The sequence below is a fragment of the Heterodontus francisci genome, chromosome 29, assembly GCF_036365525.1.
Source record: "Heterodontus francisci isolate sHetFra1 chromosome 29, sHetFra1.hap1, whole genome shotgun sequence".
In the NCBI taxonomy this organism is placed as follows: domain Eukaryota; kingdom Metazoa; phylum Chordata; class Chondrichthyes; order Heterodontiformes; family Heterodontidae; genus Heterodontus; species Heterodontus francisci.
Window position 1 is genome coordinate 67118084 of NC_090399.1, and position 288358 is coordinate 67406441.

The 288358-nt window shown below is 47.3% G+C and overlaps 1 protein-coding gene across 1 annotated transcript; it reads left to right on the forward strand.

The window, feature by feature from the left end:
* The first annotated feature begins 1422 nt into the window (after nucleotides 1-1422).
* LOC137345672 (protein phosphatase 1 regulatory subunit 1A-like) lies at nucleotides 1423-192805 on the forward strand. Its single transcript, XM_068008936.1, has 6 exons — nucleotides 1423-1547; nucleotides 66377-66443; nucleotides 72251-72282; nucleotides 157574-157637; nucleotides 160624-160750; nucleotides 188915-192805. Exons 1-5 carry the CDS (start codon nucleotides 1470-1472, stop codon nucleotides 160731-160733), a joined length of 351 nt encoding a protein of 116 aa, XP_067865037.1. The 5' UTR covers nucleotides 1423-1469; the 3' UTR covers nucleotides 160734-160750; nucleotides 188915-192805.
* The last annotated feature ends 95553 nt before the right edge of the window (nucleotides 192806-288358 follow it).

Sequence of the window (288358 nt, forward strand, 5' to 3'; positions counted from 1 at the left end):
GAGGAGGAGCTCACTGGGAATGAAGGGTGGGACGTTTGATAACATTATCCGCTGCGCAGTGGCCCCCAGAAGGTCCACCGGCAGGAAGAATCCCCCCACAGTGAGCCCCTTACTCAGGGCCAGGGACACGGCCCGCTCGGTCTTTAGAAAAAACACAGCCTTCCCATACATCTTTGAGGCCGCAACAATGGCCGAGGGGCCGACAACCTCGGCCATTGCCTTCACACAGTCCTCAATGGACATGTTGGGGTGGGGATAGCTCTTCACCCCATGGCTGGATGTTATTAATTTAAAGGGTGACGGGGCTACGTGGGCAGCCACAGAGGCTGCAGCTGCATAGGTTGTAGAGGGCCCCGCCACCTGTAATGAAGGGCTTGCCAATTGTCTAAGAGCTAACCCACCCCAAATTGTAGGCTTGAAAATAACTTTAAGATGCACAAAACAAACAAACAACAGGTTAGGGGAGAGGCTGAGGGAATAGAGGAGAGGGAAAGACAGGCTGTCAGGGATGACTTTCTTTTCCTTTCTGGAGGTGGTACACACAGCACACTTGAAACAGTCTCTGCCAGCACACGGTCTTCCGGTCTTCTGGTTGGGGGAGGCGTCTTCACCTGGGTCAGCTGAAGCTGCCCAGGCACTATCTATCACCTTCCAACTGTTTAGCAGGGCAGCTTCAGCTGACTCAGGCTGGGCAATTGAGGTGGGGAGGGAGCTTCCCTGCAACTTTAGTGCAACTGCACAGCTCCCTGCAGAATTGTATAGCCCCCACCCCTTGTTCTTCTGGCCTCTTCCACCTCCCACAGCAGACCAAATGAAATGAGTCTGGTGCTCAACACCCACCTCGAAATACAGGCTTATTCCAAAAGTCTCTCCTCCTCTGCAGCAAATGTTGTTCAAAGTTTTTACAGCTTCTCCTCAGCTCTCCCTCTCCAGCAGCACCTCCAGCAACTGACTGCAGCACTGTCAGCTGCACCTCATTGATGCACTTTGGAGTCCCAATTAGGAAGCAGCCAACCCCAGTGCTGTACCTGTCCTGGGCAGTGTTTGATGGGGGACAGTGTAGAGTTTGCTTTACTCTGTATCTAACCCCCGTGCTGTACCTGTCCTGGGGAGTGTTTGATGGGGGACAGTGTAGAGTTTGCTTTACTCTGTATCTAACCCCCGTTTTTTTTTTTTCTTTTTGTAGAGGGAGCTTTACTCTGTATCTAACCCCCGTGCTGTACCTGTCCTGGGAGTGTTTGATGGGGGACAGTGTAGAGTTTGCTTTACTCTGTATATAACCCCAGTGCTGTATCTGTGCTGTAACATGTGGGCTGGCAGTTGTTGTGCCGAGCTGATTATCGGAATCTCTCTGCCTGTGTCGGGGTGTGGAGGAGGAGGGACAGGGACAGGGGTGGGGCAGCTGCTGGAATCTGTGGTTTAGGCAGTGCAGCAGAGCAGTGAGCTGTGAAAGGAGCTGCAGATTTGCGATGGCCAGCGATCCTCGGAAGATCCAATTCACGGAACCAGTGCTGGATTTAGGGCTGGACCCACGGATGGCGGAGCAGGTAACGGGATCATTCCCAGCACGACCACAGCATATAGAACACACACTCGTGGCTAGCAAATAGATTTTAAAAAGAACTGAAGTCTGTGTTTCAATGGTGTCATATGTGATTTACTTAAACTTGGGACATTTTCTGCTTCTCCATCCTCTGGGCCAAGTAAATGTTTCTCTCTGTTCACACTTTTTAATTAGATAGAGAGGAACAGTTTCCAGTGGCAGGAGGGTCAGTCACCAGAAGACACAGATTTAAGGTCATTGGTAAAAGAACTGGAGAGGACATGAGGAACAATTTGTGTTCCGCAGTCAGTTGTTGTGATCTGGAACGCGCTGCCTGAAAGGGCAGTGGAAGCAATTCAATAGGAACCTTCAAAAGGGAACTAGATAAAGTCTCAAAGGGGGAAGATTTACAGGACTGTGGGGGAAGAGGAGGTAAGTGGTTTTTATTGGACAGCACTTTCAACGAGCCAGAAGCAGCATAGTGGGCCGAATGACCTCCTTTTGCTCTGTGTGATTCTCTGATTGTACCGTATAATATCAGTGTGCTAACGTACAGGTTTGTTCTCCTTCGAGCAGAGGAGGTTTATTAAACGTGTTCAAAATCATGGAGGTTTTTGACCGAGTAAATAAGGAGAAACTGTTTCCAGTGGTAGTGGGGTGAGTCACCAAAGGACACAGATGGAAGATCTTTGGTAAAAGTAGTAGAGGCAATGTGAGGAAACTTTATTTTTTAACGCAGTGAGTTGTTAGAACCGTGAATGCAGGGTTTGAAAAAGTGGTGGAAGCAAATTCAATAGGAACTTTCAAAGGGCAATTGGATAAAATCCTTGAAGGAAAATATTCACAGGGCTATGGGGGAGGAGCGGGGAAGTGGGCAGAGAACGATGGGCTGAATGGCCTCCTATTACTGGGGTTTGTATGAACAATCCTCCATTGTTTCAGCTGACAAATGGCCTTTTGTGACTGCACATATCCCAAAATGACTCTTCACTCCGGTCCTTTTCAATCATTAACTAACTGGCTCCAACCTTCCCCCCACAAGGACCATCAAACCACATCAAACCTCTCCTGATGGCTGTCAATTCCAGCATTTATAGACTAATACAGCTCTGGGGGAGGCCATTCGGCCCACTGTGCCTGTGCTGGCTCTTTGGCGGATCTACCATGGGTGCTTCATTGTATTAACTGGGGATTCAGCTGAGCTTATATGTACAGGAGCCAGCTGAAAGGTGGGTGTCGGATTGGCGGTGAACGATATTTAACATAAATAAAAGCTTATCAATGTAAAAAGACAAGGCTCCAGTTACATTCTTCACCGCCCAGCTAGATGAAATATAGCAGAATGTATCAAATTAATCCACTCCCCTGTTCTTTCCCCATAGCCCTTCAAACTTTAACCCTCTTTAAGTACATACACAATTCGAATAAGCTTGTAAAGAGAGTGAGGGATACAGGAATTCAAAACTGACAGGACATTAAAAAAAATTGAAGTTCAGTGTGGTGATCATGGGTGTACTGGGGAAAGAGTTTGTAACGCGGAGGGCCGTCTTGAAACACTCGGTTTAATTTAAGCTGCCTCTCCAAATGATTTTCCCACCAAACGAAAGTGACCTGTAAAAGGGCTGACTGTTGACTGACTGCAGTTAAATGAATGTGGGAGCCTGCATTCTGGGACCTGTACAATTACGTTGTGACGCAAACTCATGTTTCTGCAAGATTTTTAATCGTTTGTCTTATCTTTACTGCACATCTTACAAGGCTTTTTTTCTATTTAATGTCCCTACCCTCATGACTTTAAAAAGGCTTCCAGTATTCTGGGCACCAGTCCTGTTAGGAGCAGTAGTCTGTCAACTGCCTCCTGTCTAAACACAGCACAATTCATTAACCCCTAAGCTGCAAGGGACAGGCTGAAACATTGGTGAAAAAGACTATTTAAAAGCATGAGGGAAAGGACAGTGTGAAGACAAACAGGCACACACCCCTGCTCACCCACACTGACATTTAATGTGAAAATGGACAGTTTGAACACACACACACACACACAAACATACATACACACCCTGCTCTCCCACACACACACACACAACATACTCACACATGCACACACGCATACACACATAAACATACACACCCTGCTCTCACACCCACAGACACAGACATGCTTCTCACACACACATTCCCTGCTCACACACGCACATACAAACACACACACACACGTTGCTCACACACACACACACACACACACACACACACACACACACACACACACACACACACACACACACACCCTGCTCTTTCTCTGCCCCCCTCTCCCGCCCCACGCACACACACACCCTGCTCTCACACACTGTGACATTCAGTATAAGAAAGGGCAGTCACTGACTCCAGTTTTGCTCGGGCTCCTTGATGCCACACTCAGTCAAATGCTGCCTTAATGTCAAGGGCAGTCACTCTCACCTCACCTCTTGAGTTCAGCTCTTTTGTCCATGTTTGAACCAAGGCTGTAATGAGGTCAGGAGCTGAGTGGCCCTGATGGAACCCAAACTGGACGTCACTGAGCAGATTATTGTGAAGCAAGTGCTGCTTGATAGCACTGTCAACGACACCTTCCATCGCTTTACTGATGATCAGGCGTAGACTGATGGAGCGGTAATTGGCCGGGTTGTATTTGTCCTGCTTTTCTGTGTACAGGACATTCTACATTGTCGGGCAGCTGCCAGTGTTGTAGCTGTACTGGAACAGCTTGGCTAGGGACATGGCTAGTTCTGGTGAGGAGGATAGTAGCTGAATCCAGGAGGACATAGACAGACCGGAAAATTGGGCAGATGAAGTTTAACGCAAAGAATCGTGAAGTGATGCATTTTGACAGGGGGAATGAGGAGAGACAACATGAAAGAAATGGAACAATATTAAGGTGGGTGCAGGAGTAGGGAAACTGGAAGTGTACTTAGATAAATCTTTCAAACTGGCAGAGCACGTTGTGAAGGCTGGGAAAACAAGGTGTGTCCTTCGCTTTATAAATGGGCGAATGGAGTATAAAAGGCAGGCACTTAAACTAAACCTTTATAAAATAGTGGGTAGGTCTCAGCTGGAAGATTGTACCCAATTCGACACCACACTCTGAGGAGGGAAGTCAAGGCCTGAGAGAAGGTGCAGAGGCTGATTACTAGACTGGTTCTAGGAAGGAAAGGCTTCAGTTCCTGGCAAGATGAGTGAAACCAGGATTGTTCTCCTCAGAACAGAGAAGGTGAAGAGGAAAGGAGATTTGATAGGGACTTTCAAAATAATGAAGGGCTCTTACAGAGCAGGGTTGTCCAAACTTTTTGGGCCGAGGGCCGCGTTATAATTTTTGCTCGGCCCAAAGGGGCCGGTGAGCAAATTTCGAAAGATAAAGGCACTAAAAATTTATTGTATTACTAAAAACAGCAAGAAATGGGCATTTTTGTGAAGAAGCTTTAAATGAGAAGTCTAATTTCACAGCTGACAACTGCCGACATTGGGAACAGTCGTTTCCCAACCGACTCGGGATTTTCCGGCGTGCTTTTTGAAAAAAAACTCAGAACCTACTGGAAAACCCCTAGTCCGTTGGGAAACGACTGTTCCCAATGTCAGCAGCTGTCAGCTGTGAAACTGACGGCGATCTTTTTAAAAAGGCCACTCTAAGAGGAAGACGACAAGAGGAAATTTTCCATCTCCAGTCACGGTGAGGACGAGGAATGGCCCCAGGAACAGTTTACACCCGCGGGCCGAATGGAAACGTTTGGCAGGCCGGATTCTGGCCTGTGGGGACAACTGTGTTATTGAGTCAATCAGGGGAAACAGGTTCCATCGACAGAAGAGTCGGTAACCGGAAGGACACAGAATAAAGGTAAATTACAAACAAGTCCGAGGTGAAGTGAGGAAAGATTTTTGACAGCAAATTTTTATGATCTGGAATGCTATATCCAATGCCTTCAGTCGTTTCTTGCTATCCCGTGGAGTGAATCGAATTGGCTGAAGACTGAAATCTGTGTTGCTGGGGACCTCAGGAGGAGACTGAGATTGATCATTCACTTGGCATTTCTGGCTGAAGATTTTTGCTAATTCTTCAGCCTTGGCTTTTGCACTGATGTGCTGGGCTCCTCAGGATGGGAATGTTTGTGGAGCCTTCTTCTCCGGTTAGTTGTTTAATTGTCCACCACCATTCATAGACTGGATGTGGCAGGACTGCAGAGCTTAGATCTGATCCATTGGTTGTGGGATCGCTCAGCTCTGTCTTTAACATGCTGCTTCTGTTTGAGAGCATGTTGTGTTGTAGCTTCACCAGGTTGACACCTCATTTTGAGGTATGCCTGGTGCTGCTCCTGGCATATCCTCCAGCACTCTTCATTGAACCAGGGTTGGTCTCCTGGCTTGATGGTTATGGTAGAGTGGGGGATATGCCGGGCCATGAGGGTACAGCTTGTGGTTGAGTACAATTCTGCTGCTGCTGATGGTCCACAGTGCCTCGTGGATGCCCAGTTTTAAGTTGTTGGATCTGCTCTTAATCTCTGCCTTCGAATTGTGACACTTCTCCTCCTTAATCCAGAGCTGGTTGAGCAGAAAATTCCTTCAGCTAAATTTTGGGAAGACCAAAGCCATTGTCTTCAGTTCCCGCTCCAAACTGCATTCCTTAGCCACCGATTCCATCCCTCTCCCTGGCAACTGTCTGAGGCTGAACTAGACTGTTCACAACCTCGGGGTCATATCTGACCTGGAGTTAAGCCTCCAACCCCATAAACTCTCCACCACTCAGACCGCCTACTTCCACCTCTGTAAAATCCACCGACTCTGCTCCTGTCTCCGCTCATTTATTGCGGAAAAACCTCATTCCTGCCCTTGTTACCTCCAGATTCAGCTTTTCCAATGCACTCCTGGCTGACCTCTCACCTCGCCCCATTATAAACCTGAGGTCACACAAAACTCCGCTACCTGTGTCCTAACTCACACTGAGTCCCGTTCCCCTCTCACCCCTGTGCTCACTGACCTACACTGGCTCCCGGGTAAACAACGCATTGAATTTAAAATTCTCATCCTTGTTTTCAAATCCCTCCATGGTCTCGCCCCTCCCTATCCCTGTAATCTCCTCCAGCCCTACAACCCTCTGAGAAAGCTGCACTCCACTAACTTTGGCCTCTTGAGCAACCCTGAAAGTGAAAGGGGGAGGGGAGATGGAGAGCAATAATCATGGTGAAAGCACCAAATAGTTCCTCTGGATTTCCAACTTGTGATTTCTTTTTCAAATTAACTTGCATGCTTGTTTTCTTGCCTGTAGGTGGAAGGTATGACTTAGGTTCAAATGGTGGGGAAGAGGAGTGAAAGGTGGAGGGGAGTGAGAGGGAAGGGGTGGTAAGGAGTGTGGAGGGGGAAGCAAGGGGGAGGAGAGACTGAGGGAGGAGGTAGAGAGAGGCAGAAGGGCTAAGGGAAAGTGGCAGACAGGAATGAGGGGAGGAGACAGTGGAATGGAGAAGGAGGGAAGGACAGTGGAGGTGGAGGATTGAAAGAGGGTGAGGAGGAGGAGGGGAAGAAGATGAGAGGAGAGAGGGGCAAAATGGTAGAGAGCAAAAGGGAGAGGAGAGGAGGAACAAGGGGGAGAGGATGGGGGAGACGGAGAGAGGTGGAGGGGAAGGTGAGAGGGGGGAAAGTGGGGAGGAGGAGGAGAGGAGATGTGGAGAGAGAAGAAGGAGAAAGGAGGGGAGAGATGAGGAAGAGAGGGCAGAGGGAGAGATAAGAGGAGGAGAGGGGAGGTGGAGAGGAGAGGAAGTACTGAGGGCAGACTGCATTATCGGACAGTGAGTACTGAATGCATTCTGCACTGTCAGTGGGTCAGTACTGAGGTAGTGCTGCATTTTCAGAGGTTCAGTGCTGAGGGAGCCCTGCACTGTCAGGGTCAGTACTGAGGGAGTGCTGCACTGTCGGAGAGTCAGTGCTGACGGAGTGCTGCACTGTCGGAGGGTCAGTACTGAGGGAGTGCTGCACTGTCGGAGGGTCAGTACTGAGGGAGTGCTGCACTGTCGGAGAGTCAGTGCTGACGGAGTGCTGCACTGTCGGAGGGTCAGTACTGAGGGAGTGCTGCACTGTCGGAGGGTCAGTACTGAGGGAGTGCTGCACTGTCGGAGGGTCAGTACTGACGGAGTGCTGCACTGTCGGAGGGTCAGTACTGAGGGAGTGCTGCATTGTCGGAGGGTCAGTACTGAGGGAGTGCTGCACTGTCGGAGGGTCAGTACTGAGGGAGTGCTGCACTGTCGGAGGGTCAGTGCTGACGGAGTGCTGCACTGTCGGAGGGTCAGTACTGACGGAGTGCTGCACTGTCGGAGGGTCAGTACTGAGGGAGTGCTGCATTTTCGGAGGGTCAGTACTGAGGGAGTGCTGCACTGTCGGAGGGTCAGTACTGAGGGACTGCTGCACTGTCGGAGGGTCAGTACTGACTGAGTGCGGCACTGTCGGAGGGTCAGTACTGAGGGAGTGCTGCACTGTAGGAGGGTCAGTACTGAGGGAATGCTGCCCTTTCGGAGGGTCAGTACTGAGGGTGTGCTGCACTGTCGGAGGGTCAGTACTGAGGGAGTGCTGCACTGTCGGAGGGTCAGTACTGAGGGAGTGCTGCACTGTCGGAGGGTCAGTACTGAGGGAGTGCTGCACTGTCGAAGGGTCAGTACTGAGGGAGTGCTGCACTGTCGGAGGGTCAGTACTGAGGGAGTGCTGCCCTGTCGGAGTGTCAGTCCTGAGGGAGTGCTGCCCTGTCGGAGTGTCAGTCCTGAGGGAGTGCTGCCCTGTCGGAGGGTCAGTACTGAGGGAGTGCTGCCCTGTCGAAGGGTCAGTACTGAGGGAGTGCTGCACTGTCGGAGGGTCAGTACTGAGGGAGTGCTGCACTGTTGGAGGTGCCATCTTTCAGCTGAGACATTAACCTGTCTGTCCTCCCAGGTGCTGGTAAAAAAACCCACGGATACTATTCTAAGTATAAGATACTAAAACAAATGAGATGATGATTAGCACATTGCTATGTTTGGAATCTTACTATATGCAAATTGGTTGCTGAGTTTCCTAAAACGTAACAGTGATGACATTTGCAAATTAGTTCACTTCCTGTAAAACACTCTGGCATGTCTTGTGATAAGGAAAGCTCTGAGATAACAGGGAGATTTTCAAGCAACGGAATATTGTTCAGAATTGTGTTGGAGAGACTCGAAGTATTCTGTCCTCAAATACTTCATGGTCCAAATCTGTTAATGTGATTAAAAGTGCTGAGCCCTGCAGCAGTCACACTACATATGACCAGCAGATCCCAAGCAGTGCACATTGTTCAAAAGAGAGCCTCAACATTGAACACTGGTAAGATATTGAACCACAGGGTGGGAGTTGGTGCGAGCAAGGGGGCATTACAGTGTAGTATGATCCAATTCACCGGGAACAGGAACCATGAGCTCCCCCTTCCCCTCTCCATCACAGCCAGGCCCAAGACTCTGCGCTTCCCTCTTCCCCAATCCGATTATCCAACTCAACACTGGCTGGCAATAGGAACGCAGAGAACAAACACAGAAACAATGTTTACAGAGCTTTGGAGCCCTTCTCTGCCTCACTGCAGGTTCTTTCAGGACAATGATCTTGAAGATGCAGCCACTGTGACACATCAGCAACATATTCCCAAAGCTACATGCTGGTCAGTGTCAAACCCCTACATATATACCGTTCCATTCACTAAAGAATTCAATAAACAGCCCATTCAGTCACTCTGATGGAAAGAGCTGATAAACAATTATTTCTCCACCTGCATATCATTGTGGGGGCACTGTCATTCAAAACATATCAATGAAAAATTAACACTAAGTGTAAATAACATGAACTCCTCGATTAGAATCCAGTCAGTAACTCACTCCCGAGTATCCGTTACTCTATAAAGCCCCAAACCCCTCGATTAGATTCTAGTCGTAACTGACTCCCGGGTATCTGTTATTCTATATATAAACCCCCTGAACCCCTCAATTAGATTCCAGTCTCTAACTCACTCCCATGTATCTGTTATTATGGATATAAAACCCCCAAACCCCTCGATTAGATTCCAGTCTGTAACCCACTCCCGGGTATCTGTTATTCTATATATAAACCACCCGAGCCCCTCGATTAGATTCCAGTCTGTAACTCACTCCCATGTATCTGTTATTATGGATATAAAACCCCCAAACCCCTCGATTAGATTCCAGTCTGTAACTCACTCCCGGATATCTGTTATTCTATATATAAACCACCCGAGCCCCTCGATTAGATTCCAGTCTGTAACTCACTCCCGGGAATCTGTTATTATGTATTTTAAACCCCCGAACCTCTCTATTACTCTCCAGTCTGTAACCTACTCCCGGGTATCTGTTATTCTACATATAAACCACCCGAGACCTTCGATTAGATTCCAGTCTGTTATCCACTCCCGGCTATCTGATATTCTATATATAAACCACCCGAACCCCTCGATGAGATTCCAGTCTGTAACTCACACCCGGGTATCTGACATTCTATATATAAACCATCCGAGCTCCTCGATTGGATTCCAGTCTGTAACTCACTCCCGGGTATCTGATATTCTATATATAAACCACCCGAACCCCTCGATGAGATTCCAGTCTGTAACTCACTCCCGGCTATCTGATATTCTATATATAAACCATCCGAGCCCCTCGATTGGATTCCAGTCTGTAACTCACTCCCGGGTATCTGATATTCTATATATAAACCCCCGAAACCCCTCGATTGGATTCCAGTCTGTAACTCACACCCGGGTATCTGATATTCAATATCTAGACCACCCGAGCCCCTCAATTGGATTCCAGTCTGTAACTCACTCCCGGGTATCTGTTATTCGATATATAAACACCCCGAGCCCCTCGATTAGATTCCAGTCTGTAACTCACTCCCGGGTATCTGTTATTCTATATATAAACCATCCGAGCCCCTCGATTGGATTCTAGTCTGTAACTCACTCCCGGGTATCTGTTATTCTATATATAAACCCCCCGAACCCTTCGATTAGATTCCAGTCTGTAACTCACTCCCGGGTATCTGTTATTCCATATATAAACCCCCTGAACCCTTCGATTAGATTCCAGTCTGTTACTCACTCCCGGGTATCTGTTATTCCATATATAAACCCCCTGAACCCTTCGATTAGATTCCAGTCTGTTACTCACTCCCGGGTATCTGTTATTCTATATATAAACCCCCCGAACCCTTCGATTAGATTCCAGTCTGTTACTCACTCCCGGGTATCTGTTATTCCATATATAAACCCCCTGAACCCTTCGATTAGATTCCAGTCTGTAACTCACTCCTGAGAATCTGTTATTCTGGAAATAAAACCCCTGAACCCCTCGACTAGATTCCAATCTGAAATTCACTCCCGGGAATCTGTTATTATGTATATAAAACCCCCGAACACTTCGATTAGATTCCAGTCTGTAACGCAGTCCCGGGTATCTGATATTCTATATACAAACCACCCGAGCCCCTCGATTAGATTCCAGTCTGTAACTCACTCCCGGGTATCTGATATTCTATATATAAACCACCCGAACCCCTCGATTAGATTCCAGTCAGTAACTCACTCCCGGGAATCTGTTATTATGTATTTTAAACCCCCGAACCTCTCTATTAGATTCCAGTCTGTAACCCACTCCCGGGTATCTGTTATTCTATATACAAACCACCCGAGCCCCTCGATTGGATTCCAGTCTGTAACCCACTCCCGGGTATCTGTTATTCTATCTCCAAACCACCCGAGCCCCTCGATTGGATTCCAGTCTGTAACCCACTCCCGGGTATCTGATATTCTATATATAAACATCCTGAACCCTTCGATTAGATTCCAGTCTGTAACCCACTCCCGGGTATCTGTTATTCTATATATAAACACCCTGAACCCTTCGATTAGATTCCAGTATGTAACCCACTCCCGGGTATCTGTTATTCTATATATAAACACCCTGAACCCTTCGATTAGATTCCAGTCTGTAACTCACTCCCGGGTATCTGTTATTCTATATACAAACCACCCGAGCCCCTCGATTGGATTCCAGTCTGTAACCCACTCCCGGGTATCTGATATTCTATATATAAACATCCTGAACCCTTCGATTAGATTCCAGTCTGTAACCCACTCCCGGGTATCTGTTATTCTATATATAAACACCCTGAACCCTTCGATTAGATTCCAATCTGTAACCCACTCTCGGGTATCTGATATTCTATATACAAACCACCCGAGCCCCTCGATTGGATTCCAATCTGTAACTCGCTCCCGAGAATCTGTTATTATGTATATAAAACCCCCGAACCCTTCGATTAGATTCTAGTCTGTAACTCACTCCCGGGTATCTGTTATTATGTATATAAAACCCCCAAACCTCTCGATTAGATTGCAGACCGTAACTCACTCCCGAGAATCTGTTATTCTATATATAAATAACCCGAACCCCTCGATTAGATTCCAGTCTGTTACCCACTCCCGGGTATCTGTTATTCCATATATAAACCCCCTGAACCCTTCGATTAGATTCCAGTCTGTAACTCACTCCCGGGTATCTGATATTCTACAAATAAACCACCCGAGCCCCTCGATTAGATTGCAGTCTGCAACTCACTCCCGAGAATCTGTTATTATGTATATAAAACCCCCGAACCCCTCGACTAGATTCCAATCTGTAACTCGCTCCCGAGAATCTGTTTTTTGTATATAAAACCCCCGAACACTTCGATTAGATTCCAGTCTGTAACGCAGTCCCGGGTATCTGATATTCTATATATAAACCCCCCGAACACCTCGATTAGATTCCAGTCTGTAACTCACTCCCGGGTATCTGATATTCTACATATAAACCCCCGAAACCCTCGATGAGATTCCAGTCTGTAACTCACTCCCGGGTATCTGATATTCTATATATAAACCACCCGAGCCCCTCGATTAGATTCCAGTCTGTAACTCACTCCCGGGTATCTGATATTCTGTATTTATACCACCCGAGCCCCTCGATTAGATTCCAGTCTGTAACTCACTCCTGAGAATCTGTTATTATGGATATAAACCCCCCAAACCCCTCGATTGGATTCCAGTCTGTAACTCACTCACGGGTATCTGATATTCTGTATATAAACCCCCGAAACCCTCGATTAGATTCCAGTCTGTAACTCACTCCCGAGAAGCTGTTATTCTGTATATTAAACCCCGAACCCCTCGACGAGATTCCAATCTGTAACTCGCTCCCGAGAATCTGTTATTATGTATATAAAACCCCCGAACACTTCGATTTGATTCCAGTCTGTAACGCAGTCCCGGGTATCTGATATTCTATATACAAACCACCCGAGCCCCTCGATTGGATTCCAGTCTGTAACTCACTCCCGGGTATATGTTATTCTATATATAAACCCCCCGAACCCTTCGATTAGATTCCAGTCTGTTACCCACTCCCGGGTATCTGTTATTCTATATATAAATAACCCAAACCCCTCGATTAGATTCCAGTCTGTTACCCACTCCCGGGTATCTGTTATTCCATATAAAAACCCCCTGAACCCTTCGATTAGATTCCAATCTGTAACTCGCTCCCGAGAATCTGTTTTTTGTATATAAAACCCCCGAACACTTCGATTAGATTCCAGTCTGTAACGCAGTCCCGGGTATCTGATATTCTATATATAAACCACCCGAGCCCCTCGATTAGATTCCAGTCTGTAACTCACTCCTGAGAATCTGTTATTATGGATATAAACCCCCCAAACCCCTTGATTGGATTCCAGTCTGTAACGCACTCACGGGTATCTGATATTCTGTATATAAACCCCCGAAACCCTCGATTAGATTCCAGTCTGTAACTCACTCCCGAGAAGCTGTTATTCTGTATATAAAACCCCGAACCCCTCGACTATTTTCCAATCTGTAACTCGCTCCCGAGAATCTGTTATAATGTCTATAAAACCCCCGAACACCTCGATTAGATTCCAGCCTGTAACGCAGTCCCGGGTATCTGTTATTCTTTATATAAAACCCTCCCCCAACCCCGAACACCTCGATTAGATTCCAGTCTGTAACTCACTCTCGGGTATCTGATATTCTATATATAAACCACCCGAGCCCCTCAATTAGATTCCAGTCTGTAACTCACTCCCGGGTATCTATTATTCTTTATATGAACTGCCCCCCCCCACCGAACCCCTCGATTAGATTCCAGTCTGTAACTCACTCCCGGGTATCTGTTATTCTTTCTATAAACCCCCCGAACCCTTCGATTTGATTCCAGTCTGTAACTCACTCCCGGGTATCTGATATTCTATATATAAACCACCCGAGCCCCTCGATTAGATTCCAGTCTGTAACGCACTCCCAGGTATCTGTTATTCGATATATAAACCACCCGAGCCCATCGATTGGATTGCAGTCTGTAACGCACTCCCGGGTATCTGTTATTATGTAGATAAAACCCCCGAACCCCTCGACTCGATTCCAATCTGTAACCCGCTCCCGAGAATCTGTTATTATGTATATAAAACCCCCAAACCTCTCGATTAGATTCCAGTCTGTAATGGACTCCTGAGTATCTGTTATTATGTATATAAAACCCCCGAACCCCTCGATTAGATTCCAGTCTGTAACTCACTCCTGGGTATCTGTTATTATGTAAAAAAAACCCCGAACACCTCGATTAGATTCTAGTCTGTAACTCACTCCTGGGTATCTGTTATTATGTATATAAAACCCCGAACCCCTCAATGAGATTCCAGGCTGTAACTCACTCCCGAGAATCTGTTATTATGTATTTTAAACCCCCGAACCTCTCTATTAGATTCCAGTCTGTAACCCACTCCCGGGTATCTGTTATTCTATATACAAACCACCCGAGCCCCTCGATTGGATTCCAGTCTGTAACCCACTCCCGGGTATCTGATATTCTATATATAAACACCCTGAACCCTTCATAGAACATAGAACATAGAACATACAGCACAGAACAGGCCCTTCGGCCCACAATGTTGTGCCGATCCTTTGTCCTCTGTCAAGGACAATTTAATCTATACCCCATCATTCTCCTTTATCCATATACCTATCCAAAAGCCTTTTGAAAGTCCCTAAAGTTTCTGACTCAACAACTTCCCCGGGCAAGGCATTCCATGCCTCGACCACTCTCTGGGTAAAGAACCTTCCCCTGACATCCCCCTTATATCTCCCACCCTTCACCTTAAATTTATGACCCCTTGTAACGCTTTGCTCCACCCGGGGAAAAAGTTTCTGACTGTCTACCCTATCTATTCCCCTGATCATCTTATAAACCTCTATCATGTCACCCCTCATCCTTCTCCGTTCTAATGAGAAGAGGCCTAGAATGTTCAGCCTTTCCTCGTAAGACTTATTCTCCATTCCAGGCAACATCCTGGTAAATCTCCTCTGCACCCTCTCCAAGGCTTCCACATCCTTCCTAAAATGAGGCGACCAGAACTGCACACAGTACTCCAAATGAGGCCTTACCAAGGTCCTGTACAGCTGCATCATCACCTCACGGCTCTTAAATTCAATCCCTCTGCTAATGAACGCTAACACCCCATATGCCTTCTTCACAGCCCTATCCACTTGAGTTGCAACTTTCAATGATCTATGCACATAGACCCCAAGGTCTCTCTGCTCCTCCACATGCCCAAGAACCCTACCGTTAACCCAGTATTTTGCATTCATGTTTGTCCTTCCAAAATGGACGACCTCACACTTTTCAGGGTTAAACTCCATCTGCCACTTTTCAGCCCAGCACTGCAACCTATCCAAGTCCCTTTGCAGACGACAATAGCCCTCCTCGGTATCCACAACTCCACCAACCTTTGTATCATCTGCAAATTTACTGACCCACCCTTCGACTTCCTCATCCAAGTCGTTAATAAAAATCACAAACAGGAGAGGACCCAGAACTGATCCCTGCGGCACGCCACTGGTAACTGGGCTCCAGGCTGAGTATTTACCATCTAAGACCACTCTCTGCCTTCTATCAGTTAGCCAATTCTTAATCCAACTGGCCACATTCCCCACTATCCCATGCCTCCTGACTTTCTCCATAAGTCTACCATGGGGGACCTTATCAAATGCCTTACTAAAATCCATGTACACCACATCCACTGGTTTACCCTCATCCACTTGCTTGGTCACCTGCTCAAAGAATTCAATCAGGCTTGTGAGGCAAGACCTACCCCTCACAAAACCGTGCTGACTGTCCCGAATCAAGCAGTGTCTTTCCAGATGCTCAGAAATCCTATCCCTCAGCACCTTTTCCATCAACTTGCCTACCACCGAAGTAAGACTAACTGGCCTGTAATTCCCAGGGTTGTTCCTATTCCCTTTCTTGAACAGGGGCACAACATTTGCCACCCTCCAATCACCTGGTACCACCCCCGTCAGCAGAGAAGATGAAAAGATCATTGCCAGCGGCTCTGCAATTTCATCCCTTGCTTCCCATAACATCCTTGGATATACCCCGTCAGGCCCGGGAGACTTGTCTATCTTCAAGTTATTCAAAAACCCCAACACATCTTCCCTCCTAACGAGCACTTCCTCGAGCTTACCAGTCTGCTTCCCACCGTCCTCTTCAGTAATACACCCCTTCTCATTCGTAAATACCGAAGAGAAGTACTCATTCAAAACCTCACTTATCTCTTCCGGCTCAACACACAGTCTCCCGCTATTGTCCTTGACCGGACCTACGGTCCCCTTAGTCATCCTCATATTTCTGACATACGCGTAAAAGGCCTTGGGGTTTTCTTTTATCCTACCCGCCAAGCATTTTTCATGCCCTCTCTTAGCTCTCCTAATCCCTTTCTTCAGATCCTTCCTGGCCATCTTGTATCCCTCCAGAGCTATGCCTGTGCCCTTTTTCCTCAACTTTATATACGCATCCTTCTTCTTCCTAACAAGACTCTCAACCTCTCTTGTCAACCACGGTTCCCTCACATGACCATCCCTTCCCTGTCTGACAGGGACATGCTTATCAATGGCCCCTACTATCTGCTCCTTGAAAAAGTTCCACATTTCGACCGTGCCCTTCCCTGCCAGCATATGCTCCCAACTTATGCTCCTCAGTTCCTGCCTGACAGCATCATATCTACCCTTCCCCCAATTGTAAACCTTGCCCTGTTGCACATACCTATCCCTCTCCATTACCACAGTGAATGCTACAGAATTAGATTAGATTCCAGTCTGTAACCCACTCCCGGGTATCTGTTATTCTATACATAAACACCCTGAACCCTTCGATTAGATTCCAGTCTGTAACTCACTCCCGGGTATCTGATATTCTATATACAAACCACCCGAGCCCCTCGATTGGATTCCAGTCTGTAACCCACTCCCGGGTATCTGATATTCTATATACAAACCACCCGAGCCCCTCGATTGGATTCCAATCTGTAACTCGCTCCCGAGAATCTGTTATTATGTATATAAAACCCCCGAACCCTTCGATTAGATTCTGGTCTGTAACTCACTCCCGGGTATCTGTTATTATGTATATAAAACCCCCAAACCTCTCGATTAGATTGCAGACCGTAACTCACTCCCGAGAATCTGTTATTCTATATATAAATAACCCGAACCCCTCGATTAGATTCCAGTCTGTTACCCACTCCCGGGTATCTGTTATTCCATATATAAACCCCCTGAACCCTTCGATTAGATTCCAGTCTGTAACTCACTCCCGGGTATCTGATATTCTACAAATAAACCACCCGAGCCCCTCGATTAGATTGCAGTCTGCAACTCACTCCCGAGAATCTGTTATTATGTATATAAAACCCCCGAACCCCTCGACTAGATTCCAATCTGTAACTCGCTCCTGAGAATCTGTTTTTTGTATATAAAACCCCCGAACACTTCGATTAGATTCCAGTCTGCAACGCAGTCCCGGGTATCTGATATTCTATATATAAACCACCCGAGCCCCTCGATTAGATTCCAGTCTGTAACTCACACGCGAGAAGCTGTTATTCTGTATATAAAACCCCGAACCCCACGACTAGATTCCAATCTATAACTCGCTCCCGAGAATCTGTTATTATGTATATAAAACCCCCGAACACTTCGATTAGATTCCAGTCTGTAACGCAGTCCCGGGTATCTGATATTCTATATATAAACCCCCCAAACCCCTCGATTGGATTCCAGTCTGTAACTCACTCCCGGGTATCTGATATTCTGTATATAAACCCCCCGAACACCTCGATTAGATTCCAGTCTGTAACTCACTCCCGGGTATCTGATATTCTACATATAAACCCCCGAAACCCTCGATGAGATTCCAGTCTGTAACTCACTCCCGGGTATCTGATATTCTATATATAAACCACCCGAGCCCCTCGATTAGATTCCAGTCTGTAACTCACTCCCGGGTATCTGAAATTCTATATTTAAACCACCCGAGCCCCTCGATTAGATTCCAGTCTGTAACTCACTCCTGAGAATCTGTTATTATGGATATAAACCCCCCAAACCCCTCGATTGGATTCCAGTCTGTAACGCAGTCCCGGGTATCTGATATTCTGTATATAAACCCCCGAAACCCTCGATTAGATTCCAGTCTGTAACTCACTCCCGAGAAGCTGCTATTCTGTATATAAAACCCCGAACCCCTCGACTAGATTCCAATCTGTAACTCGCTCCCGAGAATCTGTTATTATGTATATAAAACCCCCGAACACTTCGATTTGATTCCAGTCTGTAACGCAGTCCCGGGTATCTGATATTCTATATACAAACCACCCGAGCCCCTCGATTGGATTCCAGTCTGTAACTCACTCCCGGGTATCTGTTATTCTATATATAAACCCCCCGAACCCTTCGATTAGATTCCAGTCTGTTACCCGCTCCCGGGTATCTGTTATTCTATATATAAATAACCCGAACCCCTCGATTAGATTCCAGTCTGTTACCCACTCCCGGGTATCTGTTATTCCATATAAAAACCCCCTGAACCCTTCGATTTGATTCCAGTCTGTAACTCACTCCCGGGTATCTGTTATTCTATATGCAAACCACCCGAACCCTTCGATTAGATTCCAGTCTGTTATCCACTCCCGGCTATCTGATATTCTATATATAAACCACCCGAACCCCTCGATGAGATTCCAGTCTGTAACTCACACCCGGGTATCTGACATTCTATATATAAACCATCCGAGCTCCTCGATTGGATTCCAGTCTGTAACTCACTCCCGGGTATCTGATATTCTATATATAAACCACCCGAACCCCTCGATGAGATTCCAGTCTGTAACTCACTCCCGGCTATCTGATATTCTATATATAAACCATCCGAGCCCCTCGATTGGATTCCAGTCTGTAACTCACTCCCGGGTATCTGATATTCTATATATAAACCCCCGAAACCCCTCGATTGGATTCCAGTCTGTAACTCACACCCGGGTATCTGATATTCAATATCTAGACCACCCGAGCCCCTCAATTGGATTCCAGTCTGTAACTCACTCCCGGGTATCTGTTATTCGATATATAAACACCCCGAGCCCCTCGATTAGATTCCAGTCTGTAACTCACTCCCGGGTATCTGTTATTCTATATATAAACACCCCGAGCCCCTCGATTGAATTCTAGTCTGTAACTCACTCCCGGGTATCTGTTATTCTATATATAAACCCCCCGAACCCTTCGATTAGATTCCAGTCTGTTACTCACTCCCGGGTATCTGTTATTCCATATATAAACCCCCTGAACCCTTCGATTAGATTCCAGTCTGTAACTCACTCCTGAGAATCTGTTATTCTGGAAATAAAACCCCTGAACCCCTCGACTAGATTCCAATCTGAAATTCACTCCCGGGAATCTGTTATTATGTATATAAAACCCCCGAACACTTCGATTAGATTCCAGTCTGTAACGCAGTCCCGGGTATCTGATATTCTATATACAAACCACCCGAGCCCCTCGATTAGATTCCAGTCTGTAACTCACTCCCGGGTATCTGATATTCTATATATAAACCACCCGAACCCCTCGATTAGATTCCAGTCAGTAACTCACTCCCGGGAATCTGTTATTATGTATTTTAAACCCCCGAACCTCTCTATTAGATTCCAGTCTGTAACCCACTCCCGGGTATCTGTTATTCTATCTCCAAACCACCCGAGCCCCTCGATTGGATTCCAGTCTGTAACCCACTCCCGGGTATCTGATATTCTATATATAAACATCCTGAACCCTTCGATTAGATTCCAGTCTGTAACCCACTCCCGGGTATCTGTTATTCTATATATAAACACCCTGAACCCTTCGATTAGATTCCAGTATGTAACCCACTCCCGGGTATCTGTTATTCTATATATAAACACCCTGAACCCTTCGATTAGATTCCAGTCTGTAACTCACTCCCGGGTATCTGTTATTCTATATACAAACCACCCGAGCCCCTCGATTGGATTCCAGTCTGTAACCCACTCCCGGGTATCTGATATTCTATATATAAACATCCTGAACCCTTCGATTAGATTCCAGTCTGTAACCCACTCCCGGGTATCTGTTATTCTATATATAAACACCCTGAACCCTTCGATTAGATTCCAGTATGTAACCCACTCCCGGGTATCTGTTATTCTATATATAAACACCCTGAACCCTTCGATTAGATTCCAGTCTGTAACTCACTCCCCGGTATCTGTTATTCTATATACAAACCACCCGAGCCCCTCGATTGGATTCCAGTCTGTAACTCACTCCCGGGTATCTGTTATTCTATATACAAACCACCCTGAACCCTTCGATTAGATTCCAGTCTGTAACCCACTCCCGGGTATCTGATATTCTATATATAAACATCCTGAACCCTTCGATTAGATTCCAATCTGTAACCCACTCTCGGGTATCTGATATTCTATATACAAACCACCCGAGCCCCTCGATTGGATTCCAATCTGTAACTCGCTCCCGAGAATCTGTTATTATGTATATAAAACCCCCGAACCCTTCGATTAGATTCTAGTCTGTAACTCACTCCCGGGTATCTGTTATTATGTATATAAAACCCCCAAACCTCTCGATTAGATTGCAGACCGTAACTCACTCCCGAGAATCTGTTATTCTATATATAAATAACCCGAACCCCTCGATTAGATTCCAGTCTGTTACCCACTCCCGGGTATCTGTTATTCCATATATAAACCCCCTGAACCCTTCGATTAGATTCCAGTCTGTAACTCACTCCCGGGTATCTGATATTCTACAAATAAACCACCCGAGCCCCTCGATTAGATTGCAGTCTGCAACTCACTCCCGAGAATCTGTTATTATGTATATAAAACCCCCGAACCCCTCGACTAGATTCCAATCTGTAACTCGCTCCCGAGAATCTGTTTTTTGTATATAAAACCCCCGAACACTTCGATTAGATTCCAGTCTGTAACGCAGTCCCGGGTATCTGATATTCTATATATAAACCCCCCGAACACCTCGATTAGATTCCAGTCTGTAACTCACTCCCGGGTATCTGATATTCTACATATAAACCCCCGAAACCCTCGATGAGATTCCAGTCTGTAACTCACTCCCGGGTATCTGATATTCTATATATAAACCACCCGAGCCCCTCGATTAGATTCCAGTCTGTAACTCACTCCCGGGTATCTGATATAAAAGCAAAATACTGCGGATGCTGGAAATCTGAAACAAAAACAAGAAATGCTGGATTCACTCAGCAGGTCTGGCAGCATCTGTGGAAAGAGGAGCAGAGTTAACGTTTCGGATCAGTGACCCTTCTTCGGGTGTTCCGAAGAAGGGTCACTGATCCGAAACGTTAACTCTGCTTCTCTTTCCACAGATGCTGCCAGACCTGCTGAGTGAATCCAGCATTTCTTGTTTTTGTCCCGGGTATCTGATATTCTGTATTTATACCACCCGAGCCCCTCGATTAGATTCCAGTCTGTAACTCACTCCTGAGAATCTGTTATTATGGATATAAACCCCCCAAACCCCTCGATTGGATTCCAGTCTGTAACTCACTCACGGGTATCTGATATTCTGTATATAAACCCCCGAAACCCTCGATTAGATTCCAGTCTGTAACTCACTCCCGAGAAGCTGTTATTCTGTATATTAAACCCCGAACCCCTCGACGAGATTCCAATCTGTAACTCGCTCCCGAGAATCTGTTATTATGTATATAAAACCCCCGAACACTTCGATTTGATTCCAGTCTGTAACGCAGTCCCGGGTATCTGATATTCTATATACAAACCACCCGAGCCCCTCGATTGGATTCCAGTCTGTAACTCACTCCCGGGTATATGTTATTCTATATATAAACCCCCCGAACCCTTCGATTAGATTCCAGTCTGTTACCCACTCCCGGGTATCTGTTATTCTATATATAAATAACCCAAACCCCTCGATTAGATTCCAGTCTGTTACCCACTCCCGGGTATCTGTTATTCCATATAAAAACCCCCTGAACCCTTCGATTAGATTCCAATCTGTAACTCGCTCCCGAGAATCTGTTTTTTGTATATAAAACCCCCGAACACTTCGATTAGATTCCAGTCTGTAACGCAGTCCCGGGTATCTGATATTCTATATATAAACCACCCGAGCCCCTCGATTAGATTCCAGTCTGTAACTCACTCCTGAGAATCTGTTATTATGGATATAAACCCCCCAAACCCCTTGATTGGATTCCAGTCTGTAACGCACTCACGGGTATCTGATATTCTGTATATAAACCCCCGAAATCCTCGATTAGATTCCAGTCTGTAACTCACTCCCGAGAAGCTGTTATTCTGTATATAAAACCCCGAACCCCTCGACTATTTTCCAATCTGTAACTCGCTCCCGAGAATCTGTTATAATGTCTATAAAACCCCCGAACACCTCGATTAGATTCCAGCCTGTAACGCAGTCCCGGGTATCTGTTATTCTTTATATAAAACCCTCCCCCAACCCCGAACACCTCGATTAGATTCCAGTCTGTAACTCACTCTCGGGTATCTGATATTCTATATATAAACCACCCGAGCCCCTCAATTAGATTCCAGTCTGTAACTCACTCCCGGGTATCTATTATTCTTTATATGAACTGCCCCCCCCCACCGAACCCCTCGATTAGATTCCAGTCTGTAACTCACTCCCGGGTATCTGTTATTCTTTCTATAAACCCCCCGAACCCTTCGATTTGATTCCAGTCTGTAACTCACTCCCGGGTATCTGATATTCTATATATAAACCACCCGAGCCCCTCGATTAGATTCCAGTCTGTAACGCACTCCCAGGTATCTGTTATTCGATATATAAACCACCCGAGCCCATCGATTGGATTGCAGTCTGTAACGCACTCCCGGGTATCTGTTATTATGTAGATAAAACCCCCGAACCCCTCGACTCGATTCCAATCTGTAACCCGCTCCCGAGAATCTGTTATTATGTATATAAAACCCCCAAACCTCTCGATTAGATTCCAGTCTGTAATGGACTCCTGAGTATCTGTTATTATGTATATAAAACCCCCGAACCCCTCGATTAGATTCCAGTCTGTAACTCACTCCTGGGTATCTGTTATTATGTAAAAAAAACCCCGAACACCTCGATTAGATTCTAGTCTGTAACTCACTCCTGGGTATCTGTTATTATGTATATAAAACCCCGAACCCCTCAATGAGATTCCAGGCTGTAACTCACTCCCGAGAATCTGTTATTATGTATTTTAAACCCCCGAACCTCTCTATTAGATTCCAGTCTGTAACCCACTCCCGGGTATCTGTTATTCTATATACAAACCACCCGAGCCCCTCGATTGGATTCCAGTCTGTAACCCACTCCCGGGTATCTGATATTCTATATATAAACACCCTGAACCCTTCATAGAACATAGAACATAGAACATACAGCACAGAACAGGCCCTTCGGCCCACAATGTTGTGCCGATCCTTTGTCCTCTGTCAAGGACAATTTAATCTATACCCCATCATTCTCCTTTATCCATATACCTATCCAAAAGCCTTTTGAAAGTCCCTAAAGTTTCTGACTCAACAACTTCCCCGGGCAAGGCATTCCATGCCTCGACCACTCTCTGGGTAAAGAACCTTCCCCTGACATCCCCCTTATATCTCCCACCCTTCACCTTAAATTTATGACCCCTTGTAACGCTTTGCTCCACCCGGGGAAAAAGTTTCTGACTGTCTACCCTATCTATTCCCCTGATCATCTTATAAACCTCTATCATGTCACCCCTCATCCTTCTCCGTTCTAATGAGAAGAGGCCTAGAATGTTCAGCCTTTCCTCGTAAGACTTATTCTCCATTCCAGGCAACATCCTGGTAAATCTCCTCTGCACCCTCTCCAAGGCTTCCACATCCTTCCTAAAATGAGGCGACCAGAACTGCACACAGTACTCCAAATGAGGCCTTACCAAGGTCCTGTACAGCTGCATCATCACCTCACGGCTCTTAAATTCAATCCCTCTGCTAATGAACGCTAACACCCCATATGCCTTCTTCACAGCCCTATCCACTTGAGTTGCAACTTTCAATGATCTATGCACATAGACCCCAAGGTCTCTCTGCTCCTCCACATGCCCAAGAACCCTACCGTTAACCCAGTATTTTGCATTCATGTTTGTCCTTCCAAAATGGACGACCTCACACTTTTCAGGGTTAAACTCCATCTGCCACTTTTCAGCCCAGCACTGCAACCTATCCAAGTCCCTTTGCAGACGACAATAGCCCTCCTCGGTATCCACAACTCCACCAACCTTTGTATCATCTGCAAATTTACTGACCCACCCTTCGACTTCCTCATCCAAGTCGTTAATAAAAATCACAAACAGGAGAGGACCCAGAACTGATCCCTGCGGCACGCCACTGGTAACTGGGCTCCAGGCTGAGTATTTACCATCTAAGACCACTCTCTGCCTTCTATCAGTTAGCCAATTCTTAATCCAACTGGCCACATTCCCCACTATCCCATGCCTCCTGACTTTCTCCATAAGTCTACCATGGGGGACCTTATCAAATGCCTTACTAAAATCCATGTACACCACATCCACTGGTTTACCCTCATCCACTTGCTTGGTCACCTGCTCAAAGAATTCAATCAGGCTTGTGAGGCAAGACCTACCCCTCACAAAACCGTGCTGACTGTCCCGAATCAAGCAGTGTCTTTCCAGATGCTCAGAAATCCTATCCCTCAGCACCTTTTCCATCAACTTGCCTACCACCGAAGTAAGACTAACTGGCCTGTAATTCCCAGGGTTGTTCCTATTCCCTTTCTTGAACAGGGGCACAACATTTGCCACCCTCCAATCACCTGGTACCACCCCCGTCAGCAGAGAAGATGAAAAGATCATTGCCAGCGGCTCTGCAATTTCATCCCTTGCTTCCCATAACATCCTTGGATATACCCCGTCAGGCCCGGGAGACTTGTCTATCTTCAAGTTATTCAAAAACCCCAACACATCTTCCCTCCTAACGAGCACTTCCTCGAGCTTACCAGTCTGCTTCCCACCGTCCTCTTCAGTAATACACCCCTTCTCATTCGTAAATACCGAAGAGAAGTACTCATTCAAAACCTCACTTATCTCTTCCGGCTCAACACACAGTCTCCCGCTATTGTCCTTGACCGGACCTACGGTCCCCTTAGTCATCCTCATATTTCTGACATACGCGTAAAAGGCCTTGGGGTTTTCTTTTATCCTACCCGCCAAGCATTTTTCATGCCCTCTCTTAGCTCTCCTAATCCCTTTCTTCAGATCCTTCCTGGCCATCTTGTATCCCTCCAGAGCTATGCCTGTGCCCTTTTTCCTCAACTTTATATACGCATCCTTCTTCTTCCTAACAAGACTCTCAACCTCTCTTGTCAACCACGGTTCCCTCACATGACCATCCCTTCCCTGTCTGACAGGGACATGCTTATCAATGGCCCCTACTATCTGCTCCTTGAAAAAGTTCCACATTTCGACCGTGCCCTTCCCTGCCAGCATATGCTCCCAACTTATGCTCCTCAGTTCCTGCCTGACAGCATCATATCTACCCTTCCCCCAATTGTAAACCTTGCCCTGTTGCACATACCTATCCCTCTCCATTACCACAGTGAATGCTACAGAATTAGATTAGATTCCAGTCTGTAACCCACTCCCGGGTATCTGTTATTCTATACATAAACACCCTGAACCCTTCGATTAGATTCCAGTCTGTAACTCACTCCCGGGTATCTGATATTCTATATACAAACCACCCGAGCCCCTCGATTGGATTCCAGTCTGTAACCCACTCCCGGGTATCTGATATTCTATATACAAACCACCCGAGCCCCTCGATTGGATTCCAATCTGTAACTCGCTCCCGAGAATCTGTTATCATGTATATAAAACCCCCGAACCCTTCGATTAGATTCTGGTCTGTAACTCACTCCCGGGTATCTGTTATTATGTATATAAAACCCCCAAACCTCTCGATTAGATTGCAGACCGTAACTCACTCCCGAGAATCTGTTATTCTATATATAAATAACCCGAACCCCTCGATTAGATTCCAGTCTGTTACCCACTCCCGGGTATCTGTTATTCCATATATAAACCCCCTGAACCCTTCGATTAGATTCCAGTCTGTAACTCACTCCCGGGTATCTGATATTCTACAAATAAACCACCCGAGCCCCTCGATTAGATTGCAGTCTGCAACTCACTCCCGAGAATCTGTTATTATGTATATAAAACCCCCGAACCCCTCGACTAGATTCCAATCTGTAACTCGCTCCTGAGAATCTGTTTTTTGTATATAAAACCCCCGAACACTTCGATTAGATTCCAGTCTGCAACGCAGTCCCGGGTATCTGATATTCTATATATAAACCACCCGAGCCCCTCGATTAGATTCCAGTCTGTAACTCACACGCGAGAAGCTGTTATTCTGTATATAAAACCCCGAACCCCACGACTAGATTCCAATCTATAACTCGCTCCCGAGAATCTGTTATTATGTATATAAAACCCCCGAACACTTCGATTAGATTCCAGTCTGTAACGCAGTCCCGGGTATCTGATATTCTATATATAAACCCCCCAAACCCCTCGATTGGATTCCAGTCTGTAACTCACTCCCGGGTATCTGATATTCTGTATATAAACCCCCCGAACACCTCGATTAGATTCCAGTCTGTAACTCACTCCCGGGTATCTGATATTCTACATATAAACCCCCGAAACCCTCGATGAGATTCCAGTCTGTAACTCACTCCCGGGTATCTGATATTCTATATATAAACCACCCGAGCCCCTCGATTAGATTCCAGTCTGTAACTCACTCCCGGGTATCTGAAATTCTATATTTAAACCACCCGAGCCCCTCGATTAGATTCCAGTCTGTAACTCACTCCTGAGAATCTGTTATTATGGATATAAACCCCCCAAACCCCTCGATTGGATTCCAGTCTGTAACGCAGTCCCGGGTATCTGATATTCTGTATATAAACCCCCGAAACCCTCGATTAGATTCCAGTCTGTAACTCACTCCCGAGAAGCTGCTATTCTGTATATAAAACCCCGAACCCCTCGACTAGATTCCAATCTGTAACTCGCTCCCGAGAATCTGTTATTATGTATATAAAACCCCCGAACACTTCGATTTGATTCCAGTCTGTAACGCAGTCCCGGGTATCTGATATTCTATATACAAACCACCCGAGCCCCTCGATTGGATTCCAGTCTGTAACTCACTCCCGGGTATCTGTTATTCTATATATAAACCCCCCGAACCCTTCGATTAGATTCCAGTCTGTTACCCGCTCCCGGGTATCTGTTATTCTATATATAAATAACCCGAACCCCTCGATTAGATTCCAGTCTGTTACCCACTCCCGGGTATCTGTTATTCCATATAAAAACCCCCTGAACCCTTCGATTTGATTCCAGTCTGTAACTCACTCCCGGGTATCTGTTATTCCATATAAAAACCCCCTGAACCCTTCGATTAGATTCCAATCTGTAACTCGCTCCCGAGAATCTGTTTTTTGCATATAAAACCCCCGAACACTTCGATTAGATTCCAGTCTGTAACGCAGTCCCGGGTATCTGATATTCTATATATAAACCACCCGAGCCCCTCGATTGGATTCCAGTCTGTAACTCACTCCCGAGAAGCTGTTATTCTGTATATAAAACCCCGAACCCCTCGACTATTTTCCAATCTGTAACTCGCTCCCGAGAATCTGTTATAATGTCTATAAAACCCCCGAACACCTCGATTAGATTCCAGCCTGTAACGCAGTCCCGGGTATCTGTTATTCTTTATATAAAACCCTCCCCCAACCCCGAACACCTCGATTAGATTCCAGTCTGTAACTCACTCTCGGGTATCTGATATTCTATATATAAACCACCCGAGCCCCTCAATTAGATTCCAGTCTGTAACTCATTCCCGGGTATCTATTATTCTTTATATGAACTGCACCCCCCCACCGAACCCCTCGATTAGATTCCAGTCTGTAACTCACTCCCGGGTATCTGTTATTCTTTCTATAAACCCCCCGAACCCTTCGATTTGATTCCAGTCTGTAACTCACTCCCGGGTATCTGATAATCTATATATAAACCACCCGAGCCACTCGATTAGATTCCAGTCTGTAACGCACTCCCAGGTATCTGTTATTCGATATATAAACCACCCGAGCCCATCGATTGGATTGCAGTCTGTAACGCACTCCCGGGTATCTGTTATTATGTATATAAAACCCCCAAACCTCTCGATTAGATTCCAGTCTGTAATGGACTCCTGAGTATCTGTTATTATGTATATAAAACCCCCGAACCCCTCGATTAGATTCCAGTCTGTAACTCACTCCTGGGTATCTGTTATTATGTAAAAAAAACCCCGAACACCTCGATTAGATTCTAGTCTGTAACTCACTCCTGGGTATCTGTTATTATGTATATAAAACCCCCGAACCCTTCAATGAGATTCCAGGCTGTAACTCACTCCCGAGAATCTGTTATTCTATATATAAAGCCTCGAACCCCTCGATTAGATTCCAGTCTGTAATTCACTCCCGGGAATCTGTTATTATGTATTTTCAACCCCCGAACCTCTCTATTAGATTCCAGTCCGTAACTCACTCACGAGAATCTGTTATTATGTATATAAAACCCCGAACCCCTCGATTAGATTCCAGTCGTAACTCAATCCCTGGTATCTGTTATTCGATATATAAACACCCCGAACCCCTCGATTAGATTCCAGTCTGTAACCCACTCCCGGGTATCTGTTATTCTATATATAAACCCCCCGAGCCCCTCAATTAGATTCCAGTCTGCAACTCACTCCCGGGTATCTGTTATTCTATATATAAACACCCCGAACCCTTCGATTGGATTCCAGTCTGTAACTCACTCCCGGGTATCTGATATTCTATATACAAACCACCCGAACCCTTCGATTAGATTCCAGTCTGTAACTCACTCCCGGGTATCTGATATTCTACATATAAACCACCCGAGCCCCTCAACTGGATTCCAGTCAGTAACTCGCTCCCGGGTATCTGATATTCTATATATAAACCACGCGAACCCCTCGATGAGATTCCAGTCTGTAACTTACACCCGGGTATCTGATATTCTATATATAAACCACCCGAGCCCCTCGATTGGATTCCAGTCTGTAACTCACTCCCGGGTATCTGATATTCTATATATAAACCCCCCGAAACCCCTCGATTGGATTCCAGTCTGTAACTCACACCCGGGTATCTGATATTCTATATATAAACCACCCGAGCCCCTCAATTGGATTCCAGTCTGTAACTCACTCCCGGGTATCTGATATTCTATATGTAAACCACCCGAGCCCCTCGATTAGATTCCCGTCTATAACTCACCCCCGGGTATCTGTTATTATGTATATAAAACTCCCAAACCTCTCGATTAGATTCCAGTCTGTAACTCACTCCCAGGTATCTGTCATTATGTATATAAAACCCCCGAACCCCTCGATTAGATTCCAGTCTGTAACTCACTGCCGGGTATCTGTTATTCTATATGGAAACCACCCGAGCCCCTCGATTAGATTCCAGTCCATAACACACCCCCGGGTATCTGTTATTATGTATATAAAACTCCCAAACCTCTCGATTAGATTCCAGTCTGCAACACACTCCCGAGAATCTGTTATTACGTATATAAAAACCCCGAACCCCTCCATTATATTCCTGTCTGTAACTCCCTCCCGTGTATCTGTTATTCTATACATAAACCACCCGAGCCCCTCGATTGGATTCCAGTCTGCAATGCACTCCCAGGTATCTGATATTCTATATCTGAACCTCCCAAACCTCTCGATTAGATTCCAGTCTGTAACTCACTCCCGGGTATCTGATATTATGTATATAAACCCCCCAAACCCCTCGATTAGATTCCAGTCTGTAACTCACTCCCGGGTATCTGTTATTCGATATATAAACACCCCGAACCATTCGATTGGATTCCAGTCTGTAACTCACTCCCGGGTATCTGATATTCTACATATAAACCACCCGAGCCCCTCAACTGGATTCCAGTCAGTAACTCACTCCCGGGTATCTGATATTCTATATTTCAACCCCCCGAAACCCTCGATTAGATTCCCGTCTGTAACTCACTCCCGAGAAGCTGTTATTCTGTATATAAAACCCCGAACCCCTCGACGAGATTCCAATCTGTAACTCGCTCCCGAGAATCTGTTATTATGTATATAAAACTCCCGAACACTTCGATTTGATTCCAGTCTGTAACGCAGTCCCGGGTATCTGATATTCTATATACAAACCACCCGAGCCCCTCGATTGGATTCCAGTCTGTAACTCACTCCCGGGTATCTGTTATTCTATATAAAAAACCCCTGAACCCTTCGATTAGATTCCAGTCTGTTACCCACTCCCGGGTATCTGTTATTCCATATAAAAAACCCCTGAACCCTTCGATTAGATTCCAGTCTGCAACTCACTCCCGGGTATCTGATATTCTACAAATAAACCACCCGAGCCCCTCGATTAGATTGCAGTCTGCAACTCACTCCCGAGAATCTGTCATGATGTATATAAAACCCCCGAACCCCTCGATTAGATTCCAATCTGTAACTCGCTCCCGAGAATCTGTTTTTGTATATAAAACCCCCGAACACTTCGATTAGATTCCAGTCTGTAACGCAGTCCCGGGTATCTGATATTCTATAAATAAACCACCCGAGCCCCTCGATTAGATTCCAGTCTGTAACTCACTCCTGAGAATCTGTTATTATGGATATAAACCCCCCAAACCCCTCGATTGGATGCCAGTCTGTAATGCACTCACGGGTATCTGATATTCTGTATATAAACCCCCGAATCCCTCGATTAGATTCCAGTCTGTAACTCACTCCTGAGAATCTGTTATTATGGATATAAACCCCCCAAACCCCTCGATTGGATTCCAGTCTGTAACGCACTCACGGGTATCTGATATTCTGTATATAAACCCCCAAATCCCTCGATTAGATTCCAGTCTGTAACTCACTCCCGAGAAGCTGTTATTCTGTACATAAAACCCCGAACCCCTCGACGATTTTCCAATCTGTAACTCGCTCCCGAGAATCTGTTATAATGTCTATAAAACCCCCGAACACCTCGATTAGATTCCAGCCTGTAACGCAGTCCCGGGTATCTGTTATTCTTTATATAAACCCCTCCCCCAACCCCAAACACCTCGATTAGATTCCAGTCTGTAACTCACTCCCGGGTATCTGATATTCTATATATAAACCACCCGAGCCCCTCAATTAGATTCCAGTCTGTAACTCACTCCCGGGTATCTATTATTCTTTCTATAAACCCCCCGAACCCTTCGATTTGATTCCAGTCTGTAACTCACTCCCGGGTATCTGTTATTCTTTCTATAAACCCCCCGAACCCTTCGATTTGATTCCAGTCTGTAACTCACTCCCGGGTATCTGTTATTCTATATATAAAGCACCCGAACCCCTCGATTAGATTCCAGTCTGTAACGCACTCCCAGGTATCTGTTATTCGATATATAAACCACCCGAGCCCCTCGATTGGATTGCAGTCTGTAACGCACTCCCGGGTATCTGTTATTATGTAGATAAAACCCCCGAACCCCTCGACTCGATTCCAGTCTGTAACCCGCTCCCGAGAATCTGTTATTATGTAGATAAAACCCCCAAACCTCTCGATTAGATTCCAGTCTGTAATGGACTCCTGAGTATCTGTTATTATGTATATAAAACCCCCGAACCCCTCGATTAGATTCCAGTCTGTAACCCGCTCCCGAGAATCTGTTATTATGTATATAAAACCCCCAAACCTCTCGATTAGATTCCAGTCTGTAATGGACTCCTGAGTATCTGTTATTATGTATATAAAACCCCCGAACCCCTCGATTAGATTCCAGTCTGTAACTCACTCCTGGGTATCTGTTATTATGTATATAAAACCCCCGAACCCCTCAATGAGATTCCAGGCTGTAACTCACTCCCGAGAATCTGTTATTCTATATATAAAGCCCCGAACCCCTCGATTAGATTCTAGTCTGTAACTCACTCCCGGGTATCTGTTATTATGTATATAAAACTCCGAACCCCTCGATTAGATTCCAGTCGTAACTCAATCCCGGGTATCTGTTATTCGATATATAAACACCCCGAGCCCCTCGATTAGATTCCAGTCTGTAACCCACTCCCGGGCATCTGTTATTCTATATATAAACACCCTGAACCCCTCGATTAGATTCCAGTCTGAAACTCACTCCCGGGTATCTGATATTCTATATACAAACCACCCGAGCCCCTCGATTGGATTCCAGTCTGTAACCCATTCCCTGGTATCTGTTATTCCATATATAAACCCCCCGAACCCTTCGATTAGATTCCAGTCTGTAACTCACTCCCGGGTATCTGATATTCTACATATAAACCACCCGAGCCCCTCAACTGGATTCCAGTCAGTAACTCACTCCCGGGTATCTGATATTCTATATATAAACCACCCGAACCCCTCGATGAGATTCCAGTCTGTAACTCACACCCGGGTATCTGATATTCTATATATAAACCACCCGAGCCCCTCGATTGGATTCCAGTCTGTAACTCACTCCCGGGTATCTGTTATTATATATATAAACCCCCCGAACCCCTTGATTAAATTCCAGTCTGTAACTCACTCCCGGGTATCTGATATTCTATATATAAACCACCCGAACCCCTCAATTGGATTCCAGTCTGTAACTCACTCCCGGGTATCTGATATTCTATATATAAACCACCCGAGCCCCTCGATTAGATTCCAGTCTATAACTCACCCCCGGGTATCTGTTAATATGTATATAAAACTCCCAAACCCCTCGATTAGATTCCAGTCTGTAACTCACTGCCGGGTATCTGTTATTCTATATGGAAACCACCCGAGCCCCTCAATTGGATTCCAGTCTGTAACTCACTCCTGGGTATCTGATATTCTATATATAAACCACCCGAGCCCCTCGATTAGATTCCAGTCTATAACTCACCCCCGGGTATCTGTTATTATGTATATAAAACTCCCAAACCTCTCGATTAGATTCCTGTCTGTAACACACTCCCGAGAATCTGTTATTATGTATATAAAAACCCCGAACCCCTCCATTATATTCCTGTCTGTAACTCACTCCCGTGTATCTGTTATTCTATACATAAACCACCCGAGCCCCTCGATTGGATTCCAGTCTGCAATGCACTCCCAGGTATCTGATATTCTATATATAAACCACGCGAACCCCTCGATTAGATTCCCGTCTGTAACTCACTCCCGAGAAGCTGTTATTCTGTATATAAAACCCCGAACCCCTCGACTAGATTCCAATCTGTAACTCGCTCCCGAGAATCTGTTATTATGTATATAAAACTCCCGAACACTTCGATTTGATTCCAGTCTGTAACGCAGTCCCGGGTATCTGATATTCTATATACAAACCACCCGAGCCCCTCGATTGGATTCCAGTCTGTAACTCACTCCCGGGTATCTGTTATTCTATATATAAACCCCCCGAACCCTTCGATTAGATTCCAGTCTGTTACCCACTCCCGGGTATCTGTTATTCCATATAAAAAACCCCTGAACCCTTCGATTAGATTCCAGTCTGTTACCCACTCCCGGGTATCTGTTATTCCATATAAAAAACCCCTGAACCCCTCGATTAGATTCCAGTCTGCAACTCACTCCCGGGTATCTGTTGTTATGTATTTTCAACCCCCGAACCTCTCTATTAGATTCCAGTCTGTAACTCACTCCCGAGAATCTGTTTTTATGTGTATAAAACCCCCGAACACCTCGATTAGATTCTAGTCTGTAACTCACTCCCGGGTATCTGTTATTATGTATATAAAACCCCCGAACCCCTCAATGAGATTCCAGGCTGTAACTCACTCCCGAGAATTTGTTATTCTATATATAAAGCCCCGAACACCTCGATTAGATTCCAGTCTATAATTCACTCCTGGGAATCTGTTATTATGTATTTTAAACCCCCGAACCCTTCGATTAGATTCTAGTCTGTAACTCACTCCCGGGTATCTGTTATTCGATATATAAACACCCCGAACCCTTCGATTGGATTCCAGTCTGTAACTCACTCCCGGGTATCTGATATTCTATATATAAACCACGCGAACCCCTCAACTGGATTCCAGTCAGTAACTCACTCCCGGGTATCTGATATTCTATATATAAACCACGCGAACCCCTCGATTAGATTCCCGTCTGTAACTCACTCCCGAGAAGCTGTTATTCTGTATATAAAACCCCGAACCCCTCGACGAGATTCCAATCTGTAAATCGCTCCCGAGAATCTGTTTTTGTATATAAAACCCCCGAACACTTCGATTAGATTCCAGTCTGTAACGCAGTCCCGGGTATCTGATATTCTATAAATAAACCACCCGAGCCCCTCGATTAGATTCCAGTCTGTAACTCACTCCTGAGAATCTGTTATTATGGATATAAACCCCCCAAACCCCTCGATTGGATTCCAGTCTGTAACGCACTCACGGGTATCTGATATTCTGTATATAAAACCCCGAACCCCTCGACGATTTTCCAATCTGTAACTCGCTCCCGAGAATCTGTTATAATGTCTATAAAACACCCGAACACCTCGATTAGATTCCAGCCTGTAACGCAGTCCCGGGTATCTGTTATTCTTTATATAAACCCCTCCCCCAACCCCAAACACCTCGATTAGATTCCAGTCTGTAACTCACTCCCGGGTATCTGATATTCTATAGATAAACCACCCGAGCCCCTCAATTAGATTCCAGTCTGTAACTCCCTCCCGGGTATCTATTATTCTTTCTATAAACCCCCCGAACCCTTCGATTTGATTCCAGTCTGTAACTCACTCCCGGGTATCTGTTATTCTTTCTATAAACCCCCCGAACCCTTCGATTTGATTCCAGTCTGTAACTCACTCCCGGGTATCTGTTATTCTATATATAAAGCACCCGAACCCCTCGATTAGATTCCAGTCTGTAACGCACTCCCAGGTATCTGTTATTCGATATATAAACCACCCGAGCCCCTCGATTGGATTGCAGTCTGTAACGCACTCCCGGGTATCTGTTATTATGTAGATAAAACCCCCGAACCCCTCGACTCGATTCCAGTCTGTAACCCGCTCCCGAGAATCTGTTATTATGTATATAAAACCCCCAAACCTCTCGATTAGATTCCAGTCTGTAATGGACTCCTGAGTATCTGTTATTATGTATATAAAACCCCCGAACCCCTCGATTAGATTCTCGTCTGTAACTCACTCCTGGGTATCTGTTATTATGTATATAAAACCCCCGAACCCCTCAATGAGATTCCAGGCTGTAACTCACTCCCGAGAATCTGTTATTCTATATATAAAGCCCCGAACCCCTCGATTAGATTCTAGTCTGTAACTCACTCCCGGGTATCTGTTATTATGTATATAAAACTCCGAACCCCTCGATTAGATTCCAGTCGTAACTCAATTCCGGGTATCTGTTATTCGATATATAAACACCCCGAGCCCCTCGATTAGATTCCAGTCTGTAACCCACTCCCAGGCATCTGTTATTCTATATATAAACCCCCCGAGCCCCTCAATTAGATTCCAGTCTGTAACTCACTCCCGGGTATCTGTTATTCTATATATAAACACCCCGAACCCTTCGATTGGATTCCAGTCTGTAACTCACTCCCGGGTATCTGATATTCTATATACAAACCACCCGAGCCCCTCGATGGATTCCAGTCTGTAACCCATTCCCTGGTATCTGTTATTCCATATATAAACCCCCCGAACCCTTCGATTAGATTCCAGTCTGTAACTCACTCCCGGGTATCTGATATTCTACATATAAACCACCCGAGCCCCTCAACTGGATTCCAGTCAGTAACTCACTCCCGGGTATCTGATATTCTATATATAAACCACCCGAACCCCTCGATGAGATTCCAGTCTGTAACTCACACCCGGGTATCTGATATTCTATATATAAACCACCCGAGCCCCTCGATTGGATTCCAGTCTGTAACTCACTCCCGGGTATCTGTTATTATCTATATAAACCCCCCGAACCCCTTGATTAAATTCCAGTCTGTCACTCACTCCCGGGTATCTGATAATATATATATAAACCCCCCGAACCCCTCAATTGGATTCCAGTCTGTAACTCACTCCCGGGTATCTGATATTCTATATATAAACCACCCGAGCCCCTCGATTAGATTCCAGTCTATAACTCACCCCCGGGTATCTGTTAATATGTATATAAAACTCCCGAACCCCTCGATTAGATTCCAGTCTGTAACTCACTGCCGGGTATCTGTTATTCTATATGGAAACCACCCGAGCCCCTCAATTGGATTCCAGTCTGTAACTCACTCCTGGGTATCTGATATTCTATATATAAACCACCCGAGCCCCTCGATTAGATTCCAGTCTATAACTCACCCCTGGGTATCTGTTATTATGTATATAAAACTCCCAAACCTCTCGATTAGATTCCAGTCTGTAACACACTCCCGAGAATCTCTTATTATGTATATAAAAACCCCGAACCCCTCCATTATATTCCTGTCTGTAACTCACTCCCGTGTATCTGTTATTCTATACATAAACCACCCGAGCCCCTCGATTGGATTCCAGTCTGCAATGCACTCCCAGGTATCTGATATTCTATATATAAACCACGCGAACCCCTCGATTAGATTCCCGTCTGTAACTCACTCCCGAGAAGCTGTTATTCTGTATATAAAACCCCGAACCCCTCGACTAGATTCCAATCTGTAACTCGCTCCCGAGAATCTGTTATTATGTATATAAAACTCCCGAACACTTCGATTTGATTCCAGTCTGTAACGCAGTCCCGGGTATCTGATATTCTATATACAAACCACCCGAGCCCCTCGATTGGATTCCAGTCTGTAACTCACTCCCGGGTATCTGTTATTCTATATATAAACCCCCCGAACCCTTCGATTAGATTCCAGTCTGTTACCCACTCCCGGGTATCTGTTATTCCATATAAAAAACCCCTGAACCCTTCGATTAGATTCCAGTCTGCAACTCACTCCCGGGTATCTGATATTCTACAAATAAACCATCCGAGCCCCTCGATTAGATTGCAGTCTGTAACTCACTCCTGAGAATCTGTTATTATGGATATAAACCCCCCAAACCCCTCGATTAGATTCCAGTCTGTAACGCACTCACGGGTATTTGATATTCTGTATATAAACCCCCGAAACCCTCGATTAGATTCCAGTCTGTAACTCACTCCCGAGAAGCTGTTATTCTGTATATAAAACCCCGAACCCCTCAACTATTTTCCAATCTGTAACTCGCTCCCGAGAATCTGTTATAATGTCTAGAAAACCCCCGAACACCTCGATTAGATTCCAGCCTGTAACGCAGTCCCGGGTATCTGTTATTCTTTATATAAACCCCTCCCCCAACCCCAAACACCTCGATTAGATTCCAGTCTGTAATTCACTCCCGGGAATCTGTTATTATGTATTTTCAACCCCCGAACCCCTCGATTAGATTCTCGTCTGTAACTCACTCCTGGGTATCTGTTATTATGTGTATAAAACCCCCGAACCCCTCAATGAGATTCCAGGCTGTAACTCACTCCCGAGAATCTGTTATTCTATATATAAAGCCCCGAACCCCTCGATTAGATTCTAGTCTGTAACTCACTCCCGGGTATCTGTTATTATGTATATAAAACCCCGAACCCCTCGATTAGATTCCAGTCGTAACTCAATCCCGGGTATCTGTTATTCGATATATAAACACCCCGAGTCCCTCGATTAGATTCCAGTCTGTAACTCACTCCCGGGCATCTGTTATTCTATATATAAACCCCCCGAGCCCCTCAATTAGATTCCAGTCTGTAACTCACTCCCGGGTATCTGTTATTCTATATATAAACACCCCGAACCCTTCGATTGGATTCCAGTCTGTAACTCACTCCCGGGTATCTGATATTCTATATACAAACCACCCGAGCCCCTCGATTGGATTCCAGTCTATAACTCACCCCCGGGTATCTGATATTCTATATATAAACCACCCGAGCCCCTCAACTGGATTCCAGTCAGTAACTCGCTCCCGGGCATCTGATATTCTATATATAAACCACCCGAACCCCTCTATGAGATTCCAGTCTGTAACTCCCACCCGGGTATCTGATATTCTATATATAAACCACCCGAGCCCCTCGATTGGATTCCAGTCTGTAACTCACTCCCGGGTATCTGATATTCTATATATAAACCACCCGAGCCCCTCGATTAGATTCCAGTCTGTAACTCACTCCCGGGTATCTGATATTCTATATATAAACCACCCGAGCCCCTCAATTAGATTCCAGTCTGTAACTCACTCCCGGGTATCTATTATTCTTTATATGAACCCCCCCCCCACCCCGAACCCCTCGATTAGATTCCAGTCTGTAACTCACTCCCGGGTATCTGATATTCTATATATAAACCACCCGAGCCCCTCAACTGGATTCCAGTCAGTAACTCGCTCCCGGGCATCTGATATTCTATATATAAACCACCCGAACCCCTCTATGAGATTCCAGTCTGTAACTCCCACCCGGGTATCTGATATTCTATATATAAACCACCCGAGCCCCTCGATTGGATTCCAGTCTGTAACTCACTCCCGGGTATCTGATATTCTATATATAAACCACCCGAGCCCCTCAACTGGATTCCAGTCAGTAACTCGCTCCCGGGCATCTGATATTCTATATATAAACCACCCGAACCCCTCTATGAGATTCCAGTCTGTAACTCCCACCCGGGTATCTGATATTCTATATATAAACCACCCGAGCCCCTCGATTGGATTCCAGTCTGTAACTCACTCCCGGGTATCTGATATTCTATATATAAACCACCCGAGCCCCTCGATTAGATTCCAGTCTGTAACTCACTCCCGGGTATCTGATATTCTATATATAAACCACCCGAGCCCCTCAATTAGATTCCAGTCTGTAACTCACTCCCGGGTATCTATTATTCTTTATATGAACCCCCCCCCCACCCCGAACCCCTCGATTAGATTCCAGTCTGTAACTCACTCCCGGGTATCTGTTATTCTTTCTATAAACCCCCCGAACCCTTCGATTTGATTCCAGTCTGTAACTCACTCCCGGGTATCTGTTATTCTATATATAAACCACCCGAACCCCTCGATTAGATTCCAGTCTGTAACGCACTCCCAGGTATCTGTTATTCTATATATATACCACCCGAGCCCCTCGATTGGATTGCAGTCGTAACTCAATCCCGGGTATCTGTTATTATGTAGATAAAACCCCCGAACCCCTCGACTCGATTCCAGTCTGTAACCCGCTCCCGAGAATCTGTAATTATGTATATAAAACCCCCAAACCTCTCGATTAGATTCCAGTCTGTAACTCACTCCTGGGTATCTGTTATTATGTGAAAAAAACCCCGAACACCTCGATTAGATTCTAGTCTGTAACTCACTCCTGGGTATCTGTTATTATGTATATAAAACCCCGAACCCCTCAATGAGATTCCAGGCTGTAACTCACTCCCGAGAATCTGTTATTCTATATATAAAGCCCCGAACCCCTCGATTAGATTCCAGTCTGTAACTCACTCCCGGGCATCTGTTATTCTATATATAAACCCCCCGAGCCCCTCAATTAGATTCCAGTCTGTAACTCACTCCCGGGTATCTGTTATTCTATATATAAACACCCCGAACCCTTCGATTGGATTCCAGTCTGTAACTCACTCCCGGGTATCTGATATTCTATATACAAACCACCCGAGCCCCTCGATTGGATTCCAGTCTGTAACCCATTCCCTGGTATCTGTTATTCCATATATAAACCCCCCGAACCCTTCGATTAGATTCCAGTCTGTAACTCACTCCCGGGTATCTGATATTCTACATATAAACCACCCGAGCCCCTCAACTGGATTCCAGTCAGTAACTCACTCCCGGGTATCTGATATTCTATATATAAACCACCCGAACCCCTCGATGAGATTCCAGTCTGTAACTCACACCCGGGTATCTGATATTCTATATATAAACCACCCGAGCCCCTCGATTGGATTCCAGTCTGTAACTCACTCCCGGGTATCTGATATTCTATATATAAACCCCCCGAACCCCTTGATTAAATTCCAGACTGTAACTCACTCCCGGGTATCTGATATTCTATATATAAACCCCCCGAAACCCCTCGATTGGATTCCAGTCTGTAACTCACACCCGGGTATCTGATATTCTATATATAAACCCCCCGAAACCCCTCGATTGGATTCCAGTCTGTAACTCACTCCCGGGTATCTGATATTCTATATATAAACCACCCGAGCCCCTCGATTAGATTCCAGTCTATAACTCACCCCCGGGTATCTGTTAATATGTATATAAAACTCCCAAACCTCTCGATTAGATTCCAGTCTGTAACTCACTCCCATTTATCTGTCATTATGTATATAAAACCCCCGAACCCCTCGATGAGATTCCAGTCTGTAACTCACACCCGGGTATCTGATATTCTATATATAAACCACCCGAGCCCCTCGATTAGATTCCAGTCTATAACTCACCCCCGGGTATCTGTTAATATGTATATAAAACTCCCGAACCCCTCGATTAGATTCCAGTCTGTAACTCACTGCCGGGTATCTGTTATTCTATATGGAAACCACCCGAGCCCCTCAATTGGATTCCAGTCTGTAACTCACTCCTGGGTATCTGATATTCTATATATAAACCACCCGAGCCCCTCGATTAGATTCCAGTCTATAACTCACCCCTGGGTATCTGTTATTATGTATATAAAACTCCCAAACCTCTCGATTAGATTCCAGTCTGTAACACACTCCCGAGAATCTCTTATTATGTATATAAAAACCCCGAACCCCTCCATTATATTCCTGTCTGTAACTCACTCCCGTGTATCTGTTATTCTATACATAAACCACCCGAGCCCCTCGATTGGATTCCAGTCTGCAATGCACTCCCAGGTATCTGATATTCTATATATAAACCACGCGAACCCCTCGATTAGATTCCCGTCTGTAACTCACTCCCGAGAAGCTGTTATTCTGTATATAAAACCCCGAACCCCTCGACTAGATTCCAATCTGTAACTCGCTCCCGAGAATCTGTTATTATGTATATAAAACTCCCGAACACTTCGATTTGATTCCAGTCTGTAACGCAGTCCCGGGTATCTGATATTCTATATACAAACCACCCGAGCCCCTCGATTGGATTCCAGTCTGTAACTCACTCCCGGGTATCTGTTATTCTATATATAAACCCCCCGAACCCTTCGATTAGATTCCAGTCTGTTACCCACTCCCGGGTATCTGTTATTCCATATAAAAAACCCCTGAACCCTTCGATTAGATTCCAGTCTGCAACTCACTCCCGGGTATCTGATATTCTACAAATAAACCATCCGAGCCCCTCGATTAGATTGCAGTCTGTAACTCACTCCTGAGAATCTGTTATTATGGATATAAACCCCCCAAACCCCTCGATTAGATTCCAGTCTGTAACGCACTCACGGGTATTTGATATTCTGTATATAAACCCCCGAAACCCTCGATTAGATTCCAGTCTGTAACTCACTCCCGAGAAGCTGTTATTCTGTATATAAAACCCCGAACCCCTCAACTATTTTCCAATCTGTAACTCGCTCCCGAGAATCTGTTATAATGTCTAGAAAACCCCCGAACACCTCGATTAGATTCCAGCCTGTAACGCAGTCCCGGGTATCTGTTATTCTTTATATAAACCCCTCCCCCAACCCCAAACACCTCGATTAGATTCCAGTCTGTAATTCACTCCCGGGAATCTGTTATTATGTATTTTCAACCCCCGAACCCCTCGATTAGATTCTCGTCTGTAACTCACTCCTGGGTATCTGTTATTATGTGTATAAAACCCCCGAACCCCTCAATGAGATTCCAGGCTGTAACTCACTCCCGAGAATCTGTTATTCTATATATAAAGCCCCGAACCCCTCGATTAGATTCTAGTCTGTAACTCACTCCCGGGTATCTGTTATTATGTATATAAAACCCCGAACCCCTCGATTAGATTCCAGTCGTAACTCAATCCCGGGTATCTGTTATTCGATATATAAACACCCCGAGTCCCTCGATTAGATTCCAGTCTGTAACTCACTCCCGGGCATCTGTTATTCTATATATAAACCCCCCGAGCCCCTCAATTAGATTCCAGTCTGTAACTCACTCCCGGGTATCTGTTATTCTATATATAAACACCCCGAACCCTTCGATTGGATTCCAGTCTGTAACTCACTCCCGGGTATCTGATATTCTATATACAAACCACCCGAGCCCCTCGATTGGATTCCAGTCTATAACTCACCCCCGGGTATCTGATATTCTATATATAAACCACCCGAGCCCCTCAACTGGATTCCAGTCAGTAACTCGCTCCCGGGCATCTGATATTCTATATATAAACCACCCGAACCCCTCTATGAGATTCCAGTCTGTAACTCCCACCCGGGTATCTGATATTCTATATATAAACCACCCGAGCCCCTCGATTGGATTCCAGTCTGTAACTCACTCCCGGGTATCTGATATTCTATATATAAACCACCCGAGCCCCTCGATTAGATTCCAGTCTGTAACTCACTCCCGGGTATCTGATATTCTATATATAAACCACCCGAGCCCCTCAATTAGATTCCAGTCTGTAACTCACTCCCGGGTATCTATTATTCTTTATATGAACCCCCCCCCCACCCCGAACCCCTCGATTAGATTCCAGTCTGTAACTCACTCCCGGGTATCTGATATTCTATATATAAACCACCCGAGCCCCTCAACTGGATTCCAGTCAGTAACTCGCTCCCGGGCATCTGATATTCTATATATAAACCACCCGAACCCCTCTATGAGATTCCAGTCTGTAACTCCCACCCGGGTATCTGATATTCTATATATAAACCACCCGAGCCCCTCGATTGGATTCCAGTCTGTAACTCACTCCCGGGTATCTGATATTCTATATATAAACCACCCGAGCCCCTCAACTGGATTCCAGTCAGTAACTCGCTCCCGGGCATCTGATATTCTATATATAAACCACCCGAACCCCTCTATGAGATTCCAGTCTGTAACTCCCACCCGGGTATCTGATATTCTATATATAAACCACCCGAGCCCCTCGATTGGATTCCAGTCTGTAACTCACTCCCGGGTATCTGATATTCTATATATAAACCACCCGAGCCCCTCGATTAGATTCCAGTCTGTAACTCACTCCCGGGTATCTGATATTCTATATATAAACCACCCGAGCCCCTCAATTAGATTCCAGTCTGTAACTCACTCCCGGGTATCTATTATTCTTTATATGAACCCCCCCCCCACCCCGAACCCCTCGATTAGATTCCAGTCTGTAACTCACTCCCGGGTATCTGTTATTCTTTCTATAAACCCCCCGAACCCTTCGATTTGATTCCAGTCTGTAACTCACTCCCGGGTATCTGTTATTCTATATATAAACCACCCGAACCCCTCGATTAGATTCCAGTCTGTAACGCACTCCCAGGTATCTGTTATTCTATATATATACCACCCGAGCCCCTCGATTGGATTGCAGTCGTAACTCAATCCCGGGTATCTGTTATTATGTAGATAAAACCCCCGAACCCCTCGACTCGATTCCAGTCTGTAACCCGCTCCCGAGAATCTGTAATTATGTATATAAAACCCCCAAACCTCTCGATTAGATTCCAGTCTGTAACTCACTCCTGGGTATCTGTTATTATGTGAAAAAAACCCCGAACACCTCGATTAGATTCTAGTCTGTAACTCACTCCTGGGTATCTGTTATTATGTATATAAAACCCCGAACCCCTCAATGAGATTCCAGGCTGTAACTCACTCCCGAGAATCTGTTATTCTATATATAAAGCCCCGAACCCCTCGATTAGATTCCAGTCTGTAACTCACTCCCGGGCATCTGTTATTCTATATATAAACCCCCCGAGCCCCTCAATTAGATTCCAGTCTGTAACTCACTCCCGGGTATCTGTTATTCTATATATAAACACCCCGAACCCTTCGATTGGATTCCAGTCTGTAACTCACTCCCGGGTATCTGATATTCTATATACAAACCACCCGAGCCCCTCGATTGGATTCCAGTCTGTAACCCATTCCCTGGTATCTGTTATTCCATATATAAACCCCCCGAACCCTTCGATTAGATTCCAGTCTGTAACTCACTCCCGGGTATCTGATATTCTACATATAAACCACCCGAGCCCCTCAACTGGATTCCAGTCAGTAACTCACTCCCGGGTATCTGATATTCTATATATAAACCACCCGAACCCCTCGATGAGATTCCAGTCTGTAACTCACACCCGGGTATCTGATATTCTATATATAAACCACCCGAGCCCCTCGATTGGATTCCAGTCTGTAACTCACTCCCGGGTATCTGATATTCTATATATAAACCCCCCGAACCCCTTGATTAAATTCCAGACTGTAACTCACTCCCGGGTATCTGATATTCTATATATAAACCCCCCGAAACCCCTCGATTGGATTCCAGTCTGTAACTCACACCCGGGTATCTGATATTCTATATATAAACCCCCCGAAACCCCTCGATTGGATTCCAGTCTGTAACTCACTCCCGGGTATCTGATATTCTATATATAAACCACCCGAGCCCCTCGATTAGATTCCAGTCTATAACTCACCCCCGGGTATCTGTTAATATGTATATAAAACTCCCAAACCTCTCGATTAGATTCCAGTCTGTAACTCACTCCCATTTATCTGTCATTATGTATATAAAACCCCCGAACCCCTCGATGAGATTCCAGTCTGTAACTCACACCCGGGTATCTGATATTCTATATATAAACCACCCGAGCCCCTCGATTGGATTCCAGTCTGTAACTCACTCCCGGGTATCTGATATTCTACATATAAACCCCCCGAACCCCTTGATTAAATTCCAGACTGTAACTCACTCCCGGGTATCTGATATTCTATATATAAACCCCCCGAAACCCCTCGATTGGATTCCAGTCTGTAACTCACACCCGGGTATCTGATATTCTATATATAAACCCCCCGAAACCCCTCGATTGGATTCCAGTCTGTAACTCACTCCCGGGTATCTGATATTCTATATATAAACCACCCGAGCCCCTCGATTAGATTCCAGTCTATAACTCACCCCCGGGTATCTGTTAATATGTATATAAAACTCCCAAACCTCTCGATTAGATTCCAGTCTGTAACTCACTCCCATTTATCTGTCATTATGTATATAAAACCCCCGAACCCCTCGATTAGATTCCAGTCTGTAACTCACTGCCGGGTATCTGTTATTCTATATGGAAACCACCCGAACCCCTCAATTGGATTCCAGTCTGTAACTCACTCCTGGGTATCTGATATTCTATATATAAACCACCCGAGCCCCTCGATTAGATTCCAGTCTATAACTCACCCCCGGGTATCTGTTATTATGTATATAAAACTCCCAAACCTCTTGATTAGATTCCAGTCTGTAACTCACTCCCATGTATCTGTCATTATGTATATAAAACTCCCAAACCTCTCGATTAGATTCCAGTCTGTAACACACTCCCGAGAATCTGTTATTATGTATATAAAAACCCCGAACCCCTCCATTATATTCCTGTCTGTAACTCACTCCCGTGTATCTGTTATTCTATACATAAACCACCCGAGCCCCTCGATTGGATTCCAGTCTGCAATGCACTCCCAGGTATCTGATATTCTATATCTGAACCACCCGAGCCTCTCGATTGGATTCCAGTCTGTAACTCACTCCCAGGTATCTGATATTCTGAACGTCAGAACTATGTGTCCTGGCCTGTCGGAAGACCTTACACAAATCAACGATTCTCGGAAGACCGCCATCATTAACAACGAGCTCAGTAGACTCAATGTGGACATTGCAGCACTTCAGGAGACTCGCCTCCCCGCGAGTGGCTCTCTAGCAGAGCAAGACTACACCTTCTTCTGGCAGGGCAGGGATCCTGAAGAACCAAGACAGCATGGAGTGGGCTTCGCCATCAGAAACTCCTTGCTCAGCATGATAGAGCCTCCCTCAAATGGCTCGGAACGCATACTGTCCATCCGACTGCTCACCACCTCTGGTCCAGTACACCTACTCAGCATCTATGCTCCAACACTCTGTTCCGCACCTGAAGCTAAAGACCAGTTCTATGAACAACTCCATAACATCATTAGCAGCATCCCCAACACCGAACACCTATTCCTGCTGGGGGACTTTAATGCCAGGGTTGGGGCCGACCATGACTCATGGCCCTCCTGCCTTGGGCGCTATGGCGTTGGAAGGATGAATGAGAACGGGCAGAGACTGCTTGAGTTGTGTACCTATCATAACCTCTGCATCACCAACTCGTTCTTTCACACTAAACCCTGTCACCAGGTTTCATGGAGGCACCCAAGATCACGTCGTTGGCACCAGCTAGACCTCATTGTCACAAGGCGAGCCGCCTTAAACAGTGTTCAAATCACACGCAGCTTCCACAGTGCGGACTGCGACACCGACCACTCCCTGGTGTGCAGCAAGGTTAGACTCAGACCAAAGAAGTTGCATCATTCCAAGCAGAAGGGCCACCCGCGCATCAACACGAGCAGAATTTCTCACCCACAGCTGTTACAAAAATTTCTACATTCACTTGTAACAGCCCTTCAAAACACTCCCACAGGGGATGCTGAGACCAAGTGGGCCCACATCAGAGACGCCATCTATGAGTCAGCTTTGACCACCTACGGCAAAAGTGCGAAGAGAAATGCAGACTGGTTTCAATCTCATAATGAAGAGCTGGAACCTGTCATAGCCGCTAAGCGCATTGCACTTTTGAACTACAAGAAAGCCCCCAGCGATTTAACATCCGCAGCACTTAAAGCAGCCAGAAGTACTGCACAAAGAACAGCTAGGCGTTGCGCAAACGGCTACTGGCAACACCTATGCAGTCATATTCAGCTGGCCTCAGACACCGGAAACATCAGAGGAATGTATGATGGCATGAAGAGAGCTCTTGGGCCAACCATCAAGAAGATCACCCCCCTCAAATCTAAATCGGGGGACATAATCACTGACCAACGCAAACAGATGGACCGCTGGGTTGAGCACTACCTAGAACTGTACTCCAGGGAGAATGTTGTCACTGAGACTGCCCTCAATGCAGCCCAGCCTCTACCAGTCATGGATGAGCTGGACATACAGCCAACCAAATCGGAACTCAGTGATGCCATTGATTCCCTAGCCAGCGGAAAAGCCCCTGGGAAGGACAGCATTACCCCTGAAATAATCAAGAGTGCCAAGCCTGCTATACTCTCAGCACTACATGAACTGCTATGCCTGTGCTGGGATGAGGGAGCAGTACCCCAGGACATGCGCGATGCCAACATCATCACCCTCTATAAAAACAAAGGTGACCGCGGTGACTGCAACAACTACCGTGGAATCTCCCTGCTCAGCATAGTGGGGAAAGTCTTTGCTCGAGTCGCTCTGAACAGGCTCCAGAAGCTGGCCGAGCGCGTCTACCCTGAGGCACAGTGTGGCTTTCGTGCAGAGAGATCGACTATTGACATGCTGTTCTCCCTTCGTCAGATACAGGAGAAATGCCGTGAACAACAGATGCCCCTCTACATTGCTTTCATTGATCTCACCAAAGCCTTTGACCTCGTCAGCAGACGTGGTCTCTTCAGACTACTAGAAAAGATCGGATGTCCACCAAAGCTACTAAGTATCATCACCTCATTCCATGACAATATGAAAGGCACAATTCAACATGGTGGCTCCTCATCAGAGCCCTTTCCTATCCTGAGTGGTGTGAAACAGGGCTGTGTTCTCGCACCCACACTTTTTGGGATTTTCTTCTCCCTGCTGCTTTCACATGCGTTCAAATCCTCTGAAGAAGGAATTTTCCTCCACACAAGATCAGGGGGCAGGTTGTTCAACCTTGCCCGTCTAAGAGCGAAGTCCAAAGTACGGAAAGTCCTCATCAGAGAACTCCTCTTTGCTGACGATGCTGCTTTAACATCTCACACTGAAGAGTGCCTGCAGAGTCTCATCGACAGGTTTGCGTCTGCCTGCAATGAATTTGGCCTAACCATCAGCCTCAAGAAAACGAACATCATGGGGCAGGATGTCAGAAATGCTCCATCCATCAATATTGGCGACCACGCTCTGGAAGTGGTTCAAGAGTTCACCTACCTAGGCTCAACTATCACCAGTAACCTGTCTCTAGATGCAGAAATCAACAAGCGCATGGGTAAGGCTTCCACTGCTATGTCCAGACTGGCCAAGAGAGTGTGGGAAAATGGCGCACTGACACGGAACACAAAAGTCCGAGTGTATCAGGCCTGTGTCCTCAGTACCTTGCTCTATGGCAGCGAGGCCTGGACAACGTATGCCAGCCAAGAGCGACGTCTCAATTCATTCCATCTTCGCTGCCTTCGGAGAATACTTGGCATCAGGTGGCAGGACTATATCTCCAACACAGAAGTCCTTGAAGCGGCCAACACCCCCAGCTTATACACACTACTGAGTCAGCGGCGCTTGAGATGGCTTGGCCATGTGAGCCGCATGGAAGATGGCAGGATCCCCAAAGACACATTGTACAGCGAGCTCGCCACTGGTATCAGACCCACCGGCCGTCCATGTCTCCGTTATAAAGACGTCTGCAAACGCGACATGAAATCGTGTGACATTGATCACAAGTCGTGGGAGTCAGTTGCCAGCATTCGCCAGAGCTGGCGGGCAGCCATAAAGACAGGGCTAAATTGTGGCGAGTCGAAGAGACTTAGTAGTTGGCAGGAAAAAAGACAGAGGCGCAAGGGGAGAGCCAACTGTGCAACAGCCCCAACAAACAAATTTCTCTGCAGCACCTGTGGAAGAGCCTGTCACTCCAGAATTGGCCTTTATAGCCACTCCAGGCGCTGCTTCACAAACCACTGACCACCTCCAGGCGCGTATCCATTGTCTCTCGAGATAAGGAGGCCCAAAAGAAAGGAAAGAAAGATAAGATATCTGAACCACCCGAGCCCCTCGATTAGATTCCAGTCTGTAATCACTCCCGAGAATCTGTAATTATGTATATAAAAGCCCCGAACCCCTCAATTAGATTCTAGTCTGAAACTCACTCCCGGCTATCTGATATTCTATATATAAAACCCCCGAACCCCTCGACTTGATTCCAGTCTGTAACTCACTCCCGGGAATCTGTTATTATGTATTTTCAACCCCCGAACCTCTCTATTAGATTCCAGTCTGGAACTCACTCCCGAGAAACTGTTATTCTATATATAAAACCCCCGTCCCCCTCGATTAGATTCCAGTCTGCAACTCACCCCTGGGTATCTGTTATTATGTATATAAAACCCCCGAACCCCTCAATGAGATTCCAGGCTGTAACTCACTCCCGAGAATTTGTTATTCTATATATAAAGCCCCAAACACCTCGATTAGATTCCAGTCTGCAATTCACTCCTGGGAATCTGTTATTATGTATTTTAAACCCCCGAACCCTTCGATTAGATTCCAGTCTGTAACTCACTCCCGGGTATCTGTTATTCCATATATAAACCCCCCGAGCCCCTCGATTAGATTCCAGTCTGTAACTCACTCCCGGGTATCTGTTATTCTATATATAAAACCCCGAACCCCTCGATTAGATTCCAGTCGTAACTCACTCCCGGGTATCTGTTATTCTATATATAAACACCCCGAACCCCTCGATTAGATTCCAGTCTGTAACCCACTCCCGGGCATCTGTTATTCCATATATAAACCCCCCGAGCCCCTCAATTAGATTCCAGTCTGTAATTCACTCCCGGGTATCTGTTATTCTATATATAAAACCCCGAACCCCTCGATTAGATTCCAGTCGTAACTCACTCCCGGGTATCTGTTATTCTATATATAAACACCCCGAACCCCTCGATTAGATTCCAGTCTGTAACTCACTCCCGGGTATCTGTTATTCCATATATAAACACCCCGAACCCTTCGATTGGATTCCAGTCTGTAACTCACTCCCGGGTATCTGATATTCTAAATACAAACCACCCGAGCCCCTCGATTGGATTCCAGTCTGTAACCCATTCCCGGGTATCTGTTATTCCATATATAAACCCCCCCGAACCCTTCGATTAGATTCCAGTCTGTAACTCACTCCCGGGTATCTGATATTCTACATATAAACCACCCGAGCCCCTCAACTGGATTCCAGTCAGTAACTCACTCCCGGGTATCTGATATTCTACATATAAACCACCCGAGCCCCTCAACTGGATTCCAGTCAGTAACTCACTCCCGGGTATCTGTTATTCTATATACAAACCACCCGAGCCCCTCGATTGGATTCCAGTCTGTAACTCACTCCCGGGTATCTGTTATTCTATATACAAACGACCCGAGCCCCTCGATTGGATTCCAGTCTGTAACTCACTCCCGGGTATCTGATATTCTATATATAAACCACCCGAGCCCCTCGATTAGATTCCAGTCTGTAACTCACACCCGGGTATCTGATATTCTATATATAAACCACCCGAGCCCCTCGATTGGATTCCAGTCTGTAACTCACTCTCGGGTATCTGTTATTCTATATACAAACCACCCGAGCCCCTCGATTGGATTCCAGTCTGTAACCCACTCCCGGGTATCTGATATTCTATATACAAACCACCCGAGCCCCTCGATTGGAGTCCAGTCTGTAACTCGCTCCCGAGAATCTGTTATTATGTATATAAAACCCCCGAACACTTCGATTTGATTCCAGTCTGTAACGCAGTCCCGGGTATCTGATATTCTATATACAAACCACCCGAGCCCCTCGATTGGATTCCAGTCTGTAACTCACTCCCGGGTATCTGATATTCTATATATAAACACCCTGAACCCTTCGATTAGATTCCAGTCTGTAACCCACTCCCGGGTATCTGATATTCTATATACAAACCACCCGAGCCCCTCGATTGGAGTCCAGTCTGTAACTCGCTCCCGAGAATCTGTTATTATGTATATAAAACCCCCGAACACTTCGATTTGATTCCAGTCTGTAACGCAGTCCCGGGTATCTGATATTCTATATACAAACCACCCGAGCCCCTCGATTGGATTCCAGTCTGTAACTCACTCCCGGGTATCTGTTATTCTATATATAAACCCCCCCGAACCCTTCGATTAGATTCCAGTCTGTTACCCACTCCCGGGTATCTGTTATTCCATATAAAAACCCCCTGAACCCTTCGATTAGATTCCAGTCTGTAACTCACTCCCGGGTATCTGATATTCTACAAATAAACCACCCGAGCCCGTCGATTAGATTGCAGTCTGCAACTCACTCCCGAGAATCTGTTATTATGTATATAAAACCCCCGAACCCCTCGCCTAGATTCCAATCTGTAACTCGCTCCCGAGAATCTGTTTTTTGTATATAAAACCCCCGAACACTTCGATTAGATTCCAGTCTGTAACTGACTCCCGGGTATCTGATATTCTATATATAAACCACCCGAGCCCCTCGATTAGATTCCAGTCTGTAACTCACTCCCGGGTATCTGTTATTCTATATATAAACCCCCCGAACCCCTCGATTGGATTCCAGTCTGTTACGCACTCACAGGTATCTGATATTCTACATATAAACCCCCGAAACCCTCGATTAGATTCCAGTCTGTAACTCACTCCCGAGAAGCTGTTATTCTGTATATAAAACCCCGAACCCCTCGACTATTTTCCAATCTGTAACTCGCTCCCGAGAATCTGTTATAATGTCTATAAAACCCCCGAACACCTCGATTAGATTCCAGCCTGTAACGCAGTCCCGGGTATCTGTTATTCTTTATATAAAACCCTCCCCCAACCCCGAACACCTCGATTAGATTCCAGTCTGTAACTCACTCCCGGGTATCTGATATTCTATATATAAACCACCCGAGCCCCTCAATTAGATTCCAGTCTGTAACTCACTCCCGGGTATCTATTATTCTTTATATGAACCCCCCCACCCCCCGAACCCCTCGATTAGATTCCAGTCTGTAACTCACTCCCGGGTATCTGTTATTCTTTCTATAAACCCCCCGAACCCTTCGATTTGATTCCAGTCTGTAACTCACTCCTGGGTATCTGATATTCTATATATAAACCACCCGAGCCCCTCGATTAGATTCCAGTCTGTAACGCACTCCAGGGTATCTGTTATTATGTAGATAAAACCCCCGAACCCCTCGACTCGATTCCAGTCTGTAACCCGCTCCCGAGAATCTGTTATTATGTATATAAAACCCCCAAACCTCTCGATTAGATTCCAGTCTGTAATGGACTCCTGAGTATCTGTTATTATGTATATAAAACCCCCGAACCCCTCGATTAGATTCTAGTCTGTAACTCACCCCTGGGTATCTGTTATTATGTATATAAAACCCCCGAACCCCTCAATGAGATTCCAGGCTGTAACTCACTCCCGAGAATCTGTTATTCTATATATAAAGCCCCGAACCCCTCGATTAGATTCCAGTCTGTAATTCACTCCCGGGAATCTGTTATTATGTATTTTCAACCCCCGAACCTCTCTATTAGATTCCAGTCTGTAACTCACTCCCGAGACTCTGTTATTCTATATATAAAACCCCCGTACCCCTCGATTAGATTCTCGTCTGTAACTCACTCCTGGGTATCTGTTATTATGTATATAAAACCCCCGAACCCCTCAATGAGATTCCAGGCTGTAACTCACTCCCGAGAATCTGTTATTCTATATATAAAGCCCCGAACCCCTCGATTAGATTCCAGTCGTAACTCAATCCCGGGTATCTGTTATTCGATATATAAACACCCCGAACCCCTCGATTAGATTCCAGTCTGTAACCCACTCCCGGGTATCTGTCATTCTATATGTAAACCACCCGAGCCCCTCGATTAGATTCCAGTCTGTAACTCACTCCCGGGCATCTGTTATTCTATATATAAACCCCCCGAGCCCCTCAATTAAATTCCAGTCTGTAACTCACTCCCGGGTATCTGATATTCTATATACAAACCATCCGAGCCCCTCGATTGGATTCCAGTCTGTAACCCATTCCCGGGTATCTGTTATTCCATATATAAACCCCCCGAACCCTTCGATTAGATTCCAGTCTGTAACTCACTCCCCGGGTATCTGATATTCTAAATATAAACCACCCGAGCCCCTCAACTGGATTCCAGTCAGTAACTCACTCCCAGGTATCTGATATTCTATATATAAACCACCCGAACCCCTCGATGAGATTCCAGTCTATAACTCACCCCCGGGTATCTGTTATTCTGTATATAAAACTCCCAAACCTCTCGATTAGATTCCAATCTGTAACTCACTCCCATGTATCTGTCATTATGTATATAAAACCCCCGAACCCCTCGATTCGATTCCAGTCTGTAACTCACTGCCGGGTATCTGTTATTCTATATGGAAACCACCCGAGCCCCTCAATTGGATTCCAGTCTGTAACTCACTCCCGGGTATCTGATACTCTATATATAAACCACCCGAGCCCCTCGATTAGATTCCAGTCTATAACTCACCCCCGGGTATCTGTTATTATGTATATAAAACTCCCAAACCTCTCGATTAGATTCCAGTCTGTAACACACTCCCGAGAATCTGTTATTATGTATATAAAAACCCCGAACCCCTCCATTATATTCCTGTCTGTAACTCACTCCCGTGTATCTGTTATTGTATACATGAACCACCCGAGCCCCTCGATTGGATTCCAGTCTGCAATGCACTCCCAGGTATCTGATATTCTATATCTGAACCACCCGAGCCTCTCGATTAGATTCCAGTCTGTAACTCACTCCCGGGTATCTGATATTCTATATATAAACCACCCGAGCCCCTCGATTAGATTCCAGACTGTAATCACTCCCGAGAATCTGTAATTATGTATATAAAAGCCCCGAACCCCTCAATTAGATTCCAGTCTGTAAGTCACTCCCGGATATCTGTTATTATGTATATAAACCCCCCAAACCCCTCGATTAGATTCTAGTCTGTAACTCACTCCCGGCTATCTGATATTCTATATATAAAACCCCCGAACCCCTCGACTTGATTCCAGTCTGTAACTCACTCCCGGGAATCTGTTATTATGTATTTTCAACCCCCGAACCTCTCTATTAGATTACAGTCTGTAACTCACTCCCGAGAATCTGTTTTTATGTATACAAAACCCCCGAAACTCTCGATTAGATTCCAGTCTGTAACTCACTCCTGGGTATCTGTTATTATGTATATAAAACCCCCGAACCCCTCAATGAGATTCCAGGCTGTAACTCACTCCCGAGAATTTGTTATTCTATATATAAAGCCCCAAACACCTCGATTAGATTCCAGTCTGTAATTCACTCCTGGGAATCTGTTATTATGTATTTTAAACCCCCGAACCCTTCGATTAGATTCTAGTCTGTAACTCACTCCCGGGTATCTGTTATTATGTATATAAAACCCCGAACCCCTCGATTAGATTCCAGTCTGTAACCCACTCCCGGGTATCTGTTATTCTATATATAAACACCCCGAACCCCTCGATGAGATTCCAGTCTGTAACCCACTCCCGGGCATCTGTTATTCTATATATAAACCCCCCGAGCCCCTCAATTAGATTCCAGTCTGTAACTCACTCCCGGGTATCTGTTATTCTATATATAAACACCCCGAACCCTTCGATTGGATTCCAGTCTGTAACTCACTCCCGGGTATCTGATATTCTATATACAAACCACCCGAGCCCCTCGATTGGATTCCAGTCTGCAACCCATTCCCGGGTATCTGTTATTCCATATATAAACCCCCCGAACCCTTCGATTAGATTCCAGTCTGTAACTCACCCCCGGGTATCTGATATTCTACATATAAACCACCCGAGCCCCTCAACTGGATTCCAGTCAGTAACTCACTCCCGGGTATCTGTTATTCTATATATAAACCACGCGAACCCCTCGATGAGATTCCAGTCTGTAACTCACACCCGGGTATCTGATATTCTATATATAAACCACCCGAGCCCCTCGATTGGATTCCAGTCTGTAACTCACTCCCGGGTATCTGATATTCTATATATAAACCCCCCGAACCCCTTGATTAAATTCCAGACTGTAACTCACTCCCGGGTATCTGATATTCTATATATAAACCCCCCGAAACCCCTCGATTGGATTCCAGTCTGTAACTCACACCCGGGTATCTGATATTCTATATATAAACCAGCCGAGCCCCTCAATTGGATTCCAGTCTGTAACTCACCCCGGAGAATCTGTTATTATGTATTTTAAACCCCCGAACATCTCTATTAGATACCAGTCTGTAACTCACTCCCGAGAATCTGTTATTCTATATATAAACACCCCGAACCCCTCGATTAGATTCCAGTCTGTAATTCACACCCGGGTATCTATTATTATATATATAAACCACCAGAGACCCTCGATTAGATTCCAGTCTGCAACTCACTCCCGAGAATCTGTTATTATGTATATAAAACCACCGAACCCTTCGATTTGATTCCAGGCTGTAACTCACCACCGAGAATCTGTTATTCTATATATAAAGCCCCAAACCTCTCGATTAGATTCCAGTCTGTAATGGACTCCTGAGTATCTGTTATTCCATATATAAAGCCCCGAACCCCTCGATTAGATTCCAGTCGTAACTCACTCCTGGGTATCTGTTATTCTATATATAAACCACCCGAGCCGCCCGATTAGATTCCAATCTGTAACTCGCTCCCGAGAATCTGTCATTATGTATATAAAACCCCCGAACCCCTCGATTAGATTCCAGTCTGTAACTCACTCCCGGGTATCTGTTATTCTATATTTCAACCACCCGAGCCCCTCGATGTGATTTCAGTCTGTAACTCACTCCCGGGTATCTGTTATTATGTATATAAACCCCCCGAACCCCTCGATTAGGTTCCTGTCTGTAACGAACTCCCGAGAATCTTTTATTATGTATATAAAACCCCCGAACCCCTCGATTAGATTCCAGTCGTAACTCACTCCTGGGTATCTGTTATTCTATATATAAACCCCCCGAACCCCTCGATTAGGTTCCTGTCTGTAACGAACTCCCGAGAATCTTTTATTATGTATATAAAACCCCCGAACCTCTCGATTAGATTCCAGTCGTAACTCACTCCCGGGTATCTGTTATTCTATATCTAAACCACCCGAGCCGCCCGATTAGATTCCAATCTGTAACTTGCTCCCGAGAATCTGTTATTATGTATATCAAACCCCCGAACCCTTCGATTAGATTCTAGTCTGTAACTCACTCCCGGGTATCTGTTATTATGTATATAAAACCCCCAAACCTCTCGATTAGATTGCAGACCGTAACTCACTCCCGAGAATCTGCTTTTATGTATATAAAACCCCCGAACCCCTCGATTAGATTCCAGTCTGTAACTCACTCCCGGGTATCTGTTATTCTATATTTCAACCACCCGAGCCCCTCGTTGTGATTTCAGTCTGTAACTCACTCTCGGGTATCTGTTATTATGTATATAAACCCCTCGATTCGGTTCCAGTCTGTAACGGACTCCCGAGAATCTGTTATTATGTATATAAAACCCCCGAACCCCTCGATTAGATTCCAGTCGTAACTCACTCCCGAGTATCTGTTATTCTATATATAAACACCCCGAAATCCTCGATTAGATTCCAGTCTGTAATTCACTCCCGGGAATCTGTTATTATGTATTTTAAACCCCTGAACATCTCGATTAGATTCCAGTCTGTAACTCACTCCCGAGAATCTGTTATTCTATGTATAAAACCCCGAACCCTTCGATTAGATTCCAGTCGTAACTCACTCCCAGGTATCTGTTATTCTATGTATAAACACCCCGAACCCCTCGATTAGATTCCAGTCTGTAATTCACACCCGGGTATCTATTATTATATATATAAACCACCCGAGCCCCTCGATTAGATTCCAGTCTGCAACTCACTCCCGGGTATCTGTTATTATTTACATAAAACCACCGAACCCTTCGATTTGATTCCAGGCTGTAACTCACCACCGAGAATCTGTTATTCTATTCATACAGCCCCGAACCTCTCGATTAGATTCCAGTCTGTAACTCACTCCCGGGTATCTGTTATTATGTATATAAAACCCCCGAACCCCTCGATTAGATTCCAGTCTGTAACGGACTCCCGAGAATCTGTTATTCTATATGGAAACCTCCCGCGCCCCTCAATTAGATTCCAGTCTGTAACTTGCTCCCGAGAATCTGTTATTATGTATATAAAACCCCCGAACCCCTCGATTGGATTCCAGTCTGTAACTCACTCCCGAGAATCTGTTATTATGTATATAAAACCCCCGAACCCCTCGATTGGATTCCAGTCTGTAACGCACTCCCGAGAATCTGTTATTATGTATATAAAACCCCCGAACCCCTCGATTAGATTCCAGTCTGTAACTCACTCCCGGGTATCTGTTATTATTTACATAAAACCACCGAACCCTTCGATTTGATTCCAGGCTGTAACTCACCACCGAGAATCTGTTATTCTATTCATACAGCCCCGAACCTCTCGATTAGATTCCAGTCTGTAACTCGCTCCCGAGAATCTGTTATTATGTATATAAAACCCCCGAACCCCTCGATTAGATTCCAGTCTGTAATTCACTCCCAGGAATCTGTTATTATGTATATAAAACCCCCGAACCCCTCGATCAGATTCCAGTCTGTAACTCACTCCCGGGAATCTGTTATTATGTATATAAAACCCCCGAACCCCTCGATCAGATTCCAGTCTGTAACTCACTCCCGGGTATCTGTTATTATGTATATAAAACCCCCGAACCCCTCAATTAGATTCCAGTCTGTAATTCACTCCCGGGAATCTGTTATTATGTATATAAAACCCCCGAACCCCTCGATTAGATTCCAGTCTGTAACTCACTCCCGGGTATCTGTTATTATGTATATAAAACCCCCGAACCCCTCAATTAGATTCCAGTCTGTAATTCACTCCCGGGAATCTGTTATTATGTATATAAACCCCCCTAACCTCTCGATCAGATTCCAGTCTGTAACTCACTCCCGGGAATCTGTTATTCCATATATAAACTCCTGAAACCTTCGATCAGATTCCAGTCTGTAACTCACTCCTGAGAATCAGTTATTCTCTTTCTCAAGCCCTGAACCCCTGATTTTTAAGTACCTTTGCCATGAAGATAACCATAGCCAGCCTCAACATCAACGGCAGCAGGGGGTCTCACGGCAGAATTCACAATCTCTCAGTCCTCAGGGAAGGGAGATACGCGGTGAACTTTCTGCAGGAAACCGTTCCGGGAGACGAAGTCACCTGGCTCCTGGAGTGACAGTGTGGGGTCTACATGAGTCACCTCAACCCTATTTCTAGTAGGGTGCCCCTGACTTTTCAGCCGGAGATCTTGGTGGTCAAGGAGCTAGTGCCGGGCCGCTTGCTCCACCTCGCCGTTCGCCTGGGTAGTGTGACGCTCCACCTTGTGAACGTGTACGCACCCAGGCCCGGCACGTTGCAAGCGCGCTTCTTTGAAGAACTGTCCACTCTTTTGAGCTCCATCGATGGCGGCGAGTACGGCCAAGCATCGGTGGAGAAGCTGAGGGGACTGATCATCTCCCTCAACTTGGTGGACGTCTGGCAGAATCTCCATCCCGACTCCAGCGCCTTCACGTGGAGGTCTGGAGGAGGAGGGTCCCGAATCGACCGCCTCTACTTTTCGCAGGCGTACGTCTCCCGCGTCTTGGCGGCCTCCATGCACGCGGGTGGGGTCTGCGTACTGGCACTTTAACAACCGGCTGCCGGAGGACGAGCGATTCCAGGACTTGTTCCGTCGATTCTGGGCTGACTGGAGTAGGAAGCTGGGGGGCTTCCCCTCCTTGAGGCTATGGTGGGATATGGGCAAGACTCACATCCATGTCTTCTGTCAGGAGTACGCAAAGGGGTCGACCAAGAGGCGGGAAGCCGAGATCGGGCGCCTAGAGAAGGAGGTGCTCAACTTGGAGTTCCCCCTCGGTCATGCCGTCGTGGACCCGGCCCTGTGGCAGGCAGATAAAGAGAAGAAGGGCGCGCTGAGGGACCTGCAGCTCATAGGGTCCCGAGGGGCGTACTTGAGGTCGCGGATCCAGATACTTGCCGGAAAATTGGTGAAGGGCCCGTAAGCAGCTCATCGAGCTGCTGGCCGACGACGGATCCTCCATCACGGATCCGGAGGGAATGGGCCTCCTGTTCCGTACTTATTACAGTGCGTTTTAGTTTTTTAGTTTAGTTTAGAGATACAGCACTGAAACAGGCCTTTCGGCCCACCGAGTCTGTGCCGACCATCAACCACCCATTCATACTAATCCTACATTCCTACCACATCCTCACCTGTTCCTATATTTCCCTACCAGCTACCTATACTAGGGGAAATCTATAATGGCCAATTTACCTACCAACCTGCAAGTCTTTTGGCTGTGAGAGGAAACTGGAGCACCCGGAGAAAACCCACGCAGACACAGGGAGAACTTGCAAACTCCACACAGGCAGTACCCGGAATCGAACCCGGGTCCCTGGAGCTGTGAGGCTGCAGTGCTAACCACTGCGCCACTGTGCCGCCGCGTTGTTCTCTCCGGATCCGTCCAGCGAGGATGCGCGCAGGGTTTTGTGGGAGGACCTGCCGCAGGTCAGCCCGGAGGGCGCCGAAGGATTGGAGGCTCTGCTCACGTTGGTGGAGCTGACTGGCGCCGTCCACCAGCTTTCTAGGGGCAAATCCCCGGGGCTGGATGGGCTGACCGTGGAGTTCCTCAGGGGATTCTGGGACGTCCTGGGGGACAATTACTCGTGGGTCCTGGGGGAAAGCCTGGCGACTTGGGAGATGCCCCTCTCGTGGCGTAGGGCGGTCATCGTCCTGCTGCCGAAGTGGGGCGATCTCCGTCTGCTTAAAAGCCGGCGTCCGGTCTCCCTCCTCAGCACGGATTATAAGATCTTTGCCCGGGCTATGTCTACCCGCCTGGGCTCCGTGCTGGCCCACATGATCCACCCCGACCAGTCCTACACGGTCCCGGGCCGGTCCATCCAGGACAACATCCACCTGGTCTGGTACCTGATCCATCTTTCCCAGAGGACTGGTCAGTCGGTCGCCTTTCTCTCCCTCGATCAGGAGAAGGCATTCAACAGGGTGGATCACGAATACTTTTTCGGGACTCTGCGCGCTTTCGGACTTGGGCCGCATTTTGTGGCCTGGGTCCGACTTTTATACGCCGCCGCAGAGTGTCTAGTTAAGGTTAACGGGTCCTTGATGGCGCCCCTTCGCTTTGGGAGAGGAGTGCGTCAGGGATGTCCCATGTCCAGCCAATTGTATACCAAAAAAAATGTATATAAAGGGGGCCGAAGGAATAAAGGCCCCCTCGACATGAAATTTATAAAAGGGGCCTGGGGTATAAAGGCCACCTAAAAAAAAAAACAGGGTTAGATACAGAGTAAAGCTCCCTCCACACTGTCCCCATCAAACACTCCCAGGGCAGGTAGGTTAATAGGAAATAGGAGTAGGAGTAGACCATTTAGCTCAGTGAGATGGTCTGCCATTCAAACAGATCATGGCTGATCATCTATCTCTATGCCATTTTTCCTCAAAATCTCCATTTCCATGATGTCATTAGTATTCAGATATCCATCGATTTCTGTCTTGAACATGCTCAATGATTGAGCTTCAACAGCCTTCTGGGGTAGAGAATTCCACAGATTCATCATCCTCTGAGTAAAGAAATTCCTCCTCATCTCAGTGCGGAAGTGCACCTGGCCTTCCACTCCCCCAGCAACCCATTGAGGAATGCATTAAAACCCAGAGTGCAGGAGAGACCGGAGACCCAGACTGCAGGTGGGGAAGGAGGAACTCCCCAGGAATGAAGGGCGGGCCATTCAATAGAATGATCCTTTGTGCAGTGGCCTCCAGGGGGCCCACTGGCAGAAAGGTCCCGCCCACGGTGAGCCCCTTGCTCAGAGCCAGGGAAACCGCCCGCTCGCTCTTCAGGAAAAACACCGCCTTCCCGTACATTTTTGAGACAGCAACAATGGCCGAAGGGCCGACAACGTCGGCCATTGCCTTTACGCATGCCTCTATTGACATGTTTGGGTGGACGTAGCTCTTGACCCCATGCTTCGATGTTATTAATGCAAACGGTGATGAGCCAACAGGTGCAGCTGCAGCAGCCGCAGTAGCATATGTACGGGAAGGCCCCGCCACCGGCGAAGAGGGGCTTGCCGTGGGGTTGCAGAGCTACGCCCACCCCCAAGAAACAAAGCACACAACAGTTTTCTCTTTAACTCAAGCAATATGATGTGGGGGTGGGGGAGGATGGGAGTAGAGGAGGATAGGGCTGAAAAGGACAAGGAGAGAAGAGGATAGGTGGCCGAGTGATGGAAGGGAGAGAACAGCTGCCAGGATGTTCCTGTTCTATTGGTGGTTGGAGCACCTTGCTGCAGAGTCTACAGTCCAGTCTTCCAGTTAGGGGAGGGCTCTTCGCCCGGGTCGGTTAGAGCCGCCCAGTTCTCTCCCTTTTCTGCTGTCGTATAAAGATAGTCTTCAGCCGGGCAGCTCCAGCCGTCCCGAGCCACACAATTGGGGGTGGGGAGGGAGCCCCTTTTGTGCAGGATGGCAGATAAACACAAGAGCAAATACAAGGGCTCCCGATAGAATTTGGCAGCCCCACCCCTGGATCTCCCGGTGCCTCCTCCCTCCCCCAACAGTCCAAATAACAAACAGTTCTCTGGTGCTCCACCTCTCCAAAATGATTTGCAGGTCTTCTTCGTCTTGAAAAAGTGCAAAAGTTCCACAATAAATGCAGCTGTCTCCACCTGCAGTCACCTCTTTAGTTATTCCACTCTGCTGTCTCTTCTCCAGTTACTCCACTCCAGTTGCAGCAACACAGGTGCAGCTGCTCCCCCTGATTGCAGGCAGGAAGTGCTTCCCAAATTGCCCAGCCAATCCTAGTGCTGTACCTGTTCAGGGAGTGTTTGATGGGGGACAGTGTAGAGGGAGCTTTACTCTGTATCTAACCCTGTTTTTTTTCCCTCTTTTTTCTTGATCGGACAGTGTAGAAGGAGTTTTACTCTGTATCTAACCCCGTACTGTACCTGTCCTGGGAGGGTTTGATGGGGTCAGTGCAGAGGGAGCTTTACTCTGTATCTAACCCCGTTTTTTTTTTTAGGGAGCTTTACTCTGTATCTAACCCCCGTTTTTGTTTTTTTTTTCTTTTTTCTTTTGTGTTTGATGGGGACAGTGTAGAGGGAGCTTTACTTTGTATCTAACCCCGTGCTGTACCTGTCCTGGGAGTGTTTGATGAGGACTGTGTAGAGGGAGCTTTACTCTGTATCTAACACAGTGACGCAGTGGTTAGCACCGCAGCCTCACAGCTCCAGGGACCCGGGTTCGATTCTGGGTACTGCCTGTGTGGAGTTTGCAAGTTCTCCCTGTGTCTGCGTGGGTTTGCTCCGGGTGCTCCGGTTTCCTCCCACAAGCCAAAAGACTTGCAGGTTGGTAGGTAAATTGGCCATTATAAATTATCACTAGTATAGGTAGGTGGTAGGGAAATATAGGGACAGGTGGGGATGTTTGGTAGGAATATGGGATTAGTGTAGGATTAGTATAAATGGGTGGTTGATGGTCGGCACAGACTCGGTGGGCCGAAGGGCCTGTTTCAGTGCTGTATTTCTAATCTAAAATCTAATCTAATCTAACCCCGCGCTGTACCTGTCCTCGGAGTGTTTGATGGGGGACAGTGTAGAGGGAGCTTTACTCTGGATCTAACCCCATTTTTTTTTTAGGGAGCTTTACTCTGTATCTAACCCCTGTTTATTTTTTTATTTTTTCTTTTGTGTTTGATGGGGACAGTGCAGAGGGAGCTTTACTCTGTATCTAACCCCGTACTGTACCTGTCCTGGGAGTGTTTGATGGGGACAGTGCAGAGGGAGCTTTACTCTGTATCTACCCCGTACTGTACCTGTCCTGGGAGTGTTTGATGGGGACAGTGTAAAGGGAGCTTTACTATGTATCTACCCCGCACTGTACCTGTCCTGGGAGTGTTTGATGGGGACAGTGTAAAGGGAGCTTTACTATGTATCTACCCCGCACTGTACCTGTCCTCGGAGTGTTTGATGGGGACAGTGTAGAGGGAGCTTTACTCTGTATCTACCCCGCACTGTACCTGTCCTGGGAGTGTTTGATGGGGACAGTGTAAAGGGAGCTTTACTCAGCAACTAACCTGTGCTATTTCTGTCCTGGAAGGGTTTGATGTGAGAATGTAGAGGGAGCTGTATTTTGATTTGTCTAACGTTGAGGTTTACATTGCAGGTCTGAAATGAAATGTGTTCCATTGCCTGGTTGTGACATTCCTCACTCAGTCAACACAACACTCACTCATCATAAAATTGTTAACTGGGTAGACTGGAGCCACAGTGTCGAAGTATGTCTTTTATAGAACATTGCAGCATTACAGCCTTGGTTCTATTTCCCCTCATAAATTCACAGCAAACATGCGGAACATTATCAAAAACAAAATATTGTCAATGGCGAATATTTCTTATGCAAATCCAGTGAACCAGGGTGTAGGAGAGACTGGAGACCCAGGGTGTAGGAGTGACTGGAGACCCAGGGTGTAGGAGTGACTGGAAACCCAGAGTGTAGGAGAGACTGGAGACGCAGAGTGTAGGAGAGACTGGAGACGCAGAGTGTAGGAGAGACTGGAGACCCAGGGTGTAGGAGAGACTGGAGACCCAGGGTGTAGGAGTGACTGGAAACCCAGAGTGTAGGAGAGATTGGAGACGCAGAGTGTAGGAGAGACTGGAGACCCAGAGTGTAGGAGAGACTGGAGACCCAGGGTGTAGGAGAGACTGGAGACCCAGGGTGTAGGAGTGACTGGAGACGCAGAGTGTAGGAGAGACTGGAGACGCAGAGTGTAGGAGAGACTGGAGACGCAGAGTGTAGGAGAGACTGGAGACCCAGGGTGTAGGAGAGATTGGAGACCCAGGGTGTAGGAGAGACTGGAGACGCAGAGTGTAGGAGAGACTGGAGACGCAGAGTGTAGGAGAGACTGGAGACGCAGAGTGTAGGAGAGACTGGAGACCCAGGGTGTAGGAGAGATTGGAGACCCAGGGTGTAGGAGAGACTGGAGACGCAGAGTGTAGGAGAGACTGGAGACGCAGAGTGTAGGAGAGACTGGAGACCCAGGGTGTAGGAGAGATTGGAGACCCAGGGTGTAGGAGAGACTGGAGACGCAGAGTGTAGGAGAGACTGGAGACGCAGAGTGTAGGAGAGACTGGAGACGCAGAGTGTAGGAGAGACTGGAGACCCAGGGTGTAGGAGAGATTGGAGACCCAGGGTGTAGGAGAGACTGGAGACGCAGAGTGTAGGAGAGACTGGAGACGCAGAGTGTAGGAGAGACTGGAGACGCAGAGTGTAGGAGAGACTGGAGACCCAGGGTGTAGGAGAGATTGGAGACCCAGGGTGTAGGAGAGACTGGAGACGCAGAGTGTAGGAGAGACTGGAGACGCAGAGTGTAGGAGAGACTGGAGACGCAGAGTGTAGGAGAGACTGGAGACGCAGAGTGTAGGAGAGACTGGAGACGCAGAGTGTAGGAGAGACTGGAGACCCAGGGTGTAGGAGAGACTGGAGACCCAGGGTGTAGGAGTGACTGGAGACCCAGGGTGTAGGAGTGACTGGAGACCCAGGGTGTAGGAGAGACTGGAGACCCAGGGTGTAGGAGAGATTGGAGACCCAGGGTGTAGGAGTGACTGGAGACCCAGGGTGTAGGAGTGACTGGAGACCCAGGGTGTAGGAGTGACTGGAGACCCAGAGTGTAGGAGAGACTGGAGACCCAGGGTGTAGGAGTGACTGGAGACTCAGATTGTAGGAGAGACTGGAGACGCAGAGTGTAGGAGAGACTGGAGACGCAGAGTGTAGGAGAGACTGGAGACGCAGAGTGTAGGAGAGACTGGAGACGCAGAGTGTAGGAGAGACTGGAGACGCAGAGTGTAGGAGAGACTGGAGACGCAGAGTGTAGGAGAGACTGGAGACGCAGAGTGTAGGAGAGACTGGAGACGCAGAGTGTAGGAGAGACTGGAGACGCAGAGTGTAGGAGAGACTGGAGACGCAGAGTGTAGGAGAGACTGGAGACCCAGGGTGTAGGAGAGACTGGAGACCCAGGGTGTAGGAGAGACTGGAGACCCAGGGTGTAGGAGAGACTGGAGACCCAGGGTGTAGGAGAGATTGGAGACCCAGGGTGTAGGAGTGACTGGAGACCCAGGGTGTAGGAGTGACTGGAGACCCAGGGTGTAGGAGTGACTGGAGACCCAGAGTGTAGGAGAGACTGGAGACCCAGGGTGTAGGAGTGACTGGAGACTCAGATTGTAGGAGAGACTGGAGACCCAGAGTGCAGGAGAGACTGGAGACCCAGGGTGCAGGAGTGACTGGAGACCCAGAGTGCAGGAGACACAGGAGTCACTGGAGACCCAGAGTGCGAGAGAGACTGGAGACCCAGGGTGCAGGAGAGACTGGAGACCCAGGGTGCAGGAGAGACACTGGAGACCCAGGGTGCAGGAGAGACACTGGAGACCCAGGGTGCAGGAGAGACTGGAGACCCAGGGTGCAGGAGAGACTGGAGACCCAGGGTGCAGGAGAGACTGGAGACCCAGAGTGCGAGAGACACTGGAGACCCAGGGTGCAGGAGAGACCGGAGACCCAGAGTGCAGGAGGGACCAGAGACCCAGAGTGCAGGAGGGACCAGAGACCCAGAGTGTAGGAGGGACCGGAGATGCTGAGTGTAGGATAAATGCGAGACACTGAGTGTGAGATATACTTGACTCTCAGGAAGTCGGATAAATGATCTGAATCACTGATTGTGATCGTCTAGTGAACCACATCGTCCACCATTGTGCTAACTGACTCCTACCTGGTATTCATTGGCTGGATGTTTGCTCAAGTTCCGTGGAGACCAATGTCCTGCAATTATTTCCCTTGGTATGATGAGAGTGTCTGGTATTCAGTCTCAACCCCCATCATTCTCTGTTGCATTTATCATGACCATTGTGTATTTTTATCAGTCTGTTGCTTAATGGTATTTCAAACAAATCAAGAATATGAGGAAATCTGAAGCTTCTTTCCTTGCACTTTAAGATACGAAGACGACGGCCGACTCCAGCAATGCTGATGATCCCACATCAACAATTCTTTGGCACATCAGGTAATCACACTGTACGGTTACTGACTGAGAGAAACAGATCGCAACTGCAAATGAATAAATAGATGCTAATCATGCCAGCTAGCTTTGGACACAGCCCAAGATAAAATCTGAATGTTAAAATTATCTGTGGAATCAGCTTCCAACACCTTTTCAGGTGAGCATTCTAAATTCTGACAACTCGCTGAGTCAACAAAATTCTCATCTTATTCTGATCCCCGTGGAGACCACCAACAAACCAAACGAATCGATCCACTGACTGATCCCAATTTAGGATGCCAAACCAACGGACAAGATTTCACTCATAAATTTTACTTAAAGACTCAAACCAAAACCAACAAAAATTAAACATGAAGCAACAGACAAATCACAGTCAATATAAATATAGATATATGACAAATTACACCTTAACTATCTGTCAGATCCAACAGAGGTGGGTCTCCTAGTTTCACTGGGCAGTCCAACCAGCTTATATGGCACCAAATTACAGTCATACAGTTCTTCACAACTTTGAAGTTCCTCAGGTAGATTTTTAGCTCCTTTCTACAAAAATTAGCTGCCGTTTTTTCGACAGCAGTTTTGTCTCAATCTGAACTCCAAAGGTGTGGTCTTCATCAGAAGGCTCATTTCTCCAGAATCTCCTCAGCTCTGCTCATGACAGTCTTGCTGGCATGGATTTACCAGTCTTCCCTTGATTCGAGTCCTTCAGTGACAATCTGTGCTCTGTAAGGCCGTCTCGGGTTATTCGGCTAATTTAAGTAACAGGAACAGCTGCTGGATTCAGTCTTCACTTTCTCCTGCTTGCCGGCGCTCCACTCCTGTCTGATCTGCCGTGTCTGTCTGGTCTGCATGATCTGGTGAAGACTCTGTCTCCTTTTATCTGGTTCTAACCAGTATCAGTTTCCCTGGAAGCCAGAAGTTTCTTTTTTGGTGTCTGTTTCAGTTGTTAGGTTCCGTTTATAGTCATAGAGTCATCGAGTCGTACAGCATAGAAACAGGCCCTTCGGCCCACTGTGTCCCTGCTGACCATAATGCCTATCTTTACTAATCCCACCTGCCTGCATTAATTCCATATCCCTCTAAGCCTTGCTCATTCACGTACCTGTCCAGATGCCTCTTAAATGTTGCTACTGTTCCTGCCTCCACCACCTCCTCAGGCAGCTCATTCCAGATACCCACTATTCTTTGTGTGAAAGATTTACCCCTTTGATCCCCTTTAAACCTCCTCCCTCTCACCTTAAATCTATGCCCTCTAGTTTTAGTCACACCTACCATGGGAAACAGACTCTGGCTATCTACCCTATCTATGCCTCTCATAATTTTATATACCTCTATCATGTCCCCTCTCAGCCTCCTTCATTCCAGGGAAAACAGACCCAGCCTATCCAATCTCTCTTTAAAACTCAAGCCCTCCATATCAGGCAACATCCTTGTTAATCTTTTCTGCACCCTCTCTAGCTTAATCACATCTTTCCTGTAGTGCGGTGACCAGAATTGCACACAGTACTCCAAATGCGGCCTAACCAACGTTATGTACAACTGGAACATAATGTCCCAACTCTTGTACTTAATGCCTCGGCCGATGAAGGCAAGCATGCCATACGCCTTCTTCACCACCCTGTCTACCTGTGTTGCTACTTTCAGGGAACTATGTTACACCCCAAGGTCTCTCTGCTCAACAACACTCCCCAGGGCCCTGCCATTCACTGGATATGTCCTGCCCTGGTTTAACTTCCCAAAATACATCACTTTGCACTTGTCTGCGTTAAATTCCATTTGCCAATCCCTTGCCCATTTTCCCAGTTGATCTATAATCCCGTTGTAACCTTAGACAACCTTCTTCACTATCCACTATACCACCAATTTTGGTGTCATCTGCAAACTTACTAATCATGCCCTTTACATTCACATCCAAGTCATTAATATTTCTGACAAACAACAGAGGGCCCAGCACCGATCCCTGCAGCACACCACTGGTCACCGGCCTCCAATCTGAAAAACAACCCTCCACTACCACCCTCTGCCTCCTATCACCAAGACAATTTTGTATCCAATTTGCTAGCTCACCCTGGATCCCATGTGTTCGAACCTTCCGGACCAGCCTGCCATGCGGGACCTTGTCAAAGGCCTTGCTAAAGTCCATGTAGACAACGTCCATCGCCCTGCCCTCGTCAATCCTCTTGGTCACCTCCTCGAAAAACTCAATCAAATTTGTGAGACATGATTTCTCACACACAAAGCCATGCTGACTATCCCTAATCAGACCTTGCCTTTCCAGATGCATATAAATCCTGTCTCTCAGAATCCCTTCCAATAACTTTCCCACCACTGTTGTAAAGCTCACCGGCCTGTAATTCCCTGGCTTATCCCTGCTGCCCTTCTTAAATAAAGGCACAATATTAGCTATCCTCCAGTCTTCCGGTACCTCACCCGCGGCTAACAATGATACAAAAAATCTCTGCCAGGGCCCCAGCAATCTCCGACCTAGTTTCCCAAAGCATCCTAGGATACACCTGGTCAGGCCCTGGGGATTTATACACCTTAATGCGCTTCAAAACCTCCAACACCTCCTCCTTCATGTTGATATGCTCCAGGATATTGCTGTTCCCTCCCTTGAACTCACTAGCTTCCATGACCTTCTCCACAGTAAATACAGATGAGAAATATTCATTTAAGACCTCGTCCATTTCCCGTGGCTCCACACATAGATTGCCACACTGATCCTTAAGGGGACCTACTCTCTCCCTAGCTACCCTTTTACTCTTAATATACTTATAGAATCTTTTCGGATTTTCCTTTTGTCTGCCAGGGAAATCTCATGGACCCTTTTCGCCCTCCGAATTTCCTTCTTTAGTCCGACATCCCCTATACTCCTCGAGGGACTCACTCAATCCCAGCTGCCTGCACCTGACATATGCTTCCTTCTTTGTCCTGACCAGACCCTCAATATCCCTCATCGACCAAGGTTCCCTAAACTTGACAGCCTTGGCCTTCCATCTAACAGGAACATGCTGGCCCTGAACTCTTCCTATCTCACTTTCAAAAGCCTCCCACTTGCCAGACCTCCCTTTACCTGTAAACAGCCTCTCCCATTCAACGTTTGAGAATTCCTGTCTGACGCCATGGAAATTAGCCTTCCCCCAATTTAGGACTTCAACCTGAGGACCAGTCCTATCCTTTTCCATAACTATCTTGAAGCTAATAGAGTTATGGTCACTGGTCCCAAAGTGCTCCCCCACTGACACATCAGCTTTTAGGTTCTGGTTCTGTTTCAATTTTATTTGCCCTTTCAGCGAGGGTAGTCGAAAAAAAAGGATTTGTAACGGTGCATTCCATCACATAGAGTCATAGAGTTATACAGCACAGAAACAGGTCCTTCGGCCTATTGTGTCTGTGCCGGCCATCAAGTACCAATCCATTCTAATCCCATTTATTTCCTCAAATGCCCTCTAAACCTCCTGACTTAAATCTATGCCCCCTGGTTACTGATCCCTCTGTAAAAGGAAAAGGTTTCTTCCTATATAACTTACCTGTGCCCCTCATAATTTTGTATACCTCAATCATGTCCCCCCTCAGCCTTCTCTGCTCCAAGGAACACAACCCTAGCCTATCCAGTCTCTCCTCATAGCTGAAATGCTCCAGCCCAGGCAACATCCTGGTGAATCTGCTTTGCACCCTCTCCAGTGCAATCACATCCTTCCTATAGTGTGGTGACCAGAACTGTACACAGTACTCCAGCTGTGGCCTAACTAGTGTTTTATACAGCTCCATCACAACCTCCCTGCTCTTATATTCTATGCCTCGGCTAATAAAGGCAAGTATCTCATATGCCTTCCTAACCACCTTATCTACCTGTGCTGCTGCCTTCAGTGATCTATGGACAAGTACACCAAGGTCCCTCTGACCCTCTGTACTCCCGAGGGTCCTCCGATCCATTGTATATTCCCTTGCCTTGTTAGTCCTCCCAAAATGCATCACCTCACACTTCTCAGGATTAAATTCCATTTACCACTGTTCCGCCCATCTTACCAGCCCATCAATATCGTCCTGTAATCTAAGGCTTTCCTCCTCACTATTTACGAGACCACCAATTTCCTCTTTACTATTTACGACACCACCAATCTGCGCTCCAGATCTTTTGTCAATGATCTATGACCTCTGATTATTGATCTATTCACCAGAGGGAAAAACGTTCCTTGATCTACTCTGTCAAAACACTGAACCCACAGTAACCTCACTAACCCGACAGTAACACCACTGACCCCACAGTAACCTCACCGACACCACAGTAACCTCACCGACACCACAGTAACCTCACCGACCCCGCAGTAACATCACCGATCCCTCAGTAACCTCACCGACATCACAGTAACCTCACCGACCCCGCAGTAACATCACCGACCCCGCAGTAACATCACCGACCCCACAGTAACCTCACTGACCCGACAGTAACACCACTGACCCCACAGTAACCTCACCGACCCCGCAGTAACATCACCGACCCCACAGTAACCTCACTAACCCGACAGTAACACCACTGACCCCACAGTAACCTCACCGACACCACAGTAACCTCACCGACACCACAGTAACCTCACCGACCCCGCAGTAACACCACTGACCCCACAGTAACCTCACTGACCCCGCAGTAACCTCACCGACCCCGCAGTAACATCACCGACACCACAGTAACCTCACCGACCCCACAGTAACCTCACTGACCCCGCAGTAACATCACCGACCCCGCAGTAACATCACCGACCCCACAGTAACCTCACCGACCCCGCAGTAACATCACCGACCCCGCAGTAACCTCACCGACCCCGCAGTAACCTCACCGACCCCGCAGTAACCTCACCGACCCCACAGTAACCTCACCGACCCGACAGTAACATCACCGACCCCACAGTAACCTCACCGACCCCGCAGTAACATCACCGACCCCGCAGTAACCTCACCGACCCCGCAGTAACATCACCGACCCCACAGTAACCTCACCGACCCCGCAGTAACATCACCGACCCCGCAGTAACCTCACCGACCCCGCAGTAACCTCACCGACCCCGCAGTAACCTCACCGACCCCGCAGTAACATCACCGACCCCGCAGTAACCTCACCGACCCCGCAGTAACCTCACCGACCCCGCAGTCACCTCACCGACCCCGCAGTCACCTCACCGACCCCGCAGTCACCTCACCGACCCCGCAGTCACCTCACCGACCCCGCAGTCACCTCACCGACCCCGCAGTAACCTCACCGACCCCGCAGTAACCTCACCGACCCCACAGTAACCTCACCGACTCCACAGTAACCTAACCGAACCCGCAGGAACCTCACCGACACCACAGTTACCCCACCGTCCCCAGAGTTACCGCAGTATCCCCTGTCGACAAACAGTTTCACTCATAGTGGTGAGATAGTGTGGATATGTGGTCGGAAACACATTACAGTGTCAAGTGCGGCAACAAGATTGTGAAGCATGAGCTCAGTGTCAGCAGCAGTGAGGAAAGAGATGGTTTAGGTGGGGATGGAAGAGAGTTTGCTGTTGAAAAAGTTGCAGGGATATTTGGAATGAATAGGAGAGAGGGAATATTTGGATATCATTCCCACTCTGTCATAACAACATGCACACTGACCTAAATATGCAAAGACAAAGACAAACAACATACAAAAACACACAGACATAAACACACACGCACATGGATCGACAAGTGGGTGCGATTATTATGAGCAAATGAAGTTGAGGGTGCGTTAAGGTACATGTATGAGGCAACAACTGAGCTAATTGCTTCTGTCTTCTCACTGTTAGATGAGAAGAAGACACCGGCCTGTCAGGTACAGGTAAGAAAATTCAGAAACGATTGTTCAAAAAACAGGTTCTCACGGTGATCAGTGTGTGAGTGTGATTCCCTCACAGTGATCAGTGAGTGAGTGTGATTCCCTCACAGTGATCAGTGAGTCAGTGTAATTCCGTCACAGTGATCAGTGTGAGTATGATTCCCTCACAATGATCAGTGTGTGAGTGTGATTCCCTCACAGTGATCAGTGAGTGAGTGTGATTCCCTCACGGTGATCAGTGAGTGAGTGTGATTCCCTCACAGTGATCAGTGAGTGAGTGTGATTCCCTCACAGTGATCAGTGAGTGAGTGTGATTCCCTCACAGTGATCAGTGAGTGAGTGTGATTCCCTCACGGTGATCAGTGAGTGAGTGTGATTCCCTCACAGTGATCAGTGAGTGAGTGTGATTCCCTCACATTGATCAGTGAGTGAGTGTGATTCCCTCACAGTGATCAGTGAGTGAGTGTGATTCCCTCACAATGATCAGTGAGTGAGTGTGATTCCCTCACAGTGATCAGTAAGTGAGTGTGATTCCCTCACAGTGATCAGTAAGTGAGTGTGATTCCCTCACAGTGATCAGTGAGTGAGTGTGGTTCCCTCACAGTGTTCAGTGAGTGAGTGTAATTCCCTCACAGTGATCAGTGTGAGTATGATTCCCTCACAATGATCAGTGTGTGAGTGTGATTCCCTCACAGTGATGGGTGTGAGTATGATTCCCTTACAGTGATCAATGAGTGAGTGTGATTCCCTCACAGTGATCAGTGTGAGTACGATTCCCTCACAGTGATCAGTGTGCGAGTGTGGTTCCCTCACAGTGATCAGTGAGTGAGTGTGATTCCGTCACAGTGATCAGTGAGTGAGTGTGATTACCTCACGGTGATCAGTGAGTGAGTGTGATTCCCTCACGGTGATCAGTGAGTGAGTGTGATTCCCTCATGGTGATGAGTGTGTGAGTGTGATTCCTTCACAGTGATCAGTGAGTGCGTGTGATTCCCTCACAATGATCAGTGAGTGACGGTGATTCCCTCATGGTGATGAGTGTGTAAGTGTGATTACCTCAGGGTGATCAGTGAGTCAGTGTGATGACCTCACGGTGATCAGTGAGTGATTGTGATTCCCTCACAGTGATCAGTGAGTGATTGTGATTCCCTCACAGTGATCAGTGAGTGAGTGTGACTCCCTCATGGTGATGAGTATGTCAGTGTGATTCCCTCACGGTGATCAGTGAGTGAGTGTGATTCCCTCACGGTGATCAGTGTGTGAGTGTGATTCCGTCAGTGATCAGTGAGTGAGGGTGATTCTCTCACAACGATCAGTGCGTGATTGTGATTCCCTCACAGCGATCAGTGAGTGAGTGTGATTCCCTCACGGTGATCAGTGAGTGAGTGTGATTCCCTCACGGTGATCAGTGAGTGAGTGTGATTCCCTCACGGTGATCAGTGAGTGAGTGTGATTCCCTCACGGTGATCAGTGAGTGAGTGTGATTCCCTCACGGTGATCAGTGAGTGAGTGTGATTCCCTCACAGTGATCAGTGAGTCAGTGTGATTACCTCACAGTGATGAGTGAGTGTGATTCCCTCACAGTGATCAGTGAGTGAGTGTGATTCCTTCACAGTGATCAGTGAGTCAGTGTAATTCCGTCACAGTGATCAGTGTGAGTATGATTCCCTCACAATGATCAGTGTGTGAGTGTGATTCCCTCACAGTTATCAGACTGTGAGTGTGGTTCCCTCACAGTGATCAGTGTGTGAGTGTGATTCCCACAGGGTGATCAGTGAGTCAATGTGATTCCCTCATGGTGATGAGTATGTGAGTGTGTTCCCTCACGGGGATCAGTGTGAGTTTGATTCTCTCACAGTGATCAGTGTGAGAGTGTGATTCCCTCACAGTGATGAGCATGTGAGTGTGATTTCCTCACGGTGATCAGTCTGTGAGTGTGATTCCCTCACAGTGATGAGTATGTTCATGTGATTCCCTCACGGGGATCAGTGTGAGTGTGATTCCCTCACGGTGATGAGTGTGTGAGTGTGATTCCCACAGGGTGATCAGTGAGTCAATGTGATTCCCTCATGTTGATGAGTATGTGAGTGTGTTCCCTCACGGGGATCAGTGTGAGTGTGATTCTCTCACGGTGATGAGTGTGTGAGTGTGATTCCCTCAGGGTGAAGAGTGAATGAATTTGATTCCCTCAGGGTGATCAGTGAGTGAGTGTGATTCCCTCAGGGTGATCAGTGAGTGAGTGTGATTCCCTCAGGGTGATCAGTGAGTGAGGTTGATTCCTTCACGGTGATCAGTGAGTGAGTGTGATTCCCTCACAGTGATCAGTGAATGAGTGTGATTCCCTCAGGGTGATCAGTGAGTGAGGGTGATTCCCTCACAGTGATCAGTGAGTGAATGTGATTCCCTCCCGGAGTTCATTGTGTGTGTGTGAATCCCTCACGGTGATGAGTGTGTGAGTGTGATTCCCTCACGGTGATCAGTGTGTGAGTGTGATTCCCTCAAGGTGATCAGTGAGTGAGTGTGATTCCGTCCCAGTGATCAGTGAGTGAGCGTGATTCCCTCACGTGATGAGTGTGTGAGTGTGATTCCCACAGGGTGATCAGTGAGTCAATGTGATTCCCTCATGTTGATGAGTATGTGAGGGTGTTCCGTCACGGGGATCAGTGTGAGTGTGATTCTCTCACGGTGATGAGTGTGTGAGTGTGATTCCCTCAGGGTGAAGAGTGAATGAATTTGATTCCCTCAGGGTGATCAGTGAGTGAGTGTGATTCCCTCAGGGTGATCAGTGAGTGAGTGTGATTCCCTCAGGGTGATCAGTGAGTGAGTGTGATTCCCTCAGGGTGATCAGTGAGTGAGGTTGATTCCTTCACGGTGATCAGTGAGTGAGTGTGATTCCCTCACAGTGATCAGTGAGTGAGTGTGATTCCCTCACAGTGATCAGTGAGTGAGTGTGATTCCCTCACAGTGATCAGTGAGTGAGTGTGATTCCCTCACAGTGATCAGTGAGTGAGTGTGATTCCCTCACAGTGATCAGTGAGTGAGTGTGATTCCCTCACAGTGATCAGTGAGTGAGTGTGATTCCCTCACAGTGATCAGTGAGTGAGTGTGATTCCCTCACAGTGATCAGTGAGTGAGTGTGATTCCCTCACAGTGATCAGTGAGTGAGTGTGATTCCGTCACAGTGATCAGTGAGTGAGTGTGATTCCCTCACGGTGATGAGTGTGTGAGTGTGATTCCTTCACAGAGATCTGTGAGTGAGTGTGATTCCCTCACGGTGATCTGTGAGTGAGTGTGATTCCTTCACAGTGATCAGTGAGTGAGTGTGATTCCCTCACAGTGATCAGTGAGTGATTGTGATTCCCTCATAGTGATCAGTGAGTGAGTGTGATTCCATCATGGTGATGAGTGTGTACGTGTGACTCCCTCACGGTGATGAGTGAGTTAGTGTGATTCCCTCACGGTGATCAGTGAGTGAGTGTGATTCCCTCACAGATATCAGTGAGTGATTGTGATTCCCTCACAGTGATCAGTGAGTGAGTGTGATTCCCTCACGGTGATCAGTGAGTCAGTGTGATTCCCTCACGTTGATCAGTGAGTGAGTGTGAATCCCACAGGGTGATCAGTGAGTCAATGTGATTCCCTCATGTTGATGAGTATTTGAGTGTGTTCCCTCACGGTGATGAGTGTGTGAGTGTGATTCCCTCAGGGTGAAGAGTGAATGAATTTGATTCCCTCAGGGTGATCAGTGAGTGAGGTTGATTCCTTCACGGTGATCTGTGAGTGAGTGTGATTCCCTAACAGTGATCTGTGAGTGAGTGTGATTCCCTCATGGTGATCTGTGAGTGAGTGTGATTCCTTCACAGTGATCAGTGAGTGAGTGTGATTCCCTCACAGTGATCAGTGAGTGACTGTGATTCCCTCACAGTGATCAGTGAGTGAGTGTGAGTCCCTCAGGGTGATCAGTGAGTGAGGTAGATTCCTTCACGGTGATCAGTGTGTGAGCGTGATTCCCTCACAGTGATCAGTGAGTGAGTGTGATTCCCTCACAGTGATCAGTGAGTGAATGTGATTCCCTCCCGGTGTTCATTGTGTGTGTGTGATTCCCTCACGGTGATCAGTGTGTGAGTGTGATTCCGTCACGGTGATCAGTGTGTGCGTGTGATTCCCTCAGGGTGATCAGTGTGTAAGTGTGATTCCCTCAAGGTGATCAGTGAGTGAGTGTGATTCCTTCACAGTGATCAGTGAGTGTGTGTGTTTCCCTCACGGTGATGAGTGTGTGAGTCTGATTCCCTCACAGTGATCAGTGAGTGAGCGTGATTCCCTCACGGTGATCAGTGAGTGAGTCTGATTCCTTCACAGTGATCTGTGAGTGAGTGTGATTCCCTCACGGTGATCTGTGAGTGAGTGTGATTCCCTCACGGTGATCTGTGAGTGAGTGTGATTCCCTCACGGTGATCTGTGAGTGAGTGTGATTCCTTCACAGTCATCAGTGAGTGAGTGTGATTCCCTCACAGTGATCAGTGAGTGAGTGTGATTCCCTCACGGTGATGAGTGTGAGAGTGTGATTCCCTCACAGTGATGAGCATGTGAGTCTGATTTCCTCACGGTGATCAGTGTGTGAGTGTGATTCCCTCACAGTGGTGAGTATGTTCGTGTGATTCCCTCACGGGGATCAGTGTGAGTCTGATTCCCGCATGGTGATGAGTATGTGAGTGTGTTCCCTCACGGGGATCAGTGTGAGTGTGATTCTCTCACTGTGATGAGTGTGTGAGTGTGATTCCCTCAGGGTGAAGTGTGAATGAATTTGATTCCCTCAGGGTGATCAGTGAGTGAGGTTGATTCCTTCACGGTGATCAGTGAGTGAGTGTGATTCCCTCACAGTGATCAGTGAATGAGTGTGATTCCCTCAGGGTGATCAGTGAGTGAGTGTGATTCCCTCACAGTGATCAGTGAGTGAATGTGATTCCCTCCCGGTGTTCATTGTGTGTGTGTGAATCCCTCACGGTGATGAGTGTGTGAGTGTGATTCCGTCACGGTGATCAGTGTGTGAGTGTGATTCCCTCAAGGTGATCAGTGAGTGAGTGTGATTCCTTCACAGTGATCAGTGAGTGTGTGTGATTCCCTCACGGTGATGAGTGTGTGAGTCTGATTCCCATACAGTGATCAGTGAGTGAGTGTGATTCCGTCCCAGTGATCAGTGAGTGAGCGTGATTCCCTCACGGTGATGAGTGTGTGAGTGTGATACCTTCACAGTGATCAGTGAGTGAGTGTGATTCCCTCACGGTGATCTGTGAGTGAGTGTGATTCCTTCACAGTGATCAGTGAGTGAGTGTGATTCCCTCACAGTGATCAGTGAGTGATTGTGATTCCCTCACAGTGATCAGTGAGTGAGTGTGATTCCGTCATGGTGATGAGTGTGTAAGTGTGACTCCCTCACGGTGATGAGTGAGTTAGTGTGATTCCCTCACGGTGATAAGTGAGTGATTGTGATTCCCTCACAGATATCAGTGAGTGATTGTGATTCCCTCACAGTGATCAGTGAGTGAGTGTGATTCCCTCACGGTGATCAGTGAGTGAGTGTGATTCCCTCACGGTGATCAGTGAGTCAGTGTGATTCCCTCACGGTGATCAGTGAGTTAGTGTGATTCCCTCACGGTGATCAGTGAATGAGTGTGATTCCCTCACAGATATCAGTGAGTGATTGTGATTCCCTAACGGTGATCAGTGAGTGAGTGTGATTCCCTCACGGTGATCAGTGAGTGAGTGTGATTCCCGCACGGTGATCAGTGAGTGAGTGTGATTCCCTCACGGTGATCAGTGAGTGAGTGTGATTCCCTCACGGTGATCAGTGAGTCAGTGTGATTCCCTCACGGTGATCAGTGAGTGATTGTGATCCCCTCACGGTGATGAGTGTGTGAGTGTGATTCCCACAGGGTGATCAGTGAGTCAATGTGATTCCCTCATGTTGATGAGTATGTGAGTGTGTTCCCTCACGGGGATCAGTGTGAGTGTGTTTCTCTCACGGTGACGAGTGTGTGAGTGTGATTCCCTCAGGGTGAAGAGTGAATGAATTTGATTCCCTCAGGGTGATCAGTGAGTGAGTGTGATTCCATCAGGGTGATCAGTGAGTGAGTGTGATTCCCTCAGGGTGATCAGTGAGTGAGGTTGATTCCTTCACGGTGATCAGTGAGTGAGTGTGATTCCCTCACAGTAATCAGTGAATGAGTGTGATTCCGTCAGGGTGATCAGTGAGTGAGTGTGATTCCCTCACAGTGATCAGTGAGTGAATGTGATTCCCTCACGGTGTTCATTGTGTGTGTGAATCCCTCACGGTGAAGAGTGTGTGAGTGTGATTCGGTCACGGTGATCAGTGTGTGCGTGTGATTCCCTCAGGGTGATCAGTGTGTGAGTGTGATTCCCTCAAGGTGATCAGTGAGTGAGTGTGATTCCTTCACAGTGATCAGTGAGTGTGTGTGATTCCCTCACGGTGATGAGTGTGTGAGTCTGATTCCCTCACAGTGATCAGTGAGTGAGTGTGATTCCGTCCCAGTGATCAGTGAGTGAGCGTGATTCCCTCAAGGTGATGAGTGAGTGATTGTGATTCCCTCACAGTGATCAGTGAGTGATTGTGATTCCCTCATAGTGATCAGTGAGTGAGTGTGATTCCGTCATGGTGATGAGTGTGTAAGTGTGACTCCCTCAGGGTGATGAGTGAGTTAGTGTGATTCCCTCACGGTGATCAGTGAGTGAGTGTGATTCCCTCACAGATATCAGTGAGTGATTGTGATTCCCTCACAGTGATCAGTGAGTGAGTGTGATTCCCTCACGGTGATCTGTGAGTGAGTGTGATTCCTTCACAGTGATCAGTGAGTGATTGTGATTCCCTCACAGTGATCAGTGAGTGAGTGTGATTCCGTCACGGTGATGAGTGTGTAAGTGTGACTCCCTCAGGGTGATGAGTGAGTTAGTGTGATTCCCTCACAGTGATCAGTGAGTGAGTGTGATTCCCTCACAGTGATAAGTGAGTGAGTGTGATTCCCTCACAGTGATCAGTGAGTGAGTGTGATTCCGTCATGGTGATGAGTGTGTCAGTGTGACTCCCTCACGGTGATGAGTGAGTTAGTGTGATTCCCTCACGGTGATCAGTGAGTGAGTGTGATTCCCTCACAGATATCAGTGAGTGATTGTGATTCCCTCACAGTGATCAGTGAGTGAGTGTGATTCCCTCACGGTGATCAGTGAGTGAGTGTGATTCCCTCACGGTGATCAGTGAGTGAGTGTGATTCCCTCACGGTGATCAGTGAGTCAGTGTGATTCCCTCACGGTGATCAGTGAGTGATTGTGATTCCCTCACAGTGATCAGTGTGTGAGTGTGATTCCTTCACAGTGATAAGTGAGTGAGTGTGATTCCCTAATGGTGATGAGTGTGTGAGTGTGATTCCTTCACAGTGATCAGTGAGTGAGGGTGATTCCCTCACAGTGATCAGTGTGTGATTGTGATTCCCTCACGGTGATCAGTGTGTGAGTGTGATTCCCTCACGGTGATCAGTGTGTGAGTGTGATTCCCTCACAATGATCAGTGAGTGACTGTGATTCCCTCACAGTGATGAGTATGTGAGTGTGATTTCCTCACAGTGATGAGTATGTGAGTGTGATTCCCTCACAGTGATCAGTGAGTGAGTGTGATTCCGTCACAGTGATTAGTGAGTGATTGTGATTCCCTCACGGTGATAAGTGTGTGAGTGTGATTCCTTCACAGTGATCAGTGAGTGAGTGTGATTCCCTCACAGTGATCAGTGAGTGAGTGTGATTCCCTCACAGTGATCAGTGAGTGATTGTGATTCCCTCATAGTGATCAGTGAGTGAGTGTGATTCCGTCATGGTGATGAATGTGTAAGTGTGACTCCCTCACGGTGATGAGTGAGTTAGTGTGATTCCCTCACGGTGATCAGTGAGTGAGTGTGATTCCCTCACAGATATCAGTGAGTGAGTGTGATTCCCTCACAGATATCAGTGAGTGTGTGTGATTCCCTCACGGTGATCAGTGAGTGAGTGTGATTCCCTCACGGTGATCAGTGAGTGAGTGTGATTCCCTCACGGTGAACAGTGAGTGAGTGTGATTCCCTCACGGTGATCAGTGAGTCAGTGTGATTCCCTCACGGTGATCAGTGAGTGATTGTGATTCCCTCATGTTGATGAGTATGTGAGTGTGATTCCCTCACGGTGATCAGTGAGTGAGTGTGATTCCCTCACGGTGATGAGTGTGTGAGTGTGATTCCCACAGGGTGATCAGTGAGTCAATGTGATTCCCTCATGTTGATGAGTATGTGAGTGTGATTCCCTCATGGGGATCAGTGTGAGTGTGTTTCTCTCACGGTGATGAGTGTGTGAGTGTGATTCCCTCAGGGTGAAGAGTGAATGAATTTGATTCCCTCAGGGTGATCAGTGAGTGAGTGTGATTCCCTCAGGGTGATCAGTGAGTGAGTGTGATTCCCTCACAGTGATCAGTGAATGAGTGTGATTCCCTCAGGGTGATCAATGAGTGAGTGTGATTCCCTCACAGTGATCAGTGAGTGAATGTGATTCCCTCCCGGTGTTCATTGTGTGTGTGTGAATCCCTCACGGTGATGAGTGTGTGAGTGTGATTCCGTCACGGTGATCAGTGTGTGCGTGTGATTCCCCCAGGGTGATCAGTGTGTGAGTGTGATTCCCTCAAGTTGATCAGTGAGTGAGTGTGATTCCTTCACAGTGATCAGTGAGTGTGTGTGATTCCCTCACGGTGATGAGTGTGTGAGTCTGATTCCCTCACAGTGATCAGTGAGAGAGTGTGATTCCGTCCCAGTGATCAGTGAGTGAGCGTGATTCCCTCAAGGTGATGAGTGAGTGATTGTGATTCCCTCACAGTGATCAGTGAGTGATTGTGATTCCCTCATAGTGATCAGTGAGTGAGTGTGATTCCGTCATGGTGATGAGTGTGTAAGTGTGACTCCCTCACGGTGATGAGTGAGTTAGTGTGATTCCTTCACAGTGATCAGTGAGTGAGTGTGATGCCCTCACGGTGATCTGTGAGTGAATGTGATTCCTTCAAACTGATCAGTGAGTGAGTGTGATTCCCTCACAGTGATCAGTGAGTGAGTGTGGTTCCGTCATGGTGATGAGTGTGTAAGGGTGACTCCCTCACGGTGATGAGTGAGTTAGTGTGATTCCCTCACGGTGATCAGTGAGTGATTGTGATTCCCTCACAGTGATCAGTGAGTGAGTGTGATTCCCTCACGGTGATCAGTGAGTGAGTGTGATTCCCTCACGGTGATCAGTGAGTCATTGTGATTCCCTCACGGTGATCAGTGAGTGATTGTGATTCCCTCACAGTGATCAGTGTGTGAGTGTGATTCATTCACAGTGATCAGTGAGTGAGTGTGATTCCCTCATGGTGATGAGTGTGTGAGTGTGATTCCTTCACAGTGATCAGTGAGTGAGGGTGATTCCCTCACAGTGATCAGTGCGTGATTGTGATTCCCTCACAGTGATCAGTGAGTGAGTGTGATTCCCTCACGGTGATCAGTGAGTGAGTGTGATTCCCTCACAGATATCAGTGAGTGATTGTGATTCCCTCACAGTTTTCAGTGAGTGAGTGTGATTCCCTCACAGTTTTCAGTGAGTGATTGTGATTCCCTCACAGTGATCAGTGAGTGAGTGTGATTCCCTCACGGTGATCAGTGAGTGAGTGTGATTCCCTCACAGTTTTCAGTGAGTGATTGTGATTCCCTCACAGTGATCAGTGAGTCAGTGTGATTCCCTCACGGTGATCAGTGAGTCAGTGTGATTCCCTCACGGTGATCAGTGAGTGATTGTGATTCCCTCATGTTGATGAGTATGTGAGTGTGATTCCCTCACGGTGATCAGTGAGTGAGTGTGATTCCCTCACGGTGATGAGTGTGTGAGTGTGATTCCCACAGGGTGATCAGTGAGTCAATGTGATTCCCTCATGTTGATGAGTATGTGAGTGTGTTCCCTCACAGGTATCAGTGTGAGTCTGATTCTCTCACGGTGATGAGTGTGTGAGTGTGATTCCCTCAGGGTGAAGAGTGAATGAATTTGATTCCCTCAGGGTGATCAGTGAGTGAGTGTGATTCCCTCACAGATATCAGAGAGTGAGGTTGATTCCTTCACGGTGATCAGTGAGTGAGTGTGATTCCCTCACAGTGATCAGTGAATGAGTGTGCTTCCCTCAGGGTGATCAGTGAGTCAGTGTGATTCCCTCACGGTGATCAGTGAGTGAATGTGATTCCCTCCCGGTGTTCATTGTGCGTGTGTGAATCCCTCACGGTGATGAGTGTATGAGTGTGATTCCCTCACAGTGATCAGTGCGTGATTGTGATTCCCTCACAGTGATCAGTGAGTGAGTGTGATTCCCTCACGGTGATCAGTGTGTGAGTGTGATTCCCTCACAATGATCAGTGAGTGACTGTGATTCCCTCACGGTGATCAGTGAGTGAGTGTCATTCCGTCACAGTGATCAGTGAGTGAGTGTGATTCCCTCACGGTGATCAGTGAGTGAGTGTGATTCCTTCACAGTGATCAGTGAGTGAGTGTGATTCCTTCACAGTGATCAGTGAGTGAGTGTGATTCCTTCACAGTGATCAGTGTGTGAGTGTGATTCCCACACGGTGATCAGTGAGTGAGTGTGATTCCCTCACAGATATCAGTGAGTGATTGTGATTCCCTCACAGATATCAGTGAGTGAGTGTGATTCGCTCACAGTGATCAGTGAGTGAGTGTGATTCCCTCACAGTGATCAGTGAGTGAGTGTGATTCCCTCACAGTGATCAGTGAGTGAGTGTGATTCCCTCACGGTGATCAGTGAGTGAGTGTGATTCCCTCACGGTGATCAGTGAGTCAGTGTGATTCCCTCACGGTGATCAGTGAGTCAGTGTGATTCCCTCACGGTGATCAGTGAGTCAGTGTGATTCCCTCACGGTGATCAGTGAGTCAGTGTGATTCCCTCACGGTGATCAGTGAGTCAGTGTGATTCCCTCACGGTGATCAGTGAGTCAGTGTGATTCCCTCACGGTGATCAGTGAGTCAGTGTGATTCCCTCACGGTGATCAGTGAGTCAGTGTGATTCCCTCACGGTGATCAGTGAGTGATTGTGATTCCCTCATGTTGATGAGTATGTGAGTGTGATTCCCTCACGGTGATCAGTGAGTGAGTGTGATTCCCTCACGGTGATGAGTGTGTGAGTGTGATTCCCACAGGGTGATCAGTGAGTCAATGTGATTCCCTCATGTTGATGAGTATGTGAGTGTGTTCCCTCACAGGTATCAGTGTGAGTGTGATTCTCTCACGGTGATGAGTGTGTGAGTGTGATTCCCTCAGGATGATCAGTGAATGAATTTGATTCCCTCAGGGTGATCAGTGAGTGAGTGTGATTCCATCAGGGTGATCAGTGAGTGAGTGTGATTCCCTCAGGGTGATCAGTGAGTGAGGTTGATTCCTTCACGGTGATCAGTGAGTGAGTGTGATTCCCTCACAGTGATCAGTGAATGAGTGTGATTCCCTCAGGGTGATCAGTGAGTGAGTGTGATTCCCTCACAGTGATCAGTGAGTGAATGTGATTCCCTCCCGGTGTTCATTGTGTGTGTGTGAATCCCTCACGGTGATGAGTATGTGAGTGTGATTCCGTCACGGTGATCTGTGAGTGAGTGTGATTCCCTCACGGTGATCTGTGAGTGAGTGTGATTCCTTCACAGTGATCAGTGAGTGAGTGTGATTCCCTCACAGTGATCAGTGAGTGAGTGTGATTCCCTCACAGTGATCAGTGAGTAAGTGTGATTCCCTCACAGTGATCAGTGAGTGAGTGTGATTCCCTCATGGTGATCAGTGTGTGAGTGTGATTCCCTCACAGTGATCAGTGAGTGACTGTGAGTCCCTCACGGTGATCAGTGTGTGAGTGTGATTCCCTCAGAGTGATCAGTGAGTGACTGTGATTCCCTCACAGTGATCAGTGAGTGATTGTGATTCCCTCACGGTGATGAGTGTGAGAGTGTGATTCCATCACAGTGATGAGCATGTGAGTGTGATTTCCTCACGGTGATCAGTGTGTGAGTGTGATTCCCTCACAGTGGTGAGTATGTTCGTGTGATTCCCTCACGGGGATCAGTGTGAGTCTGATTCCCTCATGGTGATGAGTATGTGAGTGTGTTCCCTCACGGGGATCAGTGTGAGTGTGATTCTCTCACGGTGATGAGTGTGTGAGTGTGATTCCCTCAGGGTGAAGAGTGAATGAATTTGATTCCCTCAGGGTGATCAGTGATTGAGTGTGATTCCCTCAGGGTGATCAGTGATTGAGTGTGATTCCCTCAGGGTGATCAGTGAGTGAGGTTGATTCCTTCACGGTGATCAGTGAGTGAGTGTGATTCCCTCACAGTGATCAGTGAATGAGTGTGATTCCCTCAGGGTGATCAGTGAGTGAGTGTGATTCCCTCACAGTGATCAGTGAGTGAATGTGATTCCCTCCCGGTGTTCATTGTGTGTGTGTGAATCCCTCACGGTGATGAATGTGTGAGTGTGATTCCATCACGGTGATCAGTGTGTGCGTATGATTCCCTCAGGGTGATCAGTGTGTGAGTGTGATTCCCTCAAGGTGATCAGTGAGTGAGTGTGATTCCTTCACAGTGATCAGTAAGTGTGTATGATTCCCTCACGGTGATGAGTGTGTGAGTCTGATTCCCTCACAGTGATCAGTGAGTGAGTGTGATTCCGTCCCAGTGATCAGTGAGTGAGCGTGATTCCCTCACGGTGATGAGTGTGTGAGTGTGATTCCTTCACAGTGATCAGTGAGTGAGTGTGATTGCCTCACGGTGATCTGTGAGTGAGTGTGATTCCTTCAAACTGATCAGTGAGTGAGTGTGATTCCCTCACAGATATCAGTGAGTGATTGTGATTCCGTCATGGTGATGAGTGTGTAAGTGTGACTCCCTCACGGTGATGAGTGAGTTAGTGTGATTCCCTCACGGTGATCAGTGAGTGAGTGTGATTCCCTCACAGATATCAGTGAGTGATTGTGATTCCCTCACAGTGATCAGTGAGTGAGTGTGATTCCGTCACGGTGATCAGTGAGTGAGTGTGATTCCCTCACGGTGATCAGTGAGTCATTGTGATTCCCTCACGGTGATCAGTGAGTGATTGTGATTCCCTCACAGTGATCAGTGTGTGAGTGTGATTCCTTCACAGTGATCAGTGAGTGAGTGTGATTCCCTCATGGTGATGAGTGTGTGAGTGTGATTCCTTCACAGTGATCAGTGAGTGAGGGTGATTCCCTCACAGTGATCAGTGCGTGATTGTGATTCCCTCACAGTGATCAGTGAGTGAGTGTGATTCCCTCACGGTGATCAGTGTGTGAGTGTGATTCCCTCACAATGATCAGTGAGTGAGTGTGATTCCCTCAGGGTGAAGAGTGAATGAATTTGATTCCCTCAGGGTGATCAATGAGTGAGTGTGATTCCCTCAGGGTGATCAGTGAGTGATTGTGATTCCCTCACAGTGATCAGTGTGTGAGTGTGATTCCCTCAGGGTGATCAGTGAGTGAGGTTGATTCCTTCACGGTGATCAGTGAGTGAGTGTGATTCCCTCACAGTGATCAGTGAATGAGTGTGCTTCCCTCAGGGTGATCAGTGAGTGAGTGTGATTCCCTCACAGTGATCAGTGAGTGAATGTGATTCCCTCCCGGTGTTCATTGTGTGTGTGTGAATCCCTCACTGTGATGAGTGTGTGAGTGTGATTCCGTCACGGTGATCAGTGTGTGCGTGTGATTCCCTCAGGGTGATCAGTGTGTGAGTCTGATTCCCTCACAGTGATCAGTGAGTGAGTGTGATTCCCTCACAGTGATCAGTGAGTGAGTGTGATTCCCTCACGGTGATCAGTGAGTGAGTGTGATTCCCTCACAGTGATCAGTGAGTGATTGTGATTCCCTCACAGTGATCAGTGAGTGAGTGTGATTCCGTCATGGTGATGAGTGTGCAAGTGTGACTCCCTCACGGTGATGAGTGAGTTAGTGTGATTCCCTCACGGTGATCAGTGAGTGAGTGTGATTCCCTCACAGATATCAGTGAGTGAGTGTGATTCCCACGCGGTGATCAGTGAGTCAGTGTGATTCCCTCACGGTGATCAGTGAGTCAGTGTGATTCCCTCACGGTGATCAGTGAGTCAGTGTGATTCCCTCACGGTGATCAGTGAGTGATTGTGATTCCCTCACAGTGATCAGTATGTGAGTGTGATTCCCTCACGGTGATGAGTAAGTCAGTGTGATTCCCTCACGGTGATCAGCGAGTCAGTGTGATTCCCTCACGGTGATCAGTGAGTCAGTGTGATTCCCTCACGGTGATCAGTGAGTCAGTGAGATTCCCTCACGGTGATCAGTGAGTCAGTGTGATTCCCTCACGGTGATCAGTGAGTCAGTGTGATTCCCTCACGGTGATCAGTGAGTGATTGTGATTCCCTCACAGTGATCAGTATGTGAGTGTGATTCCCTCACGGTGATGAGTAAGTCAGTGTGATTCCCTCACGGTGATCAGCGAGTCAGTGTGTTTCCCTCACAGTGATCAGTGAGTCAGTGTGATTCCCTCACAGTGATCAGTGAGTGAGTGTGATTCCCTCACGGTGATGAGTGTGAGAGTGTGATTCCCTCACAGTAATGAGCATGTGAGTCTGATTTCCTCACGGTGATCAGTGTGTGAGTGTGATTCCCTCACAGTGGTGAGTATGTTCGTGTGATTCCCTCACGGGGATCAGTTTGAGTCTGATTCTCTCACGGTGATGAGTGTGTGAGTGTGATTCCCTCAGGGTGAAGTGTGAATGAATTTGATTCCCTCAGGGTGATCAGTGAGTGAGTGTGATTCCCTCAGGGTGATCAGTGAGTGAGTGTGATTCCCTCAGGGTGATCGTGAGTGAGGTTGATTCCTTCACGGTGATCAGTGAGTGAGTGTGATTCCCTCACAGTGATCAGTGAATGAGTGTGATTCCCTCAGGGTGATCAGTGAGTGAGTGTGATTCCCTCACAGTGATCAGTGAGGGAATGTGATTCCCTCCCGGTGTTCATTGTGTGTGTGTGAATCCCTCATGGTGATCAGTGTGTGCGTGTGATTCCGTCACGGTGATCAGTGTGTGCGTGTGATTCCCTCAGGGTGATCAGTGTGTGAGTGTGATTCCCACAAGGTGATCAGTGAGTGAGTGTGATTCCTTCACAGTGATCAGTAAGTGTGTGTGATTCCATCACGGTGATGAGTGTGTGAGTCTGATTCCCTCACAGTGATCGGTGAGTGAGTGTGATTCCGTCCCAGTGATCAGTGAGTGAGCGTGATTCCCTCACGGTGATGACTGTGTGAGTGTGATTCCTTCACAGTGATCAGTGAGTGAGTGTGATTCCCTCACGGTGATCTGTGAGTGAGTGTGATTCCTTCACAGTGATCAGTGAGTGATTGTGATTCCCTCACAGTGATCAGTGAGTGATTGTGATTCCCTCACAGTGATCAGTGAGTGAGTGTGATTCCCTCACGGTGATCAGTGAGTCAGTGTGAATCCCTCACGGTGATCAGTGAGTGATTGTGATTCCCTCACAGTGATCAGTGTGTGAGTGTGATTCCTTCACAGTGATCAGTGAGTGAGTGTGATTCCCTCATGGTGATGAGTGTGTGAGTGTGATTCCCTCATGGTGATGAGTGTGTGAGTGCGATTCCTTCACAGTGATCAGTGAGTGAGAGTGATTCCCTCACAGTGATCAGTGCGTAATTGTGATTCCCTCACAGTGATCAGTGTGTGAGTGTGATTCCCTCACGGTGATCAGTGTGTGAGTGTGATTCCCTCACAGTGATCAGTGAGTGACTGTGATTCCCTCACAGTGATGAGTATGTGAGTGTGATTCCCTCACAGTGATCAGTGAGTGACTGTGATTCCCTCACAGTGATCAGTGAGTGAGTGTGATTCCCTCACGGTGATGAGTGTGAGAGTGTGATTCCATCACAGTGATGAGCATGTGAGTGTGATTTCCTCACGGTGATCAGTGTGTGAGTGTGATTCCCTCAGGGTGAAGAGTGAATGAATTTGATTCCCTCAGGGTGATCATTGAGTGAGTGTGATTCCCTCAGGGTGATCAGTGATTGAGTGTGATTCCCTCAGGGTGATCAGTGAGTGAGGTTAATTCCTTCACGGTGATCAATGAGTGAGTGTGATTCCCTCACAGTGATCAGTGAATGAGTGTGATTCCCTCAGGGTGATCAGTGAGTGAGTGTGATTCCCTCACAGTGATCAGTGAGTGAATGTGATTCCCTCCCGGTGTTCATTGTGTGTGTGTGAATCCCTCACGGTGATGAGTGTGTGAGTGTGATTCCGTCACGGTGATCAGTGTGTGCGTATGATTCCCTCAGGGTGATCAGTGTGTGAGTGTGATTCCCTCAAGGTGATCAGTGAGTGAGTGTGATTCCTTCACAGTGATCAGTAAGTGTGTATGATTCCCTCACGGTGATGAGTGTGTGAGTCTGATTCCCTCACAGTGATCAGTGAGTGAGTGTGATTCCGTCCCAGTGATCAGTGAGTGAGCGTGATTCCCTCACGGTGATGAGTGTGTGAGTGTGATTCCTTCACAGTGATCAGTGAGTGAGTGTGATTCCCTCACGGTGATCTGTGAGTGAGTGTGATTCCTTCACAATGATCAGTGAGTGACTGTGATTCCCTCACGGTGATCAGTGAGTGAGTGTCATTCCGTCACAGTGATCAGTGAGTGAGTGTGATTCCCTCACGGTGATCAGTGAGTGAGTGTGATTCCTTCACAGTGATCAGTGAGTGAGTGTGATTCCTTCACAGTGATCAGTGAGTGAGTGTGATTCCTTCACAGTGATCAGTGTGTGAGTGTGATTCCCACACGGTGATCAGTGAGTGAGTGTGATTCCCTCACAGATATCAGTGAGTGATTGTGATTCCCTCACAGATATCAGTGAGTGAGTGTGATTCGCTCACAGTGATCAGTGAGTGAGTGTGATTCCCTCACAGTGATCAGTGAGTGAGTGTGATTCCCTCACAGTGATCAGTGAGTGAGTGTGATTCCCTCACGGTGATCAGTGAGTGAGTGTGATTCCCTCACGGTGATCAGTGAGTGAGTGTGATTCCCTCACGGTGATCAGTGAGTCAGTGTGATTCCCTCACGGTGATCAGTGAGTCAGTGTGATTCCCTCACGGTGATCAGTGAGTCAGTGTGATTCCCTCACGGTGATCAGTGAGTCAGTGTGATTCCCTCACGGTGATCAGTGAGTCAGTGTGATTCCCTCACGGTGATCAGTGAGTCAGTGTGATTCCCTCACGGTGATCAGTGAGTCAGTGTGATTCCCTCACGGTGATCAGTGAGTGATTGTGATTCCCTCATGTTGATGAGTATGTGAGTGTGATTCCCTCACGGTGATCAGTGAGTGAGTGTGATTCCCTCACGGTGATGAGTGTGTGAGTGTGATTCCCACAGGGTGATCAGTGAGTCAATGTGATTCCCTCATGTTGATGAGTATGTGAGTGTGTTCCCTCACAGGTATCAGTGTGAGTGTGATTCTCTCACGGTGATGAGTGTGTGAGTGTGATTCCCTCAGGGTGAAGAGTGAATGAATTTGATTCCCTCAGGGTGATCAGTGAGTGAGTGTGATTCCATCAGGGTGATCAGTGAGTGAGTGTGATTCCCTCAGGGTGATCAGTGAGTGAGGTTGATTCCTTCACGGTGATCAGTGAGTGAGTGTGATTCCCTCACAGTGATCAGTGAATGAGTGTGATTCCCTCAGGGTGATCAGTGAGTGAGTGTGATTCCCTCACAGTGATCAGTGAGTGAATGTGATTCCCTCCCGGTGTTCATTGTGTGTGTGTGAATCCCTCACGGTGATGAGTATGTGAGTGTGATTCCGTCACGGTGATCTGTGAGTGAGTGTGATTCCCTCACGGTGATCTGTGAGTGAGTGTGATTCCTTCACAGTGATCAGTGAGTGAGTGTGATTCCCTCACAGTGATCAGTGAGTGAGTGTGATTCCCTCACAGTGATCAGTGAGTAAGTGTGATTCCCTCACAGTGATCAGTGAGTGAGTGTGATTCCCTCATGGTGATCAGTGTGTGAGTGTGATTCCCTCACAGTGATCAGTGAGTGACTGTGAGTCCCTCACGGTGATCAGTGTGTGAGTGTGATTCCCTCAGAGTGATCAGTGAGTGACTGTGATTCCCTCACAGTGATCAGTGAGTGATTGTGATTCCCTCACGGTGATGAGTGTGAGAGTGTGATTCCATCACAGTGATGAGCATGTGAGTGTGATTTCCTCACGGTGATCAGTGTGTGAGTGTGATTCCCTCACAGTGGTGAGTATGTTCGTGTGATTCCCTCACGGGGATCAGTGTGAGTCTGATTCCCTCATGGTGATGAGTATGTGAGTGTGTTCCCTCACGGGGATCAGTGTGAGTGTGATTCTCTCACGGTGATGAGTGTGTGAGTGTGATTCCCTCAGGGTGAAGAGTGAATGAATTTGATTCCCTCAGGGTGATCAGTGATTGAGTGTGATTCCCTCAGGGTGATCAGTGATTGAGTGTGATTCCCTCAGGGTGATCAGTGAGTGAGGTTGATTCCTTCACGGTGATCAGTGAGTGAGTGTGATTCCCTCACAGTGATCAGTGAATGAGTGTGATTCCCTCAGGGTGATCAGTGAGTGAGTGTGATTCCCTCACAGTGATCAGTGAGTGAATGTGATTCCCTCCCGGTGTTCATTGTGTGTGTGTGAATCCCTCACGGTGATGAGTGTGTGAGTGTGATTCCGTCACGGTGATCAGTGTGTGCGTATGATTCCCTCAGGGTGATCAGTGTGTGAGTGTGATTCCCTCAAGGTGATCAGTGAGTGAGTGTGATTCCTTCACAGTGATCAGTAAGTGTGTATGATTCCCTCACGGTGATGAGTGTGTGAGTCTGATTCCCTCACAGTGATCAGTGAGTGAGTGTGATTCCCTCACAGTGATCAGTGAGTGAGTGTGATTCCGTCCCAGTGATCAGTGAGTGAGCGTGATTCCCTCACGGTGATGAGTGTGTGAGTGTGATTCCTTCACAGTGATCAGTGAGTGAGTGTGATTCCCTCACGGTGATCTGTGAGTGAGTGTGATTCCTTCAAACTGATCAGTGAGTGAGTGTGATTCCCTCACAGATATCAGTGAGTGATTGTGATTCCGTCATGGTGATGAGTGTGTAAGTGTGACTCCCTCACGGTGATGAGTGAGTTAGTGTGATTCCCTCACGGTGATCAGTGAGTGAGTGTGATTCCCTCACAGATATCAGTGAGTGATTGTGATTCCCTCACAGTGATCAGTGAGTGAGTGTGATTCCGTCACGGTGATCAGTGAGTGAGTGTGATTCCCTCACGGTGATCAGTGAGTCATTGTGATTCCCTCACGGTGATCAGTGAGTGATTGTGATTCCCTCACAGTGATCAGTGTGTGAGTGTGATTCCTTCACAGTGATCAGTGAGTGAGTGTGATTCCCTCATGGTGATGAGTGTGTGAGTGTGATTCCTTCACAGTGATCAGTGAGTGAGGGTGATTCCCTCACAGTGATCAGTGCGTGATTGTGATTCCCTCACAGTGATCAGTGAGTGAGTGTGATTCCCTCACGGTGATCAGTGTGTGAGTGTGATTCCCTCACAATGATCAGTGAGTGAGTGTGATTCCCTCAGGGTGAAGAGTGAATGAATTTGATTCCCTCAGGGTGATCAATGAGTGAGTGTGATTCCCTCAGGGTGATCAGTGAGTGATTGTGATTCCCTCACAGTGATCAGTGTGTGAGTGTGATTCCCTCAGGGTGATCAGTGAGTGAGGTTGATTCCTTCACGGTGATCAGTGAGTGAGTGTGATTCCCTCACAGTGATCAGTGAATGAGTGTGCTTCCCTCAGGGTGATCAGTGAGTGAGTGTGATTCCCTCACAGTGATCAGTGAGTGAATGTGATTCCCTCCCGGTGTTCATTGTGTGTGTGTGAATCCCTCACTGTGATGAGTGTGTGAGTGTGATTCCGTCACGGTGATCAGTGTGTGCGTGTGATTCCCTCAGGGTGATCAGTGTGTGAGTCTGATTCCCTCACAGTGATCAGTGAGTGAGTGTGATTCCCTCACAGTGATCAGTGAGTGAGTGTGATTCCCTCACGGTGATCAGTGAGTGAGTGTGATTCCCTCACAGTGATCAGTGAGTGATTGTGATTCCCTCACAGTGATCAGTGAGTGAGTGTGATTCCGTCATGGTGATGAGTGTGCAAGTGTGACTCCCTCACGGTGATGAGTGAGTTAGTGTGATTCCCTCACGGTGATCAGTGAGTGAGTGTGATTCCCTCACAGATATCAGTGAGTGAGTGTGATTCCCACGCGGTGATCAGTGAGTCAGTGTGATTCCCTCACGGTGATCAGTGAGTCAGTGTGATTCCCTCACGGTGATCAGTGAGTCAGTGTGATTCCCTCACGGTGATCAGTGAGTGATTGTGATTCCCTCACAGTGATCAGTATGTGAGTGTGATTCCCTCACGGTGATGAGTAAGTCAGTGTGATTCCCTCACGGTGATCAGCGAGTCAGTGTGATTCCCTCACGGTGATCAGTGAGTCAGTGTGATTCCCTCACGGTGATCAGTGAGTCAGTGAGATTCCCTCACGGTGATCAGTGAGTCAGTGTGATTCCCTCACGGTGATCAGTGAGTCAGTGTGATTCCCTCACGGTGATCAGTGAGTGATTGTGATTCCCTCACAGTGATCAGTATGTGAGTGTGATTCCCTCACGGTGATGAGTAAGTCAGTGTGATTCCCTCACGGTGATCAGCGAGTCAGTGTGTTTCCCTCACAGTGATCAGTGAGTCAGTGTGATTCCCTCACAGTGATCAGTGAGTGAGTGTGATTCCCTCACGGTGATGAGTGTGAGAGTGTGATTCCCTCACAGTAATGAGCATGTGAGTCTGATTTCCTCACGGTGATCAGTGTGTGAGTGTGATTCCCTCACAGTGGTGAGTATGTTCGTGTGATTCCCTCACGGGGATCAGTTTGCGGCTGATTCTCTCACGGTGATGAGTGTGTGAGTGTGATTCCCTCAGGGTGAAGTGTGAATGAATTTGATTCCCTCAGGGTGATCAGTGAGTGAGTGTGATTCCCTCAGGGTGATCAGTGAGTGAGTGTGATTCCCTCAGGGTGATCGTGAGTGAGGTTGATTCCTTCACGGTGATCAGTGAGTGAGTGTGATTCCCTCACAGTGATCAGTGAATGAGTGTGATTCCCTCAGGGTGATCAGTGAGTGAGTGTGATTCCCTCACAGTGATCAGTGAGGGAATGTGATTCCCTCCCGGTGTTCATTGTGTGTGTGTGAATCCCTCATGGTGATCAGTGTGTGCGTGTGATTCCGTCACGGTGATCAGTGTGTGCGTGTGATTCCCTCAGGGTGATCAGTGTGTGAGTGTGATTCCCACAAGGTGATCAGTGAGTGAGTGTGATTCCTTCACAGTGATCAGTAAGTGTGTGTGATTCCATCACGGTGATGAGTGTGTGAGTCTGATTCCCTCACAGTGATCGGTGAGTGAGTGTGATTCCGTCCCAGTGATCAGTGAGTGAGCGTGATTCCCTCACGGTGATGACTGTGTGAGTGTGATTCCTTCACAGTGATCAGTGAGTGAGTGTGATTCCCTCACGGTGATCTGTGAGTGAGTGTGATTCCTTCACAGTGATCAGTGAGTGATTGTGATTCCCTCACAGTGATCAGTGAGTGATTGTGATTCCCTCACAGTGATCAGTGAGTGAGTGTGATTCCCTCACGGTGATCAGTGAGTCAGTGTGATTCCCTCACGGTGATCAGTGAGTGATTGTGATTCCCTCACAGTGATCAGTGTGTGAGTGTGATTCCTTCACAGTGATCAGTGAGTGAGTGTGATTCCCTCATGGTGATGAGTGTGTGAGTGTGATTCCCTCATGGTGATGAGTGTGTGAGTGCGATTCCTTCACAGTGATCAGTGAGTGAGAGTGATTCCCTCACAGTGATCAGTGCGTAATTGTGATTCCCTCACAGTGATCAGTGTGTGAGTGTGATTCCCTCACGGTGATCAGTGTGTGAGTGTGATTCCCTCACAGTGATCAGTGAGTGACTGTGATTCCCTCACAGTGATGAGTATGTGAGTGTGATTCCCTCACAGTGATCAGTGAGTGACTGTGATTCCCTCACAGTGATCAGTGAGTGAGTGTGATTCCCTCACGGTGATGAGTGTGAGAGTGTGATTCCATCACAGTGATGAGCATGTGAGTGTGATTTCCTCACGGTGATCAGTGTGTGAGTGTGATTCCCTCAGGGTGAAGAGTGAATGAATTTGATTCCCTCAGGGTGATCATTGAGTGAGTGTGATTCCCTCAGGGTGATCAGTGATTGAGTGTGATTCCCTCAGGGTGATCAGTGAGTGAGGTTAATTCCTTCACGGTGATCAATGAGTGAGTGTGATTCCCTCACAGTGATCAGTGAATGAGTGTGATTCCCTCAGGGTGATCAGTGAGTGAGTGTGATTCCCTCACAGTGATCAGTGAGTGAATGTGATTCCCTCCCGGTGTTCATTGTGTGTGTGTGAATCCCTCACGGTGATGAGTGTGTGAGTGTGATTCCGTCACGGTGATCAGTGTGTGCGTATGATTCCCTCAGGGTGATCAGTGTGTGAGTGTGATTCCCTCAAGGTGATCAGTGAGTGAGTGTGATTCCTTCACAGTGATCAGTAAGTGTGTATGATTCCCTCACGGTGATGAGTGTGTGAGTCTGATTCCCTCACAGTGATCAGTGAGTGAGTGTGATTCCGTCCCAGTGATCAGTGAGTGAGCGTGATTCCCTCACGGTGATGAGTGTGTGAGTGTGATTCCTTCACAGTGATCAGTGAGTGAGTGTGATTCCCTCACGGTGATCTGTGAGTGAGTGTGATTCCTTCAAACTGATCAGTGAGTGAGTGTGATTCCCTCACAGATATCAGTGAGTGATTGTGATTCCGTCATGGTGATGAGTGTGTAAGTGTGACTCCCTCACGGTGATGAGTGAGTTAGTGTGATTCCCTCACGGTGATCAGTGAGTGAGTGTGATTCCCTCACAGATATCAGTGAGTGATTGTGATTCCCTCACAGTGATCAGTGAGTGAGTGTGATTCCCTCACGGTGATCAGTGAGTGAGTGTGATTCCCTCACGGTGATCAGTGAGTCATTGTGATTCCCTCACGGTGATCAGTGAGTGATTGTGATTCCCTCACAGTGATCAGTGTGTGAGTGTGATTCCTTCACAGTGATCAGTGAGTGAGTGTGATTCCCTCATGGTGATGAGTGTGTGAGTGTGATTCCTTCACAGTGATCAGTGAGTGAGTGTGATTCCCTCATGGTGATGAGTGTGTGAGTGTGATTCCCTCACGGTGATCAGTGTGTGAGTGTGATTCCCTCACAATGATCAGTGAGTGAGTGTGATTCCCTCAGGGTGAAGAGTGAATGAATTTGATTCCCTCAGGGTGATCAATGAGTGAGTGTGATTCCCTCAGGGTGATCAGTGAGTGATTGTGATTCCCTCACAGTGATCAGTGTGTGAGTGTGATTCCCTCAGGGTGATCAGTGAGTGAGGTTGATTCCTTCACAGTGATCAGTGAGTGAGTGTGATTCCCTCACAGTGATCAGTGAATGAGTGTGCTTCCCTCAGGGTGATCAGTGAGTGAGTGTGATTCCCTCACAGTGATCAGTGAGTGAATGTGATTCCCTCCCGGTGTTCATTGTGTGTGTGTGAATCCCTCACTGTGATGAGTGAGTTAGTGTGATTCCCTCACGGTGATCAGTGAGTGAGTGTGATTCCCTCACAGATATCAGTGAGTGATTGTGATTCCCTCACAGTGATCAGTGAGTGAGTGTGATTCCTTCACAGTGATCAGTGAGTGAGGGTGATTCCCTCACAGTGATCAGTGCGTGATTGTGATTCCCTCACAGTGATCAGTGAGTGAGTGTGATTCCCTCAGTGTGATGAGTATCTGAGTGTGATTCCCTCACAGTGATCTGTGAGTGAGTGTGATTCCTTCACAGTGATCAGTGAGTGAGTGTGATTCCCTCACAGTGATCAGTGAGTGATTGTGATTCCCTCATAGTGATCAGTGAGTGAGTGTGATTCCGTCATGGTGATGAGTGTGTAAGTGTGACTCCCTCACGGTGATGAGTGAGTTAGTGTGATTCCCTCGCGGTGATCAGTGAGTGAGTGTGATTCCCTCGCGGTGATCAGTGAGTGATTGTGATTCCCTCACAGTGATCAGTGAGTGAGTGTGATTCCCTCACGGTGATCAGTGAGTCAGTGTGATTCCCTCACGGTGATCAGTGAGTCAGTGTGATTCCCTCACGGTGATCAGTGAGTGATTGTGATTCCCTCATGTTGATGAGTATGTGAGTGTGATTCCCTCACGGTGATCAGTGAGTGAGTGTGATTCCCTCACGGTGATGAGTGTGTGAGTGTGATTCCCACAGGGTGATCAGTGAGTCAATGTGATTCCCTCATGTTGATGAGTATGTGAGTGTGTTCCCTCACAGGTATCAGTGTGAGTGTGATTCTCTCACGGTGATGAGTGTGTGAGTGTGATTCCCTCAGGGTGAAGAGTGAATGAATTTGATTCCCTCAGGGTGATCAGTGAGTGAGTGTGATTCCCTCACAGATATCAGTGAGTGAGTGTGATTCCCTCACAGATATCAGTGAGTGAGTGTGATTCCCTCACAGTGATCAGTGACTGAGTGTGATTCCCTCACAGTGATCAGTGACTGAGTGTGATTCCCTCACGGTGATCAGTGAGTCAGTGTGATTCCCTCACGGTGATCAGTGAGTCAGTGTGATTCCCTCACGGTGATCAGTGAGTGATTGTGATTCCCTCACAGTGATCAGTATGTGAGTGTGATTCCCTCACGGTGATGAGTAAGTCAGTGTGATTCCCTCACGGTGATCAGTAAGTCAGTGTGATTCCCTCACAGTGATCAGTGAGTGAGTGTGATTCCCTCACGGTGATGAGTGTGAGAGTGTGATTCCCTCACAGTAATGAGCATGTGAGTATGATTTCCTCACAGTGATCAGTGAGTGAGTGTGATTCCCTCACGGTGATCAGTGTGTGAGTGTGATTTCCTCACAGTGATCAGTGAGTGACTGTGATTCCCTCACAGTGATCAGTGAGTGAGTGCGATTCCCTCACGGTGATGTGTGTGAGAGTGTGATTCCCGCACAGTGATGAGCATGTGAGTCTGATTTCCTCACGGTGATCAGTGTGTGAGTGTGATTCCCTCACAGTGGTGAGTATGTTCGTGTGATTCCCTCACGGGGATCAGTTTGAATCTGATTCCCCCATGTTGATGAGTATGTGAGTGTGTTCCCTCACGGGGATCAGTGTGAGTGTGATTCTCTCACGGTGATGAGTGTGTGAGTGTGATTCCCTCAGGGTGATCAGTGAGTGAGTGTGATTCCCTCACAGTGATCAGTGAGGGAATGTGATTCCCTCCCGGTGTTCATTGTGTGTGTGTGAATCCCTCATGGTGATCAGTGTGTGCGTGTGATTCCGTCACGGTGATCAGTGTGTGCGTGTGATTCCCTCAGGGTGATCAGTGTGTGAGTGTGATTCCCACAAGGTGATCAGTGAGTGAGTGTGATTCCTTCACAGTGATCAGTAAGTGTGTGTGATTCCATCACGGTGATGAGTGTGTGAGTCTGATTCCCTCACAGTGATCGGTGAGTGAGTGTGATTCCGTCCCAGTGATCAGTGAGTGAGCGTGATTCCCTCACGGTGATGACTGTGTGAGTGTGATTCCTTCACAGTGATCAGTGAGTGAGTGTGATTCCCTCACGGTGATCTGTGAGTGAGTGTGATTCCTTCACAGTGATCAGTGAGTGATTGTGATTCCCTCACAGTGATCAGTGAGTGATTGTGATTCCCTCACAGTGATCACAGAGTGAGTGTGATTCCCTCACGGTGATCAGTGAGTCAGTGTGATTCCCTCATGGTGATCAGTGAGTGATTGTGATTCCCTCACAGTGATCAGTGTGTGAGTGTGATTCCTTCACAGTGATCAGTGAGTGAGTGTGATTCCCTCATGGTGATGAGTGTGTGAGTGTGATTCCCTCATGGTGATGAGTGTGTGAGTGTGATTCCTTCACAGTGATCAGTGAGTGAGAGTGATTCCCTCACAGTGATCAGTGCGTAATTGTGATTCCCTCACAGTGATCAGTGAGTGAGTGTGATTCCCTCACGGTGATCAGTGTGTGAGTGTGATTCCCTCACAGTGATCAGTGAGTGACTGTGATTCCCTCACAGTGATGAGTATGTGAGTGTGATTCCCTCACAGTGATCAGTGAGTGACTGTGATTCCCTCACAGTGATCAGTGAGTGAGTGTGATTCCCTCACGGTGATGAGTGTGAGAGTGTGATTCCATCACAGTGATGAGCATGTGAGTGTGATTTCCTCATGGTGATCAGTGTGTGAGTGTGATTCCCTCACAGTGGTGAGTATGTTCGTGTGATTCCCTCACGGGGATCAGTGTGAGTCTGATTCCCTCATGGTTATGAGGATGTGAGTGTGATTCTCTCACGGTGATCAGTGTGTGAGTGTGATTCCCTCAGGGTGAAGAGTGAATGAATTTGATTCCCTCAGGGTGATCATTGAGTGAGTGTGATTCCCTCACGGTGATCAGTGAGTGAGGTTGATTCCTTCACGGTGATCAATGAGTGAGTGTGATTCCCTCACAGTGATCAGTGAATGAGTGTGATTCCCTCAGGGTGATCAGTGAGTGAGTGTGATTCCCTCACAGTGATCAGTGAGTGAATGTGATTCCCTCCCGGTGTTCATTGTGTGTGTGTGAATCCCTCACGGTGATGAGTGTGTGAGTGTGATTCCGTCACGGTGATCAGTGTGTGCGTGTGATTCCCTCAGGGTGATCAGTGTGTGAGTGTGATTCCCTCATGGTGATGAGTGTGTGAGTCTGATTCCCTCACAGTGATCAGTGAGTGAGTGTGATTCCATCCCAGTGATGAGTGTGTGAGTGTGATTCCCTCACGGTGATGAGTGTGTGAGTGTGATTCCTTCACAGTGATCAGTGAGTGAGTGTGATTCCCTCACGGTGATCTGTGAGTGAGTGTGATTCCTTCATAGTGATCAGTGAGTGACTGTGATTCCCTCACAGTGATCAGTGAGTGATTGTGATTCCCTCACAGAGATCAGTGAGTGAGTGTGATTCCGTCCTGGTGATGAGTGTGTAAGTGTGACTCCCTCACGCTCATGAGTGAGTTAGTGTGATTCCCTCACTGTGATCAGTGAGTGAGTGTGATTCCCTCACAGATATCAGTGAGTGATTGTGATTCCCTCACAGTGATCACTGAGTGAGTGTGATTCCCTCACGGTGATCAGTGAGTGAGTGTGATTCCCTCACGCTGATGAGTGAGTTAGTGTGATTCCCTCACGGTGATCAGTGAGTGAGTGTGATTCCCTCCCAGATATCAGTGAGTGATTGTGATTCCCTCACAGTGATCAGTGAGTGAGTGTGATTCCTTCACAGTGATCAGTGAGTGAGTGTGATTCCTTCACAGTGATCAGTGAGTGAGGGTGATTCCCTCACAGTGATCAGTGCGTGATTGTGATTCCCTCACAGTGATCAGTGAGTGAGTGTGATTCCCTCAGTGTGATGAGTATCTGAGTGTGATTCCCTCACAGTGATCTGTGAGTGAGTGTGATTCCTTCACAGTGATCAGTGAGTGAGTGTGATTCCCTCACAGTGATCAGTGAGTGATTGTGATTCCCTCATAGTGATCAGTGAGTGAGTGTGATTCCGTCATGGTGATGAGTGTGTAAGTGTGACTCCCTCACGGTGATGAGTGAGTTAGTGTGATTCCCTCGCGGTGATAAGTGAGTGAGTGTGATTCCCTCACAGATATCAGTGAGTGAGTGTGATTCCCTCACAGATATCAGTGAGTGAGTGTGATTCCCTCACAGTGATCAGTGACTGAGTGTGATTCCCTCACAGTGATCAGTGACTGAGTGTGATTCCCTCACAGTGATCAGTGACTGAGTGTGATTCCCTCACGGTGATCAGTGAGTCAGTGTGATTCCCTCACGGTGATCAGTGAGTGATTGTGATTCCCTCACAGTGATCAGTATGTGAGTGTGATTCCCTCACGGTGATGAGTAAGTCAGTGTGATTCCCTCACGGTGATCAGTAAGTCAGTGTGATTCCCTCACAGTGATCAGTGAGTGAGTGTGATTCCCTCACGGTGATGAGTGTGAGAGTGTGATTCCCTCACAGTAATGAGCATGTGAGTATGATTTCCTCACAGTGATCAGTGAGTGAGTGTGATTCCCTCACGGTGATCAGTGTGTGAGTGTGATTCCCTCACAGTGATCAGTGAGTGACTGTGATTCCCTCACAGTGATCAGTGAGTGAGTGCGATTCCCTCACAGTGGTGAGTATGTTCGTGTGATTCCCTCACAGTGATGTGTGTGAGAGTGTGATTCCCGCACAGTGATGAGCATGTGAGTCTGATTTCCTCACGGTGATCAGTGTGTGAGTGTGATTCCCTCACAGTGGTGAGTATGTTCGTGTGATTCCCTCACGGGGATCAGTTTGAATCTGATTCCCCCATGTTGATGAGTATGTGAGTGTGTTCCCTCACGGGGATCAGTGTGAGTGTGATTCTCTCACGGTGATGAGTGTGTGAGTGTGATTCCCTCAGGGTGAAGAGTGAATGAATTTGATTCCCTCAGGGTGATCAGTGAGTGAGTGTGATTCCCTCAGGGTGATCAGTGAGTGAGTGTGATTCCCTCAGGGTGATCGTGAGTGAGGTTGATTCCTTCACGGTGATCAGTGAGTGAGTGTGATTCCCTCAGGGTGATCAGTGAGTGAGTGTGATTCCCTCACAGTGATCAGTGAGTGAATGTGATTCCCTCCCGGTGTTCATTGTGTGTGTGTGAATCCCTCACGGTGATGAGTGTGTGAGTGTGATTCCTTCACAGTGATCAGTGAGTGAGTGTGATTCCCTCACGGTGATCAGTGAGTGAGTGTGATTCCTTCACAGTGATCAGTGAGTGAGTGTGATTCCCTCACAGTGATCAGTGAGTGATTGTGATTCCCTCATAGTGATCAGTGAGTTAGTGTGATTCCGTCATGGTGATGAGTGTGTAAGTGTGACTCCCTCACGGTGATCAGTGAGTCAGTGTGATTCCCTCACAGTGATCAGTGAGTAAGTGTGATTCCCTCACAGTGATCAGTGAGTGAGTGTGATTCCCTCACGGTGATGAGTGTGAGAGTGTGATTCCCTCACAGTGATGAGCATGTGAGTATGATTTCCTCACAGTGATCAGTGAGTGAGTGTGATTCCCTCACGGTGATCAGTGTGTGACTGTGATGCCCTCAGAGTGATCAGTGAGTGACTTTGATTCCCTCACAGTGATCAGTGAGTGAGTGTGATTCCCTCACGGTGATGAGTGTGAGAGTGTGATTCCATCACAGTGATGAGCATGTGAGTGTGATTTCCTCACGGTGATCAGTGTGTGAGTGTGATTCCCTCACAGTGGTGAGTATGTTCGTGTGATTCCCTCACGGGGATCAGTGTGAGTCTGATTCCCTCATGGTTATGAGTATGTGAGTGTGATTCTCTCACGGTGATCAGTGTGTGAGTGTGATTCCCTCAGGGTGAAGAGTGAATGAATTTGATTCCCTCAGGGTGATCATTGAGTGAGTGTGATTCCCTCAGGGTGATCAGTGATTGAGTGTGATTCCCTCAGGGTGATCAGTGAGTGAGGTTAATTCCTTCACGGTGATCAATGAGTGAGTGAGATTCCCTCACAGTGATCAGTGAATGAGTGTGATTCCCTCAGGGTGATCAGTGAGTGAGTGTGATTCCCTCACAGTGATCAGTGAGTGAATGTGATTCCCTCCCGGTGTTCATTGTGTGTGTGTGAATCCCTCACGGTGAAGAGTGTGTGAGTGTGATTCCGTCACGGTGATCAGTGTGTGCGTGTGATTCCCTCAGGGTGATCAGTGTGTGAGTGTGATTCCCTCATGGTGATGAGTGTGTGAGTCTGATTCCCTCACAGTGATCAGTGAGTGAGTGTGATTCCGTCCCAGTGATGAGTGTGTGAGTGTGATTCCCTCACGGTGATGAGTGTGTGAGTGTGATTCCTTCACAGTGATCAGTGAGTGAGTGTGATTCCCTCACGGTGATCTGTGAGTGAGTGTGATTCCTTCATAGTGATCAGTGAGTGACTGTGATTCCCTCACAGTGATCAGTGAGTGATTGTGATTCCCTCACAGAGATCAGTGAGTGAGTGTGATTCCGTCCTGGTGATGAGTGTGTAAGTGTGACTCCCTCACGCTCATGAGTGAGTTAGTGTGATTCCCTCACGGTGATCAGTGAGTGAGTGTGATTCCCTCACAGTGATCAGTGAGTGAGTGTGATTCCTTCACAGTGATCAGTGAGTGAGGGTGATTCCCTCACAGTGATCAGTGCGTGATTGTGATTCCCTCACAGTGATCAGTGAGTGAGTGTGATTCCCTCAGTGTGATGAGTATCTGAGTGTGATTCCCTCACAGTGATCTGTGAGTGAGTGTGATTCCTTCACAGTGATCAGTGAGTGAGTGTGATTCCCTCACAGTGATCAGTGAGTGATTGTGATTCCCTCATAGTGATCAGTGAGTGAGTGTGATTCCGTCATGGTGATGAGTGTGTAAGTGTGACTCCCTCACGGTGATGAGTGAGTTAGTGTGATTCCCTCGCGGTGATCAGTGAGTGAGTGTGATTCCCTCGCGGTGATCAGTGAGTGATTGTGATTCCCTCACAGTGATCAGTGAGTGAGTGTGATTCCCTCACGGTGATCAGTGAGTCAGTGTGATTCCCTCACGGTGATCAGTGAGTCAGTGTGATTCCCTCACGGTGATCAGTGAGTGATTGTGATTCCCTCATGTTGATGAGTATGTGAGTGTGATTCCCTCACGGTGATCAGTGAGTGAGTGTGATTCCCTCACGGTGATGAGTGTGTGAGTGTGATTCCCACAGGGTGATCAGTGAGTCAATGTGATTCCCTCATGTTGATGAGTATGTGAGTGTGTTCCCTCACAGGTATCAGTGTGAGTCTGATTCTCTCACGGTGATGAGTGTGTGAGTGTGATTCCCTCAGGGTGAAGAGTGAATGAATTTGATTCCCTCAGGGTGATCAGTGAGTGAGTGTGATTCCCTCACAGATATCAGTGAGTGAGTGTGATTCCCTCACAGATATCAGTGAGTGAGTGTGATTCCCTCACAGTGATCAGTGACTGAGTGTGATTCCCTCACAGTGATCAGTGACTGAGTGTGATTCCCTCACAGTGATCAGTGACTGAGTGTGATTCCCTCACGGTGATCAGTGAGTCAGTGTGATTCCCTCACGGTGATCAGTGAGTCAGTGTGATTCCCTCACGGTGATCAGTGAGTGATTGTGATTCCCTCACAGTGATCAGTATGTGAGTGTGATTCCCTCACGGTGATCAGTAAGTCAGTGTGATTCCCTCACGGTGATCAGTAAGTCAGTGTGATTCCCTCACAGTGATCAGTGAGTGAGTGTGATTCCCTCACGGTGATGAGTGTGAGAGTGTGATTCCCTCACAGTAATGAGCATGTGAGTATGATTTCCTCACAGTGATCAGTGAGTGAGTGTGATTCCCTCACGGTGATCAGTGTGTGAGTGTGATTCCCTCACAGTGATCAGTGAGTGACTGTGATTCCCTCACAGTGATCAGTGAGTGAGTGCGATTCCCTCACGGTGATGTGTGTGAGAGTGTGATTCCCGCACAGTGATGAGCATGTGAGTCTGATTTCCTCACGGTGATCAGTGTGTGAGTGTGATTCCCTCACAGTGGTGAGTATGTTCGTGTGATTCCCTCACGGGGATCAGTTTGAATCTGATTCCCCCATGTTGATGAGTATGTGAGTGTGTTCCCTCACGGGGATCAGTGTGAGTGTGATTCTCTCACGGTGATGAGTGTGTGAGTGTGATTCCCTCAGGGTGAAGAGTGAATGAATTTGATTCCCTCAGGGTGATCAGTGAGTGAGTGTGATTCCCTCAGGGTGATCAGTGAGTGAGTGTGATTCCCTCAGGGTGATCGTGAGTGAGGTTGATTCCTTCACGGTGATCAGTGAGTGAGTGTGATTCCCTCAGGGTGATCAGTGAGTGAGTGTGATTCCCTCACAGTGATCAGTGAGTGAATGTGATTCCCTCCCGGTGTTCATTGTGTGTGTGTGAATCCCTCACGGTGATGAGTGTGTGAGTGTGATTCCTTCACAGTGATCAGTGAGTGAGTGTGATTCCCTCACGGTGATCTGTGAGTGAGTGTGATTCCTTCACAGTCATCAGTGAGTGACTGTGATTCCCTCACAGTGATCAGTGAGTGAGTGTGATTCCGTCATGGTGATGAGTGTGTAAGTGTGACTCCCTCACGGTGATGAGTGAGTTAGTGTGATTCCCTCGCGGTGATCAGTGAGTGAGTGTGATTCCCTGACAGATATCAGTGAGTGATTGTGATTCCCTCACGGTGATCAGTGAGTGAGTGTGATTCCCTCACGGTGATCAGTGAGTGAGTGTGATTCCCTCACGGTGATCAGTGAGTCAGTGTGATTCCCTCACGGTGATCAGTGAGTGATTGTGATTCCCTCACGTTGATGAGGATGTGAGTGTGATTCCCTCACGGTGATCAGTGAGTGAGTGTGATTCCCTCACGGTGATGAGTGTGTGAGTGTGATTCCCACAGGGTGATCAGTGAGTCAATGTGATTCCCTCATGTTGATGAGTATGTGAGTGTGTTCCCTCACGGGGATCAGTGTGAGTGTGATTCTCTCACGGTGATGAGTGTGTGAGTGTGATTCCCTCAGGGTGAAGAGTGAATGAATTTGATTCCCTCAGGGTTATCAGTGAGTGAGTGTGATTCCCTCACAGTGATCAGTGAGTGAGTGTGATTCCGTCCCAGTGATCAGTGAGTGAGAGTGATTCCCTCACGGTGATGAGTGTGTGAGTGTGATTCCTTCACAGTGATCAGTGAGTGAGTGTGATTCCCTCACGGTGATCAGTGAGTGACTGTGATTCCCTCACAGTGATCAGTGAGTGAGTGTGATTCCGTCCCAGTGATCAGTGAGTGAGCGTGATTCCCTCACGGTGATGAGTGTGTGTGTGTGATTCCTTCACAGTGATCATTGAGTGAGTGTGATTCCCTCACGGTGATCTGTGAGTGAGTGTGATTCCTTCATAGTGATCAGTGAGTGACTGTGATTCCCTCACAGTGATCAGTGAGTGATTGTGATTCCCTCACAGAGATCAGTGAGTGAGTGTGATTCCGTCATGGTGATGAGTGTGTAAGTGTGACTCCCTCACAGTGATCAGTGAGTGAGTGTGAGTCCCTCACAGATATCAGTGAGTGATTGTGATTCCCTCACAGTGATCAGTGAGTGGGTGTGATTCCCTCACGGTGATCAGTGAGTGAGTGTGATTCCCTCACGGTGATCAGTTAGTCATTGTGATTTCCTCACGGTGATCAGTGAGTGATTGTGATTCCCTCACAGTGATGAGTGTGTGAGTGTGATTCCTTCACAGTGATCAGTGAGTGAGGGTGATTCCCTCACAGTGATCAGTGCGTGATTGTGATTCCCTCACAGTGATCAGTGAGTGAGTGTGATTCCCTCAGTGTGATGAGTATGTGAGTGTGATTCCCTCACAGTGATCAGTGAGTGAGTGTGATTCCGTCACAGTGATCAGTGAGTGAGTGTGATTCCCTCACGGTGATCAGTGAGTGAGTGTGATTCCCTCACGGTGATCAGTGAGTGAGTGTGATTCCTTCACGGTGATCTGTGAGTGAGTGTGATTCCTTCACAGTGATCAGTGAGTGAGTGTGATTCCCTCACAGTGATCAGTGAGTGATTGTGATTCCCTCATAGTGATCAGTAAGTGAGTGTGATTCCGTCATGGTGATGAGTGTGTAAGTGTGACTCCCTCACGGTGATGAGTGAGTTAGTGTGATTCCCCCGCGGTGATCAGTGAGTGAGTGTGATTCCCTCACAGATATCAGTGAGTGATTGTGATTCCCTCACAGTGATCAGTGAGTGAGTGTGATTCCCTCACGGTGATCAGTGAGTCAGTGTGATTCCCTCACGGTGATCAGTGAGTGATTGTGATTCCCTCATGTTGATGAGTATGTGAGTGTGATTCCCTCACGGTGATCAGTGAGTGAGTGTGATTCCCTCACGGTGATGAGTGTGTGAGTGTGATTCCCACAGGGTGATCAGTGAGTCAATGTGATTCCCTCATGTTGATGAGTATGTGAGTGTGTTCCCTCACATGTATCAGTGTGAGTGTGATTCTCTCACGGTGATGAGTGTGATTCCCTCAGGGTGAAGAGTGAATGAATTTGATTCCCTCAGGGTGATCAGTGAGTGAGTGTGATTCCCTCACAGATATCAGTGACTGAGTGTGATTCCCTCACAGTGATCAGTGACTGAGTGTGATTCCCTCACGGTGATCAGTGAGTCAGTGTGATTCCCTCACGGTGATCAGTGAGTCAGTGTGATTCCCTCACGGTGATCAGTGAGTCAGTGTGATTCCCTCACGGTGATCAGTGAGTGATTGTGATTCCCTCACAGTGATCAGTATGTGAGTGTGATTCCCTCACGGTGATCAGTAAGTCAGTGTGTTTCCCTCACAGTGATCAGTGAGTCAGTGTGATTCCCTCACAGTGATCAGTGAGTGAGTGTGATTCCCTCACGGTGATGAGTGTGAGAGTGTGAGAGTGTGATTCCCTCACAGTAATGAGCATGTGAGTATGATTTCCTCACGGTGATCAGTGTGTGAGTGTGATTCCCTCACGGTGATCAGTGTGTGAGTGTGATTCCCTCACAGTGATCAGTGAGTGACTGTGATTCCCTCACAGTGATCAGTGAGTGAGTGCGATTCCCTCACGGTGATGTGTGTGAGAGTGTGATTCCCGCACAGTGATGAGCATGTGAGTCTGATTTCCTCACGGTGATCAGTGTGTGAGTGTGATTCCCTCACAGTGGTGAGTATGTTCGTGTGATTCCCTCACGGGGATCAGTTTGAATCTGATTCCCCCATGTTGATGAGTATGTGAGTGTGTTCCCTCACGGGGATCAGTGTGAGTGTGATTCTCTCACGGTGATGAGTGTGTGAGTGTGATTCCCTCAGGGTGAAGAGTGAATGAATTTGATTCCCTCAGGGTGATCAGTGAGTGTGATTCCCTCAGGGTGATCAGTGAGTGAGTGTGATTCCCTCAGGGTGATCGTGAGTGAGGTTGATTCCTTCACGGTGATCAGTGAGTGAGTGTGATTCCCTCAGGGTGATCAGTGAGTGACTGTGATTCCCTCACAGTGATCAGTGAGTGAGTGTGATTCCCTCACGGTGATCAGTGAGTGAGTGTGATTCCTTCACAGTGATCAGTGAGTGAGTGTGATTCCTTCACAGTGATCAGTGAGTGAGTGTGATTCCCTCACAGTGATCAGTGAGTGATTGTGATTCCCTCATAGTGATCAGTGAGTGAGTGTGATTCCGTCATGGTGATGAGTGTGTAAGTGTGACTCCCTCACGGTGATGAGTGAGTTAGTGTGATTCCCTCACGGTGATCAGTGAGTCAGTGTGATTCCCTCACAGTGATCAGTGAGTAAGTGTGATTCCCTCACAGTGATCAGTGAGTGAGTGTGATTCCCTCACGGTGATGAGTGTGAGAGTGTGATTCCCTCACAGTGATGAGCATGTGAGTATGATTTCCTCACAGTGATCAGTGAGTGAGTGTGATTCCCTCACGGTGATCAGTGAGTGAATGTGATTCCCTCAGAGTGATCAGTGAGTGACTGTGATTCCCTCACAGTGATCAGTGAGTGAGTGTGATTCCCTCACAGTGGTGAGTATGTTCGTGTGATTCCCTCACGGGGATCAGTGTGAGTCTGATTCCCTCATGGTGATGAGTATGTGAGTGTGTTCCCTCACGGGGATCAGTGTTAGTGTGATTCTCTCACGGTGATCAGTGTGTGAGTGTGATTCCCTCAGGGTGAAGAGTGAATGAATTTGATTCCCTCAGGGTGATCATTGAGTGAGTGTGATCCCCTCAGGGTGATCAGTGATTGAGTGTGATTCCCTCAGGGTGATCAGTGAGTGAGGTTAATTCCTTCACGGTGATCAATGAGTGAGTGTGATTCCCTCACAGTGATCAGTGAATGAGTGTGATTCCCTCAGGGTGATCAGTGAGTGAGTGTGATTCCCTCACAGTGATCAGTGAGTGAATGTGATTCCCTCCCGGTGTTCATTGTGTGTGTGTGAATCCCTCACAGTGATCAGTGAGTGAGTGTGATTCCCTCACAGTGATCAGTGAGTGATTGTGATTCCCTCATAGTGATCAGTGAGTGAGTGTGATTCCGTCATGGTGATGAGTGTGTAAGTGTGACTCCCTCACGGTGATGAGTGAGTTAGTGTGATTCCCTCGCCGTGATCAGTGAGTGAGTGTGATTCCTTCACAGTGATCAGTGAGTGACTGTGATTCCCTCACAGTGATCAGTGAGTGATTATGATTCCCTCACAGTGATCAGTGAGTGAGTGTGATTCCGTCCCAGTAATCAGTGAGTGAGCGTGATTCCCTCACGGTGATGAGTGTGTGAGTGTGATTCCTTCACAGTGATCAGTGAGTGAGTGTGATTCCCTCACGGTGATCTGTGAGTGAGTGTGATTCCTTCACAGTGATCAGTGAGTGACTGTGATTCCCTCACAGTGATCAGTGAGTGATTATGATTCCCTCACAGAGATCAGTGAGTGAGTGTGATTCCGTCATGGTGATGAGTGTGTAAGTGTGACTCCCTCACGGTGATGAGTGAGTTAGTGTGATTCCCTCACGGTGATCAGTGAGTGAGTGTGATTCACTCACAGATATCAGTGAGTGATTGTGATTCCCTCACAGTGATCAGTGAGTAAGTGTGATTCCCTCACAGTGATCAGTGAGTGAGTGTGATTCCCTCACGGTGATGAGTGTGAGAGTGTGATTCCCTCACAGTGATGAGCATGTGAGTATGATTTCCTCACAGTGATCAGTGAGTGAGTGTGATTCCCTCACGGTGATCAGTGAGTGACTGTGATTCCCTCAGAGTGATCAGTGAGTGACTGTGATTCCCTCACAGTGATCAGTGAGTGAGTGTGATTCCCTCACAGTGGTGAGTATGTTCGTGTGATTCCCTCACGGGGATCAGTGTGAGTCTGATTCCCTCATGGTGATGAGTATGTGAGTGTGTTCCCTCACGGGGATCAGTGTTAGTGTGATTCTCTCACGGTGATCAGTGTGTGAGTGTGATTCCCTCAGGGTGAAGAGTGAATGAATTTGATTCCCTCAGGGTGATCATTGAGTGAGTGTGATTCCCTCAGGGTGATCGTTGATTGAGTGTGATTCCCTCAGGGTGATCAGTGAGTGAGGTTAATTCCTTCACGGTGATCAATGAGTGAGTGTGATTCCCTCACAGTGATCAGTGAATGAGTGTGATTCCCTCAGGGTGATCAGTGAGTGAGTGTGATTCCCTCACAGTGATCAGTGAGTGAATGTGATTCCCTCCCGGTGTTCATTGTGTGTGTGTGAATCCCTCACAGTGATCAGTGAGTGAGTGTGATTCCCTCACAGTGATCAGTGAGTGATTGTGATTCCCTCATAGTGATCAGTGAGTGAGTGTGATTCCGTCATGGTGATGAGTGTGTAAGTGTGACTCCCTCACGGTGATGAGTGAGTTAGTGTGATTCCCTCGCGGTGATCAGTGAGTGAGTGTGATTCCTTCACAGTGATCAGTGAGTGACTGTGATTCCCTCACAGTGATCAGTGAGTGATTATGATTCCCTCACAGTGATCAGTGAGTGAGTGTGATTCCGTCCCAGTAATCAGTGAGTGAGCGTGATTCCCTCACGGTGATGAGTGTGTGAGTGTGATTCCTTCACAGTGATCAGTGAGTGAGTGTGATTCCCTCACGGTGATCTGTGAGTGAGTGTGATTCCTTCACAGTGATCAGTGAGTGACTGTGATTCCCTCACAGTGATCAGTGAGTGATTATGATTCCCTCACAGAGATCAGTGAGTGAGTGTGATTCCGTCATGGTGATGAGTATGTGAGTGTGATTCCCTCACGGTGATCAGTGAGTGAGTGTGATTCCCTCACGGTGATGAGTGTGTGAGTGTGATTCCCACAGGGTGATCAGTGAGTCAATGTGATTCCCTCATGTTGATGAGTATGTGAGTGTGTTCCCTCACATGTATCAGTGTGAGTGTGATTCTCTCACGGTGATGAGTGTGATTCCCTCAGGGTGAAGAGTGAATGAATTTGATTCCCTCAGGGTGATCAGTGAGTGAGTGTGATTCCCTCACAGATATCAGTGACTGAGTGTGATTCCCTCACAGTGATCAGTGACTGAGTGTGATTCCCTCACGGTGATCAGTGAGTCAGTGTGATTCCCTCACGGTGATCAGTGAGTCATTGTGATTCCCTCACGGTGATCAGTGAGTCAGTGTGATTCCCTCACGGTGATCAGTGAGTGATTGTGATTCCCTCACAGTGATCAGTATGTGAGTGTGATTCCCTCACGGTGATCAGTAAGTCAGTGTGTTTCCCTCACAGTGATCAGTGAGTCAGTGTGATTCCCTCACAGTGATCAGTGAGTGAGTGTGATTCCCTCACGGTGATGAGTGTGAGAGTGTGAGAGTGTGATTCCCTCACAGTAATGAGCATGTGAGTATGATTTCCTCACGGTGATCAGTGTGTGAGTGTGATTCCCTCACGGTGATCAGTGTGTGAGTGTGATTCCCTCACAGTGATCAGTGAGTGACTGTGATTCCCTCACAGTGATCAGTGAGTGAGTGCGATTCCCTCACGGTGATGTGTGTGAGAGTGTGATTCCCGCACAGTGATGAGCATGTGAGTCTGATTTCCTCACGGTGATCAGTGTGTGAGTGTGATCCCCTCACAGTGGTGAGTATGTTCGTGTGATTCCCTCACGGGGATCAGTTTGAATCTGATTCCCCCATGTTGATGAGTATGTGAGTGTGTTCCCTCACGGGGATCAGTGTGAGTGTGATTCTCTCACGGTGATGAGTGTGTGAGTGTGATTCCCTCAGGGTGAAGAGTGAATGAATTTGATTCCCTCAGGGTGATCAGTGAGTGTGATTCCCTCAGGGTGATCAGTGAGTGAGTGTGATTCCCTCAGGGTGATCGTGAGTGAGGTTGATTCCTTCACGGTGATCAGTGAGTGAGTGTGATTCCCTCAGGGTGATCAGTGAGTGACTGTGATTCCCTCACAGTGATCAGTGAGTGAGTGTGATTCCCTCACGGTGATCAGTGAGTGAGTGTGATTCCTTCACAGTGATCAGTGAGTGAGTGTGATTCCTTCACAGTGATCAGTGAGTGAGTGTGATTCCCTCACAGTGATCAGTGAGTGATTGTGATTCCCTCATAGTGATCAGTGAGTGAGTGTGATTCCGTCATGGTGATGAGTGTGTAAGTGTGACTCCCTCACGGTGATGAGTGAGTTAGTGTGATTCCCTCACGGTGATCAGTGAGTCAGTGTGATTCCCTCACAGTGATCAGTGAGTAAGTGTGATTCCCTCACAGTGATCAGTGAGTGAGTGTGATTCCCTCACGGTGATGAGTGTGAGAGTGTGATTCCCTCACAGTGATGAGCATGTGAGTATGATTTCCTCACAGTGATCAGTGAGTGAGTGTGATTCCCTCACGGTGATCAGTGAGTGAATGTGATTCCCTCAGAGTGATCAGTGAGTGACTGTGATTCCCTCACAGTGATCAGTGAGTGAGTGTGATTCCCTCACAGTGGTGAGTATGTTCGTGTGATTCCCTCACGGGGATCAGTGTGAGTCTGATTCCCTCATGGTGATGAGTATGTGAGTGTGTTCCCTCACGGGGATCAGTGTTAGTGTGATTCTCTCACGGTGATCAGTGTGTGAGTGTGATTCCCTCAGGGTGAAGAGTGAATGAATTTGATTCCCTCAGGGTGATCATTGAGTGAGTGTGATTCCCTCAGGGTGATCAGTGATTGAGTGTGATTCCCTCAGGCTGATCAGTGAGTGAGGTTAATTCCTTCACGGTGATCAATGAGTGAGTGTGATTCCCTCACAGTGATCAGTGAATGAGTGTGATTCCCTCAGGGTGATCAGTGAGTGAGTGTGATTCCCTCACAGTGCTCAGTGAGTGAATGTGATTCCCTCCCGGTGTTCATTGTGTGTGTGTGAATCCCTCACAGTGATCAGTGAGTGAGTGTGATTCCCTCACAGTGATCAGTGAGTGATTGTGATTCCCTCATAGTGATCAGTGAGTGAGTGTGATTCCGTCATGGTGATGAGTGTGTAAGTGTGACTCCCTCACGGTGATGAGTGAGTTAGTGTGATTCCCTCGCCGTGATCAGTGAGTGAGTGTGATTCCTTCACAGTGATCAGTGAGTGACTGTGATTCCCTCACAGTGATCAGTGAGTGAGTGTGATTCCGTCCCAGTAATCAGTGAGTGAGCGTGATTCCCTCACGGTGATGAGTGTGTGAGTGTGATTCCTTCACAGTGATCAGTGAGTGAGTGTGATTCCCTCACGGTGATCTGTGAGTGAGTGTGATTCCTTCACAGTGATCAGTGAGTGACTGTGATTCCCTCACAGTGATCAGTGAGTGATTATGATTCCCTCACAGAGATCAGTGAGTGAGTGTGATTCCGTCATGGTGATGAGTGTGTAAGTGTGACTCCCTCACGGTGATGAGTGAGTTAGTGTGATTCCCTCACGGTGATCAGTGAGTGAGTGTGATTCACTCACAGATATCAGTGAGTGATTGTGATTCCCTCACAGTGATCAGTGAGTAAGTGTGATTCCCTCACAGTGATCAGTGAGTGAGTGTGATTCCCTCACGGTGATGAGTGTGAGAGTGTGATTCCCTCACAGTGATGAGCATGTGAGTATGATTTCCTCACAGTGATCAGTGAGTGAGTGTGATTCCCTCACGGTGATCAGTGAGTGACTGTGATTCCCTCAGAGTGATCAGTGAGTGACTGTGATTCCCTCACAGTGATCAGTGAGTGAGTGTGATTCCCTCACAGTGGTGAGTATGTTCGTGTGATTCCCTCACGGGGATCAGTGTGAGTCTGATTCCCTCATGGTGATGAGTATGTGAGTGTGTTCCCTCACGGGGATCAGTGTTAGTGTGATTCTCTCACGGTGATCAGTGTGTGAGTGTGATTCCCTCAGGGTGAAGAGTGAATGAATTTGATTCCCTCAGGGTGATCATTGAGTGAGTGTGATTCCCTCAGGGTGATCATTGATTGAGTGTGATTCCCTCAGGGTGATCAGTGAGTGAGGTTAATTCCTTCACGGTGATCAATGAGTGAGTGTGATTCCCTCACAGTGATCAGTGAATGAGTGTGATTCCCTCAGGGTGATCAGTGAGTGAGTGTGATTCCCTCACAGTGATCAGTGAGTGAATGTGATTCCCTCCCGGTGTTCATTGTGTGTGTGTGAATCCCTCACAGTGATCAGTGAGTGAGTGTGATTCCCTCACAGTGATCAGTGAGTGATTGTGATTCCCTCATAGTGATCAGTGAGTGAGTGTGATTCCGTCATGGTGATGAGTGTGTAAGTGTGACTCCCTCACGGTGATGAGTGAGTTAGTGTGATTCCCTCGCGGTGATCAGTGAGTGAGTGTGATTCCTTCACAGTGATCAGTGAGTGACTGTGATTCCCTCACAGTGATCAGTGAGTGATTATGATTCCCTCACAGTGATCAGTGAGTGAGTGTGATTCCGTCCCAGTAATCAGTGAGTGAGCGTGATTCCCTCACGGTGATGAGTGTGTGAGTGTGATTCCTTCACAGTGATCAGTGAGTGAGTGTGATTCCCTCACGGTGATCTGTGAGTGAGTGTGATTCCTTCACAGTGATCAGTGAGTGACTGTGATTCCCTCACAGTGATCAGTGAGTGATTATGATTCCCTCACAGAGATCAGTGAGTGAGTGTGATTCCGTCATGGTGATGAGTGTGTAAGTGTGACTCCCTCACGGTGATGAGTGAGTTAGTGTGATTCCCTCACGGTGATCAGTGAGTGAGTGTGATTCACTCACAGATATCAGTGAGTGATTGTGATTCCCTCACAGTGATCAGTGAGTGAGTGTGATTCCCTCACGGTGATCAGTGAGTGAGTGTGATTCCCTCACGGTGATCAGTTAGTCATTGTGATTTCCTCACGGTGATCAGTGAGTGATTGTGATTCCCTCACAGTGATGAGTGTGTGAGTGTGATTCCTTCACAGTGATCAGTGAGTGAGGGTGATTCCCTCACAGTGATCAGTGCGTGATTGTGATTCCCTCACAGTGATCAGTGAGTGAGTGTGATTCCCTCAGTGTGATGAGTATGTGAGTGTGATTCCCTCACAGTGATCAGTGAGTGAGTGTGATTCCGTCACAGTGAGCAGTGAGTGAGTGTGATTCCCTCACGGTGATCGGTGAGTGAGTGTGATTCCTTCACAGTGATCAGTGAGTGAGTGTGATTCCTTCACAGTGATCAGTGAGTGAGTGTGATTCCCTCACGGTGATCAGTGAGTGAGTGTGATTCCCTCACGGTGATCAGTGAGTGAGTGTGATTCCCTCACAGTGATCAGTGAGTGAGTGTGATTCCCTCACAGTGATCAGTGAGTGATTGTGATTCCCTCATAGTGATCAGTGAGTGAGTGTGATTCCGTCATGGTGATGAGTGTGTCAGTGTGACTCCCTCACGGTGATGAGTGAGTTAGTGTGATTCCCTCGCGGTGATCAGTGAGTGAGTGTGATTCCCTGACAGATATCAGTGAGTGATTGTGATTCCCTCACGGTGATCAGTGAGTGAGTGTGATTCCCTCACGGTGATCAGTGAGTGAGTGTGATTCCCTCACGGTGATCAGTGAGTCAGTGTGATTCCCTCACGGTGATCAGTGAGTGATTGTGATTCCCTCACGTTGATGAGGATGTGAGTGTGATTCCCTCATGGTGATCAGTGAGTGAGTGTGATTCCCTCACGGTGATGAGTGTGTGAGTGTGATTGTGATTCCCACAGGGTGATCAGTGAGTCAATGTGATTCCCTCATGTTGATGAGTATGTGAGTGTGTTCCCTCACGGGGATCAGTGTGAGAGTGATTCTCTCACGGTGATGAGTGTGTGAGTGTGATTCCCTCAGGGTGAAGAGTGAATGAATTTGATTCCCTCAGGGTTATCAGTGAGTGAGTGTGATTCCCTCACAGTGATCAGTGAGTGAGTGTGATTCCGTCCCAGTGATCAGTGAGTGAGCGTGATTCCCTCACGGTGATGAGTGTGTGAGTGTGATTCCTTCACAGTGATCAGTGAGTGAGTGTGATTCCCTCACGGTGATCAGTGAGTGACTGTGATTCCCTCACAGTGATCAGTGAGTGAGTGTGATTCCGTCCCAGTGATCAGTGAGTGAGCGTGATTCCCTCACGGTGATGAGTGTGTGAGTGTGATTCCTTCACAGTGATCATTGAGTGAGTGTGATTCCCTCACGGTGATCTGTGAGTGAGTGTGATTCCTTCATAGTGATCAGTGAGTGACTGTGATTCCCTCACAGTGATCAGTGAGTGATTGTGATTCCCTCACAGAGATCAGTGAGTGAGTGTGATTCCGTCATGGTGATGAGTGTGTAAGTGTGACTCCCTCACGCTGATGAGTGAGTTAGTGTGATTCCCTCACGGTGATCAGTGAGTGAGTGTGATTCCCTCACAGATATCAGTGAGTGATTGTGATTCCCTCACAGTGATCAGTGAGTGGGTGTGATTCCCTCACGGTGATCAGTGAGTGAGTGTGATTCCCTCACGGTGATCAGTTAGTCATTGTGATTTCCTCACGGTGATCAGTGAGTGATTGTGATTCCCTCACAGTGATGAGTGTGTGAGTGTGATTCCTTCACAGTGATCAGTGAGTGAGGGTGATTCCCTCACAGTGATCAGTGCGTGATTGTGATTCCCTCACAGTGATCAGTGAGTGAGTGTGATTCCCTCAGTGTGATGAGTATGTGAGTGTGATTCCCTCACAGTGATCAGTGAGTGAGTGTGATTCCGTCACAGTGATCAGTGAGTGAGTGTGATTCCCTCACGGTGATCAGTGAGTGAGTGTGATTCCTTCACAGTGATCAGTGAGTGAGTGTGATTCCCTCACGGTGATCTGTGAGTGAGTGTGATTCCTTCACAGTGATCAGTGAGTGAGTGTGATTCCCTCACAGTGATCAGTGAGTGATTGTGATTCCCTCATAGTGATCAGTGAGTGAGTGTGATTCCGTCATGGTGATGAGTGTGTAAGTGTGACTCCCTCACGGTGATGAGTGAGTTAGTGTGATTCCCTCGCGGTGATCAGTGAGTGAGTGTGATTCCCTCACAGATATCAGTGAGTGATTGTGATTCCCTCACAGTGATCAGTGAGTGAGTGTGATTCCCTCACAGTGATCAGTGAGTCAGTGTGATTCCCTCACGGTGATCAGTGAGTGATTGTGATTCCCTCATGTTGATGAGTATGTGAGTGTGATTCCCTCACGGTGATCAGTGAGTGAGTGTGATTCCCTCACGGTGATGAGTGTGTGAGTGTGATTCCCACAGGGTGATCAGTGAGTCAATGTGATTCCCTCATGTTGATGAGTATGTGAGTGTGTTCCCTCACAGGTATCAGTGTGAGTGTGATTCCCTCACGGTGATGAGTGTGATTCCCTCAGGGTGAAGAGTGAATGAATTTGATTCCCTCAGGGTGATCAGTGAGTGAGTGTGATTCCCTCACAGATATCAGTGACTGCGTGTGATTCCCTCACAGTGATCAGTGACTGAGTGTGATTCCCTCACGGTGATCAGTGAGTCAGTGTGATTCCCTCACGGTGATCAGTGAGTCAGTGTGATTCCCTCACGGTGATCAGTGAGTCAGTGTGATTCCCTCACGGTGATCAGTGAGTGATTGTGATTCCCTCACAGTGATCAGTATGTGAGTGTGATTCCCTCACGGTGATCAGTAAGTCAGTGTGTTTCCCTCACAGTGATCAGTGAGTCAGTGTGATTCCCTCACAGTGATCAGTGAGTGAGTGTGATTCCCTCACGGTGATGAGTGTGAGAGTGTGAGAGTGTGATTCCCTCACAGTAATGAGCATGTGAGTATGATTTTCTCACGGTGATCAGTGTGTGAGTGTGATTCCCTCACGTTGATCAGTGTGTGAGTGTGATTCCCTCACAGTGATCAGTGAGTGACTGTGATTCCCTCACAGTGATCAGTGAGTGAGTGCGATTCCCTCACGGTGATGTGTGTGAGAGTGTGATTCCCGCACAGTGATGAGCATGTGAGTCTGATTTCCTCACGGTGATCAGTGTGTGAGTGTGATTAACTCACAGTGGTGAGTATGTTCGTGTGATTCCCTCACGGGGATCAGTTTGAATCTGATTCCCCCATGTTGATGAGTATGTGAGTGTGATTCCTTCACAGTGATCAGTGAGTGAGTGTGATTCCCTCACGGTGATCAGTGAGTGACTGTGATTCCCTCACAGTGATCAGTGAGTGAGTGTGATTCCGTCCCAGTGATTAGTGAGTGAGCGTGATTCCCTCACGGTGATGAGTGTGTGAGTGTGATTCCTTCACAGTGATCAGTGAGTGAGCGTGATTCCCTCACGGTGATGAGTGTGTGAGTGTGATTCCTTCACAGTGATCAGTGAGTGAGTGTGATTCCCTCACGGTGATCTGTGAGTGAGTGTGATTCCTTCATAGTGATCAGTGAGTGACTGTGATTCCCTCACAGTGATCAGTGAGTGATTGTGATTCCCTCACAGAGATCAGTGAGTGAGTGTGATTCCGTCATGGTGATGAGTGTGTAAGTGTGACTCCCTCACGCTGATGAGTGAGTTAGTGTGATTCCCTCACGGTGATGAGTATGTGAGTGTGATTCCCTCACAGTGATCAGTGAGTGAGTGTGATTCCGTCACAGTGATCAGTGAGTGAGTGTGATTCCCTCACGGTGATCAGTGAGTGAGTGTGATTCCTTCACAGTGATCCGTGAGTGAGTGTGATTCCCTCACGGTGATCTGTGAGTGAGTGTGATTCCTTCACAGTGATCAGTGAGTGAGTGTGATTCCCTCACAGTGATCAGTGAGTGATTGTGATTCCCTCATAGTGATCAGTGAGTGAGTGTGATTCCGTCATGGTGATGAGTGTGTAAGTGTGACTCCCTCACGGTGATGAGTGAGTTAGTGTGATTCCCTCGCGGTGATCAGTGAGTGAGTGTGATTCCCTCACAGATATCAGTGAGTGATTGTGATTCCCTCACAGTGATCAGTGAGTGAGTGTGATTCCCTCACGGTGATCAGTTAAATCGGGGGACATAATCACTGACCAACGCAAACAGATGGACCGCTGGGTTGAGCACTACCTAGAACTGTACTCCAGGGAGAATGCTGTCACTGAGACTGCCCTCAATGCAGCCCAGCCTCTACCAGTCATGGATGAGCTGGACATACAGCCAACCAAATCGGAACTCAGTGATGCCATTGATTCCCTAGCCAGCGGAAAAGCCCCTGGGAAGGACAGCATTACCCCTGAAATAATCAAGAGTGCCAAGCCTGCTATACTCTCAGCACTACATGAACTGCTATGCCTGTGCTGGGACGAGGGAGCAGTACCCCAGGACATGCGCGATGCCAACATCATCACCCTCTATAAAAACAAAGGTGACCGCGGTGACTGCAACAACTACCGTGGAATCTCCCTGCTCAGCATAGTGGGGAAAGTCTTTGCTCGAGTCGCTCTGAACAGGCTCCAGAAGCTGGCCGAGCGCGTCTCCCCTGAGGCACAGTGTGGCTTTCGTGCAGAGAGATCGACTATTGACATGCTGTTCTCCCTTCGTCAGATACAGGAGAAATGCCGTGAACAACAGATGCCCCTCTACATTGCTTTCATTGATCTCACCAAAGCCTTTGACCTCGTCAGCAGACGTGGTCTCTTCAGACTACTAGAAAAGATCGGATGTCCACCAAAGCTACTAAGTATCATCACCTCATTCCATGACAATATGAAAGGCACAATTCAACATGGTGGCTCCTCATCAGAGCCCTTTCCTATCCTGAGTGGTGTGAAACAGGGCTGTGTTCTCGCACCCACACTTTTTGGGATTTTCTTCTCCCTGCTGCTTTCACATGCGTTCAAATCCTCTGAAGAAGGAATTTTCCTCCACACAAGATCAGGGGGCAGGTTGTTCAACCTTGCCCGTCTAAGAGCGAAGTCCAAAGTACGGAAAGTCCTCATCAGAGAACTCCTCTTTGCTGACGATGCTGCTTTAACATCTCACACTGAAGAATGCCTGCAGAGTCTCATCGACAGGTTTGCGTCTGCCTGCAATGAATTTGGCCTAACCATCAGCCTCAAGAAAACGAACATCATGGGGCAGGATGTCAGAAATGCTCCATCCATCAATATTGGCGACCATGCTCTGGAAGTGGTTCAAGAGTTCACCTACCTAGGCTCAACTATCACCAGTAACCTGTCTCTAGATGCAGAAATCAACAAGCGCATGGGTAAGGCTTCCACTGCTATGTTCAGACTGGCCAAGAGAGTGTGGGAAAATGGCGCACTGACACGGAACACAAAAGTCCGAGTGTATCAGGCCTGTGTCCTCAGTACCTTGCTCTACGGCAGCGAGGCCTGGACAACGTATGCCAGCCAAGAGCGACGTCTCAATTCATTCCATCTTCGCTGCCTTCGGAGGATACTTGGCATCAGGTGGCAGGACTATATCTCCAACACAGAAGTCCTTGAAGCGGCCAACATCCCCAGCTTATACACACTACTGAGTCAGCGGCGCTTGAGATGGCTTGGCCATGTGAGCCGCATGGAAGATGGCAGGATCCCCAAAGACACATTGTACAGCGAGCTCGCCACTGGTATCAGACCCACCGGCCGTCCATGTCTCCGTTATAAAGACGTCTGCAAACGCGACATGAAATCGTGTGACATTGATCACAAGTCGTGGGAGTCAGTTGCCAGCATTCGCCAGAGCTGGCGGTCAGCCATAAAGACAGGGCTAAATTGTGGCGAGTCGAAGAGACTTAGTAGTTGGCAGGAAAAAAGACAGAGGCGCAAGGGGAGAGCCAACTGTGCAACAGCCCCAACAAACAAATTTCTCTGCAGCACCTGTGGAAGAGCCTGTCACTCCAGAATTGGCCTTTATAGCCACTCCAGGCGCTGCTTCACAAACCACTGACCACCTCCAGGCGCGTATCCATTGTCTCTCGAGATAAGGAGGCCCAAAAGAAAAGAAGATCAGTGAGTCAGTGTGATTCCCTCACGGTGATCAGTGAGTGATTGTGATTCCCTCATGTTGATGAGTATGTGAGTGTGATTCCCTCACGGTGATCAGTGAGTGAGTGTGATTCCCTCACGGTGATGAGTGTGTGAGTGTGATTCCCACAGGGTGATCAGTGAGTCAATGTGATTCCCTCATGTTGATGAGTATGTGAGTGTGTTCCCTCACAGGTATCAGTGTGAGTGTGATTCTCTCACGGTGATGAGTGTGATTCCCTCAGGGTGAAGAGTGAATGAATTTGATTCCCTCAGGGTGATCAGTGAGTGAGTGTGATTCCCTCACAGATATCAGTGACTGAGTGTGATTCCCTCACAGTGATCAGTGACTGAGTGTGATTCCCTCACGGTGATCAGTGAGTCAGTGTGATTCCCTCACGGTGATCAGTGAGTCAGTGTGATTCCCTCACGGTGATCAGTGAGTGATTGTGATTCCCTCACAGTGATCAGTATGTGAGTGTGATTCCCTCACGGTGATCAGTAAGTCAGTGTGTTTCCCTCACAGTGATCAGTGAGTCAGTGTGATTCCCTCACAGTGATCAGTGAGTGAGTGTGATTCCCTCACGGTGATGAGTGTGAGAGTGTGAGAGTGTGATTCCCTCACAGTAATGAGCATGTGAGTATGATTTCCTCACGGTGATCAGTGTGTGAGTGTGATTCCCTCACGGTGATCAGTGTGTGAGTGTGATTCCCTCACAGTGATCAGTGAGTGACTGTGATTCCCTCACAGTGATCAGTGAGTGAGTGTGATTCCCTCACAGTGATGAGTGTGAGAGTGTGATTCCATCACAGTGATGAGCATGTGAGTGTGATTTCCTCACGGTGATCAGTGTGTGAGTGTGATTCCCTCACAGTGGTGAGTATGTTCGTGTGATTCCCTCACGGGGATCAGTGTGAGTCTGATTCCCTCATGGTGATGAGTATGTGAGTGTGTTCCCTCACGGGGATCAGTGTTAGTGTGATTCTCTCACGGTGATCAGTGTGTGAGTGTGATTCCCTCAGGGTGAAGAGTGAATGAATTTGATTCCCTCAGGGTGATCAGTGTGTGAGTCTGATTCCCTCACAGTGATCAGTGAGTGAGTGTGATTCCGTCCCAGTGATCAGTGAGTGACTGTGATTCCCTCACGGTGATGAGTGTGTGAGTGTGATTCCTTCACAGTGATCAGTGAGTGAGTGTGATTCCGTCATGGTGATGAGTGTGTAAGTGTGACTCCCTCACGGTGATGAGTGAGTTAGTGTGATTCCCTCACGGTGATCAGTGAGTGAGTGTGATTCCCTCACAGATATCAGTGAGTGATTGTGATTCCCTCACAGTGATCAGTGAGTGAGTGTGATTCCCTCACGGTGATCAGTGAGTGATTGTGATTCCCTCACGTTGATGAGGATGTGAGTGTGATTCCCTTACGGTGATCAGTGAGTGAGTGTGATTCCCTCACGGTGATGAGTGTGTGAGTGTGATTCCCACAGGGTGATCAGTGAGTCAATGTGATTCCCTCATGTTGATGAGTATGTGAGCGTGTTCCCTCACGGGGATCTGTGTGAGTGTGATTCTCTCACGGTGATGAGTGTGTGAGTGTGATTCCCTCAGGGTGAAGAGTGAATGAATTTGATTCCCTCAGGGTGATCAGTGAGTGAGTGTGATTCCCTCACAGTGATCAGTGAGTGAGTGTGATTCCGTCCCAGTGATCAGTGAGTGAGCGTGATTCCCTCACGGTGATGAGTATGTGAGTGTGATTCCTTCACAGTGATCAGTGAGTGAGTGTGATTCCCTCACGGTGATCAGTGAGTGACTGTGATTCCCTCACAGTGATCAGTGAGTGAGTGTGATTCCGTCCCAGTGATTAGTGAGTGAGCGTGATTCCCTCACGGTGATGAGTGTGTGAGTGTGATTCCTTCACAGTGATCAGTGAGTGAGTGTGATTCCCTCACGGTGATCTGTGAGTGAGTGTGATTCCTTCATAGTGATCAGTGAGTGACTGTGATTCCCTCACAGTGATCAGTGAGTGATTGTGATTCCCTCACAGAGATCAGTGAGTGAGTGTGATTCCGTCATGGTGATGAGTGTGTAAGTGTGACTCCCTCACGCTGATGAGTGAGTTAGTGTGATTCCCTCACGGTGATGAGTATGTGAGTGTGATTCCCTCACAGTGATCAGTGAGTGAGTGTGATTCCGTCACAGTGATCAGTGAGTGAGTGTGATTCCCTCACGGTGATCAGTGAGTGAGTGTGATTCCTTCACAGTGATCCGTGAGTGAGTGTGATTCCCTCACGGTGATCTGTGAGTGAGTGTGATTCCTTCACAGTGATCAGTGAGTGAGTGTGATTCCCTCACAGTGATCAGTGAGTGATTGTGATTCCCTCATAGTGATCAGTGAGTGAGTGTGATTCCGTCATGGTGATGAGTGTGTAAGTGTGACTCCCTCACGGTGATGAGTGAGTTAGTGTGATTCCCTCGCGGTGATCAGTGAGTGAGTGTGATTCCCTCACAGATATCAGTGAGTGATTGTGATTCCCTCACAGTGATCAGTGAGTGAGTGTGATTCCCTCACGGTGATCAGTTAAATCGGGGGACATAATCACTGACCAACGCAAACAGATGGACCGCTGGGTTGAGCACTACCTAGAACTGTACTCCAGGGAGAATGCTGTCACTGAGACTGCCCTCAATGCAGCCCAGCCTCTACCAGTCATGGATGAGCTGGACATACAGCCAACCAAATCGGAACTCAGTGATGCCATTGATTCCCTAGCCAGCGGAAAAGCCCCTGGGAAGGACAGCATTACCCCTGAAATAATCAAGAGTGCCAAGCCTGCTATACTCTCAGCACTACATGAACTGCTATGCCTGTGCTGGGACGAGGGAGCAGTACCCCAGGACATGCGCGATGCCAACATCATCACCCTCTATAAAAACAAAGGTGACCGCGGTGACTGCAACAACTACCGTGGAATCTCCCTGCTCAGCATAGTGGGGAAAGTCTTTGCTCGAGTCGCTCTGAACAGGCTCCAGAAGCTGGCCGAGCGCGTCTCCCCTGAGGCACAGTGTGGCTTTCGTGCAGAGAGATCGACTATTGACATGCTGTTCTCCCTTCGTCAGATACAGGAGAAATGCCGTGAACAACAGATGCCCCTCTACATTGCTTTCATTGATCTCACCAAAGCCTTTGACCTCGTCAGCAGACGTGGTCTCTTCAGACTACTAGAAAAGATCGGATGTCCACCAAAGCTACTAAGTATCATCACCTCATTCCATGACAATATGAAAGGCACAATTCAACATGGTGGCTCCTCATCAGAGCCCTTTCCTATCCTGAGTGGTGTGAAACAGGGCTGTGTTCTCGCACCCACACTTTTTGGGATTTTCTTCTCCCTGCTGCTTTCACATGCGTTCAAATCCTCTGAAGAAGGAATTTTCCTCCACACAAGATCAGGGGGCAGGTTGTTCAACCTTGCCCGTCTAAGAGCGAAGTCCAAAGTACGGAAAGTCCTCATCAGAGAACTCCTCTTTGCTGACGATGCTGCTTTAACATCTCACACTGAAGAATGCCTGCAGAGTCTCATCGACAGGTTTGCGTCTGCCTGCAATGAATTTGGCCTAACCATCAGCCTCAAGAAAACGAACATCATGGGGCAGGATGTCAGAAATGCTCCATCCATCAATATTGGCGACCATGCTCTGGAAGTGGTTCAAGAGTTCACCTACCTAGGCTCAACTATCACCAGTAACCTGTCTCTAGATGCAGAAATCAACAAGCGCATGGGTAAGGCTTCCACTGCTATGTTCAGACTGGCCAAGAGAGTGTGGGAAAATGGCGCACTGACACGGAACACAAAAGTCCGAGTGTATCAGGCCTGTGTCCTCAGTACCTTGCTCTACGGCAGCGAGGCCTGGACAACGTATGCCAGCCAAGAGCGACGTCTCAATTCATTCCATCTTCGCTGCCTTCGGAGAATACTTGGCATCAGGTGGCAGGACTATATCTCCAACACAGAAGTCCTTGAAGCGGCCAACATCCCCAGCTTATACACACTACTGAGTCAGCGGCGCTTGAGATGGCTTGGCCATGTGAGCCGCATGGAAGATGGCAGGATCCCCAAAGACACATTGTACAGCGAGCTCGCCACTGGTATCAGACCCACCGGCCGTCCATGTCTCCGTTATAAAGACGTCTGCAAACGCGACATGAAATCGTGTGACATTGATCACAAGTCGTGGGAGTCAGTTGCCAGCATTCGCCAGAGCTGGCGGTCAGCCATAAAGACAGGGCTAAATTGTGGCGAGTCGAAGAGACTTAGTAGTTGGCAGGAAAAAAGACAGAGGCGCAAGGGGAGAGCCAACTGTGCAACAGCCCCAACAAACAAATTTCTCTGCAGCACCTGTGGAAGAGCCTGTCACTCCAGAATTGGCCTTTATAGCCACTCCAGGCGCTGCTTCACAAACCACTGACCACCTCCAGGCGCGTATCCATTGTCTCTCGAGATAAGGAGGCCCAAAAGAAAAGAAGATCAGTGAGTCAGTGTGATTCCCTCACGGTGATCAGTGAGTGATTGTGATTCCCTCATGTTGATGAGTATGTGAGTGTGATTCCCTCACGGTGATCAGTGAGTGAGTGTGATTCCCTCACGGTGATGAGTGTGTGAGTGTGATTCCCACAGGGTGATCAGTGAGTCAATGTGATTCCCTCATGTTGATGAGTATGTGAGTGTGTTCCCTCACAGGTATCAGTGTGAGTGTGATTCTCTCACGGTGATGAGTGTGATTCCCTCAGGGTGAAGAGTGAATGAATTTGATTCCCTCAGGGTGATCAGTGAGTGAGTGTGATTCCCTCACAGATATCAGTGACTGAGTGTGATTCCCTCACAGTGATCAGTGACTGAGTGTGATTCCCTCACGGTGATCAGTGAGTCAGTGTGATTCCCTCACGGTGATCAGTGAGTCAGTGTGATTCCCTCACGGTGATCAGTGAGTGATTGTGATTCCCTCACAGTGATCAGTATGTGAGTGTGATTCCCTCACGGTGATCAGTAAGTCAGTGTGTTTCCCTCACAGTGATCAGTGAGTCAGTGTGATTCCCTCACAGTGATCAGTGAGTGAGTGTGATTCCCTCACGGTGATGAGTGTGAGAGTGTGAGAGTGTGATTCCCTCACAGTAATGAGCATGTGAGTATGATTTCCTCACGGTGATCAGTGTGTGAGTGTGATTCCCTCACGGTGATCAGTGTGTGAGTGTGATTCCCTCACAGTGATCAGTGAGTGACTGTGATTCCCTCACAGTGATCAGTGAGTGAGTGTGATTCCCTCACAGTGATGAGTGTGAGAGTGTGATTCCATCACAGTGATGAGCATGTGAGTGTGATTTCCTCACGGTGATCAGTGTGTGAGTGTGATTCCCTCACAGTGGTGAGTATGTTCGTGTGATTCCCTCACGGGGATCAGTGTGAGTCTGATTCCCTCATGGTGATGAGTATGTGAGTGTGTTCCCTCACGGGGATCAGTGTTAGTGTGATTCTCTCACGGTGATCAGTGTGTGAGTGTGATTCCCTCAGGGTGAAGAGTGAATGAATTTGATTCCCTCAGGGTGATCAGTGTGTGAGTCTGATTCCCTCACAGTGATCAGTGAGTGAGTGTGATTCCGTCCCAGTGATCAGTGAGTGACTGTGATTCCCTCACGGTGATGAGTGTGTGAGTGTGATTCCTTCACAGTGATCAGTGAGTGAGTGTGATTCCGTCATGGTGATGAGTGTGTAAGTGTGACTCCCTCACGGTGATGAGTGAGTTAGTGTGATTCCCTCACGGTGATCAGTGAGTGAGTGTGATTCCCTCACAGATATCAGTGAGTGATTGTGATTCCCTCACAGTGATCAGTGAGTGAGTGTGATTCCCTCACGGTGATCAGTGAGTGATTGTGATTCCCTCACGTTGATGAGGATGTGAGTGTGATTCCCTTACGGTGATCAGTGAGTGAGTGTGATTCCCTCACGGTGATGAGTGTGTGAGTGTGATTCCCACAGGGTGATCAGTGAGTCAATGTGATTCCCTCATGTTGATGAGTATGTGAGCGTGTTCCCTCACGGGGATCTGTGTGAGTGTGATTCTCTCACGGTGATGAGTGTGTGAGTGTGATTCCCTCAGGGTGAAGAGTGAATGAATTTGATTCCCTCAGGGTGATCAGTGAGTGAGTGTGATTCCCTCACAGTGATCAGTGAGTGAGTGTGATTCCGTCCCAGTGATCAGTGAGTGAGCGTGATTCCCTCACGGTGATGAGTATGTGAGTGTGATTCCTTCACAGTGATCAGTGAGTGAGTGTGATTCCCTCACGGTGATCAGTGAGTGACTGTGATTCCCTCACAGTGATCAGTGAGTGAGTGTGATTCCGTCCCAGTGATTAGTGAGTGAGCGTGATTCCCTCACGGTGATGAGTGTGTGAGTGTGATTCCTTCACAGTGATCAGTGAGTGAGTGTGATTCCCTCACGGTGATCTGTGAGTGAGTGTGATTCCTTCATAGTGATCAGTGAGTGACTGTGATTCCCTCACAGTGATCAGTGAGTGATTGTGATTCCCTCACAGAGATCAGTGAGTGAGTGTGATTCCGTCATGGTGATGAGTGTGTAAGTGTGACTCCCTCACGCTGATGAGTGAGTTAGTGTGATTCCCTCACGGTGATGAGTATGTGAGTGTGATTCCCTCACAGTGATCAGTGAGTGAGTGTGATTCCGTCACAGTGATCAGTGAGTGAGTGTGATTCCCTCACGGTGATCAGTGAGTGAGTGTGATTCCTTCACAGTGATCCGTGAGTGAGTGTGATTCCCTCACGGTGATCTGTGAGTGAGTGTGATTCCTTCACAGTGATCAGTGAGTGAGTGTGATTCCCTCACAGTGATCAGTGAGTGATTGTGATTCCCTCATAGTGATCAGTGAGTGAGTGTGATTCCGTCATGGTGATGAGTGTGTAAGTGTGACTCCCTCACGGTGATGAGTGAGTTAGTGTGATTCCCTCGCGGTGATCAGTGAGTGAGTGTGATTCCCTCACAGATATCAGTGAGTGATTGTGATTCCCTCACAGTGATCAGTGAGTGAGTGTGATTCCCTCACGGTGATCAGTTAAATCGGGGGACATAATCACTGACCAACGCAAACAGATGGACCGCTGGGTTGAGCACTACCTAGAACTGTACTCCAGGGAGAATGCTGTCACTGAGACTGCCCTCAATGCAGCCCAGCCTCTACCAGTCATGGATGAGCTGGACATACAGCCAACCAAATCGGAACTCAGTGATGCCATTGATTCCCTAGCCAGCGGAAAAGCCCCTGGGAAGGACAGCATTACCCCTGAAATAATCAAGAGTGCCAAGCCTGCTATACTCTCAGCACTACATGAACTGCTATGCCTGTGCTGGGACGAGGGAGCAGTACCCCAGGACATGCGCGATGCCAACATCATCACCCTCTATAAAAACAAAGGTGACCGCGGTGACTGCAACAACTACCGTGGAATCTCCCTGCTCAGCATAGTGGGGAAAGTCTTTGCTCGAGTCGCTCTGAACAGGCTCCAGAAGCTGGCCGAGCGCGTCTCCCCTGAGGCACAGTGTGGCTTTCGTGCAGAGAGATCGACTATTGACATGCTGTTCTCCCTTCGTCAGATACAGGAGAAATGCCGTGAACAACAGATGCCCCTCTACATTGCTTTCATTGATCTCACCAAAGCCTTTGACCTCGTCAGCAGACGTGGTCTCTTCAGACTACTAGAAAAGATCGGATGTCCACCAAAGCTACTAAGTATCATCACCTCATTCCATGACAATATGAAAGGCACAATTCAACATGGTGGCTCCTCATCAGAGCCCTTTCCTATCCTGAGTGGTGTGAAACAGGGCTGTGTTCTCGCACCCACACTTTTTGGGATTTTCTTCTCCCTGCTGCTTTCACATGCGTTCAAATCCTCTGAAGAAGGAATTTTCCTCCACACAAGATCAGGGGGCAGGTTGTTCAACCTTGCCCGTCTAAGAGCGAAGTCCAAAGTACGGAAAGTCCTCATCAGAGAACTCCTCTTTGCTGACGATGCTGCTTTAACATCTCACACTGAAGAATGCCTGCAGAGTCTCATCGACAGGTTTGCGTCTGCCTGCAATGAATTTGGCCTAACCATCAGCCTCAAGAAAACGAACATCATGGGGCAGGATGTCAGAAATGCTCCATCCATCAATATTGGCGACCATGCTCTGGAAGTGGTTCAAGAGTTCACCTACCTAGGCTCAACTATCACCAGTAACCTGTCTCTAGATGCAGAAATCAACAAGCGCATGGGTAAGGCTTCCACTGCTATGTTCAGACTGGCCAAGAGAGTGTGGGAAAATGGCGCACTGACACGGAACACAAAAGTCCGAGTGTATCAGGCCTGTGTCCTCAGTACCTTGCTCTACGGCAGCGAGGCCTGGACAACGTATGCCAGCCAAGAGCGACGTCTCAATTCATTCCATCTTCGCTGCCTTCGGAGAATACTTGGCATCAGGTGGCAGGACTATATCTCCAACACAGAAGTCCTTGAAGCGGCCAACATCCCCAGCTTATACACACTACTGAGTCAGCGGCGCTTGAGATGGCTTGGCCATGTGAGCCGCATGGAAGATGGCAGGATCCCCAAAGACACATTGTACAGCGAGCTCGCCACTGGTATCAGACCCACCGGCCGTCCATGTCTCCGTTATAAAGACGTCTGCAAACGCGACATGAAATCGTGTGACATTGATCACAAGTCGTGGGAGTCAGTTGCCAGCATTCGCCAGAGCTGGCGGTCAGCCATAAAGACAGGGCTAAATTGTGGCGAGTCGAAGAGACTTAGTAGTTGGCAGGAAAAAAGACAGAGGCGCAAGGGGAGAGCCAACTGTGCAACAGCCCCAACAAACAAATTTCTCTGCAGCACCTGTGGAAGAGCCTGTCACTCCAGAATTGGCCTTTATAGCCACTCCAGGCGCTGCTTCACAAACCACTGACCACCTCCAGGCGCGTATCCATTGTCTCTCGAGATAAGGAGGCCCAAAAGAAAAGAAGATCAGTGAGTCAGTGTGATTCCCTCACGGTGATCAGTGAGTGATTGTGATTCCCTCATGTTGATGAGTATGTGAGTGTGATTCCCTCACGGTGATCAGTGAGTGAGTGTGATTCCCTCACGGTGATGAGTGTGTGAGTGTGATTCCCACAGGGTGATCAGTGAGTCAATGTGATTCCCTCATGTTGATGAGTATGTGAGTGTGTTCCCTCACAGGTATCAGTGTGAGTGTGATTCTCTCACGGTGATGAGTGTGATTCCCTCAGGGTGAAGAGTGAATGAATTTGATTCCCTCAGGGTGATCAGTGAGTGAGTGTGATTCCCTCACAGATATCAGTGACTGAGTGTGATTCCCTCACAGTGATCAGTGACTGAGTGTGATTCCCTCACGGTGATCAGTGAGTCAGTGTGATTCCCTCACGGTGATCAGTGAGTCAGTGTGATTCCCTCACGGTGATCAGTGAGTGATTGTGATTCCCTCACAGTGATCAGTATGTGAGTGTGATTCCCTCACGGTGATCAGTAAGTCAGTGTGTTTCCCTCACAGTGATCAGTGAGTCAGTGTGATTCCCTCACAGTGATCAGTGAGTGAGTGTGATTCCCTCACGGTGATGAGTGTGAGAGTGTGAGAGTGTGATTCCCTCACAGTAATGAGCATGTGAGTATGATTTCCTCACGGTGATCAGTGTGTGAGTGTGATTCCCTCACAGTGATCAGTGAGTGACTGTGATTCCCTCACAGTGATCAGTGAGTGAGTGCGATTCCCTCACGGTGATGTGTGTGAGAGTGTGATTCCCTCACAGTGATGAGCATGTGAGTCTGATTTCCTCACGGTGATCAGTGTGTGAGTGTGATTCCCTCACAGTGGTGAGTATGTTCGTGTGATTCCCTCACGGGGATCAGTTTGAATCTGATTCCCCCATGTTGATGAGTATGTGAGTGTGTTCCCTCACGGGGATCAGTGTGAGTGTGATTCTCTCACGGTGATGAGTGTGTGAGTGTGATTCCCTCAGGGTGAAGAGTGAATGAATTTGATTCCCTCAGGGTGATCAGTGAGTGAGTGTGATTCCCTCAGGGTGATCAGTGAGTGAGTGTGATTCCCTCAGGGTGATCGTGAGTGAGGTTGATTCCTTCACGGTGATCAGTGAGTGAGTGTGATTCCCTCAGGGTGATCAGTGAGTGACTGTGATTCCCTCACAGTGATCAGTGAGTGAATGTGATTCCCTCCCGGTGTTCATTGTGTGTGTGTGAATCCCTCACGGTGATGAGTGTGTGAGTGTGATTCCGTCACGGTGATGAGTGTGAGAGTGTGATTCCCTCACAGTGATGAGCATGTGAGTATGATTTCCTCACAGTGATCAGTGAGTGAGTGTGATTCCCTCACGGTGATCAGTGAGTGACTGTGATTCCCTCAGAGTGATCAGTGAGTGACTGTGATTCCCTCACAGTGATCAGTGAGTGAGTGTGATTCCCTCACGGTGATGAGTGTGAGAGTGTGATTCCATCACAGTGATGAGCATGTGAGTGTGATTTCCTCACGGTGATCAGTGTGTGAGTGTGATTCCCTCACAGTGGTGAGTATGTTCGTGTGATTCCCTCACGGGGATCAGTGTGAGTCTGATTCCCTCATGGTGATGAGTATGTGAGTGTGTTCCCTCACGGGGATCAGTGTTAGTGTGATTCTCTCACGGTGATCAGTGTGTGAGTGTGATTCCCTCAGGGTGAAGAGTGAATGAATTTGATTCCCTCAGGGTGATCATTGAGTGAGTGTGATTCCCTCAGGGTGATCAGTGATTGAGTGTGATTCCCTCAGGGTGATCAGTGAGTGAGGTTAATTCCTTCACGGTGATCAATGAGTGAGTGTGATTCCCTCACAGTGATCAGTGAATGAGTGTGATTCCCTCAGGGTGATCATTGAGTGAGTGTGATTCCCTCACAGTGATCAGTGAGTGAATGTGATTCCCTCCCGGTGTTCATTGTGTGTGTGTGAATCCCTCACGGTGATGAGTGTGTGAGTGTGATTCCGTCACGGTGATCAGTGTGTGCGTGTGATTCCCTCAGGGTGATCAGTGTGTGAGTGTGATTCCCTCAAGGTGATCAGTGAGTGAATGTGATTCCTTCACAGTGATCAGTAAGTGTGTATTATTCCCTCACGGTGATCAGTGTCTGCGTTAGATTCCCTCAGGGTGATCAGTGTGTGAGTCTGATTCCCTCACAGTGATCAGTGAGTGAGTGTGATTCCGTCCCAGTGATCAGTGAGTGACTGTGATTCCCTCACGGTGATGAGTGTGTGAGTGTGATTCCTTCACAGTGATCAGTGAGTGAGTGTGATTCCGTCATGGTGATGAGTGTGTAAGTGTGACTCCCTCACGGTGATGAGTGAGTTAGTGTGATTCCCTCACGGTGATCAGTGAGTGAGTGTGATTCCCTCACAGATATCAGTGAGTGATTGTGATTCCCTCACAGTGATCAGTGAGTGAGTGTGATTCCCTCACGGTGATCAGTGAGTGAGTGTGATTCCCTCACGGTGATCAGTTAGTCATTGTGATTTCCTCACGGTGATCAGTGAGTGATTGTGATTCCCTCACAGTGATCAGTGAGTGATTGTGATTCCCTCACAGTGATGAGTGTGTGAGTGTGATTCCTTCACAGTGATCAGTGAGTGAGGGTGATTCCCTCACAGTGATCAGTGCGTGATTGTGATTCCCTCACAGTGATCAGTGAGTGAGTGTGATTCCCTCACAGATATCAGTGAGTGATTGTGATTCCCTCACAGTGAAGAGTGAGTGAGGTTGATTCCTTCACGGTGATCAATGAGTGAGTGTGATTCCCTCACAGTGATCAGTGAATGAGTGTGATTCCCTCAGGGTGATCAGTGAGTGAGTGTGATTCCCTCACAGTGATCAGTGAGTGAATGTGATTCCCTCCCGGTGTTCATTGTGTGTGTGTGAATCCCTCACGGTGATGAGTGTGTGAGTGTGATTCCGTCACGGTGATCAGTGTGTGAGTGTGATTCCCTCAAGGTGATCAGTGAGTGAGTGTGATTCCTTCACAGTGATCAGTAAGTGTGTATTATTCCCTCACGGTGATCAGTGTGTGCGTGTGATTCCCTCAGGGTGATCAGTGTGTGAGTCTGATTCCCTCACAGTGATCAGTGAGTGAGTGTGATTCCGTCCCAGTGATCAGTGAGTGAGCGTGATTCCCTCACGGTGATGAGTGTGTGAGTGTGATTCCTTCACAGTGATCAGTGAGTGAGTGTGATTCCCTCACGGTGATCTGTGAGTGAGTGTGATTCCTTCACAGTGATCAGTGAGTGACTGTGATTCCCTCACAGTGATCAGTGAGTGATTATGATTCCCTCACAGAGATCAGTGAGTGAGTGTGATTCCGTCATGGTGATGAGTGTGTAAGTGTGACTCCCTCACGGTGATGAGTGAGTTAGTGTGATTCCCTCACGGTGATCAGTGAGTGAGTGTGATTCCCTCACAGATATCAGTGAGTGATTGTGATTCCCTCACAGTGATCAGTGAGTGAGTGTGATTCCCTCACGGTGATCAGTGAGTGAGTGTGATTCCCTCACGGTGATCAGTTAGTCATTGTGATTTCCTCACGGTGATCAGTGAGTGATTGTGATTCCCTCACAGTGATGAGTGTGTGAGTGTGATTCCTTCACAGTGATCAGTGAGTGAGGGTGATTCCCTCACAGTGATCAGTGCGTGATTGTGATGACCTCACAGTGATCAGTGAGTGAGTGTGATTCCCTCAGTGTGATGAGTATGTGAGTGTGATTCCCTCACAGTGATCAGTGAGTGAGTGTGATTCCGTCACAGTGATCAGTGAGTGATTGTTATTCCCTCACGGTGATCAGTTAGTCATTGTGATTTCCTCACGGTGATCAGTGAGTGATTGTGATTCCCTCACAGTGATGAGTGTGTGAGTGTGATTCCTTCACAGTGATCAGTGAGTGAGGGTGATTCCCTCACAGTGATCAGTGCGTGATTGTGATTCCCTCACAGTGATCAGTGAGTGAGTGTGATTCCCTCAGTGTGATGAGTATGTGAGTGTGATTCCCTCACAGTGATCAGTGAGTGATTGTGATTCCGTCACAGTGATCAGTGAGTGAGTGTGATTCCCTCACGGTGATCAGTGAGTCAGTGTGATTCCCTCACGGTGATCAGTGAGTGATTGTGATTCCCTCATGTTGATGAGTATGTGAGTGTGATTCCCTCACGGTGATCAGTGAGTGAGTGTGATTCCCTCACGGTGATGAGTGTGTGAGTGTGATTCCCACAGGGTGATCACTGAGTCAATGTGATTCCCTCATGTTGATGAGTATGTGAGTGTGTTCCCTCACGGGGATCAGTGTGAGTGTGATTCTCTCACGGTGATGAGTGTGTGAGTGTGATTCCCTCAGGGTGAAGAGTGAATGAATTTGATTCCCTCAGGGTGATCAGTGAGTGAGTGTGATTCCCTCACAGATATCAGTGAGTGAGTGTGATTCCCTCACAGATATCAGTGAGTGATTGTGATTCCCTCACAGTGATCAGTGACTGAGTGTGATTCCCTCACGGTGATCAGTGAGTCAGTGTGATTCCCTCACGGTGATCAGTGAGTCAGTGTGATTCCCTCACGGTCATCAGTGAGTGATTGTGATTCCCTCACAGTGATCAGTATGTGAGTGTGATTCCCTCACGGTGATCAGTAAGTCAGTGTGTTTCCCTCACAGTGATCAGTGAGTCAGTGTGATTCCCTCACAGTGATCAGTGAGTGAGTGTGATTCCCTCACAGTAATGAGCATGTGAGTATGATTTCCTCACAGTGATCATGGAGTGAGTGTGATTCCCTCACGGTGATCAGTGTGTGAGTGTGATTCCCTCACAGTGATCAGTGAGTGACTATGATTCTCTCACAGTGATCAGTGAGTGAGTGCGATTCCCTCACGGTGATGTGTGTGAGAGTGTGATTCCCTCACAGTGATGAGCATGTGAGTCTGATTTCCTCACGGTGATCAGTGTGTGAGTGTGATTCCCTCACAGTGGTGAGTATGTTCGTGTGATTCCCTCACGGGGATCAGTTTGAGTCTGATTCCCCCATGTTGATGAGTATGTGAGTGTGTTCCCTCACGGGGATCAGTGTGAGTGTGATTCTCTCACGGTGATGTGTGTGTGAGTGTGATTCCCTCAGGGTGAAGAGTGAATGAATTTGATTCCCTCAGGGTGATCAGTGAGTGAGTGTGATTCCCTCAGGGTGATCAGTGAGTGAGTGTGATTCCCTCAGGGTGATCGTGAGTGAGGTTGATTCCTTCACAGTGATCAGTGAGTGAGTGTGATTCCCTCAGGGTGATCAGTGCGTGAGTGTGATTCCCTCAGGGTGATCAGTGAGTGAGTGTGATTCCCTCACAGTGATCAGTGAGTGAATGTGATTCCCTCCCGGTGTTCATTGTGTGTGTGTGAATCCCTCACGGTGATGAGTGTGTGAGTGTGATTCCGTCACGGTGATCAGTGTGTGCGTGTGATTCCCTCAGGGTGATCAGTGTGTGAGTGTGATTCCCTCAAGCTGATCAGTGAGTGAGTGTGATTCCTTCACAGTGATCAGTGAGTGTGTGTGATTCCCTCACGGTGATGAGTGTGTGAGTCTGATTCCCTCACAGTGATCAGTGAGTGAGTGTGATTCCGTCCCAGTGATCAGTGAGTGAGCGTGATTCCCTCATGGTGATGACTGTGTGAGTGTGATTCCTACATAGTGATCAGTGAGTGAGTGTGATTCCCTCATGGTGATCTGTGAGTGAGTGTGATTCCTTCACAGTGATCAGTGAGTGAGTGTGATTCCCTCACAGTGATCAGTTAGTGATTGTGATTCCCTCACAGTGATCAGTGAGTGAGTGTGATTCCCTCACGGTGATCAGTGAGTGATTGTGATTCCCTCACGGTGATCAGTGAGTGATTGTGATTCCCTCACAGTGATCAGTGTGTGAGTGTGATTCCTTCACAGTGATCAGTGAGTGAGTGTGATTCCCTCACGGTGATGAGTGTGTGAATCTGATTCCCTCACAGTGATCAGTGAGTGAGTGTGATTCCGTCCCAGTGATCAGTGAGTGAGCTTAATTCCCTCACGGTGATGAGTGTGTGAGTGTGATTCCATCATGGTGATGAGTGAGTTAGTGTGACTCCCTCACGGTGATGAGTGAGTTAGTGTGATTCCCTCACGGTGATCAGTGAGTGAGTGTGATTCCCTCACAGATATCAGTGAGTGATTGTGATTCCCTCACAGTGATCAGTGAGTGAGTGTGATTCCCTCACGGTGATCAGTGAGTGAGTGTGATTCCCTCACAGAGATCAGTGAGTGAGTGTGATTCCGTCATGGTGATGAGTGTGTAAGTGTGACTCCCTCACGGTGATGAGTGAGTTAGTGTGATTCCCTCACGGTGATCAGTGAGTGAGTGTGATTCCCTCACAGATATCAGTGAGTGATTGTGAATCCCTCACAGTGATCAGTGAGTGAGTGTGATTCCCTCACGGTGATCAGTGAGTGAGTGTGATTCCCTCACGGTGATCAGTTAGTCATTGTGATTTCCTCACGGTGATCAGTGAGTGATTGTGATTCCCTCACAGTGATGAGTGTGTGAGTGTGATTCCTTCACAGTGATCAGTGAGTGAGGGTGATTCCCTCACAGTGATCAGTGCGTGAGTGTGATTCCCTCACAGTGATCAGTGAGTGAGTGTGATTCCGTCACAGTGATCAGTGAGTGAGTGTGATTCCCTCACGGTGATCAGTGAGTGAGTGTGATTCCCTCACGGTGATCAGTGAGTCAGTGTGATTCCCTCACGGTGATCAGTGAGTCAGTGTGATTCCCTCACGGTGATCAGTGAGTCAGTGTGATTCCCTCACGGTGATCAGTGAGTGATTGTGATTCCCTCATGTTGATGAGTATGTGAGTGTGATTCCCTCACGGTGATCAGTGAGTGAGTGTGATTCCCTCACGGTGATGAGTGTGTGAGTGTGATTCCCACAGGGTGATCAGTGAGTCAATGTGATTCCCTCATGTTGATGAGTATGTGAGTGTGTTCCCTCACGGGGATCAGTGTGAGTGTGATTCTCTCACGGTGATGAGTGTGTGAGTGTGATTCCCTCAGGGTGAAGAGTGAATGAATTTGATTCCCTCAGGGTGATCAGTGAGTGAGTGTGATTCCCTCACAGATATCAGTGAGTGAGTGTGATTCCCTCACAGATATCAGTGAGTGATTGTGATTCCCTCACGGTGATCAGTGAGTCAGTGTGATTCCCTCACGGTGATCAGTGAGTCAGTGTGATTCCCTCACGGTGATCAGTGAGTGAGTGTGATTCCCTCACGGTGTTCAGTGAGTGATTGTGATTCCCTCACAGTGATCAGTATGTGAGTGTGATTCCCTCACGATGCTCAGTAAGTCAGTGTGTTTCCCTCACAGTGATCAGTGAGTCAGTGTGATTCCCTCACAGTGATCAGTGTGTGAGTGTGATTCCCTCACAGTAATGAGCATGTGAGTATGATTTCCTCACAGTGATCAGTGAGTGAGTGTGATTCCCTCACGGTGATCAGTGTGTGACTGTGATTCCCTCACAGTGATCAGTGAGTGACTGTGATTCCCTCACAGTGGTCAGTGAGTGAGTGCGATTCCCTCACGGTGATGTGTGTGAGAGTGTGATTCCCTCACAGTGATGAGCATGTGAGTCTGATTTCCTCACGGTGATCAGTGTGTGAGTGTGATTCCCTCACAGTGGTGAGTATGTTCGTGTGATTCCCTCACGGGGATCAGTTTGAGTCTGATTCCCCCATGTTGATGAGTATGTGAGTGTGTTCCCTCACGGGGATCAGTGTGAGTGTGATTCTCTCACGGTGATGAGTGTGTGAGTGTGATTCCCTCAGGGTGAAGAGTGAATGAATTTGATTCCCTCAGGGTGATCAGTGAGTGAGTGTGATTCCCTCACGGTGATCAGTGAGTGAGTGTGATTCCGTCATGGTGATGAGTGTGTAAGTGTGACTCCCTCACGGTGATGAGTGAGTTAGTGTGATTCCCTCACGGTGATCAGTGAGTGATTGTGATTCCCTCACAGATATCAGTGAGTGATTGTGATTCCCTCACAGTGATCAGTGAGTGAGTGTGATTCCCTCACGGTGATCAGTTAGTCATTGTGATTTCCTCACGGTGATCAGTGAGTGATTGTGATTCCCTCACAGTGATGAGTGTGTGAGTGTGATTCCTTCACAGTGATCAGTGAGTGAGGGTGATTCCCTCACAGTGATCAGTGAGTGAGTGTGATTCCCTCACAGTGATCAGTGAGTGAGTGTGATTCCCTCAGTGTGATCAGTGAGTGAGTGTGATTCTCTCACAGTGATCAGTGAGTGAGTGTGATTCCGTCACAGTGATCAGTGAGTGAGTGTGATTCCCTCACGGTGATCGGTGAGTGAGTGTGATTCCTTCACAGTGATCAGTGAGTGAGTGTGATTCCCTCACGGTGATCAGTGAGTGAGTGTGATTCCTTCACAGTGATCTGTGAGTGAGTGTGATTCCCTCACAGTGATCAGTGAGTGATTGTGATTCCCTCATAGTGATCAGTGAGTGAGTGTGATTCCGTCATGGTGATGAGTGTGTAAGTGTGACTCCCTCACGGTGATGAGTGAGTTCGTGTGATTCCCTCGCGGTGATCAGTGAGTGAGTGTGATTCCCTCACAGATATCAGTGAGTGATTGTGATTCCCTCACAGTGATCAGTGAGTGAGTGTGATTCCCTCACGGTGATCAGTGAGTGAGTGTGATTCCCTCACGGTGATCAGTGAGTGAGTGTGATTCCCTCACGGTGATCAGTGAGTGAGTGTGATTCCCTCACGGTGATCAGTGAGTCAGTGTGGTTCCCTCACGGTGATCAGTGAGTGATTGTGATTCCCTCATGTTGATGAGTATGTGAGTGTGATTCCCTCACGGTGATCAGTGAGTGAGTGTGATTCCCTCACGGTGATGAGTGTGTGAGTGTGTTTCCCACAGGGTGATCAGTGAGTCAATGTGATTCCCTCATGTTGATGAGTATGTGAGTGTGTTCCCTCACGGGGATCAGTGTGAGTGTGATTCTCTCACGGTGATGAGTGTGTGAGTGTGATTCCCTCAGGGTGAAGAGTGAATGAATTTGATTCCCTCAGGGTGATCAGTGAGTGAGTGTGATTCCCTCACAGTGATCAGTGAGTGAGTGTGATTCCGTCCCAGTGATCAGTGAGTGAGCGTGATTCCCTCACGGTGATGAGTGTGTGAGTGTGATTCCTTCACAGTGATCAGTGAGTGAGTGTGATTCCCTCACGGTGATCTGTGAGTGAGTGTGATTCCTTCACAGTGATCAGTGAGTGACTGTGATTCCCTCACAGTGATCAGTGAGTGATTGTGATTCCCTCACAGAGATCAGTGAGTGAGTGTGATTCCGTCATGGAGATGAGTGTGTAAGTGTGACTCCCTCACGGTGATGAGTGAGTTAGTGTGATTCCCTCACGGTGATCAGTGAGTGAGTGTGATTCCCTCACAGATATCAGTGAGTGATTGTGATTCCCTCACAGTGATCAGTGAGTGAGTGTGATTCCCTCACGGTGATCAGTGAGTGATTGTGATTCCCTCACAGTGATCAGTGAGTGAGTGTGATTCCCTCACGGTGATCAGTGAGTGATTGTGATTCCCTCACAGTGATGAGTGTGTGAGTGTGATTACTTCACAGTGATCAGTGAGTGAGGGTGATTCCCTCACAGTGATCAGTGCGTGATTGTGATTCCCTCACAGTGATCAGTGAGTGAGTGTGATTCCCTCAGTGTGATCAGTGAGTGAGTGTGATTCCCTCACAGTGATCAGTGAGTGAGTGTGATTCCGTCACAGTGATCAGTGAGTGAGTGTGATTCCCTCATGGTGATCAGTGAGTGAGTGTGATTCCCTCACGGTGATCAGTGAGTCAGTGTGATTCCCTCACGGTGATCAGTGAGTGAGTGTGATTCCCTCACGGTGATGAGTGTGTGAGTGTGATTCCCACAGGGTGATCAGTGAGTCAATGTGATTCCCTCATGTTGATGAGTATGTGAGTGTGTTCCCTCACGGGGATCAGTGTGAGTGTGATTCTGTCACGGTGATGAGTGTGTGAGTGTGATTCCCTCAGGGTGAAGAGTGAATGAATTTGATTCCCTCAGGGTGATCAGTGAGTGAGTGTGATTCCCTCACAGATATCAGTGAGTGAGTGTGATTCCCTCACAGATATCAGTGAGTGATTGTGATTCCCTCACAGTGATCAGTGACTGAGTGTGATTCCCTCACGGTGATCAGTGAGTCAGTGTGATTCCCTCACGGTCATCAGTGAGTCAGTGTGATTCCCTCACGGTGATCAGTGAGTGATTGTGATTCCCTCACAGTGATCAGTATGTGAGTGTGATTCCCTCACGGTGATCAGTAAGTCAGTGTGTTTCCCTCACAGTGATCAGTGAGTCAGTGTGATTCCCTCACAGTGATCAGTGAGTGAGTGTGATTCCCTCACAGTAATGAGCATGTGAGTATGATTTCCTCACAGTGATCAGTGAGTGAGTGTGATTCCCTCACGGTGATCAGTGTGTGTGTGTGATTCCCTCACAGTGATCAGTGAGTGACTGTGATTCCCTCACAGTGATCAGTGAGTGAGTGCGATTCCCTCACGGTGATGTGTGTGAGAGTGTGATTCCCTCACAGTGATGAGCATGTGAGTCTGATTTCCTCACGGTGATCAGTGTGTGAGTGTGATTCCCTCACAGTGGTGAGTATGTTCGTGTGATTCCCTCACGGGGATCAGTTTGAGTCTGATTCCCCCATGTTGATGAGTATGTGAGTGTGTTCCCTCACGGGGATCAGTGTGAGTGTGATTCTCTCACGGTGATGAGTGTGTGAGTGTGATTCCCTCAGGGTGAAGAGTGAATGAATTTGATTCCCTCAGGGTGATCAGTGAGTGAGTGTGATTCCCTCAGGGTGATCAGTGAGTGAGTGTGATTCCCTCAGGGTGATCGTGAGTGAGGTTGATTCCTTCACGGTGATCAGTGAGTGAGTGTGATTCCCTCAGGGTGATCAGTGAGTGAGTGTGATTCCCTCAGGGTGATCAGTGAGTGAGTGTGATTCCCTCACAGTGATCAGTGAGTGAATGTGATTCCCTCCCGGTGTTCATTGTGTGTGTGTGAATCCCTCACGGTGATGAGTGTGTGAGTGTGATTCCGTCACGGTGATCAGTGTGTGCGTGTGATTCCCTCAGGGTGATCAGTGTGTGAGTGTGATTCCCTCAAGCTGATCAGTGAGTGAGTGTGATTCCTTCACAGTGATCAGTGAGTGTGTGTGATTCCCTCACGGTGATGAGTGTGTGAGTCTGATTCCCTCACAGTGATCAGTGAGTGAGTGTGATTCCGTCCCAGTGATCAGTGAGTGAGCGTGATTCCCTCATGGTGATGACTGTGTGAGTGTGATTCCTTCACAGTGATCAGTGAGTGAGTGTGATTCCCTCACGGTGATCTGTGAGTGAGTGTGATTCCTTCACAGTGATCAGTGAGTGTGTGTGATTCCCTCACAATGATCAGTTAGTGATTGTGATTCCCTCACAGTGATCAGTGAGTGAGTGTGATTCCCTCACGGTGATCAGTGAGTGAGTGTGATTCCCTCACGGTGATCAGTGAGTGATTGTGATTCCCTCACGGTGATCAGTGAGTGATTGTGATTCCCTCACAGTGATCAGTGTGTGAGTGTGATTCCTTCACAGTGATCAGTGAGTGAGTGTGATTCCCTCACGGTGATGAGTGTGTGAGTCTGATTCCCTCACAGTGATCAGTGAGTGAGTGTGATTCCTTCACAGTGATCAGTGAGTGAGTGTGATTCCCTCACAGTGATCAGTGAGTGATTATGATTCCCTCACAGAGATCAGTGAGTGAGTGTGATTCCGTCATGGTGATGAGTGTGTAAGTGTGACTCCCTCACGGTGATGAGTGAGTTAGTGTGATTCCCTCACGGTGATCAGTGAGTGAGTGTGATTCCCTCACAGATATCAGTGAGTGATTGTGATTCCCTCACAGTGATCAGTGAGTGAGTGTGATTCCCTCACGGTGATCAGTTAGTCATTGTGATTTCCTCACGGTGATCAGTGAGTGATTGTGATTCCCTCACAGTGATGAGTGTGTGAGTGTGATTCCTTCACAGTGATCAGTGAGTGAGGGTGATTCCCTCACAGTGATCAGTGCGTGATTGTGATTCCCTCACAGTGATCAGTGAGTGAGTGTGATTCCCTCAGTGTGATCAGTGAGTGAGTGTGATTCTCTCACAGTGATCAGTGAGTGAGTGTGATTCCGTCACAGTGATCAGTGAGTGAGTGTGATTCCCTCACGGTGATCGGTGAGTGAGTGTGATTCCTTCACAGTGATCAGTGAGTGAGTGTGATTCCCTCACGGTGATCAGTGAGTGAGTGTGATTCCTTCACAGTGATCTGTGAGTGAGTGTGATTCCCTCACAGTGATCAGTGAGTGATTGTGATTCCCTCATAGTGATCAGTGAGTGAGTGTGATTCCGTCATGGTGATGAGTGTGTAAGTGTGACTCCCTCACGGTGATGAGTGAGTTAGTGTGATTCCCTCGCGGTGATCAGTGAGTGAGTGTGATTCCCTCACAGATATCAGTGAGTGATTGTGATTCCCTCACAGTGATCAGCGAGTGAGTGTGATTCCCTCACGGTGATCAGTGAGTGAGTGTGATTCCCTCACGGTGATCAGTGAGTGAGTGTGATTCCCTCACGGTGATCAGTGAGTCAGTGTGGTTCCCTCACGGTGATCAGTGAGTGATTGTGATTCCCTCATGTTGATGAGTATGTGAGTGTGATTCCCTCACGGTGATCAGTGAGTGAGTGTGATTCCCTCACGGTGATGAGTGTGTGAGTGTGATTCCCACAGGGTGATCAGTGAGTCAATGTGATTCCCTCATGTTGATGAGTATGTGAGTGTGTTCCCTCACGGGGATCAGTGTGAGTGTGATTCTCTCACGGTGATGAGTGTGTGAGTGTGATTCCCTCAGGGTGAAGAGTGAATGAATTTGATTCCCTCAGGGTGATCAGTGAGTGAGTGTGATTCCCTCACAGTGATCAGTGAGTGAGTGTGATTCCGTCCCAGTGATCAGTGAGTGAGCGTGATTCCCTCACGGTGATGAGTGTGTGAGTGTGATTCCTTCACAGTGATCAGTGAGTGAGTGTGATTCCCTCACGGTGATCTGTGAGTGAGTGTGATTCCTTCACAGTGATCAGTGAGTGACTGTGATTCCCTCACAGTGATCAGTGAGTGATTGTGATTCCCTCACAGAGATCAGTGAGTGAGTGTGATTCCGTCATGGTGATGAGTGTGTAAGTGTGACTCCCTCACGGTGATGAGTGAGTTAGTGTGATTCCCTCACGGTGATCAGTGAGTGAGTGTGATTCCCTCATGGTGATCAGTGAGTGAGTGTGATTCCCTCACGGTGATCAGTGAGTCAGTGTGATTCCCTCACGGTGATCAGTGAGTGATTGTGATTCCCTCATGTTGATGAGTATGTGAGTGTGATTCCCTCACGGTGATCAGTGAGTGAGTGTGATTCCCTCACGGTGATGAGTGTGTGAGTGTGATTCCTTCACAGTGATCAGTGAGTGAGTGTGATTCCCTCACGGTGATCTGTGAGTGAGTGTGATTCCTTCACAGTGATCAGTGAGTGACTGTGATTCCCTCACAGTGATCAGTGAGTGATTGTGATTCCCTCACAGAGATCAGTGAGTGAGTGTGATTCCGTCCCAGTGATCAGTGAGTGAGCGTGATTCCCTCACGGTGATGAGTGTGTGAGTGTGATTCCTTCACAGTGATCAGTGAGTGAGTGTGATTCCCTCACGGTGATCTGTGAGTGAGTGTGATTCCTTCACAGTGATCAGTGAGTGACTGTGATTCCCTCACAGTGATCAGTGAGTGATTGTGATTCCCTCACAGAGATCAGTGAGTGAGTGTGATTCCGTCATGGTGATGAGTGTGTAAGTGTGACTCCCTCACGGTGATGAGTGAGTTAGTGTGATTCCCTCACGGTGATCAGTGAGTGAGTGTGATTCCCTCACAGATATCAGTGAGTGATTGTGATTCCCTCACAGTGATCAGTGAGTGAGTGTGATTCCTCACGGTGATCAGTGAGTGAGTGTGATTCCCTCACGGTGATCAGTTAGTCATTGTGATTTCCTCACGGTGATCAGTGAGTGATTGTGATTCCCTCACAGTGATGAGTGTGTGAGTGTGATTCCTTCACAGTGATCAGTGAGTGAGGGTGATTCCCTCACAGTGATCAGTGCGTGATTGTGATTCCTACACTGTGATCAGTGAGTGAGTGTGATTCCCTCAGTGTGATCAGTGAGTGAGTGTGATTCCCTCACAGTGATCAGTGAGTGAGTGTGATTCCGTCACAGTGATCAGTGAGTGAGTGTGATTCCCTCATGGTGATCAGTGAGTGAGTGTGATTCCCTCACGGTGATCAGTGAGTCAGTGTGATTCCCTCACGGTGATCAGTGAGTGATTGTGATTCCCTCATGTTGATGAGTATGTGAGTGTGATTCCCTCACGGTGATCAGTGAGTGAGTGTGATTCCCTCACGGTGATGAGTGTGTGAGTGTGATTCCCACAGGGTGATCAGTGAGTCAATGTGATTCCCTCATGTTGATGAGTATGTGAGTGTGTTCCCTCACGGGGATCAGTGTGAGTGTGATTCTGTCACGGTGATGAGTGTGTGAGTGTGATTCCCTCAGGGTGAAGAGTGAATGAATTTGATTCCCTCAGGGTGATCAGTGAGTGAGTGTGATTCCCTCACAGATATCAGTGAGTGAGTGTGATTCCCTCACAGATATCAGTGAGTGATTGTGATTCCCTCACAGTGATCAGTGACTGAGTGTGATTCCCTCACGGTGATCAGTGAGTCAGTGTGATTCCCTCACGGTCATCAGTGAGTCAGTGTGATTCCCTCACGGTGATCAGTAAGTCAGTGTGTTTCCCTCACAGTGATCAGTGAGTCAGTGTGATTCCCTCACAGTGATCAGTGAGTGAGTGTGATTCCCTCACAGTAATGAGCATGTGAGTATGATTTCCTCACAGTGATCAGTGAGTGAGTGTGATTCCCTCACGGTGATCAGTGTGTGTGTGTGATTCCCTCACAGTGATCAGTGAGTGACTGTGATTCCCTCACAGTGATCAGTGAGTGAGTGCGATTCCCTCACGGTGATGTGTGTGAGAGTGTGATTCCCTCACAGTGATGAGCATGTGAGTCTGATTTCCTCACGGTGATCAGTGTGTGAGTGTGATTCCCTCACAGTGGTGAGTATGTTCGTGTGATTCCCTCACGGGGATCAGTTTGAGTCTGATTCCCCCATGTTGATGAGTATGTGAGTGTGATTCCCTCACGGTGATCAGTGAGTCAGTGTGATTCCCTCACGGTGATCAGTGAGTGATTGTGATTCCCTCATGTTGATGAGTATGTGAGTGTGATTCCCTCACGGTGATCAGTGAGTGCGTGTGATTCCCTCACGGTGATGAGTGTGTGAGTGTGATTCCCACAGGGTGATCAGTGAGTCAATGTGATTCCCTCATGTTGATGAGTATGTGAGTGTGTTCCCTCACGGGGATCAGTGTGAGTCTGATTCCCTCAGGGTGAAGAGTGAATGAATTTGATTCCCTCAGGGTGATCAGTGAGTGAGTGTGATTCCCTCACAGTGATCAGTGAGTGAGTGTGATTCCGTCCCAGTGATCAGTGAGTGAGCGTGATTCCCTCACGGTGATGAGTGTGTGAGTGTGATTCCTTCACAGTGATCAGTGAGTGAGTGTGATTCCCTCACGGTGATCTGTGAGTGAGTGTGATTCCTTCACAGTGATCAGTGAGTGACTGTGATTCCCTCACAGTGATCAGTGAGTGATTGTGATTCCCTCACAGAGATCAGTGAGTGAGTGTGATTCCGTCATGGTGATGAGTGTGTAAGTGTGACTCCCTCACGGTGATCAGTTAGTCATTGTGATTCCCTCACGGTGATCAGTGAGTGATTGTGATTCCCTCACAGTGATGAGTGTGTGAGTGTGATTCCTTCACGGTGATCAGTGAGTGAGGGTGATTCCCTCACAGTGATCAGTGCGCGATTGTGATTCCCTCACAGTGATCAGTGAGTGAGTGTGATTCCCTCACAGTGATCAGTGAGTGAGTGTGATTCCCTCACAGTGATCAGTGAGTGAGTGTGATTCCGTCACAGTGATCAGTGAGTGAGTGTGATTCCCTCACGGTGATCAGTGAGTGAGTGTGATTCCCTCACGGTGATCAGTGAGTCAGTGTGATTCCCTCACGGTGATCAGTGAGTGATTGTGATTCCCTCATGTTGATGAGTATGTGAGTGTGATTCCCTCACGGTGATCAGTGAGTGAGTGTGATTCCCTCACGGTGATGAGTGTGTGAGTGTGATTCCCACAGGGTGATCAGTGAGTCAATGTGATTCCCTCATGTTGATGAGTATGTGAGTGTGTTCCCTCACGGGGATCAGTGTGAGTGTGATTCTCTCACGGTGATGAGTGTGTGAGTGTGATTCCCTCAGGGTGAAGAGTGAATGAATTTGATTCCCTCAGGGTGATCAGTGAGTGAGTGTGATTCCCTCACAGATATCAGTGAGTGAGTGTGATTCCCTCACAGATATCAGTGAGTGATTGTGATTCCCTCACAGTGATCAGTGACTGAGTGTGATTCCCTCACGGTGATCAGTGAGTCAGTGTGATTCCCTCACGGTGATCAGTGAGTCAGTGTGATTCCCTCACGGTGATCAGTGAGTGATTGTGATTCCCTCACAGTGATCAGTATGTGAGTGTGATTCCCTCACGGTGATCAGTAAGTCAGTGTGTTTCCCTCACAGTGATCAGTGAGTCAGTGTGATTCCCTCACAGTGATCAGTGAGTGAGTGTGATTCCCTCACAGTAATGAGCATGTGAGTATGATTTCCTCACAGTGATCAGTGAGTGAGTGTGATTCCCTCACGGTGATCAGTGTGTGAGTGTGATTCCCTCACAGTGATCAGTGAGTGACTGTGATTCCCTCACAGTGATCAGTGAGTGAGTGCGATTCCCTCACAGTGATCAGTGAGTGATTATGATTCCCTCACAGAGATCAGTGAGTGAGTGTGATTCCCTCACGGTGATCAGTGAGTGAGTGTGATTCCCTCACGGTGATCAGTGAGTCAGTGTGATTCCCTCACGGTGATCAGTGAGTGATTGTGATTCCCTCATGTTGATGAGTATGTGAGTGTGATTCCCTCACGGTGATCAGTGAGTGAGTGTGATTCCCTCACGGTGATGAGTGTGTGAGTGTGATTCCCACAGGGTGATCAGTGAGTCAATGTGATTCCCTCATGTTGATGAGTATGTGAGTGTGTTCCCTCACGGGGATCAGTGTGAGTGTGATTCTCTCACGGTGATGAGTGTGTGAGTGTGATTCCCTCAGGGTGAAGAGTGAATGAATTTGATTCCCTCAGGGTGATCAGTGAGTGAGTGTGATTCCCTCACAGATATCAGTGAGTGAGTGTGATTCCCTCACAGATATCAGTGAGTGATTGTGATTCCCTCACAGTGATCAGTGACTGAGTGTGATTCCCTCACGGTGATCAGTGAGTCAGTGTGATTCCCTCACGGTGATCAGTGAGTCAGTGTGATTCCCTCACGGTCATCAGTGAGTGATTGTGATTCCCTCACAGTGATCAGTATGTGAGTGTGATTCCCTCACGGTGATCAGTAAGTCAGTGTGTTTCCCTCACAGTGATCAGTGAGTCAGTGTGATTCCCTCACAGTGATCAGTGAGTGAGTGTGATTCCCTCACAGTAATGAGCATGTGAGTATGATTTCCTCACAGTGATCAGTGAGTGAGTGTGATTCCCTCACGGTGATCAGTGTGTGTGTGTGATTCCCTCACAGTGATCAGTGAGTGACTGTGATTCCCTCACAGTGATCAGTGAGTGAGTGCGATTCCCTCACGGTGATGTGTGTGAGAGTGTGATTCCCTCACAGTGATGAGCATGTGAGTCTGATTTCCTCACGGTGATCAGTGTGTGAGTGTGATTCCCTCACAGTGGTGAGTATGTTCGTGTGATTCCCTCACGGGGATCAGTTTGAGTCTGATTCCCCCATGTTGATGAGTATGTGAGTGTGTTCCCTCACGGGGATCAGTGTGAGTGTGATTCTCTCACGGTGATGAGTGTGTGAGTGTGATTCCCTCAGGGTGAATAGTGAATGAATTTGATTCCCTCAGGGTGATCAGTGAGTGAGTGTGATTCCCTCAGGGTGATCAGTGAGTGAGTGTGATTCCCTCAGGGTGATCGTGAGTGAGGTTGATTCCTTCACGGTGATCAGTGAGTGAGTGTGATTCCCTCAGGGTGATCAGTGAGTGAGTGTGATTCCCTCAGGGTGATCAGTGAGTGAGTGTGATTCCCTCACAGTGATCAGTGAGTGAATGTGATTCCCTCCCGGTGTTCATTGTGTGTGTGTGAATCCCTCACGGTGTTGACTGTGTTAGTGTGATTCCGTCACGGTGATCAGTGTGTGCGTGTGATTCCCTCAGGGTGATCAGTGTGTGAGTGTGATTCCCTCAAGCTGATCAGTGAGTGAGTGTGATTCCTTCACAGTGATCAGTGAGTGAGTGTGATTCCCTCAGGGTGATCAGTGAGTGAGTGTGATTCCCTCAGGGTGATCAGTGAGTGAGTGTGATTCCCTCACAGTGATCAGTGAGTGAATGTGATTCCCTCCCGGTGTTCATTGTGTGTGTGTGAATCCCTCACGGTGTTGACTGTGTTAGTGTGATTCCGTCACGGTGATCAGTGTGTGCGTGTGATTCCCTCAGGGTGATCAGTGTGTGAGTGTGATTCCCTCAAGCTGATCAGTGAGTGAGTGTGATTCCTTCACAGTGATCAGTGAGTGTGTGTGATTCCCTCACGGTGATGAGTGTGTGAGTCTGATTCCCTCACAGTGATCAGTGAGTGAGTGTGATTCCGTCCCATTGATCAGTGAGTGAGCGTGATTCCCTCATGGTGATGACTGTGTGAGTGTGATTCCTTCACAGTGATCAGTGAGTGAGTGTGATTCCCTCACGGTGATCGGTGAGTGAGTGTGATTCCTTCACAGTGATCAGTGAGTGAGTGTGATTCCCTCACAGTGATCAGTTAGTGATTGTGATTCCCTCACAGTGATCAGTGAGTGAGTGTGATTCCCTCACGGTGATCAGTGAGTGATTGTGTTTCCCTCACGGTGATCAGTGAGTGAGTGTGATTCCCTCATGGTGATGAGTGTGTGAGTGTGATTCCTTCACAGTGATCAGTGAGTGAGGGTGATTCCCTCACAGTGATCAGTGCGTGATTGTGATTCCCTCACAGTGATCAGTGAGTGAGTGTGATTCCCTCACGGTGATCAGTGTGTGAGTGTGATTCCCTCACAGTGATGAGTATGTGAGTGTGATTCCCTCACAGTGATCAGTGAGTGAGTGTGATTCCCTCACAGTGATCAGTGAGTGAGTGTGATTCCGTCACAGTGATCAGTGAGTGAGTGTGATTCCCTCACGGTGATCAGTGAGTGATTGTGATTCCTTCACAGTGATCAGTGAGTGAGTGTGATTCCCTCACAGTGATCAGTGAGTGATTGTGATTCCCTCATAGTGATCAGTGAGTGAGTGTGATTCCGTCATGGTGATGAGTGTGTAAGTGTGACTCCCTCACGGTGATGAGTGAGTTAGTGTGATTCCCTCACGGTGATCAGTGAGTGAGTGTGATTCCCTCACGGTGATCAGTGAGTCAGTGTGATTCCCTCACGGTGATCAGTGAGTGATTGTGATTCCCTCACAGTGATCAGTGTGTGAGTGTGATTCCTTCACAGTGATCAGTGAGTGAGTGTGATTCCCTCCCGGTGATCAGTGAGTCAGTGTGATTCCATCACAGTGATCAGTGAGTAAGTGTGATTCCCTCACAGTGATCAGTGAGTGAGTGTGATTCCCTCACGGTGATGAGTGTGAGAGTGTGATTCCCTCACAGTGATGAGCATGTGAGTGTGATTTCCTCACGGTGATCAGTGTGTGAGTGTGATTCCTTCACAGTGATCAGTGTGTGAGTGTGATTCCCTCACAGTGATGAGTATGTTAGTGTGATTCCCTCACGGGGATCAGTGTGAGTGTGATTCCCTCACGGTGATGAGTGTGTGAGTGTGATTCCCACAGGGTGATCAGTGAGTCAATGTGATTCTCTCATGGTGATGAGTATGTGAGTGTGTTCCCTCACGGGGATCAGTGTGAGTGTGATTCCCTCACAATGATAAGTGAGTGAGTGTGATTCCCTCACAATGATAAGTGAGTGAGTGTGATTCCCTCACAGTGATCAGTGAGTGAGTGTGATTCCCTCAGGGTGATCAGTGAGTGAGTGTGATTCCCTCAGGGTGATCTGTGAGTGAGTGTGATTCCCTATTGAGGATCAGTGTGTGAGTGTGATTACTTCACAGTGATCAGTGAGTGAGTGTGATTCCCTAATGGTGATGAGTGTGTGAGTGCGATTCCGTCACAGTGATAAGTGAGTGAATGTGATTCCCTCACAGTGATCAGTATGTGAGTGTGATTCCCTCACGGTGATCAGTAAGTCAGTGTGTTTCCCTCACAGTGATCAGTGAGTCAGTGTGATTCCCTCACAGTGATCAGTGAGTGAGTGTGATTTCCTCACAGTAATGAGCATGTGAGTATGATTTCCTCACAGTGATCAGTGAGTGAGTGTGATTCCCTCACGGTGATCAGTGTGTGAGTGTGATTCCCTCACAGTGATCAGTGAGTGACTGTGATTCCCTCACAGTGATCAGTGAGTGAGTCTGATTTCCTCACGGTGATCAGTGTGTGAGTGTGATTCCCTCACAGTGGTGAGTATGTTCGTGTGATTCCCTCACGGGGATCAGTTTGAGTCTGATTCCCCCATGTTGATGAGTATGTGAGTGTGTTCCCTCACGGGGATCAGTGTGAGTGTGATTCTCTCACGGTGATGAGTGTGTGAGTGTGATTCCCTCAGGGTGAAGAGTGAATGAATTTGATTCCCTCAGGGTGATCAGTGAGTGAGTGTGATTCCCTCAGGGTGATCAGTGAGTGAGTGTGATTCCCTCAGGGTGATCGTGAGTGAGGTTAATTCCTTCACGGTGATCAGTGAGTGAGTGTGATTCCCTCAGGGTGATCAGTGAGTGAGTGTGATTCCCTCAGGGTGATCAGTGAGTGAGTGTGATTCCCTCACAGTGATCAGTGAGTGAATGTGATTCCCTCCCGGTGTTCATTGTGTGTGTGTGAATCCCTCACGGTGATGACTGTGTGAGTGTGATTCCGTCACGGTGATCAGTGTGTGCGTGTGATTCCCTCAGGGTGATCAGTGAGTGAGTGTGATTCCCTCAAGCTGATCAGTGAGTGACTGTGATTCCCTCACAGTGATCAGTGAGTGAGTGTGATTCCCTCACAGTGATGAGTATGTGAGTGTGATTCCCTCACGGTGATGAGTAAGTCAGTGTGATTCCCTCCCGGTGATCAGTGAGTGAGTGTGATTCCCTCACGGTGATCAGTGAGTGACTGTGATTCCCTCACAATGATCAGTGAGTGACTGTGATTCCCTCACAGTGATCAGTGCGTGATTGTGATTCCCTCACAGTGATCAGTGAGTGAGTGTGATTCCCTCACGGTGATCAGTGATTGACAGTGATTCCCTCACGGTGATCAGTGAGTCAATGTGATTCCCTCACAGTGATCAGTGAGTGACTGTGATTCCCTCACAATGATCAGTGAGTGACTGTGATTCCCTCACAATGATCAGTGAGTGAGTGTGATTCCCTCACGGTGATCTGTGAGTGAGTGTGATTCCCTAATGAGGATCAGTGTGTGAGTGTGATTACTTCACAGTGATCAGTGAGTGAGTGTGATTCCCTAATGGTGATGAGTGTGTGAGTGCGATTCCGTCACAGTGATAAGTGAGTGAATGTGATTCCCTCACAGTGATCAGTATGTGAGTGTGATTCCCTCACGGTGATCAGTAAGTCAGTGTGTTTCCCTCACAGTGATCAGTGAGTCAGTGTGATTCCCTCACAGTGATCAGTGAGTGAGTGTGATTTCCTCACAGTAATGAGCATGTGAGTATGATTTCCTCACAGTGATCAGTGAGTGAGTGTGATTCCCTCACGGTGATCAGTGTGTGAGTGTGATTCCCTCACAGTGATCAGTGAGTGACTGTGATTCCCTCACAGTGATCAGTGAGTGAGTCTGATTTCCTCACGGTGATCAGTGTGTGAGTGTGATTCCCTCACAGTGGTGAGTATGTTCGTGTGATTCCCTCACGGGGATCAGTTTGAGTCTGATTCCCCCATGTTGATGAGTATGTGAGTGTGTTCCCTCACGGGGATCAGTGTGAGTGTGATTCTCTCACGGTGATGAGTGTGTGAGTGTGATTCCCTCAGGGTGAAGAGTGAATGAATTTGATTCCCTCAGGGTGATCAGTGAGTGAGTGTGATTCCCTCAGGGTGATCAGTGAGTGAGTGTGATTCCCTCAGGGTGATCGTGAGTGAGGTTAATTCCTTCACGGTGATCAGTGAGTGAGTGTGATTCCCTCAGGGTGATCAGTGAGTGAGTGTGATTCCCTCAGGGTGATCAGTGAGTGAGTGTGATTCCCTCACAGTGATCAGTGAGTGAATGTGATTCCCTCCCGGTGTTCATTGTGTGTGTGTGAATCCCTCACGGTGATGACTGTGTGAGTGTGATTCCGTCACGGTGATCAGTGTGTGCGTGTGATTCCCTCAGGGTGATCAGTGAGTGAGTGTGATTCCCTCAAGCTGATCAGTGAGTGACTGTGATTCCCTCACAGTGATCAGTGAGTGAGTGTGATTCCCTCACAGTGATGAGTATGTGAGTGTGATTCCCTCACGGTGATGAGTAAGTCAGTGTGATTCCCTCCCGGTGATCAGTGAGTGAGTGTGATTCCCTCACGGTGATCAGTGAGTGACTGTGATTCCCTCACAATGATCAGTGAGTGACTGTGATTCCCTCACAGTGATCAGTGCGTGATTGTGATTCCCTCACAGTGATCAGTGAGTGAGTGTGATTCCCTCACGGTGATCAGTGATTGACAGTGATTCCCTCACGGTGATCAGTGAGTCAATGTGATTCCCTCACAGTGATCAGTGAGTGACTGTGATTCCCTCACAATGATCAGTGAGTGACTGTGATTCCCTCACAATGATCAGTGAGTGAGTGTGATTCCCTCACGGTGATCAGTGAGTGAGTGTGATTCCCTCATGGTGATCAGTGAGTCAATGTGATTCCCTCACGGTGATCAGTAAGTGAGTGTGATTCCCTCACGGTGATCAGTGAGTGACTGTGATTCCCTCACAATGATCAGTGAGTGATTGTGATTCCCTCACGGTGATCAGTGAGTCAGTGTGATTCCTTCACAGTGATCAGTGAGTAAGTGTGATTCCCTCACAGTGATCAGTGAGTGAGTGTGATTCCCTCACGGTGATCAGTGAGTGAGTGTGATTCCCTCACAGTGATCAGTGAGTGAGTGTGATTCCCTCACGGTGATCAGTGTGTGACTGTGATTCCCTCACAGTGATCAGTGAGTGACTGTGATTCCCTCACAGTGATCAGTGGCTGACTGTGATTCCCTCACAGTGATCAGTGAGTGAGTGTGATTCCCTCACGGTGATGAGTATGTGACTGTGATTCCCTCACAGTGATCAGTGAGTGAGTGTGATTCCCTCACGGTGATGAGTATGTGAGTGTGATTCCCTCACAGTGATGAGCATGTGAGTGTGATTCTCTCACGGTGATCAGTGTGTGAGTGTGATTCCTTCACAGTGATGAGTGTGAGAGTGTGATTCCCTCACGGTGATGAGTGTGAGAGTGTGATTCCCTCACGGTGATGAGTGTGAGAGTGTGATTCCCTCACGGTGATGAGTGTGAGAGTGTGATTCCCTCACAGTGATGAGCTTGTGAGTGTGATTTCCTCACGGTGATCAGTGTGTGAGTGTGATTCCCTCACAGTGATGAGTATGTTAGTGTGATTCCCTCACGGGGATCAATGTGAGTGTGATTCCCTCACAGTGATGAGTATGTTAGTGTGATTCCCTCCCGGTGATCAGTGAGTCAGTGTGATTCCTTCACAGTGATCAGTGAGTAAGTGTGATTCCCTCACAGTGATCAGTGAGTGAGTGTGATTCCCTCACGGTGATGAGCATGTGAGTGTGATTTCCTCACGGTGATCAGTGTGTGAGTGTCATTCCTTCACAGTGATCAGTGTGTGAGTGTGATTCCCTCACAGTGATGAGTATGTTAGTGTGATTCCCTCACGGGGATCAGTGTGAGTGTGATTCCCTCACGGTGATGAGTGTGTGAGTGTGATTCCCACAGGGTGATCAGTGAGTCAATGTGATTCTCTCATGGTGATGATTATGTGAGTGTGTTCCCTCACGGGGATCAGTGTGAGTGTGATTCCCTCACAATGATAAGTGAGTGAGTGTGATTCCCTCAGGGTGATCAGTGAGTGAGTGTGATTCCCTCAGGGTGATCAGTGAGTGAGTGTGATTCCCTCAGGGTGATCTGTGAGTGAGTGTGATTCCCTAATGGGGATCAGTGTGTGAGTGTGATTACTTCACAGTGATCAGTGAGTGAGTGTGATTCCCTAATGGTGATGAGTGTGTGAGTGCGATTCCGTCACAGTGATAAGTGAGTGAATGTGATTCCCTCACAGTGATCAGTGTGTGAGTGTGTTTCCATCACAGTGATGAGTGAATGAGTGTGATTCCCTCACAGTGATCAGAGGGTGAGTGTGATTCCCTTACAGTGATCAATGACTGACTGTGATTCCCTCCCGGTGATCATTGTGTGTGTGTGATTCCCTCACAGTGATCAGTGAACGAGTGTGATTACCTCATGGTGATCAGTGAGTGAGTGTGATTCCGTCACGGTGATCAGTGAGTGAGTGTGATCCTTCACAGTGATCAGTGAGTGTGTGTGAATCCCTCATGGTGATGACTGTGTGAGTCTGATTCCTTCACAGTGATCAGTGAGTGAGTGTGATCCTTCACAGTGATCAGTGAACGAGTGTGATTCCCTCACTTTGATGAGTGTGTGAGTCTGATTCCTTCACAGTGATCAGTGAGTGAGTGTGATTCCGTCACGGTGATCAGTGAGTGAGTGTGATTCCCTCACGGTGATCTGTGAGTGACTGTGATTCCCTCACGGTGATCAATGAGTGAGTGTGATTCCCTCACAGTGATCAGTGAGTGAGTGTGATTCCCTCACGGTGATGAGTGTGTGAGTGTGATTCCTTCACAGTGATCGTTGAGTGAGTGTGATTCCCTCACAGTTATCAGTGAGTGAGTGTGATTCCGTCATGGTGATGAATGTGTAAGTGTGATTCCCTCACGGTGATGAGTGAGTTAGTGTGATTCCCTCACAGTGATCAGTGAGTGAGTGTGATTCCCTCACAGAGATCAGTGAGTGATTGTGATTCCCTCTGAGTGATCAGTGAGTGAGTGTGATTCCCTCACGGTGATCTGTGAGTGAGTGTGATTCCCTCACAGTGATCTGTGAGTGAGTGTGATTCCCTCACGGTGATCAGTGTGTGAGTGTGATTCCCTCACAGTGATCAGTGAGTGACTGTGATTCCCTCACAGTGATCAGTGAGTGAGTGTGATTCCCTCACAGTGATGAGTATGTGAGTGTGATTCCCTCACGGTGATGAGTAAGTCAGTGTGATTCCCTCACGGTGATCAGTAAGTCAGTGTGATTCCTTCACAGTGATCAGTGAGTAAGTGTGATTCCCTCACAGTGATGAGCATGTGAGTGTGATTCCTTCACGGTGATCAGTGTGTGAGAGTGATTCCCTCACAGTGATGAGTATGTTCGTGTGATTCCCTCACGGGGATCAGTGTGAGTGTGATTCTCTCACGGTGATGAGTATGTGAGTGTGTTCCCTCACGGTGATCAGTGTGTGAGTGTGATTCCCTCAGGGTGATCAGTGAGTGAGTGTGATTCCCTCACAGTGATCAGTGAGTGAGTGTGATTCCCTCACAGTGATCAGTGAGTGAGTGTGATTCCCTCAGGGTGATCAGTGAGTGAGTGTGATTCCCTCATGGTGATGAGTATGTGAGTGTGTTCCCTCACGGTGATCAGTGTGTGAGTGTGATTCCCTCAGGGTGATCAGTGTGTGATTCTGATTCCCTCACAGTGATCAGTGAGTGAGTGTGATTCCGTCACAGTGATCAGTGAGTGAGTGTGATTCTGTCACGGTGATCATTGTGTGTGTGATTCCTTCACAGTGATCAGTGAGTGAGTGTGATTCCCTCACGCTGATCAGTGAGTGAGTGTGATTCCCTCACATTGATCAGTGTGTGTCTTTGATTCCGTCACGGTGATCAGTGTGTGAGTGTGATTCCCTCACAGTGATCAGTGAGTGAGTGTGATTCCCTCACAGTGATCAGTGTGTGAGTGTGATTCCATCACAGTGATCAGTGAGTGAGTGTGATTCCCTCACAGTGATCAGTGAGTGAGTGTGATTCCCTCACGGTGATCAGTGTGTGAGTGTGATTCCCTCACAGTGATCAGTGTGTGAGTGTGATTCCCTCAGGGTGATCAGTGAGTGATTTTGATTCCCTCACAGTGATCAGTGTGTGAGTGTGATTCCCTCACAGTGATCAGTGTGTGAGTGTGATTCCCTCACAGTGATCAGTGAGTGAGTGTGATTCCCTCGCTGATCAGTGTGAGTGTCATTCCCTCACAGTGATCAGTGAGTGAGTGTGATTCCCTCACGATGATCAGTGTGTGAGTGTGATTCCCTCACAGTGATCAGTGTGTGAGTGTGATTCCCTCAGGGTGATCAGTGAGTGATTGTGATTCCCTCACAGTGATCAGTGTGTGAGTGTGATTCCCTCACAGTGATCAGTGAGTGAGTGTGATTCCCTCGCTGATCAGTGTGAGTGTCATTCCCTCACAGTGATCAGTGTGTGAGTGTGATTCCCTCACGGTGATCAGTGTGAGAGTGATTCCCTCACAGTGATCAGTGAGTGAGTGTGATTCCCTCGCTGATCAGTGTGAGTGTCATTCCCTCACGGTGATTAGCCATCATTTTCCCTGAATGCTTCATCTGACCTTTTGCTTTTCGCTGCAGCTTCTGATCGTTTTCCCAGAATTCCTATATTAATTTCCAATTTGTAATTTTCATGTTATATTTCTGTTATATTTTCATTATTTCAAAATCAGTGGTTAACATGTTAATGATCGATTCCTTTGTACTGGGGTAAAATAAACATGAAAACAACTATTCGGACCAAGTACAGAATGCCAACCCGTATCAGAGAGCACACAGGACCCAGACAGTGAGGCTCAGATTGTGGGACATTCAGCATTGCCTCTTCCCCTTTCCCCACATTTTCCTGATTATGGACCAATTCACTGCAGCAAATGAACGTCTGTGACCTGGGTAAATCAGAAGTGAAGGGAGATCATTATGTCCAGATTATTGTGGATGGTGAGTGGACGGGTGAGACTCCTGCTGAATACCAGTAACTAAGCTGTACTGCAGGCACTCAGTCTGCTCTTCAATGCTGCAGCTCCCTCACGTCAGCTGGGAAATCTGACCAACAATTCAGATAAAAGGTGGCTGGTTTTTCAGTCCTGGGAGATTTTACTGATGACGAACAGCATGTGATTCTATTGTAAATTGACATTGCCCGAAATTAACAGGTTGCCATATTTCTTCCAGCCCTCCAAAACATCCTTCCATAAAGAAAAACGAAGGAGCTTTACGACAACGGCAACTGTGGCAGGTACATCGACAAGATGATGACCACTGGACAGAACTGCAGCCGTGCCAGGACACTTACACTTTATGACCATTGGCTTATCACATATACCTTCTGCATGAGGAGCTGGACAGTAGAGTGGGTTATCACAGTGCCCTTTACTCTGTGGGACTGGCTGGCACAGTGGGTTATCGCTCTGCCCTTTACACCATGGGACTGGCTGGCACAGTGGGTTATCGCACTGCCCTTTACATCATGGGACTGGCTGGCACAGTGGGTTATCACACTGCCCTTTACACCGTGGGACTGGCTGGCACAGTGGGTTATCACACTGCCCTTTACACCATGGGACTGGCTGGCACAGTGGTTTATCACAGTGCCCTTTACACCGTGGGACTGGCTGGCACAGTGGGTTATCACACTGCCCTTTACACCGTGGGACTGGCTGGCACAGTGGGTTATCGCACTGCCCTTTAAACCATGGGACTGGCTGGCACAGTGGGTTATCACAGTGCCCTTTACACCGTCGGACTGGCTGGCACAGTGGGTTATCACACTGCCCTTTACACCGTGGGACTGGCTGGCACAGTGCGTTATCAAACTGCCCTTTACACCATGGGACTGGCTGGCACATTGGGTTATCGCACTGCAGTCTACACCATGGGACTGGCTGACACAGTGGGTTATCGCACTGCCCTTTACACCGTGGGACTGGCTGGCACAGTGGGTTATCACACTGCCCTTTACACCGTGGGACTGGCTGGCACAGTGGGTTATCGCACTGCCCTTTACACCGTGGGACTGGCTGGCACAGTGGGTTATCGCACTGCCCTTTACTCCGTGGGACTGGCTGGCACAGTGGGTTATCGCACTGCCCTTTACACCGTGGGACTGGCTGGCACAGTGGGTTATCACACTGCCCTTTACACCGTGGGACAAGCTTGCACAGTGGGTTATCACAGTGCCCTTCACACCATGGGACTGGCTTGCACAGTGGGTTATCACAGTGCCCTTTACACCGTGGGACTGGCTGGCACAGTGGGTTATCACACTGCCCTTTACACCGTGGGACTGGCTGGCACAGTGGGCTATCACACTGCCCTTTACACCGTGGGACTGGCTGGCACAGTGGGTTATCACACTGCCCTTTACACCGTGGGACTGGCTGGCACAGTGAGTTATCACACTGCCCTTTGCATCGTGGGACTGGCTGGCACAGTGGGTTATCACAGTGCCCTTTACACCGTGGGAGTGGCTGGCACAGTGGGTTATCACAGTGCCCTTTACACCATGGGACTGGCTGGCACAGTGGGTTATCACACTGCCCTTTACACCGTGGGACTGGCTGGCACAGTGGGTTATCGCAGTGCCCTTTACACCGTGGGACTGGCTGGCACAGTGGGTTATCGCAGTGCCCTTTACACCGTGGGACTGGCTGGCACAGTGGGTAATCACACTGCCCTTTACACCGTGGGACTGGCTGGCACAGTGGGTTATCACACTGCCCTTTACTCATTGGGACTGGCTGGCACAGTGGGTTATCACACTGCCCTTTACAACATGGGACTGGCTGGCACAGTGGGTTATCGCAGTGCCCTTTACACCGTGGGACTGGCTGGCACAGTGGGTTATCGCAGTGCCCTTTACACCGTGGAACTGGCTGGCACAGTGGGTTATCGCACTGCAGTCCACACCATGGGACTGGCTGGCACAGTGGGTTATCGCACTGCCCTTTACACCGTGGGACTGGCTGGCACAGTGGGTTATCGCACTGCCCTTTACACCGTGTGACTGGCTGGCACAGTGGGTTATCACACTGCCCTTTACAACATGGGACTGGTAGGCACAGTGGGTTATCACACTGCCCTTTACGCCGTGGGACTGGCTGGCACAGTGGGTTATCGCAGTGCCCTTTACACCGTGGGACTGACTGGCACAGTGGGTTATCACACTGCCCTTTACACCATGGGACTGCCTGGCACAGTGGGTTATCACACTGCCCTTTCCACCGTGGGACTGGCTGGCACAGTGGGTTATCGCACTGCCCTTTACACCGTGGGACTGGCTGGCACAGTGGGTTATCACACTGCCCTTTACACCGTGGGACTGGCTGGCACAGTGGGTTATCACACTGCCCTTTACACCGTGGGACTGGCTGGCACAGTGGGTTATCGCAGTGCCCTTTACACCGTGGGACTGACTGGCACAGTGGGTTATCACACTGCCCTTTACACTGTGGGACTAGGTGGTGCAGTGGGTTATCAAACTATCCTTTCACACTCTGAGATTGGGTGGTGCAGTGGGTTATTACAGTCAATTCAAACTGAAGGGGTTTGGGTAGTGTGAAGGGACTTGGGTAGTGTGAAGGGGATGTGGGAGGGGTGGGAGGTTTAGGGGCCTTGGGGGGGTTTGGGGGAGTTGAGTAATTTGGGAATTTTAGGGGTTTGGGGGTGGTTTGGTGGTATTTTGGTGTTTGGGGGGTTTGCGGGTTTGGGCGGATGGGTTTATGAGGTTTGGGGGAGTTGGGAACTGTGAATGTATTTTGCAGTCTAAATGCTATGGGTATTGTGCAGAGTGAATAGGTTGGGGGTGTTGGGGGTGTTGGGGAAGTTTAGGGGGTTTTGGGAGAGTTGGGAGTATTAGGGGAGTTTAGGGGGTATTGGGGGTTTAACAGGAGTTGGGAGCTGTGAATATATTTTGCAGTCTGAATCTATGGGTATTGTGCAGAGTGAATGGGTTAGGGCTGTGCCTCTATAATAAACTGACCGTGCAATGATCTCACTGCTGCTGCTCCATCCCAACAAATAGATCAGGGATAAATTTGAACTTGAGTCCTTGAGTTAAAAACACTGCATCTAACCCACTTTACTGTCCTGTTCAGTCCACTCTATCCCATTGCTGTGCCCTCTCTCTTTAATGTGGCTGTGAAGACTGATGTGGTGAGAGATATTTAGTGTGTTCTCTATTGACAGGTTGACTGTACATTCACGTCTCTTCTGTCCTGTTACAGAAATCCAGGAGTTGGATCCAGATGACAGTCCAGATACTGCAGGCTGCAGTGTGCAGCAGGAAGCAGCATGTCCTCTCACTGAGAATTCTCCGAGTGTACAAAGAGAGTGAGGCTCTTTATGAAGCAGGTAAATGAGCTGATTGCATGTTAAATGTTGCTGGGTATTGCTATTGAATGAACAAGTCAATATCTGTTAATCGAACCACTCGACAAAAAACAAATGTTAGTCAAGTGTTGTGTAAATGATCCCTGTCTCACCTGCATACCGCAGTGCAGGGGACAACACACCAGGATCATTCTGCAGGTTCTGGATACTGCTTATGGTAGAGCACATCCAGATCTGTCCAGGCACTGAAATGTATTTTCACCACGTCAATGGCTTGCTCAATGACATATCTGGTGGTCACAGGGCTGTCGTTGTACTGCTATTCAATTTCATTCGGCTGGTTTTTGACAAGTGTTATCAGCCTAGTTTAAAGCACGTATCTTTTGTCTCCTCACAATCACCTTCTACGTCTGTCTGGAAGTCCAGGGGTGTCAGGGAGCTGGGACTGCAGCACAGTGAAAGCATCAGAACAACTCCCGCTGGGAATCCTGGGCACAGCTGCAGAAATATCTACTTGTGGTTTCACAGCATCGGCACATTGATGAAGATGTACTCCTGGGTGATTGTGGGATGCCCTGCTTGCCACATTTGTGTGGTCAGTTCTGCCTTGCATCTGTGGGAGGCCAGCCATAGATTTAAAACATAACACCTGCTCATTCTGACTGGCTTCATCACAAGTGAAGCCATCAGGTACCTGCCTCTCTGTGGGCTTCTGGCAGCGAGACCCGGGCGATTTCTCTGTCAGAGTCCTGGAAGGATCTGCAGGCAAAAGCGAATGGGTGTGATCACGATGACAATCACTGGGAAACTATCAGGTCCAGCAGGGGGCAGCTCTTCTACCAGAACAATGCAGAGGTCAGATTCAACACCCCGAGCATCTTGAGGCAGGGGTGTCCGAAACGTCCAGGAACTCAGCTCTCCCTGTCACAGCTACTGTCTCCTGGGACCTTCCTCCTCATGCTGCCCCTCCCTGCTGCTCCCGTCCCTGCTGCCCCTCTCTGCTCCACTCCTCCCTGCTACTCCCTCTCCCTCCTCCTCCTCCCCCTCTCTGCTACTCCCTCTCCCTCCTCCTCCCTGTCTCTGCTACTCCCTCTCCCTCCTCCTCCTCCTCTCTGCAACTCCCCCTCCCTCCTCCTCCTCCTCCCCCTCCCTGCTCTCCCCCTCCCTGCTGCTCCCCCTCCCTGCTGCTCCCCCTCCCTGCAGTCCCCCTCCCTGCTGCTCCTCCTCTCTGCTGCTCCCCCTCTCTGCTGTCCTCCTCCCTGCTGCTCCCCCTCCCTGCTGCTCCCCCTCTCTGCTGTCCTCCTCCCTGCTGCTCCCCCTCCCTGCTGCTCCCCCTCCCTGCTGCTCCCCCTCCCTGCTGTCCCCCTCCCTGCTGCTCCCCCTCCCTGCTGCTCCCCCTCTCTGCTGCTCCCCTCTCTGCTGCTCCCCTCCCTGCTGCTCCCCCTCACTGCTGCTCCCCCTCACTGCTGCTCCCCCTCCCTACTGTCCCCCTCCCTGCTGCTCCCCCTCCCTGCTGCTCCCCCTCTCTGCTGCTCCCCTCCCTGCTGCTCCCCCTCACTGCTGCTCCCCCTCCCTACTGTCCCCCTCCCTACTGTCCCCCTCCCTGCTGCTCCCCCTCCCTGCTGCTCCCCCTCCCTGCTCTCCCCCTCCCTGCTGCTCTCCCTCCCTGCTCTCCCCCTCCCTGCTGCTCCCCCTCCCTACTGTCCCCCTCTCTGCTCTCCCCCTCCCTGCTGCTCCTCCTCTCTGCTCTCCCCCTCTCTGCTGTCCCCCTCCGAGCAACTCCCCCCCTGCTCTCCCCCTCCCTGCTCTTCCCCCTCCCTGCTCTCCCCCTCCCTGCTGCTCCCCCTCCCTGCTGCTCCCCCTCCCTGCTGCTCCCCCCCCTGCTCTCCCCCTCCCTGCTCTCCCCCTCCCTGCTGCTCCCCCTCCCCGCTCTCCCCCCCCCGCTCTCCCCCACCCGCTCTCCCCCTCCCTGCATGCTCCCCCTCCCTGCTGCTCCCCCTCCCTGTTGCTCCCCCTCCCTGCTGCTCCCCCTCCCTGCTGCTCCCCCTCCCTACTCTCCCCCTCCCTACTCTCCCCCTCCCTGCTGCTCCCCCTCTCTGCTGCTCCCCCTCTCTGCTGTCCCCCTCCCTGCTCCTCCCCCTCCCTGCTGCTCCCCCTCCCTGCTGCTCCTCCCCCTCCCTGCTGCTCCTCCTCTCTGCTCTCCCCCTCCCTGCTGCTCCTCCTCTCTGCTGTCCCCCTCCCTGCTGTCCCCCTCCCTGTTCTCCCCCTCTCTGCTCCTCCCCCTCCCCTCTCTGCTGTTCCCCTCTCTGCTCCTCCCCCTCCCTGCTCTCCCACTCTCTGCTGTTCCCCTCTCTGCTCCTCCCCCTCCCTGCTCCTCCCGCTCCCTGCCACTCCCACTCCCTCCTCCTCCCTGCTGCTCCCCCACCCTGCTGCTCCCCCTGCCTGATACTCCCCTTCCATCCTCCTCCCCCTCCCTGCTTCTCCCACTCCCTCCTAACCCCTCCCTGCTCCTCCCCCTCCCTGCTGCTCCCCCTCCCTCCTCCTCCCTCCTCCTCCCTGCTCCTCCCCCTCCCTCCCCATCCCTGCGACTCCCCATCCCTGCTCCTGCCGCTCCCTGCTACTCCCACTCCATCCTCCTCCCCCTCCCTGCGACTCCCCCTCCCTCCACCCTCCACCCTCCACCCTCCCTCCACCCTCCTCCTCCCCCCTCCTCCACCCTCCTCCTCCCCCCTCCTCCTCCCTCTCCCTGCTACTCCCCCTCCCTTCTCCTCGCCCTCACTGCTCCTCCCCCTCCTTGCGACTCCCTCTCCCTGCTTCTTCCCCCCGCGACTCCCCCTCCCTCCCTGCTCCCCCCGCGACTCCCCCTCCCTCCTCCCACCCCTCCCTGCTCCTCCCCCTCTCTCCTCCCTCCTCCTCCCCCTCTCTGCTCCTCCCCCTCCCTGCTCCTCCCCTTCCCTGCTCCTGGTACTGAATCTTGCAGCTACTGATGCTGCTAATCTTACTCCTGCTCATCTAGGTCCGATCTAAGACAGTCTGTCTCTGTCTGAGTGCCAGTATACCCTGTCACTGTCTGTGTGTCTGTATACCCTGTCACTGTCTGTGTGTCAGTATACCCTGTCACTGTCTGAGTGTCTGTATACCCTGTCACTGTCTGTGTGTCAGTATATCCTGTCACTGTCTGTGTGTCTGTATACCCTGTCTCTGTCTGAGTGTCAGTATACCCTGTCACTGTCTGAGTGTCTGTATACCCTGTCACTGTCTGAGTGTCTGTATACCCTGTCTCAGTCTGAGTGGCTGTATACCCTGTCTCTGTCTGAGTGTCAGTATACCCTGTCTCTGTCTGAGTGTCTGTATACCCTGTATGAGTGTCTGTATACCCTGTCTCTGTATGAGTGTCTGTATACCCTGTCTCTGTCTGTGTGTCTGTATACCCTGTCACTGTCTGAGTGTCTGTATACCCTGTCTCTGTCTGAGTGTCTGTAGACTCTGTCACTGTCTGTGTGTCTGTCGACCCTGTCTCTGTCTGAGTGTCAGTATACCCTGTCTCTGTCTGTGTGTCTGTCGACCCTGTCACTGTCTGAGTGTCTGTATACCCTGTCACTGTCTGAGTGTCTGTATACCCTGTCTCTGTCTGAGTGTCTGTAGACCCTGTCACTGTCTGAGTGTCTGTATACCCTGTCTCTGTCTGAGTGTCTGTAGACTCTGTCACTGTCTGTGTGTCTGTGGACCCTGTCTCTGTCTGAGTGTCAGTCTACCCTGTCTCTGTCTGTGTGTCTGTATACCCTGTCACTGTCTGAGTGTCTGTATACCCTGTTACTGTCTGTGTGTCAGTATACCCTGTCTCTGTCTGTGTGTCTGTAGACCCTGTCACTGTCTGAGCGTCAGTATACCCTCTCACTGTCTGAGTGTCTGTATACCCTGTCTCTGTCTGAGTGTCTGTAGACCCTGTCACTGTGGTGTGTCTGTAGACCCTGTCACTGTGGTGAGTCTGTAGACCCGTGTCACTGTGGTGAGTCTGTAGACCCTGTAACTGTGGTGAGTCTGTGGACCCTGTCACTGTGGTGAGTCTGTAGACCCTGTCACTGTGGTGAGTCTGTAGACCCTGTCACTGCAGGAGTCTGTGGACCCTGTAACTGTGGTGAGTCTGTAGACCCTGTCACTGCGGGAGTCTGTGGACCCTGTAACTGTGGTGAGTCTGTGGACCCTGTCACCGTGGTGAGTCTGTAGACCCTGTCACTGTGGTGAGTCTGTAGATCCTGTAGCTGTGGTGAGTCTGTGGACACTGTCACTGTGGTGTGTCTGTAGACCCTGTCACTGTGGGGAGTCTGTAGACCCTGTCACTGTGGGGAGTCTGTGGACCCTGTCACTGTGGTGAGTCTGTAGACCCTGTCACTGTGGTGAGTCTGTAGACCCTGTCACTGTGGTGTGTCTGTGGACCCTGTCACTGTGGTGAGTCTGTAGACCCTGTCACTGTGGGGAGTCTGTAGACCCTGTCACTGTGGTGAGTCTGTAGACCCTGTCACTGTGGTGAGTCTGTAGACCCTGTCACTGTGGTGTGTCTGTAGACCCTGTCACTGTGGTGAGTCTGTAGACCCTGTCACTGTGGTGTGTCTGTGGACCCTGTCACTGTGGTGAGTCTGTAGACCCTGTCACTGTGGGGAGTCTGTAGACCCTGTCACTGTGGGGAGTCTGTGGACCCGTGTCACTGTGGTGAGTCTGTAGACCCGTGTCACTGTGGTGAGTCTGTAGACCCTGTCACTGTGGGGAGTCTGTAGACCCTGTCACTGTGGGGAGTCTGTGGACCCTGTCACTGTGGTGAGTCTGTAGACCCTGTCACTGTGGTGAGTCTGTAGACCCTGTCACTGTGGTGTGTCTGTGGACCCTGTCACTGTGGGAGTCTGTAGACCCGTGTCACTGTGGTGTGTCTGTAGACCCTGTCACTGCGGGAGTCTGCAGACCCTGTCACTGCGGGAGTCTGCAGACCCTGTCACTGTGCGAGTCTGTAGACCCTGTCACTGTGTGAGAACACAAGGACACAAGAAATAGCTTCAAATGTTGACCATATGACCTATCAAGCCTTCTCTGCCATTCAATATTATCATAGCTGTTCTTGGGCTTCAATTCCACTTTCCTGCCCACTCCTCATATCCTTTGATGCTGTGCGAGACCAAACATCTATCTATCCCAGCCTTAAATATATTCAATGATGGAGCATCCACAACCCTCTGGGGTAGAGAATTCCAAAGATTCACAACCCTTTGAGTGAAGTTATTTCTCCTCATCTCGGTCCTGAATGATTGGCCCCTTATCCTGAGACTGTGTCCCTGTGTTCTAGATTCCCTGACCAGTGGGAACAATCTCTCAGCTTCTATCCTATCAAGCCCTTTCAGAATCTTGTATGTCTCAATTAGATCGCCTCTCATTCTTCTAAACACCAGAGAATATAGACCCAATTTACTCAGCCTCTCATTATAGGACAACCCCCTCATCCCAGGGACCAATCTAATAAATCTTCGCTGCACTGCCTCCAGTGGAAGTGTATCTTTTCTGAAATGTTGAGACCAAAACTGCACACAGTATTCCAGGTACAATCTCACCAAAACCCTGTACAGTTTTATTAAGACTTCTTTATTCCTGTACTCCAATCCCCTTGCAATAAAGGCCAACATGCCATTTGCCTTCCTAATAGCCTGCTCCACCTGCATGTTAACTTTGTATGTTCCTTGTACGAGTACCCACAAGTGACTCTGAACATCAACACTTAACAGTTTCACACCTTTTAAAAAATATTCTGCTTTTCTATTTTTACGACTAAAATGAACGGCTTCACACTTCCCTACATTATACTCCATTTGCCATCTTGTTGCCCACTCACTTAACCTGTGTATATCTCTTTGCAGATCTCTACATCCTCCCCACAGCTTACCTTTCCACCAAGCTTTATATCATCAGAAAACTTAGATTCATCACTCTCTGTCTCTTCATCCAAGTCATGAATATAGAGTGTAAATAGTTGAGGCCCCAGCACTGATCCTTGCAGCACCCCACTATTCACTGCCTGTCAACACCACTCTCTGCCTCCTGTCTGTTAACCAATCCTCTATCCACGTTAATATATTACCCCAAACACCATAAGCCCTTATCTTGCCTATTAATCTTTTATGTGGCACCTTATCAATGCCTTTTGGAAATCCAGGTATACTACATCTACTGGTTCCCCTTTATCTACCTTACTAGTTACATCCTCAAAAAACTAATAAATTTGTAAAACAGGATCTCTCTTTAGTAAAACCATTCAGCCTTGTTCTAACCATACTGTGCTTTCCAAGTGCACTGTGAAGACTCCCTTAATAATACTTTCCAGCATCTTCCCAACACCTGATGTTCGGCTAACTAGCCTGTAGTTCCCTGCTTTCTCTCGAACTCCTTTTTTGAAAAGCAGTGTAACATTTGTCAACTTCCAATATGATGGGATCATTCCTGAATCTAAGCAAATCTGCAAAATCATAGCCAGTGCATCCGCTATCTCTGCAGCTATCTCTTTTAGAACCCTAGGGTGTAGGCCATCAGGTCCCAGGGACTTGTCAGATTTCAGTCCCTCAGGTTTCTCCAATACTTTTTCTCGGCTGTTATCAATATCCTTAATTTCCTCACTCATTTTCGCCCCTAGGTTACTGCCTATTTCTGGTATGGAACTAGCGTCGTCCACAGTTAAGACAGATACAAAATACTTGTTCAATTTCTCTGCCATTTCTTCATTCCCCAAGATGATTTCTCCTGTCTTTGCGACAAGTCAATATTATAATGTGCAATGAAGCAGGGTTAATAAGCAATGTTGTAGTAAAGGTTCCACTGGGAAATAGTGATCATACTATTGAATTGCATGTTAAGTTAAACTAAGATACCTTTATCCCTAGTCAGTCTATAATGTATTGCTCCAAGAAACTGTCACAAAAACATTCTACAAATTCATCTTCTAGATAACTGTTGCCAATTTGATTATCCCAGTTTATGTGCAGAATAAAATCCCTCACAATTAATACATTACCTTTTTACATGCTCCATTAATTTGCCATTTAATGATCTTTGCAATAATATAACTACTGTTAGGGATCCTATAAACTACTCCCACCAGTGTTTTCTGACTCCTGTTATTTCTACCTGTCTAATTTCTACCAAAACTGATTCTACTTCATGCTCTTCTGAGACCTTCTTATTAATGCCTTTATGTCACCCTTTATTATCAGGGCGAACACTCCTCCTTTGCCATTCTGTCTGACTCTCAGAAATATTGGTGTACTCTGGAATATTTATTTCCCAACCTTGATCTCCTTGTAACCATGTCTCTCTAATGGTACTTGGATCTGGTACATTTACCAATATTCATGCCACTAGAGCATCTATCTTATTACTATAATGGAAGCTGTGCAGAGCAATGTATCTATTTTGAATGTGTCCATAGCACGGTGGCTGTAGTGAACCCGTCCATGGCAGTGTGGCTCTCGTGAACCTGCCTGTAACAGTGCGGCTGTAGTGAACCTGCCTATAACAGTGTGGCTGCAGTGAACCTGCCAATAACAGTGTGGCTGCAGTGAACCTGCCTATAACAGTGTGGCTGCAGTGAACCTGCCTAGAACAGTGTGGCTGCAGTGAACCTGCCTAGAACAGTGTGGCTGCAGTGAACCTGCCTATAACAGTGTGGTTGCAGTGACCCTGCCTATAACAGTGTGGCTGGAGTGAACCCGTCCATGGCAGTGTGGCTATAGTGAACCTGCCCAAAACACTGTGGCTATTGTGAACCTGCCTATAACAGTGTGGCTATAGTGAACCTGCCCAAAGCACTGTGGCAATAGTAAACCTGCCGATAACAGTGTGACTGTAGTGAACCTGCCTATAACAGTGTGGCTGTAGTGAACCTGCCTATAACAGTGTGGCTGTAGTGAACCTGCCTATAACAGCGTGGCTGTAGTGAACCTGCCTATAACAGTGTGGCTATACTGAACCAGCCTATAACAGTGCGGCTGTAGTGAACCTTCCAATAACAGTGTGGCTGCAGTGAACCTGCCTATAACAGTGTGGCTGAAGTGAACCTGCCTATAACAGTGTGGCTGTAGTGAACCTGCCCAAAACACTGTGGCTATTGTGAACCTGCCTATAACAGTGTGGCTATAGTGAACCTGCCCAAAGCACTGTGGCAATAGTAAACCTGCCGATAACAGTGTGACTGTAGTGAACCTGCCTATAACAGTGTGGCTGTAGTGAACCTGCCTATAACAGTGTGGCTGTAGTGAACCTGCCTATAACAGCGTGGCTGTAGTGAACCTGCCTATAACAGTGTGGCTATACTGAACCAGCCTATAACAGTGCGGCTGTAGTGAACCTTCCAATAACAGTGTGGCTGCAGTGAACCTGCCTATAACAGTGGGGCTGAAGTGAACCTGCCTATAACAGTGTGGCTATAGTGAACCTGCCCATTGCAGTGTGGCTGTAGTGAACCTGCCCAAAGCACTGTGGCTATAGTGAACCTGCCAATAACAGTGTGGCTGTAGTGAACCTGCCTATAACAGTGTGACTATAGTGAACCTGCCAATAACAGTGTGGCTGCAGTGAACCTGCCTATAACAGTGTGGCTATAGTGAACCTGCCTATAACAGTGTGGCGAGAGTGAACCTGCCTATAACAGTGTGGCTGTAGTGAACCTGCCGATAACAGTGTGGCTATAGTGAACCAGCCTATAACAGTGCGGCTGTAGTGAACCTTCCAATAACAGTGTGGCTGCAGTGAACCTGCCTATAACAGTGTGGCTGAAGTGAACCTGCCTATAACAGTGTGGCTGTAGTGAACCTGCCTATAACAGTGTGGCTGTAGTGAACCTGCCTATAACAGTGTGGCTATAGTGAAGCAGCCTATAACAGTGCGGCTGTAGTGAACCTTCCAATAACAGTGTGGCTGCAGTGAACCTGCCTATAACAGTGTGGCTGAAGTGAACCTGCCTATAACAGTGTGGCTATAGTGAACCTGCCCAAAGCACTGTGGCTATAGTGAACCTGCCAATAACAGTGTGGCTGTAGTGAAACTGCCTATAACAGTGTGGCTGTAGTGAACCTGCCTATAACAGTGTGGCTATAGTGAAGCAGCCTATAACAGTGTGGCTGTAGTGAACCTGCCAAAAACAGTGTGGCTGCAGTGAACCTGCCTATAACAGTGTGGCTGTAGTGAACCTGCCGAAAACAGTGTGGCTGCAGTGAAAATGCCTATAACAGTGTGGCTAGAGTGAACCCGTCCCTGGCAGTGTGGCTGCAGTGAACCCGTCCATGGCAGTGTGGCTGCATTGAACCTGCCTGTAACAGTGTGGCTGCAGTGAACCTGCCGATAACAGTGTGGCTGTAGTGAACCTGCCTATAACAGTGTGGCTATAGTGAACCTGCCAAAAGCACTGTGGCAATAGTAAACCTGCCTATCACAGTGTGGCTATAGTGAATCTGCCTATAACAGTGTGGCTGTAGTGAACCTGCCTATAACAGTGTGGCTGTAGTGAACCTGCCAATAACAGTGTGGCTATAGTGAACCTGCCAATAACAGTGTGGCTGCAGTGAACCTGCCTATAACAGTGTGACTATAGTGAACCTGCCAATAACAGTGTGGCTGCAGTGAACCTGCCTATAACAGTGTGGCTATAGTGAACCTGCCTATAACAGTGTGGCTGTAGTGAACCTGCCTATAACAGTGTGGCTGCAGTGAACCTGCCTATAACAGTGTGGCTGTAGTGAACCTGCCTATAACAGCGTGGCTGCAGTGAACCTGCCTATAACAGCGTGGCTGCAGAGAACCTGCCTATAACAGTGTGGCTATAGTGAACCTGCCTATAACAGTGTGGCTATCGTGAACCTGCCTATAACAGTGTGGCTATAGTGAACCTGCCTATAACAGTGTGGCTGTCGTGAACCTGCCCAAAACACTGTGGCTATAGTGAACCTGCCTATAACAGCGTGGCTGCAGTGAACCTGCCCAAAGCACTGTGGCTATAGTGAACCTGCCAATAGCAGTGTGGCTATAGTGAACCTGCCTATAACAGTGTGGCTGTAGTGAACCTGCCCAAAGCACTGTGGCAATAGTGAACCTGCCCATAGCAGTGTGGCTATAGTGTACCTGCCGATAACAGTGTGGCTGCAGTGAACCTGCCGATAACAGTGTGACTTTAGTGAACCTGCCTATAACAGTGTGGCTATAGTGAACCTGCCGATAACAGTGTGGCTGTAGTGAACCTGCCTATAACAGTGTGGCTGTAGTGAACCTGCCGATAACAGTGTGGCTGTAGTGAACCTACCTATAACAGTGTGGCTTTAGTGAACCTGCCTTTTAACAGTGTGGCTGTAGTGAACCTGCCTATAACAGTGTGGCTGTAGTGAACATGCCTATAACAGTGTGGCTGTAGTGAACCTGCCTGGAACAGTGTGGCTATAGTGAACCTGCATAACGCAGTGTGCATATAGTGAACCTGCCTATAGCAGTGTGGCTGTAGTGACCCTGCCTATTGCAGTGTGGCTAAAGTGAACCTGCCTATAACAGTGTGGCTATAATGAATCTGCCTATAACAGTGTGGCTATAATGAACCTGCCTATAACAGTGTGGCTGTAGTGAACCTGCCCGTAGCAGTGTGGCTATAGTGAACCTGCCAGTAACAGTGTGGCTGTAGTGAACCTGCCTAGAACAGTGTGGCTGTAGTGAACCTGCCTAGAACAGTGTGGCTATAGTGAACCTGCCTAGAACAGTGTGCCTATAGTGAACCTGCCAGTAACAGTGTGGCTATAGTGAACCTGCCTATAACAGTGTGGCTATCGTGAATCTGCCTATAACAGTGTGGCTGCAGTGAACCTGCCTATAACAGTGTGGCTGTAGTGAACCTGCCTGTAACAGTGTGGCTGTAGTGAACCTGCCTATAGCAGTGTGGCTGTAGTGAACCTGCCTATAACAGTATGGCTGTAGTGAACCTGCCTATAACAGTGTGGCTATAGTGAACCTGCCTATAACAGTGTGGCTGTAGTGAACCTGCCTATAACAGTGTGGCTATAGTGAACCTGCCGATAACAGTGTGGCTTTAGTGAACCTGCCTATAACAGTGTGGCTATAGTGAACCTGCCTAGAACAGTGTGGCTGCAGTGAACCTGCCTAGAACAGTGTGGCTGCAGTGAACCTGCCTATAACAGCGTGGCTGCAGTGAACCTGCCCAAAGCACTGTGGCTATAGTGAACCTGCCTATAACAGTGTGGCTATAGTGAACCTGCCTATAACAGTGTGGCTATAGTGAACCTGCCTATAACAGTGTGGTGATAGTGAACCTGCCTATAACAGTGTGGCGATAGTGAACCTGCCCAAAGCACTGTGGCTATAATGAACCTGCCTAAAACAGTGTGGCTGTCGTGAACCTGCCCAAAACACTGTGGCTAGTGTGAACCTGCCAATAGCAGTGTGGCTATAGTGAACCTGCCTATAACAGTGTGGCTGTAGTGAACCTGCCCAAAGCACTGTGGCAATAGTGAACCTGCCCATAGCAGTGTGGCAATAGTGAACCTGCCGATAACAGTGTGGCTGTAGTGAACCTGACGATAACAGTGTGGCAATAGTGAACCTGCCCAAAGCACTGTGGCTATAGTGAACCTGCCTATAACAGTGTGGCTATAGTGAACCTGCCTATAACAGTGTGGCTATAGTGAACCTGCCTATAACAGTGTGGTGATAGTGAACCTGCCTATAACAGTGTGGCTATCGTGAACCTGCCCAAAGCACTGTGGCTATAATGAACCTGCCTAAAACACTGTGGCTGTCGTGAACCTGCCCAAAACACTGTGGCTAGTGTGAACCTGCCAATAGCAGTGTGGCTATAGTGAACCTGCCTATAACAGTGTGGCTGTAGTGAACCTGCCCAAAGCACTGTGGCAATAGTGAACCTGCCCATAGCAGTGTGGCAATAGTGAACCTGCCGATAACAGTGTGGCTGTAGTGAACCTGACGATAACAGTGTGGCAATAGTGAACCTGTCCATAGCACTGTGGCTATAATGAAACTTCCCAAAGTATTGTGGCGATAGTGAACCTGCCTGCAGCAGTGTGGCTGTAGTGAACCTGTCGATAACAGTGTGGCTGTAGTGAACCTGCCTAGAACAGTGTGGCTATAGTGAACCTGCCTATAACAGTGTGGCTGTAGTGAACCTGCCTATAACAGTGTGGCTATAGTGAACCTGCCGATAACAGTGTGGCTTTAGTGAACCTGCCTATAACAGTGTGGCTATAGTGAACCTGCCTAGAACAGTGTGGCTGCAGTGATCCTGCCTATAACAGTGTGGCTGCAGTGAACCTGCCTATAACAGTGTGGCTGTAGTGAACCTGCCTATAACAGTGTGGCTATAGTGAACCTGCCGAGAACAGTGTGGCTATAGTGAACCTGCCTATAACAGTGTGGCTGTAGTGAACCTGCCTATAACAGCGTGGCTGCAGTGAACCTGCCCAAAGCACTGTGGCTATAGTGAACCTGCCTATAACAGTGTGGCTATAGTGAACCTGCCTATAACAGTGTGGCTATAGTGAACCTGCCTATAACAGTGTGGTGATAGTGAACCTGCCTATAACAGTGTGGCTATCGTGAACCTGCCCAAAGCACTGTGGCTATAATGAACCTGCCTATAGCAGTGTGGCTATAATGAACCTGCCTAAAACAGTGTGGCTGTCGTGAACCTGCCCAAAACACTGTGGCTCGTGTGAACCTGCCAATAGCAGTGTGGCTATAGTGAACCTGCCTATAACAGTGTGGCTGTAGTGAACCTGCCCAAAGCACTGTGGCAATAGTGAACCTGCCCATAGCAGTGTGGCAATAGTGAACCTGCCGATAACAGTGTGGCTGTAGTGAACCTGACGATAACAGTGTGGCAATAGTGAAACTGTCCATAGCACTGTGGCTGTAGTAAACCTGCCGATAACAGTGTGGCTGTAGTGAACCTGCCTATAACAATGTGGCTGTAGTGAACCTGCCTATAACAGTGTGGCTGTCGTGAACATGCCTACAGCAGTGTGGCTGTAGTGAACCTACCTATAACAGTGTGGCTTTAGTGAACCTGCCTATAACAGTGTGGCTTTAGTGAACCTGCCTATAACAGTGTGGCTGTAGTGAACATGCCTAAAACAGTGTGGCTTTAGTGAACCTGCCTTTTAACAGTGTGGCTGTAGTGAACCTGCCTATAACAGTGTGGCTGTAGTGAACTTACCTATAACAGTGTGGCTTTAGTGAACCTGCCTATAACAGTGTGGCTTTAGTGAACCTGCCTATAACAGTGTGGCTGTAGTGAACATGCCTATAACAGTGTGGCTGTAGTGAACCTGCCTGGAACAGTGTGGCTATAGTGAACCTGCCTAACGCAGTGTGCATATAGTGAACCTGCCTATAGCAGTGTGGCTGTAGTGAACCTGCCTATTGCAGTGTGGCTATAGTGAACCTGCCTATAACAGTGTGGCTATAATGAATCTGCCTATAACAGTGTGGCTGTAGTGAACTTGCCTATAGCAGTGTGCATATAGTGAACCTGCCTATAGCAGTGTGGCTGTAGTGAACCTGCCTATAACAGTGTGGCTATAATGAACCTGCCTGGAACAGTGTGGCTGCAGTGAACCTGCCTGGAACAGTGTGGCTGTAGTGAACCTGCCCGCAGCAGTGTGGCTAGAGTGAACATGCCAGTAACAGTGTGGCTGTAGTGAACCTGCCTAGAACAGTGTGGCTATAGTGAACCTGCCTATAACAGTGTGGCTATAGTGAACCTGCCTACAACAGTGTGGCTGTAGTGAACCTGACTAGAACAGTGTGGCTGTAGTGAACCTGCCTATAACAGTGTGGCTATAGTGAACCTGCCTAGAACAGTGTGGCTATAGTGAACCTGCCGATAATAGTGTGGCTTTCGTGAACCTGCCTATAGCAGTGTGGCTGTAGTGAACCTGCCTATAACAGTGTGGCAATAGTGAACCTGCCCATAACAGTGTGGCAATAGTGAACCTGCCCGTAGCAGTGTGGCTATCGTGAACCATCCTAAAACAGTGTGGCTATAGTGAACCTGCATATAACAGTGTGGCCACAGTGAACCTGCCTATAACAGTATGGCTGTCGTGAACCTGCCCAAAGCACTGTGGCTATAGTGAACTTGCCTATAACAGTGTGGCTGTAGTGTACCTGCCTGTAACAGTGTGGCTACAGTGAACCTGCCTATAACAGTGTGGCTACAGTGAACCTGCCTATAACAGTGTGGCTATAGTGAACCTGCCTATCACAGTGTGGCTGTAGTGAACCTGCCTATAACAGTGTGGCTGTAGTGAACCTGCCTATAACAGTGTGGCTGTAGTGAACCTACCTATAACAGTGTGGCTGTAGTGAACCTGCCTATAACAGTGTGGCTGTAGTGAACATGCCTATAACAGTGTGGCTGTAGTGAAGCTGCCTGGAACAGTGTGGCTATAGTGAACCTGCCTAACGCAGTGTGCATATAGTGAACCTGCCTATAGCAGTGTGGCTGTAGTGAACCTGCCTATTGCAGTGTGGCTATAGTGAACCTGCCTATAACAGTGTGGCTATAATGAACCTGCCTATAACAGTGTGGCTGTAGTGAACTTGCCTATAGCAGTGTGCATATCGTGAACCTGCCTATAGCAGTGTGGCTATAGTGAACCTGCCTATAACAGTGTGGCTATAATGAACCTGCCTAGAACAGTGTGGCTGCAGTGAACCTGCCTGGACAGTGTGGCTGTAGTGAACCTGCCTATAACAGTGTGGCTATAGTGAACCTGCCTAGAACAGTGTGGCTATAGTGAAACTGCCGATAATAGTGTGGCTTTCGTGAACCTGCCTATAGCAGTGTGGCTTTCGTGAACCTGCCCATAGCAGTGTGGCTGTCGTGAACCTGCCTATAACAGTGTGGCTGTAGTGAACCTGCCTATAACAGTGTGGCAATAGTGAACCTGCCCATAACAGTGTGGCAATAGTGAACCTGCCCGTAGCAGTGTGGCTATAGTGAACCTGCCCGTAGCAGTGTGGCTATCGTGAACCATCCTAAAACAGTGTGGCCACAGTGAACCTGCCTATAGCACTGTGGCAATCGTGAATCTGCCTATTATAGTGTGGCTATAGTGAACCTGCCTATAACAGTATGGCTGTCGTGAACCTGCCCAAAGCACTGTGGCTATCGTGAACTTGCCTATAACAGAGTGCCTGTAGTGAACCTGCCTATAACAGTGTGGCTACAGTGAACCCGTCCATGGCAGTGTGGCTGCAGTGAACCTGCCTATAACAGTGTGGCTATAGTGAACCTGCCGATAACAGTGTGGCTATAGTGAACCCGTCCATGGCAGTGTGGCTATAGTGAACCTGCCTATAACAGTGTGGCTATAGTGAACCTGCCTACAACAGTGTGGCTATAGTGAACCTGCCTACAACAGTGTGGCTATAGTGAACCTGCCTACAACAGTGTGGCTATAGTGAACCTGCCCAAAGCACTGTGGCTATTGTGAACCTGCCTATAGCAGTGTGGCGATAGTGAACCTGCCTATAACAGTGTGGCTGTTGTGAACCTGCCCAAAGCACTGTGGCTATAGTGAACCTGCCTATAACAGTGTGGCTATAATGAACCTGCAAATAACAGTGTGGCTATAGTGAACCTGCCTATAACAGTGTGGCTGTAGTGAACCTGCCTATATCAGTGTGGCTATAGTGAACCTGCCTATAACAGTGTGGCTGTAGTGAACCTGCCTAAAACAGTGTGGCTGTAGTGAACCTGCCTATAACAGTGTGGCTATAGTGAACCTGCCTGCAACAGTGTGGCTCTCGTGAACCTGCCTCTAACAGTGTGGCAATAGTGAAACTGCCTCTAACAGTGTGGCTATAGTGAAACTGCCTATAACAGTGTGGCGATAGTGAACCTGCCTATAACAGTGTGGCGATAGTGAACCTGCCTATAACAGTGTGGCTACAGTGAACCTGCCTGTAACAGTATGGCTACAGTGAACCTGCCTGTAACAGTGTGGCTACAGTGAACCTGCCTATAACAGTGTGGCTACAGTGAACCTGCCTATAACAGTGTGGCTACAGTGAACCTGCCTATAACAGTGTGGCTACAGTGAACCTGCCTATAACAGTGTGGCTGTGGTGAACCTGCCTACAACAGTGTGGCTGTAGTGAACCTGCCTATAACAGTGTGGCTGTAGTGAACCTGCCTATAACAGTGTGGCTGTAGTGAACCTGCCTATAACAGTGTGGCTGTAGTGAACCTGCCTATAGCAGTGTTGCTGTAGTGAACCTGCCTGTAACAGTATGGCTGCAGTGAACCTGCCTAGAACAGTGTGGCTATAGTGAACCTGCCTATAACAGTGTGGATATCGTGAACCTGCCTATAACAGTGTGGCTGTACTGAACCTGCCTGTAACAGTGTGGCTGTAGTGAACCTGCCAATAACAGTGCGGCTGTCGTGAACCTGCCTGCAACGGTGTGGCTGTAGTGAACCTGCCTATAACAGTGTGGCTGCAGTGAACCTGCCGATAACAGTGTGGCTGTCGTGAACCTGCCGATAACAGTGTGGCTGTAGTGAACCTGCCTATATCAGTGTGGCTGTCATGAACCTGCCAATAAGATTATGGCTGTCGTGAACCTGCCTATAACAGTGTGGCTGTACTGAACCTGCCTACAACAGTGTGGCTGTCGTGAACCTGCCTATCACAGTGTGGCTATAGTGAACCTGCCTATCACAGTGTGGCTGTAGTGAACCTGCCAATAACATTGAGGCTGTTGTGAACCTGCCTATAACAGTGTGGCAGTAGTGAACCTGCCTATAACAGTGTGGCTATAGTGAACCTGCCAATAACAGTGTGGCTGCAGTGAACCTGCCTAGAACAGTGTGGCTGTAGTGAACCTGCCAATAACAGTGTGGCTGTAGTGAACCTGCCAATAACAGTGTGGCTGTAGTGAACCTGCCAATAACAGTGTGGCTTTCGTGAACCTGCCTAGAACAGTGTGGCTGCAGTGAACCTGCCTATAACAGTGTGGCTATAGTGAACCTGCCTATCACATTGTGGCTGTAGTGATCCTGCCAATAACAGTGTGGCTGTAGTGAACCTTCCAATAACAGTGTGGCTGTCGTGAAGCTGCCTACAACAGTGTGGCTGTTGTGAACCTGCCAATAACAGTGTGGCTGTAGTGAACCTGCCTATAACAGTGTGGCTAGAGTGAACCTGCCTATAACAGTGTGGCTATAGTGAACCTGCCTGCAACAGTGTGGCTCTCGTGAACCTGCCTCTAACAGTGTGGCAATAGTGAACCTGCCTCTAACAGTGTGGTTATAGTGAAACTGCCTATAACAGTGTGGCTACAGTGAACCTGCCTGTAACAGTGTGGCTACAGTGAACCTGCCTATAACAGTGTGGCTACAGTGAACCTGCCTATAACAGTGTGGCTCCAGTGAACCTGCCTATAACAGTGTGGCTACAGTGAACCTGCCTATAACAGTGTGGCTACAGTGAACCTGCCTATAACAGTGTGGCTGTGGTGAACCTGCCTACAACAGTGTGGCTGTAGTGAACCTGCCTATAACAGTGTGGCTGTAGTGAACCTGCCTATAACAGTGTGGCTGTAGTGAACCTGCCTATAACAGTGTGGCTGTAGTGAACCTGCCTATAGCAGTGTTGCTGTAGTGAACCTGCCTCTAACAGTATGGCTATAGTGAACCTGCCTAGAACAGTGTGGCTATAGTGAACCTGCCTATAACAGTGTGGATATCGTGAACCTGCCTATAACAGTGTGGCTGTACTGAACCTGCCTGTAACAGTGTGGCTGTAGTGAACCTGCCAATAACAGTGCGGCTGTCGTGAACCTGCCTGCAACGGTGTGGCTGTAGTGAACCTGCATATAACAGTGTGGCTGCAGTGAACTTGCCGATAACAGTGTGGCTGTAGTGAACCTGCCGATAACAGTGTGGCTGTAGTGAACCTGCCTATAACAGTGTGGCTGTCATGAACCTGCCAATAAGATTATGGCTGTCGTGAACCTGCCTATAACAGTGTGGCTGTACTGAACCTGCCTACAACAGTGCGGCTGTCGTGAACCTGCCTATCACAGTGTGGCTATAGTGAACCTGCCTATCACAGTGTGGCTGTAGTGAACCTGCCAATAACATTGTGGCTGTTGTGAACCTGCCTATAACAGTGTGGCAGTAGTGAACCTGCCTATAACAGTGTGGCTATAGTGAACCTGCCAATAACAGTGTGGCTGCAGTGAACCTGCCTAGAACAGTGTGGCTGTAGTGAACCTGCCAATAACAGTGTGGCTTTCGTGAACCTGCCTGGAACAGTGTGGCTGCAGTGAACCTGCCTATAACAGTGTGGCTATAGTGAACCTGCCTATTACATTGTGGCTGTAGTGAACCTGCCAATAACAGTGTGGCTGTAGTGAACCTTCCAATAACAGTGTGGCTGTAGTGAACCTGCCTACAACAGTGTGGCTGTTGTGAACCTGCCAATAACAGTGTGGCTGTAGTGAACCTGCCTATAACAGTGTGGCTGTAGTGAACCTGCCTATAACAGTGTGGCTATAGTGAACCTGCCTGCAACAGTGTGGCTCTCGTGAACCTGCCTCTAACAGTGTGGCAATAGTGAACCTGCCTCTAACAGTGTGGCTATAGTGAAACTGCCTATAACAGTGTGGCGATAGTGAACCTGCCTATAACAGTGTGGCGATAGTGAACCTGCCTATAACAGTGTGGCTACAGTGAACCTGCCTATAACAGTGTGGCTACAGTGAACCTGCCTGTAACAGTGTGGCTACAGTGAACCTGCCGATAACAGTGTGGCTACAGTGAACCTGCCTATAACAGTGTGGCTACAGTGAACCTGCCTATAACAGTGTGGCTACAGTGAACCTGCCTATAACAGTGTGGCGGTGGTGAACCTGCCTACAACAGTGTGGCTGTAGTGAACCTGCCTATAACAGTGTGGCTGTAGTGAACCTGCCTATAACAGTGTGGCTGTCGTGAACCTGCCAATAACAGTGTGGCTGTAGTGAACCTGCCAATAACAGTGTGGCTTTCGTGAACCTGCCTAGAACAGTGTGGCTGCAGTGAACCTGCCTATAACAGTGTGGCTATAGTGAACCTGCCTATTACATTGTGGCTGTAGTGAACCTGCCAATAACAGTGTGGCTGTAGTGAACCTTCCAATAACAGTGTGGCTGTAGTGAACCTGCCTACAACAGTGTGGCTGTTGTGAACCTGCCAATAACAGTGTGGCTGTTGTGAACCTGCCAATAACAGTGTGGCTGTAGTGAACCTGCCTATAACAGTGTGGCTGTAGTGAACCTGCCTATAACAGTGTGGCTATAGTGAACCTGCCTGCAACAGTGTGGCTCTCGTGAACCTGCCTCTAACAGTGTGGCAATAGTGAACCTGCCTCTAACAGTGTGGCAATAGTGAACCTGCCTCTAACAGTGTGGCTATAGTGAAACTGCCTATAACAGTGTGGCGATAGTGAACCTGCCTATAACAGTGTGGCGATAGTGAACCTGCCTATAACAGTGTGGCTACAGTGAACCTGCCTGTAACAGTGTGGCTACAGTGAACCTGCCTGTAACAGTGTGGCTACAGTGAACCTACCTGTAACAGTGTGGCTACAGTGAACCTACCTGTAACAGTGTGGCTACAGTGAACCTGCCTATAACAGTGTGGCTACAGTGAACCTGCCTATAACAGTGTGGCTACAGTGAACCTGCCTATAACAGTGTGGCTGTGGTGAACCTGCCTACAACAGTGTGGCTGTAGTGAACCTGCCTATAACAGTGTGGCTGTAGTGAACCTGCCTATAACAGTGTGGCTGTAGTGAACCTGCCTATAACAGTGTGGCTGTAGTGAACCTGCCTATAGCAGTGTTGCTGTAGTGAACCTGCCTGTAACGGTATGGCTGCAGTGAACCTGCCTAGAACAGTGTGGCTATAGTGAACCTGCCTATAACAGTGTGGATATCGTGAACCTGCCGATAACAGTGTGGCTGTTCTGAACCTGCCTGTAACAGTGTGGCTGTAGTGAAACTGCCAATAACAGTGCGGCTGTCGTGAACCTGCCTGCAACGGTGTGGCTGTAGTGAACCTGCCTATAACAGTGTGGCTGCAGTGAACCTGCCGATAACAGTGTGGCTGTAGTGAACCTGCCGATAACAGTGTGGCTGTAGTGAACCTGCCTATAACAGTGTGGCTGTCATGAACCTGCCAATAAGATTATGGCTGTCGTGAACCTGCCTATAACAGTGTGGCTGTACTGAACCTGCCTACAACAGTGTGGCTGTCGTGAACCTGCCTATCACAGTGTGGCTATAGTGAACCTGCCTATCACAGTGTGGCTGTAGTGAACCTGCAAATAACATTGTGGCTGTTGTGAACCTGCCTATAACAGTGTGGCTGCAGTGAACCTGCCTATAACAGTGTGGCTATAGTGAACCTGCCTATAACATTGTGGCTGTAGTGAACCTGCCAATAACAGTGTGGCTGTAGTGAACCTTCCAATAACAGTGTGGCTGTAGTGAACCTGCCTACAACAGTGTGGCTGTTGTGAACCTGCCAATAACAGTGTGGCTGTAGTGAACCTGCCTATAACAGTGTGGCTGTAGTTAACCTGCCTATAACAGTGTGGCTGTAGTTAACCTGCCTATAACAGTGTGGCTATAGTGAACCTGCCTGCAACAGTGTGGCTCTCGTGAACCTGCCTCTAACAGTGTGGCAATAGTGAACCTGCCTCTAACAGTGTGGCTATAGTGAAACTGCCTATAACAGTGTGGCGATAGTGAACCTGCCTATAACAGTGTGGCGATAGTGAACCTGCCTGTAACAGTGTGGCTACAGTGAACCTGCCTATAACAGTGTGGCTACAGTGAACCTGCCTATAACAGTGTGGCTACAGTGAACCTGCCTATAACAGTGTGGCTACAGTGAACCTGCCTATAACAGTGTGGCTACAGTGAACCTGCCTATAACAGTGTGGCTACAGTGAACCTGCCTATAACAGGGTGGCTACAGTGAACCTGCCTATAACAATGTGGTTGTGGTGAACCTGCCTACAACAGTGTGGCTGTAGTGAACCTGCCTATAACAGTGTGGCTGTAGTGAACCTGCCTATAACAGTGTGGCTGTAGTGAACCTGCCTATAACAGTGTTGCTGTAGTGAACCTGCCTGTAACAGTGTGGCTGTAGTGAACCTGCCGATAACAGTGTGGCTGTAGTGAACCTGCCTATAACAGTGTGGCTGTCATGAACCTGCCAATAAGATTATGGCTGTCGTGAACCTGCCTATAACAGTGTGGCTGTACTGAACCTGCCTACAACAGTGTGGCTGTCGTGAACCTGCCTATCACAGTGTGGCTATAGTGAACCTGCCTATCACAGTGTGGCTATAGTGAACCTGCCAATAACATTGTGGCTGTTGTGAACCTGCCTATAACAGTGTGGCAGTAGTGAACCTGCCTATAACAGTGTGGCTATAGTGAACCTGCCAATAACAGTGTGGCTGCAGTGAACCTGCCTAGAACAGTGTGGCTGTAGTGAACCTGCCAATAACAGTGTGGCTGGAGTGAACCTGCCAATAACATTGTGGCTGTTGTGAACCTGCCTATCACAGTGTGGCTATAGTGAACCTGCCTATCACAGTGTGGCTGTAGTGAACCTGCCTATAACAGTGTGGCTACAGTGAACCTGCCTATAACAGTGTGGCTACAGTGAACCTGCCTATAACAGTGTGGCTGTGGTGAACCTGCCTACAACGGTGTGGCTGTAGTGAACCTGTCCATGGCAGTGTGGCTATAGTGAACCTGCCCATAGCAGTGTGGCTATAGTGAACCTGCCCATAGCAGTGTGGCTATAGTGAACCAGCCTAAAACAGTGTGGCTATAGTGAACCTGCCTATAACAGTGTGTCCACAGTGAACCTGCCTATAACAGTGTGGCTATCGTGAATCTGCCTATTATAGTGTGGCGATAGTGAACCTGCCTATAACAGTATGGCTGTCGTGAACCTGCCCAAAGCACTGTGGCTATAGTGAACTTGCCTATAATAGTGTGGCTGTAGTGAACCTGCCTATAACAGTGTGGCTACAGTGAACCCGTCCATGGCAGTGTGGCGATAGTGAACCTGCCTATAACAGTGTGGCTGTAGTGAACCTGCCTATAACAGTGCGGCTGTCGTGAACCTGCCTGCAACGGTGTGGCTGTAGTGAACCTGCCTATAACAGTGTGGCTGCAGTGAACCTGCCGATAACAGTGTGGCTGTAGTGAACCTGCCGATAACAGTGTGGCTGTAGTGAACCTGCCTATAACAGTGTGGCTGTCATGAACCTGCCAATAAGATTATGGCTGTCGTGAACCTGCCTATTACAGTGTGGCTGTACTGAACCTGCCTACAACAGTGTGGCTGTCGTGAACCTGCCTATCACAGTGTGGCTATAGTGAACCTGCCTATCACAGTGTGGCTGTAGTGAACCTGCCAATAACATTGTGGCTGTTGTGAACCTGCCTATAACAGTGTGGCTGCAGTGAACCTGCCTATAACAGTGTGGCTATAGTGAACCTGCCTATAACATTGTGGCTGTAGTGAACCTGCCAATAACAGTGTGGCTGTAGTGAACCTTCCAATAACAGTGTGGCTGTAGTGAACCTGCCTACAACAGTGTGGCTGTTGTGAATCTGCCAATAACAGTGTGGCTGTAGTGAACCTTCCAATAACAGTGTGGCTGTAGTGAACCTGCCTGCAACAGTGTGGCTCTCGTGAACCTGCCTCTAACAGTGTGGCAATAGTGAATCTGCCTCTAACCGTGTGGCTATAGTGAAACTGCCTATAACAGTGTGGCGATAGTGAACCTGCCTATAACAGTGTGGCGATAGTGAACCTGCCTGTAACAGTGTGGCTACAGTGAACCTGCCTATAACAGTGTGGCTACAGTGAACCTGCCTATAACAGTGTGGCTACAGTGAACCTGCCTATAACAGTGTGGCTACAGTGAACCTGCCTATAACAGTGTGGCTACAGTGAACCTGCCTATAACAGGGTGGCTACAGTGAACCTGCCGATAACAATGTGGTTGTGGTGAACCTGCCTACAACAGTGTGGCTGTAGTGAACCTGCCTATAACAGTGTGGCTGTAGTGAACCTGCCTATAACAGTGTGGCTGTAGTGAACCTGCCTATAACAGTGTTGCTGTAGTGAACCTGCCTATAACAGTGTGGCTGTAGTGAACCTGCCGATAACAGTGTGGCTGTAGTGAACCTGCCTATAACAGTGTGGCTGTCATGAACCTGCCAATAAGATTATGGCTGTCGTGAACCTGCCTATAACAGTGTGGCTGTACTGAACCTGCCTACAACAGTGTGGCTGTCGTGAACCTGCCTATCACAGTGTGGCTATAGTGAACCTGCCTATCACAGTGTGGCTATAGTGAACCTGCCAATAACATTGTGGCTGTTGTGAACCTGCCAATAACAGTGTGGCAATAGTGAATCTGCCTCTAACCGTGTGGCTATAGTGAAACTGCGTATAACAGTGTGGCGATAGTGAACCTGCCTATAACAGTGTGGCGATAGTGAACCTGCCTGTAACAGTGTGGCTACAGTGAACCTGCCTATAACAGTGTGGCTACAGTGAACCTGCCTATAACAGTGTGGCTACAGTGAACCTGCCTATAACAGTGTGGCTACAGTGAACCTGCCTATAACAGGGTGGCTACAGTGAACCTGCCTATAACAATGTGGTTGTGGTGAACCTGCCTACAACAGTGTGGCTGTAGTGAACCTGCCTATAACAGTGTGGCTGTAGTGAACCTGCCTATAACAGTGTGGCTGTAGTGAACCTGCCTATAACAGTGTTGCTGTAGTGAACCTGCCTGTAACAGTGTGGCTGTAGTGAACCTGCCGATAACAGTGTGGCTGTAGTGAACCTGCCTATAACAGTGTGGCTGTCATGAACCTGCCAATAAGATTATGGCTGTCGTGAACCTGCCTATAACAGTGTGGCTGTACTGAACCTGCCTACAACAGTGTGGCTGTCGTGAACCTGCCTATCACAGTGTGGCTATAGTGAACCTGCCTATCACAGTGTGGCTATAGTGAACCTGCCAATAACATTGTGGCTGTTGTGAACCTGCCAATAACAGTGTGGCAGTAGTGAACCTGCCTATAACAGTGTGGCTATAGTGAACCTGCCAATAACAGTGTGGCTGCAGTGAACCTGCCTAGAACAGTGTGGCTGTAGTGAACCTGCCAATAACAGTGTGGCTGGAGTGAACCTGCCAATAACATTGTGGCTGTTGTGAACCTGCCTATCACAGTGTGGCTATAGTGAACCTGCCTATCACAGTGTGGCTGTAGTGAACCTGCCTATAACTGTGTGGCTACAGTGAACCTGCCTATAACAGTGTGGCTACAGTGAACCTGCCTATAACAGTGTGGCTGTGGTGAACCTGCCTACAACGGTGTGGCTGCAGTGAACCTGCCTATAACAGTGTGGCTGTCGTGAACCTGCCTATAACAGTGTGGCTGTAGTGAACCTGTCCATGGCAGTGTGGCTATAGTGAACCTGCCCATAGCAGTGTGGCTATAGTGAACCTGCCCATAGCAGTGTGGCTATAGTGAACCTGCCAATAACATTGTGGCTATAGTGAACCTGCCAATAACATTGTGGCTGTTGTGAACCTGCCTATAACAGTGTGGCTGTAGTGAACCTGCCTATAACAGTGTGGCTGTAGTGAACCTGCCTAAAACAGTGTGGCTATAGTGAACCTGCCAGTAACAATGTGGCTGCAGTGAACCTGCCTATAACAGTGTGGCTGTAGTGAACCTGCCAATAACAGTGTGGCTGCAGTGAACCTGCCAATAACAGTGTGGCTGTACTGAACCTGCCTATAACAGTGTGGCTGTCGTGAACCTGCCTATAACAGTGTGGCTGTACTGAACCTGCCTATAACAGTGTGGCTGTCGTGAACCTGCCTATAACAGTGTGGCTATAGTGAACCTGCCTATCACAGTGTGGCTGTAGTGAACCTGCCAATAACATTGTGGCTGTTGTGAACCTGCCTATAACAGTGTGGCTGTAGTGAACCTGCCTATAACAGTGTGGCTGTAGTGAACCTGCCAATAACAGTGTGGCTGTAGTGAACCTGCCAATAACAGTGTGGCTGTTGTGAACCTGCCATTAACAGTGTGGCTGCTGTGAACCTGCATATAACAGTGTGGCTATAATGAACCTGCCGATAACAGTGTGGCTATAGTGAACCTGCCGATAACAGTGTGGCTATAGTGAATCTGCCGATAACAGTGTGGCTATAGTGAACCTGCCTATAACAGTGTGGCTATAGTGAACCTGCCGATAACAGTGTGGCTATAGTGAACCTGCCTATAACAGTGTGGCTATAATGAACCTGCCTATAACAGTGTGGCTGTAGTGAACCTGCCTGTAACAGTGTGGCTATAGTGAACCTGCCTATAGCAGTGTGCATATAGTGAACCTGCCTATCGCAGTGTGGCTGTAGTGAACCTGCCTATAGCAGTGTGGCTATAATGAACCTGCCTATAACAGTGTGGCTGTAGTGAACCTGCCCGTAGCATTGTGGCTATAGTGAACCTGCCCGTAACAGTGTGGATGTAGTGAACCTGCCAATAACAGTGTGGCTATAGTGAACCTGCCTATAACAGTGTGGCTATAGTGAACCTGCCTATAACAGTGTGGCTATAGTGAACCTGCCTAGAACAGTGTGGCTATAGTGAACCTGCCTGTAACAGTGTGGCTATAGTGAACCTGCCGATAACAGTGTGGCTACAGTGAAGCTGCCTATAACAGTGTGGCTATCGTGAATCTGCCTATAACAGTGTGGCTGTAGTGAACCTGCCTATAGCAGTGTGGCTGTAGTGAACCTGCCTATAGCAGTGTGGCTGTAGTGAACCTGCCTATAACAGTATGGCTGTAGTGAACCTGCCGATAACAGTGTGGCTATAGTGAAGCTGCCTATAACAGTGTGGCTATAGTGAACCTGCCTCTCACAGTGTGGCTATAGTGAACCTGCCTCTCACAGTGTGGCTATAGTGAACCTGCCTATAACAGTGTGGCTTTAGTGAACCTGCCTATAACAGTGTGGCTATCTTGAACCTGCCTATAACAGTGTGGCTATAGTGAACCTGCCGATAACAGTGTGGCTTTAGTGAACCTGCCTAGAGCAGTGTGGCTGTAGTGAACCTGCCTATAACAGTGTGGCTGTAGTGAACCTGTCCATGGCAGTGTGGCTATAGTGAACCTGCCCATTGCAGTGTGGCTATAGTGAACCTGCCCATAACAGTGTGGCAATAGTGAACCTGCCCATAGCAGTGTGGCTATAGTGAACCAGCCTAAAACAGTGTGGCTGTAGTGAACCTGCCTATAACAGTGTGGCCACAGTGAACTTGCCTATAGCACTGTGGCTATCGTGAATCTGCCTATTATAGTGTGGCTATAGTGAACCTGCCTATAACAGTATGGCTGTCGTGAACCTGCCCAAGCACTGTGGCTATAGTGAACTTGCCTATAACAGTGTGGCTGTAGTGAACCTGCCGATAACAGTGTGGCTATAGTGAACCCGTCCATGGCAGTGTGGCTGCAGTGAACCTGCCTATAACAGTGTGGCTATAGTGAACCTGCCGATAACAGTGTGGCTATAGTGAACCCGTCCATGGCAGTGTGGCTATAGTGAACCTGCCGATAACAGTGTGGCTGTTGTGAACCTGCCTATAACAGTGTGGCTGTTGTGAACCTGCCTATCACAGTGTGGCTGTGATGAACCTGCCAATAACAGTGTGGCTGTAGTGAACCTGCCAATAACAGTGTGGCTGTAGTGAACCTGCCTATAACAGTGTGGCTGTAGTGAACCTGCCTATAACAGTGTGGCTGTAGTGAACCTGCCTATAACAGTGTGGTTTGGTTGATTGGGCGGAAAAGTGGCAAATGGTATAATGTCCGGAGAAGTGTGAAGTAATGCATTTGGGGAGGGCAAACAAAACAAGGGAATACACAATAGGATATCGAGAGGTGTAGAAGAAATGAGAGACCTTGGAGTGTATGTCCACAAGTCCCTGAAGGTGGCAGGACAGGTAGATGGAGTGGTGAAGAAGGCAAATGGAATGCTTTCCTTTATTGACCGAGGTTAGAATACAAGAGCAGGGATGTCATGCTGGAACTGTATAAAACACTGGTTAAGCCACAGCTGGAGTATTGTGTACAGTTCTGGTTACCACATTACAGGAAGGACATAATTGCTCTGGAGAGAGTACAGAGGAGATTGACAAGAATGTTGCCAGGGCTTGAAAGTTGCATCTATGAGGAAAGATTGGATAGGCTAGTGTTGTTTTCCTTAGACAGAGGAGGCTGAGGAGTGACTTCATGGAGGTGTACAAAATTATGAGGGGCTGAGCTAGAGTAGACATGAAGGGCCTGTTTCCCCTAGCGGAGAGGTCAATTACCAGGGGGCACAGATTTAAGGTGATTGGTAGAAGGATTAAAGGGGACATGAGGAGAAACATTTTCGCCCAGAGTGTGGTGGGTATCTGGAATTCACTGCCAGGAATGGTGGTGGAGGCAGAAACCCTCAATTCATTTAAAAAGTACTTGGACATGTCGCTGAGGTGCTGTAATCTGCATCCTGTAACCAGGTGCTGGAAGGTGGGATTAGATTGGGCAGCTAGTTTTCTCAGCTGGCGCAGACACGATGGGCTGAATAGCCTCCTTCTGTGCCGTAACTTTTCTCTGGTTCTATGGTTCTAGCAGTGTAGCTATAGTGGAACCTTCCCATATCAGTGTGGCTAGAGGCATACGTTACACTTGGTTTTCTTTCGTTCTTGGCCTCATCCTATATTTTTCTGTGTCACAAGCTGCCAGAAATCTGAGGGTTCAGGATGGCTCCCAGGTTGTCAGCTCCCTAGGGAACTCTTCACTGTGTCTCTCTCTCCTTGACCATCTGCTGCAGTCCTTAGCCCTTTCTCCCCAACTCTCTTCTCTTACACTGTTTGAGTTGTCCAGCTCTTTAGTGGGTGCATTTTAGCCCTAAGTGCAGGCCAACTGCTAGTTGAAACCACCACTGCTCTTCCCATAACCATGCCTGTTCTTCATTTTCCTCAGTGAGCACTGGATATTTTCTCCAATTTATCTTCCAAATTCCTGGACTTCTCTGGACATCAAGACTACACTTCTGCATGGGACTGGACCGGAAGATTCAGCTGCTGCATCTCGAATCTGCAGCTCAGGTGTTCAAATTTTACAGTAACTTTGATCAGCTTACAGACCTTTCCCTACCGCTGCTGTTCCCTGCTCAGTCTGTGACTGCATCTATGGTTCTACTGCTTTATGAGCTTCAGCTAGCCTTTGGTTTCTGGACAGAGAATCACTCTCCTGGGCTGAAGTACAATTTCTCCACCATCTCTGCAATGTATCAACTTCACCGTTGTTATTTTTTGTGCCCTGCAATTGATTCTGCATTCCACCGGGATCTTCATTCCCACGAAAGGACTTTCTCTCTCTCCGAGTTCACTGGCTGTTTATCCTCCCTTAATCTCTCCCTCCATCTAAACCCTCTAACCCATATTTAGAGCCACCTCCTTGAACTTGCCATCTCATGTGGCCTTGCTACTCCCAATGTGTCAATTACCAATAAGACCATCTCTGATCACTTCCTTGTACTGCTCTCCATACACATTCCTCATCACCCCCCCGCCCCCCCCATCCAATCCTACTTCCTTCTGTGTCCATCCCTCGACAAAACTCTTCCCCAATTTCACCGACAACTACACTTTCAAAGTCCCTTTGGCTTTCCAGTCACCAGCGACCGATCGGCTCAACTGCACCTTTGATGCTCTTTTTCCCATTAAACCCATTACGCTCCCTCAGTCTGGTCATTCCCGATGGTAGGGCCCTAGGAACGCACACTTCAATGGATATGATGGACAACTGGTTGAGCCATCCATCGCCACATCTGGATCAACCACATAAACACAATCGGTTCTTGCTCTCATCTTCTAAAACTGATCACTATTCCAAGATCACCCTGGAATGCAAACGTGGGAACATCGGAAGAGGAGTAGGCTATTCGGCCCCTCGACCCTGCACCACCATTAGATAAGATCATGGCTGATCTGCTTGTGGTCTCAACTCCACTTTCCTATCTACACCGCCCCCCCCTCTACTGCCTTATAACAGTTAACTCCCTTGTCGATCAAAAATCTGTCTAACTCAGCTTTGAATATACTCAATGACCCAGTCTCCACTGCTGTCTGGGGAAGAAAATTCCAGACTAACAACTCTCTGAGAGAAAAACTTTCTTCTCATTTCCGTCTTAAAAGGGAGACCCCTTATTTTTAAACTGTGTCCCCTAGTTCTAGGCTCTCTCACAAGAGGAAACATCCTCCCAGTATCCACCCTGTCAAGTCCCCTCAGGATCTGATATGTTTCAATAAGATCACCTCTCATTCTTCTAAACTCCAGTGGATACAGGCCCAACCTGCTCAACCTTTCTTCATAAGATAAACCTTTCATCCCCGGAATTAGTCGACTGAACCTTCTCTGAACTGCTTTTAATGCAATTTTATCCTTTTTCAAATAAAGAGACCAAAACTGTACACAGTACTCCAGATGTGGTCTCACCAAGACCCTGTACAGCTGTCACAAAACATCTCTACTTTTATACTTGAATCCTGTTGCAACAAATGCCTAAAATAATTTGTCTTCCTAATCACTTGCTGTACCTACATACTATATTTTTGTGATTCATGTACCAGGACACCCAGATCCCTCCGTCCCAATGAGTTCTACAATCTCTCTCCATTTAAATAATATACTGCTTTTCTATTCTTCCTGCCAAAGTGTACAAGTTCACATTTTCCCACATTATACTCTTACTGCCAAATTTTTGCCCAATCACTTAATCTATCTATATCCCTTTGTAGATTGTTTACCTCCTCTTGACAACTTACTTGCCTTCCTATCTTGGTGTCATCAGCAAATTTAACTACCATACATTAAGTTCCTTCATCCAAGTCATTGATATAGATTGTAAATAGTTAAGGCCCCAGCACTGATCCCTGTGGCAGTTGACTAGTTACAGCTTGCTAACCTGAAAATGATCCATTGATTCCTACTCTCTGCTTCCTGTTAGCGAACCAGTCCTCTATCCGTGCTAATATGTTACCCCCTACACCATAAGCTCTTATTTTGTGCAAAGATAATCCCGGCTTCTTTTCTCAACTGAAAATTATCTTCTTAAACAATTCTCACCTGTCTTCTCCTCTCTCATCTCTAACAAGTGCAAGGAGATCATGGATTTCTTTGTCACAGAGATTGGGACCATCCAATCAGCTGCCTCTGTCACTTTGCTCTCTTTCCCCTCGTTCACTTGGCCAAACTTTCTCTAATGCTCCCCACTGCCCTCGCCCTGAACTCGCATCTTTCTCTAGTTTCTCTCCTATCTCCCCTCATGCCCTTTCCGAGTGCACCTTGTCCAGGAAACCTACCTCCTGTTCCCTTGACCCTATTCCCACTAAGCATCACCCAACATCCCCTCCTGGTTTCCATATTAGCCGATATTGTAAACAGTTCTCTCTCTCCTGGTGTTGTCCCTCTCTCCTTTAAATCTGTGGTCATCACTTTGTCCTCAAAAGAACAACCCTTGTTCTCTTGATCTTTGCAAACTACCGCTCGATGTCCAACCTCCCTATCCTCTCCAAAGTCCGTGTTGTCACCTCCCCAATTCGTGCCCATCTTTCCTGGAATTCCAGGTTTGAATCCCTCCAGTCAGGTTTCTACCCCAGCCACAGCACCAAAATGGCTCCTATCAAAGTCACAAAAGACATCCTGTGTAATTATGATAACGGCAAGTGTATCTTTCCTCGTCTTTCTCGACCTGACTGCAGCCTTTGACATGGTTGATCCTCCTCCAAAGCCTCTCCACTGTCACCCAGGTGGGTGGGACTGTTCTCACCTGCTTCCGTTCTTATCTATTTAACCAGAGTATCTCCGACAATGGCTTCTCATCCTGTTCCTGCACAGTTACCTCTGGTATCCCCCAAGAATCTATCCTTGGCCCTGCCCTATTTCTCATCTACATGTTGCTCCTCGGCGACATCTTCCGGAAGCACAGTGTTAGTTTTCACATGTACAATGACGAAACCCAGCTCTACCTCACCACCAACTCTCTCGCCTCCTCCACTGTCTTTAAATTATCAGACTGCTTATCCCACATCCAGTACTGGATGAGCACAAATTTTATCCAACTAAATATTGCGAAGACCAAATTCTATTCCCTTGCCACTGACTCTATCCATCCATCTCACTTGCAATTGTCTGAGAATAGACCAGAGATTTGTAACCTCAGTGTTATAGTTGAACTTGAGATGAGCTTCCGACCCCATATCTCTAAGACCACCTATTTCCTATTTAACATCGTCCACCTCTACCCCTGCCTCAGCTCATCTGCTGCTGAAACCCTCATTCATGCCTTTGCTACCCCTAGACTTGACTATTCCAACACACTCCTGGCTTCTCTCCCACATTCTACTCTCTGCAAACCTGAGGTCCAAAATTCTGCTGCCTGTGTACTTACTTGCACCAAATTCTGTACACCTATCATCCTGTGCTCACTGATCTATACCAGCTGCCAGTTAAGCAATGTTCCAGTTTTAAAATGCTCATCCTTGTTTTTGAAACGCACCATGGTCTCACCCTCCCTGGCTCTGTAATCTCCTCCAGCCCCACAACCCTGTGACATTCCAGCGCACATCTAATTCCGGCTTCTTGAGCATCCCTGATTTTAATCGCTCCACCATTGGTGTCCGTGCCTTCAGTTACCTCGGTCACAAGCTCTGGAATTCCCTCCCTACACCTCTCCGCCTCGCTTTCCGCCTTTAAGACTCTCCTTAAAACCTACCTCTTTGACCAAGCTTTTGATCACCTGTTCTAATATTGTCATATTTTGTTTGATAATGCTCCTGTGAAGTGCCTTGGGATGTTTTACTAATTAAAGGTGCTAAATAAATACAAGTTGTTGTTGTTTTTTATTGCTTGGTTATTTCCTTGTTCTGTCTCAATGCCACCTGCTTGTCTGCCAGCAGGACACTGTGAAGAGGGAGAGAGAGAGAAAGAGGGAGAGAGAGAGAAAGAGGGAGGGAGAGGGAGGGAATAGGATTAGGGTGAGAAAGAGAGAGCGAAGGAAATAAACAGAGGGGTGAATGGAAGAGACAGAAAGAGAGAGGCAGGGAGGGAAGGTGGGAGAGAGAGATTGAAAGAGAAAGAGGCAGGGATAGAGAGACCAGAAGGGAAAGAGAGAGGGACTGAGAGGGAGGGAGAGGGGAAGGAGGGACGGAGAGAGAGGCAGGAAAGAGAGCAAGGGAGAGATAGAGAAAGAAATGGAGTGAGGGAGGGAGAGAGAAAGAGAGAGAGAGGGAGCAGCAAAGCATAGGGTTAAGGTTAGGGAGGGAAAGAGAGAGAGAAAAACAGAGAGGGAGTGGGAGGAACTGAGAAGGAGAGAGGCAGGGAGAGGGGGCGAGGGAAGGAGGGAGAGAGCAAAGCAGGGTGAGGGAATGCAACAGGGAGAGAAAGAGTGGGAAAAAACATGAGGCAAGGAGAGAAAGAGAGAATGAGGGGCAGGGCGAGTGTGAAAGAGTTGGGAAATAGAGTGGGATGGGTAGATTGAGATTGAGAGGGAGGTTGGAAGTGAAGGATGGATGGGGAGACAGAGTGAGTGGGAGGGATAGAGATATGGAGAGCGACAGAGAAAGAGACAAAGGGAGGTAGATAGAGAAAGAATGGGAAAGAGAGAGAGAGATAAGATACGAAAAAGATATAACCAGCCCAGTCAACCCTGCAAAGTCCTCCTTTCTAACATCTGGGGGCTTGTGCCAAACTGCAGGAGAGCTGTCCCACAGACCAGTCGAGCAACAGCCTGACATACTCACTGAATCATACCATACAGACAATGTCCCAAACACCGCCATCACCATCCCTGGGTATGTCCTGTCCCACCGGCAGGGCAGACCCAGCAGAGGTGGCGCACAGTGGTATACAGTCAGGAGGGATTTTCTCTGGGAGTCTTCAACATTGACGTCTCATGGCATCAGGTCAAACATGGGCAAGGAAACCTCCTGCTGGTTACCACCTACCGCCCTCCCTCAGCTGATGAGTCAGTACTCCTCCATGTTGAACGCCATTTGGAGGAAGCACTGAGGGTGGCAAGGGCTCAGAATGTACTCTGGGTGGGGGACTTCAATGTCCATCACCAAGAGTGGCTCGGTAGCACCACGAATGACCGAGCTGCCTGAGTCCTAAAGGACATAGCTGCTAGACTGGGTCTGTGGCAGGTGTTGAGAGAACTAACGAGCGAAAAACATACTTGACCTCGTCCTCACTAATCTATCTGTCACAGATACATCTGTCCATGACAGTGTTGGTAGGAATGACCACCGCACAGTCCTTGTGGAGACAAAATCCCACCTTCACATTGAGGATACCCTCCATCATGTTGTGTGGCACTTCTTTTGGGCCTCCTTATCTCGAGAGACAATGGATACGCGCCTGGAGGTGGTCAGTGGTTTGTGAAGCAGCGCCTGGAGTGGCTATAAAGGCCAATTCTGGAGTGACAGGCTCTTCCACAGGTGCTGCAGAGAAATTTGTTTGTTGGGGCTGTTGCACAGTTGGCTCTCCCCTTGCGCCTCTGTCTTTTTTCCTGCCAACTACTAAGTCTCTTCGACTCGCCACAATTTAGCCCTGTCTTTATGGCTGCCCGCCAGCTCTGGCGAATGCTGGCAACTGACTCCCACGACTTGTGATCAATGTCACACGATTTCATGTCACGTTTGCAGACGTCTTTATAACGGAGACATGGACGGCCGGTGGGTCTGATACCAGTGGCGAGCTCGCTGTACAATGTGTCTTTGGGGATCCTGCCATCTTCCATGCGGCTCACATGGCCAAGCCATCTCAAGCGCCGCTGACTCAGTAGTGTGTATAAGCTGGGGGTGTTGGCCGCTTCAAGGACTTCTGTGTTGGAGATATAGTCCTGCCACCTGATGCCAAGTATTCTCCGAAGGCAGCGAAGATGGAATGAATTGAGACGTCGCTCTTGGCTGGCATACGTTGTCCAGGCCTCGCTGCCGTAGAGCAAGGTACTGAGGACACAGGCCTGATACACTCGGACTTTTGTGTTCCGTGTCAGTGCGCCATTTTCCCACACTCTCTTGGCCAGTCTGGACATAGCAGTGGAAGCCTTACCCATGCGCTTGTTGATTTCTGCATCTAGAGACAGGTTACTGGTGATAGTTGAGCCTAGGTAGGTGAACTCTTGAACCACTTCCAGAGCGTGGTCGCCAATATTGATGGATGGAGCATTTCTGACATCCTGCCCCATGATGTTCGTTTTCTTGAGGCTGATGGTTAGGCCAAATTCATTGCAGGCAGACGCAAACCTGTCGATGAGACTCTGCAGGCATTCTTCAGTGTGAGATGTTAAAGCAGCATCGTCAGCAAAGAGGAGTTCTCTGATGAGGACTTTCCGTACTTTGGACTTCGCTCTTAGACGGGCAAGGTTGAACAACCTGCCCCCTGATCTTGTGTGGAGGAAAATTCCTTCTTCAGAGGATTTGAACGCATGTGAAAGCAGCAGGGAGAAGAAAATCCCAAAAAGTGTGGGTGCGAGAACACAGCCCTGTTTCACACCACTCAGGATAGGAAAGGGCTCTGATGAGGAGCCACCATGTTGAATTGTGCCTTTCATATTGTCATGGAATGAGGTGATGATACTTAGTAGCTTTGGTGGACATCCGATCTTTTCTAGTAGTCTGAAGAGACCACGTCTGCTGACGAGGTCAAAGGCTTTGGTGAGATCAATGAAAGCAATGTAGAGGGGCATCTGTTGTTCACGGCATTTCTCCTGTATCTGACGAAGGGAGAACAGCATGTCAATAGTCAATCTCTCTGCACGAAAGCCACACTGTGCCTCAGGGTAGACGCGCTCGGCCAGCTTCTGGAGCCTGTTCAGAGCGACTCGAGCAAAGACTTTCCCCACTATGCTGAGCAGGGAGATTCCACGGTAGTTGTTGCAGTCACCGCGGTCACCTTTGTTTTTATAGAGGGTGATGATGTTGGCATCGCGCATGTCCTGGGGTACTGCTCCCTCGTCCCAGCACAGGCATAGCAGTTCATGTAGTGCTGAGAGTATAGCAGGCTTGGCACTCTTGATTATTTCAGGGGTAATGCTGTCCTTCCCAGGGGCTTTTCCGCTGGCTAGGGAATCAATGGCATCACTGAGTTCCGATTTGGTTGGCTGTATGTCCAGCTCATCCATGACTGGTAGAGGCTGGGCTGCATTGAGGGCAGTCTCAGTGACAGCATTCTCCCTGGAGTACAGTTCTAGGTAGTGCTCAACCCAGCGGTCCATCTGTTTGCGTTGGTCAGTGATTATGTCCCCCGATTTAGATTTGAGGGGGGTGATCTTCTTGATGGTTGGCCCAAGAGCTCTCTTCATGCCATCATACATTCCTCTGATGTTTCCAGTGTCTGAGGCCAGCTGAATATGACTGCATAGGTGTTGCCAGTAGTCGTTTGCGCAACGCCTAGCTGTTCTTTGTGCAGTACTTCTGGCTGCTTTAAGTGCTGCGGATGTTAAATCGCTGGGGGCTTTCTTGTAGTTCAAAAGTGCAATGCGCTTAGCGGCTATGACAGGTTCCAGCTCTTCATTATGAGATTGAAACCAGTCTGCATTTCTCTTCGCACTTTTGCCGTAGGTGGTCAAAGCTGACTCATAGATGGCGTCTCTGATGTGGGCCCACTTGGTCTCAGCATCCCCTGTGGGAGTGTTTTGAAGGGCTGTTACAAGTGAATTTAGAAATTTTTGTAACAGCTGTGGGTGAGAAATTCTGCTCGTGTTGATGCGCGGGTGGCCCTTCTGCTTGGAATGATGCAACTTCTTTGGTCTGAGTCTAACCTTGCTGCACACCAGGGAGTGGTCGGTGTCGCAGTCCGCACTGTGGAAGCTGCGTGTGATTTGAACACTGTTTAAGGCGGCTCGCCTTGTGACAATGAGGTCTAGCTGGTGCCAACGACGTGATCTTGGGTGCCTCCATGAAACCTGGTGACAGGGTTTAGTGTGAAAGAACGAGTTGGTGATGCAGAGGTTATGATAGGTACACAACTCAAGCAGTCTCTGCCCGTTCTCATTCATCCTTCCAACGCCATAGCGCCCAAGGCAGGAGGGCCATGAGTCATGGTCGGCCCCAACCCTGGCATTAAAGTCCCCCAGCAGGAATAGGTGTTCGGTGTTGGGGATGCTGCTAATGATGTTATGGAGTTGTTCATAGAACTGGTCTTTAGCTTCAGGTGCGGAGCAGAGTGTTGGAGCATAGATGCTGAGTAGGTGTACTGGACCAGAGGTGGTGAGCAGTCGGATGGACAGTATGCGTTCCGAGCCATTTGAGGGAGGCTCTATCATGCTGAGCAAGGAGTTTCTGATGGCGAAGCCCACTCCATGCTGTCTTGGTTCTTCAGGATCCCTGCCCTGCCAGAAGAAGGTGTAGTCTTGCTCTGCTAGAGAGCCACTCGCGGGGAGGCGAGTCTCCTGTAGTGCTGCAATGTCCACATTGAATCTACTGAGCTCGTTGTTAATGATGGCGGTCTTCCGAGAATCGTTGATTTGTGTAAGGTCTTCCGACAGGCCAGGACACATAGTTCTGATGTTCCAGCTTGCAAAGCGAAGGGCTGGTACCTTCTTTCCTTTTTTCATGTTGTTTGGTGCGGTGTATCAGTCCACCTTTCGGGCAATGACTGTTCTAAATGGGATAGATTTCAAACAGATCTAGCAATGCAAACATGGGCATCCATGAGGCTCTGTGGGCCATTAGCAGCAGCAGAAGTGTACTCATCCACAATCTGTAACCTCATGGCCCGGCATATCCCCCACTCTACCATTACCATTAAGCTGGGGGACCAACCCTGGTTCAATGAAGAGTGCAGGAGGGCATGCCAGAAGCAGCACCAGGCATACCTCAAAAAGAGGTGTCAACCTGGTGAAGCTACAACCCAGGACTTGCATGCCCAACAGCGGAAGCAGCATGCGATAGACAGAGCTAAGCGATCCCATAACCAATGGATCAGATCTAAGCTCTGCAGTACTGCAACTTTCAGTTGTGAATAGCGGTGGTGGACAATTAAACAACTAGTTGGAGGAGGTGGCTCCACAAATATCCCCATCCTCAATGATGGGGGAGCCCAGCACATCAGTGCGAAAGATAAGGCTGAAGCATTTGCAACAATCTTCAGCCAGAAGTGCCGAGTTGATGATCTATCTCGGTCTCCTCCTGAAGTCCCCAACATCACAGATGCCAGACTTCAGCCAATTCGATTCACTCTGGGTGGATACTGCAAAGGCTATGGGCCCAGACAGTATTCTGGCATTGGTATTGGAGACTTGTGATCCAGAACTGGCCGCACCCCTAGCCAAGCTGTTCCAGTGCGGCTACAACACTGGCATCTACCTGGCGAGGTGGAAAATTGCCCAGGTATGTCCTGTACACAAAAAGCAGGACAAATCCAAACCGGCCATTTACCGCCCCATCAGTCTACTCTCAATCATTAGTAAAGTGATGGAAGGGGTCATCAACAGTGCTATCAAATGACACCTACTCACTGACGCTCAATTTAAGTTCACCCAGGATCACTCAGCTCCTGACCTCATTATAGCCTTGGTCCAAACATGGGCAAAAGAGCTGAACTCAAGTGGTGAGGTGAGAGTGACTGCCCTTGACATCAAGGCAGCATTTGACCGAGTATGGCATCAAGGAGCCCGAGAAAAACTGGAGTCAATGGGAATCAGGGGGAAAACTCTCCGCTGGTTGGAGTCATACCTAGCACAAAGGAAGGCGGTTTTGGTTGTTGGAGGGCAATCATTGCAGTCCCAGGACATCACTGCAGGAGTTCCTCAGGGTAGTGTCCGAGGCCCAACCATCTTCAGTTGCTTCATCAATGACTTTCCCTCCATCATAAGGTCAGAAATGGGGATGTTCGCTGATGATTACACAATGTTCAGCACCATTTCCAACTCCTCAGATACTGAAGCAGTTCATGTAGAAATACAGCAAGACCTGGACAATGTCCAGACTTGGGCTGATAAGTGGCAAGTAACATTCGCGCCACACAAGTTCCAGGCAATGACCATCTCCACCAAGAGAGAATTTAACCATCTCCCCTTGACATTCAATGGCATTACCATTGCCGAATCCCCCATCATCAACATCCTAGGGGTTACCATTGACCAGAAGCTGAACTGGAGTAGCCATATAAATACTATGGCTACAAGAGCAGGTCAGAGGGTTGGAATCCTGAGGCAAGTAACTCACCTCCTGACTCCCCAAAGCCTGTCCACCATCTACAAGGCACAAGTCAGGAGTGTGATGGAATACTCTCCACTTGTACTTCACTGGAGTGAGACATAGTGTGAAGGTGGGAATTTGGTTCACGTGGTAAGTTGTGATAAGTTTTTCTCAAATTCAACTTAGATTAAGTGTCAGGCTTTGACATAGATCTTTAAAATTTCAAGTTAGTTAAATTGGGCTGTTAAACAGATAGCTACCTGACAGTAGTTGGTTCAATCGGTGTTAATTACTGTAGCAGGATGCTGAGCTAGCTCGTGACTCATCAGAGGCCCAACATAAGCAGTCAAAATTTCAAACCGCATAGAGTGAAGGATGCACAGAGTGGAGACTTCGCTGGAGTGAGACGTCGTCGGCGGGGGGGGGGGGGGGGGAAGAGGAATTGATGTGTGACCTTCTTGCTTAGAAGTTAAGTGATTGGTTGGTGAACATTTTCTCTTTTTCTCTTGTCTAAACGAAGGAACCTTAATTGGGGTTAGTACAACATTAATTGGAAGAGTAACCATAAGAATCTTCTGAAACGCAGGCGATTTATTAGTGAGGTTTTATTCTTTGCGGTGAGGTTTACCAGCAGTAGTAAAGTTTAATAGAAGTGGGGTTTATCAATTATAAATTAATTAAGAAAAATAAATTAATTAACACATTATAAAAATGGCAGGGCAGGTAATGTGTTGCAGCTGGTGGGTGCCATTGTGATCCACACAAACACATCTGCAGTAACTGTCTGCAGCTTGAGGAGCTTCGGCGCAGAGTCAGTGAGCTGGAGGCCGAGCTACAGAAACGGCGATGCATCAGGGAGGGCGAAGGTTACCTGAGCACTTTGTTCCAGAAGGCGGTCACACCCCACACAATAGGGTCTTCTGATTTGGTCAGTGGTCAGGGACAGGAGCATGTGACTGCGAGTCAGGCAGGTAAGAGGAGTGTGAAGGTGGGAGTGGAGGAGCCTCAGCCCTTGCAATTGAGCAACAAGTTCGAGGTCCTTGCAGCTTGCATAGACATGGTCAGTCTGCTAATCCACGAGGAAACAGGAAGCCATTCAAGTGGGGGGAGTTAAAAGGAATGTAGTGGTAGTAGGAGACAATATAATGAGGGGGATTGACACTGTTCTCTACAGCAAAGAGTGAGAGTCCAGAAGGCTGTTTTGCCTGCCCTGTGCCAGGGTTCGGGATATCTGCTCAGGGCTAGGGAGGGGTAAGATCGAGTTCTCATGGTCCATGTAGGTACCAATAACATAGATAGGTCCAGGAAATAGATCGGTTGGAGACTTGGGCGGAGAAATAGCAGATGGAGTTTAATCCGGACAAATGTGAGGTAATGCATTTTGGAAGATCTAATACAGGTGGGAAGTAAATGGTAGAACCCTTAGGAGTATTGACAGGCAGAGAGATCTGGGCATACAGATCCACAGATCACTGAAGTTGCAACGCAGGTGGATAAGGTAGTCAAGAATGCATACGGCATGCTTGCCTTCATCGGTCGGGGCATAGAGTATAAAAATTGGCAAGTCATGCTGCAGCTGTACAGAACCTTAGTTAGGCTACACTTAGAATATTGCATGCAATTCTGGTCGCCACACTACCAGAAGGACGTGGAGGCTTTGGAGAGGGTACAGAAGAGGGTTACCAGGATATTGCCTGGTCTGGAGGGCATTAGCTATGAGGAGAGGTTGGATAAACTCGGATTGTTTTCACTGGAACGACGGAGGTGGAGGGGCGACATGATAGAGGTTTACAAAGTTATAAGCGGCATGGACAGAGTGGATAGTCAGAAGCTTTTTCCCAGGGTGGAAGAGTCAGTTACTAGGGGACGGAGGTTTAAGGTGAGAGGGGCACAGTTTAGAGGGGATGTGCGAGGCAAGTTTTTTACACAGAGGGTGATGAGTGCCTGGAATTTGCTGTCGGGGGAGGTGGTGGAAGCAGGTACGATAGTGACATTTAAGAGACATCTTGACAAATACATGAATAGGATGGGAATAGAGGGATACGGATCCCGGAAGTGCAGAAGGTTTTAGTTGAGACAGGCATCAAGATCGGCGCTGGCTTGGAGGGCCGAATGGCCTGTTCCTGTGCTGTACTATTCTTTGTTCTTTTGTTCTTTGAAAGATGTTCTGCATAGGCAGTATGAGGAGCTAGGCACTAAATTAAAAGGCAGAACCTCAAAGCTGATAATCTCCGGATTATAACCTGAGCCATATGTAAACTGGTCGAGGGTAAATAAAATTAGAGAGATTGAATGCTTGGCTCAAAGCCTGATGTGGGGGAAGTGGATTCCAGTTCATTGGGCACTGGCACCAGTACTGAGGAAAGTGAGGGCTGTGCCTTTGGGATGGACTTCACCTGAACCTTGCTGGGACCAGTGATCTAGCGAGTCATATAACTCGAGAAAAGTAGAGAGGGCTTTAAACTAAATAGAGTGGGGAAGGGATCATGTAGGGAAGATTGAGTAAATTAAAGGGAAATGACAAGGCAATAGAACAAGGTAGCAACAAAGGTAATGATGACCAGAGTATGGCAGGAAGGGGCAGTAATTGCAATTTAAGAGTGTACCAGCAGATAGCGCCAGAGTTTACAAAAATTGTAATAAAAAAACTGAATTCAGGGCTCTGTATCTGAATGCCTGCAGCATTCGCAATAAAACAGATGAATTGTCAGATTAAATAGAAATTCATATGTATGACCTGATAGCCATTACAGAGACATAACTACAAAGAAAACCAAAGCTGGTTATCCAAGGGTATGTGACATTCAGGAAGGACTGGAAGCTGGGAAAAGATGGTGGTAGCTGTTAATCAAAGAGGGCAAGAGTACTGTAGTGAGAGATTACCTTGGTTCTAAAGATCAAGATGTAGAATCAGTTTGGGTGGAACTAAGGAACAACAAGGGGCAGAAAACATTGGTGAGAATTGTTTATAGGCCAGCAAACAGTAGTGGGAACGTATATCACATATAAATCAGAAATTAGATGTGTGTGTGGAACAAGGGTAATACAGTAATCATGAGGGATTTCAATCTACTGGGGAAACCTAATTAGCACTGAAGTTGTGGAGAATGAATTCTTGGAATGTATGCAAAATGGTTTTCTAGAGCAGTACATTGAGGAAGCAACAAGGGAATGGGCTATTTTAGATCTAGTATTGTGCAATGAAAAAGGGCTAATTAATAATCTTGTTGCAAAGGAGCCTTTAGGAAAGAGTGATCATAATATGTCGAATTTTACATTAAGTTTGAAAGTGATGTCGTTCAATCAGAAACTAGGATCGTAAATCTAAGTAGAGGAAACTAAGAAGATATGAGGGGAATAAAAGCAAAATACTGCGGATGCTGGAAATCTGAAACAAAAACAAGAAATGCTGGATTCACTCAGCAGATGCTGCCAGACCTGCTGAGTGAATCCAAGATATGAGGGGAAAATTGTCTATGGTGGATTGGGAAACATTGTTCAAATGTATGGTGATAGACAGGCAATGGCTAACATTTAAAGAACTAATATATAGTTTACAACAAAAATACATTCTTTTAATGCACAAAAACCCAGCAAGGAAAATGTTCCAACCGTGGTTAATAAAAGAAATCACGGAATGTATTAGATCAAAGGAAGAGGTGTATACAAAATGGTAAGCTGAGTATCAGGAGCATTTTAAAATTCTGCAAAGGAGGACCAAGAAAAAGATTTTAAAAAGAGAAAATAGAATATGAGCGTAAACTGGCGAGAAACATAACAACAGACTGAAAAAGCTTCGATAGGTATATAAAAAGGAAATGATTAGCAAATGTGGATCCATTACAAACGGAGTCAGGAGAAGTTATAATGGGGAATCAGGAAATGGCAGAGAAACTAAACAAATATTTTTGTTAACAAATGCCTGTCTTTTGGAGGAAAGTACACCTCCCAGAAAAATGGAGAATCAAGGAACTAATGCAAACAAGGAACTGTAAGATATTAATATTCGTAAAAAATAGTACTAGAGAAATTAATGGGATTTAAAATAGATAAATCCCCTGGACCAGATGATCTATGTCCCAGAGTGTTGAAAGATGTGGCTGTCGAGATAGCAGATGCATTCTGCTATCGATAACTCTGGAATGATTCCTGCAGATTGAAAGGTGACAATTGTAACCCCACTATTTAAGAAAGGAGGGAGAGAGAAAACAGGTAACTACAAATCTATTAGTTCAAAATCAGTCATAGAGAAAATGCTAGAATCGATAATAAAGGATGTGATAACAGGACATTTATAAAATAATGGTAGGATTGGGCAGAGTCAACATTGATTTAGGAAAGGAAAATCATGTTTGCCAAACCTGTTGGAGTTTTTGAGGATTTAACTTGCAGAATAGATAAAGGGGAACTGATGGATGTGGTATATTTAGATTTTCAAAAAGCTATTGAAGTTAGTAAACAAATTTAGAGCACATGGGATTGCGGGTGAATATACTGACATGGATTGCGAACTAGTTAATAGACAGAAAACAAAGAATAGGAATAAATAGGTCATTTTCGGGTTGGCAGGCTGTGACTAGTGGGGTACTGCAAGGATCAGTGCTTGGACCCCAGCAATTCACAATCTATATCAATATTTGGATGTGGGGATTAAATGTAATAGTTCCAAGTTTGCAGATGACACTCATAACACTCAGCAAACATTTATTCCGGTCAGAAAGAAGGACTCGATGAGAACAATGAACCACCCATGGATAACAAAAGAAGTTAAGAAGAGTATCAAATCAAAAACAAAGGCATACAAATCAGCAAAAGCCAGTGGTAGGCCAGAGGATTGGGATTTTTTTTTAGAAAGCAGCAGCGGTTGACTAAAAAGCTAATAAAGAGGGAGAAACTTGATTATGAGAATAAATTGGCAAGAAATCAAAAAACAAACAGTAAGCTTCTATGGGTATTTAAAAAGGAAGAGAGTAGCTAAAGTAAGTGTTGGGACCCTTAGAGGATGAGACTGGGGAATTAATAACAGGGAACAAGGGAACTGGCAGATAATTTGAACCAATATTTTGCACCGGTTTTCACGGTGGAGGACACTATAAACATCCCAACAATAATAGATGAGCAAGGTGTAAATGGGAGGGAGGAACTTGTAACAATATCGTGAGGGAAAAGGTGCTGGACAAACTGATGGGACTAAAGGCAGACAAGTCGCCAGGACCTGATGGCCTGCATCCAAGGGTTTTAAAAGAAGTGGCTGCAGAGATAGTAGAGGCATTGGTCATATATACCAAAACACACTGGATTCCGGTAGGGTACCAGCGGATTGGAAAACCGCTAATGTGATACCCCTATTCAAGAAAGGAGGGAGACAGAAAGTAGGAAACTGCAGACCAGTTAGCTTAACATCAGTCATTGGGAAAATGCTAGAGTCCATTATTAAGGAAGAAATAGCAGAACATTTAGAAAAACATAATGCAATCAAACAGAGTCAACATGGTTATATGAAAGGGAAATCATATTTGACAAATTTGTTAGAGTTCTTTGAGGATATAACAAGCAGAGTGGATAAAGATGAACCAGTAGATGTTGTGTATTTGGATTTTCAGAAAGTGTTCGATAAGGTGCCACATAAAAGGTTATTGCACAAAATAGGAGCTCAGGGTATTGGGGGTAATGTGTTGGCTGGGATTGAGGATTGGCTAACACACAGAAGGCAGAGAGTCAGGATCAATGGGTCTTTTTCAGGTTGGAAAGCAGTAACTAGTGGGGTGCCACAAGGATCGGTCCTAGGGCCTCAGCTATTTACTATCTATATTAATGACTTGGAGGAAGGGACAGAGTGTAATGTATCCAAATTTGCTGATGATACAAAAATAGGTGGGAAGGCGTGTTGTGATGAGGACACAAAGAATCTGCAAAGGGATATAGATAGGTTAAGTGAGTGGGCAAAAACCTGGCAGATGGAGTTCAATGTGGGAAAGTGTGAGCTAATCCACTTTGGTAGGAAGAATAAAAAGGCAGATTATTATTTAGATGGAGAAAGACTACAAAATACTGCAGTCCAGAGGGATCTGGGTGTTCTTGTACATGAAACACAAAAGGTTAGCATGCAGGTGCAGCAAGTGATTAGGAAAACAAATGGAATTTTGGCCTTTATTGCTCGGAGGTTAGAGTTTAAAAATAGGGAAGTCTTGTTACAACTGTACAGGGTGTTGGTGAGGCCACACCTGGAGTACTACATACAGTTTTGGTCCCCGTATGTAAGAAAGGATATACTAGCATTGGAGGCAGTTCAGAAAAGATTCACTAGGCTGATTCCTGGGATGAATGGGTTGTCTTATCAAGAACAGCTAAACAGGTTAGGCCTTTATTCATTTCAGTTTAGAAGAATGAGAGGTGATCTTATTGAAACATATAAGATTCTAAGGCGGTTTGACAGGATAGATGTTGAGAAGATGTTTCCACTGGTGGGGGATTCTCGAACTAGGAGACATAGATACAGAATAAGGGAACGCTCATTTAAAACTGAGATGCAAAGGAATTTCTTCTCTCAGAGGGTGGTGAATCTCTGGAATTCTCTACCTCAGAGTTGTGGAGGCTAGGTCACTAAATATATTTAAGGAGGAGGTAGATAGATTTTTGAAATCTTAGGGAGTCAAGGGATATGCGGAGTTGAGGCCTGGGACAAATCAGCTATGATCTTATTGAATGGTGGGACAGGCTTGAGGGGCTGAATGGCCTACTCCTGCTCCTATTTCTTATGTTCTTATGACAAAAAACTAGGTGGAAGTATGAGTTGTGAGGAGGATGCCAAGATGCTTCAAGGGGATTTGGAGAGGCTAAGTGAGTGGGCAGAAATTTGGCAGATGGAATATAATGTGGAGAAATGTGTAGTTATCCTCTTTGGTAGGAGTATTTCTTAAATGGTGAGAGGCTGGTAACTGTTGAATTTCAAAGGGGTCTAGGTGTCCTTGTTTATGAGTCACTGAAAGCTAACATGTAGTACAGCAATCAGTTAAGAAGGAAAATGGTATGTTGGCCTTTATTACAAGAGGATTTGAGTATAGGAGTTAACAAGTCTTACTGCAATTATGTAGAGCCTTGGTGAGACCGCACGCGGAGGACTGTGTGCAGTTTTGGTCTCCTTACTTAAGGACTCCTTACACCTTTCCTATCCTGAGTGGCGTGAAACAGGGCTGTGTCCTACACTGTTTGGGATTTTCTTCTCCCTGCTGCTCTCACACACGTTCAAGTCTTCAGAAGAAGGAATTTTCCTCCACACAAGATCAGGTGGCAGGTTGTTCAACCTTGCCCGCCTAAGAGCGAAGACCAAAGAACGGAAAGTCCTCATCAGGGAACTCCTCTTTGCAGACGATGCTGCATTAACATCTCACACTGAAGAGTGTCTGCAGAGACTCATCGACAGGATTGCGGCTGCCTGCAACGAATTTGGCCTAAACATCAGCCTCAAGAAAACGAACATCATGGGATAGGACGTCAGAAATGCTCCACCCATCAATATCGGCGACCACGCTCTGGAAATGGTTCAAGAGTTCACCTACCTAGGCTCAATTATCACCAGTAACCTGTCTCGAGATGCAGAAATCAACAAGCGCATGGGAAAGGCTTCCACTGCTATGTCCAGACTGGCCAAGAGAGTGTGGGAAAATGGCGCACTGCCACAGAACACAAAAGTCCAAGTGTATCAAGCCTGTGTCCTCAGTGCCTTGCTCTATGGCAGCGAGGCCTGGACAACGTATGTCAGCCAAGAGCGACGTCTCAATTCATTCCATCTTCGCTGCCTCCGGAGAATCCTTGGCATCAGGTGGCAGGACCGCATCTGCAACACAGAAGTCCTTGAGGCGGCCAACATCCCCAGCTTATACACAATACTGAGTCAGCGGCGCTTGAGATGGCTTGGCCATGTGAGCCGCATGGAAGATGGCAGGATCCCCAAAGACACATTGTACAGCGAGCTTGCCACTGGTATGAGACCTACCAACCGTCCATGTCTCCGCTTTAAAGACGTCTGCAAATGCGACATGAAGTCCTGTGACATTGATCACAAGTCGTGGGAGTCAGTTGCCAGCAATCGCCAGAACTGGCGGGCAGCCATAAAGGCGGGGCTAAAGTGTGGCGAGTCGAAGAGACTTAAGAGTTGGCAGGAAAAAAGACAGAAGCGCAAGGGGAGAGCCAACTGTGTACCAGCCCCGACAACCAATTTTTTCTGCAGCACCTGTGGAAGAGCCTGTCACTCTAGAATTGGCCTTTATAGCCACTCCAGGAGCTGCTTCACAAACCACTGACCACCTCCAGGTGCTTACCCATTGTCTCCCGAGACAAGGAGGCCAAAGAAGAAGAACTTAAGGAAAGATATACTTGCCATAGAGGGAGTGCAACAAAGGTTCACCAAACTAATTTCTGGAATGGAGGGATTGTCCTATGAGGAAAGATTAAATAGACTATACCTTTATTCTCTGCAGTTTAGAAGAATGAGAAGTGATCACATTCAAACATACAAAATTCTTATAGGGCTCGACAGGGTCGATGCAAGAAGGATGTTTCCCTTTGGCTGGGAAGTCCAGAACTTGGGGACACAGTCTCAGAATAAGGGGCAGGCCTTTTAGGACTGAGATGAGGAGGAATTTCTTCACTCAGAGGGTGGTGAATCTTTGGAATTCTCTGCCCAGAGGGCTGTGGAGGCTCAGTCATTCAGTATGTTCAAGATAGAGATCGATAGAGTTCAACATATTAAAAACATCAAGGGATACGGGGATTGTGCAGGAAAATGATGCTGAAGTAGAAGGTCAGCCATGATCTCATTGAATGGCGGAGTGGGCTCGAAGGGCTGAATGGCCTACTCCTGCTGCTATTTGTTATTTCCTTATTATTGTTTCCTCATCTCGAACTTTGATGCGCGTGCCCTTAGTAAAAACCTTTTTGAATGTCCATTATTTGGTTACAACTTCTAGCTTCACACCATCAAATCCAGGTTCCTCAGGCCATCCTTTTGTGTGCCTCTGGCACATACATGGTCCCCTTTGCCATGTAATTAAACCTACTCCCAGCCTTTCTCAAGAGTCCTACTTGAATTCTGATATCACGTCCATCTCTCCTTCCATTTGTCTCATCTCCTGTGTCCTTATGAGCTTATCATGTATGTGGGACACAACATTTTCTTTGGACACTTCTCATACTGCACCTCCAGTTTCCCATCCTTCCCCTTGCAAGCTGATATTGTCAATGGTTCCCTGCTCTCGGGTAAAATTGCATTTGAAAGCAGTGATTCTAAAGTCTTCCAAAGTTTCACTGTGCTTTAATTGACGCTCCATTAGGCTGAATACTTCCAATCTTTGAACTGCAGAGAAAGCAGGGGCGGCACAGTGGAGCATTGGTTAGCACTGCAGCCTCACAGCTCCAGTGACTCCGGTTCGATTCTGGTTACTGCCTGTGTGGAGTTTGCTCATTCTCTCCGTGACTGTGTGGGTTTTCGCCGGGTGCTCTGGTTTCCTCCCACAGCCAAAGACTTGCAGATTTATTGGGTAAATTGGCCATTGTAAATTGCACCTAGTGTAGGTAGGTGGTAGGGAATATGGGGTTAATGTAGGATTAGTATAAAATAGGTGGTTGTTGGTTGGCACAGACCCGGTGGGCTGAAGGGCCTGTTTCAGTGCTGTATCTCTAAATAAAAATAAATAAATAAAAGCAACATGATGCGTAGAGGTCATCATGTCCCGTTTCACAAACGATGCTCCCAGAGCGTGTTATTGGTTGGATTTTGTGTTGACAGATTGCTTCACCAAGGTGTGCTGGTTCTCCTAACCATTGGAGTCGCGGGTGCGCTTTCCATTGTGCTCATTTGTGTATTTAGCATTAGGTTTGGATTTTCAGGTCAGGAACATTTTGTGTGTCATTATCTTTAACATTAAGTAAAGTTCAAGAGGATCTTTTCAGAGCATTATACAGAATCCAACTTCTGTGTCTTATGGAAATGACAGGAGTGGAACCCAGAGTTTACTAACTACAAAGCATGTGATCAACATGATAGAATTATCTCAGTACTCAGTTTTATATAAGAATATTTTCTGCTTTCTGGAAACAACCAGATTCCCAACAAACTATTTCCATTGCAGGGTTTGGTTCATGGGACCTCTCCAGTTTATGCCTGCTCAGAGTCTTTTGAAATTACTCGCAATCAGAGTTGAGAAAAAGACCCGCGCTCTCTAATTCCTGATCTTGCAAACTACTCCCTCTTTTCCAAATTTCTTTAATGTGTTGCCACCACACCAACTTTCCTTCTTTCCAGTCACTCCAGGTTTCCACCCTTGCCACAGTACCACAGTCATAATGGAAGTCACGGATGATTGTCCTGACTGTCGGTGACCATGGTGCACGGTTCCCCTTTATTTTTCTTAAATCAACTGCAGCCTTCGATACTGTTGACAACGACCTCCACCACTGAGATCATGCAATTACTGGGCTAAAAACCATCTGCTCCAAGCGGTTAAAGAGACCTGAAGGATGTGGACTTGATACAACTGTCAGTGAATAGAAGCAATTTGGTCTCGACGGTCAGATTCATCGAAACGTGCAGTACAGAAGGAGACCGTTCGCTCCATCATGCATTAAAAGAGCCAAGACATTAGTCCAACTGCCCAGCTTTCCCTCCATAGACCTGCATTTTATCTTCTGAAGTTTATATTCAATTCTTGATCAAAAATTACGATTGAATACGTTTTCACCATCATTTCAGGCAATGAATTCCGTAATGTATAAAACAATATCCTCCCCTACCTCTCGCTTCCTTTCTCACTTAGATTAAAATTCCACCCTCTGATATCCAAACCATTTGCAAGTGGTGCAGTTTCCTCTTATCCACATACGATTTAAAACACAGAAACAAGCCCTTCGTCCCAACTGTTCTATATCAGCGAATGCTCCTCATGTGCATCCTCCCACTTGACCCATATTTGCTAATCTTATCAACAGAACATTCTGTTCCTTTCTCCCGCATGTATTTTTCTGCCATCACTTAAGTGCATCTATGTCATTCGCCTTAAATAGACTATCAGGCAGCCAGCTCCACATATTCCACACCGTCTTGAGTAAGGAATGTTTTGCTGAATTCCTTGTTGGATTTATTAGTAAGGCATTTTTATTATTGGACTTTAGCTTAAAGGACAGGATTAAAGTGAGTTGGCAGGGGGATGGGAAAAAGGATGTAAAATTAGAGAAGAAAAATGAGATGCACAAAAAGTTGGGAGAGACAGATAATACTAATTTGAGAAACAGTAAGATATTAGCTGGGCCAATTCGTAAGAGGAAATGCAATATGGTCCAAAATAGGTTGGCAATCCAGTTTACCTGGACTAGATCTCTTCTCACCTCACTGAAATTGACCTTCCCCAATTAAGTATTTTTATTCTGGGTTGCTTATGTCCTTTTCAACAGCTAAACTAAACCTATGATGCTATGATCACTATCCCCTTAATGTTCCCCTTATGACAATTAACAGTTGACAGGTATCTGAAAGCACGGAGTGTGGTAAGTAATGTTAGTGAACCACAGGCACAGATAACAAAGTGGCAATATAATGTTGAGACAATAACAGAGATGTGGGTCGAAAAAGGGCAGGACTGGGTAATAACTGTTCCTGGATACAAAGTATTCAGGAAAGATAGGCAAGGAACGAATTGAGGAGGCGTGGCAGTCTTAAGGACGATATTAAAAGTCTGGACAGAAAGGATTTCCGAGAGGGTGGAAAGCCAGAGTCTAAGTGGTTAAAGCTCAGGAAAAATAGAGGTACCACTACACTACTTGGTGTAAACTATCAGACACAAACTAGTAGGAGAGATATAGAGGGAAATATGGGCAGGGAAATTGCAGAGAGTTGCAAAATCTATTTATAATGGGGACTTTAATTGTCCTAATATAGAGGGGGAAGAATTTCTGAAGTGTGATCGGGAGAATTTTCTAGATCAGTATGTTTTCAGTCCATTGAGGAAGGAGGCATTGCTGGATCTGGTTCTGGGGAATGAGGTTGGGTCAAGTGGATCAAGTGTCAGAAGGGGAGCATTGAAGGGACAGTGATCACAGTATCATAAGGTTTAGGTGAGCTGAAGAAGGGTGTATATTCTTGCTGTCAGGTTGTTAATAGAAGTGTGAAACAGTCTGAATGGAGAAAGTTCAGAAGGAAAGTGAAAAATGAATGAGAGAAGCAAAGAGAGAGTATGGGAAGAGACTGGCAGCTAACAGAAAGGAGAATCCAAAAGTCTTCAATGGGCATATTAATAGTAACTGTATTGTAAAAGGAGGAGTGGTGATGTTTGGGGACCAGGAAAGGGACTTATGCATGGAGGCCGAGGGTAAGGCTGAGATACTAAATGAGCACTTTGCATCTGTTTTTACCAAGGAAGAAGACACTGCCTTGCTCATGGTGAAAGAGGAGGTAATTGGGAAAGTGTAATGGCTATAAGTTGACAAAGATAAGGCTTTATAATGACTGGCTCTAGTTAAAGTTGATATGTCACCAGAGACAGTACTGAGGGAAATAAGGGTGGAACTTGCAGAGGCACTGGGCATTATCTTCCAAACTCCTACGAGATAGGGGTGGTGCCTGAAGGCAGCAGAATTACAAATGTTGACACTTGCTCATAAAAGAATGCAAGGAAAAGCCCCAAAATGACAGGCCAGTCAGTTTAACCTCAGTGATGGGAAAGATTTTAAAACCGATAATCTGTGGCAAAATTAACAGTCATTTGGACAAATGTGGATTAACTAAGGAAAGCCAGCACAGAGCTGTTAAAGGCAAATAGTGTTTGCCTAACTTGATTGAGTTCCTTGATGAGGTAACATAGGGGGCTGATGAAGGTAACGTGGTTGATGTGGTGTATGGGGACTTCCAAAAGGCCTTTTAGATAGTGTCACATGAAAGACTTGTCAGCAAATTTAAAGTCCATGGAATAGAATGGGCAGTGGCAGCAAGTATACAAAGTTGGTTGGAATTTGTGCTGGAGGCTGACCTCCCAGCACTGGGCCGAAAATGCAGGGGGAAATCCGCCTCTGCCTTTTCACACCACCCTGACTCCCCCCCTCCCCTCACCCCGGAGCAATCCTCTGGTCTTTTTCAATCAAAGTTAAAGGAGGCAGAATCCCACTCCCTAAAAGATGGGTTCCTGCCTCCATTGAACTGCTGGCCAATCAGAGGGCCAGCAGCCCAGCAGTACCACTGGGAGAGGTGGCCACTGCTGGTACTGCAGAGACCTTGGACCCAGGCCCAGGGGAGGAGAGATGGGGTCGCCAAGGCCGGTCCGGAAGGCCCTGGCAAGGTGGGCTGAGTGATGGACTTGCAGTCCAGCGGGAGGAAGGTTCTCGAGGCCTCGAGAAGACTGCTTGGCAATAGTTATAGGCCCTCAGCCCCGCTGCCCAGCTTGTCACCCATCGTGATACTCCATGCTCCCCCATCTCTCATCCCACACAAAATCTAGCCCAAAGTTGGCTGAGTAACAGGAGTGTAGTGGTGAACAGTTGTATTTTGGACTGTTGGCAGGTATATAATGCGATTCCCCATGGGTCGTTATTTGGACCACTGCTTTTCTTGATCTATATTAATGACCTAGATGTGGGTTTACCGGACACAATTTCAAAATTTGTGGATGACACAAAACTTGGAAGCATTGTGAACTCTGAGGAGGGTAGTTATAGACTTTAATAGGACTGAGACAACAGGGTGAAATGGGTGGACATGTGGCAGATGAAATTTAACACAGAGAAGAGTGAAGTGATTCATTTTGGTAGGAAGATCGAGGAGAGGCAATATAAACTAAACAATACTATTCTAACGCTGGTGTGGGAGCAGAGGGACCTGGGAATATACGTACACAAATCATTGTTGGTGGCAGGGCAGGTCGAGAAAATGGTCAAAAAGGCATTTGGGACCCTGTGGGCTTTATAAAGAGGGGCATACAGTACAAAAGCAAGGAAGTTATGGTGAATCTTTACGCAATGTTGGTTCGGCCACAATTGGAGTATTCTGTCCAATTCTGGGCACTACACTTGAGGAAGCATGTGAAGACATTAGAGAGGATGCAGATAAGATTTATGAGAATGGTTCCAGGGATGAGAGAATTCATTTACGTGGATAGATTGGAGAAGCTGTGACTGTTCTCTTTGGGGAAGAGAAGGTTGAGAGGAGATTTGATAGAAGTGTTCAAAATTATGAGGGTTCTAGGCAGGGTAGTTAAGGAGAAACGGTTCCCATTGGCAGACAGGGCGAGAACCAGAGGACATCGAATTAAAGGTGAATGTCAAAAGAACCAAAGGGGACATGAAAAAAAAACTTTTTATGCAGCGGATGGTTGGGGTCTGAAATACACAGAGTGTGATGGAGGGAGATTCAATCGTGGCTTTAAAAGGGCAATTCGATAATTATCTGAAGAGAAAGAAATGCACGCCTATGGGGGGAAAGGTGGGGGAGTGGGACTAGCTGTGTTGCTCTTGTAGAGTCTAGCATAGACACGATGGGCTGAATGGCCTCCTTCTGTGCTGTGATTCTATGCTTCAATGTCGAATTTCCCCACCTCCAAGTGAAAACACCTTCTCTATTTCTATTCGATCAAACTCAACTCTCAAACTTCACTTTTCTAGAGAAGTGGGTCCCAGTCTGTCCAAATTTCATGAAAGTTCTAACATCTTAGTTTTGGTATCATTCTTACATTTTTTTCGTCCTTCCCCCAGTGCATTTATAGACGTTTTGTACTATGAAGACCAGGACTGTGCACGGTTCTCTAAGGGTAGTCTAACCAAGATCACACTGATTCTATGAAAAACTCACATCAAGCTTAACACCTTTGTTAAACCTCTCCTTATGTTTCCCAGCAATCCTCGTCTATCTACAGAACAGACGTCCCTCATCTCTTGTATAATTCTGGTAAATCTCTCAGACCTGTCCTAAAGTGTGGCACCCAAAATTGTTTCAGCTGAGGCCTAACCAATAATATATAAAAATGTTATGTATCTCCTCATTGTTCATTGTTATAACCTGGAATACACTCCCTAAAAGGACTGGGACAGCCAATTCACTAGCAACTTTCAGCAGGGAATTGGATATATATTTTAAAATTAAACATTTACAGGACAAAGCGGGCTTACCAGGTAAATGGGATTAAATACATTAATATTTTGAAGTCCCAGCATAGGCACCCTGGGCTGAATAGACACATTCTTTGCTTTGAGATTCAATGATCCTAATGGTACCTGGGCTTTAAACCAAGGTCTATACAGGCAAATTAGGCACTGTACCACTGAGTTACATCCAAGATTAAAGTTAATAGCAATGCACATGGATTTCTTCCTGTCTCAGCAACAAGCAGTTACTCAGTCATTAGGGTGTGTTCACAATATTCAGTGTCAGTTGCACTTCACAGGGCTCTTTAACTTTCCCAAATAAATTGAGGCAGAAGCAGTTACACTGGCTAAGAGTGCAGCAGGGACATCATAGATAGTAAAAGGCCTTTTCTGCAACAACTGTTCATCTGAACTGAACAACAAATTCCGTCCTCTACTTATACTTCAGAGGAAGAAAACCAATCAACAGACAGCTCTCCCCCCGCACTCTCTGTGTGAAATGGCTCTGCAGCATGGCAAGACTCCGGATAAAAAGAGGATTCGGCCAAATCTAATCTGGGCTGCACGGAGATAAGGAAACTGAGCATCCAAGGCTGGTCTTCAAAAGCCTCACTTGCTGAGCTTTTTAGTCTGTTATCACAGAAAAGCCTTTCTCTATTCACACTTCCAACATCTCCACAACTGGGTAACTATCCAATAATGAATATTTCACTCGCAGGCTCTCCTACACTTAACTTGCTCTGTCTTATAACTGCTTGTATAGAATGTGATTGAATCCAATTCAACCCCTATCACTAACACAAGAGCTACTATAAATGAGACTGTTCATCCACATCAAGACCAGGACTATTGTTCCTGAGACTGTTCATCCACATCAACACCAGGGTTATTGTTCCTGAGACTGTTCATCCACATCAACACCAGGGTTATTGTTTCTGAGACTGTTCATCCACATCAACACCAGGGTTATTGTTCCTCACACTGTTCATCCAAATCAACACCTGAGATCATAACAAAAAAAGTTGCAAATCATGTTTTGAAGAAATTTATAAAGAATATAACACTTGTTTTCCATATCCTCTAATGACCATATTTTATTACACACAACTACGAAGAGTTCATTAAATCTGTTTGCTCAGTGGAATGTAACTAATATCCCAGTTCACATTCTCCAGATGATTATCCCCATGGATGTTTCTCTTTGCTATTAATAAGGGCTCCTCTGAAGACGTCTCTACATTGGTGTTTCACACAAAAAATGGAATACCCTGTAATATATCGGATCGAACTCATTTACTACCCTATTCTTGCAGCTGTCAGTATTCCTGGTAAGACAGTAAAATGACACGGTATAAATTTGAATATCAATGTGTGTTATATGTTATATTTTCACTGTTTGCTGCCATCAGTTACATGTCAAGTTATTGTCTTGTTTGTTTCATGTGATTTCTTCTTTGAAATTATATCGCTTCTTGAATTTTTACCACAGAAAGCATTGACACATCAATTCCCCTTAATGTTTACAATTGAAACTCTTCCCTAGACTCTGCATGCACACCAGATCAGAAATAAATGAACAATTTTAAATATACTGATGTTGATAAGTGGGTTACACGTGGAACATGGGGATTCTAGGAGTTATTGTATTGTAAATTTATTCCATGTTGACATATGGTGTTACTGCAGATGTTTCACTTGTTTGTATGGAATTGAATTCAGCTTTGATTTTGTTTCTGAATGTAAGTGGAAGGGAACACCTGGTGTTGTCTGTGACTGGTGCATGATCCACCTCACCAGACTTTTCCATTCTACACTTTGCCCAACCAATGTTTAAAAAGAGGGCAGGAGGTCACTCTCCATGTTGTACAGACTGTAACCCAACAGGGTGAGAGGTCACTCTCCATGTTGTACAGAATATAACCCGACAGGGTGAGAGGTCACTCTCCATGTTGTACAGAATATAACCCAAGAGGGTGAGAGGTCACTCTCCACGTTGTATAGGCCGCAACCTGACAGGGCTCGAGTGCGCTCTCCATGTTGTACAGACTATAACCCGACAGGGTAAGAGTGCACTCTCCATGTTGTACAGACTATACACGAACAGAGTGAGAGTGCACTCTCCATGTTGTACAGACTATACACGAACAGAGTGAGAGTGCACTCTCCATGTTGTCTAATAATCAAAGAAGCGAAATACTGCGGATGCTGGAAATCTGAAATAAAAGCAGAAAGTGGTGGAAATACTCAGCAGGTCTGGCAGCATCTGTGGAGAGAGAAACAGACTTTACATTTCAGGTCTGTGCCCTTTCATTAGAATTGGCAAAAGGTTAGAAATGTAACAGGCCTTGAACAAGTGAAAATGGGGGAGGGGGGAAGAAGAACAAAAGGGAAGGTTTGTGATAGGGCAGGGGGCAGGAGAGATTGAAAGACAAAGATGTCATGGAACAAAGGCAAAGTGAATACTAACAGTAACACGAACAGATGTTAGTCCAGAGAGTGTTAATGGCAGAATAATGAACATCTCTGTCCAAAAGCAAAAACCTGAAAAACAATTTTGAGACAGGCCCATGGTTAAAACATGGAATAACATAAAACAAAATAAAATAACATAAAATAAAATGAAAAAAGCTGTCCTGCTTTGAAATTCTTGAACTCAATATTGAGTCCCGAAAGCTGTCGAGTGTCTAATCAGAATTTGAGGTGCTGTTCCTCGAGCTTGCACTGATATTCAGTAGAACACTGTGGCTGGCCAAGGACAGACATGTGGACTTGATAGCAGGGTGGAGAATTACAATGGCAAGCAACCAGTAGGTAGGGGTCATGCTTTCGGACTGAGTAGAAGTATTCCAGAAAGCGATCACCCAGTCTGCATTTGGTCTCCCCAATGTAGAGGAGACCACATTGTGAACAGTGAATACAGTATACTACATTGAAAGTACAACAAATAAATTGTTGCTTCAACCTGGAAGGAGTGTTTGGGGCCTGGGATAGTGAGGAGAGAGAAGGTAAAAGGGCAGGTATTACACCTCCTGCGATTGCATGGGAAGGTGCCGTGGGAAGGGGACGAGGTGTTGGGGGTAATGGAGGAGTGGACCAGGGTGTCGCGGAGGGAATGATCCCTTCGGAATGCTGACAGGGGAGGGAAGGGAAGATGTATTTGGTAGTGGCATCACGCTGGAGGTGGTGGAAATGGCGGAAGATGATCGTTTGGATGTGGAGGCTGGTGGGGTGGAAAGTGAGGGCAAGGGGAACCCTGTCACGGTTGCAGAAGGAAGGGGAAGGGGTGAGGGCAGAAGTGTGGGAAATGAGTCAGACACGGTTGAGGGCCCTGTCAACCATATTTTTGGGTGGATTCTTCGATTGAGGAAAAGGGAATACATATCAGAAGCATTGTTGTTGAAGGTAGTATCATGAGAACTCAACAGGGCCGAGCTAATGCGCAGATATTTGCTTTTAAAGACTCTGGTGTTTTGGATACCAGAATTTTCCAGAAAAACTTCAGATCTTTTTTACCTTGGCATCTTTTTCTCAATCTAAGGCCCGGAACTTGTTTGACATTTTAATTTTCCCATACTTTCTTTTGCCTCAAATCTCCCTGCCACAAATAAATAGTTCTTTAAATTGACAATTACATTTAATTCAGATCTGGATATCTCATATTTTCATACTGTCTTATTTAACTTTAAATGATTCTTCAAAAAATGTTTTGGGACAGTGTCAAGGTAAATTTCATGTTTTCTGTTTTTCATGTTTTCTGTTTCTTCCAGTTAACTTGCTGGCGATTGTGATTTTGTCTCGAGGAAAGTGCGGTCTCTCCAAGTGTATCACTCGCTATCTGGTGGCCATGGCAGTGGGGGATCTAATGGTGATTATCATCCATGTGATATTACACCGGATTAATATCATGTACTTTCCAGTTAGTTTCCTGTTTATAACTCCTGTGTGTATGGTAAATGTCGTTGTGTACGCTGTCGCTTTAGACTGTTCTGTGTGGTTTACTGTCGCCTTCACTTTTGATCGCTTTGTAACAATTTGCTGTCAGAAGCTACGATCAAGATATAACACTGAGAAAACAGCGACAGCGGTTATCGCCACCATGTTTGTGGTGAGCTGTCTGAGGAGTATTCCCTTTTACTATATGGGTGAACCTGTATTTATAATTGACAATGTGCCTTGGTATTGTGTTCCTACAGCTGATTATCTCACCTCCCCCTTGTGGAGGGTTTATGAGTGTATTGACAGTATCATAAACCCTCTATTACCAATTCTTTTAATTGTGTTGTTCAGTGCTTTGACCGTCAGACACATTATAGCTGCAAATAAAGTCCGCAGGGGACTCCGGAGCAACAATGAGAATCAGAATGATCCAGAGGTGAAGAATCGGAGGAAATCCATGATTTTGCTTTTCACTATTTCTGCCAATTTTATACTGTTGTGGATGACGAGTTTTATCCATTCGTTTAACTGGCCAGTGGTAAACTTCCATTACACAAACAAATATTACAGTAATTCGATATATATTATGCAACAGGTTGGATACATGTTGCAGCTTCTCAGTTCCTGCACAAACACTTGTATCTATGGACTGACACAGAGGAAATTCAGAGAGGAGTTGAAGAATGGGGTGAAATATTTGTTTACATTGAATGGGAAATTGTGTCAATAACAATTAATGAACATTGATCTGGAGCAGGGCTTATAGGTTTATAAGTCACTGCTTTTATATTCCTGAAATCCTTGTGAGCAAGAGCAGGACAATGAGAAGGCTGATTATCTTTCACAAGATTTTGGATAGTGATGTAGAATTACTAGATTATTAAAGATGAATTTTAATGTGGATAAATGAAACGATATAACATGAAATATTCCGATGCCAATTTAACTACTGGATTTGTGGAGTTACCGCAGCCGTACACCATCAAAAAACATCAAATCAATTCCCCATAAAGGAGAAGTAAGATTTAATCGCATATTCTGCACCCCGTCGAACAATCTCAGACAAGGATGTTCTGACAATAATTACAATTCACCATTGGATCAATTCATGACAGCTATCTTTTTTTCAAGAACAACCTCACATGGTTAGAAAAGGTACAACATTCAGAAAAAAAATTTCTTCAAAAAGAGGCCAAGATGGATTCAAATGCAGTGACCAACAGATGTAAAAGCAATGCAATGATTTGTTGGATTTGTCCACTATGTAGCAAAATTCTTGCCCAATGTGTCGTCGTAGCGTGAACTATTACGCCAACTCACTGCCAATCACGTGCAGTGGTATTGGGGCACAGAACAAGAAACAGTGTTCACTAAAATCAAGCAACTAGTGACGGCAGTGCCAGAGCTGAAATACTATGACATAAATGATGAAGTCACCCTGCAGTGTGACACCAGCGAGACAGGACTTGGAGCAACCCTACTGCAGCACGAACAACAGGTTGCATTTGCATCCAGGGCGTTAACGCAAACGGAATGACACCATGCTCAGATTGAGAAAGAGTGCCTGGCCATTGTCTTTGCTTGTGAACATTTTCATAAACACCTACTTGGAAGAGACAAAGTGACAGTTGAGTTCAACCACAAGCCATTTCAAAGCATTTTCCTCAAACTGCTACTATCTGCTCCAAAGTGTCTGCAAAGAATGTTACTCCAGTTACACAGATATTATCTGGATGTGATATACAAGCAAGGGAAACAGATGTACATCGCTGACATGCTGTCGAGAGCAGCACTCCCTATGAAGAAAGTAGAGCATGCTATGACAGAGTGTGAAATCTTCCAGATCCAACATGAAGCTGCAGCTCGACATAATCTGGAAGTCATCAACCCAGCAGAGACATTGAAACTGACAGACTTGCTCAAATCAAGCGATCTACTCAGCAAGATCCAACTCTACAAGTATTGCAAGAAGTAGTGATGAAAGGATGGCCTGACAGCATCAAGGACACTCCTGTGGTCACAAAAGCGTATTGGGCAGACAGAGATGAATTGACAGCCCAAGATGGCATCTTGTATAAAGGAAATAGAGTCATTATCCCTCAAGAGTTGAGAGGAGAGATGCTAAAGCACATCCAAGCAAGCCACCAAGGAATTGAGTCGAGTCTGAGGAAGACAAGAGATACACTCTACTGGCCAAACATGAACGATGAACTCAAGGACCACATCAGGCAGTGCAGTGTGTGTAACCAGTACCAAGCTAAACAAGCTAAAGAGCCGCTGATAACACATGACATCCCAGACAGACCTTGGATGAAACTGGGAGTAGACCTCTTCACTCTTACAGGAACTGATTATCTTGTTACCATAGATTACTATTCTGACTAGTGGGAGGTAGACCAGCTGACCTCAATGACTACCGGTGAGATTTTAGAATGCCTGAAAGCGTTACAGCATTCCAGACATTGTGATGACCGACAATGGCCCTCAATTCACGAGTAAAGAATTCAGCCGCTTCATAAAGGATTGGGAGATTCATCACCATTCATCATCTCCACACTATCCCCAGTCCAATGAAAAGGCTGAGGCAGACAGTGAAAATCACTAAAGGAATCATAAAGAAATCAAACAAATCTGGCACCGATGTACACAAGGTAATCCTCGAGTGGAGAAACACACCTACTGAAGGCATAGAAAGTATTCCCGTACAAAGACTAATGTTACCCAAACTACTCTCCCAATAGCAAAAAAGGCTACTGAAGCCAGAAGTACTAAGAGGCGTGAGTGACAAAATCAAAGTGAAACGGCAGAAAGTCAAATTTCACTTGGACAAAACAGCCAAACCATTGCCAGAATTGAGCATTGGAGAGGCAGTCAGGGTAAAAACTTTCAACACTCTCAACAAGAGTCAGCCCAAGTGGCAACTGGGGATCTGTGTAGAGCAGTTGTCACCTCCATCGGATGTGGTAGAAGTGAACGACCAGATAGACCGTTACAACCACAGGCACATACACACATGAACTCACCATCTGCACAGACACACAGAACAACCATCAGCCCCAGAGATTCACAGCATCCCAACAACAGAAATGGAACAACAACAGTTACCGCGCCAACAACTGACAAGGGAACAACACTCGCTGGAGAAGGAAAATCAACCAGATGAGCAGCCAACAACGTGAACGCGCACCATTAACAGACTGGCATGATTTAAAGACTATGTATGTAATGCATGGGCAGAGACTGACAAGAATGATGAGCTACTAATGTGTGAGAATAGTTGTGTGCATAGTGGGTAACTTGGGCAACTCACAGTGTCAATGATAATACATTCAATTTGTTTTTGTTTTTTGTATGAAAAGGGGGATGTTTGGGATAGAAATGAAATACTGTACCAATGTGCCTCCTGGCTTGCTGTAGTCATGTGATCTCTACCATGAGGGACTGTGACTGGGGGCAGCCATTACAGTCAGTTTCATTAAAGACAGAGTCCACACCAAACGGGTGTCATGTGACACACTTAACTCTTAAGGAGGAAGGTTGGTTCATTGCTTGTTGCTGTGTCTGAGCAGTCCTTAGTTTAGTTTAGCTTTAGAGATACAGCACTGAAACAGGCCCTTCGGCCCACCGAGTCTGTGCCGACCATCAACCACCCATTTATACTAATCCTACACTAATTCCGTATTCCTACCACATCCCCACCTGTCCCTATATTTCCCTGCCACCTACCTATACTAGGGGCAATTGCTAATGGCCAATTTACCTATCAACCTGCAAGTTTTTGGCATGTGGGAAGAAACCAGAGCACCCGGAGGAAACCCACGCAGACACAGGGAGAACTTGTAAACTCCACACAGGCAGTACCCAGAATTGAACCCGGGTCACTGGAGCTGTGAGGCTGCAGTGCTAACCACTGCGCCACTGTGCAGCCCTCTTCAGGATTACCTCTGCTCACTGCATTAGGGAGAATGGGCTGGAAAAGGTGCCCTGGAAATAACCTGTCTCACTCCAAACCCGCTGGAAAACCACATCCAGCAGGATCACCCATCAGCATTTGAAACTCACAAAAACAAACAAGCAAGATAGGATCTTGGAATATCAGGTCACGAATGGATAACTCAGAATGACCGGAGAGACAAACAGCAATATTGGCCCACGAGCTCCAATGACAAGACAGTGACATAACATCCCTTAGTGAGAACTCTAGACAGATGAGGATCAAATGTAAGAACGTGGCGATGGCTATACTTTCTTCTGGAAAGCCAAATCATAAGAAGAACACAGAATTCCCAGAGTCGGCTTCACCATCAAAAACAAACTCATGAAAATACCCCCATTGGGATGAATGAACGCCTTAGGCCACTCAACCTGAAGCTCAAAGGCAATCGATCTGCAACCCTCATCAGTGCTTTTGCACCTACCCTGGCCTCTGAGGGCAAAGTGAAACAAACTTTCTATTACAACCAAGACACAATTTTGGCAGCTGTACCATCACAGTCAAGGATCATAATTCTCAGTGATTTCAATGCCAGTGTGGAAGACAACCACACAATTTGACTGAACACCATTGGAAAGCATGGAGTTGGAAAGTTGAAAGCCAATCTTGTACATCACCTTACCCTGTATGCTGAACAGGATCTTGTGCTCAGTAATGCTCTGTTCCACCAAAGATACCCATATTAAGACATCCTGACAACATCCAAGATCGAAGCACTGACAACTTAATAGACTATGTGCTAGTCAGGACAAGGGATACAAAAGTTGGGCACATTACTCGTGCCGTGAATAGGGCCGATGAATTCTGGACAGACCACCAACTCATTCTCTCCGTGTTAGTGCTTTGAGGCGGCCCCCAAAAGGGAACTGACAGCTGTGGCAGGTAAGGAGAAAGTTCGAGATTTTTGGCTTCACAAATAACACCAAGCTGAAGGAATTTGCAACGACAAATCAATTAGTAACTACAGAAATGGATGGTCACAGCAGCAAGCAATTTCCAACAAGACTGGGAATCATTGAAATCCATCATCATGCATACATCCAAGAAATCTCTGGATGCACCACTAACAGAAACCAAAACTGGTTTGATGAGAGTGATAAAGAAATAGGTAAACCCATGGATTGTAAACGGACAGTATTCTAAACCTAGCAACGGGACCAAATTCCACAGAAGAAAAAGCAAAATATTGTGACGACGGAAATCTGAAATAAATATAGAAAGAGCTGGAAATACTAAGTATGTCTGGCAGTATGTGTGGAGAGAGAATCAGAGTTAATGTTTCAGGGTGAAGGGTCACCGACCTGAAACGTTAACTCTGTTTCTCTCTCCACAGATGCTGCCAGACCTGCTGTGTATTTCCAACACTTTCAGTATTTATTCCACAGTAAAGAAGCTCACCCATCAGACAGTCAAAGCCAAAGTTCAAAGAAGAACCCACGACTTGAAGAAAAATATTGTAGGAAGATAAGTCTGAGGAAATTCAACTCCTTTCTGACTTGCATGACATTCGTTCCTATTTCAAGGCAACAAAATGATCTATGGACTCTCAACACACACTATCCATTAGTGACAAGACTCTCCTCAAAGACACGGACAGTAGCAACACCTACTGGAAAGGACACTTTGTAGATCGACTCAATCAGAACTTCACGGTGTAAATGTACCTGCTGGAGGACCTCCCATAACATACAATCAGAAGTGAGCTGGACAGTAATCCAATGCTCACGATGTGATAATTGCTGTCAAACAGATGGAAAACAACAAAGTTTCTGGTCCTGACAAAATCCCCGTGGATGTACTGAATCACAGATGAGACGTACTGATCTATTGGATCTTTGCCTTATTTCTGAAACTGTGGCAGAATGAAGAAATTCCAAGTGACCTCGGAGATGATGATCACAATCTTCAAGAAAGGAGACAGTCACACTATAGTAACTACATTGCTCTCAAATGTTGGTAAAATCCTAGCTAGGATGCTGCTTAATTGCCTCTCGCCAATTGTAGAGGAGGTCCTTCCAGAGTCCGAGTTCGGCTTCCGACCCACCAGAGGAACAACTTGAATGACCTTGTCAGTAACGTTCTCCAGCCCTAATAAAATCCATTCTCCACTCAAAGGTCTCTTTTGCTCTAACGCCCATGTTCATTTCCCAACCCTTTGTCCCACCATTGGCGATGCTGCCATCAATGAACCGGGCTCCATGCTTTGTATTTCTTTCTCACACCTTTCTGCCTCTCTGCCTCTGCTCCTCTAAAACCTTCATTAATGGTCACTAATAAGCAAATGTCTTCTTTGGCTCGGCAAGCATTAATATCTGATTATCTCTCCACGATTCCTTTCCTCCCCTGTTTTCTATATGAAAGGCACTATACAAATGCAGGTTGGAGCTGTTATTGTGTTTCTAGGAGTAACACCTGTATTCCAAAAGGAAGGTAAGGTTTAATCACTCACCTAAACATCGGCAGTCAACAATCTCTAAAGGTTATAAGACAGGATAACATTATTACTCAGCGGTAATACATGACTTGATTCCAGGAAACCATTGATAATTTATATCTCAGGTGTTGTTGCACTGTTATTTGCAAAAAAACTTCTCTCGTAAAAGAATTTATGCTTGATTTTGTGCATACTGATTTATAAACTTTTTTTTGATGCAGAGCAACAACCATTCACAAAATGTCCGAACGAATTTGGTGCAGGACAAAGAACACACAATATTCATCAATAGATATTTTTCAGGCTGAATGGACAGAGATCCCAGTCAGACACAGTGGAGTCACAGTGATTAGTTTACTACCAGTGCTGTTCCCAAAACACAAGCAAGCTGGAGTTTTGTAGCAGAACATTTATCAGAATGTGCATGTGACAGAAATGAAAGGTCACGAACTGTGAGCTGGAGTGTGAGAGACCTCAGGAAGATATTGACATTTCAGTAGATAGGGCAGAAAGAAAAGAAGAAACGTATATTGCAGAATAGAATGAATGGGATGGAGTTGCTGAAAGATTTGAAAGTTCAGATATATCTCAAAAGTGGGGGAAAGAAAGAATCTTTAATAAATCTTCAATTTATACAGCACCCAATGTCTAGTGAAGATGCAAATTCCCTCATAGTCAATGAATTACTGTCCTCATTGTTTTTGGAGACAAGTCTGATGGACAATTTGCGCACAACCAGGTTCCACACACAGCATTGCAATAAGTGAGAAAACAAACTGAATGTGTTACTAGTGTATAAACAATGAACAAGTTAAGCTGATACAAAGGATGTGAGGCTTTAGTTATGAACAGAGAGTAGAGAAAGCTTTGATGAAATAACTGGAGATAACTAAAATAACTAGGGTGGCGCAGTGGTTAGCACCGCAGCCTCACAGCTGCAGAGACCCGGGTTCGATTCTGGGTACTGCCTGTGCGGAGTTTGCAAGTTCTCCCTGTAACTGTGTGGGTTTTCGCCAGGTGCTCCGGTTTCCTCCCACAGTCAAAGACTTGCAGGTTGATAGATAAATTGGCCATTGTAAATTGCTCCTAGTGTAGGTAGGTGGTAGGGAATATGGGATTACTGCAGGGTTAGTATAAATGGGTGGTTGTTGGTCGGCACAGACTCGGTGGGCTGAAGGGCCTGTTTCAGTGCTGTAGAAATAAAATAAATAAAAATTTTGCACACAAGTTGGTGAGCTGCTAATAATAGTGCACATATTTAACATCATCATGGAAAGAATGAAGACATGGTGATTATCCTGGCCCCAAACACTTTTATGCAACAGTTTATCGGTAGCATGATATTATTAAACACAAAGTTATCATATTTCTGCTCAGGAAAACTCCACAACATGCGCAGATGAAGTTAATTTTCTCTTCAGGATTCTGCTGGTCAATTCCCACCATTGTTTGTTCATTCCAACATAGAAATACATTGAAGTTAAACAGGGCATTTGGTCCAATCAATTGGTGCCAGTGTTCATCCTCACCAAGAGCAAATAGTTCCAATCACATTGACTCAGACTGTTTCAATCTCCACTTTTCCATTATCTACCCACTGGAGCTAATCTTGAATGTTGAAGTTATTTCAGCCTCAAGCACTAACCCTGGAAGTGATTTCTACAACTATCTGTGTAATGAGGTCTCTGCAGCTCTGAATTCTCGTTCTTGCCCCATCAATGACTGGAATCAGTCTGTTTATACATATCCCATCCGATCATTTAATCATTTAAGATTTCTATCATATCAGACTGCAATAAGAACATCACAACTGAAGAAATACTGGCAGGTGTAGGCCATTCTGTCCCCCGGACTGCTCCATCATTTAATAAGATATGGCTGATCTTTGACCTCAACTCCATTTTCCAGCTGATCCCCATATGCTCTGATTCCTTGACAGTCCAAAAGTCTTTGGATCTCAGCCTTGTATATAATCAAAGACCGAGCACTCACAGGCCTCTGGGGTAGAGAGTTCCAAAGATTCACAACCTTCTGAGGGAAAAACATTCTCCTCATCTCAATTCGCAATGACCATCCCCTTATCCTGAAATTATGCCCCATAGTTCTACATGATTCAGCCAGGGGAATCAAGCTCTCAAACTCCAGCCTGTCAAATGCCATCAGAATCTTATATGTTTCAATGGGATCACCTCGATTCATCTAAACTCCAGAAAGCAGAGACAAATTCATAGAACATAGAACATTACAGCGCAGTACAGGCCCTTCGGCCCTCGATGTTGCGCCGACCTGTGAAACCATCTGACCTAAACTATTCCATTTTCATCCATATGTCTATCCAATGACCACTTAAATGCCCTTAAAGTTGGTGAGTCTACTACTGTTGCAGGCAGGGCGTTCCACATAAGACAATCGTCTCACCCTATGAATCAATCTAATGAAACTTTGCTGCACCCCTCGAAGATAAATATAACCTTCCGAACTTCTGAATGTTATAATCTGAAAGCCTGGTGATGAAGGATAGAACTGGACCCTATCTTTACACAGTAATGGTAGACAGAGATACAGAATACAAACTTGCACCTCCTCACCTAAAAACCACAGTTTCCATTGGCATCTAAAGAGGTACAAGTGAATGTCCGCAATTAATGTTAACCGCACAAATGCAATTAAGTACAATTAACAATTTGGTAAGGATAGTCAATACTGAGGAGGACTGCAGCAGGTTACAGGAGGACATTAATAAACTTACAGGATGGGCAAATAATTGGCAAATGAAGTTCAACAGTGAAAAACGTGAGGTAGAATATAATGTTTGGATGAATAGGGAGATCGCTTATGACTTGGAAGGTGCGAGTCGAAGTGAGGTAGAGGAACAAAGGCACCCTGGAAATACAACAATCATTACAAGTTGCACCAGACGTTCGCAACCCCCACCATCCTCCACACCCACCATCCACTCCCACAAAAACAAACAAACCAAGCACGAGACTTTATTTCCAGAGGGGTAGAGTTGAAAAGGAGGGAAGTTATGCTCAACCAGTATCAAACACTGGAAGCAGTTCTGGTCAACATAAAGAATATGGAGGCACTGGAGAGGGTGCATAGAAGATGCACAAAGATGATACGGGAAATGCGTGAGGATACATTTCAGAAAAGGATGAACAAGATGGATCTCTGTTTGCTTGAAAAATGAAAACTGAGAAGTGACCTAATCGAGGTCTGTAAAATTATGTAAAGTTTTGACAGAGCGGATAAAGAGAGAATGTTTCTACTGTGGGAAGCAGCATAACTAGAAGTCATCAATATAAGATAGGCAATGAGAAATCCAATAGGGATTTCAGAACAATCTTATTTACCCAAAGAGTGGTGAGAACGTGGAACTCACAACCGCAGGGTGTGGTCGAAGTGTGGTTAAAGGGATGTTAGACCGACAAATGAGGGAGAGAGAGAGCAGAGGGTTACGATGATGGATTTAGATGAGGAAAAGTGGGAGGAGGCTCGAATGGAGCAGAAATCTCAGCATGGACTGGTTAGACCGAGTGGCGTGTTTCTGTGCCACATATCCTATGTAATGCTATGTACTCATCCAGTCACTCTTCAAAACCCATAGCCTGGCTTTAACCTTATAAGTTCCGTCTCCAAGGATTTTTTTTTGGTACATATCCACCTTTGTTGCAAAGCTGGTTGAACCTTATCTAGTCCCTCAGAATAAATTCCAAACTTTCTGCAACTATTAAAACACCAAAACTTTACGACCATGATGATTTCTGTTTTAAATTCTGTTGTGAAACTGCTCTGTAGCCTTTATTTCATTGCCTGATCTATTTAATCTATGGTCTCTATTTCCACATTTATGTTGGGACAACTACTGTGAGGTACTGTCTTCCTCTTGCAGTAATGGAGGATCTTTCTCTGGTACGTGATTATTTTCTGACACAAGAGTCACTTCTTGCCTCACTATCCGTACTTGCATTGCACTTTCTTACTCGCCATTCTGACACCAGATTCTGTCAGTCCATGGGCCAACATCCTGAACATTCAACCAATATTTTAACGTGTCAGTAGCTTTTCCTGCACATCCGACAATTGTCATAACCGTCCTTTCACTAGACCATTGTGGAATATGTATCACCTGAGTACCCACTCTAGGTAATTAGACATTGCATGTGAAAGCCATGTCATGATCACTCCCATTACCATAATCCAGCCTTGAGGTAGCACATTCTGTTCCTCAGGACCTTCACCAAAAACACAAACAAGTATTTGAGGTACACAGTACCTTGTTCACTTTTTTTCAACAGCTCAGAGTCCGAGATTCTGTAATTAAGTTCAAGCAATCGTGATAAATGAACCAGAACAGTTTTACTGTCATGTTTGATAAATATTGATAAATAAACCTATTGCCTATCAGGGCCTTTCCATAACCTACAACTGTGATGAAATATAGATATAATGGAGATAATTAGGAAAGAATATAGATAATTAATACATACACTTAATTAGGTAGAATTCATATATAATTAATAAATTACATTTTAGTAATAAAGATTCATTTAATGTAACTACAGATTGAGTAAACTGAAGAAATAGAGATACATTTAATGCAAATGCAGATTGAATAAGTGGTGTAGTTTTTTTTCTGGGAAGAATGCGGTTTGCCTTTAAGGCTGAAAAAGGAGCAGTATTGCTTTAAGGCAACAAGCTCCAGAGACTGAGCCAAAGAATGCATTCTCATTGCTGGATACAGCCATTCGGAGATCAAAGAAATTAGATATATTGTTGCTGATTGACGTTTAAAACTTGTTGAAAAACTGGCTTTCGAGACACAGACTGACAACTGGACCAACATATACTGAAAGAAATGAGAGCTCTCCCTCGGTTTATTTAAACCCTATCTGTTATACCCACAGAATTTTGATGTCAAGCCAGATTAATTTCTTAAAAGAAATTAACCAAATTCCTTTAACTACTGAATTGTAATTGTTGAAATTCATTGTGGGAAAAGAAGAGCATCAATTCAACTGCTGAACTAGACTACGGACCGTTCGACTGTTGAAGAACCCCTTTTTCCCCCCAACGGCCAGCTGTAAGGACTTCAAACAACCTTGAACAATTCCACATTGGAAAATTTCACTTCAGCAGGACCATAAGTATGCAAGGACTCTATTTTTCTCTATTTTAAATGTTTCTTATATCTTAGTAGTTTTTAAGAATTTCGTTTTTCTACTTAAACAGTTAATTAGTTGATCGAAAGACATCTGGTTTGGTTAGCCTCATTTGGGGCTTAATAGATAGTACAACTTGGCTGGGTCTTTCTTTAATTTGGAAAGTCTAAAATGATACGTGAGGCGATCTGTGGAGGAACGGGACTGAATCAACGGTGTGTTTCTCCCACCACAATCAGAATCATATATTTTGATTGGGGGCTTTGACTTGAGCATTCGGTCAGAACAATGGTCAGTTTTCAAAATTCACTGGAATTTCCCTTTCAGAGCAGAGTTAAAATCTGACTCTTCTCATTGAAATGGCCCCTGCCAACATCTACACTACATTGGACGATGTAACAAAATTATCTTTTTAAAAAGCCAATCTCAATGTCTCAACTACATGGGAATCTATAAACTAATCAAAAATGAGGCACACTCAGATATACTGCAAGTCATACACACTGATAGCTATGGTCAAGCTATGGTCCTAATTAATTGAGAATACAATAGGTATAGACAAACTACCTTAAGGACATAGTACGAAGTAACACCAAGGAATCATTATGAATAACCAATCACAAAAATATCACATTGCGTTACAAGAACAGGCGACATGCAACCCCAATTTAATTCAAAAAGAAAAAACAGTTACTGCGCAAAGTTTGTTTTAAAAAAGATTTTTTAGAAAAGAACACATTTATGAAGTTAAATGAAACAAAATAAAACACCACAGACATATTGACCAGATAAAAGCTCACAACTTCATGATAAGGGAATTCTCAGGAGTTCAATTAATTTTGGATAATAGTGAATGATTTAGATAATGAACGAGGGATAAATATATACAGAAAAGTAAAACCCACATTTGCAAAGGATGAGCTAATCGATTAGTAACAGTATAAATGTGAGAGTTTTTGAATTGAAAATTCATTGTATTGAATTCCTCAGCAATGCTTCTCAACCAATGGTAAAGGAGGCTGACTGCATAACAAAGAACGAAGAACAGTACAGCACAGGAACAGGCCATTCGGCCCTCCAAGCCTGCGCCGATCTTGATGCCTGCCTAAACTAAAACCTTCTGCACTTCCGGGGTCCGTATCCCTCTATTCCCATCCTATTCATGTATTTGTCAAGATGCCTCTTAAACGTCTCTATGGTACCTGCTTCCACCACCTCCCCCGGCAACAAGTTCCAGGCACTCACCACCCTCTGTGTAAAGAGCTTGCCTCGCACATCCCCTCTAAACTTTGCCCCTCTCACCTTAAACCTATGTCCCCTAGTAACTGACTCTTCCACCCTGGGAAAAAGCTTCTGACTATCCACTCTGTCCATGCCGCTTATAACTTTGTAAACCTCTATCATGTCGCCCCTCCACCTCCGTCTTTCCAGTGAAAACAATCCGAGTTTATCCAACCTCTCCTCATAGCTAATGCCCACCAGACCAGGCAACATCCTGGTAAACCTCTTCTGTACCCTCTCCAAAGCCTCCACGTCCTTCTGGTAGTGTGGCGACCAGAATTGCATGCAATATTCGAAGTGTGGCCTAACTAAAGTTCTGTACAGCTGCAGCATGACTTGCCAATTTTTATCCTCCATGCCCCGACCGATGAAGGCAAGCATGCCGTATGCCTTCTTGACTACCTTATCCACCTGCGTTGCCACTTTCAGTGACCTGTGGACCTGTGCGCCCAGATCTCTCTGCCTGTCAATACTCCTAAGGGTTCTGCTATTTGCTGTATACTTCCCACCTGCATTAGACCTTCCAAAATGTATTACCTCACATTTGTCTGGATTAAACTCCATCTGCCATTTCTCCACCCATGTCTCCAACCGATCTATAACCTGCTGTGTCCTCTGACAATCCTCATCACTGTCCACAACTCCACCAACCTTTGTGTCATCCGCAAACTTACTAATCAGACCAGCTGCATTTTCCTCCAAATCATTTGTATATATTACAAACAGCAAAGGTCCCAGCACTGATCCCTGTGGAACACCACTAGTCACATCCCTTCATTCAGAAAAGCACCCTTCCACTGATCCCCTCTGTCTTCCATGACCGAACCAGTTCTGTATCCATCTTGCCAGCTCCCCTCTGATCCCATGTGACTTCACCCTTTGTATCAGTCTGCCATGAGGGACCTTGTCAAAGGCTTTACTGAAGTCCATATAGATAACTTCCACTACCCTTCCTTCATCAATCATCTTCGTCACTTCCTCAAAAAACTCAATCAAATTAGTAAGACACAACCTCCCCTTCACAAAACCATGCTGCCTCTCGCTAATAAGTCCATTTGTTCCCAAATAGGAGTAAATCCTGTCCCGAAGAATCCTCTCCAATAATTTCCCTACCACTGACGTAAGGCTCACCAGCCTATAATTTCCTGGATTATCCTTGCTACCCTTCTTAAACAAAGGAACAACATTGGCTATTCTCCAGTCCGCTGGGACCTCACCTGCAGCCAATGAGGACACAAAGATTTCTGTCAAGGCCCCAACAATTTCTTCCCTTGCCTCCCTCAGTATTCTGGGGTAGATCCCATCAGGCCCTGGGGACTTATCTATCTTAATGCTTTGCAAGACACCCAACACCTCCTCCTTTTTGATAATGAGATGACTGAGACTATCTACACTCCCTTCCCGAGGCTCATCATCCACCAAGTCCTTCTCCTTGGTGAATACTGATGCAAAGTACTCATTTAGTACCTCGCCCATTTCCTCTGGCTCCACACATAGATTCCCTTCTCTGTCCTTGAGTGGGCCAACCCTTTCCCTGGTTACCCTCTTGCTCTTTACATACGTATAAAAAGGCTTGGGATTCTCCTTAATCTGTTTGCCAATGACTTCTCACAACCCCTTTTAGCCCTCCTGACTCCTTGCTTAAGCTCCTTGCTCCTGTCTTTATATTCCTCAAGGGATTTGTCTGTTCCTTGCTTTCCAGCCCTTACGAATGCTTCCTTTTTCTTTTTGACAAGGCTCACAATATCCCGTATTATTCAAGGTTCCCGAAACTTGCCAAACTTATCCTTCTTCCTCACAGGAACATGCTGGTCCTGGATTCTAATCAACTGACGTTTGAAAGATTCCCACATGTCAGATGTTGATTTACCCTCAAACAGCCGCCCCCAATCTAAATTCTTCAGTTCCTGCTTAATATTGTTATAATTAGCCTTCCCCCAATTTAGCACCTTCACCCGAGGACTACTCTTATCCTTATCCACAAGTACCTTAAAACTTATGGAATTATGGTCACTGTTCCTGAAATGCTTCCCTACTGAAACTTCGACCACCTGGCCAGGCTCATTCCCCAATACCAGATCCAGTACGGCCCCGTCCCTAGTTGGACTATCTACGTATTGTTTCAAGAAGCCCTCCTGGATGCTCCTTACAAATTCTGCCCCATCCAAGCCCCTAGCACTAAATGAGTCCCAGTCAATATAGGGGAAGTTTAAATCACCCACCACTACAACCCTGTTACTTTTACATCTTTCCAAAATCTGTCTACATATCTGCTCCTCTACCTCCCGCTGGCTGTTGGGAGGCCTGTAGTAAACCCCCAATATCGTGACTGCACCCTTCCTGTTCCTGAGCTCCACCCATATTGCCTCGCTGCACGACCCCTCCAAGGTGTCCTCCCGCAGTACAGCTGTCATATTCTCCTTCACCAGTAATGCAACTCCCCCACCCCTTTTACATCCCCCTCTATCCCGCCTGAAGCTTCTAAATCCTGGAACATTTAGCTGCCAATCCTGCCCTTCCCTCAACCAAGTCTCTGTAATAGCAACAACATCATAGTTCCAAGCACTAATCCAAGCTCTAAGTTCATCTGCCTTACCTGTTATACTTCTCGCATTGAAACAAATGCACTTCAGACCACCAGTCCCGCTGTGCTCAGCAACATCTCCCTGCCTGCTCTTCCGCTTTGTCTTACTGGCCTTATTTACTAGTTCCCCTTCATTTATTTCACTTGCTGTCCAACTGCTCTTTGTCCCACCCCCCTGCCACACTAGTTTAAACCCTCCCGAGTGACGCTCGCAAACCTTGCAGCCAGGATACTTGTGCCCCTCCAGTTTAGATGCAACCCATCCTTCTTGTACAGGTCCCATCTGTCCCTGAAGAGATCCCAATGGTCCAGATATCTGAAACCCTCCCTTCTACACCAGCTGTTCAGCCACGTGTTTAGCTGCACTATCTTCCTATTTCTAGCCTCACTGGCACGTGGCACAGGGAGTAATCCCATGATTACAACCCTAGAGGTCCTGTCTTTTAACTTTCTCCCTAACTCCCTAAACTCCCCCTGCAGGACCTCATCACACCTCCTGCCTATGTCATTGGTACTGATGTGTACCACAACCTCTGGCTGTTCACCCTCCCCCTTCAGAATGTCCCCTGTCCGTTCAGAGACAAGAGAACCCTACTCTTAACCGAGTGTGCTTTTTTTGTTAAGCAGGAGGCCTACTCGGGGAATTTAAGGTAACAGTTTACTTTGGATTTTGATGGATATTCCAAGAGATTTTGCTGTAACATTGTCAAAGTTTTTTTTTGGATTCTATTTTAGAAATAAGATTAGATTTTACATCTTTTAGTAATCTTTGATGTTATAGTATACTTAGCCACTTAAAGTGTATTGCATGTTCAATTCTTCAATAAATTTATAGAAGTTAATATATTGTCTCACTTGCCCAAAACCTTCAATTGTGTCACCTAGTCCTTGTACCATCAGTTAATGAGAACGGTTTCTCCTTGTCTAACTTACCTAAGTCTGTCATGCTCTTGTCTATCGAATCTCCACTCAACCTTCTTTGCTCCTGGGGATCAACCCCAGATTTTCCAAACTAACCTTGAACCTAAAATCCCCCATCCTTGGAACCATTCTGTTAAATCTCCTCCGCATCCTATCAAGGATATTCACATCCTTCTTAAAGTGTGCTGACTGGAACTGGATGTAACACTCTAGTTGGGGCCTAAACAGAGCTTTATAAAGGTTCAGCATCACTTCCCTGCTTTTGTATTCAACACATTTATTTATGAAGCCCAAGATTGCATATTCTTTGCTAACCACTCTCTGAATATGTTCAGCCGCCTTCAAAGATTGATGCATGTGCACCCTCAGGTCCCTCTGTTCCTGCACTCTTTAGAACTGTGCCATTAAGTCTGTTTTGCCTCTCCCTTTCCCTTCTGCCAACGTTCTGCTAGCCTACCTATGCCCTGTAACAGGCAGTTCATATCATCCTCACTGTTTGCCACTCTTCCAAGTTTGGGATCATAGACAAATTTTGAAATTCTACTCTTTATTCCAAGATCCAAGTCTTTTATATATAGTAAAAAAAAACAGTTGCCCTCGCATTGATACTTGGGGAACACCATCACCTACCATCCTCCAGTCTGAAAAAACAACCATTTACCAGGACTCACTGTTATCTGTCATTAAGCCAATTATTTTTATCCAATTGGACACTGACCCTCCTTTTCCATGAGTGTCAGTTTTGTCAACCAACCTTTAATGTGGTACTTTCTCAAACACTTCCTTAAAATCCATGTAGACAACATCCACCATATTCCTTTCATCGACCTTCACTGTTACTTCATCAAAAAATTCAATTCGATTAGTCAAAGCTTGATTTTCCTTTTACAATTCCATGTTGGCTCTCATTCCAAACTCTCCAAGTGCTGTCGGTTTGTTTTCCCTGATTATTGTTTCTAAAACCACTGGCCTGTAGTTGCTAGGACTGTCCTTATAACCTTTCTTGAATAAGGGGGTCACATTTGCCACTCTCCAATCCTCTGGTACCTCCCCCATATCCAGGGAAGATTGGAAGTCCAGCTTGAGCACAAAATTCCCGGCTGGCTCACTAATGCATTAGTGAAGAGTACTGCCTTGTGGATGAGTGTTTGGGACGTCTTGAAGTAGTGAAAGATGCTGTATAAATGCAAGGATTTTTTTATTGTTCAGTTATAGTATGCTTTGAGTTTCTGAACAAATGCATTGCAGTTCACAGATGTTTATTGGCATGGAAGTGGTGTTTATGTAGTTACTCTAAGCCCCTTTTGTGCAGATAGCTCCATACTTAAGAGTAAAGGTCAAGTTCAGGTGAAGGTTCAGGTGAGGGGAAATTTATAAATGTAAAGAGAAATGTCAAGGACATAGAGCAGTGCAGCAATGAGGGTAAAAGTGTGCAGAGTGTGACAGGAAGGGACAGGGAGTTTAACAGTACTGGCGCATCAGCGAATAGGTTCAACTCAGGGAACATGGTAACACATTAAAAGTAAAGGCTTCTTTTGTGAATGCATGAAGCGCTGGTAACAAGGTGGACAATGTTATGAGTTATCACGATAAATAGATGCAATCTATTCATCATTACAGAGATGTGGTTACATGGTGACCAAGGTTGGGAACTAAATATTCCAAAGTACTCAGTATTTTGAAATGACAGAACAAATGGCAGGAGGGCTTAGCAATGTGAATTAAGTATGTAATTTCTTCACTCAAACGTTTGTGAATCTTTTGAATTCTCTATCCCAGAGAGTTGTGGATGCTCAGATGTTGAATATATTCGAAGGATGAGTTTGATAGATTATTGGACACTTTGGGAATCCAGGGATATGGAGATTAGGCATGAAAGTGGAGTTCAGTTCAAAGATCAGCCATGATTCTCTTCAATGGCGGAGTAGGCTTGTGGGGTTGTATGTCTTACTCCTACTCCTATTTGTTAGAGTCATCGAGAGGTACAGCACTGAAATAGGCCCTTCGGCCCACTGAGTCTGTGCCGACCATCAACAACCCATTTATACTAATCCTACATTAATCCCATATCCCCTATCATATCCCCACCTTCCCTCAATTCTCCTACCACCTACCTCCACTAGGGGCAATTTACAATGGTCAATTTAGCTATCAACCTGCAAGTCTTTGGCTGTGGGAGGAAACCGGAGCACCCGGCGAAAACTCACGTGGTCACAGGGAGAACTCGCAAACTCCGCACAGGCAGTACACAGAACTGAACCCGGGTTGCTGGAGCTGTGAGGCTGTGGTGCTAACCACTGTTCTTGTGACAAGTCACATTTGACTCTGTTCAATCATCTCATCTCTGTCCCTTGTTCTTTCCTCATCTGGAACTTTGATGTGCTTGCCCCTAGTAAAATCTTTACTTATGCCAATTATTTAGTCACAGTTTCTAGCTTCACACCATCAAGTTGTGGTTGTTGGAGCCATCCAATCATGTAACTCTGGCATGTACCCATTCCCCTTGCCTACATAACAAGACCTAATCCCAGCTTCCTCCTGAGTCCTACTCGAGTTTTGATATGATATCCATCTCTCCTTCCCCTCGTATTTTCTCCTGTGCCCTTTATAAGCTTATCATGTATGTGGGACCCAACATCTGCTCTCTGGATTCTTCTCACACTGCACTTCTAACAAAGCAGTTTCCCTTCCTTCTCCTTGTGAACTAACATCGTCAATGGTTCCCTCTCCTTGGAGGTTCACTTCCATTTGAAAGCAGTCATTCTAAAGTCTTCCAGAGTTTCACTGTGCTTTAATTGATGCTCCATTAGGCTGAATACTTCCAATCTTTGAACTGCAGAGGAAGCAACACGATGCACAGAGGTCATTGTGTCCCATTTCACAAAAGCTGCTCCAAGAGTGAGTTGTTCATTGGATTTTGGGTTGAAAGATTGTTTCACCAAGATGTGCTGACTCTCCAAGCAATTGAAGTCACGTGTGCTCTTTCCATCTACTCATTCCAGTGTTTAGCATTAGGTTTGGATTTGCAGGTCAGGAACATTTTGTGTGTCGTTATCTTTAACATTAATGAAAGTGCAAGTGCAAGGAAATAGAAATTCAACTTCTGTCTCTTCTGGAAATGACAGGAGTGGAACCCAGTGTTACAAAGTATGCAATCAACCACAAAATTATCTCATTACTCAGTTGGCATTTTTCCACTTGCTCAACCAAACATAAGAGTATTTTCTGCTTTCTGGAAACAACCAGCTTCCCAATGATCTATGCATTCACAATTTCCATTTTCAGCTTTGGTTCACGAGGCCTCTCCAGTTTATGCCTTTTCAGAGACTTTTGAAAACACAATTACTCAGAATCAGTATTGAGCAAAGAACCATTGCTCGAGAATTCCTGATCTTGCTAACTACTACCTCTTTTCCAAATTCCGTCAATGTGTTTCCACCACATCCTCTTTCTCGTCAATCCATGTTTGAATTTGTTGAATTTTGTTTCCACCCTTTCCACAGCATCAAAGTCATAATGGAAGTCACGAATGATACCCTGTGTGTCTGTGCCCATGGTGCACGGTTCCTCTTTGTTTTTCCTTAAATCAACTGCAGCCTTTGACCCTGATGGCAATGAGCTCCACCACTGAGACAATCCAATTACTGGGCTAAAAACCATCTGCTCCAAGCAGCTGAAGAGAGTGAAGGATGTGGACTTGATACAACTGTCAGGGAACAGAAGCAACTTGGTGTCGACAGTCAGAATCATAGAATCTTACAGTACAGGAGGCCATTCGCTCCATTGCGCATTTGCAATCTCTTTACAAGAGTTATATCGTTAGTCCAACTGCCCTGCTCTTCTTCCATGGACCTGCATTTCTCCTTTTGACGTTTATATTCAATTCTTGGTCAAAAATGACTATTGAATCCGTTTTCACCATCATTTCGGACAATCCGTTCAATAATTCATAAAAAGACGTTCCTTTCTCACTTCGATTAAAATTGCACCCTCTGATACCAAAGCTATTTACCAGCGGAAACAGTTTCCTCTCATTATCAATTTAAAACACAGAAACAAACGGTTTGGCTAAATTGTTCTATATCTGTGTGAATACTCCTCATGTGCATCCTACCACTTGACCTACATCCTCTAATCCCATCAATGTACCATTCCACTCCTTTCTTCCTCATGCATTCCTCTACTTTCGCATAGAAGCATCAGTGATCATAGTATCATAAGGTTTAGGTTAGCTGTAGAGAAGGACAAGGAACAATCCAGAGTAAAAATAATGAATGGTGGAGGGCCAATTTCAGTGGGGTGAGATCAGATCTAGCCCTTTCAGACTTTCAGGTACAATTGTAACAGAATAATGGGTTGCCTTTAAAGTGCAACTGATTCAGGTTCAGTCGAGGCATGACCCACAAGGGGCAAAGATAGGATGAACAAAGCCACAGCACCCTGATGACAGGAGTGTTCAAAAAGAAGAAGCAGAAAGAAGGTGTGCATTCTTGTTGTCAGGGTGATAATACAAGTGTGAAACCAGCTCAACAGAGAAATTTCAGAATGGAAATGACAAAATGAAGAAAACAAGCAAAGAGAGAGTAGGGGAAGAGACTGGCAGCTAACAGAAAGGAGAATCCAAAAGTCTTCATCGAAATATCAATAGTAAAAGTATTGTAAAATGAGGAGTAGTGTTGATTAGGGACTAAAGGTTTTGCATATGGAGGCAGAGGGTAGGGATGAGATACTCAATGAGTGCTTTGCATCTGTTTTTACCAATGAAGAAGGTGCTGCCTAGCTCATAGTGAAAAAGGAGGTAATTGGGACACTGTATGGGCTATTAGTTGATGAAGAGGAGGTTTTAGAAAGCTGGCTCTACTTAAAGTTGATGTCACCAGGACAGGTACTGAGGGAAGTAAGGGTGGAACTTGCAAAGGCACTGGTTATTATCTTCCAAACTCCTTAGATACAGGGGCGGTGCCTGAAGACTGTAGAATTGCAAATGTTGACACTTTATCATAAAAGAATGCAAGGAAAAGTCCCACAATGACAGGCCAGTCAGTTTAACCTCAGTGATGGGAAAGAATTAAAACTGATAACCAGTGGCAAAATTAGAAGTCACGTGGACAAATGTGGATTAACTAATGGAAACTAGTATCAATTTGGTAAAGGTAATTCGTGTTTAGCTAACTTGATTGAGTTCCTTGATGAGGTAATATAGAGGGTTAATGAAGATAATGTGGTTGATGTGGTGTACGTGGGCTTCCAAAATGCATTTGTTAAAGTGCCACATGAAAGACTTGTCAGCAAAAGTAAAGCCCATGGAATATAAGAGGCAGTGGCAGCATGTATACAAAGTTGACTGACTGACAGGAAACAGAGAGAAGTGGTTGACAGTTGTTTTTTGATAGCAGTAAGGCATATAGTGGGATTCCCCATGGGTCATTGCTGGAACCACTGCTTTCCTTGATCTATATTAATGACTAGACTTGGGTGTACAAGGCACAATTTCAAAATTTGCAGAGGACACAAAACTTGGAAGCATTGTGAACTCTGAGCAGGATAGTTATAGACTTTAATAGGACATAGACAACCGGGTGAAATGGGCAGACATTTGGCAGATGAAATTTAATTCAGAGAAGAGTAAAGTGATTCATTTTGGTAAGAAGATTGAGGAGCGGCAATAAAAACTACACAATACCAGTATAGCACTGGTGTGAGAGCAGAGGGACCTGGGAATATATGTGCACCAATTGCTGAGGATGGCAGGGCAGGTTAAGAAAGTGGTTAAAAAGGCATTCGGGATCCTGGGCTTTATACGTGGAAGAATACAGTACAAAAGCAAGAAAGTTATGGTGAACCTTTACAAACTGATGGCTCGGCCTCAACGGGAGTATTCTATCCACTTCTGGGCATGACACTTGAGGAAGGATGTGAAGGCATTAGAGAGGATGCAGAAGAGATTTACAAACATTGTAACTGTCAAGCAAGAATTAATTAAAACTTCAAAAGGAGCAAAAGCAGCAGAACAATGAGGAAAGTGTGGAAGAGTTACACAAATTAGATAACTTGGTCAAAAAGCAGGCACGTACACAGTGCACTACATGGCCTCTTCTGTACTGTAGGATTCTACACTTCTGGGTTTTAGGCCCAGTAATGGAATGTCCTGGTGTTGTTGCTCAGTGGTAGAGAACCTGGTCAAAGGCATGTCAAAGACTGCAGTGAAGTTCAGAAGAATGAGGAGGGACAGTGCACCACACTCACAGACAGAGGATACAATTTGTGAATATGCTTGTGACTGTTCACATTTGTGTCAAGGACAGTAACAGAATTGAACAAATTCAAACATGGAGTTAATAGAAAATCATCGATTTAGGAGGTGGTAACACGCTTAAGGAATTTGAAGAAAGAAAAGTTGGAAAATAGGTGGTAGCTTGTAAGATCAGAGTGTCAAGTGTGGGTTTTTTCCCATCTACAATACTGCGTAATTGCTTTTTCACAATTCTTTAAAGAAATTTCAAGCTAAAGACGCCCATGAAGTAAAGCCGACGATGGACATTGTGAACGTGTAGAAAAGTCGGAAGCTGGTTGTTGCTAGAAAACAGAAAATATTTGTTTCTTTCTTTGAACAAGTGGAACACAGCTAAATGAGTGGTCATGTGGTTCGGTCATGGAGAAGATACTTTGTTATGAGATCATGCGATCAATTCCTGGCATTTTTAGAATCATGAAGTAGTTTCAGCACATAAGTAGGCCATTCAGCCCATCGTGTCTGTGTCCGTTCATCATATCTTCCTTGCTTTTACACTCCATGCCCCAATTTATAAATCCCATTTCCTTAAGGTGCACATTTTAAATTTGTATAAAGTTCTGAAAGTATCCTCTTGCTCTTTGATTTATCTTCATTTACAAGTTATTGTTAATTATAGGATAGACTAGGAATCTCAGGCATACATTCATGGAAGGTACTGAGCAGAGTTCGGGTCCTCACCCGTTTTGTGAGCGGGGGAGGAAGCTCAAGTTCGCTCAGGCCATTTTTGCAACATGTTCCACCAATTTCAGGAAACACTGATGAAGGTGTTAAACCATATTACCTTCCAATGCTCCTGGTAAAGGATGATGTATGGAATGGTGAGAGGCAGAAAGTGACAAATGCAAGCTAAAATGAAATACTATTAAAGAAATTCTACAAATATCACAACATATTTTCATGTAATTACTGAACTGATCACACTTACATACTGAATTCTTCATTATCTTTTCTCACTTCTCCTCGAAGGTATTTCTCCCTTCTATACATACCCCATGAAAGATGACAGTAGATAGATTGAAATATATTTGTATGACTGTCAGAATAGTTTAGTGTGTCCTATACTTGAATCTTAATGCCGTGCTATAGAGAAGTGCCAAGCCTCCAGTCAGCAACTTTACCAGTTGACACGACCAGCTGAGATAAAATAATAACCAACACAAACTGACATTCCACTGCCTTGTGGCTCACCAATATCATGGGCTCAATCACTTCCCATTTTTAAGCCTAATCCCATATTAGGCAGTTTTAAGGAGTTAGTTCTCAATGTTTCATGAAGTGAATGCATTTGATCGATCGTGACTGAGTCGTGCTCACAACTGATTGATGAACTTTGGTTAAAATTCAACCCCAAACCGAGATGAGGATGGCTGTCCCATTTAAGATTCGAAATCAGAACTCTTGCCGTTGAGCTCAGCACTAACCAGACATCTCATTTGAAGGACATACAAGGACGCAGCAGTAAATAGAAATAGCAGTGGCCTGAGATGCAACAGCATTGGACGACATGGCAGAAGTTTTTTTATTGCACATGCCTTATTGTGCTGGAGTGAACCAGTGCCGGGGGGTGTGCTGTCATTGATATGGAAAGAGGAATTCAAGGAGAGAAATGATGAGAGACTGAACATTTCTCATTGGCGTTGAGGTACTTCCAATGGCAGGCTTGGCGATAGAATTTAGGAAATAAACTAATCCTTAATTGTGACCTTAACCCAAAACTCTGCAATAGTGCAGGGATCAGTTATTGAGTGAATTGAATATACAGGTCAAAGGGGAAAATGCAGAGCTATGGGAGATTGGGGAGTTGGTCTAATTAGGTAGGTTTTTCAAACAGCCTGCAAATGTATGATGGACTGAATGGCCTCATTCTGTATGCTAAGATTCTATGACTGTTGAGGCTGAGATTTTTTTGCAATGACAGTTTTATCAAGTCTACATACTTCAGGTTTCGTTCGCTCCTTGGAGCAGAAGCTTTTAAATCCATTGACTGGGCAGACTGGGGTTGTTACTCAGTGTTGGGGCATGTAGTAAACCGTGTCAATGGCTGGAGTGGAGTTAAAAAGAATGAAGGGAATAGTGCACCAGAGCCACAGATACAGAGGATGTCATTCAGGACTTTGGTTTGTTTGCAGCAGCTGTTGCAAGGCAGGGAAACTTATCCGAATAAATTCAAAGATGAAGTTACAAGACAAAGGGCACAGATTTGGGAGGTGGCAACACATTTAAGGAATTGGGAGAGGAAATAGAAATTACAAAAGAGACAGCAGTTTGCAAGATCAGAAAATGTCAAATTTGCTTATCTGGAAATTCCAAGGAATCTCTTTTTCGACAGAGATTTAAACTAAAGAATGAAGCAATAATTAAACGCAACATCCAACCAGCGACATGTACCCCCTCCAGCTTTTGTGAAATGAAACAGGATTGTTATAAATCTCACATGAACGAAAGCCAATAGTGGAAATTGCCAGCACCTAGAATCTCTGAGAGGCTGTTGTTCCCCCAGAAAACAGAAAATACTTGTGTACTTGTTTGTGAAAGTAGAACAAAGCCAACGAGCTTCAGGTTCAGTCCCCAGAATCTCCATGAAGTACACATTGAACTTCTGTATTAATTTCTGAAAAGATCTATCGCCATTTTCTCAACATTAAAAATAAAGACATAGGAAACTTTCCTTATCCACAAATCGAATACTAAAAGAGATGGGAACTCAATGGAAAGTACACATGTGATTTCAGTGGCTTCACGAGCCAATACATTTTTGTAAAGCAATAATTAAACCAAACGTCCAACTAGTGACATGTTCTAACTCCAGCTTTTGTGAAATGAGATAGGATAGTCAGAAACCTCACCTTGCTTCCTCTGCAATTCAAAGACTGGAAGGAATCACCCGACTGCAGCACCCATTAGAACTCATTGATTCTGTGGATGGCTTTTATGATAACTTCAGTTCAGAAAGGGATGTGGACTGTTCCTGAGGGGATAGAAACATTTACGATGCCAGTTCACCAGTGGGAAGGAAGGGAGGTTCAGTTTGAAATGCAGTTTGAGCGTGGTCCAGAGGGAAGGTGGTGTGTCTCATACACAAGACAAGCTTGTATTGAGAATAGAGAATATATGAGGCAAAGGAGTGATCAGAGCGAGGGTAGGAGGAAAGCTGGAAGCAGGTTTCTTCAGTGGGAAATGGGGGGGGGGGGGGGGGGGGGAGGGGTGGAATATATCAGAGGCACTCCAAAAGATGTTTGGAGCAATTTGATCTTGATGGCCTAAATCTAGAACTCGGAACCAGAATCAAGCTTTTCCTTGAGGCAAGGGCAGTGTACGAACTGAGAACTAAACTGAGAGGGATGACATGATTAAAGAAAGTCAAATGTCAAATATCATAAGACCATAAGAAATAGGAAAAGGGGTCACCATGCAGTCATTAGGGCCTATTAAACAATTGAATAGGATGATGGCTGATCTTCAGGATCAATTCCACGTTCATGCCCAACCTCATATCCCTTAGAGTCCAAAAATGGATCAATTCCAATACACTCAACGATTGAGCATCTACAGCTCTCTGGTGTAAAGAACTACAAACATTCATGACTCTCTGAGTGAAGAAATATCTCCTGATCTCAGTCGTCGATGGTGGACCCCTTATCCTCAGACAATGCCCCATTGCTCCCCCAGCCTCTGCAGACAGGGGAAACAACCTCTCCGCGTCGACCCTGTTAACCCCTCTAAGAGCCTTCTATGTTTCAAAGAGATCAGATCTCATTCCTCAAAACTCCAGAGAGTATAGGCTCATTCTACTCAATCTCTCCCCACAGGACCGCACTCCCGTGAACCATTGTTGCCTCTAAGGAATTATTTCCTTCCTTAGGTACGTAGACCAAAACTGTAGAGGAGTGACCTCACCATAGCTCTGAACAATTGCAGCGAGATGTCTTTATTCTTGTACTTCAATCCCCTTTGCAACAAAAGTCAACATACCAGCTACCTTCCTAATTGTGCCGAGATGTCAACTTTCTGTGTTTCGTGAACAATAATATAGAAATTCCTTGGAACACCGAATTTTAGTAATTTCTCAATGTTTAAAGAATCTGTCTTTCCATTCATCCCCCACATTATAATCCATTTTCCTGCTTCATGCCCATTCATTTAACCTGTCTATATTCCTTCTCAGAGTCCCTGTGCCCTCCTCACAGTTTGCCTTTGTACATAGCTCTGAGTCGTCAGCAAACTTGGATACATTACACTGGGTCCCTTCATCTAGTCATTAATACAGATTGTAAATAGTTGAATCCCCAGCACTAATCCTTGCTTCACCAGTCCAGTAACAGTCTGCCAACTGGAAAATTACCAGTTTATTCCTACTCTCTGTTTTCTGTCCTTTAACCAATCCACTAGCCATGCAAAATATTACCCCCAACCCCATGAAGTTGAAAATAAGTACAAAAAGTTCTGGAAATACTCAGCAGGTCCGGCAGCATATGGGGAGAGAGAAACAGAGTTCATGTTTCAGGCCGAAGACCTTTCATCAGAACTGGCAAAGGTTTTAAATGTTATAGGTTCTTAGCAAGTGAAAGAGGGGAGGAGGAAGAAGAACAAAAGGGAAGGTCGGTGAAAGGGCAGAGGGCGGGAGAGATCAAATGACAAAGATGTCATGGAACAAAGGCAAAGGGAATGCTAACAGTTGAAGTAAAAGACAAAGCATTAATCCAGAGAGAGTGCCAATGTACAACAATGAACAGCTCTGTCCAAAAGCAAAAACATGACAGTAACAGTTTAAGACCAGCACATAGTTAAAAATTACATAACCAAAATGGGCTTCATGGTCTGAAATTGTTGAACTCATTGTTGAGTCCAAAAGGCTGTTTCGTGTCTGATCAGAAGGTGAGGTGCTGTTCCTCGAGCTTGTGTTCAGCTTGGAACACTGAAACATTCTGAGGAATGAAATGTGGGTGAGAGAGCAGGGTGGTGAATTAAAATGGCAAGCAACCAGAAGCTCAGCGTCACGCCTGTGGACTGAGTGGAGGTGTTGCACAAAGCGGTCACCAAATCCGCATTTTGTCTCCCCAATGTAGAGGAGACCGCATTGTGAGCAATGAATACAGTACACTACATTGAAAGAAGTACAAGTAAATCACTGCTTCACCTGGAAGGAGTGTTTGGGGCCTTGGATAGTGAGGAGAGAGGAGGTAAATGGGCAGGTATTAAAGACAGGGCTAAATTGTGGCGAGTCAAAGAGACTTAGTAGTTGGCAGGAAAAAAGACAGAGGCGCAAGGGGAGAGCCAACTGTGTAACAGCCCCGACAAACAAATTTCTCTGCAGCACCTGTGGAAGAGCCTGTCACTCTAGAATTGGCCTTTATAGGCACTCCAGGCGCTGCTTCACAAACCACTGACCACCTCCAGGCGCGTATCCATTGTCTCTTGAGATAAGGAGGCCCAAAATAAAGATGACAACTCCTGGGATTACATGGGAGGTGCAGTGGAAAGGGGATGAGATGTTGGAGGTGATGGGGGAGTGGATCAGGGGGGAGTGGATCAGGGTGTAGTGGAGGGAACGGTCTCTTCGGAATGCTGGCAGGGGACTGGAGGCGAAAATGTGTTTGGTGCTCACATCATGCAGGAGGTGTCGGAAAAGGCGGAGGATGAGCCTTTGGATATGAAGGCTACTGGGGTGGAAAGTGAGGACAAGGGGAACAGTTACAGTCGGTTGGGTGATGGCGTGGCTTGTTCCAACTGTTCACCTCCCAACTGACCACAGCAAGTGTTTCTGTTACTAGGGTTTTAACCCCTTGTGTTTTATTTGTCAAATAAACAGAGTGTGACAGGTTTTATTGCAGGATTAAAACAGTAGAGTAACTTTTGAATAATATTCATTCCCGAAATGGTCGCAACCACACCCACACACGCATTCTCACCCTCACACACACACACAAGAATAGATAGCTAGAGAGGAAAAGTGTAAGTGGTTTGAAGTCAGGTAGGTATTCAGGCTTCACGGTAAACCTGTTGAATGTTCTCGGAGGACAGTTTCTTTTTTAAAAGCAAGCCTGGGTGTTTGTAGCTTTCTGGTGCTTACGACATCAGACTAGAGAGACAGTGGTCACTTTCAGTTCTCGGATGCTCCAAGTTGAAGTGTAGAATTCACAGCAGGGCTGCTTTCTTGTAAAGGTGGGAGAAGGGTGAAAAATGGAAGTAAAGTTGATGAAGTTTTCCAGTTCCGGAGAAGGGCTGGAAATGACACCAATAGTCATCAATGCACCAGAAAAGAGTTGGTTGAGGAGGCCTGAGTAGAACTGCAACAAGGAATGTTCGACATACCACAGAAAAAGGCAGGCCTGACTAGGACCCATTGCAACACCGTTTATTTGGAGGAAGTGAGTGGAGTTGAAGGAGAAGTTCTTTAACTTGAGAACAAGTTCAGTCAGGTGGAGGAGGGTGGTGGTGGATAGGGACTGGTTGGGCCTCTGTTCAAGGAAGAAGCGGAGAGCCCTTAAACCATCCTGGTGGGGGATGGAGGTGTAGAGAGACTGGACCACCATAGAGAAGAGGAGGAAGTTAGGGCCAGGAAACTGGAAATTGTTGCAATGACATAGGATGCCAGAAGATTCAGGGATGTTGGTGGGAAGAAACTGGACAAGGGGAGAAAAAATAGAGTCAAGATCAGAAGAAATCAGTTCTATGAGGCAGTAACAGGCTGAAACGATGGATCTACCAGGACAGTTCTGTTTGTGGAATTTGAGAATGAGATAGAAGTAGGCTGTTCAGGGTTGCAGGACTATGAGGTGGGAAGCTGTAGAGGGAAGCTCTCCAGAGGAGATGAGGTCATTGAGAGTCCTGGAGATAGCAGCCTGATTTTGGTGGTGGGATCATGGTCCACATCACCCTCATCTACAAGCGGAAGGGGGAGAGGACAGAAATCAGAAATTGGCGGCCCATCTCACTGCTTAATGTTGACTACAAGATTCTGTCCAAAGTCATAGCCAGTCGAGTCAAGTCTGCTCTGGAGTTGCTGATCCACCCTGATCAGACCTGCACTGTACCCGGCAGGAAGATCTCTGATAGTCTCGCGCTACTCAGGGACACGATCGCCTATGTAAGGGTCAGGAGGGTGGACACCTGCCTCATCAGCCTGGACCAGGAGAAGGCTTTTGACAGGATATCGCACACCTACATGATGGATGTGCTTTCCAAAATGGGGTTTGGGGAGGGAATCTGCAATTGGATCAAACTGCTCTACACAAACGTCAGGAGCAGAGTCTCAATCAATGGGTGGGAATCGGAAAGTTTCCCGATCCAATCTGGAGTCAGACAGGGCTGTCCTCTCTCCCCGGTCTTGTTTGTTTGCTGTGTTGAACCCTTTGCTGAGTCTATTAGGAAGGATGCGAGCAAAAGAGGGGTGACAATCCCAGGCAGCGGAGGCACTCAGGTTAAAACCTTCCTGTACATGGATGACTTCGCCGTCTTCTGCTCAGATCCGCTGTCCGTGCGCAGACTGATAAGCATCTGCGACCAGTTCGAACTGGCCTCGGGAGCCAAAGTTAACCACGGCAAGAGTGAGGCCATGTTCTTTGGGAACTGGGCTGACCGATCCTTTGTCCCCTTCACCGTCAGGTCAGATTACCTGAAGGTGCTGGGGATATGGTTCGGAAGTGCCAGGGCGTGCACCAAAACCTGGGAGGAGTGAGTAGCCAAGGTACGACAAAAGTTGAGCATGTGGGGGCAGCGATCTCTCTCCAGTGTGGGTAAGAACCTGGTCATCAGGTGCGGGGCTCTAACGTTGTTGCTGTACGTGGCGCAGGTCTGGCCCAGACCTCACTCCTGCGCTGTGGCGGTCACCCGAGCCATTTTGCGCTTCATCTGGGGATCTAAAATGGACCGGGTCCGGAGGGACACGATGTTCAAATCTCTGGACAAGGGCGGGAAAAATGTACCCAACGTGGCCCTCATCCTGATGACCACCTTCGTGTGCGGCTGCATCAAGCTGTGTGTAGACCTCCAGTACTCAAACTCCAAGTGTCACTACGTGCTGAGGTTCTATCTGTCCCCGGTGTTGCGAAGGATGGGCCTGGTCACATTTCCACGGAACGCTCCATGCAGTTGGACCGTGCCGTACCACCTTTCCTTCGTGGAGCAGTTTCTACGGGAAAACACCTTTGACCACCGATCCATCAGGCAGTGGTCTGCACGGAATGTTTTCAAGGCCCCACGGGAAAAGGAGACGGTGGATCCTGTTGGATGGTTCCCCAAGCAGACCGCAAAAGTCATTTGGCGGAATGCCTCATCACCAGAACTTTCAAACAAGCACCAAGATGTAGCTTGGCTGGTGGTGAGAAGAGCCCTCCCCGTCAGATCCTTCCTGCACGCCCGAAGTCTCGCCCCCTCCGCACAATGCCTTCGCGGTGGCTGTGGTGGGGAAGAGACGGTTGCCCACCTTCTCCTGGAATGTGTCTTTACAAAGCAGGTGTGGAAAGAGATGCAGTGGTTTTTGTTGAGGTTCATCCCAAGCAGCTCTGTAACACAGGAGTCTGTGCTCTACAGGCTGTTCCCAGGGACGCACACCGAGATAAACATCAACTGCTGCTGGAGGACTATCAATTCGGTGAAAGACGCCCTTTGGTCTGCCCGAAACTTGCTGGTCTTCCAGCGCAAAGAGTTGTCCATGACCGAATGTTGCAGACTGGCACATTCCAAGGTCCAGGACTACGTGCTGAGGGACGCACTAACGCTTGGGGCAGCCGCAGCAAAGGCTCAATGGGGAAAGATCACAGTGTAAGGTCCCCCCACCAAGCTGAACTGAGGGACTGGATCCATGGGAAACCCCTTGAACTGTATCGGGAAAATTTTGATTTGCTGTAAAAGGTAAAAATGTAATTGGCATGACAAATGTGAAATGGAAGGGTAGTGAGGCAACTCATGATTGTATTGAAGCAAACGGACCTCCTTTGCACTGTTTGTATTTTTTGACTTGGTGCTGTTTGAAACTGGTAATGTAATTTTTACAGATTTTTATGAATAAAGTATATTTTGGAAATAAAAAGAAATCATGGTGCGGGAGAGGTAGGAAGAAGCATCTGAGAGTTAGTGCTCTGCCTCTGCAAGGTAGAGGCTGGTACCAAACAACAGCAGCACCACTCATTTCTGCATATTAGATCACAATTCTGTCACTCACTGACTGGGGTGGGGCCCATACTGACACTCATTGACTGACTGGGGGTGGGGCCAATACTGACACTCATTGACTGGCTGGGGGTGGGGCCAATACTGACACTCATTGACTGGCTGGGGGTGGGGCCAAGACTGACACTCATTGACTGGCTGGGGGTGGGGCCAAGACTGACACTCATTGACTGGCTGGGGGTGGGGCCAATACTGACACTCATTGACTGACTGGGGTCGGGGCCAATACTGAAACTCATTGACTGACTGGGGGTGGGGCCAATACTGAAACTCATTGACTGACTGGGGGTGGGGCCAATACTGAAACTCATTGACTGACTGGGGGTGGGGCCAAGACTGACACTCATTGACTGGCTGGGGGTGGGGCCAATACTGAAACTCATTGACTGACTGGGGGTGGGGCCAAGACTGAAACTCATTGACTGACTGGGGGTGGGGCCAATACTGAAACTCATTGACTGACTGGGGGTGGGGCCAAGACTGACACTCATTGACTGGCTGGGGGTGGGGCCAATACTGAAACTCATTGACTGACTGGGGGTGGGGCCAATACTGAAACTCATTGACTGACTGGGGGTGGGGCCAAGACTGACACTCATTGACTGGCTGGGGGTGGGGCCAATACTGAAACTCATTGACTGACTGGGGGTGGGGCCAAGACTGACACTCATTGACTGGCTGGGGGTGGGGCCAAGACTGACACTCATTGACTGGCTGGGGGCGGGGAAAATACTGACACTCATTGACTGATTTGGGTGGGGCCAATACTGACCGTCATTGACTGAATGTGGCGGGGTCAATGATCTGCTTGATCACTGGTTGCTCCAGTACAATACCACATTGCCCATCCTTACATTAATTGTGATGCGTTTTATAAATAGTGTGAGGTAACTTTATACACACAACAGCTGTCTCGACATCCAGCTCCAGTGTAGATTCACACTGCCCACTACTCACATTAACTGTAGGACCCAGTTTATAAATAGCGTGAGAGAACCTTAAACAAAACAGGTACCTCTACATCCAGCTCCAGTGCAGATTCACACTGTCCAATACTCACATTAACTGTCGGACCCAGTTTATAAATAGTGTGAGAGAACTTTAAACACAACATGTACCTCTACATCTAGCTCCAGTGTAGATTCACACTGTCTACTCCTCACATTAACTGTAGGACCCAGTTTATAAATAGTGTGAGAGAACTTCAAACACAACAGGTACCTCTACATCCAGCTGCAGTGCAGATTCACACTGTCCACTCCTCACATTAACTGTAGGACCCAGTTTATAAATAGTCTGAGAGAACTTTAAACACAACAGGTACCTCTACATCCAGCTGCAGTGCAGATTCACACTGTACACTCCTCACATTAACTGTAGGCCCAGTTTATAAATAGCGATAGAACTTAAACACAACAGGTACTTCTACATCCAGCTGCAGTGCAGATTCACACTGTCCACTCCTCACATTAACTGTAGAACACAATTTATAAATAGTGTGACAGAACTTTAAACACAACAGGTACCTCTACATCCAGATCCAGTGTAGATTCACACTGTCCACTCCTCACATGAACTGTCAGACCCATTTTATAAATAGTGTGACAGAACTTTAAACACAACAGGTACCTCTACATCCAGCTCCAGTGTAGATTCACACAGTCCACTCCTCACATGAACTGTCAGACCCATTTTATAAATAGTGTGAGAGAACTTTAAACACAACAGGTACCTCGACAACCAGCTCCAGTGTAGATTCACACTGTCCACTCCTCACATTAACTGTCAGACCCATTTTATAAATAGTGTGACAGAACTTTAAACACAACAGGTACCTCTACATCCAGCTCCAGTGTAGATTCACACTGTCCACTCCTCACATTAACTGTCAGACCCATTTTATAAATAGTGTGACAGAACTTTAAACACAACAGGTACCTCTACATCCAGCTCCAGTGTAGATTCACACTGTCCACTCCTCACATTAACTGTCAGACCCATTTTATAAATAGTGTGACAGAACTTTAAACACAACAGGTACCTCTACATCCAGCTCCAGTGTAGATTCACACTGTCCACTCCTCACATTAACTGTAAGACACAGTTTATAAATAGTCTGAGAGAACTTTAAACACAACAGGTACCTCTACATCCAGCTCCAGTGTTGATTCACACTGTCCACTCCTCACATTAACTGTAGGACACAGTTTATAAATAGTGAGAGAGAACTTCAAACACAACATGTACCTCTACATCCAGCTCCAGTGTAGATTCACACTGTCTACTCCTCACATTAACTGGAGGACCCAGTTTATAAATAGTCTGAGAGAACTTTAAACACAACAGGTACTTCTACATCCAGCTCCAGTGTATATTCACACGGTCCACTCCTCACATTAAATGAAGGAAGCATTTTATAAATAGTGTGAGAGAACTTTAAACACAACATGTACCTCTACATCCAGCTCCAGTGTAGATTCACACTGTCTACTCCTCACATTAACTGGAGGACACAGTTTATAAATAGTCTGAGAGAACTTTAAACACAACAGGTACTTCTACATCCAGCTGCAGTGCAGATTCACACTGTCCACTCCTCACATTAACTGTAGGACCCAGTTTATAAATAGCGAGAGAACGTTAAACACAACAGGTTCCTCTACATCCAGCTCCAGTTTAGATTCACACTGTCCACTCCTCACATTAACGGCAAGACCCATTTTATAAATAGTGTGAGAGACCTTTAAACACAACAGGTACCTCTACATCCAGCTCCAGTGTTGATTCACATTGTCCACTCCTCACATTAACTGTAGGACCCAGTTTATAAATAGTGTGAGAGAACCTGAAACACAACATGTACCTCTACATCCAGCTCCAGTGTAGATTCACACTGTCCACTCCTCACATTAACTGGAGGACCCAGTTTATAAATAGTGTGAGAGAACTTTAAACACAACAGGTACCTCTACATCCAGCTCCAGTTTAGATTCACACTGTCCACTCCTCACATTAACTGTAGGACACAGTTTATAAATAGTGAGAGAGAACTTTAAACACAACAGGTACCTCTACATCCAGCTCCAGTGTAGATTCACACTGTCCACTCCTCACATTAACTGTCGGACACAGTTTATAAATAGTGTGAGAGAACTTTAAACACAACAGGTACCTCTGCATCCAGCTCCAGTGTAGATTCACACTGTCCACTCCTCACATTAACTGTAGGACCCAGTTTATAAATAGTGTGAGAGAACTTTAAACACAACAGGTACCTCTACATCCAGCTCCAGTGTAGATTCACATTGTCCACTCCTCACATTAACTGTAGGACCCAGTTTATAAATAGTGTGAGAGAACTTTAAATACAACAGGTACTTCTACATCCAGCTCCAGTGTAGATTCACACTGTCCACTCCTCACATTAACTGTAGGAACAATTTTATAAATAGTGTGAGAGAACTTTAAACACAACAGGTACCTCTACATCCAGCTCCAGTGTATATTCACACTGTCCACTCCTCACATTAACTGTCGGACACAGTTTATAAATAGTGTGAGAGAACTTTAAACACAACAGGTACCTCTACATCCAGCTCCAGTGTAGATTCACACTGTCCACTCCTCACATTAACTGTCAGACCCATTTTATAAATAGTGTGAGAGAACTTTAACCACAACAGGTACCTCTACATCCAGCTCCAGTGTAGATTCACACTGTCCACTCCTCACATTAACTGTAGGAACAATTTTATAAATAGTGTGAGAGAACTTTAAACACAACAGGTACCTCTACATCCAGCTCCAGTGTAGATTCACACTGTCCACTCCTCACATTAACTGTAGGACACATTTTATAATTAGTGAGAGAACGTTAAACACAACAGGTACCTCTACATCCAGCTCCAGTGTAGATTCACACTGTCCACTCCTCACATTAACTGTAAGACCCATTTTATAAATAGTGTGAGAGAACTTTAAACACAACAGGTACCTCTACATCCAGCTCCAGTGTAGATTCAAACTGTCCACTCCTCACATTAACTGTAGGACACATTTTATAATTAGTGAAAGAGAACTTTAAACACAACAGGTACCTCTACATCCAGCTCCAGTGTAGATTCACACTGTCCACTCCTCACATTAACTGTAAGACCCATTTTATAAATAGTGTGAGAGAACTTTAAACACAACAGGTACCTCTACATCCAGCTCCAGTGTAGATTCACACTGTCCACTCCTCACATTAACTGTCAGACCCATTTTATAAATAGTGTGAGAGAACTTTAACCACAACAGGTACCTCTACATCCAGCTCCAGTGTAGATTCACACTGTCCACTCCTCACATTAACTGTAGGAACAATTTTATAAATAGTGTGAGAGAACTTTAAACACAACAGGTACCTCTACATCCAGCTCCAGTGTAGATTCACACTGTCCACTCCTCACATTAACTGTAGGACACATTTTATAATTAGTGAGAGAACTTTAAACACAACAGGTACCTCTACATCCAGCTCCAGTGTAGATTCACACTGTCCACTCCTCACATTAACTGTAAGACCCATTTTATAAATAGTGTGAGAGAACTTTAAACACAACAGGTACCTCTACATCCAGCTCCAGTGTAGATTCAAACTGTCCACTCCTCACATTAACTGTAGGACACATTTTATAATTAGTGAGAGAACTTTAAACACAACAGGTACCTCTACATCCAGCTCCAGTGTAGATTCACACTGTCCACTCCTCACATTAACTGTAAGACCCATTTTATAAATAGTGTGAGAGAACTTTAAACACAACAGGTACCTCTACATCCAGCTCCAGTGTAGATTCAAACTGTCCACTCCTCACATTAACTGTAGGACACATTTTATAATTAGTGAAAGAGAACTTTAAACACAACAGGTACCTCTACATCCATCTCCAGTGTAGATTCAAACTGTCCACTCCTCACATTAACTGTAGGACCCAGTTTATAAATAGTGTGAGAGAACTTTAAACTCGAGTGTAGATTCACACTGCCCACTTCTCACATTAACTGTCGGAACAATTTTATAAATAGTGTGAAAGAACATTAAACACAACAGGTACCACTACATCCAGCTCCAGTGTATATTCACACTGTCCACTCCTCACATTAACTGTAGGACCCAGTTTATAAATAGTGTGAGAGATCTTTAAACACAACAGGTACCTCTACATCCAGCTCCAGTGTATATTCACACTGTCCACTCCTCACATTAACTGTAGGACCCAGTTTATAAATAGTGTGAGAGATCTTTAAACACAACAGGTACCACTACATCCAGCTCCAGTGTATATTCACACTGTCCACTCCTCACATTACATGAAGGAAGCATTTTATAAATAGTGTGAGAACTTTAAACAGAACAGGTACTTCTACATCCAGCTCCAGTGTAGATTCACACTGTCCACTCCTCACATTAACTGTAGGACCCAGTTTATAAATAGTGTGAGAGAACTTTAAACACAACAGGTACCTCCACATCCAGCTCCAGTGTAGATTCACACTGTCCACTCCTCACAATAACTGCAGGACACAGTTTATAAATAGTGAGAGAGAACTTTAAACACAACAGGTACCTCTACATCCAGCTCCAGTGTAGATTCACACTGTCCACTCCTCACATTAACTGTAGGACCCAGTTTATAAATAGTGTGAGAGAACTTTAAACACAACAGGTACCTCCACATCCAGCTCCAGTGTAGATTCACACTGTCCACTCCTCACATTAACTGTAGGACCCAGTTTATAAATAGTGTGAGAGAACTTTAAACACAACAGGTACCTCCACATCCAGCTCCAGTGTAGATTCACACTGTCCACTCCTCACAATAACTGCAGGACCCAGTTTATAAATAGTCTGAGAGAACTTTAAACAGAACAGGTACCTCTGCATCCAGCTCCAGTGTAGATTCACACTGTCCACTCCTCACATTAACTGAAGGACACAGTTTATAAATAGTGTGAGAGAACTTTAAACACAACAGGTACCTCTACATCCAGCTCCAGTGTAGATTCACACTGTCCACTCCTCACATTAACTGTAGGACCCAGTTTATAAATAGTGTGAGAGAACTTTAAACACAACAGGTACCTCCACATCCAGCTCCAGTGTAGATTCACACTGTCCACTCCTCACAATAACTGCAGGACCCAGTTTATAAATAGTCTGAGAGAACTTTAAACAGAACAGGTACCTCTGCATCCAGCTCCAGTGTAGATTCACACTGTCCACTCCTCACATTAACTGAAGGACACAGTTTATAAATAGTGTGAGAGAACTTTAAACACAACAGGTACCTCCACATCCAGCTCCAGTGTAGATTCACACTGTCCACTCCTCACAATAACTGCAGGACACAGTTTATAAATAGTGAGAGAGAACTTTAAACACAACAGGTACCTCTACATCCAGCTCCAGTGCAGATTCACACTGTCCACTCCTCACATTAACTGCAGGACCCAGTTTATAAAACGTGTGAGAGAACTTTAAACACAACAGGTGCCTCTACATCCAGCTCCAGTGCAGATTCACACTGTCCACTCCTCACATTAACTGTAGGACCCATTTTATAAATAGTGTGAGAGAACTTTAAACACAACAGGTACCTCTACATCCAGCTCCAGTGTTGATTCACACTGTCCACTCCTCACATTAACTGTAGGACCCAGTTTATAAATAGTGTGAGAGAACTTCAAACACAACAGGTACCTCAACATCCAGCTCCAGTGAAGATTCACAGTGTCCACTCCTCACATTAACTGTCGGACCCATTTTATAAATAGTGTGAGAGAACTTTAAACACAACAGGTACCTCTACATCCAGCTCCAGTGTAGATTCAAACTGTCCACTCCTCACATTAACTGTAGGACACATTTTATAAATAGTGTGAGAGAACTTTAAACACAACAGGTACCTCTACATCCAGCTCCAGTGTAGATTCACACTGTCCACTCCTCACATGAACGGTAGGACACATTTTATAAATAGTGAGAGAGAACTTTAAACACAACAGGTTCCTCTACATCCAGCTCCAGTGTCGATTCACATTGTCCACTCCTCACATTAACTGGAGGACCCATTTTATAAAACGTGTGAGAGAACTTTAAACACAACAGGGACCTCTACATCCATCTCCAGTGCAGATTCACACTGTCCACTCCTCACATTAACTTTTGGACCCATTTTAAAAATAGTGTGAGAGAACGTGAAACACAACAGGGACCTCGACATCCAGCTCCAGTGCAGATTCACACTGTCTACTACTCACATTAACTGTAGGACCCAGTTTATAAATAGTGTGAGAGAACTTTAAACACAACAGGGACCTCGACATCCAGCTCCAGTGAATATTCACACTGACCACTCCTCACATTAACTGTAGGACCCATTTTCTAAATAGTGTGAGAGAACTTTAAACACAACAGGGACCTCTACATCCAGCTCCAGTGCAGATTCACACTGTACACTCCTCACATTAACTGTAGGACCCATTTTCTAAATAGTGTGAGAGAACTTTAAACACAACAGGGACCTCTACATCCAGCTCCAGTGTAGATTCACACTGTCCACTCCTCACATTAACTGTCGGACACAGTTTATCAATAGTGTGAGAGAACTTTAAACACAACAGGGACCTCTACATTCAGCTGCAGTGCAGATTCACACTGTCCACTCCTCACATTAACTGTGGGACCCAATTTATAAATAGTGTGAGAGAACTTTAAATACAACAGGTACCTCTACATCCAGCTCCAGTGTAGATTCACACTGTCCACTCCTCACATTAACTGCAGGACCCAGTTTATAAAACGTGTGAGAGAACCTTAAACACAACAGGTACTTCTACATCCAGCTCCAGTGTAGATTCACATTGTCCACTCCTCACATTAACTGGAGGACCCATTTTATAAAACGTGTGAGAGAACTTTAAACACAACAGGTACCTCTACATCCAGCTCCAGTGTTGATTCACACTGTCCACTCCTCACATTAACTGTAGGACCCAGTTTATAAATAGTGTGAGAGAACTTCAAACACAACAGGTACCTCTACATCCAGCTCCAGTGTAGATTCACACTGTCCACTCCTCACATTAACTGTAAGACCCATTTTATAAATAGTGTGAGAGAACTTTAAACACAACAGGTACCTCTACATCCAGCTCCAGTGTAGATTCACACTGTCCACTCCTCACAATAACTGTGGGACCCAGTTTATAAAACGTGTGAGAGAACTTTAAACACAACAGGTACCTCTACATCCAGCTCCAGTGTAGATTCACACTGTCCACTCCTCACATTAACTGGAGGACCCAGTTTATAAATAGCGTGAGAGAACTTCAAACAGAACAGGTACCTCTGCATCCAGCTCCAGTGCAGATTCACACTGTCCACTCCTCACATTAACTGTAGAACACAGTTTATAAATAGCGAGAGAGAACTTTAAACACAACAGGTACCTCTGCATCCAGCTCCAGGGTAGATTCACACTGTCCACTCCTCACATTAACTGTAGGACCCAGTTTATAATTAGTGTGAGGGAACTTTAAACACAACAGGTACCTCTACATCCAGCTCCAGTGTAGATTCACACTGTCCACTCCTCACATTAACTGTCGGACCCAGTTTATAATTAGTGTGAGGGAACTTTAAACACAACAGGTACCTCTGCATCCAGCTCCAGTGTAGATTCACACTGTCCACTCCTCACATTAACTGTAGGACACAGTTTATAAATAGTGTGAGAGAACTTTAAACACAACAGGTACTTCTACATCCAGCTGCAGTGCAGATTCACACTGTCCACTCCTCACATTAACTGTAGGACCCAGTTTATAAATAGCGAGAGAACTTTAAACACAACAGGGACCTCGACATCCAGCTCCAGTGGATATTCACACTGTCCACTCCTCACATTAAATGTAGGACCCATTTCATAAATAGTGTGAGAGAACTTTAAACACAACAGGGACCTCGACATCCAGCTCCAGTGAATATTCACACTGACCACTCCTCACATTAACTGTAGGACCCATTTTCTAAATAGTGTGAGAGAACTTTAAACACAACAGGGACCTCTACATCCAGCTCCAGTGCAGATTCACACTGTACACTCCTCACATTAACTGTAGGACCCATTTTCTAAATAGTGTGAGAGAACTTTAAACACAACAGGGACCTCTACATCCAGCTCCAGTGTAGATTCACACTGTCCACTCCTCACATTAACTGTCGGACACAGTTTATCAATAGTGTGAGAGAACTTTAAACACAACAGGGACCTCTACATTCAGCTGCAGTGCAGATTCACACTGTCCACTCCTCACATTAACTGTGGGACCCAATTTGTAAATAGTGTGAGAGAACTTTAAATACAACAGGTACCTCTACATCCAGCTCCAGTGTATATTCACACTGTCCACTCCTCACATTAACTGTAGGACCCATTTTCTAAATAGTGTGAGAGAACTTTAAACACAACAGGGACCTCTACATCCAGCTCCAGTGCAGATTCACACTGTACACTCCTCACATTAACTGTAGGACCCATTTTCTAAATAGTGTGAGAGAACTTTAAACACAACAGGGACCTCTACATCCAGCTCCAGTGTAGATTCACACTGTCCACTCCTCACATTAACTGTCGGACACAGTTTATCAATAGTGTGAGAGAACTTTAAACACAACAGGGACCTCTACATTCAGCTGCAGTGCAGATTCACACTGTCCACTCCTCACATTAACTGTGGGACCCAATTTGTAAATAGTGTGAGAGAACTTTAAATACAACAGGTACCTCTACATCCAGCTCCAGTGTATATTCACACTGTCCACTCCTCACATTAACTGTAGGACCCAGTTTATAAATAGTGTGAGAGAACTTTAAATACAACAGGTACCTCCACAACCAGCTCCAGTGCAGATTCACACTGTCCACTCTTCACATTAACTGTCGAACACAATTTATAAATAGTCTGAGAGAACTTCAAACCCAACAGGTCCTTCTACATCCAGCTCCAGTGTAGATTCACACTGTCCACTCCTCACATTAACTGTCGAACACAATTTATAAATAGTCTGAGAGAACTTCAAACCCAACAGGTCCTTCTACATCCAGCTCCAGTGTAGATTCACACTGTCCACTCCTCACATTAACTGTCGGACCCAGTTTAAAAATAGTGAGAGAACTTTAAACACAACAGGTACCTCTACATCCAGCTCCAGTGTAGATTCACACTGTCCACTCCTCACATTAACTGTCGAACACAATTTAAAATAGTCTGAGAGAACTTCAAACCCAACAGGTCCTTCTACATCCAGCTCCAGTGTAGATTCACACTGTCCACTCCTCACATTACATGAAGGAAGCATTTTATAAATAGTGAGAGAACTTTAAACAGAACAGGTACCTCTACATCCAGCTCCAGTGTAGATTCACACTGTCCACTCCTCACATTAACTGCAGGACACAGTTTATTAATAGTGTGAGAGAACTTTAAACACAACAGGTTCCTCTACATCCAGCTCCAGTGTAGATTCACACTGTCCACTCCTCACATGAACAGGAGGACACATTTTATAAATAGTGTGAGAGAACTTTAAACACAACAGGTACCTCTACATCCAGCTCCAGTGTAGATTCACACTGTCCACTCTTCACATGAACTGTCGGACACAGTTTATAAATAGTGAGAGAGAACTTTAAACACAACAATGGGACAAATCTGTGCTGTAATTGATCTGGGAGTGTTTGATGGGACAGTGTAGAGTGAGCTTTACTCTGTATCTAACCTGTGCTGTAATTGATCTGGGAGTGTTTGATGGGACAGTGTAGAGTGAGCTTTACTCTGTATCTGACCTGTGCTGTCATTGATCTGGGAGTGTTTGATGGGACAGTGTGGAGTGAGCTGTACTCTGTATCTAACTTGTGCTGTAATTGATCTGGGAGTGTTTGATGGGACAGTGTAGAGTGAGCTGTACTCTGTATCTAACTTGTGCTGTAATTCATCTGGGAGTGTTTGATGGGACAATGGAGAGTGAGGTTTACTCTGTATCTAACCTGTGCTGTAATTGATCTGGGAGTGTTTGATGGGACAGTGGAGAGTGAGCTGTACTCTGTATCTAACTTGTGCTGTAATTGATCTGGGAATGTTTGATGGGACAATGGAGATTGAATTTGACTCTGTATCTAACCTGTGCTGGAATTGATCTGGGAGTGTTTGATGGGACAGTGGAGAGTGAGTTTGACTCTGTATCTAACCTGTGCTGTAATTGATCTGGGACTGTTTGATGGGACAGTGTAGAGTGAGCTGTCCTCGGTGTCTCACCCTTCCTTTACCTGCCCTGGGAGTGCTTATTAGGGCGTTTTGAGGCAGCATTCCCTGTATCCAACCTGTGCTGTACCTGCTTTGGGAGTGTTTGATGGGCCATTGTAGGGGGAGCGTTACTCTATATCTAACTTGTGCTATATCTGCTCTGGGAGTGTTTAATAGGACAGTCTGGAGGCAGGTTCATTCCGTGTCTTACCCTTTCTGTACCTGACCTGGGAGGGTTTAATAAGATAATGTAGACGAAGTAAAACAGAAAATACTGGAGGTACTCAGCATGTCTGGCAGTATCTATGCAGAGTGAAACAAATTTAATGTTTCAGGTCATTGTCCTTGCTTCAGAAATCTGTCTCCTGTAGGGGGAGTTTGACCCAAGGTTCGTGTATCACCTGCAATATAACTGGATCACCTTGCTCTATCTCTGTACATGTTTCAAAACTTGATTGTTTTGAACACAATCTCATTGATTTAATGTTCGTAGCTCTAAGCTGGATAGGCTCTTGTTACAGCACAATATAAAGTACAGGAAATAGTATACCGAATATGAAAGGAGGATTTCATAAAGTATCTCTTGTCCTGTCCCTTTTCCTCTCTCTTTCTCTGTCTCTGTCAGTCTCACTTCTCTTTCTTTCACTCTCTTTCTCATTGTATCTCTCACTCTCTCTGTCTCTTTAATCGTTCTGTCTCCCTCTAATCTCTCTACCTCTGTTTCTTAATCACTCTCTGTCTCTGTCCCTCATTCTCTTGCTCTTATCAACTTTTTTTTGTCTCTCTATGTCCTCTATCACTCTCTCTACATGTCAATTTCATTTCTCTCTGTCTTACTGTCCCTTTCATTCTTTCGGTTCCTCTCTTCTTTGCCTCTAGGTCCCAGTTTTAGCCTTTCCCTCTTCCCCCTCTCTCTCTGTCCACATCTCCCTGCTAAGTGAAGATGCTGATATAACAGGACTGTCCCAATATGAACACTATCACACTGAGCCCAGCCCGTTCTCTGAACACACTGCTGAGTTGATCACAGCTTCTGCTACCCCAGTTTTCAAATGAGCTGTCCAGGATGTGCCAGGCCTCACCAGTGGCTGGAGTCCTGCACGGTATCACTGTTAATCTAGAGCGAAACTTGCTTTTGTTCTAACTGTAACTGCATCTCCGCCTCCACATGTTATCCAGCCCCATTGCTGAACCCATCCTATCACATCCCCTCTTCCAGTGACATATCCACTCTCCAGGAATTCTCCATCCTGCCATTTGGCTTCTCTGTAAATCTTTTGGCTCTTGTCTTTCTCTATTTTTCTCAGCCTGTCTCTGCAACTGAAACAGTTTGGTCATTGTTTGTTTTCTTTAAAATCCAGCCATAATTTTTGAATATTTGGCAAGCAATTCTTGCAGATCTGTTGAGTGTATTTCCATACAGATGCCTTGGGGGAGGATGGATCCAGTCAGGTTAAATAATGTGTGAACGGTTATTTTGCAGATAGTGTAAGGGAATTAAATAAAAAATCCAGGAGAAAAGCTATGAAAGAATTAAAAGACAAAGCAAAATAATCCTGGGGGATTTCAACTGCACCAAAACAACTATCAGAAGATGTTGGGAACAGGGAAAAGGGAATGAAGTATTGACAGAGTGTTCAGAATGCCTTTCTTACCCAGTAAAATAAGAACCCAATAAGCAAGAAATCACACATGCATCAAGCAATAGGAAATGAACCAGAGACAATAAGAGAAGTGAAGTCAGGTGAAAATTAATGCAATATCAATCATAACAGAATAAGGTTTTCGATGATGATTGAGAAGGAGCATGCCAAATTCAATAGATTGGTAAAAGCTGATTTTGAGGGGATGAGAATGGAACTATATATTGAACTATATATGGCAAATATATTGACAAACAAAGGGTTAGAACAGCAGTGGGGAATATTTAAACAACCATATATTCCACTAAAAGATATGAACATACCAGCCAATGATGAAGCATCCGAGATAAATAAAGAGATAAGGGCAACATTGAACCTAAATTAAATAGAAAACTGAGCACATGGGCAACAAAGGAGAGGGTGAAGATTGGAAAAATAAAGAGGTTTGGAACAAAGTCAAAACCATGAGGAAGGCAAAGATTAAATTATCAATGGATATAAAAATAGTAAAGTATTCTGCAAACATGTAAATAACAAATGGTAAAACATGATAGTCACAGGAGCATTAAAGAAAACACCAAATCAACTCATACATAATGACAGTGAAATATTGGGCGACCACGCTCTGGAAGTGGTTCAAGAGTTCACCTACCTAGGCTCAACTATCACCAGTAACCTGTCTCTAGATGCAGAAATCAACAAGCGCATGGGTAAGGCTTCCACTGCTATGTTCAGACTGGCCAAGAGAGTGTGGGAAAATGGCGCACTGACACGGAACACAAAAGTCCGAGTGTATCAGGCCTGTGTCCTCAGTACCTTGCTCTACGGCAGCGAGGCCTGGACAACGTATGCCAGCCAAGAGCGACGTCTCAATTCATTCCATCTTCGCTGCCTTCGGAGAATACTTGGCATCAGGTGGCAGGACTATATCTCCAACACAGAAGTCCTTGAAGCGGCCAACATCCCCAGCTTATACACACTACTGAGTCAGCGGCGCTTGAGATGGCTTGGCCATGTGAGCCGCATGGAAGATGGCAGGATCCCCAAAGACACATTGTACAGCGAGCTCGCCACTGGTATCAGACCCACCGGCCGTCCATGTCTCCGTTATAAAGACGTCTGCAAACGCGACATGAAATCGTGTGACATTGATCACAAGTCGTGGGAGTCAGTTGCCAGCATTCGCCAGAGCTGGCGGGCAGCCATAAAGACAGGGCTAAATTGTGGCGAGTCGAAGAGACTTAGTAGTTGGCAGGAAAAAAGACAGAGGCGCAAGGGGAGAGCCAACTGTGCAACAGCCCCAACAAACAAATTTCTCTGCAGCACCTGTGGAAGAGCCTGTCACTCCAGAATTGGCCTTTATAGCCACTCCAGGCGCTGCTTCACAAACCACTGACCACCTCCAGGCGCGTATCCATTGTCTCTCGAGATAAGGAGGCCCAAAAGAAAGAAAGAAAGAAAGACTTTTCTTTGACTATTATATCCACCTTGTTAATGCACCTGGTAAAAACTGAGGGAAAAAAGATATTAAGGGGCGGCACAGTGGCGCAGTGGTTAGCACCGCAGCCTCACAGCTCCAGGGACCCGGGTTCAATTCCGGGTACTGCCTGTGTGGAGTTTGCAAGTTCTCCCTGTGTCTGCGTGGGTTTCCTCCGGGTGCTCCGGTTTCCTCCCACATGCCAAAGACTTGCAGGTTGATAGGTTAATTGGCCATTATAAATTGTCACTCGTATAGGTAGGTGGTAGGGAAATATAGGGACAGGTGGGGATGTGATAGGAATATGGGATTAGTGTAGGATTAGTATAAATGGGTGGTTGATGGTCGGCACAGACTCGGTGGGCTGAAGGGCCTGTTTCAGTGCTGTATCTCTAAAAAAAAAAGACATGACATCTAGAAAGCAGGAAAAATAGTTGATAGAATGGTCAAACTTAGGGAGGATATAACGGCAGTTCTGCATGGTTTGTGTCTGCACATACTAAAACGAGCAAGGGAAGAGATAGATATATATTGGGAAATCTGAACTGTAATTGAGAAATATGTGGAAGGGACCAACTTGATGCATGTCATTAATACTGAGGAGGACTGTAACAACATACAAGCTGACATGAAGAAACTTACAGGATGGGACAGCAAATGGTAAATGAGTCACAAGATGGATAAGTGTAAGCTGATGCCTTTGGGAGGAGGAGTTAGGTGGCTGCTTACTCCTTGGAACATCAGTGTCTAAATGGGGTACAGGAACAGAGAAACCTCAGAGTCCAAATACACACATCATTATAAAGAGTGTGACAGAGATATCAAAATACAAGCAAATCACTGTGGTTCATTTGTGGACAAACATAGTTGAAAAGTGGAGAAGTTATGTTAAACTTATTCAGAACTTTGTTTAGGCCACTCAGCAGGTCTGGCAACATCTGTGAAAAGAGAAGCACAGTTAACGTTTCGGATCAGTGACCCTTCTTTGGAACTAGCAACTATTAGAAATGTCAAAGGTTATAAGCAAGTGAGCCGGGGGTTGGGGCAAGAGATAACAAAGGAGAAGGTGTAGATTGGACAAGGCCACATAGCTGACCAAGAGGTCATGAAGCAAAGGCAAACAATATGTTAATGGTTTGTTGAAAGACAAAGCATTAGTACAGATAGGGTGTTAACGAACTGAGGATTGAACAGCAGCAAGTACAAACATGAAAAAAAAAACAGTGGGTAAGCAAACTCAACAACCTACAATGAAATGAAATTTACAAAAGAAAAAAAATTTGTAAAAAATGTAAAAAAGAAAAAATAACTAAATAAAAGTAAAATGGGGGGCTGTCATGCTCTGAACTTTTTGAACTCAATGTTCAGTCCGGCAGGCTGTAGTGTGCCTAATCGGTAGATGAGATGCTGTTCCTCGAGCTTGCGTTGATGTTCACTGGAACACTGCAGCAATCCCAGGACAGAGATGTGAGCATGAGAGCAGGGGGGAGTGTTGAAATGGCAAGCAATCGGAAGCTCAGGGTCCTGCTTGCGGACTGAGCGGAGATGTTCCGCAAAGCGGTCACACAGTCTGCCTTTGGTCTCCCCAAAGTAGAGGAGACCACATTGTGAGCAGCGAATACAGTACACTACATTGAAAGAAGTACAAGTAAATTGCTGCTTCACTTGAAAGGAGTGTTTGGGGCCTGGGATAGTGAGGAGAGAGGAGGTAAATGGGCAGGTAGTACATCTCCAGCGATTGCAGGGGAAGGTGCCATGGGACGGGGACGAGGTGGTGGGGGTAATAGAGGAGTGGATCAGGGTGTCGCGGAGGGAACAATCCCTTCGGAATGCTGACAGGGGAAGGGAGGGGAAGATGCGTAGTGGCATCACACTGGAGGTGGCGGAAATGGCGGAGGATGATCCTTTGGATATGAAGGCTGATGGGGTGGAAAGTGAGGACAAGGGGAACCCTGTCACGGTTCTGGGAGGGGGGGGAGAAGGGGTGAGGGTAGAGGTGCGGTAAATGGGCCGGACACGGTTGAGGGCCCTGTCAATAACAGTGGGCAGGAATCTTCGGTTGAGGAAAAAGGAGGTCATATCAGAAGCACCGTCATGGAAGGTAGCATCATCAGAGCAGATGCATCAGAGACGGAGCAACTGGGAGAATGGAATGGAGTCCTTACAGGAGGTAGGGTGTGAAGAAGTGTAGTCAAGGTAGCTGTGGGAGTCGGTGGGCTGATAATGGATATTAGTAGACAACCTAACCCCAGAGATGGAGATAGAGAAGTCGAGGAAGGGAAGGGAAGTGCAGAGATGGATTATGTAAAGGTGAGAGAAGGGTGGAAATTGGAAGCAAAGTTGATAAAGATTTCCAGTTCAGGGCGGAAGCAGGAAACGGCACCGATACAGTCATCAATGTACTGGAAAAAGAGTTGGGGAGGGGGCCTAAGTTGGACTGGAACAAAGAAAGCTCGACATATCCACCAAAAAGACTGGCAAAAATAGGACCCATGCGGGCACCCATAGCAACTTACTTGAATTAAAGCTTTGGCCTCACCCCCAGTCAGTGAGTGAGTTACAGCACTGACCTCACCCACAGTCAGTCAATGAGTTACAGCACTGACCTCACCCACAGTCAGTGTGTTACAGCAGTGGCCTCACCCACCGTCAGTCAGTGAGTTACAGCACTGACCTCACCCCCACTCAGTCAGTGAGTTACAGCACTGACCTCACCCCCAGTCAGTGTGTTACAGCATTGGCCTCACCCCCAGTCAGACAGTGAGTTACAGCACAGACATCACCCCCAGTCAGTCAGTGAGTTACAGCACTGATTTCACCCCCCGTCAGTGAGTTACAGCACAGACATCACCCCCAGTCAGTCAGTGAGTTACAGCAAAGACATCACCCCCAGTCAGTCAGTGAGTGAGTTACAGCACAGACATCACCCCCAGTCAGTCAGTGAGTTACAGCACTGACTTCACCCCCCGTCAGTGAGTTACAGCACAGACATCACCCCCAGTCAGTGAGTTACAGCACTGACTTCACCCCCAGTCAGTGAGTTACAGCACTGACTTCACCCCCAGTCAGTGAGTTACAGCACTGACTTCACCCCCCGTCAGTGAGTTACAGCACTGACTTCACCCACCGTCAGTCAGTGAGTTACAGCACTGACTTCACCCCCCGTCAGTCAGTGAGTTACAGCACTGACCTCACCCCCAGTCAGTGTGTTTCAGCACTGACCTCGCCCCCCATCAGTCAGTGAGTTACAGCATTGGCATCACCCCCAGTCAGTGAATTACAGCATTGGTCTCACCCCCCAGTCAGTGAGTTACAGCATTGGCCTCACACCCAGTCAGATAGTGAGTGACAGCATTGGCCTCACCCCCAGACAGTGAGTTACAGCATTGGCCTCACCACCAGTCAGTGAGTTACAGCATTGGCCTCACCCCCCGTCAGTCTGTGAGTTACAGCATTGGCCTCACCCCCAGTCAGTCACTGAGATACAGCATTGGCCTCACCCCCCGTCAGTCAGTGAGTTACAGCATTGGCCTCACCCCACGTCAGTCAGTGAGTTACAGCATTGGCCTCACCTCCAGACAGTGAGTTACAGCATTGGCCTCACCTCCAGTCAGTGAGTTACAGCATTGGTCTCACCACCCCGCAGGCTGTGAGTTACAGCATTGGCCTCACCCCCCGTCAGTCAGTGAGTTACAGCATTGGCCTCACCCCCCGTCAGTCAGTGAGTTACAGCATTGGCCTCACCTCCAGTCAGTGAGTTACAGCATTGGCCTCACCCCCCGCAGGCTGTGAGTTACAGCATTGGCCTCACCCCCAGTCAGTCACTGAGTTACAGCATTGGCCTCACCCCCCGTCAGTCAGTGAGTTACAGCATTGGCCTCACCCCCCGTCAGTCAGTCAGTTACAGCATTGGCCTCACCCCCAGTCAGACAGTGAGTTACAGCATTGGCCTCACCCCGAGTCAGTCACTGAGTTACAGCATTGGCCTCACCCCCCGTCAGTCAGTGAGTTACAGCATTGGCCTCACCCCCAGTCAGTCAGTGAGTTACAGCATTGGCCTCACCCCCAGTCAGTGAGTTACAGCATTGGCCTCACCCCCAGTCAGTGAGTTACAGCATTGGCCTCACACCCAGTCAGACAGTGAGTTACAGCATTGGCCTCACCCCCCGTCAGTCTGTGAGTTACAGCATTGGCCTCACCCCCAGTCAGTCTGTGAGTTACAGCGTTGGCCTCACCCCCCGTTAGTCAGTGAGTTGCAACATTGGCCTCACCCCCAGTCAGTGAGTTACAGCACAGACTTCACCCCCCGTCAGTCAGTGAGTTACAGCATTGGCATCACCCCCAGTCAGTGAATTACAGCATTGGCCTCACCCCCAGTCAGTGAATTACAGCACCGGCCTCACACACAGTCAGTGAGTTACAGCATTGGCCTCACCGCCAAACAGTGAGTTACAGCATTGGCCTCACACCCAGTCAGTGAATTACAGCATTGGCCTCACCCCCAGTCAGTGAATTGCAGCAGTGCCCTCACCCCCAGACAGTGGGTTACGGCATAGGCCTCACACCCAGACAGACAGTGAGTTACAGCATTGGCCTCACCTCCAGTCAGTGAGTTACAGCATTGGCCTCATCCCCCAGTCAGTCAGTGAGTTACAGCATTGGCCCCACCCCCCGTCAGTTTGTGAGTTACAGCATTGGCCTCACCCCCAGTCAGTGAGTTACAGCATTGGCCTCACCCCCCAGTCAGTCAGTGAGTTACAGCATTGGCCTCACCCCCCGTTAGTCAGTGAGTTGCAACATTGGCCTCACCCCCAGTCAGTGAGTTACAGCATTGGCCTCACCCCCCAGTCAGTCAGTGAGTTACAGCATTGGCCTCACCCCCCGTCAGTCTGTGAGTTCCAGCATTGGCCTCACCCCCAGTCAGTCAGTGAGTTACAGCATTGGCCTCACCCCCCGTTAGTCAGTGAGTTGCAACATTGGCCTCACCCCCAGTCAGTGAGTTAAAGCATTGGCCTCACCCCCAGTCAGACAGCGAGTTTCAGCATTGGCCTCACCTCCAGTCAGTGAGTTACAGCACTGGCCTCAACCACAGCCAGTGAGTTACAGCATTGGCCTCACCCCCCGTCAGTCTGTGAGTTACAGCATTGGCCTCACCCCCAGTCAGACAGTGAGTTGCAGCATTGGACTCACCTCCAGTCAGTGAGTTACAGCACTGGCCTCACCACCAGTCAGCGAGTTACAGCATTGGCCTCACCCCCCCAGTCAGTCAGTGAGTTACAGCATTGGCCTCACCCCCCGTCAGTCTGTGAGTTACAGCATTGCCCTCACCCCCAGTCAGTCAGTGAGTTGCAACATTGGCCTCACCCCCAGTCAGTCAGTGAGTTGCAGTAAGGGCCCCACCCCCAGTCTGTCAGGGTGTTGCAGCATTGGCCTCACCTCCAGTCAGTCAGTGAGTTGCAGTAAGGGCCTCTCCCCCAGTCTGTCAGGGAGTTGCAGCATTGGCCTCACCTCCAGTCAGTGAGTTCCAGCATTGGCCTCACCCCCAGTCAGTGAGTTGCAACATTGGCCTCACCTCCAAACAGTCAGTGAGTGGCAACATTGGCCTCACCCCCAGTCAGTCAGTGAGTTGCAACATTGGCCTCACCTCCAGTCAGTCAGTGAGTTGCAATAAGGGCCTCACCCCCAGTCAGTCAGTGAGTTGCAACATTGGCCTCACCCCCAGTCAGTGAGTAACAGCATTGGCCTCACCCCCAATCAGTCAGTGAGTTACAGCATTGGCCTCACCCCCAATCAGTCAGTGAGTTACAGCATTGGCCTCACCTCCAGTCAGTCAGTGAGTTACCGAAATGGCCTCACCCTCAGTCAGTGAGTTACAGCATTGGCCTCACCTCCAGTCAGTCAGTGAGTTACCGAAATGGCCTCACCCTCAGTCAGTGAGTTACAGCATTGGCCTTACACCCAATCAGTCAGTGAGTTACAGCATTGGCATCACCCCCAGTCTGTCAATGAGATGCAGCATTGGCCTCACCCCCAGTCAATCAATGAGTTGCCGGATTGGCCTCACGCCCAGTCAGAGAGTTGCAGCATTGGCCTCACCCCAAGTCAGTCTGTGAGTGACAGCATTGGCCTCACCCTCAGTCAGTCAGTGAGTTGCAGCATTGGCCTCACGCCCAGTCAGAGAGTTGCAGCATTGGCCTCACCCCAAGTCAGTCAGTGATTTACGGCATTGGCCTCACCCCCAGTCAGTGAGTTGCACCATTGGCCTCACGCCAATCAGTCAGTGAGTTACAGCATTGGCCTCACGCCAATCAGTCAGTGAGTTAGGTCATTGGCCTCACCCCCAGTCAGTGAGTTACCGCAATGGCATCACCCCCAGTCAGTGAGTTACAGCATTGGCATCACCCCCAGTCAGTGAGTTACAGCATTGGCCTCACCCCCAGTCAGTGAGTTACAGCATTGGCATCACCCCCAGTCAGTGAGTTACAGCATTGGCCTCACGCCCAGTCAGAGAGTTACAGCATTGGCCTCACCCCCAGTCAGTCAGTGAGTTCGGGCATTGGCCTCACCCCCAGTCAGTCAGTGCGTTACAGCATTGGCCTCACCCCCAGTCAGTCAGTGCGTAACAGCATTGGCCTCACCCCCAGACACTGAGTAACAGCATTGCCCTCACTCCCAGTCAGTGAGTTACAGCATTGGCATCACCCCCAGTCTGTCAATGAGATGCAGCATTGGCCTCACCCCCAGTCAATCAGTGAGTTGCCGTATTGGCCTCAACCCCAGTCAGTCTGTGAGTGACAGCATTGGCCTCACGCCCAGTCAGTTAGTGATTTACTGCATTGGCCTCACCCCCAGTCAGTGAGTTGCACCATTGGCCTCACGCCAATCAGTCAGTGAGTTACAGCATTGGCCTCACGCCAATCAGTCAGTGAGTTAGGTCATTGGCCTCACCCTCAGTCAGTGAGTTACAGCATTGGCATCACCCCCAGTCAGTTAGTGAGTTGCAGCATTGGCCTCAACCCCAGTCATTATGTGAGTGACAGCATTGGCATCACCCCCAGTCAGTCAGTGAGTTCGGGCATTGGCCTCACCCCCAGTCAGTCAGCGAGTTTCAGCATTGGCCTCACCCCCAGTCAGTCAGTGCGTTACAGCATTGGCCTCACCCCCAGTCAGTCAGTGCGTAACAGCATTGGCCTCACCCCCCGTCAGTCTGTGAGTTACAGCATTGGCCTCAACCCCAGTCATTATGTGAGTGACAGCATTGGCATCACCCCCAGTCAGTCAGTGAGTTCGGGCATTGGCCTCACCCCCAGTCAGTCAGCGAGTTTCAGCATTGGCCTCACCCCCAGTCAGTAAGTGAGTTACAGCATTGGCCTCACCTCCAGTCAGTCAGTGAGTTACAGCATTGGCCTCAACCACAGCCAGTGAGTTACAGCATTTGCCTCACCCCCAGTCAGTCAGTGAGTTGCAACATTGGCCTCACCCCCCGTCAGTCTGTGAGTTACAGCATTGGCCTCACCCCCAGTCAGGCAGTGAGTTACAGCATTGGCCTCACATCCAGTCAGTGAGTTGCAACATTGGCCTCACCCCCAGTCAATGAGTTACTGAATTGGGCTCACCCCCAGTCAGTAAGTGAGTTACAGCATTGGCCTCACCTCCAGTCAGTCAGTGAGTTACAGCATTGGCCTCACCCCCAGTCAGTCAGTGAGTTGCAGCATTGGCCTCACCTCCAGTCAGTGAGTTCCAGCATTGGCCTCACCCCCAGTCAGTGATTTGGAACATTGGCCTCACCTCCAATCAGTCAGTGAGTTGCAACATTGGCCTCACCCCCAGTCAGTGATTTGGAACATTGGCCTCACCTCCAATCAGTCAGTGAGTTGCAGCATTGGCCTCACCTCCAGTCAGTGAGTTCCAGCATTGGCCTCACCCCCAGTCAGTGATTTGCAACAGTGGCCTCACCTCCAGTCAGTCAGTGAGTTGCAGAAAGAGCCTCACCCCCAGGCAGTCAGTGAGTTACTGCATTGGCCTCACCCCCAGGCAGTCAGTGAGTTACTGAATTGGGCTCACCCACAGTCAGTAAGTGAGTTACAGCATTGGCCTCACCTCCAGTCAGTCAGTGAGTTACAGCATTGGCCTCACCCCCCAGTCAGTCAGTGAGTTACAGCATTGGCCTCACCCCCCAGTCAGTCAGTGAGTTACAGCATTGGCCTCACCCCCCAGTCAGACAGTGAGTTACAGCATTGGCCTCACCTCCAGTCAGTGAGTTACAGCATTGGCCTCACCCCCAGTCAGTGAGTTACAGCATTGGCCTCATCCCCCAGTCAGTCAGTGAGTTACAGCATTGGCCTCACCTCCAGTCAGTGAGTTACAGCATTGGCCTCACCTCCAGTCAGTCAGTGAGTTACAGCATTGGCCTCACCCCCCAGTCAGTCAGTGAGTTGCAGCATTGGCCTCACCCCCAGTCAGTCAGTGAGTTACAGCATTGGCCTCACGCCAATCAGTCAGTGAGTTACTGCAATGGCCTCAACCCCAGTCATTCTGTGAGTGACAGCATTGGCCTCACGCCCAGTCAGAGAGTTGCAGCATTGGCCTCACCCCCAGTCAGTCAGTGAGTTAAAGCATTGGCCTCACCCCCAGTCAGTGAGTTGCAGCATTGGCCTCACCCCCAGTCAGTCAGTGAGTTGCAGCATTGGCCTCACCCCCAGTCAGTCAGTGAGTTACAGCATTGGCCTCACGCCAATCAGTCAGTGAGTTCGGGCATTGGCCTCATCCCCAGTCAGTCAGTGAGTTGCAGCATTGGCCTCACCCCCAGTCAGTCAGCGAGTTTCAGCATTGGCCTCACCCCCAGTCAGTCAGTGCGTTACAGCATTGGCCTCACCCCCAGTCAGTCAGTGCGTTACAGCATTGGCCTCACCCCCAGACAGTGAGTTACAGCATTGGCCTCACCCCAATCAGAGAGTAGCAGCATTGGCCTCACCCCCAGTCAGTGAGTTGTAGCATTGGCCTCACCCCCAGTCAGACAGTGAGTTACAGCATTGGCCTCACCCCCAGTCAGTCAGTGAGTTACAGCATTGGCCTCTCCCCCAGTCAGTCAGTGAGTTACAGCATTGGCCTCACCCCCAGTCAGTCTGTGAGTTACAGCATAGGCCTCAGCTCCAGTCAGTAGGTGAGTTACAGCATTGGCCTCAACCACAGTCAGACAGTGAGTTACAGCATTGGCCTCACCCCCAGTCAGTCAGTGAGTTACAGCATTGACCTGACCCCCAGTCAGTCAGTGAGTTCCAGCATTGGCCTCACCTCCAGTCAGTCAGTGAGTTACAGCATTGGCCTCACCTCCAGTCAGACAGTGAGTTACAGCATTGGCTTCACCCCCAGTCAGTAAGTGCGTTACAGCATTGGCCTCACCTCCAGTCAGTCAGTGAGTTCCAGCATTGGCCTCACCCCCAGTCAGTCAGTGAGTTGCAGCATTGGCCTCACCCCCAGTCAGTCAGTGAGTTCCAGCATTGGCCTCACCCCCAGTCAGTCAGTGAGTTCCAGCATTGGCCTCACCTCCAGTCAGTCAGTGAGTTACAGCATTGGCCTCACCCCCAGTCAGGCTGTGAGTTGCAGCATTGGCCTCACCCCCAGTCAGTGAGTTGCAGCATTGGCCTCACCTCCAGTCAGTCAGTGAGTTACTGCATTGGCCTCACCCCCAGTCAGTCAGTGAGTTGCAGCATTGGCCTCACCCCCAGTCAGTCACTGAGTTACAGCTTAGGCCTCACCTCCAGTCAGTAGGTGAGTTACAGCATTGGCCTCACCCCCAGTCAGTCAGTGAGTTACTGCATTGGCCTCACCTCCAGTCAGTCAGAGAGTTACAGCATTGGCCTCACCCCAAGTCAGTAGGTGAGTTACAGCATTGGCCTCACCCCAAGTCAGTCAGTGATTTAAAGCACTGGCCTCACCCCCAGTCAGTCAGTCAGTGAGGAACAGCACTGGCCTCACCCCCAGTCAGTCAGTCAGTGAGTTACTGCATTGGGCTCACCCCCAGTCAGTCAGTGAGTTACAGCATTGGCCTCACCCCCAGTCAGTCAGTGAGTTGCAGCATTGGCCTCACCCCCACTCAGTGAGTTGCAGCATTGGCTGCACCTCCAGTCAGTCAGTGAGTTACAGCATTGGCCTCACCTCCAGTCACTCAGTGTGTTACAGCATTGACGTCAGCCCCCGGCAGTCAGTGAGTGACTGCATTGGCCTCACCCCCAGGCAGTCAGTGAGGTACTGCATTGGCCTCACCCCCAGTCAGTCAGTCAGTTGCAACATTGGCCTCAACTCCAGTCAGTCAGTGAGTTACAGCATTGGCCGCACCCCCAGTCAGTAAGTGAGTTGCAGCATTGGCCTCACCCCGAGTCAGTGATTTGCAGCATTGGCCTCATCCCAAGTCAGTCAGTGAGTTACAGCATTGGCCTCACCCCCAGTCAGTCAGTGAGTTACAGCAATGGCCTCAACCCCTGTCAGTCAGTGAGTTACAGCATTGGCCTCACCCCCAGTCAGTGAGTGAGTTGCAGCATAGGCCTCATCCCCAGTCAGTGAGTTGCAGCATTGGCCTCACCCCGAGTCAGTGATTTGCAGCATTGGCCTCATCCCAAGTCAGTCAGTGAGTTACAGCATTGGCCTCGCCCCCAGTCAGTCAGTGAGTTACAGCATTGGCCTCACCCCCAGTCAGTAGGTGAGTTCCAGCATTGGCCTCACCTCCAGTCAGTGAGTGAGATACAGCATTATCCTCACCATCAGTCAGTCAGTGAGTTGCAGCATTGGCCTCACCTCCAGTCAGTGAGTTGCAGCATTGGCCTCACCTCCAGTCATTGAGTTACAGCATTGGCCTCACCTCCAGTCAGTGAGTTACAGCATTGGCCTCACCCCCAGTCAGTCAGTGAGTTACAGCATTGGCCTCACCCCCAGTCAGTCAGTGAGTTACAGCATTGGCCTCACCTCCAGTCAGTGACTTACAGCATTGGCCTCACCTCCAGTCAGTCAGTGAGATACAGCATTGGCCTCACCTCCAGTCAGTCAGTGAGATACAGCATTGGCCTCACCTCCAGTCAGTCAGTGAGATACAGCATTGGCCTCACCACCAGTCAGTCAGTGAGATACAGCATTGGCCTCACCACCAGTCAGTCAGTGAGATACAGCATTGGCCTCACCTCCAGTCAGTCAGTGAGATACAGCATTGGCCTCACCACCAGTCAGTCAGTGAGATACAGCATTGGCCTCACCTCCAGTCAGTCAGTGAGATACAGCATTGGCCTCACCACCAGTCAGTCAGTGAGATACAGCATTGGCCTCACCTCCAGTCAGTCAGTGAGATACAGCATTGGCCTCACCACCAGTCAGTCAGTGAGTTACAGCATTGGCCTCACCTCCAGTCAGTCAGTGAGATACAGCATTGGCCTCACCTCCAGTCAGTCAGTGAGATACAGCATTGGCCTCAGCACCAGTCAGTCAGTGAGATACAGCATTGGCCTCACCACCAGTCAGTCAGTGAGATACAGCATTGGCCTCACCTCCAGTCAGTCAGTGAGATACAGCATTGGCCTCACCCCCAGTCCATGAATTACAGCATTGGCCTCACCACCAGTCAGTCAGTGAGTTACAGCATTGGCCTCACCCCCAGTCAGTCAGTGAGATACAGCATTGGCCTCACCACCAGTCAGTCAGTGAGATACAGCATTGGCCTCACCACCAGTCAGTCAGTGAGTTACAGCATTGGCCTCACCCCCAGTCAGTGAGTTACAGCATTGGCCTCACCACCAGTCAGTCAGTGAGTTGCAGCATTGGCCTCACCTCCAGTCAGTCAGTGAGATACAGCATTGGCCTCACCTCCATTTAGTCAGTGAGATACAGCATTGGCCTCACCTCCATTCAGTCAGTGAGATACATCATTGGCCTCACCTCCAGTCAGTCAGTGAGATACAGCATTGGCCTCACCACCAGTCAGTCACTGAGATACAGCATTGGCCTCACCACCAGTCAGTCAGTGAGGTACAGCATTGGCCTCATCTCCAGTCAGTCAGTGAGATACAGCATTGGCCTCACCTCCAGTCAGTCAGTGAGATACAGCATTGGCCTCACCACCAGTCAGTCAGTGAGTTACAGCATTGGCCTCACCCCCAGTCAGTGAGTTACAGCATTGGCCTCACCCCCAGTCAGTGAGTTACAGCATTGGCCTCACCATCAGTCAGTCAGTGAGATGCAGCATTGGCCTCACCACCAGTCAGTCAGTGAGATACAGCATTGGCCTCACCTCCAGTCAGTCAGTGAGATACAGCATTGGCCTCACCACCAGTCAGTCAGTGATTTACAGCATTGGCCTCACCTCCAGTCAGTCAGTGAGATACAGCATTGGCCTCACCTCCAGTCAGTCAGTGAGATACAGCATTGGCCTCACCTCCAGTCAGTCAGTGAGATACAGCATTGGCCTCACCTCCAGTCAGTCAGTGAGATACAGCATTGGCCTCACCACCAGTCAGTCAGTGAGATACAGCATTGGCCTCACCTCCAGTCAGTCAGTGAGTTACAGCATTGGCCTCACCCCCAGTCAGTCAGCGAGTTACATCATTGGCCTCACCCCCAGTCAGTCAGTGAGTTACAGCATTGGCCTCACCACCAGTCAGTGAGTTACAGCATTGGTCTCACCACCAGTCAGTCAGTGAGATACAGCATTGGCCTCACCCCCAGTCAGTCAGTGAGTTACAGCATTGGCCTCAACCCCAGTCAGTGAGTGAGATACAGCATTATCCTCACCATCAGTCAGTCAGTGAGTTGCAGCATTGGCCTCACCTCCAGTCAGTGAGTTGCAGCATTGGCCTCACCTCCAGTCATTGAGTTACAGCATTGGCCTCACCTCCAGTCAGTGAGTTACAGCATTGGCCTCACCCCCAGTCAGTCAGTGAGTTACAGCATTGGCCTCACCCCCAGTCAGTCAGTGAGTTACAGCATTGGCCTCACCTCCAGTCAGTGACTTACAGCATTGGCCTCACCTCCAGTCAGTCAGTGAGATACAGCATTGGCCTCACCTCCAGTCAGTCAGTGAGATACAGCATTGGCCTCACCTCCAGTCAGTCAGTGAGATACAGCATTGGCCTCACCACCAGTCAGTCAGTGAGATACAGCATTGGCCTCACCACCAGTCAGTCAGTGAGATACAGCATTGGCCTCACCTCCAGTCAGTCAGTGAGATACAGCATTGGCCTCACCACCAGTCAGTCAGTGAGATACAGCATTGGCCTCACCTCCAGTCAGTCAGTGAGATACAGCATTGGCCTCACCACCAGTCAGTCAGTGAGATACAGCATTGGCCTCACCTCCAGTCAGTCAGTGAGATACAGCATTGGCCTCACCACCAGTCAGTCAGTGAGTTACAGCATTGGCCTCACCTCCAGTCAGTCAGTGAGATACAGCATTGGCCTCACCTCCAGTCAGTCAGTGAGATACAGCATTGGCCTCACCACCAGTCAGTCAGTGAGATACAGCATTGGCCTCACCACCAGTCAGTCAGTGAGATACAGCATTGGCCTCACCTCCAGTCAGTCAGTGAGATACAGCATTGGCCTCACCCCCAGTCCATGAATTACAGCATTGGCCTCACCACCAGTCAGTCAGTGAGTTACAGCATTGGCCTCACCCCCAGTCAGTCAGTGAGATACAGCATTGGCCTCACCACCAGTCAGTCAGTGAGATACAGCATTGGCCTCACCACCAGTCAGTCAGTGAGTTACAGCATTGGCCTCACCCCCAGTCAGTGAGTTACAGCATTGGCCTCACCACCAGTCAGTCAGTGAGTTGCAGCATTGGCCTCACCTCCAGTCAGTCAGTGAGATACAGCATTGGCCTCACCTCCATTTAGTCAGTGAGATACAGCATTGGCCTCACCTCCATTCAGTCAGTGAGATACATCATTGGCCTCACCTCCAGTCAGTCAGTGAGATACAGCATTGGCCTCACCACCAGTCAGTCACTGAGATACAGCATTGGCCTCACCACCAGTCAGTCAGTGAGGTACAGCATTGGCCTCATCTCCAGTCAGTCAGTGAGATACAGCATTGGCCTCACCTCCAGTCAGTCAGTGAGATACAGCATTGGCCTCACCACCAGTCAGTCAGTGAGTTACAGCATTGGCCTCACCCCCAGTCAGTGAGTTACAGCATTGGCCTCACCATCAGTCAGTCAGTGAGTTACAGCATTGGCCTCACCCCCAGTCAGTGAGTTACAGCATTGGCCTCACCACCAGTGAGTCAGCGAGTTACAGCATTGGCCTCACCACCAGTGAGTCAGCGAGTTACAGCATTGGCCTCACCCCCAGTCAGTGAGTTACAGCATTGGCCTCAACACCAGTCAGTAAGTGAGATACAGCATTGGCCTCACCCCCAGTCAGTCAGTGAGTTACAGCATTGGCCTCACCTCCAGTCAGTCAGTGAGTTACAGCATTGGCCTCACCCCCAGTCAGTCAGTGAGTTACAGCATTGGCCTCACCCCCAGTCAGTCAGTGAGTTACAGCATTGGCCTCACCCCCAGTCAGTCAGTGAGTTACAGCATTGGCCTCACCCCCAGTCAGTCAGTGAGTTACAGCATTGGCCTCACCCCCAGTCAGTCAGTGAGTTACAGCATTGGCCTCAACCCCAGTCAGTGAGTGAGTTACAGCATTGGCCTCACCTCCAGTCAGTGAGTTACAGCATTGGCCTCAGCACCAGTCAGTCAGTGAGTTACAGCATTGGCCTCACCTCCAGTCAGTGAGTTACAGCATTGGCCTCACACCCAGTCAGTCAGTGAGTTACAGCATTGGCCTCAGCACCAGTCAGTCAGTGAGTTACAGCATTGGCCTCACCCCCAGTCAGTCAGTGAGTTACAGCATTGGCCTCACCTCCAGTCAGTGAGTTACAGCATTGGCCTCACCTCCAGTCAGTGAGTTACAGCATTGGCCTCACCCCCAGTCAGTGAGATACAGCATTGGCCTCACCTCCAGTCAGTCAGTGAGATACAGCATTGGCCTCGCCTCCAGTCAGTCAGTGAGATACAGCATTGGCCTCACCCCCAGTCAGTGAGTTACAGCATTGGCCTCACCACCAGTCAGTCAGTGAGATACAGCATTGGCCTCACCTCCAGTCAGTCAGTGAGATACAGCATTGGCCTCACCTCCAGTCAGTCAGTGAGATACAGCATTGGCCTCACCTCCAGTCAGTCAGTGAGATACAGCATTGGCCTCAACCCCAGTCAGTCCGTGAGATACAGCATTGGCCTCACCTACAGTCAGTCAGTGAGATACAGCATTGGCCTCACCTCCAGTCAGTCAGTGAGATACAGCATTGGCCACAACCCCAGTCAGTCAGTGAGATACAGCATTGGCCTCAACCCCAGTCAGTCAGTGAGTTACAGCATTGGCCTCAACCCCAGTCAGTCAGTCAGTGAGTTACAGCATTGGCCTCACCTCCAGTCAGTCAGTGAGATACAGCATTGGCCTCACCTCCAGTCAGTGAGTTACAGCATTGGCCTCACCTCCAGTCAGTCAGTGAGATACAGCATTGGCCTCACCTCCAGTCAGTCAGTGAGATACAGCATTGGCCTCACCTCCAGTCAGTCAGTGAGATACAGCATTGGCCTCACCTCCAGTCAGTCAGTGAGATACAGCATTGGCCTCACCACCAGTCAGTCAGTGAGTTACAGCATTGGCCTCACCTCCAGTCAGTCAGTGAGATACAGCATTGGCCTCACCTCCAGTCAGTCAGTGAGATACAGCATTGGCCTCACCTCCAGTCAGTCAGTGAGATACAGCATTGGCCTCACCTCCAGTCAGTCAGTGAGATACAGCATTGGCCTCACCTCCAGTCAGTCAGTGAGATACAGCATTGGCCTCACCTCCAGTCAGTCAGTGAGATACAGCATTGGCCTCACCTCCAGTCAGTCAGTGAGATACAGCATTGGCCTCACCTCCAGTCAGTCAGTGAGATACAGCATTGGCCTCACCACCAGTCAGTCAGTGAGTTACAGCATTGGCCTCACCTCCAGTCAGTCAGTGAGATACAGCATTGGCCTCACCTCCAGTCAGTCAGTGAGATACAGCATTGGCCTCACCTCCAGTCAGTCAGTGAGATACAGCATTGGCCTCACCTCCAGTCAGTCAGTGAGATACAGCATTGGCCTCACCACCAGTCAGTCAGTGAGATACAGCATTGGCCTCACCACCAGTCAGTCAGTGAGTTACAGCATTGGCCTCAGCACCAGTCAGTCAGTGAGTTACAGCATTGGCCTCAGCCCCAGTCAGTGAGTTACAGCATTGGCCTCACCCCCAGTCAGTCAGTGAGTTACAGCATTGGCATCACCCCCAGTCATTCAGCGAGTTACAGCATTGGCCTCACCTCCAGTCAGTCAGTGAGATACAGCATTGGCCTCACCCCCAGTCAGTCAATGAGATACAGCATTGGCCTCACCCCCAGTCATTCAGCGAGTTACAGCATTGGCCTCAACCCCAGTCATTCAGCTAGTTACAGCATTGGCCTCACCACCAGTCAGTCAGTGAGATACAGCATTAGCCTCACCACCAGTCAGTCAGTGAGTTACAGCACTGGCCTCAACCCCAGTCAGTCAGCGAGTTACAGCATTGGCCTCAACCCCAGTCAGTCAGTGAGTTACAGCATTGGCCTCAACCCCAGTCAGTGAGTGAGATACAGCATTATCCTCACCACCAGTCAGTCAGTGAGTTACAGCATTGGCCTCACCTCCAGTCAGTGAGTTACAGCATTGGCCTCACCTCCAGTCAGTGAGTTACAGCATTGGCCTCAGTACCAGTCAGTGAGTTACAGCATTGGCCTCACCTCCAGTCAGTGAGTTACAGCATTGGCCTCACCCCCAGTCAGTCAGTGAGTTACAGCATTGGCCTCACCCCCAGTCAGTCAGTGAGTTACAGCATTGGCCTCACCTGCAGTCAGTGAGTTACAGCATTGGCCTCACCCGCAGTCAGTGAGTAACAGCATTGGCAACACCTCCAGTCAGTGACTTACAGCATTGGCCTCACCACCAGTCAGTCAGTGAGATACAGCATTGGCCTCACCTCCAGTCAGTCAGTGAGATACAGCATTGGCCTCACCTCCAGTCAGTCAGTGAGATACAGCATTGGCCTCACCTCCAGTCAGTCAGTGAGATACAGCATTGGCCTCACCTCCAGTCAGTCAGTGAGATACAGCATTGGCCTCACCTCCAGTCAGTCAGTGAGTTACAGCATTGGCCTCAACCCCAGTCAGTGAGTGAGTTACAGCATTGGCCTCACCTCCAGTCAGTGAGTTACAGCATTGGCCTCAGCACCAGTCAGTCAGTGAGTTACAGCATTGGCCTCACCTCCAGTCAGTGAGTTACAGCATTGGCCTCATACCCAGTCAGTCAGTGAGTTACAGCATTGGCCTCAGCACCAGTCAGTCAGTGAGTTACAGCATTGGCCTCACCCCCAGTCAGTCAGTGAGTTACAGCATTGGCCTCACCTCCAGTCAGTGAGTTACAGCATTGGCCTCACCTCCAGTCAGTGAGTTACAGCATTGGCCTCACCCCCAGTCAGTGAGATACAGCATTGGCCTCACCTCCAGTCAGTCAGTGAGATACAGCATTGGCCTCGCCTCCAGTCAGTCAGTGAGATACGGCATTGGCCTCACCCCCAGTCAGTGAGTTACAGCATTGGCCTCACCACCAGTCAGTCAGTGAGATACAGCATTGGCCTCACCTCCAGTCAGTCAGTGAGATACAGCATTGGCCTCAACCCCAGTCAGTCCGTGAGATACAGCATTGGCCTCACCTACAGTCAGTCAGTGAGATACAGCATTGGCCTCACCTCCAGTCAGTGAGTTACAGCATTGGCCTCACCTCCAGTCAGTCAGTGAGATACAGCATTGGCCTCACCTCCAGTCAGTCAGTGAGATACAGCATTGGCCTCACCTCCAGTCAGTCAGTGAGATACAGCATTGGCCTCACCACCAGTCAGTCAGTGAGTTACAGCATTGGCCTCACCTCCAGTCAGTCAGTGAGATACAGCATTGGCCTCACCTCCAGTCAGTCAGTGAGATACAGCATTGGCCTCACCTCCAGTCAGTCAGTGAGATACAGCATTGGCCTCACCTCCAGTCAGTCAGTGAGATACAGCATTGGCCTCACCTCCAGTCAGTCAGTGAGATACAGCATTGGCCTCACCTCCAGTCAGTCAGTGAGATACAGCATTGGCCTCACCTCCAGTCAGTCAGTGAGATACAGCATTGGCCTCACTCCAGTCAGTCAGTGAGATACAGCATTGGCCTCACCTCCAGTCAGTCAGTGAGTTACAGCATTGGCCTCAGCCCCAGTCAGTGAGTTACAGCATTGGCCTCACCCCCAGTCAGTCAGTGAGTTACAGCATTGGCCTCACCCCCAGTCATTCAGCGAGTTACAGCATTGGCCTCACCTCCAGTCAGTCAGTGAGATACAGCATTGGCCTCACCCCCAGTCAGTCAGTGAGATACAGCATTGGCCTCACCCCCAGTCAGTCAGTGAGATACAGCATTGGCCTCACCTCCAGTCATTCAGCGAGTTACAGCATTGGCCTCAACCCCAGTCATTCAGCGAGTTACAGCATTGGCCTCACCACCAGTCAGTCAGTGAGATACAGCATTAGCCTCACCACCAGTCAGTCAGTGAGTTACAGCACTGGCCTCAACCCCAGTCAGTCAGCGAGTTACAGCATTGGCCTCAACCCCAGTCAGTCAGTGAGTTACAGCATTGGCCTCAACCCCAGTCAGTGAGTGAGATACAGCATTATCCTCACCACCAGTCAGTCAGTGAGTTACAGCATTGGCCTCACCTCCAGTCAGTGAGTTACAGCATTGGCCTCACCTCCAGTCAGTGAGTTACAGCATTGGCCTCAGCACCAGTCAGTGAGTTACAGCATTGGCCTCACCTCCAGTCAGTGAGTTACAGCATTGGCCTCACCCCCAGTCAGTCAGTGAGTTACAGCATTGGCCTCACCCCCAGTCAGTCAGTGAGTTACAGCATTGGCCTCACCCCCAGTCAGTCAGTGAGTTACAGCATTGGCCTCACCTGCAGTCAGTGAGTTACAGCATTGGCCTCACCTGCAGTCAGTGAGTTACAGCATTGGCCTCACCCGCAGTCAGTGAGTAACAGCTTTGGCCTCACCTCCAGTCAGTGACTTACAGCATTGGCCTCACCACCAGTCAGTCAGTGAGATACAGCATTGGCCTCACCTCCAGTCAGTCAGTGAGATACAGCATTGGCCTCACCTCCAGTCAGTCAGTGAGATACAGCATTGGCCTCACCTCCAGTCAGTCAGTGAGATACAGCATTGGCCTCACCTCCAATCAGTCAGTGAGATACAGCATTGGCCTCACCTCCAGTCAGTCAGTGAGATACAGCATTGGCCTCACCTCCAGTCAGTCAGTGAGATACAGCATTGGCCTCACCTCCAGTCAGTCAGTGAGATACAGCATTGGCCTCACCTCCAGTCATTCAGCGAGTTACAGCATTGGCCTCAACCCCAGTCATTCAGCGAGTTACAGCATTGGCCTCACCACCAGTCAGTCAGTGAGATACAGCATTAGCCTCACCACCAGTCAGTCAGTGAGTTACAGCACTGGCCTCAACCCCAGTCAGTCAGCGAGTTACAGCATTGGCCTCAACCCCAGTCAGTCAGTGAGTTACAGCATTGGCCTCAACCCCAGTCAGTGAGTGAGATACAGCATTATCCTCACCACCAGTCAGTCAGTGAGTTACAGCTTTGGCCTCACCTCCAGTCAGTGAGTTACAGCATTGGCCTCACCTCCAGTCAGTGAGTTACAGCATTGGCCTCAGCACCAGTCAGTGAGTTACAGCATTGGCCTCACCTCCAGTCAGTGAGTTACAGCATTGGCCTCACCCCCAGTCAGTCAGTGAGTTACAGCATTGGCCTCACCCCCAGTCAGTCAGTGAGTGACAGCATTGGCCTCACCCCCAGTCAGTCAGTGAGTTACAGCATTGGCCTCACCTGCAGTCAGTGAGTTACAGCATTGGCCTCACCTGCAGTCAGTGAGTTACAGCATTGGCCTCACCCGCAGTCAGTGAGTAACAGCATTGGCGTCACCTCCAGTCAGTGACTTACAGCATTGGCCTCACCACCAGTCAGTCAGCGAGTTACAGCATTGGCCTCAACCCCAGTCAGTCAGTGAGTTACAGCATTGGCCTCAACCCCAGTCAGTGAGTGAGATACAGCATTATCCTCACCACCAGTCAGTCAGTGAGTTACAGCATTGGCCTCACCTCCAGTCAGTGAGTTACAGCATTGGCCTCACCTCCAGTCAGTGAGTTACAGCATTGGCCTCAGCACCAGTCAGTGAGTTACAGCATTGGCCTCACCTCCAGTCAGTGAGTTACAGCATTGGCCTCACCCCCAGTCAGTCAGTGAGTTACAGCATTGGCCTCACCCCCAGTCAGTCAGTGAGTTACAGCATTGGCCTCACCCCCAGTCAGTCAGTGAGTTACAGCATTGGCCTCACCTGCAGTCAGTGAGTTACAGCATTGGCCTCACCTGCAGTCAGTGAGTTACAGCATTGGCCTCACCCGCAGTCAGTGAGTAACAGCTTTGGCCTCACCTCCAGTCAGTGACTTACAGCATTGGCCTCACCACCAGTCAGTCAGTGAGATACAGCATTGGCCTCACCTCCAGTCAGTCAGTGAGATACAGCATTGGCCTCACCTCCAGTCAGTCAGTGAGATACAGCATTGGCCTCACCTCCAGTCAGTCAGTGAGATACAGCATTGGCCTCACCTCCAATCAGTCAGTGAGATACAGCATTGGCCTCACCTCCAGTCAGTCAGTGAGATACAGCATTGGCCTCACCTCCAGTCAGTCAGTGAGATACAGCATTGGCCTCACCTCCAGTCAGTCAGTGAGATACAGCATTGGCCTCACCTCCAGTCATTCAGCGAGTTACAGCATTGGCCTCAACCCCAGTCATTCAGCGAGTTACAGCATTGGCCTCACCTCCAGTCAGTCAGTGAGATACAGCATTGGCCTCACCTCCAGTCAGTCAGTGAGATACAGCATTGGCCTCACCTCCAGTCAGTCAGTGAGATACAGCATTGGCCTCACCTCCAGTCAGTCAGTGAGATACAGCATTGGCCTCACCTCCAATCAGTCAGTGAGATACAGCATTGGCCTCACCTCCAGTCAGTCAGTGAGATACAGCATTGGCCTCACCTCCAGTCAGTCAGTGAGATACAGCATTGGCCTCACCTCCAGTCAGTCAGTGAGATACAGCATTGGCCTCACCTCCAGTCATTCAGCGAGTTACAGCATTGGCCTCAACCCCAGTCATTCAGCGAGTTACAGCATTGGCCTCACCACCAGTCAGTCAGTGAGATACAGCATTAGCCTCACCACCAGTCAGTCAGTGAGTTACAGCACTGGCCTCAACCCCAGTCAGTCAGCGAGTTACAGCATTGGCCTCAACCCCAGTCAGTCAGTGAGTTACAGCATTGGCCTCAACCCCAGTCAGTGAGTGAGATACAGCATTATCCTCACCACCAGTCAGTCAGTGAGTTACAGCTTTGGCCTCACCTCCAGTCAGTGAGTTACAGCATTGGCCTCACCTCCAGTCAGTGAGTTACAGCATTGGCCTCAGCACCAGTCAGTGAGTTACAGCATTGGCCTCACCTCCAGTCAGTGAGTTACAGCATTGGCCTCACCCCCAGTCAGTCAGTGAGTTACAGCATTGGCCTCACCCCCAGTCAGTCAGTGAGTGACAGCATTGGCCTCACCCCCAGTCAGTCAGTGAGTTACAGCATTGGCCTCACCTGCAGTCAGTGAGTTACAGCATTGGCCTCACCTGCAGTCAGTGAGTTACAGCATTGGCCTCACCCGCAGTCAGTGAGTAACAGCATTGGCGTCACCTCCAGTCAGTGACTTACAGCATTGGCCTCACCACCAGTCAGTCAGCGAGTTACAGCATTGGCCTCAACCCCAGTCAGTCAGTGAGTTACAGCATTGGCCTCAACCCCAGTCAGTGAGTGAGATACAGCATTATCCTCACCACCAGTCAGTCAGTGAGTTACAGCATTGGCCTCACCTCCAGTCAGTGAGTTACAGCATTGGCCTCACCTCCAGTCAGTGAGTTACAGCATTGGCCTCAGCACCAGTCAGTGAGTTACAGCATTGGCCTCACCTCCAGTCAGTGAGTTACAGCATTGGCCTCACCCCCAGTCAGTCAGTGAGTTACAGCATTGGCCTCACCCCCAGTCAGTCAGTGAGTTACAGCATTGGCCTCACCCCCAGTCAGTCAGTGAGTTACAGCATTGGCCTCACCTGCAGTCAGTGAGTTACAGCATTGGCCTCACCTGCAGTCAGTGAGTTACAGCATTGGCCTCACCCGCAGTCAGTGAGTAACAGCTTTGGCCTCACCTCCAGTCAGTGACTTACAGCATTGGCCTCACCACCAGTCAGTCAGTGAGATACAGCATTGGCCTCACCTCCAGTCAGTCAGTGAGATACAGCATTGGCCTCACCTCCAGTCAGTCAGTGAGATACAGCATTGGCCTCACCTCCAGTCAGTCAGTGAGATACAGCATTGGCCTCACCTCCAATCAGTCAGTGAGATACAGCATTGGCCTCACCTCCAGTCAGTCAGTGAGATACAGCATTGGCCTCACCTCCAGTCAGTCAGTGAGATACAGCATTGGCCTCACCTCCAGTCAGTCAGTGAGATACAGCATTGGCCTCACCTCCAGTCATTCAGCGAGTTACAGCATTGGCCTCAACCCCAGTCATTCAGCGAGTTACAGCATTGGCCTCACCACCAGTCAGTCAGTGAGATACAGCATTAGCCTCACCACCAGTCAGTCAGTGAGTTACAGCACTGGCCTCAACCCCAGTCAGTCAGCGAGTTACAGCATTGGCCTCAACCCCAGTCAGTCAGTGAGTTACAGCATTGGCCTCAACCCCAGTCAGTGAGTGAGATACAGCATTATCCTCACCACCAGTCAGTCAGTGAGTTACAGCTTTGGCCTCACCTCCAGTCAGTGAGTTACAGCATTGGCCTCACCTCCAGTCAGTGAGTTACAGCATTGGCCTCAGCACCAGTCAGTGAGTTACAGCATTGGCCTCACCTCCAGTCAGTGAGTTACAGCATTGGCCTCACCCCCAGTCAGTCAGTGAGTTACAGCATTGGCCTCACCCCCAGTCAGTCAGTGAGTGACAGCATTGGCCTCACCCCCAGTCAGTCAGTGAGTTACAGCATTGGCCTCACCTGCAGTCAGTGAGTTACAGCATTGGCCTCACCTGCAGTCAGTGAGTTACAGCATTGGCCTCACCCGCAGTCAGTGAGTAACAGCATTGGCGTCACCTCCAGTCAGTGACTTACAGCATTGGCCTCACCACCAGTCAGTCAGTGAGATACAGCATTGGCCTCACCTCCAGTCAGTCAGTGAGATACAGCATTGGCCTCACCTCCAGTCAGTCAGTGAGATACAGCATTGGCCTCACCTCCAGTCAGTCAGTGATATACAGCATTGGCCTCACCTCCAGTCAGTCAGTGAGATACAGCATTGGCCTCACCTCCAGTCAGTCAGTGAGATACAGCATTGGCCTCACCTCCAGTCAGTCAGTGAGATACAGCATTGGCCTCACCTCCAGTCAGTCAGTGAGATACAGCATTGGCCTCACCCACCAGTCAGTCAGTGAGATACAGCATTGGCCTCACCTCCAGTCAGTCAGTGAGATACAGCATTGGCCTCACCCCCAGTCAATGAGTTACAGCATTGGCCTCACCACCAGTCAGTCAGTGAGTTACAGCATTGGCCTCACCCCCAGTCAGTC

Excerpts from the sequence above, each read along its gene's own strand:
- LOC137345672 (XM_068008936.1), top strand. The coding sequence starts at position 1,470 with ATGGCCAGCGATCCTCGGAAGATCCAATTCACGGAACCAGTGCTGGAT. Across the intron at positions 1,548-66,376 it reads ACCCACGGATGGCGGAGCAG|ATACGAAGACGACGGCCGAC; the intron begins GTAACGGGATCA and ends TTGCACTTTAAG. Across the intron at positions 72,283-157,573 it reads CACCGGCCTGTCAGGTACAG|CCCTCCAAAACATCCTTCCA; the intron begins GTAAGAAAATTC and ends TATTTCTTCCAG.